This window comes from Camelus dromedarius, chromosome 19 (assembly GCF_036321535.1).
Source record: "Camelus dromedarius isolate mCamDro1 chromosome 19, mCamDro1.pat, whole genome shotgun sequence".
In the NCBI taxonomy this organism is placed as follows: domain Eukaryota; kingdom Metazoa; phylum Chordata; class Mammalia; order Artiodactyla; family Camelidae; genus Camelus; species Camelus dromedarius.
Window position 1 is genome coordinate 23448824 of NC_087454.1, and position 288358 is coordinate 23737181.

At 42.4% G+C, this 288358-nt stretch overlaps 8 protein-coding genes across 29 annotated transcripts; 3 read left to right on the top strand and 5 right to left on the bottom strand.

Moving 5' to 3' along the window:
* The first annotated feature begins 7344 nt into the window (after nucleotides 1-7344).
* On the top strand, nucleotides 7345-42701 carry PNPLA1 (patatin like phospholipase domain containing 1). The gene is given in 10 exon segments (XM_010994483.3): nucleotides 7345-7549; nucleotides 26976-27208; nucleotides 29008-29073; nucleotides 30174-30383; nucleotides 31316-31376; nucleotides 36581-37138; nucleotides 39541-39607; nucleotides 40815-40864; nucleotides 40867-40937; nucleotides 42651-42701. Coding segments are annotated over 10 exon segments (1572 nt in total).
* Nucleotides 42702-46084: 3383 nt separating this feature from the next.
* On the bottom strand, nucleotides 46085-67027 carry BNIP5 (BCL2 interacting protein 5). 2 transcript variants are annotated; one of them, XM_064476439.1, is made up of 12 exons: nucleotides 66678-67027; nucleotides 58493-59115; nucleotides 57489-57608; nucleotides 55800-55864; nucleotides 55334-55574; nucleotides 54142-54273; nucleotides 52921-52982; nucleotides 52347-52593; nucleotides 51383-51514; nucleotides 50406-50470; nucleotides 48788-49045; nucleotides 46085-47204 (listed from the first exon to the last, which is right to left on the bottom strand). In XM_064476439.1, the coding sequence occupies exons 2-12, from the start codon at nucleotides 59109-59111 to the stop codon at nucleotides 47169-47171; spliced, it is 1977 nt and encodes a 658-aa protein (XP_064332509.1). In that variant the 5' UTR covers nucleotides 59112-59115; nucleotides 66678-67027; the 3' UTR covers nucleotides 46085-47168. The 2 variants fall into 2 exon arrangements, with proteins under 2 accessions (XP_064332509.1, XP_064332510.1); XM_064476440.1 differs by lacking the exon at nucleotides 48788-49045.
* Nucleotides 67028-72671: 5644 nt separating this feature from the next.
* On the bottom strand, nucleotides 72672-74918 carry LOC116147656 (serine/arginine repetitive matrix protein 3). Of its 2 annotated transcripts, none has more exons than XM_031434830.2 (2): nucleotides 74575-74918; nucleotides 72672-74410 (listed from the first exon to the last, which is right to left on the bottom strand). In XM_031434830.2, the coding sequence occupies exons 1-2, from the start codon at nucleotides 74716-74718 to the stop codon at nucleotides 74018-74020; spliced, it is 537 nt and encodes a 178-aa protein (XP_031290690.1). In that variant the 5' UTR covers nucleotides 74719-74918; the 3' UTR covers nucleotides 72672-74017. The 2 variants fall into 2 exon arrangements, with proteins under 2 accessions (XP_031290690.1, XP_031290689.1); XM_031434829.2 differs by having other exon boundaries at nucleotides 72672-74437.
* Nucleotides 74339-165464, top strand: KCTD20 (potassium channel tetramerization domain containing 20). Of its 5 annotated transcripts, none has more exons than XM_010994481.3 (10): nucleotides 74339-74453; nucleotides 88309-88515; nucleotides 114299-114421; nucleotides 151254-151459; nucleotides 154095-154368; nucleotides 157062-157164; nucleotides 157531-157651; nucleotides 158728-158925; nucleotides 160341-160451; nucleotides 161808-165464. In XM_010994481.3, exons 4-10 carry the CDS (start codon nucleotides 151300-151302, stop codon nucleotides 162098-162100), a joined length of 1260 nt encoding a protein of 419 aa, XP_010992783.1. In that variant the 5' UTR covers nucleotides 74339-74453; nucleotides 88309-88515; nucleotides 114299-114421; nucleotides 151254-151299; the 3' UTR covers nucleotides 162101-165464. The 5 variants fall into 5 exon arrangements, 4 of the variants coding, with proteins under 4 accessions (XP_010992783.1, XP_064332513.1, XP_010992781.1 ...); XR_010376878.1 differs by lacking the exons at nucleotides 74339-74453; nucleotides 88309-88515; nucleotides 114299-114421 and adding exons at nucleotides 134725-134873; nucleotides 148634-148687 and having other exon boundaries at nucleotides 161808-163366; nucleotides 164203-165464; XM_064476443.1 differs by lacking the exons at nucleotides 74339-74453; nucleotides 88309-88515; nucleotides 114299-114421 and adding exons at nucleotides 134725-134873; nucleotides 148634-148774.
* Nucleotides 80130-107308, bottom strand: ETV7 (ETS variant transcription factor 7). Of its 14 annotated transcripts, none has more exons than XR_010376879.1 (9): nucleotides 107026-107304; nucleotides 105430-105565; nucleotides 97114-97278; nucleotides 96639-96770; nucleotides 94944-95174; nucleotides 93206-93348; nucleotides 91554-91654; nucleotides 83667-86588; nucleotides 80130-81766 (listed from the first exon to the last, which is right to left on the bottom strand). XR_010376879.1 is itself a non-coding variant. In XM_064476444.1 (9 exons), exons 1-8 carry the CDS (start codon nucleotides 107029-107031, stop codon nucleotides 91324-91326), a joined length of 1032 nt encoding a protein of 343 aa, XP_064332514.1. In that variant the 5' UTR covers nucleotides 107032-107302; the 3' UTR covers nucleotides 89982-90075; nucleotides 91299-91323. The 14 variants fall into 14 exon arrangements, 7 of the variants coding, with proteins under 7 accessions (XP_064332516.1, XP_064332517.1, XP_064332518.1 ...); XR_010376880.1 differs by having other exon boundaries at nucleotides 81244-81329; XM_064476444.1 differs by lacking the exons at nucleotides 80130-81766; nucleotides 83667-86588 and adding exons at nucleotides 89982-90075; nucleotides 91299-91441 and having other exon boundaries at nucleotides 107026-107302.
* PXT1 (peroxisomal testis enriched protein 1) lies at nucleotides 109686-127568 on the bottom strand. Its single transcript, XM_010994606.3, has 3 exons — nucleotides 126563-127568; nucleotides 115234-115364; nucleotides 109686-110460 (listed from the first exon to the last, which is right to left on the bottom strand). The coding sequence occupies exons 1-3, from the start codon at nucleotides 126732-126734 to the stop codon at nucleotides 110356-110358; spliced, it is 408 nt and encodes a 135-aa protein (XP_010992908.3). The 5' UTR covers nucleotides 126735-127568; the 3' UTR covers nucleotides 109686-110355.
* Nucleotides 165156-205975, bottom strand: STK38 (serine/threonine kinase 38). 3 transcript variants are annotated; one of them, XM_031434824.2, is made up of 14 exons: nucleotides 205696-205975; nucleotides 201419-201551; nucleotides 191723-191774; nucleotides 190689-190811; nucleotides 189065-189148; nucleotides 185285-185408; nucleotides 182898-183052; nucleotides 179665-179767; nucleotides 178762-178823; nucleotides 172873-172990; nucleotides 171693-171816; nucleotides 171404-171499; nucleotides 170418-170512; nucleotides 165156-169949 (listed from the first exon to the last, which is right to left on the bottom strand). In XM_031434824.2, exons 2-14 carry the CDS (start codon nucleotides 201547-201549, stop codon nucleotides 169819-169821), a joined length of 1398 nt encoding a protein of 465 aa, XP_031290684.1. In that variant the 5' UTR covers nucleotides 201550-201551; nucleotides 205696-205975; the 3' UTR covers nucleotides 165156-169818. The 3 variants fall into 3 exon arrangements, with proteins under 3 accessions (XP_031290684.1, XP_010992778.1, XP_064332511.1); XM_010994476.3 differs by having other exon boundaries at nucleotides 201419-201554; XM_064476441.1 differs by lacking the exon at nucleotides 205696-205975 and adding an exon at nucleotides 203297-203417 and having other exon boundaries at nucleotides 201419-201554.
* A 30927-nt stretch (nucleotides 205976-236902) lies between these two features.
* SRSF3 (serine and arginine rich splicing factor 3) lies at nucleotides 236903-243959 on the top strand. The gene is made up of 6 exons (XM_010994475.3): nucleotides 236903-237043; nucleotides 238835-239042; nucleotides 240301-240435; nucleotides 242595-242633; nucleotides 242866-242952; nucleotides 243132-243959. Exons 2-6 carry the CDS (start codon nucleotides 238837-238839, stop codon nucleotides 243157-243159), a joined length of 495 nt encoding a protein of 164 aa, XP_010992777.1. The 5' UTR covers nucleotides 236903-237043; nucleotides 238835-238836; the 3' UTR covers nucleotides 243160-243959.
* Nucleotides 243960-288358: the final 44399 nt, after the last annotated feature.

Sequence of the window (288358 nt, forward strand, 5' to 3'; positions counted from 1 at the left end):
GCAGAGAATTACATTATATGGTAAATGAATATATACACCATAATTAATTTAACTAGCTTTCCCCTGATAGATACTTAGGTTACTTCTAGATTTTTGCTATTACGATTGGTGCTGTATTTAATAACCCTGTACATATATATTTTTTGGGGGGGGAGGCCTGCTGTGAGTATTTCTGCAGGACAAACTCCTACAAGAATTTATTTTAGAAGAGACGGCACCAAACTGCCCACCAGATCACAGTTTTTCAATAGACTGAACGAATAGCTTATTCTTGATGGTTAAATCATTTAAAATAACTGAGACTCTGTTTTATATGAGAGGGCATCATTATGACTTTAAGACACAAGACATAAGCCATAAAGGAAAAGAATGATACATTTTACTACATTAAAATTTTAAACTTCTGTACTATAGAGACATTATAAAAAAGTTAAAAGACAAGCCACAAACTGGGAGAGAATATTTACAGTGCATTCAGCGGAGCTAATATTAGTGTGAACTTTTACACATTATTAACAAAAGGCAAACCCTGCCCTCACCCCAGTGGGGAAAGGCTAAGAACAAGCAATTCAGAGAAGAGGATCCTGGAAGGACAATGAATGTATGAGATGATAATTAGCTTCATAAATAATCAGGAAAATATCAGTGAAACAAGATCGTATTTTACACCCCTCAGGTTGGCAACATTTTAAAAATCTGGTAATACCAAGAGAAGGGAAGCAGTTAGATCTCTTATTGCCTGGGGGTGTAAAATGGCACAACCACTCCAGAGAGCAATTTGGCAACACCTAGTCAAATTGAAGAAGTGCTCTGTTTTCCTATATTTTCCTGTTGTGTGTATTCTTGATGCTTTGGCACTTGTGGCTTCCCTGGCTGGGAGAGACCACCCCTCCCAGGGCTAGCCAATTCTTAGCTATAGCAAAGGGCTGAAAGCACCCCTTTCATAGCAAAGTAACTGATCCAGAGCCCATGCTCTGAACAACCTCCACTATCTGGCTCTTACACTCCAGGAAGCCATATTTCTCTGCCCTAATCACTCAGGGCTAGGTACTAGACACCTAGAGACCATTTTCTATAGTCCAGAGCCTGCTGACACTTTAAACCAGCCAATCCTAAGCTGTTTCTCCTGCCCTGCCTTGCCTTTCTTGCAGAAAACATAACCAAGTTTCTGGGTCATGCTTTCCCCTCATCCCGTCTTCCTCCTAACCAAACCTGGTGCTTCCCCACATAGGCTTGCATGGCATGGCATGCCCCTTGTCTCCAGGATGTAAGTAATACAATTTTTTTATTGGCATTAGCCTCTTTATGTCCTCATTCAGTCACTTCCATAAACTAAAATCCCATAGATACAATTGATACACCCACATTGTGTGCCCTGAGAAGTTCCCATATGACGTAAAGGAAGATGTATAAAAGGGTACTCACTGCATAGTAAAACACTGAAAACAACCTGAATTGTCCATCAGCAAGAGACTGATGAATATGTTGTCCCATGGTCATATCTTATATGAATTGGTTACCAAAAGCAGTAACATGGAAAAGAGTAGAACCATGTATTCCAATGCTGGATGAAAACAGCAAATTGCAGAATAGGTCAATGTATTTGCCTATGTGAAATTTTTAAATATTTATAAAATAATACTATCTATTGTTTATAAAACATTCATATAATAAAAATATAAAAACATGGGAGGGAGAATGGGGGTAAAATTAGGAAAGAGTTCAAAGGAGGTTTCACCTCTATCTGTGATGTTTCATTTCTTAAAAACCAAACAAATATTTGTCCAAGATGTGATGGAATGTTAAGATTGGTTCAGTCTGCCTGGTAGGTACATGGACATTTGCTGTTCTCTTTTTGATACTTCAATTTATGTTTGAGCTGTTTCATAATGATAAGAAGATATGATTTAGGCTGCATGAATGACCTCAAGGTCATATAAAAGAACAACATGACAGGATGCCAATAAGTTCTGTCCCCATCTCAACAGTGTCAAGTTTTCTCTTCTCTCCTTAAGTCTTTTTTTTTTTAATTTTTGACTTTTTTAGGAAAGGTGTAATCATTTGCACCCCACAGAGGATATAACTATGTGTTGATCAAGTATTCAAAAATTAAGTCACAGACCTTAAAAGGCAAGTGCTATTTCAGAGCACTGTTCAATTAGTTTGCAGAACCCCACTTGTTTTTCAGGAGGAATAAGGAAGAATATTCTATTCTATTCTAAATATTTTTAGAATATTCTAAAAAATATTCTGTTTATTCTAGCAAAAGTAATAGTTGGTAAACATTTCTGAAAGGTATAATGAAGTTTTTCTGAAATTTTCAGATTAAAATTTTCATAATTTTCATGAATCAGAATTATTTCAACTATAATAACAAACTGTCTATACCATAAATTATTTCTTTTGTATTTACTAAAAGCAAAGGGCATGTTTTTAATTTGTTCTTCTCAAGATAATATTTCTACATCTTACTGGAAATATTTAATAGTCCTTGTATCAGTCATGAGGTTTTTAGCAACAAATATCAAATGCACAGTGTCTTCAACAATAAAGGCATTCAATTATCTGATATGACAGGAAGTGTACAAATGGTTTGGGGGTTGGTGCAGTCACTCAACAATCTCCTCAAGGACCCAGTCTCTTTCTTTCTCTTCTGCTATCCTCAGAGAAGCCTCCAAATCAGCCCTTAATAATCCCCACCTTCTGGTCACGCAGACCAACCCTGGTAAATGTGGGAGGGGTGTGAACATGGCAGAAGGGATGCTATCGTTTCTGAGAGTGTTATAAAAAGACTATGGCTTCCATTTGAGGTTCACACTCTTTATCTCTCTTACTGTCTCTCACTCCCTTGCATCTCTCATTCTGGGAAAAGCAAGCTAGCATCTTGTGAGCAGCCCAGTGGGGAGGCCCATGTGTTGAGGCACTGAAGCTTTCTATCAATAGCCAGCTGAGTACTGATGCCTACTAACAACCATGAGAGTGTGTTTGGAAGTGGATTCTTCCACCCCAGTGACCCTTGAGATGATTGCAACCCTGGCTATCAGCTTGACTGCAACCTCATGAGAAACCTGAGCCTGAACTGCCCCCACCACCCCCACAGCTAATCCATTTCTGGGTTCCTAATCCTCAGAAATTGTGTAACATCATAAAGATTTGTTATTTGAAGGAATTAAGTTTTGAGGTAATTTTTCACACAGCCATAGGTAACACACTCAGTGTGTCTGCCATGTTTCCCCATTGGGTCCAAGATGGCTGCCATAGCTCCATCCTCCATGTTCTCCTAGGACAACATCTCCAGCAGGAAGAAAGGGGGATGGGGCGAAAGGCGCTCTCCTTATGTACCTTCTCTTTTTATCAAGGAGGTAAATCTTTGTTGGGAGTCACCCAACAGATTCCCTCTTATTTCTCATGGCCAGAACTGGATCTCATGATGGCTTCTAGCTGCTGGGGAGGCTGGGAAACCAAGTATCTTGCTTTTCAGTTGCTTTTATAGGAAAGTGAGCAAGGAACAAGTGGGCTGGGAATGGCTGCTGTGTAGTAACAATGGCATCTCCCAGCTCATCCCCCAGTTTCAGTTTGTCTGGTTGTTCTCAGCTGGCATCATTTAACTTGTTCCTTCATACTCCACATATGTATGTACGTGGAAGTAACTGGAAGTTAGGCCTCCATTAGATTCAGGTTAAATGTTACTGGCACGATTATTCACGGTCAATGCCATGACCTTCATACTCTCTCACATGAAGGAACAACCAGGTTCTTCCCTAAATAAACATTTTACAAGATTTAAGTAGAGGGTGCTGCACTGTTGATGAAAAGCTAACCTGGAACCTCATGCCGTCTTTCTTCCAGAGCTGTGTCATGGGTGGTTTCACATATCTTATGTTTATGGAAAATCTAGATTCTTCTATATATTTCTTTTGGGTTGTCTTGTTGGAATTATGTGTGATAAGCAGTCTCAGTTTCTTGCATGCGATTTCCTCAGGGGCCGATGAGTCATGTGCATAGTATTAACGTGGTGTAAAACACCTGAGAGAAGTATGAGTGGACTTTAAAAATCAAACACAAAAATGTTGGGATGTGATCCTTTCTTGTTGGTGTCCACATGTAGTTCATAGGACTTTGAGTATAATGTCAGGAACAAAGGGAAATGAGACGAACCGTCTCAGTCATTTAACACCGAGGCACAGGATGGGTGAGCCGCGGCCCACCAGCCTCGTCAGATGCACAGAGCACTCTGCCAGGATCAGCACCTGGAACACAGTAACAGTTCCGATGGAGCCTTTTCATGCCCAGTCATGAATTTCCAGTTTGCTTGTTTGCGCAGAGGCTGTGCTGTTCCTGCTCTGGTCTCCACTGTCCCCATGGAACTAAAGACTATCTTACTTCCATGAGGACCGTTGCCTAATCCAACAGCCAGGCCTGAGGAGCGTGGCGCCAGGGGCTGAGTCAGGACAAGGGGCTGTCTTTGAAAGGGTGGTGAGCGGTGGGCCCTCAGCCTTCTCCAGCCCCCACAGTTCATGTAGAACAGGTGGCCTTGCTTCCTGTTTCACTGGGAAAAGCAAGATGACCAAGAAGGAGAATGCTAGTCCAGGGTTGTCTTCCTTCAACGGGACCCTGTGCCCACCTCCAGCTGCTTACCCTTCTCTGCTTCTCAATGGCAGGGGTCTCTGCCTGCCTCTCTGGAGCCTCCCCTGCCCTTCCTCCAAAGCTCCAGTGTCCTTCTGTCATCCCAGACATGTCTTAGATTAACCTCATCCTCCACCCAGTTTCCCTAGTTCTGTCCCAGTTTTCCCAAGACTGCCAAGGCAGCCCCACCCCTCCCAACACCCAGACTAAAAGTGAGGTGTCAGCTATGACTCGTCCTGCCCATCCAACCAGTTCCTCGGTCCTGAGAGTCTCTGAGGCAATGGCTTCATTAACTTATCTTTCTTCGGCCGCCGCCCTGCCCTGGCCGCCAACATCCCTAGGAGGATGCAGTGCTATCCTCCTTCCTCATCCTCCAGCTTGTCTCATTGCCCTTCCAAGGTCCTGCATGTTGCAAATGGATCACACCTTCCTCTGCTGATCCCACCTTTTGTTTTTTTTTTTTTGACCCCACCTTTCTATTCCACCTTATCTCCCAGGTCCACCTGTTCCAGAAGCGTAGGCCCTTACTACCCTTTGATAATAATAGACATACCAAGTGTCAGACATAATTACAGCCATGTCTGAAATTTTATAGTTACCGTCCAGCATAAGCATCATTGTCCCTTTTATAGCTGAGGAAAACTGAGGCCCAGAGAGGTTACACATGTCACACTGCCTATAAATAGCAGAGCTGGGATTCAGCTTGTGTTTGCCTGATCCAAAGCCCTTCATCCTGTGTAACTGCCCACCATCATGCCCATTTCCTCTCTGTAAAGAGCTCATGCTGTTCCCTGCCAATACCCTTCCTCTTCCTTGCAGCTTCTTCAAACCCCTCAACCCACGGCTCTGTCACATAGCTTCTCTGATGGTTCCAGCCGACGCTGCTCACCCTCACCTCTTAACTATTCTGGTAGGAATCTCAGTCCTGCACAATTTGGTACTAGATTATAGACTGCCTTAGTATGGTTCTCTGGCTATTTCCCAAGAAGCGTAGGTGTCTGAGTTAGGGGATGGTGTTTCCATTCCCTCCCTTTTCCCAGGGCCCCCAGTACAGAGCTGGACAGGCCAACTGGATTTCCCAGGAAGGAGGCAGTGTCTCCATGTTCCAAAAGCTGATTGGACCCCACCCAGCCACACCCTACTCTTTACCCTAGCTGGTTGGTTGCATCACAGCTCTGTGTGCATACGTGCATGCGCACATTTTCTCTGTTGCAGACACATTTAGTCAAAAGTTCCCTTCCCAAACAGAGACGATTATATACTTGGAACTACCTACCCAAGACAGAAAAACCCCTGCTGACCGAACACTGGGTGCTGCCCCTAATGTGAAATTCCAGTACAGATCGGTGAAGCCAACAGAGTTCGGGGGAGCTTTCCGGGGCGGGTTGAGCATGGCTGTCACATCTTAACAGAGTACGGAGCTGCACTGGGCATTGGACAGGGGGCTCAGTATCTCGATTCCAATTCTGATCCTGACTCTGATCCGTGGTGGGGGGAGATGGAGAAGGGAGAGACATGGTCTTGTCACTTTGTTGCTTTGTGACATCCTCAGGCAGTGAAATTTGAGGACTGTGAGGAAGACCCTCTATGCCAGGGCCACATTGCACCACACCAGAGGGGCATGACCAGTGCCTCCTGGAGCTAACCCTGGTCGCCTCCCACCCACTGCCTCCTCACTTACCCTTTGAGCTCCAAATCTTCTCTGTCTTGACCCAGATGCCCCCATACTTGGTGTCCCAAGCTGTTCATCCTTGGGATTAAATATTGGCATCTCAGATTTCTCCTTTCAAAGTGAGAAGAACATCACACAGTATGAAGCCCCAAACACTTAGAATGATAGAGATTTCAGACTGATTTCTTCTGGGACACTTAGGAGACAGTATAAAGATTTGTGGCTTGGAGAGAAGGTACTGACTAAGAGTTAGGCAGGGAGAAAGGGTGAGAGATGGAGAGGTGGTGGTGGGTGGGGCCCCTGAAGCCAAACCGCTCTTCCTTTATAATTTTGGTGGTGGCTGGTCTTAACATGTGAATAAACAAACAAGTGAATAAGCAAAGGGCCACTTATGTAAGAAAAACAAATTAAAAATGATTGTGTAACACATCACGCATACCACACAGAGCCTGTCGGAGCCCAGGGACGGGTATCACTGTGGGGGTCACGGGTGGTGTGAGCATGTTTTCCTCAAAAACCAGAGCCAATGTGGCAGCCCTGCCCCTTTGGGAAGAGCACAGCATCTTCCTGGAGGGAGGCCAGCATTTAATTCCTTTACTGCTGCAGTGTGTCAGGGAGGGAGGCACCTCCAATAACCATCAGTGGAGGTTTTGCAACCTGATGAGTGAATTCTTGGGGCTGGGGGCTGAGGGCTGAGGCCTCCTCCTTGGGCCTGACCCTGCGTGGTGGCAGCCAGCACTCCTGGGGGTACCAAGCATGGGCAGACGGGGGTGACTGCAGGTCAAGATGCTGCTCACATGTCTGGGGCTCTTCTACACTGCGTCCTGGGCCTGAGGCCTTTACCAGCCTTTGGGGCTGCCTCCTGACAGAGCTCAACAGGTCCAGGCAGCTGCTGCCTGCGCCACCTGTGGGTGTGCCAGCCACCTGGGGAGAGGCAGCCCATTCCAGGCTCCCAGCTGGCAGGGAAGCTTGGCAGCAAGTTCTGACAGGAGGGCGGCCAGCACTGAAGGGTTCCTCCTCACCACTGGAGGCCCCAGGCTGGGGAGATGGAAGAACAGGTGTTCAAGGGCGACCCAGACACCCCTCATTCCATCTCCTTCTCGGGAAGTGGATTCCTCTCCATCTACCAGGCCGGGGCAGTGGACGCCTTTCGGGACCTGGCCCCCAGGATGCTGGAAACGTCCCATCGCTTTGCCGGGACGTCGGCAGGTGCGGTGATTGCGGCCCTCGTTATCTGCGGGATTGAAATGGGTAAGGTCTTTGTTCTGAGTTCCCTGGGGAGCCTGTGGAGCGTTTCCACAAATTGGAGCCTGAGGATGGCTTGGGGATGCTTCGGGGAACAAAGCCAGGCCTTCTGGGTGGCAGGAAAGAAAGAAGTGGGTCGAGTGGACAGCATTTGAGGTTGGGGTCTGCCCAGTTTCAGTCTCTGACCCACTGGGTGAGCTTGGAACTGCCTGTCCCTCTCCCTCAACACTCTTACTCGTGATGCCCTGTCTCCCAGGGCCTGGGAGAGGGAAAGGTAGCATCTCTCTCAGACATCCTGGGCTTTGAAGTTACACCATGTCACAGTCATACATTGAGGTGAAGAGCTTCTCCTGCCTGGCCTCCTTTAAAATGCAATATCCTTGGGAAGGAGAGCTTCGCATCTTCATCATCTTGGTGGGGATGGACCCGTCAGACCAGCTTCCAGGTGGCTGGAGGTGAAAGCCCTGGAGCTGGGGGGTGGAGGGGGGAGGGAAGCTGGGAAGAAATGCGGGAGACGTCACTTCACCTCCTGCCTGCTAGTCTAGGGTCCCCAGCGAGAAGGATGGGGCCACACACCCAGAGGCAGAAGTGCCATCTGTGCCAGAGTGGCAGACACATTCTGAGCCCCACAGAGCAGGCCTAGACCTGGTCCGAGAGCAGCCCGACATCCACAGGGGCTGCCTCAGGGTTGGGGCTTGGGGGCATTTATTCATTTACTGCACTACCACTCTGCACCAGCCTCTGTTCCAGGCACTGGGGACGGAGTTCCTGCCCTGCCGGAGGAGGAATTCTAGAGAGAAGAGACACGTAATAAACACTCAAACCGGTAGTCTTATAATGTCACATCAGGAAATGGTTAGATCTTGATGAGTAAAATTAAAGCAGGAAAGGGTCAGAGAATAAAGTGGGGACTATTTTAGTAAAGGTGGTCAGGGAGGCCCTTTTGGAGGAGGCGACTTTCAAGCAGAGGCCCAAGTAAAGTGAGAGAACCAGCCATTTGAAGATGGAAGAGGAAAGACTATTCTAAGTGAAGGACCAGCCAGGGAGCCACTGGGACTGGGGAGTGGTAGGTGAGGAGGAGGGAGGTTGGGGATAAGGCTGGAGGGGCAGGCAGGGACCAGGTCACATGGGGCCTTGTAGCCAGAGTAGCAAGCTCTGATTTCACTCTGGGAAAGTGGGGAGCACAGGCCACTGGGAGGGAGGCAATGCGCAGAGCACCCGCTCCACAGGACTGGATCCCAACTCTGCAACTTATCGATGTGAACCTGGGGCAGATTACTGAATGCTCTGTGCCTGTTTCTGCATCTGTCCAGTGGAGATTGTACTAGTGCCTAATTCCCAGGGTTGTTAAAGGATTAACAGAGCAAGTGAATATATTGCTTATCACAGTGCCTGGCACATGGCAAGTGCTTAGTACCTGTCAACTACCTGGTTTGGGTTTTTAAGGAACCCCGGCCTCTGGGCGGAGTGATGGAGGGGGCAAGGTAGAAACAAGACCAGGAAGATACTACTGTACATCGAGGTGAAGGATGAGTGTGGTGGGAGGCTGGGCTGTGAGGGTGGTGAGAATCGGTTGGATTCAGGCTATACTTTGAAGGTAGGGCCAGTGAGACTTGCTGAAGGGCCAGCTGCAGTGTGTGAGGCAGGGTGTGAGCAGGGCCCCTTTCTGCCTGAGGATCTGAGCTGGGTGAGAATTTCTCTTTGTTTTAAAGAATAATTGTAATGCCCATTCACTGAGTACCTCTTAATATGCAAGATATTTTTTCTTTCTGCTAATTCACAAGTAATACATTTTTTCTCACTTTGCAGAATTGTAACAGTGCAAAAGTATTTTGAGTTTTTTAAAAAGCCTCCACTCATCTCCTCCTTGTCCCCAATCCCACTTTCCCTCCTATAGCCAGTGGAAGGGCTCTGCTTGGATCCTTCTAGATCTTTTTTATGCCTAAAATCCTCTATGAAATGTAGCAGTTAATGCTTCAGTCACACAATGGACCCTAGGATAGACCTTCAGAAAGGGGCTGTTCCATTACTCCTACCCTCCTCATGTCTTTATTTCAACTTCGTAAAATACACCATCTGAGAGGGTCAATGGTATCTTCATCCTCAGGCACCCAGGGACTATTCAGAATTAATTTACTTCAATCCATTCAATAAATACTGCCAAAACCTGACTTGGCCAGGCTGTGATGGGCATGTGGACAGCAGGGGAGAGGAACTCAGACCCGTGAGAAGGACAGCTGACGGTGGTGTAGCCAATGGCTGTCCATATGGGGGACCAAGTACGTGTGACTGGGAGGGAAAGGAGAGATGTGTGTGGGACTTGCTCTTTTCACAGCATGTTTATGAGATTGATCCATGTCACACTAGTTACTTCATTTATTTTAACTGTCATGCAATTTACTATTAACTATCACTTCCTTTATATCAGCCTCTGTTATAAGTTTTTGGTGTATTAGCTCATTCAGTCCTTACAACAACCCTCTGAGGTGAAAACTATTATTATCTTCATTTTGCAGAGGAGGAAACTGAGTCACAGAGAGCTTAAAAACTTGCCTAAGGTCATACAAACAGTACTGGGTAAAATTGGTGTTTTGAGCCTGGTCTGGCCTTTAAACCACTCTGCTTCTTGACCAAGCAGTGTCAGGGGGTGTGGATCCTGGTTGTACAGATCAGGGGAGCCTTTCTGAGCAGGTGGGATTTGCACACAGACCTGAAGGAGGTGAGTGAGTGAGCCACAAGACTATCTGTGGAAGAGCATTCAACAAAGAGGGACACGTGACTTGTATAAATCCTGCCATCAGTTAGAAGCAGAACAAGAACCAGCACTTGGTCTCCTGACTTTCTTCAACCCTCTACGTCTTTTACCTCTTCCAGTGTTTATTCCATTAAGACTGTATCATAGTTCACTTAGCCATTCTGTTGATGGACACGGCCAGGTGTTGCTGTCATACACAACACCTCAATGATCATCCTTGTTTGTATCTCCCCGGCCCACCCGGACTGTTTCCTTAGGGTACACATCACATTAACTTTACCAGACTTATTTAAATTAGTCTCCAAAGTGATTGCACCGATTTAACCACTAGCAGCATATACAAGTTCTAATTTCCCCACAATGTCATCAACCCTTGGTACTATCAGACTGCAGAGTTTTAAGTCAATCTGATTAATGTGGAATTATATCTCATTTTATTTTACTTATTTAATCCACACATCCTGATAACTAGTGATGTTAATTAAGCATCTCTATGTATTTATCCACCACATGTTTTTCTTCTTCTGTAGCTTACCTGCTCATGGCCATTTCCTGTTTTTTCTACCATTATCTTTTTCACTTCAACATGTACATGTTCTTTATATAGTCTGAATGTCATTTGTCAGTTATAGACATTGCAGCTATCTTATCCTATTCCACGGCTTGTCTTTGTGTTTGATGATGTCTCTTGTCATTCAGAAGATTTCACTTTTAATGCAGTCAAAGGTATCAATCTTTTCCTCTTACAGTTTGTTTCTTTTAAATATCGTTACTTTGTTACAATGACATCTATGTTTTCCTTCAAAAGTTTTAAAGTTTTGCTCTTTCATATTTAGATTAATCTATCTGGAATTTATTTTGTGACTAGTATGTGGTAGAAACTGAAATTTTTAATTGTGAGAACCAATTACCCCACCATTTTCAGGCAGCCCTTTTCACGCTTGTTTGAAATGCCGCCTCTGACTTATTCAAGTTCCTGGGTTCCCAAAAATCTGTTCCTGGAGTCTCTCTTCTCTTCCATTGGTGAATTTGTCTATTTCTGCACCAGATCACACTGTTTTCATCACTATAGGCTTATTAATAAGGCTACTTACATCATACTTGGCAGTCCCTCCCCTCCTCTTTCAATTCCTTCTCCAAATATTGACTTGATCTCCTTTTTCCCCAAGTGAAAGCAGCTCTGTTGAGATTTTAATTGAAATTATATCTTCCCATTTATAAAGTAGTCTGTCTCTCTATTTCTTCTGGGCTTTCTTGTCCTTCAGTCTTTTATTAGATTTATTAGTTTTTGTTGCTACAGGGAACGAGATCTTTTATCTATGACATTTTCTAACCTAATTGATTATTGCTGATAGATAAAGGAATGTTGATGGTTTTTGCTTATTGATTTTGTTTTGAACAACCTTGTGAACATTCTTAATAGTTCTAAAAATTTCTTGGTAGAATACCTCATACTTTATATGTAAACAATCACATTATCTGCATATAACCGGAGGCTTGTCTTTTTTTTTTTTTTTTTTTTTTTTTAATTCTTCAACACGTGGTCCCCAGGCCTCTTTCCCACAGGCCATGCTCCCTCCTCTTGTTCCCAGCCTGGGCTTTTGTGTCCTGAGATTGTTTTGTTCTGTGGAAGCTGAGGCAGCAGCAGGTCTACCTTCTGGCGATGTGTGCCTAGTTCTTGTGATAGGGCCATTTTGAGGGTACATGAAAATGTTTGTAAAAACACTTAACACGGTGCCTGGTTTTCATTAGGAAAATGGAATTCATTTATTTGTTCATTCATTTATTCACCTGGGAAGAGCTGGTCTCCCTGACAACCAGTAAAGGGGATTCAGGATTTCCAGTCTGGGACTGGGAACTTGTCTCAAAGCTGTATTTGCATAATTTTGAGAAATAAAATTTTTTTTCTTATTGTAGTATGGGGTTTTGGTGGACTTAAAACCCCATCCCCACTTAAGCTACTACTTGGCACCTTCCCCTTATAAAAGCTTCATGGCAAGCCATTCATTCATTCATTCATTCATGCAGTGTTTATGGAGCATATACTGGGCCCTGCAGAGGATACAGAGATATGAGACTCCACCCTTGCCCTCAAGGAGCTTACAGTCTACTCAAACTAAAAATTAGGCGCCAAATAGTTATAATACAAAAAAGTTCCAACTGAATGTAAGAAAATTAAAAGGCAGAGAATGCAGAGAGAGGGACCAAACAGCTCCCTTCATGTAAGGCCTCATGGAAGTGGCATTTGAGCTAGCGCTTAAAAGTTTGGTAGAAGTTTGACAGCTAGAGACAGGTTGGGCAGGAGATTGGGCAGGGGCTTGGGCTTCTAGCTAGGATGCTGGATGACAACACGATGAAGTCACACGGTAGGGAAGAAATGTGATGCTTCCTAGGAGTGGTGAAGAGTGCAATTTGCCTGGTGTCGGGTTGATGTGAGTTTCTGAGAGGCAGCTTTTGGCGCCACAAGAGTTGTCTGAGATGGGAAAGGGCTGTTCCAGAAGAGGGACAGCCCCTGCCTGCCCTCAGAGAGGCTGACGCAGAGGCTGGAAGGCACCTGCCTGGTTGCTACTCCGGCAGGTCCCCTTCATTCAGCACCGTGACTGACAGGACCTGTCAGTCTGAGGTCTCCAGTCTCCCGGACTGAAACCTACAGTGAGAAGTATTTTTTACATTGTGACCTAGTGTGAACATAAATCTAAAAGAGGTTTCATGATAGAATATTTGGCGTACTCTATGCTATAATTTTGTTTATACTTTCTACTAGTCATTAAAAACTTCATTTAATCAATGGTTCTCAATCTTGCCTGCACGTTCAAATCACCTGGGGAGCTTTTAAAACATCCACTGCCCAGGCTTCTCCCCAAAACGAATTAAACCAGGATTTCTGGGGGTAGAACTCAGCACCAGTGTTTATTCAACTCCCAGGTGATTCCAATGTGCAGCCACGTTGAGCCCCAGTGCACTTTGCAAAACTAAAATGTACTACCTCCCGAAGATTCTAGCACTGCATGACCAGGTAGTGGAAATGGGTCCGGCATTTCATATGGGAACTTGTGAAATGCCCTTCACAGTCTTGGAATTATGAAAATTCTGTATCTAGTTATAAGTGAGGAATGACTTTTTCCAGGATAGAGAGAAAGAGTTTTACCACGGTGGCTTTAGGCTGAACTAGATTCTGTGAATTCTCCTGGCTAGGCCATCAATGAGGAAGACTGACCTTGGTTAAGGCGCTGGTCCATCTCTTTCCCTTAGCCCAAGCCCCCATCCAGTCTGCTTTTCTGGTTAGTCTCCCAGCACAGATCTCAGTGCTGGGCAGGTACCAGCTTCAGTGGCTGTTCCCCTGCGGGGTGAGGCAAGGAACAGGGGACTCAGCTGACTTTTAACTGAGCTCATCAGGTGACTTTGTTCTGTCCTCTAAAATCAATTATTCCCAATACCTCTCGGGCTACCTTTCCAACACCTAACCCACCAAACACCTAAACCACTAAGTAAATGTTAGGAGGGTGGGGCTGAGGATTAGGACTGAGACTGAGAGCTCTTCTCTTCAAGTTCACAGTAGTCTCAGGGTGTGTCATACCTCTGTGCCCTTGCTTGAGCCATTCCCCTCCAGGGATGCCGGCCCCCTCCTCTCTCCCTGTGTTGCATCTCCCCATCCTCCAAGGCCTACTGCAGACGTACGTCACCTCCCCTGGGAGTCTTTCCTGATTCCTGTCAGGCACTAAATCCTTGGTGCTTCCACAGCCCACTCTAGGATAGCACTTGTCTCAGAGACTGGAATCCCCCTGGGAAAGAGCACTTGCCTAGGAAGCAGGCTCTCTGAGTTCTGAGAACAAAAGTATCTACAGTCAGATTGTGAGCTTAGCTTGCCACACACATTATTTTCGCATGGCCTTTCAGAGTGGAGTTTGGTAAGCAGAGAGGCAGGGTTCAAACCAAAGCTGGTCTGACCCCAAAATCCAAATTCTGTCTGCCCACCCTTCCCTCTGGCCCCAGGAATCCACTCAGCAGTGAGTGTCCTTGGACCACCCTGAGCCTCAGCTCAGCTACTGAGCAATGGGAGGGAATAATGCCTGCCAAGCCCTCCCCACTGCCGGTTTTGGAATAAGCAGTGGTTGCTGTGAAGGAGCCTTGCAAACTTGGATTGATAGTGCAGTTGCATTGGTCTGGGTAGCAGAGGCTTCAACATAACACAACAGCATTGCTCCCTCGTGTGGCCTTGGCATTCCAGCCCCCCAAGGCTGGTGCGGTGGCTCCACAGAGTTAGGACCCAGGTCCCTTCCATTGTGTTGCTCACAGTCCAAGAGGGGTCCCCGCCATGTCCTCATTCCAGCTAGTTGGAAAGGGAAAAGGGGGGCACAGTTAATCCTTTTAAGGGCAAACCTTGAAGGTGACACACACATCATGTGGCGTTACATCCCATGGATCAGAACTTGATTACATGGCCACACCTGTCTACAAGAGAGCCTGGCAAATGTAGACTTCATTCTGGGAGGCCATGTGTCCAGATAAAAATTGGAGGTTCAATTACTAAGGAAGAAGGGGAGAATGGATATTAGGGACAACTAGTAGTCTTTGCCACAATAGCTATATTTGGAGATGTGATGATGAACCATCAGCAGGCAGCCCTCCTGGCAGCTGGGGTGTGAGTGCCCCAGTCCTGCTAGGGGGCCTGAGCAGTACACCACAGCATCCACTGTGTCCCCTACCTAGAATGACCTTCTGTCTTTCCAGAGATAACACTTCTTCCCAACACACCCTCCCATTTTACCTCAGTGCATCTCTTTCCATGATTTCTAGTTTGCCCATAGAATCTGTCCATCTGTTCTAGCCCTTGACAGTATCCTGTCTTAATTGTTTCAGATAGTGTGCCTCATTTCATCAGCTAGACTGGTTGAGCAATCTGAGATCTTATTGGTCCCATGGCTCCCACCAAGAACTGCTTCATAGACTCCTGACAGTTGCTAGCCATTGGCGAGCGTGATACTGAATGTTTCTTTGTGGTTTCTATTCTGACTTTAAGATAATTTTCTGCAGTTATGGATATGATTTATAATACTAGAATGTCCTAGAAGGAAGGTCAGCGAGTCCAAATCCTTCATTTTATGGATGATTGTATTTAGACTTTGAAAGAGGGAGTGACTGGCTAGAAGTGGACCTCACTTAGGCCAGTGATTTTCAAACCATGTTCTGAGGAACCCCAGAGTTCTGTGGGGCTGAGGGGAGGCAGGGAAGTGGGGAGCAGGCAGAGGGCATACTGAAGGCCTGGGGCCTTCCTCAGCTTCAGCAAGTACAGCCCTGCTATTGTCCATTCTTTCTAAAATTTCACATAAAGTATTACAATGATTTTTTTTAAAGTTTGAAAGCCACTGTTTGAGTCAAATTCACTTAATGTGCAGACAGAGAAGTTGAGGAACAGATTCTGGCTGAATCACAGTGATAAAATAGACCACTCATCCATCCATCCATTCTAGGTCCTAGGGATCCAGCAGCAAACAAAACAGCTGTCTGCCCTCATGAAACTGACATTCTCTTGGTAAAATCAAGCCATAATAACCAAACATACAGAAAATACCAGCATGCATGCTTCAAGGAGAAAATAAAGTAGGTGAAGGGTGTGGTGAATGAACACAGGGTGAAGTTTCAGGTGGCCTGGGCAGGGGAGGCCTCTCTGAGGTGGAAGGAAGGGAGGGAGAGCCACGTGCTCTGAGAGAAGAGTGTTTCAGGCTGTGAGATCAGCAGATGCAACAGCCCTGCGCTCAGAAGTGCTTGCATTTTTAGAAAGGAAAGCAAGCTGTCTTTCTGACAGGAAATGGGCTCCAAAAGGACTTTTCAAAGCACATGAGAGGGCTGAGGAGCAGTGGGGTACCCCACCCCACAAATGTGGACACAGCAGGACCCAACACGACTCCTCCTATGGAGACAGGGTGCTATAGATGTTTTGGTCTGCCTCCCATGCCTGGCCCAGAGCTGCCCTGGGCAGCTTCTGCCACCCCTCCTGGGGCCCTGGAGCCCAGTGTGGCTGAAGTTACTGTCATTGGCAGGTGGCTCAGGTGTATGCTGGGCAGTGAGAACCTTGGCTCTAGTGACTACTTTTCTCAGCCACCCCTGTGCCTATCTTTGTCACTCAGTGAGGAAAAAGACATTCCAGGGTTATGGAGAATGTAGCTCCCAGGAAGGAGGAGTACTGGGCTGGTGTTCCAACTCTGCCACTAATCACTGTAGGTCCTTGGCCCACCAGTGACCTGCCTCACCCTCAGTTTTCCCATCTGTAACCTGGCGGTGGGGACACGTCCCTTGGACAGTATGGTGAGGGACAAAAGAATTCATGGATGTGCCTGGCACTGTGCCTGCCAAATATTCATCACAAAATAAGTTTTTGATGAATGAATGTTGAATAAATGGATGAACAAGTAAAAGAAGATTATCTTGAAATGGAAAAGCATAGGTAACACAGCTTTTTAAAAATTTAACCAAAGAATGTCCTAGAGAAGTTATTAAGCTTATTAAAACAGATTACTGGACTCCAACCTGGTCTGATTAATATTTTTAATATTATTAAATATTTAATTATGAGCTCATCTGCCCAAGAACTTGGCTAATTATTTTTTATTGAAGTGTAGTCGATTTACAAAGTTAGTTTCAGGTGTACAGCAAAGTGATTCAGTTATACATATGTACATACATATATACATTTTCAGTTTCTTTTACATTACAGCTCATTACAAGAAATTGAATATAGCTCACTGTGCTATACAGTAGGTCCTTGTTGTTTATCTACTTTATATATAGTAATGTGTATCTGTTAATCCCAAACTCTGAGTCTATCCCTCTCCCTGCCTTCCCCCCACAGTTTGTTTTCTATAAGGACTTATTTTTCCTATGGGAATTCTGTGTGGCCTGGCAGTGGAAGGACTGTCTGAGCTAATTTGCCTTGGCCCTGGTCAGGATTATCAGCAACTCAGGACAAATTTTCATGGTAATTACCCTGCAGGTTTTGTCAATTCAAGCTCTAAACCACAGGTAATACAGATTTAGGACTTTGTATTTTTATGAGAAACTGGGTTATTCAACCAGAGCCCTGGGCAGAGACAAGCCATTGGCATGTTTCATTGGCCCAGCAGCTGTTGGCTTTTAGTAGGGTCTCAGTTCATCTGCCCCTCACAGCCCAGAACTGCAGCCCCTGTCCCTGCCAGTTTCTGGTCTGGTAACCATATCATCAGCTTTCTTTCTCATGGCACTCACGGGCTTTCAGTTCCTTCTTCATTTCTTCTTTCTTTCTTGTGAAGTCAACCACGTCTCATGATTTTATTTTATATCAGACTCTTCGCTGTGGTTGCTTTTCTTGTTGTGGTTGCTGATGATGATGTCCCTAAAGCTGGAGAGGTTCCTTTCTAGCTCAGCACTCTCATTACTGGAGCTGGAAGTCTCTCCAAAGTTCTTTAAGACATGGATGAGAACCGCCAGTTTTTCCTGTTGCAGGTGTGTGTGTGTGTGTGTGTGTGTTTGTGTGTGTGTGTGTTGCCCAGATATAACCTGAAGTTCAGCCCTAGCTGCTGGGTGCGCTTTCAGAATTAAAATGTCTTCATCAAAAACCATTCCTGGAGTTATTTTTCTGCCTGAGATGGCAACATTTTCTGTAAAATAAACTCTGTTCTGATTCACATTGTAGTGTCACACTAATATTATTTATCAAGCACTTGGAATGTGCCAGGTCCTGTGCTCAAAGTTTTGTGTGAATCATTTGCTTTCATCTTCTCGCAGCCCTATGAAGTAGATGCTATATTTATACCCATTTTACAAAGTGGGAAACAGGTGTTCAGAGAGATTAGATAACACAATGAGTTCAGACTGCAATCTCTCTTAACTTCTATATTTCTATATCTTCTCTAATCATGATTTCAGAAGTTGCTTTGCAAGCAGCACCCCAGCTTTCCTACCCAATTCCATGGGCCAGGCAGTCATTTGCACATTGGTTAAGAAAATGAGATCAAATGATATGATGTATGTGAAGAAAACTTTCTATAAAATGCTATAGAAATGATGTCACTGTGTGGTGGTGGGGATCACTCCCACTACCACGTTCAAATCAGTATCTTTCAATTCACTCAAAGTAACTTGTGTTTTACATGTTCAACTTCTCCAACCAAATGGATAAAGATTTTCCCCAAATAATCCTTCGGACTCTTAAGTAGAAGAGAATTGAATAGAAAATCAGATAAAACTCTGAATGTGCTGGTCACTTAGTGGAACATCTAACTATTTGGAGAGCAACTCATGCAGGTGAACCACATTGATTCATTCCCCGCAAAATCCACAGGCATTAACTGAGTCCCTGCTGAGTGGCAGACACTGTGTGTTTAATAGTCTTGGTCAATCTGTATTTTTTTACTTTAACAATAGAAGGCTTGTTATTCTGGAATACTGATAGATTTACAGAAATGTTGCTGAGATAGTTCTGTACATCCTTCCTCCAGTTTCCCCTACCGTTACCATCTTACATAACCACAGTACATTCACCCACCCTCAGACATTACCATCGGTATGTTACTATTAACTATAGATTTCACCAGTTTTTCTACTGATATCATTCTTCTGTCCCAGGATCCAATCCAGGATCTCACACTACATTTGGTGGATCCATTTTTAAACCAGCTCACTTAGAGTGTATTAAAATAGTGTTGTTTTCTTTGCTTCACTTTGGGATCAAGTTCAGCAAAGATGGTTGAGCTCTGTTTTGGAGTCTACAGGGAAAAGAGGCAGACAAATGATAAACAAATCTCCAGGCTGGTTTGACTTTCATTTAAATTAGCAGTTGACCCATCAATCCTGAGGGTAACCCAACTCTGTCCTTCTGGGACTACCACATAAAGAAGAATCTCCTTTTCAGCCCCAGCTCAGGGTCTTGTGTCCATTGATGTGGAGGTAAGAGTTAGGACCAATCCTGACAGAGCAAACATACTCTCTGGTTTGCTCCCTCAAACCCCAAGTCTGGCTGAGTCACTGAAGAATTCCATCTTCCTGACCACCAGGTGGAGAGTCCCAACAGCTCAGTAGAGAAGATGCTCTTTGATCTCCTCCTTTAGTTCATCCATTTAATCATTCATTTTTTTTTACCATTCATTTTTTAAAAAAATTTTTTGAAGGAGGAGGTAATTAGGTTTATTTATTTTTAGAGGAGGTACTAGGGATTGAACCCAGGACCTTGTACATCCTAAGCATGCACCCTACCACTTGAGCTATACCCTCCCCCCCATTCATTACTAATTTATTCAGCAAACGTTTATTAAATCCCTACAGTGTGCCAGGTACTGAATCAAGTGCTGAGGTATAATAAGGAACAAAACAGAAATAGTCCCTGCTTATGGAACATGAAATAGTTCATTAATTCATTCTGGAATACCTACTACTAAGTGTTCAGTACTGAACTAGGCAATAATGGGGGAGGAGGGTGTTCTGGATACAAGTCCTGTCCTCAAGGACTACAGCTAGCCAGAGAGACAGGACAGACCACTTAAGACAGCCCGAAATAAATGGTGTGGGCAGTGAGGAGAGAGACCTAACACTGGGGGTGATCAGGGAAGGCTTTAAGGAGGAGGCCCAGATCTTAAGCTGGGCTTTAGGGTGAAGTTTTCATGGAAGGTTGAAAAAATAAATTCACATAATAATAAAATAAATTCACAAAATAAATAAAAGAAGAAAAGGATTGTGCACTTTGTGTTGACTGATGAGAGAAGAGACTGGCCTGGCTTGAGAAGGGGCTCTGGGTGTGGAGTATATGTACATACATTTGAAGATGGTGATTTGAATTCTGTTGCTCTAAAGAGAGTCTTCCTGTCTCCTAGGGACATCCGAACCCTTAGGCAATGTGCCTCAACTAAATCCTAGGAAGGCCGAGAGCCTTTGTGGAACGCCCCTTCCAACCCCACCCCACTGGAGGCTCTGGAGATGGAGGCCATTCCCTGGTGGAGACAGTGAGCTGTGTTGGAAAGAACCCTGGCTTCGAGGTCCTCAGGACTTCGAGGCCTAGCTCTGCTGCTTTCTAGTGTGTGACCTTGGCCAGGTTACTGGTTGAGCCTCCATTTCTTCATCAGTAAAGAGGAGATAACAGAGTACCTCTGTCAAAGGAGTGTTGGGAAATTTAAATGAAACTACAAGGCCTCGGAGTCTGACACAGCATACCTGGCACCAAGGAGGCACTAAAGAGTGGTAACTAGTAATCAGCGGGGTGGGATGGAACTGTGTGGTTTCATGAGAACTTCAAGATTCATGTAACATGGCGAGAGACATAGGTAACAGACCCAACCAACTGAAGTCTTGGACAGTTGAGGCAGTGACTGCAGGGCCTACCACCAGTCAGTAGAAGTAAACTTTAATTATTGTGATTTTGAAAAAGAGAGGCATATGCATTCCTCTGCAGTGGTGCCCTAATTTGGGCAAATCCTGATTGAGGAGATGCTCTGAGATGGCCTTTTCTCTGTAGAGCAGAGGCTCAACCTGGAGGTCCCCTGACTGCATCTCACACACACACACAAGCACAACAAAAACTAAACAAAACAACTCTTAAGACTAGAGGGTGACTAGTCAAAGTTCCTACCTTATCCCAGTGTCCCCTCAGTAGTGCCGAGTCTGTAGGGTAAAATGGGCCACAGCCTGGATGAGTGGCAGTATTGGTTTCTACCTTGGAACAGGATCCCAAACAAACTTCTGCATCCACCAAAGAAAACAGAGAAAAAAAAAGCACAGGCAATGGCCCTGAAAACATTGTGAGGTTCCAGAGAACTTTCTAGACACATTCTCTCTGCCTCTTTCATCTCAAGGTAATCAGATCCTTTAGTGGAAAGTTGTGGACACTGTGCCTGGTGGAGAGGCACACAGGGGCAGGGTGAGGCCCCAGGCCCTGGGGAAAGGCTCCACAGACACCTTGATAGGAATCCAGTGATGAAGCAGTGGGAGGCACTGCTGTTTCCATGGCAACCTGATATAAGATGATCTGAACCTTTTATGCCAGTTCTTTAGAAAGCTCTATGGTTAGAAAAAGGTCTACGTGGAATATTGTTATTATCCATAAAAAAGTATTGTTTTTTTGTTTTTGTTTTTTTAAGTGCTTATTGGGTCAGAGTTGTTTGTTTTTGGCTAAAGCCTATAATGCGTTCAGAAAAGAGCAGGATAATGTGTGTTTTCTCATATATTCTCGTTCCAGTTTCTGCTAACATAGACTGTGTGACCTGGCGTATATCCATCCATTATTCGTTTTTCCATTCAGCCAGCAAGCTTGACATTCAGCCATATTTATTGAGCTTTATCCTGGGTTGGATTTCGTACCTGTAAAATGAGAGAATTAGTCTGGTTTAGTGTTTTTGACTAGGCTCCTAGATCCTTAGGAGTTTCAGGGCCATGCTTTCATGGCCTTCATTTCTAGAGTGGGCTGCAGCGATTGGTCAGGGCCTGAGAACTCACTTGCCTTCAACTCAGAACAGCCCTGTTTTCAGTTGTTTTATCTATTGGGTTTCCATTTGAGATTTATTTTGAACAAAGTCTCCTTGACTGAAAAATTGCTGCTCCAGAGGTTCTTTGTGAACCTTCCAGTGGCGACACTGCAGCTTCAAGCCAAAAAAAAAATTTTTTTCCATCCGTGCCCCTGCAGTGTGGGATATAGAAATAAAACGGTGAATAAATACCAAGGTCTCCCTCCACCCCACCCCCTGCTCCACTGCCCAGGGACTCGCTGTCTCTGAGGATAAACTTGGATTATAAGTGTGAAAATCTGCTTGCGTAAATGACTGTTGTTTAGATAATCTTAATTATTATTATAGTGGAGTCAGGCCGTCGAGATATGCCCACAGGGAAATACAGCTTATAATTCAGCCTACAATTAGGGACCAGGTAAAAGCAGTAGACTCCCAGGGACTCAGAGAATTGCAGGGCCTTCCTGGGAACTCTGCTCGCCAGCGCCTCCCCAAGGGCTGCTGCACCCTAGCTACCCTGATGCCCACCGCACCCGCCTGCAGCTGGGGAGCAGGGCCCACGGAGAGGGGTGCCTTGCAGTGATTGACTGAGCTGGAAGTTGTTGCTAGGTTACCAATCCGCGGGAGACTGGGACCGCTAGTCCCATCCTCCACGGCAGATTCATCTCGCACAGCCAGCTTAATTCGAGCAGTCTGTGAACAGGATCCCCAGCAGTTTAAATTGTCAGCTGCCAAGTGCCCATCTTTCTAGGATTTAACACTTAGCAGGAAGCTATGTGGAGGAGGGGAAGAGAAGCCCTCTGTTTTTATACTCTGGGTCACCTTGAATAGCTTCTTCTCTCTCTGGGATACAGTGTCCTCCTTTGATTTCTGGGTTCATTCATTTATTCATTATTCATGCACACATCCATGTTTATTAAGTGCCTACATGTTCCATGTACCATATCAAGTGCTAGGGACAAAGGAGTGAATGAGATGGGAACCATCCTTGCCCTCACGGAAGGGGAAACATTAGGTACTTAAGCAAACAAATAAGATAAACACATATCTAATTATTTGTTTCCTTTCCCTTTAATTGATTTTACTAAGCCCCTCTTTTCCTCTACTAAACCTGTAGGGTCCCCTAAGTTGACAGAAAAGAGTGTTGCTGCCGACCACGCCTAAACTACCTTCCACCTGACCCATCGCCTCACCACACCCTGAAACAAGGGAGCATCCTCTCATCTCCACAATGCTTTTACTTTGCTCTCTTGCACCCACCAGTGAACCTGAGTGCACCTTGATAAAGATGTGGGGCAAGGACCATTGTCCCTTGTTTAGATGAGAAATCTGAAAGCCAGAAAACATCAAGAAGCTCTGGTCCATGGTCACATGGGGGAATTACTGGCGTAACCAACATTGAGCACTTACTATGTTCAGGCTTTTAAAAAGCTGTCTTCCTCATAACAATCCAGTAAGGTAAGCATTATTTTTCAAATTTTATAGGTGGCAAAATTGAGGCTGGAAGAAGTTATTTGCCTTGCCAGTGATGAGCCAGATAGTATGTGGCAAAGCTGGGATTTGAACCAAACCTCTCTGGCTTCAAAGCCTGAGCTCTTTGCAAGAAATGGATCTGGTCACAGAAAAGAGTCTCTGAGTGACTGAGACATGGAGTGGCTTCCAGATACCCTTCAAAACCTCCCAGCCCCAGGATATTATTCATTTTTCTACTGAAATTCTTGGGCCAATAGACTCATAAAACCTGGTGAATTGGCCATACTTATCAATATAGTTAACTCTGTTCTCCATCCATCTATATGGGACCATCTTTTCTTCAAGCTTTTATTGGGTAATTAAGTCAAGCAGCTCTTCCTCATTAGCATTTCCATTATTTGCTTTGTTGGGTTTTTATTTTCCTTTGTTCACATACTGAACAAACACCGAGCACCCACCAAGTGTTGTGGGAGGTTTGTTCTTTCCAATGGGCGTAGGTGAGTATGGCCCATTCTTGCCCTTGAGGAGTTCCCAGCTTAGAGCAAAGTTTCTGAAGGGTCTTCTGTGGGCAAAGTGCAGTGATAGGTCACAGAGAGGGGAGGATCACAAAGACCTGCCCTCAGAGAATCTCTTGGTTTGGGAGATGGACTTACAGTTAGATAATACAAAGGTGTGAAAGGAGGTGGGAGGGAGGAGAAGTGGATGTGCCAAGTGTGGGCTGGGGGTGGAAGCAGCCCACCTTGAGTTTCCTACAGTGCTGCTTTTAAATCCCATCTTGCTGTGGTCATTGTGGGACACTGTTTCCCAGAGCCTGGCAGCTTGGAAGGAGGCCTTTAAACTAGGGAGAAGGTGCTGGAAAGAACAGAGATGCATAAAGAAGCAGGCTAAATTTATCCCTTCTCACAGAACCCAGCAATTGCTATGCTTAACACTTGACTTTCTACCAACAGAGACTTGTTTAACCAGAAGATTAGTTACTTATCCCTGGGGAAAGAGAGAGGAAGAGAGAGACAAAGGGAGACAGGGAAAGAGATAGTCAGGGACTCAGAAGACAGAGATGCACAGAGAGAGACCTGAAGAGAAGCCAGGAGAGACAGGGATAAAGGCATCCTTTGGTACACAACCCCAGTGAACAGCAGGAGAGATATTAAATTGGGTACCTGAATGGGAGAAATCAGACCATCTACTGCCCCCTTCCTCTCTGATGACATTGTTAATTTCCACATAGCACCATTTTCAGATGTAAGTATATAGGATATATTCTATATGTATATAGGATATATACTTATGTCTACATTATCTTGGCTACTGATTTGTCCCTGTCACCCACCACCATCCCTGAGTAGCTGAAAGGTGACTGTAAATGGATAATATACAAAAGCACTGATTTAAGTAAGTATTACAAGATTAAATATCCATTCCTTTGATCTAGTATTCCCATCTCCAGGAATTTATCCTAAGGAAAATAATTAAGGACACAGGCAAATAAGTTAGCAAGAGATTATTCATTGCAGCGTTGTTTAGAAAAGCAAGGAAACAAACTAAATAGCCAACCCCTGGTGGGGACCTGCTCACTATAGTATAACCTTACAATAGTTGTCCATGCTGCTTGTAAATTAGGTTATAAGTAGATACTTATTGGTGTGGAAAGACATGATTTACTAGGTGAAAAAAGCAAGTTACAAATAGAGTATATAGTATGACCCCATTTAAGTATTCTTATAAGTAAGAACAATATAAAATACAGTCTAAGAAAACATAAATGAAATGTTAATCTCTGGGTGAAGGGATTCCAAGACATTTTAATTTTTTTCCTTTTGCTCATCTGCATTAAAAATTTTTTTCCACAATGAACATATATTTCTTGTGTGTTGAGAGCAAATTTCCTTCCAGCAGTCCCAGGGAACGCCTCCTGTTGGGAGTCCAGGAGAATATAGGCAAGCTGAACCAGGCTTTCCTGGCTCTGAGGCATTGTGGGAAAGGTCACCAACCCTTGAAGCCACTTCAGACTACTCATTAAGAATTCTCAAAACAACATGTCCCTGCCCTGGCTTGACTCCTATCCTGACTGGTCTTGCGGGCAAGAACTCAGTGACCCAAAACCTTGGTATCCAAATGCTCAGTTGCTTCATAACCTACTGAAGGAAAAAGCTGTTTGTACAAGTTGACGTGGTAAAGCTAACCTTTCTGAAACTGCAGGGCTTTCCCAGATCCCAAGAGCACCCTCCCCTGTAAGGCAGTGATGGCTAAGATGCACTGTTGATCAGATCAGTCACTACTCTACACATGCAGCAGTGATTCAGGATGTTGGTGAGAAAAGCCCGTCACCATGGCAACCCAGACTCACTCAGCCTCAGGGATAAACCCAACACCCAGGGAAAGGAGGTGGGGTCTGGAGTCAGAACAAACACTGCCTGGCTGTCTAACCTCAGGCAAGACACTTAGCTTTTTTTTTTTTGCCTTGGTTTCTACATCTGTGAAATGATGCTGAAGCTCCTTATCCCATCTACCTCCAGGATTAATAAGGAATAATCTGTGAACTGTAAAACACAAGAGGAGTAGAGCATCTCTAGCTTTGGTTTGTCTTCAGATTGCTGTGTGTGACTTTGGGCAAATCACTTAACCTCTGTGCCTCAGCCACTCTATTTGTAAAGAGGGGAGTAATGTCCACAATGATAGCTTCTCCCCCAGAATCTCAAAATTGGAAGGAATCTTAGCCCTTTCCACCAATGCAGGAATCCCTTTGGTAAATTCTCTGACTGAGGTACTCTTCCAGAGGATTTGCACAGGGTAGAAATTAGCAATTGGCTGCTAAAGATGCAGGTACAGGCCAGGCTTTGAAAGCTTTCAGCTCAGTGTAGTGGAAGGAGTATGAATTCCAGGGTCACACACTCTAGGTCAAAGTTCCACTTTGTCCACTAACTAGATGGTTGACCTCAGGCAAGTTATATTACCTCTCTGAACCTTAGCTTCCTGATCAGTAAAATAAGGATAGAAATACCTACCTTACTTATTGCTGTGATAGCACTGCTTACTAAGCTTACAACCCTAACTTCCCCAGTGGAATTCTGGGGGTTAGGGAGGCAGGTTTCACCTTCTTCTGCCACCTCCCTGAATAACACATCTGCCCTTTCAAGCCCCTTCGGGGACCTCGCAGCACTTGTGTCCATAGTTCAGGGCCTTCTCCCTCTCAGGTCTGTACCAGTGGCTATACAGGGAAGGTGATGTAATAATTTCAAGACAGTTCACCCTTTCTGTAACTTCTGTGCATCAAGGCCAGCACCCCCTCCCACTCACAGACTTCACGGGCTTAGACTAAGCAAGCATCCCAGGGTGTCACTTGGTGACGGCTTTCAACTGTAACAGTGTTTTAATGGGAATCTCATACAGGGCAAAAAGCCTCTAAGACCCTAAAAGAATGCAGTGTGGTGATGGACTTCCAGGCATGATGACAGGAAGTTGGGAAAACTATTTGGGGGTAGGAAAGGGGTCCTTTGCCCTCATTGTGAAAGGAGGGAGGATGCCTGACTAGCTGTGGGCTCTCTGGAGCCAGTGACTTCATTCCTCCGTGCTTTGCTTTCCTCGTGTGCAGAATGACAGGTTGATGCCTGAGGACCCTCTCTGCATCAGAATTCTAGGTGTCCCCATTTGTTGGATGCAGGATGAGATGGCAGAGTCGCTGTTGACCTCTCTTGGCCACCGGGTGCTGATTGCCTGCTCCTCTCTGCTTCCTCCACAGAGGAGTACCTCAGAATCCTCAGGGTGGGCGTGGCCGAGGTGAGGAAATTCTTCTTGGGTCCCTTTTCCCCGTCCTGCAAGATGGTGCAGATGATGAAGCAGTTTCTGTACAAGGTCTTGCCTGAGGACTCCTACAAAGTCGCCACTGGGAAGCTCCACGTGACTCTCACCCGGTTGACGGATGGAGAGTGTGTTGTGGTTTCAGAGTATACATCCAAGGAAGAGCTCATCGAGGTGAAGAGACTGGGCCCCGGGAGTGGCGCGGGGCCTTGGTTGTGGGACAGGGCCGGGAGTTGGGGCCGAGCCCTGGGGGTGGGCGGGGCCGGGAGTGGGGGCTGGGCCCTGGGAGTGGGTGGGGCCGGATGGGGCGGGGCCTTGGCTGTGGGACGGGGCCAGGGAGGGGAGGCAGGAAAGGAGAGGGTGGTCTTGCTCCTCTCTCTGTCTCTCTCTCCTGTCTCTTTCTGTTCTCTCTCTGTTCTCTCTCTCTCTCTCTCTTTCTCTAGTTGAAGCATAGTCGATTTACAATGTGTTAATTATTTCTGGTGTACTGCGTAGTGATTCACTTATGATTACTTTTCATATTCTTTTTCACTATAAGCCATTCATTATGAGGTATTGACTATAGTTCCCAGTTCTATACAATAGGACCTTGTTGGCCTGCTTCTCTTGACAGGTCCCTGGGATGGTCCACCTGTCTGCCTTCCTTCCTTCTATTTTCCCTAGTTCTTCCCTACCTTCACCCCCCTGGCATCTGTGTCAGGCACACTTTTAGATGAGATGAACACAGAAGCCCAAGATAAATCAGATTTGGTCACCATCCTACACTGCAACACTCAGCATCCCCCCCCCCCCTTTTTTTTTTACCTCTGCCCTAATCCTGAATCTTCTCAGAGGTCTGCGTGTGTTGGCTACCAACAGAGGTTCCATGGCTCCTTTAGGGCCTGGGTTGCAGTGTATCACCCCTGAATTACTCCCAGTTTGTGGAAAGAGTATCCCCTCAGCCCCTTCTCTTCCAATGGCCCTCGATAAAAAGGATTATTACTAAATGGGTTAACACTTAGGAAAGGGCACTCTGACAGTGCACTATTGTAAACTCATAAATACAAATTTTAGTTATGCATTATTATTGCTGGAGAGTGCTGTGGATATGCCCAATTTTCTTTTAGGACAAAGTTAAGTTGCATGACCCTCCATCCCATATTTCTACCCCCTTTCTGTCCTCTGAATATAAGGCCCTTGCCACCCATCCTCACACCCGACACTGGCATGGCATGATCCTGGGGGTAGGGGATGAATAAGCGTGGGCATGGACCCCTTCTCTACCCACCTCTTGTCCCCCTGGGTTTATTAGCAACCAGCTCTTCAAGATTTTTCTCTCCCCAGCCCTCTCCCACCACCTCCCACTCCTGCCTGTGTCACCCAGAGCAAACCATAAAACAAGCCTCTGTGCCTTTGCACCTGCCATACCTTCTGCCTCAATGTCCTTCTCCTACCCACCCCTCTTCACCTGCTTGGTGAGACTCCAGTCACTCCTGCCAGGGAAATTTCCTTCATCACTCCCTGCCCCACAACCCCTGGGTTGGGCGCTTCTCCTTTGGGTCCACAATGCCCATGGTCACTCCCATCATAGCACCTCATAGTCACCCTGTGTCCTGCCACCTACTTATTTACACCCCCTCTTGGAGCGTTCTGAAGGATGGGCATCTCGTCCTCCTTTGATTCCAGGCTGAGGCCAGATACACATTAATGGTTGTTGAATCCCATTGGATTCATGGAAATCTGGTGCTAGAAGGAACCCTGGAGATCATTGAGGCCACCCTCTCCCTTTAAAGCTGAGACATGAGGTCCAGACTGATCAAATAGGTTACCAAGGACCCAGCCAGGAAATCAATTTGGGGCTCCACTTCCCAGGGCAGTGCCTCCACCTTGGGTTTAAGGAGGGACAGGCTGGCAGTGGTCCAGAAGCCTGCAGGTGAGCCCTCCCAACCTGGTCCCCAGGACTTGGGCCTCTCAGCCCCATTCTTTCCCCACAGGCCCTGTACTGCAGCTGCTTTGTTCCTGTGTACTGCGGCCTCATCCCTCCAACTTACCGTGGTGTGGTGAGTATTTCAGCATGCGAGGGCAGTGAGCTGGGATCCAGGGGTGCCTCGGGGCCGCTGTGACCCACATGTGGGAGGGCTGGTCTCAGAATTCAGTGGGAACACCAAGAGTTGAAAAGGTCCTTGTGTTTTCCTATGCAGCGTTCCCAGTGTAGATGGATTTCTGGGCTTTAAGATGACCTTCCTTCTCCAGGTTGGGCTTCTCTCTGGACCCACCAACCCATTACTGAGCCCGGCAAGTTGACTCCACAGGCTTGCCAGGTGTTCCCCATAAGAAAATCCAGTAGGTCTGAGACTCTGCTTCTCTAACCAGCTTTAGCTGATCCTGGTGCTGCTGGTCCACAGGCCACACTCTGAGTAGGAGGGTCTAACTCATGCCCCCTCATTTTATGTACAGAGAAAATGAGATCCAGAGATTAGGATTTAGCTAGCAGATGGACCCCGTAGTGCATGTCATGCATGTAATTCTCAGGCACCCCAGAGAGTTAGAGCCTTGGTATGTGTGGTCCTTTGTTCATAGTTGAGGAAACAGAAGCCACAAGAGGGGAAGGGACTTGAAGGTGGACACACAGTGGCCAATGGCAAGGTCATGGCCGGAGGGTCTCTGGAGGGTGCCAAGGATGCCTGACCTCAACACAGAGGGAGGTAGCTTGGACCCATGGCAGTCTGCAGCGGGGATATATCACAGCCTTCTCAGACCCGCCATGTGTACACCTTCTCAAAAGGCTATGGGGACAGGCTCCATTCCCCAGCTCTGCCCTCAGCCACTGAGGGACTCCACAAGGGGTAACTGTGACTGCGGAGCATTCACTCCTGCCTTATCCAGTATGGATGCCTGCCTCCCCACAGAGGCCCAGGAGCCCCAGCCTCAGCACCATTAGGTTAGCTGAGGGGAGATGGTACAGGGACAGAGCACTGGGTTGGGAGTCCAGAGGCACCATAGTCTCACTGAGTGACCATAGGGGCATCACTTACCCACCTGGACGTCAGTGTCAAGGCTTCTCCTGGGGGACCCATTTCTTTGATGTCCCTGAGTAGGGTAGCAGACCTCTGACCCCATATGAGAATTTCTCACTCTGTCTCCTCTTTCTGCCCCACAGCGGTACATTGACGGAGGCTTCACAGGCATGCAGCCCTGCTCCTTCTGGACTGACTCCATCACCATCTCCACCTTCAGCGGGCAGCAGGACATCTGCCCCCGGGATTGCCCTGCCATCTTCAACGACTTCCGCTTGTTCAACTTTTCCTTCCAGTTGTCCCTGGAGAACATCACCAGGATGACCCATGCCCTGTTCCCCCCAGACCTAGTGGTGAGAGACGGGAGAGACCTGGAGGGGCAGGGGGAGTGGGGGAGGGTGATGGAGGCTGGGGTGCCAGTGTGGCCCATGCATTCCATCTGTGTTTTCTCCCCTCAAATGATCCCTTAAACTTCCTCCTAAAGCTGTATCCTGGTCTTGCTGCTAACTAGGCATGTAACTTTGAACAAGTGCCCTAAGTGCTCCCAGCCTGTTTTCTCCCCTGTAAAATGAGATGATGTCAGAATCACTGAAAAGAATGTTGCCTGAACTCATCCACTCTGACATGTAATGTGGGGTCAGCAAACTATGACCCAGGGGTCAGATTAGCCCGTGGCTTGTTTTTATACAGCCTGTGAGCTAAGAATGGGATTTCTATTTTTAAAACGTTGTTAAAATAAAAAAGAAGAAGTGGCAGAGACTATACATGTTCTGCTAGCCCCAAATATTTACTAGCTGGCCCTTTACAAAAAAGGCATTGTGGGCAATGTCTTGTGCAATCCTTCAGCATCCTCTGTGATAGATACTGTTATTATTGCCATTTTACAGGTGAAGAAACTGAGGCTGTGAGAGGTTACATTCACACAGCCACACAGCCAATAAGTGGCAGCACTGAGAGTTGAACCCAGTCTCCAAACTCTGCTTTTCACACGGTCCAGATGCACCTTCTCTGATTCTACTGTAAACATCTCACCTTCTCCCGCCAGGGGAGGGTACTGACCAGCTGTGAATGGTTTGACACATTCATGCAGCATCTCTATGGACACATGATCAGAAACTGCTCCCATTACCTTAGCAGATAATGAGAGATGGGACACTGGATGGGTGCATTTTGAAAATCCCATCAAGTAAAGCTTAAGAGCAATGAAAGTAGCTGCTCTGGGCAAGGCGACCGCTCATGTCTGCTGCCACAGCCTTAGTTATTTTCCTGGTGCCCCACCTTGCAGATCCTGCACAGTTACTACTACCAAGGGTATGAAGATGTCGTTTTATACTTGAGGCGGCTGAGTAAGTACCCTGTGGGGCCCCAAGGAAGGGGAGGTTTGGAGGGTGGGACAAAAACAGGAAGTAGAAGGGCTGAGTAGAGGGACATTTCCCCCAAGTTTGTGAACAGGAGACGTCCTTCTCCCTGGAAAGCCAGAAATGGGTGCAGGAACCTGACAGCCTTCATTGTCCAGGACAGGCCACTGTGGCCAGAAATTAGGATCTAAGTGGAAAAGGGGCTTTAGATTAACTGATGGGACAGTGTCTGGGGCTTTTGTAAAAAATATATTCTGGGTTTAAAAATGATGTTTAGGAAATACATACCTCGTATCTTCCTGGAGAACTCCATTTTCATGTCATTTCATCCTCTTTCCAATAAAACTATATTGTTAATGTAGAACTAGATGTGACTAGTTTACATTTGTGTGAGACTTTGAGTGACATATTAATCAACAAATGAGAGAGAAGAGCCCTTGCCCCATGTTGGTTTGGAAAACATGGTTCCACTCCTGTGTATCCTCTGTGTGTTATTTGGGTGGAAGGAAGATTCCAATTACATGTATTATACACTAACTCCATGAAGGCCATGGCAAACATACTTGTTTAAAGGAAAGGGGGAGAAAAAGACTTTTCCATATTTAGAATTAATTCCATAGAGCACATTTCCAGAAAAAGGGATTCCTGCATCAAAGGGTGTTTACTTAATATTATATCATAATTTTTTTTCCATGTTGCCATATGGTCTTTGTAACTACCTTTTTGGCAGCTGTGTAATATTCCATCACAGTTGTACAGAATAGTTTGATTATTGAGTTTCTGAATGTTCAGTATTATAAACAATACTGTGGTGAGCTTTTTGTGCATGTAGTTTAAAAAAATATTTTAGGAGTGAGATTAAGGGGTTAAATGAAGTTTTTTCCCTAGATATGTTTCCCTTTTTTCTTCAAAGTTGCTTACTGCTTTCCTAAGCTCCCCTTGTCTTGACTCTGCTTTCTCCTGTGTCCATTCTCCCAACAAGTGTGGTGGGAGCAGGAGAGCAGTGTGGAGAGAATGTGGGCTCTGGAGGCAAGTAGCCCTGGTCCAGAATCCCTATTCCCCAAGCTGTGTGAGCTCGGGGAAATCACTGCCCCTCTCAGAGTCTTGGTTCCTAATCTGGAAAAAAGGTCTAGATCCTGGTTCCTGTCACCTACCAGCTATGTGATCTTGAGCAAGTAATTAATCTCCTGGGGCCTCAGTTTTCTCAGCTGTACAATGGACTAATGGTGGAAACTACTTCAGAATTTTATTCCTAACCATAGTCAATCCAGGCCACTGCCCCCTCTGACCTCAGAGACAGGCCCCTCCTCTCACCTCTCTGCAGGACAGACTCCTCCTAACCCTAACTATCCTCTGACAACTCCCCCCCACCCAACGCCTCCTCCACATTTACATAGGTGACAATTATGAAGCTAAGCCCCAAGTGTCCAAAAGGACAACCTGAGAGGTGTGGTGGCAGAGGAGATGGGGGTCTCACCTATGGAGCCTCAGAAATAGGAGGGTTTGGTTAGGGCCTAGGGTCCTTTCCACCACCAGCTGGGGAGCCCCTCCATTCTTTCCTCAGTGATGGTGTATATTGAGGACTTGGGGTTTGGGGGTTCCCTGATTTGGTTCTTGGATCTTGGAGCAGACACCAATTCCTTGCCCCAGGAAACCTCTCTACACCTCAGATTGCAGCCTGGCTACCTGGCTACCTCCATACCTGTCTCTCCCCTAGAACTTTTCCTTTCTCTTCCTCTCAGGGCAAGCCCTGGAGAGTGTTGCAAAGTGAGTTGTTAAGCATCTCTATTATCCCTCATTTCTAGTAGCCCCTTATTCTACCTTCTTGGGGGGAACCCAGTGCCCTCTCATCTTCCCCCTTCCACCCTTAGCAGGTGGACATTTTCAACAGGTATGAATGGGGGTCTTAAACCCAAAGATGAAACTCTAAGAGTAGCATTGCAGGCATCCACTCCTGAATTGTGGCAGTATATGGAGGATGGCAGGTTTTCCCAATGGTCTTGGAATCACTCCAAGTAGAAACAGACACAACTCATAAGGGAGAAAATGTCTTGTGCTGGCTGCCAGCTGTTTTTGCTTCCTCTTCCTATTTGCCAGTATGTGTGTGGCTTTCTCAGTGCAGGTTTTGACATTACCACCTAAATCCTCTTAGCTTTGGTGGGGCTGGAGTTTTCTCCCGGCACCAGATGCGAGAAGGAGATTCCAACATATCCTGAGAAATTGTGGTTGGTGCCCAGAGCTACACTCTTAATCCCCACCTACCATCTGGGAACAGAAAACAGAAGTCTGCTCTAGCCTCCCGCCTGCTATCTAAACAGGGATCAGCTCCACCAGGAAGCCACACCTGCAAGGTGTCACCCTCAACTCCTCAGCTCACATCCGGGCACCCTCTCTTTCCTTCCTCCTAAGGGCTCACATCCACCTAATTTTTTCTGCTGCCTCCCTCTCCATTCTTGGCCTCCCCTGGCAGCAGCCTTCTCCCAAAGGGAAGGTCACTACTTGCTGGCATCCTTGAAAATCCACATTCCTCACACAGATGTGTGGACGTGGGCGTTGAGGGAGGTTGGAGCTCAGAGGATGTCGTGTCTGAGATACCCATCCCACATCCAGGCCTGCCTGGCTAGACTGGCCTTCCTTCCTCCCCCGCTTCCTCCCTCACAGTTTGATAAGTTGTCACACACAACACATACACACACGCACACATATCTGTGAAACCAGCACCACAATCAAGATATGAAACAATCCGTCATGCCCAAAGTTTCCTCATGCCCCTTTGGGACCCCTCCCACCGCCCCTCATCCCCCCCATCCCCAAGCAAACCCTGATCTCTGTCATCATAGATTAATTTACAATTTCTAGAAATTTTGATAGATGGAATCTTATAGTATGAACTCTTTTTTTGTCTGCATTCTTTCACTCAGCGTAATTATTCTGAGATTCATTTATATCATTGCATGGTGTAAACAGTTCATTCCTTTCTGCATTCCATTCCACTGTATGAATACACCATAGTTTATTTATCCAGTCACCTGTTAATGGACATTTAGATTGCATCCAATTTGGGGTTGTTATGTATAAAGCTGCTATGTACACTCATGCATGAGATTTTGTTTGGACAAATGCTTCCATTTCTCTTGGGTAAATGTCCTCAAGGTTCATCCATGTTGTAGTATATTGTAGGAGTTCCTTCCTTTTCAGGGCTGAATAATATTCCACTGTGCATATTTACCTTATCCATTCATTCATCAGTGGACATGTGGGTTGCTTCCACCTCTTGGCTATTGTGAATAATGCTGCAATGAACATAGATGTGCAAATATCTCTTTGAGATCCTATTTCCAATCCTTTTGGATATATACAGACTAAGGCACACACCCAGAATGTATATTTAACTTTTTAAGAAGTTGACAAATTGTTTTCCAAAGTGGTTGTACCATATTATATTTCCAACAGTGTATGAGAATTCTAATTTCCCCACATTCTCACCAACAGCTGGTATGGTCAGTCTTTTTCATTTTAGCCATTTTAATAGGTGTGTGGTGGTATCTTATTGTGGTTTTAATTTGCACTTTCCTAGTGACTAGTGTTGTTGAGCATCTTTTCATCTGCTTATTAGTTGTTCAAATATCTTTTTAGTGAAGTGTTTGTTCAATTCTTTTGCCCATTTTCCCCTAGACCTTTAATAAGCTTTATTTTTTAGAATAGTTTTAGATTTACAGAAAAAATATGAAAACAGTACAGAGAGTTTCCATATACCCCACATCCAGTTTTCCCTATTATTATGTCTCATACTTGTTAGATCTTATAGCATGGTACATATGTCATTTGGTACATAGTATGGCATATTGTTTACAATTAATGAACCAATACTGATAAATCATTGTTAACTAAAATCCATGCCTTATTCAGATTTCCTTAGTTTTTACCTAGTATCCTTTCTCTGGCCCAGGATCCCGCATCATGTTTAGTCATGCTGTCTCATTAGGCTCCTTTTTTATTGGTCACAATTGCTCAGACTCTCCTTGTTTTTAATGACCTCAGTGACTTGAGTACTGACCAGACATTTTGTAGATTGTCCTTCACTTGTGGTTTGTTTGATATTTTTCTCATGACTAGACTGGGTTACGGGTTTGTCATCTCTCCTTGGTATCTCAAAGGCCCCCTAAATGCAACATGTCCCAAACAAACTCAATCTGTGCTCTCCCTACTTCTCCCCGGACCCACCCCTCAACAATCATAGTCTCAGCCAACAGCACCGAGATCCATCCGAAGATGCAAACTACATACATCCTCTCGCCCCTCAATCAATCCACCACCAATTCTCATTTATTTTACCTCCTAAACAGAATCCTCTACTTCTTTCTAGCTCCTTCCAGGTGCAAGCCTCACACACCTCTTCTTCACAGCACCCTGATAGGTTTCCCTGGGTCCCCTCTTGCTTTTTTCAATGAGTCTCTACACAGCAGCCATGGTGATCTTGTCAAAACCAGAGACAGGTCAGCACCTCCCTGCTTGTAAGTCTTCACGGTCTCCATGAAAACCAAGGGTCCTTGATGCCACCTATAAGTGGCCTCCTCAGCCCCATCTCCCACCACAAGTGTCCCCACCCCTGTTCCATGAACACTGACCTTTCAGGCCCTCAGCTTTCTCATGCTCCCTCGAACCTGTGGCCTTTGTGAGTGCTGTTCCCTCTGTCGGGGGTGCTACTCCCCATCCCACCCTGGCCATGCCCTGGACTGTTCCCCATTCTTGTGTTGGTGCAAACATCACTCCCTCCGAAGACCTCCCACTGAAGTCCTCCCTGTTTCCCTCTCTCCTAGTCCCACGTTCCTCTCTTCCTACCTCTTGTCTTGGTAAAAACTTGAATTTTTTTGGGTGATCAGTGCCTGCCTCCCTGCTAGACTGTAAGCTCCAACAGGCCAGGAACCATCACCCCTGCTTTTGTCTACCTCGCCTCCTCAGTGCCCAGTGGAATGCCTGGTACATATAGATGCTCAATAAGTATCCACTGAAAAAGTGGGTCAATACACAGTCACATACTCAGTATAAATTCAAGTAAATAAAGAAAGGCCATTGAAAAGCACTAATCCTTTATATGAAAATAATTTGGGAAACCATTTTTTTGTAAATACTATACTGATGCCAGGGGGATACTAATGCCACCTGTGACCCTATGCTGTTGTATTTTCTAGATGCTGCTTACCTTAATTCTCCTTCCAAGAGAGTGGTTTTCCCCCGGGTAGAATTGTACTGCCAGATACAACTCGCCCTTGGCAATGAGTGCCCTGAACGCAGTCAACCAAGCCTCCAAACAGAGCGGACTAGTCTGAAAGAATCCACACAACTTCACACACATCCCAAAGAGGGAGAAATGGGTGGCCATGGTCCACCTCTGTCCCCACCTGTGCAGGCACCTGAATCCACACGTGAGTGGCCTGCGGAGTCACCTGTTTCACCACCTGCATTGCCACTGGCCTCGTCACCATCACACCCTCCAACTGCCTTGCCACCTGTATCACGCCCAGCTGTGCACTTACTACCCAGTTCGACTCCCGGGCAATCACCTGTATCACCATCACAGCAGGCACAACCAACTGGGTCACCACCCAGATCCCCACCCCTTCAGTCACCTGTGTCCCCCAAGCCATCCCTGGGGCCTTCCGCTGTGGGAGCACTTCCAGCATTGCCCCAATATTCTCCTCCATCATCACCTGCACCTATGGAGGAACCAGACCCTGAACATCCTCAAGGTATGGACCCTTCTGGCTTCTCACAGCTTCTTCATATCTTGAGCCCACTGGCAAGTGTGTAACAGCATGGTAACTAATTACTGTAGCTTTAGAGGGGTGCATTGGTGAAGTTAGCCCTTAGCGTTAGCTGCTCTACTTGCTATGAGGACAGGGCACCACAAGAGGGCAGTGTACTTGACATTTTGTTTCTACCTTAGTCCAATCTTTGTCAGTGTGGTCCCCAGCCAGCAGCAATAGCATCCCCTGAGAACTTGTTAGAAATGAAAATTCTTAGGCCCTGCCACAGACCTACTAAATCACAGATTCTGGGGGAATGGGACCCAGCTGTCTTCCTTTTTTTTTTCACAAGCCCTCCAGATGATTCTTTAGCCCTCTCACATTTGAGAACTGCTATTTTTATTGTGAAAGCCATTGTGCCAGGGCGATGCTACTCAAAGAGTGGTCTGTGGACCAATAAAAGCCTCTGAATTATCTGTTACTAGTTCACAGTGAAATGAGTGCAGAAATTGAGAGTAAGCATTTAGAAATGTTTATCACAATAATATAGAGACTTGACATCCAAGAGCTTGGTCATTTTCCTACTAATTCATTTGCATTGCATTTCACAAAAGTACTAGTCCTTTATGGACTGTAAACAGGATTTTAAAAAACTGGCTCTTCACTACAGATAGTTTGAGAAGCAGCTTTCTGGGGGCGCAAAGATGAATAGTTCTCAATTCCTCACTCTCAGGAAATCTCCCCTCCAACAGAAGGAATGGCATGGATACCAACCTCAAAAATACAAGAAGAATTCTTAGGTACTATATAACTAACAAAAATAGTGTTGGGGGTATTCATAGAGAATAAGATCACCTCTCTATGGAGGAATAGGGGAGGCTTCTTGGCGGTGACAGGTGAATTGAAATGGGCAGGATTTTGACAATTGTGGTTTGTAGGATCCTACAGAGTAGAAAGAACATTTCAGATTTTGTTTATTCTAGAGGCTGAGGTGCAGGGAAGGAAGGTGCAAGGTACATTCAGGGTGAGGAAGATATCTGTTTGGCCTCTGTGGATGGTCTGAGTGGGGATCAAGGGAGAGGGGCCCAAATGATGGGCTGAAGCCAGGTCCTCATGGTCCATCAGCCAAGCTTCTATTGTTATTATGATATACAGTAGCAGAGATTAGCAAGTTTTCCTTCTTTGTGGATCTGCCCCAAGTCAGGGATGAGCCCCCTTTCCCTGGAATAGGTTCACTTTGATTCTTTTACTCACAATGGGACAGAAATATCAGGACAATGAGTCAGAAAACTGGTCAAAGTGTTTCATCTGCTCTCTTATTGCTTGTTAAATGAAATGCATTTATTTTATATTATCACACCTGTGCTTTAAGGCAGCCAATGGCCTGAGGAATCCTGGGCCCAGAATTGGCATTCCTCACTCATATTGGGGGTGGACAGAGGGTTCAGATAACTGAGTGGTTCCCAACTGGGAGTCATATTACCCCAGGAGACATATGACAATATCTGGAGACATTTTTAATTGTCACCTAGTGGGTAACATCTAGTCGGGAGATGCTGTGAAACATCCTGCGGTGATTCACAGCCCTCACAATAAAGAATTGCCTGGCCCTTAACATCAGTTCTGCTGAGGTCGAGAAACCCTGTTGTAGCCTCCAGCTGAGTGTCAGCGGGGACATCCTATGCCATCTGAGGGAGCTGAGCAGAGTGGAGCCCCCAGGGGTTCGTGATATCAGTCATTTTGCTATGGCCATGTTGTTGTTGGGGGTGGGAGGTATTGCAAAAATTCCTAGGAAAACCCATAAACAAAGGAACCACACATAGATTTGGGAGGGCGAGGGTTATCCAACAGGTCCCCAGATGAAAGAACTTCAGGTAGAGGAATTTAAATATATTCTATATTATTATTATTTACATATATTACATAATTATGTATTAATTTTCATATATTATATATCCCCATGCTGATTAAAAACATGCAAAGAAAAAAATCAGCATAAAAAAACATGCAAAGAGCTTACTTAAGAACAATGGTCGTGAAACTGTTCAAATTTTCTATTCCAGTAAAAAAGACAAAACCATTAAATAAAGCAGGTGATGGAAGAAGTTCAGGCCTCTATGAGGGATTTTCCTGAAAGCTTTCCCTAACACAGCTGCTTTTTGTAAGGAAATTGTTGATAAGATTACATCAAGGACTAGCTTCAGGCCTTTCACAGATGATACTGCCCTGGATCTCAGTCAAGTCCAACAATATGATTCTGGTCCTAAATATGAGAATAAGAGAGTTCTTTACTGTTTCAGATATCCTCACTTACTTCCAATATATTGTTATTTCAAAAAATGACTGAGTACTCCTCCCCCACCCCATCTCACTCATGTCGCCTGTATTTTTATTTTTGGCTGTAGCTTCCTTTGCCTCTTCAAATTCAAAAAGCACCACACCTCTGGAAACCGCCAGCAAGCCTTACGCAGTGTAAGTGTCTCCTCAACTGGGAACATGTTCTTTCCTTCGGTCAGACGAGGAGCCCCCTCCTCTGATACTTTCCATCTCTGTAGCTGCCCGAGGAGCACTGGGATCCTTTCCTGGTTTGTGTGATTACAGTGCACCCCCTTACAGTTCACAGACACTCCCCCAACTTCTCCCTTCTTCTGTGGGGGCAACGTGTGGGAAATGAGCCTATTCATGCTGACAGTGCCATTCCTGTCAACACCCCACTGTGCACACAGGAGAATGTACCTACTCTGAATGCAGTGGGAGAGTCTGCACCCTCATATCTGACTTCCTGGTGATGTCTCAGTTCAAGACAGCTAGCAGGCATGCTACATCCTAGCCTTAGGTGTGGACCCTGCACAGTATAAATTAAGGGACTCTACCAAAGACTTCCCTTAATTCACATTATTTTCTACCAGCATAATAAGGGGGCTAATATTCCTATACTGTAGACTGTCCCCAGAAAATCTTTGTTTATAATGCACACCAATTGTCTGGGTTGTGTAACAAGTACTCCATTATTGTCTCTGCAGTCATTATGAGAGGGCTTAGGGAGCCATGTTTTTTTCCCTTCCTTGGGAACTTCCTTACCCAGGCTCCCTTGCTGGCTGAGTGCCAGCTGGGTTAGCCAGTGGGAGGCACCAGCAGGAGATCAGAGGGTGGAGCAAGGGTATTTCCGCCCCCTAACTCCATCCCTCCCTGCCTTCCGGTAGCTCTGGCAGTGGCTGAATTTCTCCATGGCCACACTTGTGGGTATTGGGAGACAGGGCCTGAGGCACTTTTATTTTTGATATTTCCACTCGATATCATATCAAGTATATTAAACATACCTGCTTCTCACATTAAGTATAATTTTAATTATAAAACTTTTTGAAAGTGTTTCCCTAAATTTAATCATTTTGTGCTTGGGCATAACTTATGCATTTTGTTCACATGATTTAAACTCTACTGCATTGACATATAACTGTATAAAAGTGTGAGTTTCAGCTGACTAGTTGGCCTGATGTTACTTAGATAAATATACATTGATTACAAAATAAAAGTTCACTGGGGAATGCTGATGTCCAGCCAGGGTAGAGAACCATAGCATTGGTGTCTACCTGTCTACCTTTTGAACCAGAGCAGGGCCCTAATAGTGGTGTACACAAGACAGGTCATCAACCAACCATTACTTCATCTATTTGCCCAGGGAGAGCCCTGCTGAAGATTCCAATTGGGTGAGCAAGGTATTCAAGAGGAACAAAAGACAAGTGGCACCAGCAGAGGCTTCCCAAGACATCCACGATCTAAAAAAAACAGGCAGCAAAATGCAGTGAGTATGACTAATGTTTCTAATAACACAGGGAGGAGTGGGCTTTGGGAACGGTCTGCAGAAAGATTACAAGAGGTAGAAGGGGAGTCAATGAGGGTGGGGATGAGGAGCTGGGCTTTGGAGTCGGACTCACTCAACATAAAATCCCTGCTCTGCCACAGTCTCACCCAGTGAGTGTGCTTACGATGCTTGGTCTTTCTGAGCCTCTGTTTCCTGATCTGTAAAATAGGGCTAATACCAACTCATAAGATTGTTGTGAGGGTTTAAAAAGATCAACCATGTAAATTGTTTCACAGAGTGGAAGGTGTGTAATAGCACTCAAAAATTAGTAGATATTATGGTTATATAACTCCTAGAGGTTAACTAGCTACCTCTCAGCTTCTGAATAGAACTATACTTAAAAACCAGACTAGGCAGGTGGGTGCCCATGTGACTCAATGTGTAGAGCTCCTAACTTTGCCAACCTTCAGCTAAAGGTCCTGACCAATGTTAAGCCTGTTTCTTAAAGACTTTGGCTATATTAAATTGTCATTGATAATCACTTAACCTTTACTGAGCACCTAATTAGTGCCAAGCACTCTTCTGGGCTCAGGATATCAAAGACGAATTCAACTCAATCCCCAACTTTCAAGAGTTTATCCCCAAATTGAACTTTAGACCAAAGACAAGAGTAAAATCAACTAATTTGCCAAACTGTGAGCCCCATATAAGCCAAGTTTTGATTTTTTTACTGACCCATTTCTTCAAGGTGGACTCTGCAGGTGTCTTCCTGCAGTTTTCCAGAGAGGGCAAGTGACTTGCCCAGGGTCACAGAGCAGGTAGAGGAAGGCTTAGAAATCAGGACTTCCAATTCCCCCTTTTTGTCTCATTTCCCTTCATATGTGCTTCCTCGACTTCTCACATCCAGGTCTCCTCCCTGTCCACCCAGCTTTCTCTCTTCTCTCCACTTCCGAGACAGTCTGGGTCACCTACAGGCCTCATCCCAGCTAGATCCAGGAATACAGTTGCCCTGAGATGTGGAATTCCCCAGGGTGCCCCTGCTCTGTCCAGGGATGCTGTGGTGATCCCTGAGCCCCATCAGCTCAGCTTCCTTTCTGCCCCTACCTGCCTCTTCCTGGTCACAGTCAAAGCCAACATTAGCCCATGTAATGCCTTGTGCACTAAGAAAACAGCACCCTTTCCTTGAGAGCTTGATTGCCAGCTGGAAGGTTGTTGTGATAGACTGATTTTGTTTGAACAATTGACAGCCAACTGCTAGAAAACTGTATGAATGACATACAAAGCTACAAAATGTATACATAACATTCAGAAAACTGTACAAATAACATATGAAATAAATATGTCTATGAGCTGCCTATCCTTTTGTATCAGCAGTGTATCCTTGTGCAGTGTGCAGCCTGCACAAATGTACTCAGCACCCTAGAGGCCACTCTTCTTCTTTCCCCTTCCTGAAAAGCCAGACTTTTGTACATCAAATAATGTTTCAAACACTCTTTTATCAACTCCTGCTCTGCAAATGGAATTCTCCTTTTGCAAAAGACCCTTGTAAAATAAAGTGAACCCTTGAGATTTCCAGTTTTCATCCATCAGCTTACCTACTTGCTCAGGATGCCCAAGGCATATGAAACTGTGGGGACTGTTCTCAGTGGAAATAAGGGGAGGGAAGTCCTAGATGCGGAACTTAGAAGTGATGAATTTGTGTCCTTTTTCTAGGAAGCTGTGAGCCGAGAGAGAAAATTTGAGTTGGAACAGGAGAGAACTTGACGCCGGTGAGGCCGAGCCTTCTCCTCGTGGCTCTCAGACACCCTCCCCTCACCCCAGGCCTTCCAGGGACTGAGGTGCCACCCACTGCCAAGCCTATCTGTCTAGAGGGTCCTGCTTCCCCCGGGCAGGAGCCTTCTTGTCTAAACACCCGCCCAGCTTCCCTGTGGTCTTTCTACTACCCTCCTGTGGACAGACAGATGGACGTCAACACAGATGGGCACTGAAGAGGGTGCAGCACAGCCTCCTCCCAGCCAGCTGGGCTCGAGCCTTCCTCCCAACCCAGCTCCTAGGATCTCGCCCACAAGGCAGAACTCGGGGGGGTCAGACAGGGCTGAGGCATTTCTGTTTCCTGTGGTGTCTTCTTCTGTTGTCTGTTTTTGTTCGTACAGCGTACTAAAGGCTTGGCTTGGAACCAGTGGACTCCACTTGAGTCACGCGTGGGACTACCCTGGTGGAGCTGATCTGATCTGACTCGCAGCCATTACAAGTTCCCCAGAGATTATGTGATGCGGCCGGCTTGAGCGGGCCGCCCCAGCCTTCCCCGAGTCCTGCTGTAATTGTAGAGGAAATGGGAGGCCACACGTGCCTTCCCACCCCCAGCCCCAGCCCAAATGAGAGCAGACTCTGTCTCCTCTGCACACCTGTAGTGAAAATGTTCCACGAGAAAGACACTTTCAGCCTCAATTTTTCCAGCCTGTCCAGAAAAAATTTGGCTCACTTCTTTGCAGAGTGTGAATAACCTCTAGCCCCAGCCAGGCCCAGTACGGGAGCCTGGGCTGCCCACAGGCCTCTGGTGCATTTGCTTAACAAATCCTAGAATGCAAATTCCAGTGGACAGGGTGGAAGACAGCCCTGAACTGTGGCCCCTGAGATGGACACATGTAAATTTAATTTAAAGCCCAGATGCTCTTATGTTATATGAGTATCGATAAATCCTCTTATGTATTTTCCTTCATTTTCTTTCATTTCCCTTTTCCCCATTTTGAGGTAATTAAGAGAATTGTTCTTGCATTTGTTCCAGGGTTGCCAGAAAAAAATACAGGACACCTTGTTAAATTTGAATTTCGGATAAACAAAGAATAATTACTTAGTATAAGTATGCCCCCAGCATTGCAATTATTTGTTGTAGATCTGAAATTCAAATTTAACTGGGCCACCCATATTTTTCTCTGCTAAATTTGGCAACCCTAATAATTCCTTCCTCCCTTTTTTTTTTTAAACCGACACTAATGGATTTTTTTTTCCCCTGATGTGCCAGTCACTGTGCTTTGAAATTGGGAGCTCTCACCAGTACCGAAGTCAAGGCCAGGACACTCCTTGGTCTTTCTAAACAAGCATATCAAAGACACCTACAGCACAGCCCTCTCTGTAACCCAGCTAGCACCCCAACTCAGCCAGTTGTCCCCTGACCCCATTATCTCTGACTCACCCACTAAGCCTCCTGACTTCTCAGGGTGAGAAATTCGGTTATGTCCTGATGTCAATTGCCCAGCTTTCAAATGCGTTCCTAAAGCAGCAGGGTCTCCCATGTACCTCAGTGCTCTTGAGCCTCTATGGCGTAAGTTGAGGGAACCCCACTCTCACACGTTGTCCCATCATCCTGTATTCCTATTGGCACAAAATTCCCATATCCATGAGCATCCCGAGGGCAGGGGTTGTGTCTTTTGCATCAGTATATCCCACAGAGCTAGCATCAGACCTGGCATGTAGTAAGTGCTCAAAAAATACTGGTTGACTAAATGAACTAACGGATTTGACAGTTGAGGAGGAGGGGCACTAACACAGGGGTTCTCAGAATGGAGTCCTGGGCTGGTTCTGTCTGTAGCTGGCTGTGTGACCTTGAACACCCCCAGCCTCAGTTTCCTCATCTGTGAGATGAGAATAGTAATGCTGCCCTCTCCTGCCTTCCTCAGAACACCAAGGTGCACCTTCAAGGGTTTGGAATGGAAACATGCTTTAAAAAGAAGACCAGCTGTGCATACAAGTTCTGCTTCCCTAGAGAGCCGCTGGAAGAACTAACGTGGTATCTGAGAGAGGAAAAAGGAGGCCTTCGATGCCTTTCTGGATCATTTTCTAGATCAAAAACCTGGCACTTTATTCTGCCCATTTTTATCCTTGTTTGGAGTGACGGAGTTTGGGCACCAGAGTTTAGGGGTTAATGAGACAGATGATGTGGCATCGGGACTGGCCCAGATTTTCCTGGACGTTTAATTCACTGTCACCTTAAGAGTCACAGAGTTGTAGAATGTTAGGTCTGGCAGGCAAGTATCTTACCTCCAAGGTCATCAGCCTGCAGGCAGCTGGACTAAAACCCAGGTCACCTGATGATCAGCCCAGGACACTTTTTTTATTGCCTCAGCGAGTTGGCACCCCAAAGACGGATGCCTGAGTAGCTTCAGAGAGGACGCCCCCAGCAGGGACAAGGAGGCAGACCCCCTCAGCCTTGCAGGCATCAGACTGGCCTAGATGTGGTAGGTGGCCCCATTTTGCCTCCATGGTGAATAATCCAATTCAAGTAAGACCTTTGTGCAAATCAATTTCTTTATTTGCTCAAATAACAGTACAAAAATGAGACTCAGATGCCAGCATCAGAAACTCACCAAATACTTATACAGCTTAAAGAATATCATTCCAAATAAGAAACCATGTGCAGAAGGTTCCTGACCCTCATTTCAAAACGGATTCTAATCCTTCACATTTTGGCACCACGTTCCTGAACAGCATGTAAAATCAATCCATAAATACCTCCCCCCTCCCTCCACCACTTCTCAGAAGCAGCAATAACACTAAAGGACTTTCAGAATCTAAAATGTTGCCTTAGACTTGAGGCCAGTCCCATCTAAGTGCCCAGGACCTCTCTGCCCTTGGTTTTTCCCCCTCCCCAGCCCCACCTAATGGTGCTCACCACAAGTTCAACACAGCAAGACAGTGTCTACTGAAAGTAACAAGAATGAGTTTGCCATCCAGGTTTTAACACCCTCTCCCCATGGCCTCGTGTTCCAGGTAATGTCCAAGGCCTCATAGCCCTTGTTCATAGCTGTCGGCATGCATGTGGATAATGGATACATGGCAAATTGTCCACCTGAGCCAAGTTGTTGAAACTGTTCAGCTGTGTAGAAGACAAAACCTCACCTTTGTGCAAAAAAAAAAAGAAGCCCCTTTCTCAAGACACTTTACTGCCATCAGCTGGAAAATCGTCATCGTAAATCTATAAATTCACAATGTCTTGGAAGTGAATAGCACTTCCTGGGGTATGTGCTCTTGAGCAGTGCACACTCTTGCAACCATCCATGGCCATCCAGCTTGAAGCTCTCCCCCATTTCCTGAAAACTACCCAGACTGTAGCTGTAATAAAAATAACAACATACATAGACACAGCACTATGTTATTTCAGAACTCTTCACATTCATTTTACTGGCTTTTGGCAAACCCCCATGAGATAGGAGAGCTGCAAAGCATCAACATTTCTCTGGTCGTAGAATTATAGGATACAGAGTTGGAAGGATTCTGAGAGACCAGTTGTCCCCAGTCTATAGGTCTTCCCCATCTGGAGGCTGCAGAGTTCCTGGGAGGATCTACATATTCATATGGGCATAAAACACTGTTGGGTCAACTGGATAATTATGTATTATACATAGATACGCTTCTGTTAAGTGCATGTGGATGTTCTGGTGAGAGATTAACCAAAAATTTATTTTTAAAACTAAGACTCATTTAAAACTAACATCTGAAAAATGTCAAAAGGCCTCTTATGTGATGTGGGCATATTTTTAGCCCTGGTAGATCATGAAAATTACATGATAAAAAAAATAAGGGCACATAAGTTGGCATTAGGCACTAGGGTTGGCCCCAGAATGCAAAGGCCTTGACTCCTGGTCCAATGCTCTGGACCAATGACTGTCGAGGTAGCTCCCCCATTTCCTCCCTAACTCCCAATTCAGAGTTAGAACCACTGGTTGCACAATTCCGGTTGAGGACCAAGGCCTCCCAGCGAATGCCTAGCAGAATTGTCTGGATCTCAGGGGTTCTTCCTCTCGATCATTTGTCCATTCACTCATTCGTCCATTTATTCATTTGGTCAGTACTTAAAGACTGCCTCCAGCTCATTGATGGGTCACTAATCCAGCCCAGAATCCAAGGTCTGGAGAAAAGAGGGGACATGGGACATGTACAAGGTCTTGCAGCAAGTTTGGGACAGATCAGCAGGTGGAATCCTGGTCTCCTAAATCCCAGTCCAATGCTATGTCCTCCAACGGCCTCTGACTCCAGGTTTGTGGAAGAACACTGTGCATTCTCTGTCTCAAGAAGCCCACAATGATGCATGAATACAGAATGGCTGCCAGCTGTTGTCTTCAGTCCTGTCTATGCAGCACTGGATTGGGACATCACAGAGCATCTTCAGGGTTTCCTGGCTAAAGCCGCCAAAGTTTGGATAGTTTGCGGGAACTTGAATGCAAAGCACAGTTTTCAATCTGGACTTTGGGTCTGAGAGCTTGTGATGTTCTGGGATGAAAAAAGAACACAGGTTTTAACCATAGCCCAATTATGTGTGGGTCCCACCCTGATAACAGCAGACTTCTCATGAACCCACTGGCTTCCACCTCTGGGTCTTTACTCACACAGTACTTCCTGCCAGCAGTGTCCTCTTCTTCCTTTCTCCCCATCTACAGCCTCTCCATCCTCAAAGGTCAAAATCAATGCCTGCTACCTCCTGGAAGGTTCCCAGAACCAAATTGCTTTATTGACTTCAGTTTTTGCTAATTTGGCATTTAATTGATATTTAATTTTGTCATCAGTGAACGTTCTGTCTTTTCCACTAGCTGAACCTTCCACCAGCCCTCATGGCACCTTGCACAGCTAGGCACATAGGAGGCTCTGAATGTCCACTGGTCACATGAATGAGTGAATAAATGAATGAGTAGTAAAACCAGTAGATGGAGTGAGGGCTACTGCAGATGTCAGAGCTGAAGTGTCTCTAATATCTTTCACAAAGAACTCAGATCCCTCTGTAAGCTATTACTTAACCCATCTTGGAGGGCAAATTATCCTCATTCTCTAGGAGAGGACAATGAGTCTGAGAAACGAGAGGTCTAAGGTTACGAGGAGCTCCCACCAGGAAAACAAGCCAATGTAGGACAGACCATTCAAATGAAAAGTTCAAGTATCATGAAGTAAGACAAGCTTTCTTGAGAGATGTGTCACATGGCTTCTAAAGGTAATTCCAGGAGGGGAAGTCTAAGAGTTTGAGTGATGGTGACACCATTGCAATAAAAGTCTGGTTTCCCAGGGGACCTTCTGGATATAGAAGTTCTGATCCTATTTGTCCAACACCAACAGGACATTTCATTCCTTGAAAATCACAACTTCACTCAGTAGTTTCTGCACTATAGATCTGGTCATTTAAGTGAATTTGAAAAGGGTGGGGAGAATTTTATCAGAGTCCACCAGAAAACTCAGATTAAAAAAAATAGTGATAGGTATTATCTCTATAGGGACCATCCCAGAGCCTCAGGGAACGGGGGTTATTAGGAAAAGCATGAAACCAATCAAAAGAGTGAGTGACAGCAGAAGAGCGGTTCTTCGTAATCAATCAAGGCACGGTCAGTGAAGGATGGCTTCTTGGAAGCCTTCCAGAACCAAACAGCCCAGGGATCCTTCTCATCTACCTCAGCCATCCCTTATTTGATATGTAATCTTACTTCGCTTTCTTCTTCTTCTTCTTATTTTTTTTTTTTTATGACAGTCTCAATTTGGAAAGGCAAGCAGCAGAACCCAAGAAATAAGAGGGTGAGCTAAGATAGTAACCAGTCCAATATTCCATACTGATACCTAGAAGTTTGAAAAGGCATATCCAAACTGGAGATCAGAGCCAAATAAAGAAGGTGCTTTAATTATCAGATAAAGCCAGAGAGAGTTTTGGAAATGAAAAAGTCCACTGTGGTTGTCTCAGAAGGCCTCCATAAGGAGGTGGCATTTGAGCTGGAACCTGAAAGTCCTGAACTGAGCAGGGGAGGGGAGAGGACAGTAAGGAGATCCTGTGGTGATTGTGAGCCTGTTACCCTTAGTGTCCAGTTGCCCTTTCTCACCTGCTTGGCCTCCCCATATGGGAACTGGCTATAACTGGGTTGCCTGTAGTGTAGGCCCACGAGGCTGAGGGCGACGTTGCAATTGCTGCCAGGACATTTGTTAGCCAGGCCAAAGACAAACGGGTAGGGACTCTTGGTGAGGTTCCTGTCTGACTCGGTGGAAGGGGTCTCTTGGCTGCGCAGGGTGGCTAGCAGCTTTCTGAGGGAGGAGTCTGAGAGCTTGTAAAAAAATTTCTTAAAGCTGGGGTGTCGCCTGATCTGCAAGCAGAAATGAAAGCAGGCCATCAGTGTTGCTGGCAGGTGGCTCCCTCCCACCAGTTGCCCCCTCCCCCAACTCCATACAGCCAGGTTGGGTGCCTCATCATCCCTGAGACAAGCATCCCTTGTTAAATTCCTCCATCACCGCTAGCCTTTCAGAATCTGTTCTGCAAGGTTCAGCTCCAAGCAGCTGAACACAGAGGGGAGAAAAAAAATGCAGGTTTTTGGATTTAGATAATAGATGTTTAAATCGCATTTACTAGCTGTGTGAACTCTCTGAGCCTCTGTTTGGTCATGTGTAAGATGGAAGTAATAACATCCCTACCACCACCATTGTTGCTGGGGGGAGGGGATTAAATGAGATAGTTTATGTAATGTTTTGGGCAGAGTGGATGTTGGATGATTTCAGTTTCCACCCTAAGCCTCCTCATCTTAATACCTAAATGTTTGAGGTTGGGTTCTCCAGAGGTGGACCCAGAGACCAGGACTCGGATGCAACTCATTTATGTGATAAATGATCCTGGCAAACATGGATGAGGGAATGGAGACCTGGGACAAAAATGGGACGGCAGCTTCTGATCCCCTCAGGGCACTCTGGGAGCCCATGTAGAGCACACTGCTCAGAATTATCACCCCAAGGGGCAAGGGAGTAGGATATGTATACACCAGCTCCCATCTGCCATTGGTTGAGGGCTGCTCCTGGGGAGGTGGACAGTGCTCATTCTGGCCTACCACCTGGGTGTTAAAATGGCTCTGGGGGCTAGTCTTCAGGCAAAAGGATGCAGGTGCTGGCCGTCAGGAGCTGGGCCAGGTGGTGTTAAGGTGAGGAACCAACTGCATCTGCTACACTGATTACTCATCTGTGACTTGCCCTCACTCCTGACACCTCTTCCTAAGTGATCTGTGTAGGTCTCTCCAAGTAGACTGCAAGGTTTTCAAAGGCAGGGAACCTTCTGTTATAGGCTATCTAGTAGGGGAGGAAAATCTAAATGCTTGAAAGAATTGGAGACCATGTAAATGCTGAACTGTGTGCCAAGGCAGAGTGATAGGAGACGACAAGATCAGAGGGACCAGCAGCCTGGACCTGGGGAAAGAGGCTTCCCGGACTGAACTTCATGGAGGATTTGGACTAGGGGAGGTCCTGGCTGGCAGGGGGAGCTACATGAGGTTTATATTCATTTAAACTAATATTTTTCTCATTTGCCATATGTCTGGCATTTTCTGTATATGTACTAACCTTGGCAAGTAGGTATTTATCCCCTATTTTGCAAAAGAGAAAACAGAGACTCACAGAGGTTAAGGGACATGCCATAGTCACGCGGATGCAGTGGTGGGGATTGAACTTGGAGTCAGTCCTCACCTGGTCCCCTAACTGGCCATCCACTTCTTGGAGAAGGGCCACCAGCTTCTGGATGATCAGCTCCTCTAAGGAAAATAAGGAAGGACTGAGGGACTGTTGACAAGCTCTGCAATAACACATCCATTGACTACAGACAGTATTTTGTCTCTGAAGCACAGCACAGAGATTAATTATGAAGAGCAAACAAAAATCTTCCCCTAAACTAGGGTAGAATGTGAGAGCTTCATCTGGGTTTGCTTTATCGAAATAGAAGGGACTTTGGCCTGCTGAGCCTCACCTGTTACTGCATTCAGCTCCATTTGATGGATGAGGAAACTGAGACCTCCCAATGTCCTTACCTAGGCTACAGAGTAGTGTGATCAGGAATGGGAGTTGGGACCAGGAACAGCTAACCTGAATGCAGGGAGGGGACGCCCCATGGCTACTGATGGAGCAAGAGTGCACCATTGCCTGGGCTATAAACAGCAGCGCGCCAGTGGCTGCTTGTACCAAGAGTTAATTGTAAATATTCAAAACATTTGTGGACCCATTCTTGTTAACTGTTGGCAGCTTGAAATCGGCCATCGTGAAAATATTTATACCGCAGAAATCTGCAATTGCTACAAATCAGGGCTTCCCCCTGACCCTCTGCCCCTGCCCAGCGCTTGTGGCCAGTACACCACTGGTTGTGAGACCCTGAGCAAGCTAGGAATTTTATAAGAAACAATTTAGGCAAAGTAATGAGATGGGGGGAGGGTATGAATTTATATCCTGCAGAATAGACAGGTTTTCTTTACCTAAAGAAGGCTCTCCACCTGCAACTCTGCCCCAACAGCCCCAGTTCAAAGACCAACCGTGTCTTCCCCCCTGCCCTTCTAGAGTCTCCTGAGATATTCGTCAGCCTCCTTCCCAGTTCCCTACTAGGATTCAACCTGTAAAATCCATGCAAAAGGGAAGCCCCGGGGCCACCATCCCAAAAAGAGGAAGGTGCCACTAACTGGATTCACTCGCTCCACCTCGCTGAGGTCCCGCTTCTGGCTTGTGGCTTCTGGCCTGGGTGGGTACTTCTGAAGACCCATCTGGCTCCCCTTCTGCAGGCGAGGGCTCATGGAACTCTAGATCCTCCAGATCTGAGGGCAGAAAGGAGTTGGTATGAGTGTGTCTGCACCTGTTTCAAATCCACCAGCACATCACTGAACCCAGGTTCTGACAAGAAGCTGTCCAAAGGCACTGGCTTCAGAGGGGTCCTGGTTTCCCAGGCTCCTCAGGGAACCCCTAGCCCCATTGGACCTGCCTCAGAGGGGTTCACAGCGCTCCTTGGCCCTCCAAAAGTCTCATTCTTCTTTTTTCCACCCATCCCTCTGTCCTCCTCACAGTCTGGGAGGAAAACAAGCAGGCCTGCCAACAGGCCCCACCAAGTAAGCCCCCGTCCCCTTTAACTCTGCGAGGCTTGCTGAGCCCTTAGCCTGTCTGAACATTTTTCCGTCTGTCAGATGGAAGTAAGAGGACTGACTGACCTCACAGGGATTAAGTAGGCTAAATGAGATAATACGTATGAAAGTGGCACGCTGCAGGCCGTCCGTAAATGTCAGGGGAATTGTTGTACACCGGTGGTTCTCATGCTTCGGTGTAGTGAGGAAACAGGCCCGGGCCGTATCTTACTTCATCAAACCTGGGTCTCTGTTTTTCTTTCAGCTTTCCAGGTGATTCTGATGCATGTAGCTGATGAACAGATGCACTGCTCTCACACCACCTTTGTTTTTAGGTGTTTAAATGTGGTGAGTGCAGGGTAGGTGGTATTGGGGAGTGGTCCTGGCTGGCAACCAGCCCGCTTTCTCCTCTCCACAGCCCTCCCACACACCCTCACTCTGCTCAGACACCACACAGCTGGCCAACCCTGCCCTGAGGAAGCCTGGGGCCAGAGGCAGCCTCTGTTACCACGGCAACCCCGGGCCTGCTCACCAGGGTTGCTGGAGATGGAGGGCCGATGGCCCCCAACACACAGCGGCAGAAAGCTGGGCCTCTTAAGCAGCCGGGACTCTGGGCTGGCAGCGCCTGCAGCCCCCACCCCGACTCTCTTGGGCTCCTTGGAGCTATGTTTTTTATGAGAAAAGGCTTTTCTGAAGCTGGATTTTCTCTCTTGGGATTTCCTCCTGCAGGCAGGGGCCAGGTTTTCTACAGTCACCTCTGGCTCCTGGACTTGAAGTTGCTGCAGGAGAGATAAGGGAAACTGAGTCAGGACCCCTGCCTTTGAGGAGATTACAAGTGAGCTGAGGAAAAAGACCAGCAGCCCCTGAAACAAATAGAGACCCACTGTGAACCAGAGGATGTGTCCCAGGGAGAAGAGGGGTTGATGCTTAGAGCTGGGGAAACAAGTATGCCAGCAGCGGCCGGGGGAGGCTCGGAGGAGGAGAGACTGGAACCAGGCTCTGGCAAGATGTGGAACTGGGGGAGGGGCAGGGGAGTTATTGTGCCGGGTGGGGGTGGGGGTGTCCATAATGAGGGTCAGGGTCTACATGGGGAACATCTTCCTCACCTTATCTCCCCCCTGCTCCTCTGCATCTTGGAGTAGGGCAATGATCTTCTGGATAAATTCTTCTAGAAAAGAACGAAGTGGTTGCTCACACTTAGAGTGCTGAGGGAAGCTCTTCTATGATCAGTCTTCATTTCCTAGGGCCCAGTGGCTCCCTGGGTGATTCTCACAGATCTCCAGGGAGGGGCGCTAATGAGCTTGCATTTGAGGTTGTCCTAGACCCAACCCATGGGGACCACAGATTCCTCAGAAGTGGCCTGAGGGCACAGCTGGTTTCATGGGAACCTGTCCACTTATCCATTCACCACTGTGAGCCCAGATGTGCCATGTTAGGTGTGAGGAAAACTGCCTCCAGGGGAAGGTGCCTCCAGGCCATCTGGAAAGCCCTGGTCCCCACAATTTCCTGCACCCTACTCCTTCCCCCTCTTCTAAGTAGAAGAAGGGCCCTTCTCAATTCCCCTTCAGGGCACATTTTCTGTGAAAAGCAAACACGGCAGAATGGGGGTGAGGGGGCGCAGGGGAAGCTGATCTTCAGACACAGAACTGACGGTGATTATAAGATTCTAGGCATGACTCTGCCAATGATAGAAGAATAATAACAGTGATTGCAGCTCCCATTGGTTCAGCTTCTCTCCTGGGGTCCCCACCCCACTTCCTATCCTCTCTACTTCTTCTGGGGCTGTGTTCTCAAGCTGGGCTACAAAACAACAATAATAATCATAATAAATGGCAGCAAATAACATCTATTAGCTGCTCATGGTACTGCCCAAAATGCTTTATTGTCATTGATTCATTTAGAGCCTCCAACAACTCTAGGAAGTAGGTACTGTTATTGTCCCCATTTTACAGATGAGGAAACTGAGACCAGAGATGATATAACTTGTCCAAGTTTACACAGCTGGAAGAGGTCAGAGCCTAAATTCAAATCCAGGCCCCAAAGATCATACCATCTAAGCCCTTTCCTTGCATCTCCTTATGTTGGCCTCCCCAAAGAGGTTTCATCACTCCTGTGGTTTTACAGCTGAGGCTCAGACAGGGTAAGTAACAGTAGTCTGGCTCGGGGCCTGTGCTCTGGACCCTGCACTGCCTCCCCAGCCTGCTGAGCTCAGAGGGAGGTAAGGAGAGGTCGCTGCCTCTCTCTGGTTCACTTTCTCTTCTGCAAGTGGAGGAGTCAGGCCAGATGTTTTCCAAGGGGCCTCTGAGAAAAGGAGAGAGGGTACTGACTGAATTCCGAGGCTCTGTCCCTCTGCAGATTCTCTTCAGGTCCCCGGCATCCTGCTGGGGTGCAAAGCTGGAAGGGACTGTGATCCACATCGACTGAAGACAAAGCCTCTTGGACTTCAGGTTCTTCCACACCTGAGAAGCAAGAGGAAATGGTGGGTGTGCTTTGTCAGTCTGACGGTGTTAACTAATGCACAGAAGTTAGCGGAGATGCCAGAATGCACTCTGTGGCTAGTGTACACAAAGGCCTTGGTTGGGTGGAGGGGAGCCACTGGGTAGGGCCATGGCTCTGACTACTGAAGACCAAGCTCTCTAATCCATTTGCACGTCTACACAGCGGGCGTTCCTGGGCTTTGCTCCCCTCTCCTCCCTCTCGTGGTGCCTCATCCCTCCACCCTCTTAGCTTGGAGAATTAAAGGCCTGATGCCCTGGCACAAATTAACATGTTACAGCCAGAATCCCCTTGCCTGAAAATATCTCCCTTTGTGGCCTGAAATCCGACCCCTGGGGATCTACTCTTTGGAATTAAAGATTGCCTCCTCCTTTTAAAATGTAAATTCCCCTTGCCAGGATGATCTGCTAGGCTGTTGTTCCTCCCTGATGCCCAGAATGACCCTCTCTCCCTGTAGCTCCAGCTCCATCATTGATGGGCCATGTGACTACCCATTAGCACATTGTTTTACCTTCCTAAACCTCAGTCCCTTCATCTGTGAAATGGGGATAATAAGGTGTACTTCATATAATGGCTGTGAGGACTGACTTGAGTATAGACACACAGCAGGGAAGTGTCTTGTTTTACAGGCGAGGAAACTGAGGCACAAGAGGGGGAATGATACAGAAAGTACAGCTCGGAACCCGGATATCCTGCCTCTTAAGCTCCAGTTCCTTACCGCACATGCTACCCTCTACCAGGGTGGAAGCTCAGGCTGGGGAGAGATGAGGATGGTCAGGGGAATCCCTGAACACAGTTTCCATTGGGGACTTAGCTGGATTGCCTAGATGGTAAGGCTTCATGTGAGGAGGTGACCTTCTGTTATCCCTTTTCTCCTCCACACAGCCCTCCCCACACTGCTCAGGGCAGAGCAAAAGTCAGAACTGAGATGGCAGCTCTTAAAATGGCCAATTCCAGCCCTGAGGAAGGTTGGAGAGCTGGAGGCAGCTGTGGTGTTGCTATGGTAACTGTGAGCCTGCTCACCAGGGCTGCTGGAGCTGGAGAGCCGATGGCCCCCGACACACATGGGCAGAAAGCTGGATCTCTTGGGTGGCCGGGACTCTGTGCTGGAAACATCTGCAGCCCCCGCTCTCTTGGGCTCTTCGGAGCCATATTTCTTAAGAGAAAAGGCTCTCTTGAGGCTAGACTTTTTCTCTTGGGATTTCTTCTGAAAGACTAGTGCTGGGTTTTGCAGAGCCACCTCTGGCTGAGGGGTTTGACGCTGCTGTGGGGGAGATTAGAGAAACTGAGTCAGGCCCCTGACCTTGAGGAGAGGGGGAAGCTCCCTAAGAAGCAACTGAGGAGCAACCAAGGGCTTCAGGGTGGCCCCAGGTGAGGGAGGTGACAGAACCCAGAGAAGGGGAACACTAAGGCCTGGAAGGACAGCTGGGGCTGGAGCGAGGAGGAGGGGGAGGGAAGGCAGCATCTGTGCAGACAGTTTGCTCCTCACCTCTTCCTCCCACTGGTCCCCCACTCTCTGGAGCAATTCCACAATCTTCTGGATGATAGCATCCTCTGGAAGAAATGAATGCACCTGGTTAATCTTTCTAGCTTCAAAGGGAACTCTTTCTAAAGACTGTCTTGGACTACTGAGACCTACTTGAGCCTTCTGTATTAAATGAAGGTCCTCTTAAAACAGCTCCTTTAGGCCACAGAAGGCAGGGGGTCGGGGGATGGAGGTGGGGGAGGCATCACATTCCAGGGGATGGTCCTTCTGTGAGAGGGTTAGAGGATCCATGGGGAAGGGTACTAGGCCAAAGTATGAAATTTTATGCGGGAAGTTTCAAGTCAGTCCCTCAAGCATTCAACTTGTGTCCCACTATTTCCTTTGAACTTTACAGATCTGTAAATATCTGCTTTGGGTTCAGAAAGCTGTGTAACCTTGAGTAAGTTTCTTAACGTCTCTGGGTCTTCATCTCTTCCCCTATGGAAGGCAGATCAAAATCTCTGTCCTGCTTCCCTCAGAAATCAGACCATCAAATGTGCTTGGAAATACTTTCAAAGCTAATGTTGATTTTCCAACTTACAAAATTCTAGCAGGGGAAATGGTAAAGACAGAGCTTGAGAACTTGAGGTCAAGCCCCAATTCCGCCACTCACCGGCTGTGTGACCTACGGCTGGCAACTTTCTAGAGTGGACAGAGGCACTCCAGCAAGCATGACACAGCTAGCCTGCCACGTTGGTGCCTCAACCACACTCCTAAGTCTTTACAGAGAAGCCACAAACAACATAAACAGTCTTCTTTGATACCCCAGTTAACCTGCTCAAAGACAATGTATCCAAAGTGGACTCTGCTAGCTGCCAGCTGATCAGTTTACACCAAAAAATGTGCAAACAAGGTTCCCTCTTCTCAGGCTGTCTGCAGGTTTTTCCACCCCTCAGTCTCCTCCCTCAACCCTCTCTCACTTTTGAATCTTGTGGGTCTTTTTTCCCTTAACTGGGTCTACCAGCCAATTCCCTCTCCTGTGAGAAAACCATTAACATGTAAAATAAATGTCCTGCAAAAAACCAATTAAATGCCTTTTAAGTTGTTCTCTGACCCATGCATAGCTCCTCCATTTCATATCTTTTAAAATATGCCCATTCATCATAGGGAATTAGATTAATAGAGCACTATTGCTTTTATTAGGGGCAATAACAGGATTGTGGGTGTGTATGAGACTGCCTTTACTTCTTGTAGATGTGTGCTTAAGCATTTAAGTATGAAGCATCATTTTACTCAAAATGGTTCAGTAACAAACCTGCACACACACACACACACACACACGCACGAAGCAAATATGGCCAACTTTTAACAATTGTGAGTGTGTGTAGAACTATCCTTTCCACTCTTTATATTTTTAAATATGTATGTATATATGTGTGTGTATATGTACTATATTCTTTATATAAAAAAAAGTCCCATGCTCATTAACACACAAGGCAGGAGCATTTGCCAGCAGCCAGTCTAATTCCTGAGGCTCCCTTCTGTGAAACTCTAACATAAACGTGACCAGAGCACCAAAAGGGGGAGATCAGCACATGCATTTTGAGAATCACCATCCAAAGTGTAAGCAGTCATCCAGAGCAATCCATCTCATTTGGGAATGTCTGCCCCCCAGCTGCAGACAAAGAGGCCACTAAGCAGATTCTGACTCACTGTCAGGCTTTTTAAGCTCCTCTTCCCACTGGTGAACTGTGGCTTCGGAAGAAACTTCCCGGATGCCAGCACCCCTGCCTTTGAGGAGCAAGGACTGGTGGAGATCAGAAACTTCCTCACCTGGAATAAAGATGAAAGTGAGAATGTGTGGGTATCAGTGACATTCATAATCAAAAAATCAGAAACACACCAAGGTTTCCATTTGAAAAGAGGCTGCCTCAGCCAGGACATCCTTCTCTCCACTCCCCAAAATATCCTGAATCTTCCTTGGGTCTCGCCTCCCTGTTAAAAACATGGTGAGTTTTGAGTTCTACAGGGCAAAGTTCTATCTTCCTCCAGCTCCCTGTAGGATATTCAACTCCAAGATGCTAAGCATCAGAAAAGGAAGGCATCTTAGGGACCAGCTCCCTTATTTTGCAAATAATCAAAGGTTCCAGAGAGGGGCAGCAGCTTGCTCTAGGTCACACAGCAAGTTTATTCCCAATGGAGCCAAGTCTAGAATCAGCACCCCAGCAGCCGGCCCTTTCTACTTCCCTGGCAACCACCACCAGTCCTCATATATAAACTAATGTTGAGGCTAGGGCTTCCCTCTTTGCCTCCTCCCTGCCTTTCTATTTCTCCCTTGTCCATGCTCCTTGAACCAGAGTACTTAACGATAGCAGTTATCATTTATGGAGCACGTCCCATGTACCAGCTCTGGGCCACAGCCCCACCATGAGACAGCAACTGCTAGGATCTCTATTGTATCATTGTATCCTTTCAGAAACAAAAGTCAAGCCAGCCCCAGGTCACACAGCCAGTGAGTGGTGGAACTGGGGTTTGACCTCAAGCTCTCAGCCATGGTGCTGTTATACCTCAGAGAAGCTTCACTGTAGTGGTGTCCCTGACAGTGACCCACCTTCCACATGCCCTCTGTTGAGAGGTTTGAGGAGCCAGCTCAGAGCACTCTAGCCCTTGTGGGGGGTGGGGTGCTGGGGTTACCATAAAAACAGGCATCTGCTCACCCCCAGCTGCTGGGCCCAGGTCGGCCTGTTCGCAGTGTGAGGCAGCAGCCATGTTGGCCTCTTGCCCTCCGGCCTCCTGATCTTGGGCCGCCTTGGTTTCCTCAGCACCATGTTTCTTGTGACTGTATTTCTTGCGGCTGGCCTTCTTTTGAGATTTCTTCCTGGGAGCTGGCTCCCCCAGTGCCTCGGGGGTTTCTGTGGGCGGGAGGCCCTCCTTCCCCTTCTCCTTCTTGCTGGCCTTCTCCTTGGGCTCCTCAGGGCCTGAACCGAGGAAGAAGTTTATCATGGTCCTCAGCCACCCCTGCTGGGGCCGCCACTGGGCCTTGTCCTTCTTGGTGTCCTGTGGGGGCCCCTGTTCACTGGGGAGAAACTCCTTGGTCTCCTCTGGGCTAAGGGCTGTGGCCGTGATGCCCTGAGCCTCCACAGACTGAGCTGGGCTCTTAGGACATCTGGTCCCATCACTGGCTGTCCGGCAAAGCATCCTCCTGGAGGGGGTGGTGGGCAAGGAAAGGCACTGGCAGTCCCACGACTCTGAATCCTTCCTGGGGTTCTGCGGCCTGTCCAGAGACCTGGCTCTCCTCCCTGACAGAAGCTTTTTCGTTCCCCGCAGAGGTTCCATTGCACTGCAACCAAAACAGACAGCTCCCTTAGAAGAGGCCTCGGAGACTGCCGAGGTGAGCTAGCAGTGCTGACTGGCGCACCCATCCAACCTACCCGTTAAAGTGAGTAATATCAACTCTCAAAGCTGTTGTCTCATTTAAGTTCTGCAGCAACCCTGGGAGGGAGGGGTATCTTGGTTCCCGTTTTTCAGAGGAAGAAACTGAACCACGAAAGGTCGTGCCCCAGATTGTGCAGTGAACCCATAGCTCCCCCAGAGCCTCCAAAAGGAACACAGCCCTGCCAACACCTTGGTTCTTGTCCATACAGATGGACTGTGGCCATCTGACCTCCAGAACTGTAAGATAATTAATTCACGTTGTTACAAAGCCACTGAGTTTGTGGTACTTTGTTACAGCAGCAGTAGGCAATGATTACAGCTGGAACCAGAGGCCACGTCCTGCCCCTCATGGCTGTGGGCAGCTCCTATGGCTTTTCTGGCCCAGTATCTTCATCTGAAACATGCCTGAGACCTGCCTGTCTGTCTCACAAACTATTAAGAATCGTTCACAAGACAGCTTGGTAAATGGTAACTCTGTTCTCCCAATTGCTCAGACCAAACATTTGAAGTCACCCCAACTTCTTTGTCTCTTTCTCTCACTCCCCACATCTGATCCATCAGTAAAGGCTGTTGGCTCCACTTTGAAAGCACATCAGGACCTGAACCACGTCTCCCCACCTTCTCCACCGCCACCCGAGTCTAGGCCCCGACTCTGCTCACCTGGACCCTTGCAGTCACCTCCTAACTGGTCTCTCTGCTCTACTCTTGTCCTCCTTCCAGTAACTTCCCCCTCAGCAGCCACAGGTGCTCACAATGCAAGTTAGAGCCTGACACTCTCCTGCTGCCAGTAACCCAAGGTCAGAGTCTTTATGGCTGCAAGGTCCTACCCACCTGGCCCCATCACCTCCCTAGTCCCCTCTCACTCACCCCACTCCACCCCCTCATGCAGCCCTGCTCACTGTCCCCCAGGCCTTCTCCACCTCAGGGCCTTCATACTGGCTCTTCTCTCTTTCTAGAACATCTTGCACTAGACCTCCCTGTGATTTGTTCCTTCACTTCCTTCAGACCTCTGCTCAAATGTCACCTTCCCAAGTTCGGGATTAACAGATACACACTACTATATATAAAATAGACAAACAATAAGGACCTACTGTATAGCTCAGGGAAATATATTCAATATCTTGTAATAACCTATAATGGAAAATAATCTGAAAAAGAATATATATATATATATATAAAACTGAATCACTTTGCTGTACACATGAAACTAACACAACATTGTAAATCAACTCTACTTCATTCTTTTAAAAAGTCACCTTCCCATAGAGGCCCTCCCAGGGCACCCCCATTAGCCCACCCTCTCCGCCTTTACCTCACTGCCGGTGTTAAGAAATAACATATCTTTATGTGTTTAGTGGTTTAACGTCTGAGCCTCTTTTCCTCCCTTTTGTCTGTTTTGCTAGGTCTTGTATCCTGAGTACCTAGAACAAGGCCGACCCACCATTGGCTCTCAGTAAGTACTTGTTAAACAAAGGAATAAATGTATAACACAAACACTTAGTAGACTGTACAATACCTAAAGATGTGTAGTTAATGTACAACAAATGTATTTGAACCAGTTCCATCTTAAAGCATCAGGGACCCTTTTGTTCTCCATTCAGAATGAAGCAGCTGCCCATGGAAAAGACAAAAGAACACCCTCCTCGTGGGCAGCATTTTAAGCAGGCCAGGGTGTGGGTCGTGCACTTGACTTGTGTGTCTTTAACCTGAAACTCCCAGGGCTTTCCAATTTTTCCAAAGTTGTTCAGAAACTCTTTGCCCTTTGGTGGAAGTTAAGAGGAAAATAGAAAGAGAAAGAAAAATACCATATGATATCACTTATATGTGGAATCTTAAAAAAAAAAAAAAGGACAAATGAACTTATTTACAAAACAGAAACAGACTTACAGACATAGAAAACAAACTCATGGTTACCAGGAGGGAAGAGGGTGGGAAGGGATAAATTGGAAGTTTGAGATTTGCAGATACTAACTACTGTATAAAATAGATAAACAAGAAGTTCATACTATATAACACAAGGAACTATATTCAAAATCTTGTATTCTGTAACTTATGGTGAAAAAGAATATGAAAACGAATATATGTATGTTCATATATGACTGAAGCATTGTGCAGAACACCAGAAATTGACACAACATTATAAACTGACTATACTTCAATAATATATATTATAAGAGAAAAATAAAATATAGTCTTGAATCTTAAACCCTGAGCTCCCAGAGATTCCATAACTCTAAACCCCTATTCCAGTGTTTAGATTTATGGATTGCCTACTCTAATTTGTAATTATAGCCTCGTCATGCATTTACTGAGTATTATTTAGTGTATTAAGTATTTATGTATTTACATTATATCTCTTGCATTTACCAACTGATACATTACATGAAAATGTACTTTATTACTCTTTCCAGCTTAGAGGCAAAAATAAGAATGTATAATTGCAATTTCAGATGTGCAGGGATCCATGTAAATGTGAGGAAGATACATAAAGAGAGAGAATGAAAGGTCTGGGGAAATACAGAGAGCTTTGAAGGTGACAGTAACAGTCCAGACGCCTTCCTTCCTTTAAGCACAGGTCTGGGCAGGAAGGACTAGGGAGGATGGCCAGAAGCTATCGGGTATCAGCAGCACTGCTGGGCGTCCACATGTGGACAGTATTGGAGGAAATGAGAAAACGAAGAAGCAGGCAATTTGGAAGGCTTTATTTGTTGTCTAGTGTTCCTTAAAGAAACATCTGAGTTATATGAACACTTATAGCAACACACATCTGTATTTTATATGAAAATTGACTATTGTTTTCGAAAGCCTCAGAGGCTGCCTTATGGTTGTGCTTCTGAAATGGGGCTAAGTGGGATAAGGAGAAGAAATCATAGAAGAAAATATTTTTTCTTTCTTCTCATTTATTTCTTCCAACAAACATTTAATAAGCACTCACTATGCACCAGAAAGTATGCTCAGTGCCAGGGATATGATAATGGACAAGATATAGGTTGTACCCTAAAGAGAATGGGTGGGGGTTGGGTTTGAGCAGGTGGTGGTGACAGTAATGCTCTGTTCCCCTGACAGTTGCTCTCTCTTTAGTGCCATAGGGTCTCAAGAGAAGACAAATTTAGGTCGATCTTAAAATTTGATTTTAAGATGCAAGTAAGCTGAGCCAGAAACGTTCACTGCTTGGTTATTCCGTATGCTCCTGTGGTCAGGGCAAACTGGGTGAGGTTGGCAGAGAAGCTGTTCGGCAACAGAACCACCAAACCAGCCAAACACACAGGACACGTTTGTTCAGCTCAGCCCCTCTTCTTCCTGTGCTAACTTGGCTCCAGGGGGCCCGCTGCACAGAGGGCGAGAGCATTTTCCCCCAGCTAGTGAGAAAAGAGGCACAGTAATCTTTTAAAAAGCTGTCATTGCTATGGAAACAGTTTTCACCATGGCTGATGGTCGTAGTGTCCTCCTACCGCATTCAAAGGACACACTGCTACTTCTAATCAGAGCATCAATACAATTCCACCTGGCACTGGTTTCCCTCCACCATGTTTTTTCAAGAAAACTGCCTTGATTTGGCCAACCTCTCCCTGGAACAGTGCCCTGAGCCCAGAGGGAGGTGAAGAAAACCAAGAGGAGCAGCTGCGGCAGCCCCAGAGGCAGGGAGAGGCGGGGTGGGTGATGTGTGACCATGGCCATCCAAGAGTGTTTCCCCAGTGAAGAGTCTCCACAATCTTCCCAGGCCTCTCAACTCCAAATCCAGTGGCCTCTTCCCATTCCTCATCCTCCCTCAAGATACTAAAGCTTTTGATACCGTGTCCACTTCCATCTTCCTGCAGATCTCTCCTCTCTGGGCAGCTGTGATGGAGCGCAGCTCGGCTCTCCTCCTACCTCTCCGGCCTCCCCAGCGGCCCCTCCTCTGTAATGTTTCAAAGAGTCTGTCTTCCAGTGCTAGGCCCAGGGATTGAGAGAGGGTGGCTGGCCTAGGAGGGCAAACCCACCCACCCCCAGAGACACCCTAGAAGATCCTCTCTGGGGCAGATATATCCCCAGACTTTTAAAGTCTCTAAACCCTGAAAAGACTGTTTTAATATTACCTCCCCCTCATACCTACATAGGCACATAAATTTGATGTGTGCTGAAATCAAATCTTTCCAGACTTTCTGATTGTAAAATTCTGCCTGTCCAGAATTCATCAAAGCAAGACTTTCTCCTTCCTTCCTCTTTTTTCTTGTTTTGTGCCCCTGCTTTACCTGGGGCTTCACCCAGGTTCTGCCTGTTGGGGAATCCCACCCTATCTGGGACGTGCTTCCAGACAGTAACCCCCAGAAAGCAGCAAACGTTCACTGCATGGAAACCAAGCTGCTCTTGTAAACTTGTTGATTGCCTTGGCAGAAAGTGGGTTTCAGAACAAAGTTCAAATCTGCTCAGAAATACCCAAGTGACCTGCAGATCACAGGACTTCTGATAAGATATGATGTACACCAGTGACGTGTTTAAAAACAACAATAACCACCAGAAAAGTGTATAGAGCTGACCTTGAGTTATTGCGGAGCAGGAAGTTTGCCAGTTTTTCCCAAGCATGTTGCCATTTTGGGTTTATTTTCTAGATTATACACTGACCTCATGTATACACCGTTCTCTAATTCATGCTCCTGGAACATTACAACGTTACTCTGTAACTGCTCTTGTGCAGTCTCTTGGAGCCACTCCCCTTCTCCACCCCTGGACTTTGCACAATATTCAACAAACAGCTGGCTATTCCAAGGGAGAGTGTGTGTGGACAAGAGTCACACCCACACACACTCATTGCTATAGACTGAAGGTTTGTGTACCCCTCCAATTCATACGTTGAAACCTAGTCCCCAGTGCAATGTAATTAGAAGGTGGGGCCCTTGGGGTGATTACATCATGAGAACAGAGCCCTCATGAATGGGATTAGCACCTTTATAAAAGAGACCCCAAAAGGCTCCCTCACCCCTTCCACCATGTGAGGACATAGAGGCCTGGTCCCTGAACCAGGAAGCCCTCACCAGACATCGAAACTGTAGGTACCTGAGTCTTGGACTTCCAGGCCCCAGAACTGTGAGAAATAAATTTACCCAATCTACGGTAGTTTGTGATCACAGCCCAAACTGGCTAAGACACTCATGTGACCAAGAAACATGCTCACATTCACTGTAAACTTACAAGGACTCACAACACCCTGGAATTTTCCACCCATGTGTAAAGGGGATAATTATCTGAGTATCTAATTTGTTGTCTGCCGTCCCTGTCTAACTCCAAGTTCCAGAGAAAGGGCCTGAGCCTGCCTGGTTCCTGCTGTGTCTATGCTGCCTGGGAGGCTCTCGGTGTTTGAGGAACGAATAAACGATACACAGATATGTGCAGACACAACCAGCTCACCTGCAAGCTGCCACACAGCAACCCTTTATCTCCATGATCTCAGGTCAACTTGGCCACGGCCCTGGGAATGAGCTGGGCTGGCAGTGGGGAACTGAGGCTCTGCTTGCCCAGGGTCCCATAGCCAGGAAGGGGACAGAGGTGGGGCTTGAATCCACTTCTCTGGATTCTAAATTCTTTCTTCTCTCTCGTAAGTTGAGTGGCATCCCATAAACACACACAGACACACACGCACTTAGAGGTGAGCAAATTTGCTGTCTCATACCGCCAGAGATCATCACGTCCACACACGTGCCTGCTGTGACCTGTGCATGGAGTCACACATTCACATGTGCCCAGGTATTGACACCTATGTCCCAGAGGCAAGGTGTCATAGGGTGGGGCTCACAGACCTCTTGGCTGGAAGCCAGTCAGGGGGCTGGAGGGTCAAGGGCTGCACCCTGAGCTGATGTTCGCGTCTCATCAGCACAGGTGGCCCCATGGACACTCTGAACCCCAAAAGTGAGTGCCTGTTCAAGCCCAAAGCCTTCCTCCTGGGCTCCTGAGATGGCTCGAGGGACCTGAGAAGTATCCAGCCCACCTCCTGTAGGGCAGGACTCTTTTGTGCCGCATTCCCGACAGGCAGACTAGCACCCCCTGTTGGAACACTTGCTGCAGTTGGAACTCACCACTTTCAAGCCAGAACATCCCACTGCTGGCTACTGAGAATTAAGGACAGTCCTCCTTAGACTGAGCTGACACGGCAGGCAGCAGTCCTTCACACCTGAGGAGAGGTCACCTCACTTCCTAAGTACTCTCTGTTTCAGTTCATCACCCAAAGGCCCATGTGTCTAGGTGGTTCCCCAAGTCACACTGCTTCTGGACCAGTCCCCTGCCTGGGCACCCATCCCTGGGTACTCCTCAGCTGGTCCCTCTTCACTTCAAAACATGAGGCCAATGGGAAGGGTATAGTTTAGTGGTAGAGTGTGTGCTTAGCATGCACAAGGTCCTGGGTTCAATCCCCAGTTTCTAAATTAATTAATTAATTAATTAATAGGGTGAGGCCAGTCCTGGACAGGGGCCTAGAGTCACAGCAGAGCCCAATAGGATCTTTGTACAAAACTTCAGATCACAGAGGCATCTTAGCAGCCACTTTGTGCCGCTGAGGGTATCAACTATGCCTGGGCCAACCCACAGCTCAGTGTAAAGGGCTGGCTTGGACCATCTGCTGATCCTCATTGTCACCATCAAACACACATCCCCTAGTGCCCATTTTCCAAAAGGTCAGGGATTTGCATCTTTTGAGGATCCTTTGAAACCCAAAAGAATAAACTCCCTAGTGGTGGAATCTCAGGCCCTGTGATACAGCAGTGGGGTCGACTTGTGGGGCCAGTGAGGTCATTACTTGCAAAGCTGGAGGACTCCAAAGACGACCACGGCTCCCCTCCATCCAACACTAGAGTTTGTGCTCTGCATGTGCCCCCACCTCATCCCGACCCCGTCCAGTCCTCTATCTAAGACCACAGGCCATGCAATGTTATGATCCCTCCTCAGATCCCTGTCAGAACAGCAGGCCACCAGAACTCTTTTCATAAGATCTCCCTGTCCCTGGTCTAGCTTACAAGAACCTTAAAATGATAGAACCATAGGTGATAACATAATATATAACAGCCATAGGTAATAACAACACCTCCATTTATGTGGTTTCCCTTTACTATGTACCATCACATAAAGTCTGTAACTTGACTTCTACAACATCCAGTAGGGAAATGAGCAGGAGAGGAATGTAACGCTACCTCCATTCTACAGATGAGGAAACTGAGGCCCAAGGAAGTGAAGATCTTTGCTCAGGATTGCTGAGCTAGTAAGCAGCAGGGCTGGGACCTGAGTTCAGAGCTTGTAACTTCAAGTTAGTTCAGAGTTTTTGCATGACACCAGGTCAAGATCACATCATTGAACTTTCTAGCTTTCTAGAGATGAAGAGACTGAAGTCCAGCAAGCTAGACGCAGCATTGAGACTGAACTCAGGGTCTACCCTCCTATCAGGACTCCAAGATACCTACCCACTACTCCAGCCTGCTAAGGAGAGAGTGTCATTCAACCAACCTCAGACCACGAGAGTCGCTCCTGTCCCAGGACACTTTCAGACAGGATCTCCCGACACGGGGGCTCTGTATCGGGTACCCGCTTGCAGCGTCTAGGTACTATTCTCTGTCTGCTGGAAGCTGTATCCAGTGAGGGGGAGTAGGCCCAGCTGTCTCAGGGTGAAGGTGCTGCCAGTTTCCAGACTGTCTCAGAAGATGCTTTGGTCAGAGTAATATATATCCTCTCTCCCAGGAGGTGAGCGCATGGGCAGCCAGTCCAGGGGCCGCCCCTACCACCCCGTCATCCTATCCCAGGGCTGCTTCCCTCTCTCCCAGCGATAGGAGGCTTACCTCAGCTTCCCTGGAGAAAAACAGTTTCACTTGACAACTTCCTTATTACACCTAAACCCCAACAAGAAACCAGTGCTCAGAAAACAACCTTAGGCCTGGCTGGAGGAAGGCCAGTCTATGGACTAGAAAACAAGCCCTTACGGGAAACACAAGGGGGTGGGAGGGGCTAGTTTTAGCACCTGTACACTCTCCTCAGTTCTCTCCTAAGAACTGAAGAGGGAAGGACTCAGAAGGAAAGGTCACTGAATGCAATACCGACATTCCTTGACCTGAAGACAAAGTTCAGAAGGAGTTGCTAAGGGGTATGTTTTTCAAATCCTGCTATCCCTGGGTAGGGTCGCCATGAATCTTGACAGAACATTCTAAGAAGTTTTTTTACACTTTCTGTAGTGCTTGAATTTTTTTTTAAAAAAAGAGAATTTATACCTGTTTGTAATCAGAAAAGAAAAACTAGTTTTATTCAAAAAATGTCAGAAATCCTGTTTAAGTTGATTGACACAGGGAGGCATTACAAAGTAAATATTGAAAGCACTGAGCTTTAAAGTCTCCCAGCCCTGGAACCATCTGCCAGCTGTGTGACCTCCAGCAGGGGGTACAACATCTCTGAGTTTGTTTCTCACTCAGAAACTGAGTGGCCACCTTAGAGGGTGATGTAGGGTGAAATGTGATAATGCTCACAAAGAAAAGAAGAAAATGTATTGACTGCCAGGCACTTTCCTAGGTCCTTTCTGTATTGGTTAAGGGCCAATATTTTATTATCAGTAGCAGAGTTATTAAGGCTTTATTCATACTGTCAGCAAAAAGGTTTTGGATCCAGCTATGTGCTGGGCACTGACTCAACACTGAATTTAGAGAATTTATTAGCCCAAGAACCAGCCCAGGCTTCAAACAAGGGTTAAATTATATCTCATATTTTTTATTTATTTAACAAAACTGTTTTCTTAGCCATCTCCTCCATCTCCTCCAAGTCCTGTGCGCATCATACATGCTCCTCCTTATTCAGAGGTGAATAAGTACCCCCCAACCCACACCCTCATGGAGTTCGTAGTGTAGTTGGAAAGAGACATACAGAAAAAAATCATAAAATTAGGTGGAAGGGAATGGGGAGTTATTGTTTCATGGGTACGGAGTATCACTTTGAGAAGATGAAAAAGTTCTAGAGAGGGATGGTGGAGATGATTGTATAACAATGTAAACGTACTTAATGCCACTGAGCTATACACTTAAAAATGGTTAAGATGGTCAATTGTATGTTATGTATATTTCATCACAATTTTTTTTAAAGGCAGATGGAAGCACAGGGGCAGACAGCCAAGCGGGACATTGTGCGGGAAACTACCCTCTGACCCAGTAATTCCATCTGCAGATAAGTACAATCTCAGGTTCTCACAGGAGGGGAGCCATCACGGGCATTCGGACCTTCTCTAATCAGGCAGAGGGGCAACCCAGCCCTGTCTTCAGTGCCCATCAAAGACCAAGCCTTGGGTAAGGATCTGTGGAGAGACACTGGCAGCTGCCTGTGGCACCACAGGGTGGTGACACGATGTGTAAGGCCCAGTGACAAATGCAAACAGAGAGTCCTAAGTTGAAAAAGTGTTGAGGATTTCAAAAAGACAGAGACCACAGACCATGAAACCAATCGCAAGCCCTTCCGAGTGCTGAAGCGATACAGGTCGCGTGGCCTCGAATGGGACTCTGATGGGGACAGCTCCCACCCACATGCCGTGAGGAAAGATGACAGAGGAAGGGGGAGAGAGAGACTGAGAGAGAATATTTTTTGAATTTTTAATTTCAATATAACACACAGAAAAGTGCATGAATCACAACTACACAGCTTGATGAATTTTCACAAAGGGAATAAATGTGTGTACCCAGCACCCAGATTAAGATGCGGAACATCACCAGCACCCTAGAAACCCCTTCATGCTTCTCATGGGTACCACTGTCCTGACTTCACAGCTTAGATTATTTTGCCTGTTTGGGGGACTTATATGAATGGGAATTAGACTGCATGTTTTCTTTTATCTCTGGTTTTTTTTTTTTTTCTCACTCTATTTCAGGTTTGTGAGATTCAGCCATACTGCTTGCTGTGTGCAGCTGTAGTTGTAAATTTTCAGACTGACAATATCAAGTGTCAGAGAGGATATGGGGCAACCCGACCTCTCATATACTGCTGGTGGGAGTGGAAAATGGTATAGCTACTTTGGAAAATTGAGTGGCAATGTTTAGTAAAGCTGAAGAGACACCTAGCCTGTGACCCAGCACCTCCACCCCTAGATACACACACACAACAGAAATGCAGGCACAACCTCCCTCAAAACAACACTAAAAGATTGTTTATATCAGCATTACATATAATAGACAGAAACTCAAGAACTTGAAATGACTCAAATGCCCCATAACAATAAGAAGAGTAAATAAACGGTGGTATATTCCCAAAATGGATAATTTTTTCCCCAAAAGTCTGTATATTTGTTTGTTTAGAAAGACTATTTACGTAAAGTAAGCCAAAAAGAGAAAGAAAAATACCCTATGATATTACTTATATTTGGAATCTTAAAAAAAAAAAAGACAAACTTACATACAAAACGGAAACAGACTCACAGACATAGTAAACAAACTTATGGTTACCAGCGCAGGACAGGGTGGGAAAGGATAAACAGGGTGTTCGAGATTTGTGGATACTAACTACTATATATAAAATAAACAATAAGTTTGTACTGTATAGCACAGGAAACTATATTCAATATCTTGTAATAACTTATGGCTAAAAAGAATATAAAAACAAATATATGTATGTTCCTATATGACTGAAGTATTGTGCTGTACACCAGAAATTGACACAACATTGTAAACTGACTACAATAAAAAAAAAAAAAAGACTATTTACCCTCTTGTGTGGCCTGGGTATGTAACACAGGGACACAGAAGATAAACCTGGTCTTAAGTGAAAAGGCAGGTATCACAATAAGAGGGGTGAGAACAAGAGAGCCCCAAGTCTCAGCAGCCCTAGGTAGAGCAATTCTGAGGGACATATTTAAGAGAAGGAGAATTTTCACATGAGACAATTAAACCTGTCTGTTTGGAACTCCAGTTCCCAGAACTCTGCCCTCAGCCTGGCAAGATAATTTGCATTATGGAAATAGAGTGCCTTTGGTGACTTGCAGGAGCAAAGATCAAGAGTGCGAACACACTCTCCTTGCCAGGGCCACACCCTCTGCCTGGAATCCACCAGTTCAAGGTCCAGCCTATCTGGAGTTTGGGCTTCCCACCTGCTGAGTTTCCTGGAGAGATGTCTTCTTCCTTCTCAGTGAGAGATATCTGAAAGACTGTGACCTCACTCTTTCCCAAGCCTGGGGAGGGCTGAGGACCAAAGTCCCTCGACCAGAAAATAGTCTCAGAATATTCTTTTGGTTCGCATGCAAAATGACTGAATTTAGGTCTTGTGGCTAAAGTGCTCAATGAATCTCAATCCCCACCCACACTCCCCTGACTCCTCCCAGTGACTCCCAGAATCTCCTCCTCCTCAGTTGTTTCTGGGTCTCCACTCGAAGTGGGTAACTCAGGTGACCATCATGATAGCCTAGCTTTGACACTGGACAGAGCTGTACCGAAACCCCAGCTCCTCACTCCCCAGTCATGCAAATGATCCTATCTCCCAGTTCCTCCAACAACATGATCCCTCAGGCCACTGGACATGCTGTTCTCTTTGCCCAGAACATTCTTCCTGCTACCTGCCCTCATCCATCTTCACATGACCTGCTCCTTCTCACTCTGCAGGTCTCTGCTCGGACATTACCAGCTCTGGGAAGCTTTCCCTGGTCTCCCTAGTGTGGCTCAGAGGCCTCTGCTCTATCCCCCTGGATGCCCCTATGCTGCCCCATCCAGCACTTGTCACGTTGGGTTGTGGCTGTCTCCCTAGCAGGACAGTAAACACCCAGAGCAGAACAGCACATCTGTTACTAGTATTTTCTCCACAAAGTTTTGTTGATTGAATCATTTCTACCAGGCGTTGGCAAAGGTTTTATGTAAAGGAACAGATGGTAAATATTTTCAGTTCTGTGGGCCATATGATGTCTGTTGCCATGATTCAACTCCCTGGTTGGAGCGAAAAGGCAGCCATAGGTAACATGTAAACAAATAAGCGTGGCTGTGTCCCCCCAGAATTTATGGACATTGAGTTTGAATTGCATATGCTTTTCATAGGTCATGAAATATTATTCCTAAAAAAAATCTTTTTCAACCATCTAAAAATGTAACAACTACTCTCAAAAGCTCTCAGGACATACAAAAATAGGTGACAAACCGTAGTTTGCTAACCCTGATTAATACTGAGGGTCACATGCTTTGGGTTTTCCAAGTCACTGTCAGGGATATAGTAGGATTACTTAGAGCAATAATGTAACAGTATTTCTTAATATCAAGCAGAAAATTAAACTTGCAAGTGCATTAAATGACTTAGCCATCACATCCTGTAGACTATATTTAAGAAATCCAAGATGTTTTAAGATTAAGGAATTGTTACTATCAAGGAACTATGTCAATAGGTTGACAATTTCTCTAAGAAATCCTAATGGGAATTTTTTAAACTAGGCATGAAAGGACACTTTATTTTTTTGTGTTAAGAATTATTTATCTTAAATAATATCGAAAATATTATTCAGATAAATAAAAGTAACCACTAGAAAAACTGAAGGTAGAAATTAAGTAGGACCAATTGCCTCCAGGAAGTGGAAGGGAGGGTGGGTTTTCTACAATGCTAGGTTATGTTTTTGGTTCATCGTTGTTGTTTTTCTTAACCTGGTTTCTTATATTACTATGATGTGTTGAATGTTAATGAGGCTGTGGGGATACAGGAACTTCCATGCTTCGCTGGGGGAGGGGGCATGTGGACTACTGCAGCCATTCTGGACAACAATCAGACAATATTAGTAAAAACTGGTGTCCATATTCCCCAGGGACTAGCAATTCCACTCCTAGCCATTCTCACATAGCTATTTAAGAGCAAAGAAAAAACACTCATAGATAGCTGAAGGGGTATGCCTGGGGTTGGGACATGGGTTTTGTTTCACAGTGTGACTTTTATGAGATACTTCTTTTTCCTGGCAGACAGCCTTTGCCCAATTTGTCCAACCTGTGATGAGGTGTTCCTCACTGCCCAGAATTTTCCTATGCGTGGTAAGCAACCTATTATGAAACTTGCTCATCTGTGACCACCTTGTTCTTAAACAGGAGTCTTGTACTTCGAACATGGTTGTCTCTCATATATAGGTGGTAAGTGCTCTGGCAGCATTTAGGTGCTCAATCCGTGGCCACCAATTTTAGTTTCCGGTTTGCTTTCAGGAAAATCCACAAGTTTAAATCTAAACCAAATGCATTCTAATTCAGAAACCAAAAGAGCATGCACCAGAAGGACAATCTGCTTTTATTGAAATCCAGAATAAAGTCAGAGAACTTGACCAAAAGGAGGGAGCTTGAAATCTGAGAGGAGACTCATCCAACCAGAAGCAGAAGGTGACTCTCAGAAGCATCGAGCTCAAGGGGCTCAGTGCAGGTCCCTCTCTCAATTCTGAGAGTCACTGCCCCTCCAGGGGTTATCTCCTTTGGATCCTACTTCTGACATCATTGAACATCAACCTAAATAAGAAGATAAACTGAGGCAATCTCAGATTACCAGAGATTTGAGTTTATTTGGGAGTAGCAGAAGAATTTCAACTCAGGAAATGCATGCTATAGCAAGATACAGTGAGTCCACTGAGGGTTTGGGGTGGGCTCTATTTATGAGCAAGGAGTACAAAAAGGGGGAAATCCAGCCGGAGTCCAAGCAGTAAGTTCATTGGCTTGAGGATGGGGAGATATTCTTGGTGAATATTCATTGATAAGGAGATAAGTCTCAGTCTTCTGTAAATCAGGCATTTAATGGCAATCAGTCTCTCTGCTTAAGTTCTGTTCTTCTGAGGGCACATGTGTGAGATTTCCCATTTCATATTTTCATTCATGTTAGATTGAAATCCTTTATATAGATATGGATGATATAGATACAGGTATAGGAAGGAAATATTATCACTTGTAAAAATATAATTATACAGCCAGAAAATTGGAACCAACTCAAAATTTTTGAACACAAAAGAGCCTGTGTGCAAAGTAAATCCACACAAAAAGTTTTTCTATTTACTGTTACTTACTATATTTTCTATTTACTATTTACTATATTTCTATATAACCAGTTAGAAGGTGTGATGGCAGAAAATATTCCAGCCACAATAGCAATTTTTAAATATTCTAACTACCTCTAAGAACTGTATTAGATCCATAAGCTATATAAAAGATGTAACAAAATACAGAAACATCCATATTCTTGAATGGAAAGCTAATGAAAAGAATTCAAATCTCTGTTGGTTAATTCATAGTTCATCACACTTCACTTCCAATTACAATTTAAAAGAATGTGACACAATTAGAATTTAGAAATTGACAAAATTTCCCTGGCTTTATTTCACTGGGAAATTAACAGATGAGTTTACTACAAAATTTTTGTTAAAGAAAAATAAGTTGTATGAGGAAGGGACATTTTCTCTGCTGGATATTAAATGTATCATAAAGCTACAGAAATAAAACAAGGTTGTATCACCAAGAACTAATGGACAAACCAAAAAAAGTAGATAACTCTGAAACTACTCCAAATAACATACGAATTTACTGAGAAAGAAAGCTCACCAACCAACGAGAAGAGGGGATTATGCGGCAAATGGTGTTGGAAAAACAGCCTGGAAGTCAGAGGATCATTTCAGATCTACACTTTATACTGTAGTGTAAAATACTTTCCAGATGCATTAAAGCATTACATGTAACAATAATGCCACTTAAAAAAAACCTAAAATAATACGCAGATAACTAAATTTGGATGAAAGACTTCGTAGAATAAAAATAATGAGGCTGGCGGGGCGCCGCGCGGGAGGCTCGCGCACTCGGCGGGTCGGGCTGCGGCAGCGGCGGCGGCGGCGGCGACGCTCAGGCGCCGCGTGTGAGGCGCCCCGGGCGCGTCTGCGTTCCGGCTGCGCCACCCTCACCCCAGTGGGCTGCTGAGAAGGGAATGGCTCCAGCCCTGGGACCGCCGAGCACACCTCCAGCACGGCCCCCTTCCCGTCGCAGCCGCGGGCCTCGCTCGGTGCTGGGCGACTCCGAGGGGAGGCGGCGGCGGCGGCTGCGGGTCTGTGTGGAGGAGCCCTGCCCTCCAGCCTGGCTCCGCCGCCGGGCCCAGTAGGGCCCGAGTGAGCTCGGCGCCCGCCCTTCCTCTAGCCTCTCGGTCAACCGGCTGGAGCAGCGTCGTCCCGGAGGTCTCTGGGCCGAGGCGGCGGCAGCTCCTCCGGCTCCACCATGTCCGCGGGGAGAGACTTCGGGACTCTGCGGAGGAAATTCAAGCCGGCGTTCCTGCGGGCGCAGAGCGGTGAGTGTGCGGCTTCCCCGCGCCCCCCAGCCCCGTGCGGCCCTTCCCCGCGCGGAGGCTCCGTGCGGGCCTCGCGTTCGCGCTCCGTTGCACCCCGCAGCCCTTGCCCGTGTTCGCCGACCTCCTTAGCCACCGGCTCCTCTTCGCCAGATCCGTCAGGCGGATTTTGACCCTTGCGTCCCCGACTCCGCCGGCTCCTTTCCCCGGAGCCCAGCCTCTCCCGTCGAGCTGTCCTCACCCCGCCCAGTCCCGGCCTCCTGTCCATCCCTTTCTTCCTCCGTCTCCGTCGTCCCACAACCCCAGCTCCCCTCCTTGAGCCCGACCCTCGTCCCGTGCTCTTTTCCCAGCTCGTCAGGCGTGTGCGGCCCACCCGGGAAGCCCCACTCGGGAGAACCGGCCCCTTTCAACCGGGCGCGCGGCGGGTGGGATCTGAGCGTTGTTTTCCGCGGAGGCTTGGCCCCGAGAAGTTTGGAGGGAAAGTGGGGGGTCCTAGAAGATTCTTGGATTGTTTTCACCTGGGTGGGGAGTTGGTCTGGGTTGCAGAGGATATATATTTGGAGGAGACTTGAGGAGGGGGTAGATGGGGCGTGAAGGAGTGGCGGCGGTAGTGGCGATTTTTGCCCCCTTGGGTTTGGCTGTGTCTTGTTGGAAACCTCGTTTTCTTCTCTTAACTTTAATCCCTGACAGTTCTTTGGCGGTGTCATTTGCTTTCCCCATCTCTGCCAGATGCTTACCTTGATCGTTTTACTTGGAATTTTTCACGTCTCACCTGATTCTCGTCACTGTCATGCGAACAGAAATTACTGGGACGTGTTAATCATTCCATTTCCTCTTGGGGTATTTTCCAGTTACAAATTTAGGATTCCTGTGTGAGAGGACTTTAGAGTAACGAACATCTTTGTTTTGTAGGATTTCCTTTGGGGTTAGGGAGTAATAGAGAAGGCATAGATTCATCATCTAGATATTTAAGTTAGATTTAAATGTGTAATACCATTTTGGCTAAATGATTCTTTTATGGTTGATAGTCCATAGTCTCTGATGAGTGAAATTATTATTTACCTAGTGAGGCTTCTGCTGTCTCTGTACTTTGTATTAGATATAAGATTGCAATTTCGTGATGGCTATCTCTAAAATCACTTCATGTGGTAACTCCAATTTTATGCTGTAATATGCAAACTTCACACCCTACAATTTAGAGATTATCATCATCCATTGTTTTTCTCACACTTTTCCTGACCATCTTTAAAATTGAGACATTGAGAGATTAGTTCCTCCCAAGTCATGGGACAGTCATCAGGTATTTTAGATTAGACTGTGGGAAACATTTATTTCTTTTGGTTGAAAAGAAGATAACTGATAGAAATTCGGAGCTTTTATTACTACCTCCAAATTCAGAGCTTTTGTTACTACCTCCAAATTACTACAAATTAGTATAAATGCAACATCTTATATTAGGATGGTACATTGTTGTTATTAATGAACCAATATTTCTGCATTATTAACTAAAGTCTATAGTTTATTCAGATTTCCTTAGTTTTTTTTTCTGTTTAAGCATTCAATTGAGGATACCAGATTACATTTGATTTCCCTGTTTCCTTAGGCTCCTCTTAGTTTGTTTTTGTTTTTGTTTTTTTAAGTACTGTGTTTACATGCTTTTTAACTCTATGAAACTGGGTAATTATTTTCTGAGGCTACTATATTGAAAAGTAATGCCATCCAACAGCTTTGACAATGAAACATTGGTCTCTGTTCTCATGGGCAATGCCTGCAGTTTTCTTAGCATTAGCAAAGGTCTGTAGAATCTATGTCATCTTGATGTAACTTTTAATGAATTTTTTCATTTTTAGGTTTTAAACGTTCACAATTCATCTTTCAAAGACTAATCTGTAGCAAAGCCTTGTTTGTTTCCTTAATAGCATTTACTACATTTATAATTCTTATTTTTTATGTTTGTTTTGTCTGTTTCCCATAACAGAATGCAAGTTTCATAGAGATTAAAAACTTTTTTTTTTAATTCATTGTATACCCAGTGCCTACAATAGTGCCAGGCTTGTAGTGGGTACTAAGAAAATTTGGTGAATGAATGATGGTTGAATCTAATAGTAACCAAAGCTAGTAGTCATCTTTGCTATGGTGAAGTCTGTATTTTTGCCTTATGCAATTAATAGTTTAACAATAACATTTTATATTTACATTATTTCATTGCATACAGGGATACTCCAGATGCTCAGGAAGCCTAGACCCAATAATTTGTAGCATTTACTGTGTTACTGAAAAAAAAAAATACAACAGACTAGAGTTTCAAACTTTTTTTTTAGTTGAATAAAATTATTTTGTTTTGTTAGTTATTGTTATTTGCTATTTGTATAACATCTAAAAGTATGTCAGATGATTATTTAAAAATTTTTTTTATTTAAGTATAATTGGTTTACAATGTGTTAATTCAAATGCTTATTAAAGACATGTTCATGGAACAGATTTGAAATTAGGTATACTATTTTATTTAGCTTTTCAAAAATTTAAGGTTCTGTGCTCTATAATGAAGATAAATTGTTTCAGTATATGAAGCCTCATATTAAATGAATGACATCAGTCTTGGTTATGTTCCTGTAAACTCTTATGGTTTCTTTAGATTTCAGTAGTGTACATGGTTTAATAAAAGGAACGTTAAAATTAAAAAAACACCCACAACAGCAACAATAATAATGAGAGGAGGCACAAAAAAATGATAGACTTTACTAAGTCAAAATTATAAACTTCTGCACATCATAACCACCATAAAAGGTTAAAAGACAAACAAACTAGAAAAAAATTATTTGCAACAAATAATACAGGCAATGTCACTCTCCTTATTTTATAAAGGTTGCAAAAATAAATACAAATTTAAAAGTAATCAATAAGCACATAATAAATGTTTAACTTCATTGTTAAACAGTAACACTCTTTACTTCCATTTATATATGTTATAACACAACATTAAGTAGAAAAATCAGAATATAAAACTCCTTAAGCAGAATAATCCAAATGATGTTAAAACATACACATATGTTTTTTAAAATGGAAATACAACCACCTAATATTTTAAATGACTTTCCTTTGAAATGGAATTATAGGTGGTTTTATTTTTTTATTCTTTGCCACACGTTCCAACTTTTCTATGGTAAATGTGTATTATTATTACTGAAAATTAGTTAACAGTATTTCCCTGGCTTGGTCCCCACCAGGCGAATTACAGAAATGGCTCGCCTCTAGCAAAGGAGGTTTGAAGGGAGGATTCCTGGAGTATCTCCCCCAGTGACAGCTTCCAGGTTGCTGTGCCTCACAGAAAGCTTCCTTCCTATCCACATGGGGCCTCAAACCTGTCACCTTGGGTTTCAGGTTCACAGAGAAACTCTGGCTGTGCGGGCCAGGCCCTCTTTATCAAGACCTCCCTCCCAAAGAGAACACCAAGCAGTGACTCTGGCTTTCTGGCCACTGAACAAACCCAAATCAAATCTTCCCATCTGGGAGAGCTGTGGGGGAGAGAGATCCCCATTAGCATAAGGCCTGGGAGTGAGGGGAGGGGAGCAGAGGAGGGGAGAGGAGATTCGAGAAGGCCCTGTTCCTTGGAGGTGGCCACGTGCCCCAAAGTGTCTATTTCTTAACTCCAGTCAGCATCCCTGTTACTTCTGCAAATGTGCTTCATTACACCCATCTTCCTGCCAGGTCTGAATTTGATGAAAGGATGCAGTTTAGTCTCTAGGAACTGGGACCTCTTTTACAGATAGGAGATTATGCAAATTATTAGGCAGAGAGAAATTTGCAACATGCTGTAAATAACTGCTGTAGCTCAAGGACAATGAGAACAGCAACTGCCCTTGGTCTCAGTGGGTCCCTCTACGTAGTGGGTTGAGCAATGACTCCTAGAAGGGTAAGTCCAAGTCCTAAACCCTGGAATCTCTGAATGTGACCTTATTCAGAAAAAGTCTTTGCGGATATAATTAAGTTAAGGATCTTAAAATGAGATCATCCTAAGTTTAGAGTGGACCCTAAATCCAAAGACAAATGTTTTTATAAAAGAAAGGCATAAGGAGATTGTGAGAGACACACAGAGAGAAGATGGCCATGTAAAGATGGAGGCAGAGATTGATGTGAAGCATCTGCAAACCAAGGGATGCCAAGGATTAACCACTAGAATCTAGGAGAAAGGAGAATAGGGTACAGAGCTCAGTGGTAGAGCATGTGCTTAGCGTGCACAAGGCCCTGGGTTCAATCCCCAGTACTTCGATTAAAATAAATGAATAAAAACCTAATTACCTCTCTCCCCCAACACACACACACAAAACTTGAAGAGATATGGATTAAATAAATATTTTTTAAAAATCTAGAAGGAAGGCCTGGAATGAATTCTTCCTCAGAGCTTCCAGAGGAAACCAACCCTGTTGAAATCTTGATTTTGGACATCTGGCCTCCTGTGAAAGAGTACATTTCTGTCTTTTTAAGCCCCCGAGTTTGTAGCAATTTCTTAGGGTAGCTACAGGGAACTAATACATACTCTTTCACACACAGCCATTCAGCAGTCTGGGTCTCCAGGTCCTGGTACCCCCACCCAGCTTACTGTAACCCAGGCTCATGATTCAGCTGCCTGTCTCCTCTGAGTCAGGAACCCACTGGGATATTCCCCTTCCTGGTGGAAGAAGCACTCGGGAGCATTCACTTTAATTGCCTGATTGTCCAGCAGAAGGGGTGTGTGCCAGACAGATGACAGTACCATACTGTCATTTCAGAATGTTCCCTTCATGGCCCTAAAAAGTAAGTAAATAAAATGAAATAAAAGAGAAAATAATTCATCTTGAAGTAAAAAATGAGAAGCCAGTATCAAGGAAACTGAAGGCATGTTTGATCGCTAGTGTTCCTCACAGCTTTTTCTGCCCTTAGTGACTTTCATTCTTAGTCAGCACTGACTTTCCATTGAAGTCCAAAGTAGACCAGGTTTCTACCTGCAGAGGTTGCCCGCAAGGTGAAACCTGAGGGCCGGGCCCTTCTGACGGTCCTGAAATTCCCCAGGATCAGATGGGGAGATTTCAGGCACTAGGGCCCAACCTGGAAGGAGCCATGTTTCAGGGAAGAGGTGGCCCTTTGCATTAGCAGGTGACTGTGCTCTCGGTTACTTGACAAGTAAGATCACTCCACTTCCCCCAGGAAACCAGAAAATGAGCTGTCCAGGACAGATTTGGAAGGTCTTATCTTACCAAACAAAAGCTTTATTGACAGGCAGGCAAGCCTCTTGGGCCAACTTTGCTGGGAGCAGAGCTACCACATTGCTCCAGTAATGCATGTCTGTTTATTAGCTGAAACACTAGGGACCCCGTAACTCCCCCACACATGGGAGAGAGTCATGTTTTGAATATGTTCTTCTGGGATACTTTTAATAGAAAATAGCTTAGCAGCATTATTATTATTATTATTATTATTATTATTATTACTATTACTATTACTATTACTATTACTATTACTATTACTATTACTATTACTATTACTATTACTATTTTCACAGATGGGAGCATTCAGTATATACTGTTCCACAACTTGCTTCTTTTTTAAAAAGACATTCTTGTGGCAGTGATTCCACAACATTGTCTTAAGGGAGTTTTTGGCCGAAGAGCAAAGTCTCCCTTCTCCCTTTCAAGCCCCAGATTCTTTTTTTTTTTTTTTTTTTTTTAATTTAGTGTGTGAAAGGGTTCAGAACTCCAAGAGACAGTCAGTAGTATGGAGGGGTGTTATGCAACGTTCTAGTATTTCCCACACAAGGTGACGTGAAGAAAATTGCATTTTACCCACACTGGCTCCTTAGCCTTCTGCAGATGACCTTTCTCCCTGACTTTGAAAAGTTAGAGTGGAACTCTCAGTCCCCCCACCTCAACTTAGGCAGGCAGGGAGGGGAGGGGAGAGGATGAGGACCCAGTGCTTCAGAGAATCTCTCTAAATATATTTTTGTGTTATGTGAGGACATTTCTGAAAGATACATTCTTAAGAAGTAGAATGGTTAGGTCACAAGGGAGACACATTTAAATCTTTGGTCAACCTGACGAATTCCCTTCCAGAACTTTGTACCCCTTCACACCTCCAGCTGTGGTCTGTGAGAACAGCTGCATCTTCTCACTCAACGACACCACTGAACCTGTTCATTGCTGTCCATCGGATGAGCCACTTTCGTTTTAATTTGCCTTTGTTCAGTTATTATTAGTGACACTAAGCATCTTCTCAAATGCTTCTTGGCATCTGAGTTTGTTCTTGAGCAGCTGGTTCTTTAATTGAAAAAAAAATCGACTAATCAAGTTATATTGTTTCCTCCAGGACGTGCTCATTATGCTCAAGAGAATACTCGGAAACTCTTGCCTCCAGTAACACACAGGAGTTTCTCACTTCCTGTAGAGAAAGCAGTTATTCACTTCAGCATCACCCAAACGCAAAATACTCAGAGTCAGATATGAGAACTTCTTAAAGGAAACCACTTCTCCAGATTTCAAGGATGTGTGTCACAGACAGGGCTTCAGGGGTAAATTTGTAGACTCCACAGATGGGGGAAAAAGTCATTTCACAGTGCCAATACAAAAAAAAAAAAAAAAAAAGCACCATCAGTTGTTTAGCTCAAATAGGTATTGAACCAAGTTAAATGTTAATTTAATATGTTAAATGTTAAATTTATTTAAACTTTATTAAATATTAAAATCTTGATGATCCTGATGGATTGAACCCATTCATATTCTTCTCAACCTCCTCCGAGTGTCTCTTCCTCTACTTCACAGGCTAGAAAGCCGAAAAGTGTGTTTCCCAGGCTCTTTTGCAGCTTGAGTTTCCGGTGTGAGTTCAGATCTGACAATTACATGCTCTGGCCTGCGATTTGGAAGGAGCAAGTGAGCAGGGGGCAACTTTCTGTGGATCCAGCTACTGCTGGAACATGCAAGGTTAAGAGAAGCTGTGTATTTTTTTATCAGCAGGGTCCCAGCATGTGGGTACCCCCTTCATAGAGCAAGGGTGGCCCCCTTGCTGGCTGGTGGTGGTGTTCTGGAACATTCCAGGAGGTCCCACCTGGAACCCACTCCTCCAACCCTTCGAATGACTTTGTAAGCCCTTGGTTCCTTTTCTGCTAAAATTAGCTGACGTAGTTTCTGTTTTCCTTCCATTGAGCCCTGACTGATACAGCTCACAAATACTTACCTTGATGGAGCCATGTGAGATACGAGAGAGAAAAGGCTAGACAAAGGGCAATGTAGTCGTGAATCATGCTTATTATGGTTTTCCTAATAGCCCTTTAATCAGATATCTCGTCCCTGTAGGAAATTTGAAAAATACATAAAAAATGCAAAGAATGAAGTAAAAACCATTTGTTATTCCACAAAAATCAAACGTTGATGAAAAGAAAACATTCTGTGCAGTTTGGTGCAGCCACTGTGGAAAACAGTATGGAGATTCCTCAAAAGACTAGGAATAGACTTACCATATGACCCAGTAATCCCACTCCTGGGCATATATCCAGAGGGAACCCTACTTCAAAAAGACAGTTGCACCCCAGTGTTCATAGCAGCACTATTTAAATAGCCAAGACATGGAAACAGCCTAAATGTCCATCGACAGGTGACTGGATAAAGAAGCTGTGGTATATTTATACAATGGAATACTATTCAGCCATTAAAAATGACAACATAACGCCATTTGCAGCAACATGGATGTCCCTGGAGAATGTCATTCTAAGTGAAGTAAGCCAGAAAGAGAAAGAAAAATACCATATGAGATTGCTCATATGTGGAATCTAAAAACAAAAGAAAGAACAGAAAAAGACAAATGAACATAAATACAAAACAGAAACAGACTCATAGACATAGAATACAAACTTGTGGTTGCCAAGGGGGCGGGGGTGGGAAGGGACAGACTGAGAGTTCGAAATTTGTAGATACTGACAGGTATATATAGAATAGATAAATAAGATTATACCATATAGCACAGGGAAATATATACAAGATCTTGTGGTAGCTCATGGTGAAAAAGAATGTGACAATGAATATATAGTGTATGTTCATGTATAACTGAAAAATTGTGCTTTACACTGGAAATTGACACAACATTGTAAACTGACTATAACTCAATAAAATAAAATTTAAAAAAAGAGAAAACATTCCACCTCTCTGAAATGTTGGTCCTGATCAACCAGCTGCTGCTGTTTATTGAATGCAGAATGACCAGCAAGCCAGGGGGAGCCTGGGCTGATTTTGGTGCTCATCTAATGTGAATGCAGAGCAGCTCCCAGTCCCTTCTCAAGAGTAAGGGAGAAAAGTTGTGGCAACAGAATGTGATGATAATAACTTATCCAATTTGTCTCCTACTTTCCAACCCACAGCCCTGGCAGCACTAGTGGGAGGTTGAGTGTCTGTACTCTTTCTCTCTTCAGTCACCCTCCCTCTCTTTCTGGCTTACTTCACTTAGAAGGACAATCTCCAGGTCCATCCATGTTGCTGCAAATGACATTATTTTATTCTTTTTTAAGACTAAGTAATATTCCATGGTGTGTGTGTGTGTGTGTGTGTGTGTGTGTAAAATCCGCAGGGATCAAAATAGCTCAGAAATCCCACCGATTGGACAGGACAGACCCTGTCGGGACCCTACATCACCTTCTTGCTTCCCTGGCATCCCCTCAGGGCAGAGGGCATGGCCACCACCAGTTTGGGGATAACTTCCCTGCCAGCTCCAGTTAGAAAAATCCCAGGGAAGATCTCTGATTGGCCTTTCCTGGGTCATATGCCATCTCCTGACCAATCACTGTGGTCAGGGAAATGAGTGTCTTTCAATGGCCCTGCCTAGGTTAGAGGGCTCTCCCGCATCACCAGGGGCAGGAGGCTTTGATGGAGTAGGAGAGCCGCTCCCAGAGGCAAAATCAGTTATCAACAGGAGGATGGCAAGAGGGGTGCTGGGCTGATACCTGTATTACCTCACTGCCAATCCCGTTTAGGGATTAGGCATTGAAGATTCATGTTTCAAGTTTAGATACATTATTGAGGGAAATTTGAGGGATTCCATCACCTGCGTTAAAACATCATCCCAGGCTAATTTATCAAAGTACTGAGCCATAACACGAAGGCTTAAAGGGCTAGAACCCAGGACAGGACATGTAGTGGTTTGCTCGGGCTACCATAACAAAGCACCACAGACCAGGCGGCTTAAACAACAGATACTTACTTTCCCACAGTTCTGGGGCTGTTGAAGGTGCCAGCAGAGTTTATGTTTTCTGAGGTCTGTCTCCTTGGCTTGCAGACAGCTGCCTTCTCATCGTGTCCTCACGTGGTCTTTATTCTGCGTACGTACACACCCCTCATGTCTCTCTGTGTCCTGATCTCCACTTTTTATAACACAGCAGTCTCTGATTGAATTAGGGCCCACCCTAATGACCTTCTTTTAACTTAATTATCTCTTTGAAGACCTTATCTCCAAACACAGTCACATTCTGAAGTATTGGAGGTCAGAGTTTCAACATAGGAATTTGGGGGATACAATTTAATCTGTAAGAGGATGTTAGAAGATACAGAGCAGGCCATGGACTGTGCAGAGTTTTTAATTTATATATATTATATGTATGTATATAGTTATATATGTAGTTATATATAAACCTCATGGTAACCACAAACCAAAAACCTATAATAGATACACACACACAAAGAGAAAGGAATTCAAACATAATACTAAGGATAGTCATCAGATCACATGGGAAGAGAGCAAAAGAAGAAGAAAGAACAAAAAAGAACAGAAACAACCCAAATATAGTTTTTAAAATGGCAATAAGTATATGCCTGTCAACAATTACTTTATGTAAATGGACTCAATTTTTCAATCAAAAGACAGAGAGTGGCTGAATGGATACAAAACAAGACCCATATACTGCCTGTAACAGACTCACTTTAGACCTAAAGACACACAGATTGATGAGGGATGGAAAAAGATATTCATTATTTACAATAGCCAAGATATGGACACAACCTAAGTGCCCATCAATAGAATGGATAAAGAAGATGCGATACACACACACACACACACACACACACACACACACACACACACACACAGGAATGTTACTCAGCCATAAAAAAGAATGAAATCTTGCCATTTACAACAACATGGATGGACCTAGAGGGTATTGTGCTGAGTGAATTGAGTCAGTCAGGAAAAGACAAATACTATATGATTTCACTTATGTGTGGAATCTTAAAAACCAAAACAAATGAATAAACATAACTAAGCAGAAACAGAATCATAGATACAGAAAACAAACAGGTGGTTGCCAGAGGGGAGGGGGGGAGGAAGAGAGAAATAGGTGAGAGACATTAAGAGGTACAGATCTTGCAGTTACAAAATAAATGAGTCATGGGTATGAAATGTACAGTGTGAGGAATATAGTCAATAATTACGTAACGTCTTTGTATGGTGACAGATGGTAACTAGACATTGTGGTGATCATTTCAAAAAGTATAGAAATATCAGATCACTATGTTGTGTGCCAGGAACTAACATAATTTTGTCAGTCACTTACTCTTCAAAAACAAACAAACAAACCCATAGAAAAAGAGATCAGATTTGTGGTTACCAAAGGAAGAGTGTTGGGGGTGGGGGGAAAAATTGGAAGAAGGTAGTAAAAAGTACAAATATTCAGTTATAAGATAAATAAGTACTAGGTACTGTACGACATGATAAATATAATTAACACTGCTGTATGTTATATGTGAAAGCCGTTAAGAGAGTAAATCCTAACAGTCTCATCACAAAGAAAAAATTTTTTTCTATACTGTGGTTGATATATGGGTTGATAACCTGAGTATGTCACTGGCTGGAGTGGGTGATCATCTGACTGAGGGGAAATCCCTTCCTAATTGAATTTCTGGGATATCAAGAGCCATATTTAGAACCCCGGGGCTTTCTAGCCAGAGCACTGTGGATGATACACAGGGCTTCCTTGAGTTTGGATGTTTAAATGGGCCTAACCTGGAGCCGTGAGGTCTGTCCAGGAGACTTTGTGATCTCATTGGTCTTAGCTTGTGGCTCCCCCACAGGCAAAGGAGCCGGATAGAGAGGGATAGCTCTGGGCACGTGGTCTTCTCCTCCTGGGCTCCTGTCTTCATTATTCATACCCATTAGGATTGCGTTAGGTTGCACATAACAGAAACTAACAGCACTGTCTGTCTCAGGCGTGAGTTTCATGGTAGAAACCACAGGCCAAAGAGAAGGGGGACAGGCTGATGACAGGTGAAAAGTTGATGTAGGTGAAGATGATTTACTCCTGTTTTCACATGCTTTTCACATCTCTGGCAGCTCAATTTAAAATCAGACCCCTTCACTTGGCTGTATTTTATTTTCCTTCTAGGTGCTTATCAGCAACTGACAGCAAATGCTGTATTTATCACTTACTTATCTGCTTACTACTGTTTCCCCATTTTCTAGAACAGTGCCTGGAGTATCACAGGTGCTTAATAAATACTTGTTAAATAAATGAATACATTATTTCATTTGAAACTTAACAACTTAATGTGGTAAGCAGGGCGGAGCATGCTGTTACTTATTTCACAGATGTGGAAACTTAGGCCCAGAAGGCTGACTTCACTAAAGCCACCAGGAACTGAGGGAGCCTTAATCCTTTTGATTCATAGTCAGGGGCTGGGTGTGTAAAGTGAGGGTAGAGAGGCTTTTGACACACCCCTGGCCCATATCCCAGAAAGGTCTCATCTGGGCCTCTGCTCAGAAAGTTGATAAACTACTCAGGAGTAAGGTGATAAGAAGAGGAAGTAAATTATTCCCAACAAAGAGACTGGGAAGATAGAAACTTCAGAAACCATTGTCCTGTGGGTTGGGAGAGTAAGGGTGATAATCACTGAACAGGCAGCTTTTTGGTGCCCTCAATTTCACCCCCACTCCAGCTACTAACTCTGCCCCAAAAGATAGTGAGCTCCCCATCACTGGAGGTGTTCAAGCAGGGGCTGGATGTCTACTTACAGAGCATGCCTGAGTTGGGAAGTTTTTCTCACATCTTAGTAGGAGGGAGCAGGCATTCTCCATCACAGCACAGACGCTGTCAGCGTAGTGGTACCATCACCAACACAAGAGGCTTTGCGCCACCTGGTGGGTATGGTTTTAAACTGCAGACCTTTCCAAGGATAGAAGCCTGCAGCTGTGTCCCCAGAATCCTAAGCAATGAAGCTAGGATAGAGTTTCTGACAGTTTCATGAGCACCACAGAGTTTGTGAGAACTCAGAGGCACTCCTGCACTCATCAGAGAAGTCACCATTACAGGGAAGACTTATTAACAGGACTCAGGCTGAGGCATGTCTCTGGGATTGGAGGGAACATATCCTTCCCAAACTTTATTCCAGATTCTTCGGATAATAACCTGGGAAGCTACCTGAGGGAGGGAAGGAGGAGGTTCATTTGTTCACTCTTATTTGTATTTGGGAGTAACCTTGAATTGCCTTTGCCCAGGTGTAAAATTTCCCAATTGAGTTCAAATCTGCATAAGTCTCGATGAAACCACCAAACAAACAACACCCCCCCCAAAAAAAACCTCTATGTTTTTGCTCCATGGGTATCAAATTCAGAAAGGTTTTGTCTACCAAAGTGCATATTTTCATTATATTTGTTGTACTATTATTGTCTTACTGTATCATTTATTATCATCAAAGACCTTTGTAACTGCTGGTAGATGTCATAATGAGCTTCATGTATTAGCCTTACCACACAGAGTACATTTAATTTGAGCAAAACAAAGGCATTTGAGAGTTCAGTGGGCCAGCGCAGCCCCATCTGAAGTGAGCGTTGGATTCTGCTCAGCCCTCCTACAACCCTGAAATGGGCCCCGGCTCCCACCCCAGACTCTGCTCTGGACAGTGAATCCCAGGGTTCAGCTGTCCCTGAGGGGAACATGCCCCTGTTCTGGGCCAGCTGCTCCTCTCACCGTTTCTCCTTCTGGTTTCATTTCATTTCTGAGAAAAGAGCACAGTTTTAATCAATGGTCCGTCCTAAGCCTAGATCTGGGCATCAGAGGCCAGCCAGGCTCCTGTGACGTGTTACAGGGAAGCCCCCAGCACAGGGCAGGGAACCGCGCACTTCTCGGTAAAGTCTGTTGGGTGAACAATTGGAGGCTCCCTGTGGACTGGCTTCAAACAATGGGGTTGCTTTCCTCACAGCATCAGTTGCCTCATGAAGTAGGTAATGTGTAGGTGGTGCTGTTGAGAGTTTCTCCCTGCCATTCCTCGTGGGTCAGACACAGGATGACCCCTCCCTCTCCCTAAAGGCTCCCTCCTCACCTTTTCAGGGTCTCAGCCCCAAGCCTGGTCAGCTTCCCTGTGTGAGTGAGCCAGGCTGACCCAAGCACGAACCTCAGGGACCCCTTTGTCCTCCCTCAGGGATGGGCCTCTGCAGTCAGCCTTGCTTCTGTTTCCCCTGCACCTCGAGTTCTCCCTGACCTCTCATGATGAGAAGGCCCTCCACGCTGCTATATCTCCAGACCTCACCCCCACAAAAGGGAAGGAGAAAAACAGCAGAAGCCTGTGTGATCCTCGTTAGGGACACCCTCCCTGGCCCTTCCCAAGCAGAATTCACCAGAGCCACTTTTTTCCCCACATCCACCTTGCGTTCACCTCTCCCTGGGGACTGTGACAGCGTCTGCTCAGCTACTTCTGCTTTCCCTGCTGTGTGAGCTACTCAAGGGCAGGGCCTAGCTCTGCTTTGTATGCCTCCCCCACCCTTCCCCATATGAGCAATTATCTTATAAGGGTTAGGGAATTTTAAAAATTAGGATCATGATTAAAATACTTTTTAAACATGCACATTCTGATTTCAGGACAACCCGCTTTAAACTGGCCATCCAAACCTTGGGGCTGTCCCAGGAGCCACTTAGTTCAGAGGTCGTACTGAGTGGCCAAGCCAGCACGGAGGAGGGGACTGAGGGGACCTGACACCAGCATTGGACAGGCTCCTCCTGAGCCTGGACCACCTTCACGTTCACCATTAGATGCTGGATGGCTCGGAGGCATCAGGACCTTGCTCTGTAAGTTTCTGTGTTTTCTGTGTGTCTCTACAAAACTTTTAAGAGAACACTGGGGTAGAAAATGTCAATTAACATCATAGGGAGGAACCAGAGGAAGAAGCCAAGAAAGGCTGTCACAAATAGGGTCCTGCATGAGAAAGACACTGGGTCACCAGCATCAGCCCAGGCTTCCTGCAGTAAGAGCCCGAGACGTGGCAGGGCCACCAGGATTAAAGAAAGGGCTAAATGTTACAACCTTAAACTTATGCAGTGTTATATGTCAATCATATCTCAGTAAAGCAGGGGGAGGTGGGGGAGGGCTATATCTGGAGCTTCCTTTTAAGAGAAAAAGACTTTGTTGGCAAGAATTCATAAAGGAGAAGATGGACATAATGGAGCCCATGGGTTAATGCTGTAAATGGCTGGACCAGGAGACAGTGACTTGCATCATGAACTTGTTAATATACTCACTTTTTTTCCCCATAAACTCTTTACTGTTGACATTAATGTAATCTGGACAAAAAAAGGACATGGCTGGCTACTTTTCAAACTGTGGGACTCTGTTTCCTGCTTCTTAAAATTATTTGTGAGGAAGTCCATTTTGACAAATGTTGTTTTCAGTGACCCAACACTTTTCAGGAATCTAATTATATAAAAAGTGGGTATAAACCCAGAGCCTCCCCTGATGCCAGGTATATAGCAGGTGCTCAATTAATGCTCATGGAAGGAATTGCTGAATAAATCCCTTTATTCCTGGTACCCAGGTGTTCATCCCAGGCCAGGGCCTAATGTGCCTGGAGAAATGAGATATAGCTTAGCCCAGAGCTGAGTGGAGAGTCCAAGGGTCTGGGATCTGAGGTAGTGGACCCTATCCAAGCCCACAGCCCACTCCTGGCCCCAACAGTCCCAGTGCTGGGTGAGATTTAACTCCCCCTGCCCCCTCGATAAAGACATAATTCTTGGGATACACAGCTGTTGGCAACCATTAACACACCAGCAGGCAAATGCCAACATCATAACTGGAAGAAGAGACTTATGACTCCATCCTCTCATTTAAACCTTTGTGTCTTAGACCCATGAGTGAGATGCGAGACAAGAATAAATGAGGCAACATTAGGAGGCAGCACACAGAGCAGGGCTGTATGTCCTTGGGCAAGTCACTCCCCGTCTCTGGCCTCAGCTGCCTTATCTATAAGAAGAGAGGCTGGACAAGTTGATTTCAACGGTCCCTCCCAGTCCAGTTATGTAGTTCTGGGCCAGGGATGATGAGGAAAGCTGTGGTTCATCCTGGAGCAAAGTCAAGGAGATGGGATAGTCTCAGGGAAAACTTTAGGGGCCAAGGATTTTCCTGCTGGACCTTTTTGCCAAGGTCCCTGCTTGGCCCTTCTGGTGTGAAATTGTCAAGGGCCCCAGATGGGACTAAGCCAGGACTTCCTTGCTCGTGAGTGGTCACAGCTTTGAGTTTCCAAATCCTAGAATCCTTATCAGGCTCTCCGAAGTGACTCAAGTCCAGCTTGGGCCCAGCTAGATGGGGGGTGGTTTCCTGACATGCTGGAGGCAAGAGGCAGAGGTGGTTTCCTCCTTCCAAAAAAGAAGATGTGAATCTAGGTTCAGTTTTCACTGAAGTGAAAGCACTCTCTTCCCTTTCTCCCCTAGTTTCCTGGGGGTCGCAAGGGCAGAGGCTCTGCCCTCATCGGGTCATCCCTGGGCTGGGGAGCTGAAAAGAGAAGCTGAACCAATAGGAAAGGCATTTTCATGCTTTAGAGCAGCTTTGGGTTTGCAGAGTTTTCTTAGCTCCTTACACAGCTGGCATACACCAAGCACTGCACAAATCCTGTCTTCTTGAAGTTTTCTGGGAATCCTGTGAGGTCAGGTCGGGAATCACATCCCCATTTTGCCGATGAGAAACGTGAGGCTCCAGAGAGATTGAACAACCTGCCCATGGTCACATGGCAGATGCAGGTATAGGAGCATAGGAAGCTGGCGGGGGTGGGGAGGTCATCTTCACTGAGTCATAGTCACAGAGTAACCCCAGGACTGAAAACTGAGGACAAGGGTGTTGGGCCAGGTGAAATGAACTGTTCAGTGATGATGATGAAGGCAGAGAGGTAGGACCATGACCTCTGCCTAAGAAGTGCTCAATACATTCAGAGGCACTAAAAGAAAACAGGTCACAGCACTGGGTTCTGGGGAAACATCCCAGCTCTGTAAGCCTCTGCCTCCGTTTCCCCATCTTTAAGCCTCAGAGGGTTGGTAGGTGAGTTGAATGAGATAAAATATAGGTAGTACCCTTGGCACAAGGCCTGGCACATAGTAGGCATGTAAATGTTAGGTCATTATTATCATTAGTAAGACTGACAAAACAGTAATTTTTTCCCATTTCATACATCAGCATATTTTCATGAGCATGGCCCTTTTGCAGACTAGGAAAGTTGAGGTTCAGTGAGGGACCTCTGCTTTGTTCTGTAAATTGAAGGAGTTGGGCTGGATGTTTGCTCAGTGACCAGCTTCCTCTCCTGAGCTGGGCAGGTACTAATGGGGAGGACAGGGAGAGACCTCACTCCCTGTGACCCCCAGCCCAGGGCTGCCCTACCCAAAGAACAGTGCCCTCACAATGTCCTGGATGTGAGGCCTCCTGGTTCTCAGCCCTTCCAGGTCCCTGGGCAGCTTTGAGGTCTGAGACACCAGCTGTGATCCTATGAGTGTAAAACCCTGCTGGGGTTCCCTGCTGCCCTGGGAGGAGAGAGGAGGCCCTGTACAGCTAGCTGCCTTCATGGGAGAATCAGTCTCTGCCCTGTTGGTACCCGGTGCCTGAAGTCCACCTGCCCTTCACTGAGAGACTTCCAATATCTCCTCCTTGAAATCCACCCTGTCCTGCTCCTGGCCCTCCAGCTGCTCCCTGCTGCTGCCTTTGTCCTGGATGATCTTCCCGGGTGTCTTCAGAAATCTGGAATTCAGGTCCCAGCAGCAAATCAGACCCTGCCCCAGCCGCAGAGGGCTTTCCACCCCCCCACCCCAGCCCTACTCCTTTTTTGCACCTTGGCCCTTAGGCCACTCACCTGAACAGGAGTTTCTGCCCAGGTTCCTTCTTAATGATGTTCAGCTTATAGTAGTGGCGCAGGGCACGTGACATCTTCTCATAGGTCATGTTCACCCGGTTCTGGAAGACAGAGCAGCCCCACATTACCCCCGGTTCCCCATCCCGCTTCTTCCAGTCCTCCGTTTTCACACCTGGAAGGGAGCAGGTTGGACTACATGGTTTCCTAAGTTGCTCGGCCCAAGGTTCTGTTAGGACACATGAGAGCTCTCTCATATGTTTGGAAGGAGAAAGGCAGGGGAAGGGCTGGGGGAGAAATAATGGGATGGTTCTGCCACCTACCTGGCTGTGACCCATTGGGGGCAGGAGTGAAATGCATTGTTGCTTTTAAATAGTGAATAGCGAATCGTCACAAGTAGTAGCAAATAAATACGTATTTCGTGGGAGAGACAGCGTGGTGGGGTGGCACAAGGGCCTTGCCACCAGCTGTGTGACTTTGACCAAGTCCTTTTTTCCTCTCTCTGAGGGGGCCAGTGCAGAGTAGGGGCAAAGAGGCTGGGCTTTGGTGTCACTTAAAGCCCGAGCTCCCCCATTTGGCAGCTATGTGACCCTGGATAAGTTTCTTTACCTCTCTGAATCTGTTGCCCCAGCTGTAAAATGAAGATAAAAACACCCATCTCACAGATTTGTTGTGAGGATTAAACTGGCTAATCCATGAGAGCACTTAGCACGGTGCTCTGCACATAGTGTGTGCTCATTAAATGGAATTGCTACTCCCTGGGCCTCAAGTTTCCCTCCCTCCAGATAAGGTTGCCCAGACTGTAGTCATTTGCATCTTTCCAGCCAGGAGCACTAGGGAGAAGACACAAAATAGAGTGTGGCCCAGAGCTGGAGTCAAGTCTCTGCTCTGCCACTTACTGACTGCAAACTCTGACAAGCTGATAAAGCTCTCTGTGCCTCAGTTTCCCCATCTCATAATATCCTCCTCCCGAGGTGGTTGTGAGGATTAAATGAGTTAATGTGGGTAAAGCCCTCAGAGCAGTGCTTGGCAATAAGATGCTGTGCCATTTTAGGAAATGAATTTATTTATAGACTAGGACACTGGCTTTATATCACTGCTGTAAATCATGAGATTGACAAGGCAGTTGAATTTTATAATCCTAATTCTTACTAAAATAAATACTTAGTTCTTCAAATTTGGAGCAAACCACCTAAAATCCCCTAGCAGGTACCCATGGGCATTCCTCACATTGGGAATGCTGACCTCAGTCGTCCCCAGGCCTTTCCAGCCCTGATACCCAATGATCCCACGGGGTGTGAGACCTGGGTTTGTGTCCTAGCTTCCTCGAGGGACCCAGCATCCTCATCTGGCTTAACAGCATGCGATGTATAATTCATGTAAACACTCTTTGAAAGCCTCAACTGCTAAACAAAGGTGGGATTAAGAAATTAGAAGGCAAGATTACTAAATTCCAGAGACAGTCCCCATCTTCAAGAAGTAACTGCCTGTCCCTTGGGATCTCTCCAAATAAGATGATCCCAATACTTCTGGGGCTGCTGGTGAAGCCCGCAATCAGTTGAGGCCTGTCTCCTAGTGCTGGGGGTCCACTCTGACCCCTGCCCTGTCCTCTTCTGGTTATGTTGAAACCATCCTGCCAGCTGGCTGAGGTTTACCTTGTGGTTTCCCCAGAGTCTGGCGAGCCCATTTGGATCCACAACGCGGAAGATCTTGGCGTTCTTGTCTTCCCACTTGATGTAGGGCTCGTACCTGGTGTCAGAGAGCAGCTGGTACACATAATCCCACAGCAGCCGGCAGTCTGCAGTAGAGCACAGGGGGTGCAGACAGGGCACTTTCCTGGAGCTATAAGGATATGCATGAGAAAGGTACTCTGGGCTCTCGAAGAAGCTGGGGCCCAGGAGCGTAGCAGGATGGTCAAGATAATGGTACTAATAGAAACAGTCACATGTGGGGACTCATTACTCACTCTCTCATTCAATAATCCTAACTCCAGGAGGTGGCTACCTTTACCCCCAGGAAGGGGTGAGGAAATGGGCTCAGAGAGGTATGGACATGTCCCAGTCACCAGGCTCCTGAGTGGCAGGCAGAGCAGGGGGTCTAACCCAGCTCTGCAGGCACAAAAGCCAACGCCCTTTGCTTGGGGGCAGGTGGCAGGGGTGCTGGCCAGTGGCTGGTGGCCAGAGCCCTGCCTCCAAGTCCCTCTCTGCCTCTAGCGTAGTCACTCAGCCTCCTGGATCTCTGTTAAATCAGGATTGTAGCATTCATCCTATCCTGCCCCCTACCAGGAGGTTCGGGAAAATCAGATGTGCTATTATGGAGGGCAAGTGGCAGAGGGAGCCTGGAAGCAAGATCTTAAGTCCTATCTGGGCTGTCTGGTTGCCAAGCCACAGTTTCCTCATATGGGGTGATATGAGAATTAAGTAACATAATAGACCAAAAAACCCTTAGCACAGGCAGTACCTCTGCCTGGTACAGAGTAAAGGCTTAAAGAATGGTAAACATTATATTTAAAACATTATATTTAAAATAATTGTGTTTCAGTGATTTCCAGTCATTTCCAACCCAGGAGCAAGGATTCTGCTCCCTCTGTGGTGTCTTGGAATAAATGAAGTGCCTCCCCACCCCCCGTGACTAGAAAACACATTTTGGGAAGGCAGGCAGCTTATCTGTCAGTCAGTCTGGCTGCCTGTCTGTTAGTCCTTTAACAGTGAATGTGGAGAATAGTATCACCTGGTTAGATCTCAGGCCCTAGAACCAGACTGCCTGGATTCACACCTCATTTCTGCTACTTACTGCTGTGTGATCATGGGAGGGTCACTTAACCTCTCTGTGCCTCATTTTCCTTATCTGTAAAATGGGGCTAATAATTCCAACCTCAAGGGCTGTTGTGGGATTAAATAAAAGCTTTAGAACCATGCCTGGTACATAGTAAGCACTCAACTATTTAAAAATAAGGTTCTTATTAACTAAATAAGTGGTGGGGGTGTAGCTCAAGTGGTAGAGCACATGCTTAGCAGGTTCGAGGTCCTAGGTTCAATCCCCAGCACCTCCTCCAAAAATAAATAAGTAAACCTAATTACCTCCCCCCGCCAAAAAAATAAACAAACTAACAAATAAATAAAATAAAATAGAATAAAATAAAAATAAGGTTCTAAAAAGGAAGGGGACATACTCCAGTCCAATCTGACTATGACTGGTAAATCGTCCTTGCCCTGGACACAGGGTAGGTGGGCTTGGTGATCTCGGCAGCACTCACTGCCCGCTGTGGCCAGACTGAGGCCAGCACACAGAATGGTCACCCCACACCCTCACCACCAGGCACAGACCCTCTTATCCTCCAGATCAAAACAACCCATCTCCCTCTAGGCCAGGGGAGCACAGCCTTCTACTCACCGGCAATCCTACCATCGATGGGGGCCTGGGGCGTCCTGGGGAAGGAGCAGACTCCCTCAGCCCTGCAGCCGAGCTCCGCCCAGTGAGATAAATTGAGGGACTCCTCCCTGCTGAGGGGCCAGCTGGCTGGGCCAGGGACATTTCGATGGCTCAAGGAGCTGCCAAGGCCCGGGTCTGGTGGCTGCGGCAGGAGGCCCCTTTTGGGGGTCACCTGCAAGGGCCTGATCCTCTCTGCAAGCAGATGAGCACAGTTCATTCTTTGGGTCCAGAGCGTCCCCTAGTACAGACCCCCTCAGTGACACGCCAGAGCCCCATGCCATTGTGCTCCTAGTGTTCTCCCAGGACTCAGGCTGTGGTTAGAAGATCAGGGAGACAGTGGAGGGGGTGGGTGAGGCCAGATAGCTCAGATGCTAACCCCAGCTCCCAGACAAGTAACTTAGTCTCTCAAACCTGCTCCCTCATCTGTAAAATTGTTCACAAAGCCAAAGGTGACAGAGCCAGGTCCAGAACCCAGGTACCCTCTCCATCCACCCAATAAATATTTGTGGAGGACCTTCTATGAGCCAGGCATTATTCTAAGAATCTTGAGGACACATCACTGAACTCAAAAAAGCTTCTGCCCTCATGAAGCTTATATTCTACTGGTGGGGAAGGGAGACAGATGATTAAAATTAAAAAATGAAATAGAAACAGTATACAATATGGGGGGGGGGTGAATAAAGCACTACAAGGCAAATAGAGAATTCTGGGAAAGGCACAGGTGGATGTTGGTCAGAGAAGGCCTCAACGACATGTTAACATTTGAACAGACACCTGAAGAGGTAGAGGAGTGAGCTGTGTGGGTATGTGGAGAAGAAAATGCCAGGCAGAGGGAACAGCAAGTGCAAAGGTCTGGAGGCAGGGGCGTCTCTGTCTGACTTGTTCAATGAGCAAGGAGGCCAATGTGGCTGGAGCAGCATGAGCAAGAGAGAGAGGAGCGGGAGAGGACTGCAGGGGGTGGGGTAAGGACTGTGGCTTTAACAAGTGAGATGGGAGCCACTGGAAAATTTTGAGCAGAGAAGTGACATGACCTGACTTATGAAACTCTGGTGGCTCTGTTGAAAATAGATCATAGGAGATCAAGGGCAGAAGCAAGGAGACCAGTGAGGAGGTTCTCCAAAGGTGGCAGGGGCTGGACTCCAGGCAGCAGTACAGGTATGTGAAGTGGTTGGATTCTGGGTAGATCTTGAAGATAGAACCAACAGGATTGGTTTACAGTCGGGATAAGGGTGAGAGAGAAAGAAAGCAATCAAAGATGTCATCCAGCGTTCTGGCTCAAGCAATTGTAAGCTTGTAGCAGTGAGTAAGGACTGCGAGTGACATGGACAGCCCCGTGTGCAGGTCCCTGGAGACCCTGACGAGAGCGGTTTCCATGGAGACATCAGGAGAAGAGACAAAGATGCCACACAAACAACTCTTTGCTGGAAAGGAGAGCAGAGAAGGAGGAGAGGAGAGGCAAGAGGGCCAGAGAGCCACCACAGCACCAAGGACAGTCCCAGATGGCAGGTGGTGAGGGCTGGGAAGGCAAGGCAGGGCCAGATGAAGAGCTTGGCCCACATTGCTGCCTCTTTTATCACTTTGCCTGGAGGAAGCCCTGCCCTCCTGATGAGGTCCATCTGGGGGAGGGTCTCAGCGCCCCTAGAAGAGCCTCCTCACCTTCCAGGAAGCAGGAGCAGGAGCAGGGCTGAGTGAGCGCTGTCTGCCTGAAGGCCCCTCCGAAAAATGGCCCACACACCAGGGCTCGCCGCTGGGTCTTGATGAACTGGAGTAGCTCATACAGAACGTCACCTGGGGGTGGGACAGGAGAGCAGGCTGCTGACCAGGCCCGGTGGTCACCTGCCTCTCAGATGAGGCCTGGCATGTGCTGTCACAAGCTTGGTGCTGATAGAGATGTGAGACCATGGGGTGGAAATGTGGAGGTGAGAGTGAGGGAGCAGGACTGACTCCTGGGGCTCTGAAAAACAACAGCCAACAACAGACTCCTTTGCTCTAGCTGGGAACCACCAGGCAAACATGTATGGAAAGGGGGCGTCTTTGGGGCTGGGAGCATGAGCCTCCCACCAACACCCCCTTCATCTCCCTCCCAGGGCCCACCTGGGTTTGCATCAAGAAGCCAGTGAGTGTCCCTGACCTGAACCCGGGGCCCGGAGCCGGAAGTCGTCCTTGGTGAGGATGCACAGGGCTCGGCCATTCATTTCAAAGCCATGCTCCCCCGTGTGCTGCAGAGAGTACTCCTGCTCGGCCCAGCGCAGCCAGTGCAGCACGTCCTCCCTGCTCCAGAGCACAGGCTGGATGCCTGCAACCACAAGGATGCGGGCATGGGGGCGGGCACGGGGCCGGGGCCAGGGCTCTCCCCATGTCAATCTCTCATCCTCCTACTCAGGCCTTTGTTTGAATGTCAGCTCCTCAGAGAAGCCCACCCTGAATGCTTCGGCTGAGCAGATGCTCTCCTGTCCTGCTCCCCACCACCAGTCATTTTCTCTGTCCTGTTCTTTTCCTTTTGTCACCTTACTTTCTTTGCAATTATGCCTTACATTTGATATAATTGTACGTTTATCATTATGTATGCAGTACGTATATATTCACTTATTTTTAGTACCCCCTTTGCCCACCCCCCGATGCCCATTTGCCAACTATTCATATAACAAATGTTTAATGTAGACCTACTATGTACCAGGCACTTGGCTAGGTGTGCTGGGTACAGTGTTGTGTGTATTCAGCACCTAGGACAGTGCCTGGACCATAGTAGGTGCTCAGTAAATACATGTTGAATGACTGATGAATGACCAAACAGTCCTACGAAAGAGATGTTATTGTTACTGTTTTCCAAATGAGGAAACAGGCTCACAGAAGTTGTGACTAGCTCAAGGTCATTAGGTAGCATGGGGTGCAGCCAGGCCCAGAACCAGGTCTGTCTCGTTGCTGTACTTTTTCACTTTGTTGTGCCAGCTCAGATCTGGGTTTGCTCAGGGGACAACCCTGGGGACAGGGGAGGATCCCACACCCCTCTTCTTCACAGTTGGCCTTTATTGTACTACATATACACAAAGCCATGTAATTGAGATTTGATGGTATTAACCTAAGATTGACAAGTATCACTGGAAAAGAAGAGAGGGCCCAGGTGTGTGTGTGGGGTTAATTCAGTGGGACAGGAAAGTTAATGGAAGATATGATAAAACCACAACTGGCTTTCTACCTGGAAAAATCTATATTTGGACCCTCACCTCCCATCATTCACAAAAATCAATTCCAGATGGATTAAAGCCTGATGAATAGAACAACAGAAACCCTAATAAAAGTGGAAATAGGACACTGTATGCACTGAACAAGGGTAGCAGAAACCTCAACTGTGACAGGAAACACAGAGGTTGTAATAAAAACGAAACACACATTTGACATTAATTTTTGTATATGTGTCAAAAGATACCATAAACAAAACTAAAAGAGGCTGGATTTCAGGGAAACACTTGCAATGCAGATGACAGATAAAGGGCTAATGCCTGTCATAGGTCAAAAACATCTCCAAATTGATTTTCTTTAGTAAGACCAAAAAAACTTTACCAGCAGTTCACAATGCAGCAGGATTTCTCAGCCTCAGCACTATCGACACTTTGAACCTGACAGTCCCTTCCTGTGGGCGCTGTCCTGAGCTTTGTAAGATGTCTGGCAGCATCCCTGGCCTCTACCCTCTGGATGCCAGCAGCACCCCTCCCCCATTCACAAGTTATGACAACCAAAAGTATCTGCAGATATTGCCACATGTCCCTGGGGAAGGGGAGAAAAGCCGCTGCCAGTTGAGAAGCTCTGCGGGAGAGCAGATCCACTAATAAACATGTGGCAGCACACCTCTGTAGTCAGGGAAAGGCACAGAGAAAAATGAGGTGTCATTTTAATGATAATACCTATACCTGGCACGAATGCAGGGAAGAGGATGCATTGCAGGTGAAAATAGGAATTTAGAGCCTTCGTGGGAGATCAGCCCGGTGATGCAGAAGTGCGACACAAAAAGCTGTATGGTGTCAAACTCGGACACTGCACGATGGTGACATTCAGGAGGCAGCCAGCCAGGACTTCCTGGACTCTGGGGATCAACTGCCAACTGCATTTTTGTACATGGTTTCCTAATCCATGATATTTGAGGATATCAGCCAGGAAAATTCAAAACTACAATTCCTGAGTCAGAGGGGTCTGTTTTCCTGTGTTTGGCCAGAGAATGTAGATGGATTCCATACCTCTCTGGCTGTTCTGCCTCCATGAAAACACAAAAACTACCCTGAGAGGGGAAAACCTTGAATTTTGCAGACATAGTCAGCCACAGATGTGGTCCTGCTCCCAGGTCCAGAGAGGTGGGCGGGGGACTTCCCAGCTGTCTCTGGAGGACCCTGAGGTCACACACAGCCCCCAGTAACACCTGAAACTTCGAAGCCTGTCATTTTCCTGAAGTGTAATTCGGTTTTTCTTTCATTTCCTTGTGCTTACTCCTACTCTCACCCTTCATCCCACTGCAGTCAGCATCTCTAGTACAGTGATAAAGAAAAGGGCCTTTTTTTGTTCCTGTGTCTTCAAAGAATGTTAAGGTCAAAAGGCTTTTCCAATAGGACTTGAACCCCAGGAAAGGACCAGAATCCAAGCACTGGCTCAGCCACTAAGGTTCCATCAAACCAGCGGTGGGTCAAGGCCCCTCACACCAGTTGCCACTCACTGGATCCGCCACCTAGCTTGGGGCCACATCTCCAAGCTCAGAGTCCAGGTTCCAGCTCAGCCCCTTACCCGTCAAGTCACTTCACAGAAGCCACTCATCCTCTCTTAGCCTCAATTTCCCACTCTGTTAAATGAGATAATAACTCTGCCGCTCTGGGCTGCTAGGCTTAGACGTCATGGAAAGTTTAGACGCCTAGGCCACATACCATACAGACTTTCCACCCCCCCAAGTAAAGACCTAAGAGACATGGTGAACGCATCTACCAGAAGACATGCATGTTAGTGTCCACAGTGACTCTGATCACAATAGAAAAGGACTGGAACCATCCCAAAGATCCATCAGCCAGAGAATGGACAATCAGATTGCAATGTTTCTGTGCAATGGAATGCTGGCTGGCAATAAACCAGAAAGTACAAACGACTTCAACTCATAACACATGAATGAAGCTCAAAGATGCTACACTGAAGGAAGAAGTCAGATACAGAAATACGATCGAGAATAGACAGTGCTAATCTAGGGAGAAAAATCACAGTAGTGGTGGCCCTCTGGAGGGGAGCTGACTGGGAAGAGGCACAAGGGAACTTTCTGGGGTGTTGGAAATGGCCTAAATCTTGATCTGTGCGGTGGCTACACGGGTGTACACATGCATAAAAACTCGTGGAGCCATACACTTAAGACATGTATACTGGACTGTACATAAGTTATACCTCAAAAAAAAAGTAGAAGTGAAAACATACAACAACAAAAACTACTAATGATGGTGACAGGCCAGCTGTAAATGTTGGGACTTAAATGATTGTCTCAGTTTCCTTATCTCCAAAGTGAGGTTGATGATAAAAATAGTACCAGTCACACAGGACTGTCATGAGGATCCTATAAGATAGTCCATTTAAAGGCCAGTGTCTGGCATGTGGTGTGTGCTTTCTGAGACAAAAAGAGCTCTTAATGTTGGAGGGAACACATGTGAAATGCTTGGCACAGGGCCTAGCACACCTGGGAGCTCAACTGATGCTGGCGAGTGTTATTTAAGGTGTCAGGTCCCCCAAGATGTCTCCCTAATCTAGTGACAGGTGAGCCTAACCAGGTCTCCCTTCACCAATCTAACCAAATCTCTGAGGCCTCACTTGCAGACCAGCCCATGGCTTCTCCCTCTCTTGGCAACAACCCACTATATTTTCAGTTCCTTCACATCAACCATCTTTTTCTCTCAAGACTCCAGGCAGATAACACCTTACTCTCTCTGCTCTGGGGGCCTGCGCACTGGGGATTTCCAGCCTGGCCGGCTGCCAACTTTTGGACTGATACAAACAGAGCTCCCGGCAGGGACAGCTGCCTGTCCCAGGACACAGTGGGAAGGCTCAGGTGCCTCCCTGAGAAGTCAGCACTCTGTCGCCCCCATTTCCAGAGCTAATACTGCATTGCTTGGTAATCACACTCAGCTTTATGGTCATCACCAGTTATGGGAGCAGAGCCAACACATATACAAGGGCACCATGGTAGGGAGGCCTGGGACAGTGGGGGTGAAACCCAGCCAAGGATTGTTTTGGCTTCTTCCCAAACAAGAGGTCATTTCCATTTGCACAAAGATGCACACTGTCTAGCCCTGCCCCTGAGTTTGGGGACAGGGAGGCGCTTTGTTCTCAAATTGTTAGTTTGGGGAAACTCCCTTTTTGTTGCTCGCCACATTCCCTTTCATTTTCAGGTAACAACATCACTGTCAACACTGCTTCCAGAACATTTACTTCTGGTCTCTACCCTCCCCACTCCACCTCACCTCTCTCTTTTACACCTGCATCCATCTTACTGCTTCTAATATGCCATGATCTAGAGCAGCATTTCTCAGACCACTCTGACCTCAATCCACAGTAAAAATTACATTTTATGTCATGACACACACACACACGTATATATAAATAGCCAAAACAAGTTAATTATGAAATTACAGCTACCTTGACTGTTTATGATGTACTCTGATATATCCTGTTTCATTTTTTAAAAATACTTACCTTCACTCACTAAATTGTTTTCACCTCCTCAGAGAGTCTTGACCAACACTTTGAAAATCATTGTTAGGAGAGCTGCATAAGATGTGGTCCTCGGATGCATTTCCAGCAGCCATAGCAACACCCAGGAGTTTACTAGAGATGCAGAATCTCAGGCCCCACCCAGACCTACTGAATCAGAACCTGCATTTCCATAAAGCTCCCAGGGGATTCATGTGCCCATGAAAATTTGAGACACCCTGGTCTAGGATACCAGGAATCCACACTTGCTAGAATTGTATCTATTAAAATAAGAGCCCAGAGACTCTCTTGTAAGTGAAGGACATGAACTTGAGCAGGGGCACAGAAGATCTGCTGGAGCTCCCCAGGGGCTCTTTCCCCTTTTACATCACCAGGGGGTTGCCGAGAGGTGTCATTCCTCTGCCTGTGACACCTGAAAGTCAGGGGTGGTGCTGTATATCTCTTCCTGTGGCTTAGTTGCAACTAGGAACTTTGAAAGTCAGTTTCAAAACACAAAGATATATCAGTCTCTCTACATCCAACAGTGGGAAGTTCACAGCTTTTTTCTGGAAAGTGAGGAGACTCAGGACCAAGAACTAAGTCCTGTGTGTGAGGCCCTGTCTAATCATTAGTGGAGTCCCAGTTTCTCTGTCATCGAATGAGGCTGTGCTGGTGACCATCTCTAAACTGCCTCCTTTCAAAATCCCCCGAGTTTTCCCTGGAGGTTGCACCACCTCCTCCCAGACTTACTCCCTTGTGACCTCAGGCCGGGTCCTGCAAGTGGTCCTAGGGCCTGCATTGCCTTCATAGCTCCTGATTCTCCCTGACTTGGCCTCAGGCAGACCCTCATGGTTGCAGACCAGAGGAGGGAGGAGGGATGTGCGAATCCCCCTTTACTCTCCACTTCCTCAGAGGGAAGCATGGTTGTGAATCTCCTTTTGTGAGTGGGAGGTTCTCTGCCGGAGCCCCTTGAACCCCGCCCCTCCATCCCAGCCCCCCTTCTGTCACTGGACATGACAGTCATCTTCAGAGTGGACTTTCCACTGCTCTACTGCACATCTTTGTCAGGCCGATAAACAGGGAAAAGTAGGCTCTACAGGGAAATGGCTTGTGTGCTTCACTTGGCGCCGACTCACAAGGCTAAGAAAGATTTGTTTTGTTTGCTCACCTTCCTGCAGTGGAAAATCAGCCCTGATGATGAGAATGGAAGCTGGAGGTGGAGATGGGAATGGGGTGGGTGACTGGGAATAAATGTCAGAGAGATGCCAACGATGGAAACCCAGTTTCCAGAAATGTAAGAAACGGGGCTCACATCGCCCCAGCCATCTGAAAGGTCAAACTCTCATTTTGGGTGTCAGCAGTTTGCTTATTTGGGATGCTGTTGACAGGAAAATGAGTCATTTAGTGTACCTTATCTTTCAAGACTGTTATATATTTACCAAGGGCCAGAACTGTATTGTCTGAATATTTTCAGAAGTAAATATGAGTCATGGAATCTAAGATGAGAAATATAGAAGATGCTGTTGTATAGAAGGTCCTGTCTGTGACCCTGGACTCTGACCTCTACACTCTGAAGGCGGGGAGATGCCAGATGCCAGCACCTGACTCTGTACTGGACTCAGCCGGTGTACAGGGCACCTTGGAAAGCTAGGAGTCAACACGCCTGGAAGCAGCCCTCATCCCATGATGGGTGGGAAGTGAGTGGATAAAGACCCAGCTTCCTTACCCCTGGGTTGGGGTAACTGTCCCCCACAAGTCCCCATTGGTTTTGAGCTCCAGTTGCTAATAGTGCTGCCTGGCCTGAGAGGACACTGTTGGATTTCCTTCTCCCTTCTGTGGGGAAGTATTTCAGAGTCTGCTTCTGGGGAAATCTAACCCATAGCAATGGGATTAGAACTCAAAATAGGTCCTGATTGCCCTGCACCTTAAGTCAAGTAAACAAGAAACAGGCTGGGTCAAGAGGGGAGGAAATTCATTAGAAAAGTGCAGGAAGACCTGGTGACTACCTCAGCGGGGCCCCACCGCAGGGAGCTTCAAAAACTAAAAGGGTTGCGTAATTGTATTCTACAAGGTGGTGATTAAACTTGCTAAATCCCCACTTCCCCTCCTGTACCCTTTCAGCAACCTTGAGCTAGGAACCCAGCGGAAGGGAGGGGACTGAAGGTTACCTGACCTTGGGCAGAACACACCTCCTGGGCCTCAGTTTTGCTTGGAATATGACGGAGTTACCAAGGTGACATCCAGGGTCTCTACCAGTGTCGACCTTCTAGAACTTGGTGAACCTGTGGCGGGTAGTCTGTGAATATGGGGGAGATGAGGGGGACAATCCAGAGGGCCCTGTGAGACCTGCAGAGAAACCTCCCTTCCTAAGTCTCTGTGTCCTCAGCTGCCACAAGGGGACTGGATCAGATGACCTCTAGGGTCCTCAGCAACACCACTTGGGGACTTCAGGTCTGTTGCCAAAGTCCTGTTTTTCCTCATCACCACAGCTTGGGCCAGGAATGGAGCCCAAATCCTGCCTGCTGTGTAATCTGTGCCAAATATCTACTTGGAGCAGCCAGCCCTAAACCCCAAGCTACTGGGCAGAGTTGGTATTTGGACAAAAGGAAGCTCCCCACGCCCTACCCAAATCATGCTGCTGCTTCATCTGCTGCTCTGAGGCACCAGGGCATCCTCTACCTGGGGATCTCTCATCTCCCCACCTTCCCTCTAACCATGAAAGCACAGGCTCTTGTTCCCCATTAGAAGAATGCCAGGCAGTGGATGGCAGAGGCATTTGGAGGCAGCAAGGTCTTCCCAAGACCTGTGAAGACATACCTCACATTCCGCTCAATCCCATTACTGACTCAAAAGTCAGGTTGAGGCCAGAAAATCAGAAGGGTGTGAAATTATAAAGCAGTGTTCCAGCCCCTGGACCAGCAGAACAGGATGTGGACTGGATGCTTTACAACTGGGTCAGATGTGCCTGCCCATAGCTGCTCCAAGACCCCCGCCCAGGTTAAGGATCCCACCAGCCATCAGTTTGCTGCCTGCCCTGTGATTTCCACAGCCTTAGTAAGTGTTTCTAAAAATCCCTTAGAAGGTTATCCGTAGAACCAGGGTTTTGGCCTTAGCATGGAGACCTTTGTGATCTTAAGCTTGTCACTCAGCTTTTCCATCTCTCAGCTCTGCCACATAAACATTAATCTAAAGCCTAGTTATGAGTTTCCTCAGGCAAGAGCATTACTTAGGAAAAATGAAATGAAAGGACGTGGCCAGTACATTCCCCACGGTTATCTTTGGGTGGATTTGATTGTTCTGTGTATTCTTATGCTTCTCTGTCATTTCCCAATTTTTGACAATAAGCATATGCTATTTTTGTAAGAACAAAAATTAAATATAATTATTTAAAAGAGGGTTCTACATACATACAACTGTTCACTGGTTCGCCCTGTCTGATTTCCTCACTGGCAATGTCCTCAACAATTTGTCCTTAGGCTGGAAGGGACCCAATAGCTCATCCAATCCCAACCCTCATCTTACCGAGGAGGAGATTGCCCGCTCTCACGCTTGGCCTTGTCAGCTGTATACTCTGCAGGAGAAGTCACATTGACCTCTTCTGACTTCCTCACCAAGGAAAGGTTAAAGAAAACCCAGCAGAGACAAAAGCAGATGGAGGGGAAGGCAATTCCTTAGATAAGAAGTTTATACATCAAGTTTATGTCCTTTAAGAATATTTGCCTTTCTCCTCCCCTCTACTCACGGAGTCTTCCTGGCAGCCTGCAGATTGCCCTGTCACCTAGCAGGTTCACTCGAGCTTCACATCTGGCTTGGGCCTGGGTGCCTGGGGGTGGTGTGGCTGCCTTGGGACTCACAGGAGAACCAGCCAATGCTCCCTCCTAGAGACAGAGAGAAAACCAGGGCAGTCAAAGACGAGCATCTTGGTGAAGGCTCAGTCATCCTTAAATGTATTAAGAATATTTTTTCAAAGGGAGGAGTGTCCATCACCATGTCTGCCTGAAAGGTAGGAACCACACATATCTTCAGCTTGGTACAGTCAGCGTCTTATGCACAATGGACACTTGATAAATTTCATCTTTCTGATTCAAGTTTTTCATGCATCTGCCTAAACCTACCAGAAGAAGATTCCCCCGTCAAGACTTGACTTGTAAGCTGGAAATCTGAGAGCCTAGAAACCTTGGTGAGAGGACACAGGGAACCTGAGGGGCCAGGATAAAAAAGACCTTAAATCAGAAACAAACAAACAAAAAATGCTATTTTCAAAAGAGAAAAAGAAAGAATAAATTTCAGAATCCCAAGTTCCAACCAAGGGAAGTCTGTATCTTTACATGTTATAATCAGCCTAGCCCCTAGAGGTGATTCGGTTCATTAATCAGGATGAGGGGATTAAAAAAGTGACAGGATTTTGTAGATCCCTGGAACTCATGCCTAGCCACAGGCTGCCACATCCTGAAAAGTAAAAGTGAAACCAATTCCAGCAAGAGCCATTGTCTCTCTCTGGGAATCTTCGAGAGCCTTGTGTTCATCTTTTGGTGTCTGAGGAGGGCAATGTGCAGCAAAAGACTCTGGATCTAGAGCCAGCAAGGCAAACTCCAGAAGCCATGGCCGCCACAGAGGAGGATTCGACAACTTTTGGGGTAGTTCCCACTGCATTTCTTGTCTGCCCCCAGCCCCCTTGTCTCAGGTGGTGCTGTTTCCCAGGTAACCCCACCTCAGAGACTGCCACCTGACAGAGGGGGCTTGCCAAGCTGGAGGAGGGGCTTAAGGCCTAGACTTGGCTGCCTGTCTACTCTTCCAAGTGTGAGGAACAGGGAATCCCAGGCTGTGACTGCCTGGGAAATGCCAGCCAGGGAGCTGCGGAGAGTTAGAGCTCTGGGTTTCAGCATGAAGGCCAGGGAGAGGTCTGATAAAATATGGTTGTGGGTGTGGATCTTGGAGAGAGGGAAGTGGAGGTGAGAAGGCGGCCCAGCTCTGGGGGGTTCTGAGGCTCTTGAAGAAATAAGGCAAATGTAGAAAGATCACTTAAGGAGGGGAGTCCCTACAGGGCTGCATTTGCCAGCTGTGAGGGTCTGGCTTGTGCAGGGACTACATCTGGTTGGCATAGGGGTGAGAAGAGGTATAGGGGAGCAGTATAGACACAGATGGGTTTCAAACAAAAAGTGAGGAGCTTGAAGTGAGTGAAGGCGAGTGAGAAGCGGTGAGGGATGGATAGTGAGGTGTGGGAATATATTGGAAAGAGATTCCAGCCAAGGTCTGATAAAATAGGTATGGGAATTGAGGTGGCGGAGGGCAGGTGGCTCCTTGTGCACGCTGCGTGCTCCGGCTGCCAGGCTCTTACCTGCATTATAGGTGAAGGTGAGGGAGCCACCCGCTGTCCGTGGTGAGCGTTCTGGTGGCTGCAGTTGCTGGGCTCTCCGGCGCTCTCAGGCCCTCCGCTAACTTGGCCCTCAAAACTGGAAGGTCGCGTGGGAGGAAATCTCTTTCAAATTGCGCCTGGTGCTGCGCTCTCGGGTTCCCAGGCGAGCAGGCGCGCAGGGCGCTCCGGTAATTGCTATCCTTCCGGGAAACGAAAATGAAAGAGCGGGATCCGGCTTCCACTCCCGCCTGGGTCGTTTTACGGGAGGGAAGGGGCTGGCCCCTGCGGGAGCGGAGTCCCTGGGCGCTGTAGCTCGCCGGCTGGGAAGCGTCGGTCCTGCTCTCATCCTTTCGCAGAGGGACAGCTCCTCCCTCGCGAGGGCTGCCTGGCACTGGCTTCCAGGGGGACTGAGATGGGATTCTGCGAGACCTGGAGAGCCAAGGGAACCCCTAGTCCTGGGCTCGCGACAGCGACAGATCAATTTCATGTCACCCTTGTGCGTCTCCGAAGGTGGATAGGTGGGGGCCTCCTATACTGTCTACCTGAACCAGGTGCTTCTCCCCTTAGGGGTGTGAAGGTCCCAGCCCTGACCCAGCCTCGGCCTTTCCTTTGGCCCAGTGGACGCCCCACCACCCCAGGCCCGAGCACCACCATCAGAGAGGCTGTGATGCTCTTCCTGACCTAAACCCGAGTGCTCAGTGGATCCTACGGCCACCTTTTCGCTGGCCCCTGGCAGCTCTAGGTGTAGTGCCCACCCCATCCCCCAATGTAAACCTGCCTCAGTTCCCTCTGCCTTAAGGGGAAGCCAAGAATGTTTGTAAGCACTAAAGCAAATCAACATACACAGAGGAAAGGAAGCAAGAAAACAATAACCTGCCAAAAATCTGAAGGTGTAGATGCTGTTGGCTTGGCACTGATAAATCGTGAGCTCCTAGAAACCAGTAAGAACAAGACCAGAAACTCAACAGAAAAATGAGCAAAGGCTATGAATAGACAGTCCACATTAAAACAAGATGCTGGTTGGCTCCTGAACATAGAAAAAGATGCTCAGACTCGCCCGTTAGAAAAGATGTGTAAATTAAAGTTATTCTAAAAAAAAAAATTAAGTTATTCTGAGATACCAATTTTAGCCCATTAATTTGGAAAACATTCAAACGTTTAATAACAATCTGCTGTAGAGGCTGCGGGGAACAGAGAACACTGGGCATATGGAGTGGCTTAAACCCCATGGAGGGTAGGAGGGCAGGATCTAGCAAAGTCAAATGTATTTATCCTTCACTCTGTTATGGAAACGACAGGCCAGTCAAGAAACAAGCACCACTCGGAGGGTTGGAGTACTCAGCTGTATTACGCTGGCGGGCTCAGAGGGGCTTCTGCTCCGAAGCTCTGAGCACCTCCAAGACGTGCACATGAGGTTTTATAGGGTAAAGTACAAGCTTGGGGTATTCGGCCAATAGGCATGGAACAGCCTTAGCAGCATTATCATCACAAAAGTGGAGGCGGGGAGGCAGCAAACCAACATTCCAAAGCCAGATATGTATCTTTGAAAATCCATCTGGCTAGCAAAAAACCTGAACAGCAAACCAACACTAATTAGCCTAGATTTACAAGTTAGTTTAGCAGAACTCAGATCAGTATTCCAATACTTAGATTTGTGAGTTATCTTGTTAGCCCAGCCCAGCCTCTCCTTCACATTCCTAGACTTGTGAGTTATCTTGTTAGACCAGCCCAGTTTTTCCTTCACAACTCAATAATCCCAACACTGGAAACATATTCAACAAATATACTGCACATATCCAAAATGTACGTGGTTATTTATTTCAACATGACTTATAATGCTGAATGATTAGAAACAACCCAGGCATCCATTAAAAGGGAGCTGACAAGATAAATTACAGTACATCCATTTAGCAGAATCCTGTGCATGGTCTGACAGCACTCTCTATGGACTGTGGCAGGCTCTCCAAGAGGCAGTACAGCAGAGCGGTTAAGAGCCTGGACTCTTAGGACAGCCTGCCAGGCTTGGACAGTGACAGCTATGTCACTTACTGGCTGTATGCCCTTGAGCAACTTAGTTAACGTCCCTACTGCCTCTCTCTATTAGCAATGACCTCAGTTTCCTTAACAGTAAAATAGAGCTAATAATACTACCTGTCTCATAAAGTTCTTCTGAAGACTAAATGGTTTAACATTTGTAAGACAACTAGAATAATGCCTGACCACCACCACGCTAAGCAAAAAAATCAAGGTCTGTACCTTGCATATATTATACACTACCGTGTGCGTGTGTGTGTGTGTAGTGGTATTGGTACAAAGAAACTCTGGAAGGATATGTAACAAACTAATAAACATAATTGGGATTCAGGATAGAAAATAAGAGCAAGAATTTTCATTGCAAACCTTTTTATACGGTTTTGATTTTTTAACCATATGAATAAATAAATACCTACTCAGAAATGTAAAAAAATAAATAAGGAAGACATTTTAGGAACTGTTCCCTTCCAGGAAGTCAAAACGTAGGTGATGATGGGACTAAATAGACATTGCCTGAGATGAATTTTTTAAATGGGGACATTTCCCTTTGGAAGGACAAAGACGATGCTACATACGATCCAACTCTACAAAGTAATGAACCCATATGAGCAGGGACAAATGGAATTTCTCCATCAAAAAAAAAATTATGCACAGGTGTCTCATGCTCAATAAAATAACCATGTTTATTTCATTTTTTAAATAACACTCCCTACAAAGAACTCAAAATGCATATACAAACTTACAGCAACAAACTTTCTTGATACTTGTACTTCTTAAGGAGGGGAGGGAGGGAATATGAGGTAGACAGGAAGGTAAAAGGAGGACAGGGCACTGCAGACCTGGACATGGGCAACAGGAGTGGGGCCAACAGTCACTAGAGGGCCTGGTACCCAGGGAGGGGGCCCAGGAGAAAGCACCCATTTCTGTGACCTCTGGTTTGGGGATGAGGTTATTTCACTCATGGAAGGAAACGCTGAAGGTTTCCTTACAAGGAGCGCTGGGACATCCACAGCGCTGGTGTTTTCTAAGCAGCACGACCTCCTGGGTTCCTAAGCTCCTCGGGCTCTACCATGAGGCCATCACAGACGTCTCCTCTCTGGTTGCCCTGAACAGACGAATGGCCAGTGAGTCCGCAGTTCTCCAACAAACCAGGCATAAAACACCAGTGGTGGGTGGAAAGAGAGGGAGGTGGAGAAGGGTCTTCTTCCCATCTGCCCTGGTGCATTCATGTTTTGTCAAAGGGTAGAAGGAAAGCAGAACCTGACATTTACATTCCTTTTACATCAAATGGTTATTCCAGAGAAAGCGCAGCAACACGTGAACTCCTCCAAAGAAAACTAAGACATAATGAGCCAGGATAGCTCTGCCTTCCTGTTGAAAATCCTTTTTTAAAGAGAGAGAGAGAAAGAGAGGTTAATTTTCTTTTTAAGCGATAAAATAATCCAAAATTAGAAATTTGGTATTAATTCAATCAACACCACAAACAGGCTTCTTGGGCTGCTTTATAAAGTGTGTGAGTGAAAGAATCTCTTGGTCTGTTCGATTATGTCCATACCCTCCCCACCACCTTGGGAAGTTTTCCTCTGGACATGTTTTCCTGTCTTTACCATCAGCAAATTGGGACACACTTTTCAGGGTTAATAACCTCTTCCTCTGGCTTCCGAGAGCATTCTTAGCCCTCTCAAAGAAGCAAGGAAGTCTGCTTGATATCTAGAGGTAGGAAGAACAACGAGCACAGCAGGTTTATGGAGTCAAAAGTAAACCCCACTGTTTATATGGGAACATCAGGAGAAGCTGCGGGTCAGACACAAAGGGCTTCCCTAGCCCTGCCCTCCTCCTGCAGTCTGTTCTCAACACTGAGCCTCCCAGACTGTTGAGATGTGGCCCCTCTGCTCTGCTCTCCAGTGGCTCAGCCTCACTTAGAACACCCTTATGGTGACTGCAAGGCCCTACCCACCACCCACCTCTCACCGTACCTTCACTGCTCTCTCCCTTACTCAGCTTCAGCCATCCTGGCCTCCTTGCTATTCTTCAAACATGCCAGACATGCTCCTGCCTCACAGTCTGCTTTCTACCTGCCTCCACTGCTCTCCCCGATATCCACGGCCCCTCCCCTACCTCTGTCAAAGTGTTGCTCAGAAGGCATCTAAGTGAGGCTTTCCCTTAAAATTTCAAATCCCCCAACACTCCTCATCCTTTCCCTTGCTTTATTTTTCTCCAAAATATTTATCACTGTCTGATAAACTGTAGTCTTTATTTGTTTGTTTATTGTTTGTCTCCATGAGGTCAGGGAGTTTGTCTCTTTTGATAACTGCCTGACACATAATAGGTGTTGACTGAATGTATGATAAACCATAAGCAGCAGGCCAAGGAACTGAGACCTTGTCCTGTTAGTAACTGGAAATCTCGAAAGGACTTTTTTCCCTTTTTATAGTTGATACCAGTTAGAAAAACCAAATGAACTTCCTTCCAGCAAGGCAGATGGAAAAAATGTACAGAGCACTGAGTCAGGCGCTCATATATTTAAATTCTGGTTTTGCCACTTAGTTGTTGAGTGACCTTAGGTTATCTAATCTCTCTGAACCTCAGATGCTTCTCCTAAAATACTTATTCCACTAATTCATAGGGTTATTAGGAAAATTAAATGAAACATGTAAGAGTATCTCAGAGTACCTGGAAGAAAGTGTTTAATAAAATGTTAGTTTCTCCCTCCCACCCCTAGCTTTCTAACAAACTAAGAAATTCCCTGAACATTACTGTCAGGGTCCCAGAGAAAACAGATGGCACATGCAAATTAGGATCATTCAGGGAGGACTAGATAAAGACACTATCTAAGAAGTGGGGGAGAGGGGAGGCACAAGGGTGGTGCAACAGTGGGGCTGATAACAGCAGAGTTGTTACCACTCCTAGGCCTGTAGGGACAGGGAGGGGCCAGTTTCTAGAACCCAGGAAAGACACCTGTGGGGAAAAGTTTCAAAGGCACATTTAAGATCCTAAAAGCAATGGGGAGACGAACTATTTTAAAACACACTCTATCTAGGAAAATTACATGCCCCAGATTAAACAAACAAACAAACAAAACAAGTCCTCGAACACAAATCCCTCAAAACTAAATGGCAAAATAGAAGATGTTATTTTGAGAATCAAGGCCAGTTTGAAAACACGAGAACACTTGCTTAAGTGAAAAGAATTAAAAAGTCAAGCTATGTGGTAGCTCAAGGACAATCAATTCAGCAGATGAAAATATACCTTGGTGAACTCCCTGCTAGAGAGTTCCAAGAGCAAGAATAAAAGTTTCTTTAAATACATCGAAAGCAGGAAGCTTTTTGGAGAATCAATGTGACCGCTTGATTAAACCGAGTACAAAAGGTGAGTAAATGACTATATAGGAAAGAAATATACCATGCCAGATTTGAAATTCTCTTAAAGTTGCTTGATTTAAGCCTTAAAACAGCAGAATAAAGCCTTTAGCATTTTAGAGCCAAACTAGGAGGAATTTTAAATATTATTTTAAAAATATTCTGTGGTCTGTTTAAAGTATTCTAGAATGCAATATTTTAAAGTATCCTAGAAGACAACTTTTAAAAGTCTAGGTCAAATCTAGCTTTGTAAAATGCTGCAAGAAAGCTAGGGCAGGCATAAGAATAGACATGTAGATCAATGGAATAGTACTGAGGGTCCAGAAATAAACCCAAACATTTATAGTCAGCTGATTTTTGACAAGGGTGCCAAGGCAATTCAATAGGGAAGAGTAGTCTTTTTAACAGATGGTACTGTGACAACTGGATACCCGTATGGAAAAGAATGAAGATGACCTTTTAACTCACACCATATACAAAAATTAACTCCATGGGTCAAAGACCTAAATTTAAGAGCTAAAACTCTAAATCTCTAAGAAAGAAACATAGGTATAAATCTTCATATCTTTGGATTAGGCAATGCTTTCTTAGATGTGACCCCAAAAGCACTAGCAACAAAGAAAAAAATAAATTGAAATTCATCAAAATTTAAAACGTTTTCACTTCAGCAAACACCATGAAGAAAGTGAAAGACAAGAAGAGAAGCACAACATTAACCATCGGGGAAGTGCAGATCAAAACCACAGTGACATTTTACTTCACAGCTGCTCGGCCGGCTACAGTCAGACAGTTAGCAACAAATGTTGACAAGGATGTGGAGAAATGGAACCCTCATACCCTGCTGGTGGGCCACAGTGTAAAATGGCACAGCCACTCTGGAAAACAGCCTGGAAGTTCCTCAAAAAGTTAAACATAAAGTTATTATATGACTCAGCAATTCCACTCTGAGATATGCACCCAAAAGAACTAAAAATGTATGACTACATAAAAATTTCTACACAAGTGTTTACAGCATCATTATTCATAATAGTCAAAAAGTGGAAACAACCCAAAGGTTCATCAGTTGATAAGTGGATAAACAAAGTGTGATATATACATACAATGGAATATTATGTACTGTTTAAATAAGTGAGTTTGTTTTCTCTTTCAGTGGGTCGGACTCTGTTCTAACTGATTAACATAGATTATCTCATTTGAAGTTCACAATCGCCTCCTCTCTGCACTTCAGCTAGGCTTCATTCTAAATGCAAATCAGCTCATGGCACTCTCCTGCCTTTCCTCCCCAGAAGCTTCCCTTGTACTTAAGGTAAAACCCAAACACCTTATCACTCCCTCTAAGACAGAGGCCAACTCCTGGATCTCAACTCACTCCGTTGCAGCCATTCTGGCCTCCTTGCTGTTCGTTAAGTCTGTTCCTATCCCAAGAGCTTTCACTCCCAGGTCCCTTTGTCTGGAACAATTTTCCCCAGCTTTTCTCATGGCTCGCTCCCTCCTTTCCAGTCTTTGCTCCAATACCACCTCCTCAGAGAGACCTTCCCTAATCACCTACCCAAAGTCACTCCCCATCACTCAGTATCCTCAGTTCTTCTTTGAACCCACATCCCTGTCTGACTAGGCTAGAGTCTGGTAATCTGCTTTACTGTTTGTCTCCCTCCTACATTGTGAACCCTAGGAGAGCAAGCTCATCTCCCATCCTGCTCTCTGCTCTAGTTGCCTGGAACTGAGTCTGGCATGTGTAAAGCACTCAGAAATATTTTGTTTGTGTGAAGTTGCTCTGTCGACATTTTATTTGATTGTGTTTGCTTCCTTCTTACTTTTAGTAACGTTATTTGTGGGGATCTTCTGTCCTTGTTTTGTCTCAGGGAACGTTTTCTTTGAGTGAATGCCTGAGTATTGCCACATTTGGACCAGAGCCTAGAAGAGGACTTGGCACACTTGAAGCCAGCATGATGGCAGCAGCTGTGATGAACAAGAAAGCACCACAGGTACCTGTTCTGCGATGAATTTAAGGGCAGGAAGTTGGGCTTGGAAGGGCAGCCGCCCCTCCTACCTCAGAGCCCCATGTGTTCATTCTCTCTCCACTGCCAAGCCCAGGTTGTTTTGGAAGAAAACTAAGCTGACTGCAGATTTCATTACCCCTAAGATTTCAAACAGTAATCATTATTTTTTCCTGTTTCCTTAATTATCTCTCACAATAATCAGGAGAAACAAATCAGGAGTCAGGCCTAGATAGTAACCTCTGGGTTGGTTCAAGGAGGTTAAGCACAATCTAAGGCAAAGGGTCTCCTCCCTGACTGAGCATTAGATTCACCTGGAGAGCTTTTAAAGTGCCTGATGCCCAGCCCACAACTCATGCCAATTAAATCAGTCTCGAGGTGGAGCTCGGGCAGCTATTGTTCTTAAAACTCCACAGGTGACTCTAACATGCATCCTACTTTGAGGGTGTGGAGCAGAGTTTCTCACACTTTAATATGCATGCAAATTCTCCAGGGTGTGTGTAAAATGGTAAATTCTGATGCCAGCATCGTGGGCTGGGGCCTGAGACTTTGCATGTCTGACTAGCTGCCAGATGGTGCTGATGCTGCTAGACTGCGGACCACAGTTTGAGTAGCAAGTGTGAAATCAAATACTGGTTTTGACTCAGGTTCACAACTTTCAGATCTAACATTTGGTCATCGGAGAGTATTAATCCATGTGTTTCGCTAATTCCTGGGCATCCCAGCCACTGGGCAGCCATTGTTTTGTTTGCCTTTTCCTCCTCCATGACAGGCCCTTGATGGGGAAACTGAAGTCTCACCTCTTGAACCATCCTATGATCAATGCTGTCCCCAATGTTTCTCAGTTGCATGGCCAATTTGTGGATTACTTCTTCCTGGTGATGGTTCTGGCCAATGCTATTCTCCTTGGGCTGAGAAGGTGGGTTGTGACCTGCATTGACAGAAAAGAGTTCAAAGAGAAAATAAGCTACAAGGATATATGGTACAACATGAGGAATACAGCCAATATTTTATAACTATAAATGGAGTATAACCTTTAAAAATTGTGAACCAATATATTATACACCTGTAACTTATATAATACTGTACAGCAACTATACTTTAATTTAAAAAAGAATTCAAGGAGACAACTCCATTAACTATCTGTAGATCACTCACCACTAGTCACTAAAAACTATCTGAGACAATGAGAAGGACAAAATCCCAACATCATAATGATTATTGAAAATCAAAGCCTTGTTTTGGAATAGATCAACTCTGTCCAGTAGAAATAAAATTCCAAGCTACATATTAATTTCAAATTTTCTAGTGGTAAAATCAGGGAAAAATAATTTTAGTAGTATACACCTAAAACAGCATATCCAAAGTATTACTGTTATATAATCAATATAAAATTATTAACGATATGTCTTATACTCTTTTAATTATATTTAAGTCTTCAAAATCCAGTGTTTATACTTACAACACATCTCAAATTGGGTTTTAACTAGTTTCATGGAAAACCTTAATTTATATTTCATGAAGTTTACAGTTAAAAAGTAAATTCATATACCCAAGTTGTTCCAAACATACTTAACAGTTTTCCAACAATTAAATCAAGTGTCAGTTTTTAAACTTAAATTAATTAAAATTAAATAAAATTTAAAATTCAGTTCTTCAGTTGCACTGGCCACATTTCACATACTTTATTATTTTCCAAGGATTGAATTTTTAATATCCAGAGGGAAAAAGTGTCTCACTTTATGCTGAAAAGTTGTGTGGATATGGATATATCCACACACAGTTCTGAAAATAAAATCACAATCTAAAGGGCCTAGTCGGGAATTTGGAAAAACTTCTTGGTTAATCTTTTTGCAAGAATAATTCCTTCATAAAGCAAATAATAAGCCTCAAGGTATTGGAATTAAAATGTGTTAAAAATATTGTCATACATTAAGAATTCTTCAGCTGCATTTAGGAAAACTTTTAAGCAAATATGCTCTTAAGGTTTTGTAAGTGCTATTCCATTGCCAGCTATCTATAATGTGAATATTTTATTTTCTCATATGGTGGTCATCCTTTTATAATCTTGATCTTGTTTACTAAAAACAGAGATCTAGGGTTCAAGACTGAGCACAAGCATTAGCCTCTCCATTTCTCCTAATCTCTCCCAAGACCCCACCAAAATGAAAGTATAGGAAGAGGATGAGACCACAACAGTGAAGAGAATGAGAGGCAGGGACAACAGCAGATGAGAGATCAGTACATGTTTCTGGAAGGCAGAAAGCAGATGACACAAGATACGGACAAGTGAGCCAGGCAGAGAAAGTGCCAAGAACCCACAACAGGGGGTCCTGAGGCTTGGAAGCCCGTTTACTCCACCAAGACCCTGAAGCTGGGAAAGGGAGACATGCCATTGACTAGAGATCAACTGTACCACTTGGTACCTGTGACAGATTTAAATTAAAATGTCCAGACCACTCTTCTTTAATAGAAGAGAACAGATCTTGTGGAAAAAGCTAAAACTTTATGAATGTTGGTGCCTCAGATTAAAGTTGTCCTTGTTCTGGCATTTGGGAGGCCTGGCGCCAGAAAGCCAGCTTCCTTATTCATCACCCTAAAGACCCCCCAACTCAGAGGCCTCCTTTGCCCCATTTGAATCCCCACTCAGTGGGAAGTCGTGGAGAGGCAGTTGGGCATAGTGGTAAGATTCTGAAGCCAAATCATTTGGGTTCAAATGTAAAATCCACTATAGTTAAAACTAGGTAACCAGGGAAAGTTACTTAATCTCTCTATGCCGCAGTTTCTTCAAACGTAAGATGGGAATAGTAATGTATTATTTTATCAATGTTAAGATTTTATAATTCTGCCAAAACAGAATGTGTTTTATAATCTATGGCATGTCGTATTTCAACTGTATTCTTTACCTCTGGAGTAGTAAACAAAATAATGGTAGATTTTACAATTGATGGAGTATTAAACCTAATGAAACACCACAGTAACTACCTCTTAGAGAGGTTCTTGAGATGGTTAACTGAGTTAATATATTTAACACGTGCAGGACAGTGCCAGGAACATGGAAAAATACTATACAAACGTTAGCTACTGCTACCACCTGGGAAAACAGTCTTACTTACATAACAGCAGGAAAAAAAAACCACACCAGCTACTCAGTCCATATTTCTTTAAAATAATAAAGGATAACCAGACAAGTGAGAAGAACCACAGAATGAAAGAGAGATACCCGATAAATAAACAAAACAGTAATACTGAAGAAAACATATAATTCAGGCAAGACAAGAGAATGTTTGCAAATTCTAATGTATATGTTTAGAGAAATTTAAGAAAATATTACACTCAGGAAACAAAAGAGTGCCATGAAAAAAGAATAAACCTACAATAAAATCTTCCAGATTTTAAAAATGTGATTGCTAAAATTAAAAACACAATTGATGGTCTGAAAAAATAAAGTCAAGGGAATCACACAGAAGAATCATCAGAAGTTTAAAAATATGAGAGAAAAGAAAGGTGATCTAGAGAACCAATATGGAAAGCCCAGCATCTGATTAATAGGAGTCGCAGAAAGAGAGAAATCAAGGAGAGAAATTGTAAAAATAAATAGCATAAGACAACTTCCCAGAGCTAAAAGACACCAAATTTAAGATTAGAAAGTCCCACCGAAAAAAAAAAAAAAAAAAAAGCCCCACCAAGTTCTTAGGACAACAGATGGGGAGATAAAATCCTCATCTCTAGAATATACTGAAATTTCAAAACACTAAGCATAACGAGATGCTAAAAACCTCCAGAGGGAAACATGAATTAGTTTGACAACTGACTTCCCATCAACAATGGAAACTAGAATATAGTAGAACAATTAATGTCCTCAAAGATTTTATTAAAAAATTATTTTCAACCTAGAAGTCTGTATCTAGCTAAACTCTAAATAATTTGTAAGAAGTGAATGAAGATATTTGCAGACATGCAAGGACTCAGGATGTTGTTCTCCCATACACAGTTTCATAGGAAGTCTCTTGGGGAAGTATTCCAGTAAAACAGAGTATGACTAAACCAAGAAAAAAAAAAAAAAAACATTTAGCAGAGGGTGGATCTAACCCATGCGAAGGGGAGTCCCAGGATGACAGTGGTACCTGGAGGCCTAGAGAGTGATGAGACTGGAGCAAGAGAACAGTGCTAGAAGGGAAGTCCCTGGGGAAAGGGAGATTTGCTAGAAGAGACAGTATGGTTGAAAATTTGGGGAAACCTGAGGATATTGTAACTGTAAATCATGTGGGGGAGGCAGTGAGAAAGTCCAGAAAACAAAAGGTCATACAGGAAGTTTATGGTCCAAATGTGAAGCAAATTAAAATGTGGCTTAAGTTGAAACTGAAGGAATTGCTTTATAGTTCGTTCCAAAAGGATATTCCTCTGTGTTAAACTTTATAGTACTTTCCCTGTATGATTAGTGATGAAATAAAATTCATATTTAAAGGCAAGATGAGAAAAATTTAAACATAAAAGTTTTGCTTTGCCCATTTGGGCCTCCTCCCTCCCCTTCAGTGTGTACTGTGCATCGGCATTAACCAGACCTCCTTAGGAGATAACCTTCCTTCTTAATCTTGTAAGGGGCCACGATGACCCATGACCCACTACTTGTAGATCTGGATTGGGTAAACTGTCAATAATACATCATTTAATGTACAGCCCCTTGTCTCAAAAATTTATGTAACTGTGCTTTGACCTTAAACAGGCAGAACAGTTCTGGGAGCTTTCAATTATAATCCTCAATTTGGCTCGAAAAGAATTTCCATTTCTTTTTTAGGTCAATTGATCAATTCTTTTGTTGGTACTAGGCATAATATTAAGCAATCACAGCTTTAAGCCCCTATTTCACTACTGGGAGGTGATTATTCTTAAGGAAAATCATTCCATACAGACTTTATTGCTAGTAGCAACCACCTCTAAATCCCAGAGCATTAAGAGACTTTGAAGAGTATTTGCCCAGCCTTTTACCTTTATAAAATAACAAGCAGACAAGACAGTACTGGAAGGCTTAGCCTCTCCACATGCTGGACCATCTGCTTCCAGATTGGAAAACATATGCCTTCCTTTTTTAGAGACACACCACCTCCCCAGAACTCAAGGCTTCATCTCTCACTCAGCATGACCTCTTATTTAGTTAAGGCAAGTGGTTTCTTTTAGGAGAGCTTTATGCCATTAGGTAGTGCTTAAAATTCAGTCACTTTGTACATTGAAATCTTTCAAGGATAAAATCAACAATAATTGCCCCCTCTCAAAGGATACACCTTCTCATAATCAATTAAATATATTACAGTTGACCCTTCAATTCCTAATAATACCTAATCTGAGTCATAATTTCCAAAAATGTGCTTACATTTAGCAGGACTACTGGTCAATCTCAGGAAGGCCCAAAGTCTCATACCAAGGACACACTGCTCCTTTAAAAAAGAATTGCTAGTATCACCCAGGACTGAAATACAGCAAAAGAGAATTAGCCATGCAACTAGAATGAAAGGAATTTTGCATGGCAGTGAAGTTGGAATTCAAGCTGCCAGACTAGACTTGCCATCAATAAGTGTAGACTGCTCTTCCAAGAGGTGCCCTGATGAAACAATGAGAGAGAATGGACAGAAGCAAGAGGAAGAAGTGTGATGAAGGAATTCTCTAAGCTGAGAGTCTTGACCAGGTTTGTAGGTTGAGGAGAGGAATTAAAGCAGGAGTAAGGGAAAATGGAAGATAGAGCAGGGCAAACCACTGAAGCAAAGTCCCAGAGGTTTAGGAGAAATGAGAATGGAAACATGAGGAAGGATTAATTTTGAACAGGAGGGGGTCTCCCTTCCTTTGATATACAATAGATAAGATATGATGCTCTTGTAAGGAAGTCTGGAATGAGGGGTAAGGAGATTAAGGTGTTTACCCTGATGACATCAGTTTTGTATATGAAACAGAAAACTCGGTCGCCTGCTGAGAAAGAGGGGAATCCTGAAGTGGCTGAAATTAGTCACTAACAGAAATGGAAAAAAAAGAAAACTGACCAAAGTTGCGTAACAGGAGCTAAAGACCACCATCACCCCCTCAAAAAAAGAGAAAAATATATATGTATATGTAACCTTGATGTGCATTCTTTTTCCAGTTGGCAGGAGTCCTAAACTTGTATCTAAAGAAAGGAAAATTTTATCCTGTCCTCACATAGGAGAAAGTCTTGACTCAGTTACTTTCTAATTACCTGTTCTTAGCTTCTCTATACCTCAGTTTCCTTATGTGTTAAAAAGGGACTTTAAGGTTATTATGAATATTAAACAATAATGTTCATGAAGTCTTACATCATATGTCTTAACTACTACCACTGGACCTGGTGTTAGATTATATTTACATAGATACAATAATGTAAAACAAGGTTGTTGGTTTTTAACTTTTAGAATCAACTGATGGAAAAAAAGCACAGAAGAGTTGGTTGCAGCTGGAGGACAGAGTATAAATGTTAAAACTCTAGCTAATAATTAAAAAGTACAGTTGTCCTTTGGTATCTGTGAGGGATTGGTTCCAGGACACTCCCCTCTCCTCTGGTGGATATCAAAATCTGAGGATGCTCGAGTCCTCTTGTATAAGATGGTGTAGTATTTGCATATTACTTACACATGTCCTCCCATATACTTTAAATCATCTCTAGATTACTTACAATAACTAATACAATGTAAATGCTAGGTAAATAGTTGCCACTCGCACAAATTCAGGTTTTGCTTTTTGGAACTTTCTGGATTTTTTTTTTTTTTTTTTTTTATCCGAGGTTGGTTGAATCCGATGATGGAGAACCCAAGGATATAGAGGGCTGACTGCATAGGGGACAAATAGCAGGCTCTGGAAGGCTAGTGATAAGAAGGCAAGGAAATTAGCATCTTCCTCTTATAAAATAGAGTTGTGTGATACTGCTGAAAATATATGAAATAAGAAATAGAAGTTTAAATTATTTAAGTTTGCAAAGACAACAAATAGAAGTATTAAAACAATAGTTTAACTATCAAACATAAGAAGAGTGCCTCTGGGCACTGGCGGGTACCGCACCACACTTCACAGACAGCACTGGTCCCCAGAGCTCGAGAACTCTACACAGAGCAAAGAGTGGGAGGAATGAGATGGGGGAGCAGGGAGGGCCAGGGTATCAGCCAAGGGTAAGCCCCTAAGTAGGTGGCTGAAATAGTAGGTGAAGTATGTAGCCCTCTGATCAAAATTGCAACTGTACTGCCTGTCATTTTAGTTTCTATGTTGTTTTAAAGAGTATCTCACCTCAAGCCATTTTGAAATGACACCCTAACAATTAGTTGACACCCCAGCAAGGGTAATTTGACAATTACCTGAGAAAAGGTGAGGGCACCAGTAGGGGCTGAGCGCTCACCCAAGAGGGAAGGTGCCCAGAGAGACGAAAGAGCAGCCAAATGGGGAGACCCTCCCCCAAACAAATGTCATCTACTTCAAAATAGGTTTAGGGCCAGCCCTGCCTGTGCCAATCAAAAGCATAATGGTTTGCAACTATTATTTTAACTGATTCATTGTCACTAGGGAAATATAAAATCTAGTATATGCAGTAGGAAGATGGAATACCAGGTGGATAAGTTCCAGTAATCGACATTGGGAGAAATGAAAGAGCTTATGAGGATGTCAGCAACCTTGGGTATCTCCATTGGGTAGACAGAGGCAGAGAAGGAAGGACCTTAGAGATAGGATGCATCAAAGGATTGAGCGTGCCCCAAGCAAGAGGTGTGTTTTACATTCTGGAACTCAACATAATAACTATTTTTATTTTGTACATGTCTGATCAACTAAATGGTGAAACCCTTGAGGACATGTATCTATTTCATAACTCTAGGATCTAGCTCGGTGCCCTACACAGATATTGTTGATTATGATTATAAAGATGCAGTTGCATAAGGGGGTGGAGAGAAGGACAGAAAAGGTTAGAGTTGGAGGGAAAATTCTGGCTACTCTGTCAGTTTATCTAAGGACAGTCCTACCTTTTAGTTTGTCTTAAAGACGGCTCTCCTTTCATTTAAAGTTGCAAAATGGCAACAATAATGCACATTCACATATTTTAAATGTGGTGGTGGGCAATGTATCCATCAAATTTTATGAATGCACATGTGCTCAAGGTTATCCTTTGTAGCATTGGTTTCAATATTCAGTATTTGAAAACAACCCAGATGTACAGCAATAGGAAACTATTTAAATAAATAATGGTGTATCCAGACTATGGAATATTATGCCACTGTAAATAAGAATAAGAAAGCTCCGTATTAATGCAGAAAGATCTCCAAATCATGTGTTAAGTGAGAAAACAAGAACAGCGCGCTTAATATGCTACCTTTGTCTAAAAAGGGAGGGGGTATAAACATCTCTATTCACAATTGTTCATTTTCACATAAAGAATCTCTGGAAGGACACCCCAGAATCTAAGAACAATGCCTATGATAGAAGTGGTAAGAGTGGGAACTGAGCAGATGGGGGCAAGAACATAGGAGACTTTTCACTACATGCCTTTTCGTATTCTTTAGTTTCTCAACCATGAAAATGTATTTTTTTAAACAAACACTTATATAGCACTTATAATGTGTCAGTCACTGTTGCAAGCCACTTAAAATAAGTAATGCATTTTTCTTAATTTTTATTAACATAAATATTTATTCAAATTTTAACTTTAAAAGTATCTCAGAAGTCATAATTGTATTGTGGTTATGCAGAAAAGTATCTTTGTTCTTAGGAGACACTATCGGGAATTACTTAGAGATGAAGTTAGTTTGCAACTTTATTTCAGATGGTTTAGCAAAGAAAAACAACTGTGTGTGCATTCATGAGTGCATGTGCATATGTGTGTAGAGAGAGTGAGAGAGAGAAAGCAAATGTGGCCAAAAAATGATAAATCCATGTGAAGAGTATATGAGTAAACACAGATCTATTTGTGCAACTTTTTTTGTAAATTTTAAATTTTCCAAGGTAAATGATGGAAAGGAAAAGTATCTTAGACAAGTCCTTAAAACTTAATAAAACATTTCTGTTTAGTTTCTACAAACTCTTTGGACTGGTTTTCAAGGCCCTTGGAATAATCTCAACTTACCTGTCCATCCTCTTTACTCTTCTTCTTGAATCTTATGCTAGAATAAACTGTTACCTCTATTTGATCAAATCTCACCTGTGAAGCGTATCTCAAAAATTGCTTTATCTAAGATGCCTATTTTTTAGTCCTCCAAAATAATGCGATCTCTCACCACTTTAAATATCTATAGCACTTTCAGTTCTCTTGAGATACATCATAGTTTAGATTTTGCTGGTCATTGCATGTTTTCATTATGTAAAATAACATGATAATGCCTATTAGATGTGTATATCACTATACTCACTTATGGGATACACAGTGTCTATAATAATAATTATGGGTTACCAGTTATGCCCTAAATGAACTTGGGATTGAAAGGAAAAAGTGTCTTCTGAGAACTAAGAGGCAAGTTTAATGTATGTATAGAGGAAATGGGTAAGATGGGCAGTCACTGGAAGAGGAGAGGCTACTAGGTCTCACCTGCAAGCTGCTCCCTCTGCCTGCAGTTTGCACCTTCCTTAACCTCCTCAGGTCTCAGTACAGAGTTAAATCTTAAGGGAAGCCTTCTCTAACCTCCCTGCTAGGTCAAAAAGCCCCATTACAGCATCTGGACCTTTTCTTAGCACCAGTCACATTACATATTATTGGTCTCAAGAGATAGCAGTACCTTTACCAGTGTCTGCTCCAGGAAAGAAAGGGCTGTTACTGTTTTTGTTCATCATTGTCACCCGAGTACCTAGCACAGTGCCTAGAATATAGTAGGCCCTAGTATTTTTTTTTTTTTTTGAATGAGTGAAAAAGTAAATGTGTCCATCACGAGGAGGCAGGGAAGGGGTGGTGAGCCTTAGAAGCACATACACCAAAAAAGGGGCAAAAATGTGCATCTGATCACTCTCAAAGGGAGAAAGAAGTTGAATAACTGGATCCTCTACTGACTTCTACAATTAATATCTCCCATTTATACTACCTATACATATATATTAAATATATATATATTTAATTCTGCCCTTTCCTATCAATAATTATTGTATTTTTAGAGGTGGACGGGGCCTCTTTCCACTTTCATTCATTTTTGTTTTCCCAAGAGCGTCTAATTTCTCCTAAATGATGTATCAGTTTGGTTGTTCTGGACTTCCCAAAATCCTACCCACCTCCTCTAATTGTCTTTAAGTTCCCCATACAAGTATTATGGTCTTTTTCCCCCGAAGAGTTCTGTTCATATGTATAGTGTAGATGTCCCTAAAGTAACATAAATTTAGGCTCAGCGAGTCACTTTCCAGCGAACAAAGGTTTGGGGCAGTATTTAGAGTATCTATCTATCTTATCTATCTACCTACCTATCTGTCTACGTACTTACCTACCAACCTGTCTAATTTTTTAGGTTCTTAGCCAGAGGGTCCCCCAGGGTCCTCCGTGCGACCTCCGGCCCCGCTGTGCTGCTGAGACCCGCTCTCCCGCGGGAAAAGCGCTTGGGGCGGGGCTGCGGCGGAGGTCACGTGGGCGGCTGTGACCAACAGGAAGCGCACACGGCGCGAGGCGGCCGGAGGCCCGGGCGGTGGTGCGCGCTGCTCGTTCCTCGCTTCCGACGCGAGTGAGAGGCAGGGAGATCTCGCGCCCGGAAAACTCCTCCCGGCGCCTCCGATTACCCGGCTTTAGCGTTCTCGACGCCGTAATAACCACTCCATGTCCCTCTCACACCGCCTCCCTCGGTCAGTACATCCCCTGTTCCTTCAGCGTTATCATAAAACATAAAAGGATAAAGGCGCTGCTGCCTCCCAGGCCTGTGAGGGAAGGAAATCGGGGGCTTGTGTCTGCGCCACCTCTACGTGGGGTCCCCTTGTTTCTGTTTGGCGGTCGTTTAATGCACACTGGTGGCCGACCAGATGAAAATGCCAGGAGCAAGTGAGGTTTTACATACATAGTAAAATGAGAGCTCTAGACAAGAAAACAAACGTGTAGATTAGTTTGTTGGCGTTACTCTCCGACTGTAAGGTCTTAGCATTATTAATTCTTCACTCTGCTTCTGCTTTTAAGGTGAAACCGTTATTAGGAAACTGGGGGTAAATGTGGCAACCGCCCACAGCGCACCTCAGCTTCGTGAGGAATCTGTGAGGATTAAGCAGTATAGTGAGTGTGAAAACACTGAAAAATGTTTACAGTCAAATACAAGTTCTAGAATAGTGCACAACCTTGTTAATACACTAGAAAACCACTGAATTGTGCGCTTTAAAATTTGAACTTTATGGTGTACGAATTACATCTCATAAACCAAAATATATGTTCTAGAAGGTATTCATAGATGACAGTCTCAGGCTTTGAGAAATAATTGTTGACACCTACCCAGATGAAAATTCAAGATTTTACTCTATTGAATTCTTTCTAGAAAATGGCGACTGTATTTGATACGGTGATAAGAGACTATAGGATGCTTGAAATTTCCACATTCTCAGTGGCATGTAATTCTTTTAAAATTGGACAGTAGTTTGAGATTGGTTTTAATAATTCCTTTCAGGTTTCTAGCATATTTTTAATCTAAAAGTCTAAAACCCCATATATTTAACTACAGCACTCTTTAATGCTTTTCAAAACATAACTCTTTAGTTTTCCAACATTTTGGGACATTTAAGAATCATACATTTTTGCAAAACAAAATTTCAGATTTATCTTTCCCTCATGTTCTTTCCTATATCGATAAAATCAAAAGGAAACCTAAACTGAATTTTCCCTACCATTGCAATGCAGACATACTCAGGTCAGGTTTAAAGATAAATATTTATTAAAAGATAAATTTGATCTAGTTTAGTCTATTTGGGATCATCTTAATTAGTTGTCACTTCAATGATTCAGGGCTAATAGGAACTAAGATTTCTACCATGAAGCAAGGTCAGTTTTAGATTTTTACCACATAAGAACTTTGATGAATAGATTTATCACTACTACTTAATGTTTAAATGCTCTATTTAATGCCTGATTTTATGTCCTCAATACTAAGAAAAATACATGGTAAATAGAATATTTAACTTAGTTTAATGCAAATAATATCTTACCTGGGTTCCTTGACATGGCTGAAACTGGCTGGGAGCTGACAAGTTGGGTCATGTAAGCCTTCTGAACACTGTATTTCACCCACAGTGATTTGTAACAATTTGTTACTTTGGGAGAGGGATTCAGAAGTTCTTTAGGTTCACAAACAATAGCATCATGTTTTTTCTTCTTCATGTTTTTTCCCTGTTGAAAAATACATATTTAGTGGATTTCCCCATTTCTCAGTATATATTTGGTATGTTAGATGAATACTGATGTTCTAACACTAGCAGCCTTTATTCCGTATATTAAAGGGTTATGGATTTGGGTGAAAGATGGAACAGGGTGATCTCTAAGGTCTTTTTCAATTTAAGTAAACATCTTTCAATGTTGTTTGGTCTTTACATCTGCTACACCACCCCACATTGTTATCTCCAGCAGTTTTTCTTCATCTTTTTAATAGCCACATTCCATCAAGGGAGCAGTCTAAATTAGTACACATAGAAGAAGAGAGACAAATTAGTGTAGCCAAAAGAAAAACAGATTTAAAAAAAAGCCTAGACAGGTGGGGAAGGTTGGAGATGGAATACATTTTTTGTCCTACTTCAGGGTGTGTGTATGGTGGTGGGGTTTTCCTCAGAATGATTCTTGTATTCCCTCTTTAATCCTCCGTATGCATACAGTCCATCTCTACAGACACTAGTGAAGGCTATTCTGTGTCCACTCCCCACTTTTTTTCTAATATTGTAGCACCAATCCATAAGTCAAAAATTGAAAATTTTCATTGTCCATCCATGCACTCATTTAATCCTCTTAAAGGTTGGCCACAAAGTTTGACTTGCTATTTTACCTTCTAAACCTAAGCAGTTACTAGAAAAGGAAGAAATGGATAAGATAGGTCAGACCATAAAACAACTAAAGAAGGTAACAGGGGAGGCCTCCAGGAGACTTAGGGCAGTACTATCCAATAAGAGTATGTAAACCACATGCATAACGTTAAGTTTTCTAGTAGCTACATTTAAAAAGTGAAAAGGAACAGGTAAAATTAATTTTAATTATATATTTTATTTAACCAAATATACCCCAAAGTTATCACTTCAACAGGTAGTCAATATAAAAAATTATTAATGAAATATTTTACATTCTCATTAATCTAAATCTTCAAAATCTGGTATAGATTTTACGCTTACAGTATTTCTCAATTCAGACTAGCCACATTTCAGATACTCAGTAGCAACATGTGGCTAGTGGCTACTACCCTGGACAGTAAACACAATAATGCTGTATTGCAGCTTTAGAGGAAGAAGCAAGAATTAAAAAGAAATGACTTTGAGAGAAAGATAACAGGCAGCTATCTCAGCTATACAAACCAAGGTGGGGCAGGAGGGAGGGTAAGAATCATCAAGTAAAATTCAGACTCATTTTTCAAATGAACCATATTTTCCAGTGTAGAAGGATACTACAGTATTTTGATTATTGTAATTTGGGCCAGATTAGGGGAGAGGGAGATTTGGGGTGAAGGGTTGTAAGTGCCTGGGCATTTTTGGTGCCTTGGACTGCCTGACATTTTAGCTATACTCATCAGGCAATCTTCTAACCTTAATTTGATTTCTCAAGTAAACTCTCCATTGGGAAAAGGACATCCCCTCCAGCTAATGTATTAGAGACACATCAGCCCTGGAAAAAATTATTAAATTACCAAAGGGGGAAAGTTGACAGTCAAGATGCTGCCAGCCTTACCTATCAGTTCATTGTGAATGTCCTCCAGTGACTTTCAAATCTTCGAAACTCTGCTTACTTGGACAGACAATATTTATACACATAATCAGGGTCATCTTTTGGGACTTTTAGAGCCCAGGCCAAATACCACTTCCTGTCCCATCTTCCCACATATATTTCTGTCCAGCTAGGATCAGGTTACCATGAGCATTTGGGGCAAACTTGAAAGAAAATAAATCACAACCATGGACTGGTCACTGATCTTTGGACCTTAGATTCCTTCTTAACAAGTGAAAGACCTGGCACTGATGATTTCTAAGGCCCCTTTCACATTTGGCATTTCATGACTGAATCCCAAACAATGGAATTTCTAAAAGGGAGACATGAAGCCCAAAGGGCAGATTTTCTCTCTAAGAAATCCTAGAATTTAAAAGCTGAAGTGGTTCCACAGAGTTCACCGAATGTGACCTGTGATGATATTTTTACCTCTTTGAGCCCTGATTTCTATATCTATAATATGGGACTAATAAGGCCTGTCTTGCCATGCTGCTGGAAGAATTAGAACTGGTACCTGCCTCCTGTTAAAAAAGCAAGACAACACACCCCAAGTCACCAAATTGAGACTTAATTATAGTTTTGGTTCTCCCAGAAAGAGGACTTAAACCAGTCAATCAGAAATCACCTGATCAGCACTAGTTAAGGACTCTGCCTGATAGACTCTAGTCATCCCCTAAAAGAAAGTAACTGCAACAACCAACCCACTTTTTTTTTGCCAGTGTAACTTCTTTGTTCTCACTCCCTTCTGTCTATTAAAGTCTTTCACTTTGCACAGCTCCTCAGACCTCCTTATGCTGCCCACTTCGAATCCATTTTTGCTGAAACTCTTAAAATGTTTAATATGCCTTAGTTTATCTTTTAGCACTACCATTTGGAAGGCAGTCAACAAATGGCAGCTATCATTGAGTTCATACTTTCTAATTTTTAGATGAAAATAAATGAGGCAGAAAGGTAATGGCTAACCGAAAGAACCAGATGCCAGATCTCCTTAATGCCTGTTCAGCCTTCTCTCACCTGAGTCCTTCTCAAAGTCAATTACTAAGTATATGATTGCACCCCAAGGCTGAACATCTACTAATTTTCAGCATCTTACGGGCCTACCTCCTTTTACAATAAATAAAAAACAAGAACAACTGAAATTACTAGCTGAACTTATGGGTTAAGTGCTATACAGAGATGCAGAGCAAGAAGAGGAACTTCCTGAAATTTCTCTCTTCAACCTTGTTCATAGATTACATCATGTGATTAAAAATCAAAAGGGGCTAAGGAAGGACTTAGTAATTCCTTATAATTCCTTCCAGATCCAGCCTAGGGGAGAGAGAGAGAGAGAGAGAGAGAGAGAGAGAGAGAGAGAGAGTGTGTGTGTGTGTGTGTGTGTGTGTGTGTGTGTGTGTGTGTGTTTGGCAACCTTTTAAGAATTAGAATCTATGAGGGCAGTTTACTTACTTTACCATTAAAAAAAAAAAAGGCACTAAGAAAAGAACATATTTGATGGAGAACTAAATATTCCCTTAAGAAAATATGTTAAATTCTCTTTATAATAGTAACTATTATTATCAACGACTACAGATAAAAGGAGAAAATATTGAAAATATTATGTCACTGTAACATGTTTTTATTTTCATTCAAACTGCATCATAAATGTTAAAAAAAACCAGTATATTTTGATATGCAGACAATTTACAGATAACATTAATGAGGGTAATTTTATCTCACAAGAAAGTCTTTAGGTATTCCTTTTAAAGAGAATATTGGTTTGGATGGAGTGCGTGTATAACATTAATACTAATAACACCTTAAAATTTTCTAGTGCTTTGATGTTATAAAATACTTTTGCATATATTTTGATAATGTTTTCTTCCAACAACCTCATGGCATAGGTAAGTCAGTTATCATGACTTACAAACCCAAGCTTCGGGGTGACTTGCTCAGTTGGTAACTGGTGGAATGGCCTCAAACCAAGGTCATCTGGCTCTTTTTCCAGTTTTTTTTTTTCACCACATCGTACTGCCTTATGAATCTGATGTCACTTTATGTTTTTATACTTCCTTTTCATGTACTTTGTACGTTCACAAACACTGACTTATTTCCAAGTAGACATCACAGCTCCAAATAAGCAAGGAGAACACTTTGTTTAGGCTCCTTGTTGACAAGCAGAAGAAACCTTTCTGAATTTGCCTAGTTTTCATTATTTATCTTATTTATCTGCTTGTTTTTCATTGTCAAGGTTCTCAGAGAGCGGAGATAAGGGGCCAGGACGCAGGCTTTGGTAAACAGATTTTGTCGGTTTTTTCAGTTATTGAAAGTTTGGGGAAAGGAGGAGATGTGATTTGGGCAAAGTGAAAGAACCTCATGGTTTTCTGTGGTAACTCAGTGGGTGATTGGAATCTATTTTGTGAATGTCACTGGTTCAAATTCTAGTTTGAAGAATGTGTATTTGGGGGCTTGTCTATTTGTTTTCTTTTTCAAATGCAATTTATTTAAAACCCATATAAGGTTTAAAAAAAAACTTCCAATATTCTCAGTATTGGATTCAAGAATGAGACTTGTGTGCTGGTAAACAGAGGCAATGTGAGCAGTCAGAGATGGTGGTGGGGTTGGAAGGTCAGTGTCTGTCAACTGGTAGCAGGAGTAAAGAGAGAGAAACATATCAGTTTACACACAGCCTCTGCTGTAGCCCAGGGTAACGTTCTTCTACATTTTTTGACTCCTCCATTCTGACTGCACAAGACTTCTATTTTACAGAGGTTTATTTGATTCTTGAATCTCAAGCTGAATAGTTTATTCTTCGTACTTTTAAAAAGTCACAGAATTCTGAGATGAATTGCCCTGACACATGAGGGGAAAAGGGAGGGAGTTACTGCCCTCAAGAAAATTTCAGTGGGAAATGTTAATGGATTACTTTCCTGACCATTATTGGAATTTAACGATTAAGCTTCAAAAAATTTTTCTGGTCTCCTTATCTTTCATCATTCCACTTTACTCCTTTTCTCTAACACTCAGAATATACTCTACTTACCTACTTGACATTAACTTCTAAAAAAAGAATATCTAAATAAAATCCCGAAATTATATTACAAAGTGGAATATCTTTCAGAAGTTTTTTTAAGGCATTTATTTTTCCATTTAATTTAACCTTAATATTGCCCCAGGGAACCAAGTGAATTTCAAATAGCTCATTGTAGAGAAAATATGTTTCAGCTCTTGGGTAGGACTGGCCTCTAGCTCCAAACTTTATCTTTAAAAATTTTTTTTATCATAAAATAAAACACGGAACCAGAAGACAACTTAAAGAAAATGTTTTCCTTAATCAGTTATTCTAAGGCAAGCACCCTTGTAATCACCACTAGGTCAAGAAACAGAACTTAGCTACCTACCCTTGGAAGCTCCTTCCATGTGACCCTTCCCAACCACAACTGTTTAGCACCACCACCACCACCACCTAATAAGTCACTTGTACAGTAAGTACTTTCACTTCCTTTTTGCTTTAATAGTTTTACCCGCCAAATGTTCTCCCCTAGACAGTATATTCTTCCCACACACACATACACACATATTTTTAAAAATTGAGATATCTTTTAAGTCTTTTTTTTTAACTTTACAATTTATCTCTTGAAGGACAGAGGCCTTTTGACCTGTAGAGTCTCCCTTAGTCAGGACGTTGTAGATTGCATGAGCATGGTGCTCTGTTCCCTATGTTTCCTACAAACTGGCATCTGGATCTCAAGTCTAGATCAGATTTAGATTCTATCCCTTAGCAGCGTTTTAGGTGATGGTGTGGTCTTCCTTCAGGAGGCACACGCTGTTTAGTTCTCTTTTTATGATCTCAGGAACTATTGGTGCATAATGCCTTTATCTATTAATTCACAGGGGGTTGCAAAATTGGGATAGTCTATCATTCTTTTTTACTTAGAAGCAGAATATTTTGATGTATATTCACTTCCCTTTATCTCCTGTTTGGTTACCCAAATAACCAAACTTAATTTTTTAAAGTTCCTTTAAAGGAGAGATCCTGTCATCATCACCTGCCTAATTCCCTTGGGGTCCTATACCTTTGGACTGTGGCTTCATGTTTGTTGAATTTGCAGATGAAACATCTCCACATGGAACTAAAGGATATACTGTAGTTGAATGTAAAGCAGACGTGTATCAATAAAGACTTAGCAGCAGATTCCAGCCACTAGAAGTTTAAAATTCTTGCTTCTCTGGTATTCAAGGTCCAGTCTTTATTTCCTGTTGGTCGTAAGCCTCTGTGACTTTCCTGAAGAGATTGTTAATGAAGGTGAATTGTCGGAAGTGAAGTAAAAAAAGATTCTTCTGAATCTATTTTGGGTCAGTATGCAGGGTTCTGACCCCCTCTAAAAAGTCAGAAATTAATTATTTACATCTATATTTGAGCACAATTTTGGACTTCCAAATAAAAGTGATTATTCTTTCAAAAAGTCCCATTTGATATGCCTGCAGTGATCTAGAGATCATACAATCTAAAGCATTTAGTGTAAAAAATTGTTTTTGCAAATTAATTATTTTGAGAAAGTTCAAAAATCTTGGGATTTGGAGGTTCTTTTTGTATTTACTACATATGATACAGTATGTAGAAAGGATAATTCATTTTTTATATGATAACTGATAATAGCTATTTTAAAATATTTTCATTCTAAGATAGAGTCAACCTTAAGTTATTTGGTTGGTGTCAACAGCTGAAGACATCTAAAGTGCCTCCTAGAAGTGCTCTGGAGTTCACGTGGAAGCAGTTAGGTGGAATTGCCATCACTCAAGGAACGTCGAACAAGAACATTACGATCAGATCATCTGAGTTCTCAGCCCACCAGCACCACTTAGTAGTTTAATGACCTTAGGTACTGTATTTGTTTATGTCTTGTTTTCCTTACTTGTCAATCTGAGTAACAAAATCTATCTCCCAGGTGTCAACCAAAAAATAATGCAGGAGGCTGCAAATAAGAAAAGAGTTTATTTGGGGTCTTAAGAATTGCAATTTGGGAGACTCAGGTTTGGGTAACCCCGAAGGAGTGTTCCTGGGAAGAAAAAGAGTAAGGGTCTTATAAAGACAAAAAGCCATGAGGTTGTGAAAAAGTTGCCTGCCAAGAACTGTGATTGACTTTGACATGAGTCACAAATATTTGTCCTTAAGGAATGATGAGTTTGTTTTAGGGTAAGGGTCTAATAAGTAGAGACAATCAAGAGTTTCTGGCAGATGTTCTGAATGACTTCACCAGGTCAAAAGGTCAGGTTCTATCCAGACTGAGCAGGCGTCTAAACACTTCTTAAGGGCCTCCTGGCACCATTTTAGAGAGCTCTCTTATCAGTACCCACTCCATTTTGATTTTCCTTTCACACACAGCTGTTGAGAAGCTGGAATCATGTAAAATATTGAGAAAACTGCTTTGTAATATTGACTGGTATAGATGTTATACTTAAGGAGACTTAACACAATCAAATGAAATGCATTGCCTTTTGCATTGGCTATTATGACAACTGAAAATTCCAGGTGGGCCAGTTTGACACTAGGTTTCATCATGCAGGTTTCAGCTGCAGATACAAATAGCTGAGAGATTCAGGTTTTGGAGATGCATTAAATTAGAAATAAAATGATAAAAAGCATATATCTGTGCTTTCTGTGACTATACATATCTCATACTCCTCCCTGATGTCTACCCAAAAAAAAGTACCAGGTCTGATATGCTATTCATTATATGAAATTTTAGACAAAAACAGAGCCTTTTAGTCTTAACTACTAATTAAAAGACACAGTAGTTAGCCTAATTCTCCAGCCTTGGGGCCAGGTTTTTGTATTTTAGAAATCTGCAGAGAAAAACCTTTCCAGAAAGGAAGAATTTGTTTCAAGACTTGTCTTGCAGGAACATCAGAAATAGCAATTTTCTTCCAGTTAATTAAAAATTAGCAATTCAACCTTGCTATATAGTATGTAGTTTCACTAAACTCATGATTTAAGAAAAATGTGTGTTTTATTCCCCCACCCCCACCCCTTTCGGTCAGAATGCACATCCAGGATAGGGGCTGCCAAGCAAAACGTGTTTAAGGTCCATTATTCTTAAGACCTTCTTCCCCCAAATGTATGGAAAGATCAGGGCTCCACAATTTTCTTAAAGTATTAGCTGTCCCAGGGCTGCGCGAGCTTATTTCACAATTCAGATAACTACTAACTTTTCTGTCTTATACTTTTAATAATTGAAAGAGGGTACCCGCAGCTCAGAAATCGATATATCCTGGCTGCGCAGGCGTGGAACTGTCCTCCTTCGGACCGTGGGGCGTGACAGGAAGGAAAGGGGACACCCCGCAGCGTGCGGCCCAGGGGGCGGGCCCGAGCCCGGCCTTCCCAGCGTGCCCCGCGCGCCGAGGAGGACTCTTATTATGAAGCGCCGGATGACTCAGACGTGTGGCCGCGCGGGCCGGGGCCGGGGGGTGCGCGCCGCTCAGGCACCGCCAGTCCCCGTAGCTGCTGCTCGCGGTGCGGTGTGCGTGCGCTTCCCGGGCAGATTCGGGCTCCGAGCGCGAGAGCCGGGCCGGGAGCGTTAGGTAAGTGGCGGCGCGGGACGAGTGCGACGCGGAGACCCACAGGGCGAGTGTGGCAGCGGGACTGGCCCCAAAAGGTGCCTTTGTATCCAGGGGCAGGGGGCGGGTCTCCTCAAGACGCCGCTCGGGCGGCCGCCCGTCGGGTCGGACCTCCAGTTGAAAGGCCGCGGTGCTACAGTCATCCCGAGGGAAAACGTTGGCAGCTAGATTCCCGGCGCCCGTTTTCGTGCCGAAGATAAAGCCTGATAATCCGAGGAAGAAGGGAGATCGCCTTATGTGGAAATGGTCAACACAGTCGTGGGGACAGCTCAAGTATAAACTTGACTGTTTTCTGCAGGCCTTTGGTGTTTTTATCCCAACAGAAGTGAGATGATGGCGTGCTTATTGATAAAACCTTTGCAGGCGCGTTTTTTTCTGGCAATTAATTGAATTCATTAAAAATTAGGTAGTTGGTCCGACTTCCTCCCAACCTCTGTCTGGAGCAGACAGTGCATTTTGCTCGCTCTTTGTACCCCTGCTTCAAAATCTTGCTTCTCTGCCACCCACAAATTAGTAGCTTTCATCAGTGCCTCTGACTGCAGAAGAGCTGGGGGAGCCTGAACCGGTAATTTTCTTTTAAATAAAACCTTACTTTTTATACCAAGACAGTTTCTTAAGATTTACAAAACTAGTTCTGCACTATTTAAAAAAAAAAAAAAAAAAACTTCTATTTTGGAGTTGGTGATTCTTTTTGAAAATTCCTGGATTGAACTGGTTTATTTTTAAACAAGAAACCAGTGAACAAACTAACAGGATAAGGTTGTAAGGAACTGTTTATGAAAATGCATTTTCCAGGCCCTTTAATTGTGCCCCCTGGTAGCTGTTAAACAAGCTGCAGCTGTTACCTGAGAAATTTTGGTTTTTTTAATGGTCTCCAAAACAAAGCGTTGTAGTTACGGCAGTTGAATGTGATGAATTAAGTCAAAGATCTTCACCCTCAACTCCTCCTCACCCTTACCCCCCCAAAAAATTCTGGGAGAGTAGTTCTCAAACATGTAAGTTTGCTCCTTAAAAATGCCAGTACCTTTTTTTTTTTTTTAAGAGATAGAGATAGACACATTGTAATTGACTGTATTTCAATTAAAAAATAAATAAAATTAAAAATGCCAGTACCACTCCCATAAATTTGATTCCAGAGATCAACGGTGGGTCCCTGACTGCATTTTAAGCAAGCATCCTCTCCCTTGGTCTGTCATTGTTGATGCAGGAACCACATTTTGAGAAAAACCACCATAGGGCTGGCCTGAGAATTTTTAGAACTGCCTTTCTTATCCCATTGTTGATTTACTCTCTTCTGCTTCCCCAGCCAATCATAAGCCAAGAAGGTCTGACATCCCTGGAAGGAAATTTTAGGAAAGACAGTGTTTTTCTTGGACTCTGACACCAGAGTAGGAAATACTTTCATATATACTCTGATACTGCCTTAAAGATAGTCCATGCCTATCAATATGTCCTTTTTACCTTCTGGGAGCTGCTTGCAGCATCATCAGCATGTAAGCAATACAGTTAGGCCAAATCTTCCCCCCTCCACCCCCAACTAATTCAGTCTCCTCCTTACAACCAGGGCAGCCAATGCCATGTAATTCCCATAGCCTTGAGCTCTCAGATTTACTGGTATGTAGCAGTACCAGTAGCATTTAGGAGGGCTCTCAGTCCATCTCAACATTAATTCAGTCATCAGGTATCCCAGTAATGCCTGTTGTGTGCAGAGCACTGTAGTAGGCCATTTTAGCAACAACAATGCACAGATGGCACAGAGCTGGGTTACTCCCTCGAGGGCTGGATAACCTCTGCTGCCAAAAGCTTTTTCTGTTTCTTAGTGTATCTTTAAGCAGATGTGTAGGGATGAGGTTAGAGATGGGTTGTGTATTTCTGACCTTTTTCTGTCTTTGGTTTCTTTTTCTTTTTTTTAATGTCTCATTTCTTTCTTATTAATCTTTTTCTGTTGATTCACAAAATGTCACATCTTTCATTCTGTAGCCCTGGGCTTCCTAATTACAGTGTTATCTTCTGCTCCTGAATCTGAACATGCCTGCCCCTCCTTGGCTAACTTGGAGTAAAAAGTTTAGGGAAATTATTGGAATATTGAATGATTTCTAGTTGGAAGACCCAGAGTCATGGAAATAGGAGGCTTAGAGGTATAAGGGAACCTATTACAAATTTATCTAGTGCAGTCCTCTCATCTTTCAGATCAGGAATCAGAGAACAGAGTAAGGACTCCTGGCTCCTAGCCCAGTGTTTTTCCCATTAAAATCATCTCAAGAAAAATGCTTCAAAAATGGAAGAGGTTTAGAGAAATTCAGTTGTAAGTAGATGAAGAAAATGGGGAGACTTTCACATGAGTACAAAAGCAGTATTATCTGGAAAAAATGAAGACTGAAGGAGAATGTGATCTAACCACATAAAAAAGAGTGGGAATACTAAAGTAGGAAACTCTGAAGCTTGAAATAAGTAATAAAAGAACATGAAAGAGCAAATAGTTATCTTGTAATCCCAAGAGATGTTATGAACTCAGCTTTTTAAAAAAATTCAGTAAAGGTTAAGATAAGAATATTGGTGAATTTTTATTAAATATTAGATGTTTGAGCAATGTCCAGAATCTTTTGAAGTTGTCACATAACTGTACTACTGTCCTTACCAAAGTTATTAGGTATATCTGTGGGAGACAGAATGTAAGACTGATCTACCTACTAATCTGACTCAATATACTTTCTTATGGGAAATGAGATTACTGAACAGTATAGGCATTTCCAGAATAGTAGGAAGAAGGACGGGTGAAAGAAGAGGACCTTTTGCTGTTTTTTGCTTAGAGTCCCCAAATTAGACATTCTTGGATTGTTCTTGTATATTCATGAAAGTTGAATTAGAAATAGTAAGGACTTAATTAGTAGACATTGTTATGCATCAGACACTGCTAAATGTTTTTACATCTATTGTGTCATTTATTGTTTCCATTTTATAGCCAAGGAATCTAAGACACAAAGAGCATAAGCTTGCCCAAAGTCATACACCTAGTAAGTGGCAGAGCAAGTGTTCAAACTTAAACTGACTCCAAAGCCATTAGGATTTATGCTTAATAGTGCCTCATTATACGTCATTCGGTGGTGGTTAAGAATGTGAGCTTTGGAGCCAGTTTTTCCTGGGTTTGAATCCCAGCTCCTTCATTTACTAGCTCAGATATTCATCAGTTTCTGTGTCTCTGAAATAGAGATGGTAATGGTATCTCTACTTTAGAGGGTTATTAGGATTGAGTTAATTCATGTAACAATTTTTAGAACTGTTCCTGACCATTATAAGTTCTCAGGAGATGCTGGTGGTTAATTGTTTTTTAAAATATTTTCATTTAAGGTACTGTTTTCTTTAGATTCAGATTGTCCTTTCCAGTGTTGAAATATTAAGGCTTTTATGATAAGTGTAGATATAAAGTAAACTTTATCTCTGTTCTTACTATAACACAGGAAGGGCCTTACTAAGGTTTTGAAAAACACTGGAATATAGTGGAAAGATCTGTGACACATTTGGGTTAAGATTATTAAAGAAAGTTCACCTTCCTTAGAATAAAACAGTTAACAATTTAACATTTATATAAAGATCAGTCTATACCTTAAAATTATAAAAATCCTTACACATGTTTGCCATAAATCTCTTTTTGGTGGGACAGGGTGAAATTTAATTTTTGCAGTTGTATCTGTGTATTAGTTTGCTAGGACTGCCATAAAAAAGTATCACAAACTGTGTGACTCAAACAACAGAAAATTTCCAATTCTGGAGGCTGGAAGTCCAAGTTCAAGGTTTTGTCAGGGTTGGTTTCTGAGGCCTCTCTCCTTTCTTGTAGTTGGCTGCCTTCTACCTGTGTCTTGACATGGTGGGTCTTCCCTCCCTGCCTGTGTCCTGGTCTCCTCTACTTAAAAGGACACCAGCTGTATTGGATTAGGGGGCCCTAATCTTAATCACCTCTTTAAAGGCCCTGTTTTTAGTCACATTCTGAGGATTTAGGTTAACAGACTTCATGTGAATTTTGAGGGAACACAATTTAATTTACCTAATAACAGTCTGTTTAGAGAATTATATGCCAGGTAATCTGAATGTTCCGTTGCCTTTACTGTTGAATGCCTTGTGCACTGGGACTCATACGGCATCCTTCATCCTGTGCCTGCTTACCTAGCCTACCTTCCACCTGTTCCTTGGAACCATGCTTGCTGTTGAGTATCCTAAGAAACAAGCACACCATACCTTTGCATTAAGTCGTGTTGGATTTAAAGCTACCAGGATTATTCTGTCATCCTATTGAATAATCTACTTGAGAAGCTATTTCTTGTATTTAACCTAAATTCCTAATTTGTCTGGTATTTCTAATGTTTCTCCTTTAATCTAGATGGAAAAATATCAAAATCTCTTTAGTAATATATATGTATATAGTTATAGATGCAGTAATATATAATTTTCTTAAACTTTAAAAAATTTCTCTTAAACTGTTTTAAGCTTTAAAAAAAAATCCAGCATTTTCTTGAAGAGTTCTGTTTTTAGAGCTACATTTTCCTTTTTTCTTGTTTTAAGAGTAATAATACATTCATTTTACAGACTTTGGAATATTCAATAAAATTTTTTTTAAAAGATCACATACGAGCCTGTAATTAAGGGAGAATAATTATTAATATTTTCAGTCTTTTTTCTATGACTATATTGTTTTAGCCTGCCTTTTTTAAACCTAGTTTAGCAGTACTCTTTCTTGCTATTTCAATTATTCTAAAACATTTTTTTAGTCTTTTAACGTAGTGAATTACATTAATTGATTTTAGAATGTTAAGCTAATCTTTGTCCTAATGTAGTATCCTTTTCAATGTATCTGAATTTGATTTTTTTTAATAATTTGTTTAGGACTTTTAGTTTATGCTCATGAGAAAAAGTGGCCTGTAATCCTTTTTGGTAATGACTATGTCAAGTTTTGGGTCAGTGTTATGCTGGTCTTATGTAATTTGGATATATTCCCTCTTTTTCTCTTCTCTGGAAGAGGCTGCATAAGGTTGATGTAATTTCTTTCTTAAAAGTGTGGAAGGATTTGCTGGTCAAGTCATTTGGTCAGGAAATCCTTAAGGGAAGGTTTTAATTATGGATTATGTTTCTGTGTAGAATTTACATATCATCAGAATAATGTAGATCATCTGTCTACTTGTGGGTAAACACACACACATACATTAAGATACTTGTTGCAGGGAGTTGGCATATAGGATTGTGGAGACTGGACTAGGCCAGCAGGAAGGGCAGGCTGGGACTCTTGGGCAGGAGTCGAAGCTGCATTCCACAGTCAGATTTCTTCCTCCTCAGAGAAACTTCAGTTCTGCTCTTAAAGCCTTTCAATTGAGTGGATCAGTTCTACCCAGATTATCTAGGATAATCTCCCTTCCTTAAACTAAAATGATTATAGACTTTAATCACATCTACCGAATACTTTCACAGTAACACCTGGCTTAGTGTTTGGTTGGATAACCAGGACAGTAGCCTCGCCAGGTTGACATATGAAACTGACCATCACAGCTTCTCTGAAGATTCAGTCTTTTGAGTCTTGGCTACCTTACTAGTTGTCTAATGCCTTCAAACAGATTTTTTTCCTGTTTCACCTGTCCCATTCAGATGGATGAATTATTCCAGGGGACAGGACTTAACCAGTGCATGGAAGTCATGGTGGGTGCAGGGAAGGAAGGCAGACTTCAGCTCAGCACGAGAAAAAAAATTTTCCCCCAGGAATTGCTGTCTGATTGCTGTCCATTGCTCCTACGGTGAGCTAAGCAGGAGACTTATTTTGGGATATTTTTAGGTAGACTGGACTGAACTGGTAGAAGAAATGTTTTTCTAGTCCTAGAAGGTGATTGGGTTCCAGATTTGTTTTTGGAAATTTATGATTATAAAATTGTGGGGCATTGGGAACCCATCATAAAGTTACCAGCATTTTAGGACATTAAAAAAAAATTCTGGCTATCATTTTCTGTCACCATTATTTTATAAAAGAAAAGACATTTAACATCAAAAAAGCAGTAAAGATACAATTTAAGTACCAAGAAAGCATTATACTAACATCTATCATAATTCTTCAATTCACCTTTTTAATATTTTTGAAATAGGATTTATCTTAAAATCACGTATACATTTAATATGACAGTGCTACTTATTCCTAAAATGCTGTTATTAGATTGATGATGTCTTAGTCAATGTCCGATGTCTTAGAACTGTGATAATAGTGTGTGTGCTGCATTATTTATATTGTCCTCATTTTTGCTAAGAATCAGTGAAAACTTTTGACACAAATTGATGGTCCTTGAACCATCTTCTGATACAGTGATTTTGGATTGTCTGCAGAATTTTCGATGTGTGTTCTTTTGCCTCAGTACTTGAAGCCTGGCTCCACTGTTTATTAACTATGTGACTGTGGGAACTTTCCTTAACCTCTTCCTCAGTTTCCTCATCTATAAATGGGGGTAAAATACCACCTACTTCATGAAGTTTTTTCTGAGTATTAAGTAACATTTGTAAAATACTTAGAATAGGATGTAGTGCACGATATATGTTAAATCACTAAAGTTTAAGTTAAGATGGGATGTTTGTGGTCATTTGACATATTGAAGAATCTCAACTGATTAATTTGTAATTCTAATGTAAACTGTGTTCTTGAGTAATTACGTTTTGGTTTGATTATTGGTTTAAGGATGTAAGAAAACTTTGCTGTTTGAGAGTGTTGCAATATTTAAGAACTTCTTGAGATATACCAGATTTATGAGTTTAATTCTTTAGGATTTACTAGAGTTTTGTTTTGAGTACTTAAAGATTTGCTTGGTAGAAAATTCAAGTGCTAGAATAAGAAATATATTAAGATTATAAGTATAGTTTAAAATGTTTGATGGAAATATCAAACTTAGGATAGTAATAGATTCAACAATATTGTCTTGTTTTATATTTTAAACTAAGTGAGTAAAAGAGTTATTGTTCTTTTTGTTTAATAATTTTTTAAATTAGGTAATTTGATTGATAAAGTTGTAAAGGAAACTGTTTAAGGGTCTTTAGACAGTGATAAATTGAATGGAAAATCTTAAGTCTTAATTTAAATCCAAGTCACTGTAATGTCTTTTCTGTGGTGTTCTTGGACATAAGTTATATTGACGAAAAGATACTAACAGCAGTAAGTTAGGAGTGTCATGTGGAGAAGACAGGAATGTATATCCGAGCAATTACAATCTTGTCACTACTGTCCTTGTGCTTTTATCTGCCAGCCTATAAACCTGGCCTTAGCAATTCATAGAGAAGGAAGGAGGAGGGATGTGGAATCAGAGGCATTTCAGCTTTTCCATGGAATTGGAATGCCCTCTTCTCTCTTGCATCTCTTGTTAAGGCTTTCTTTCAAAGTAGAAATAAGGAAGAGAAGTGGTTCTGACAACGTATATCTTCAAATGTTATGCTTTGCCCAACTTATGTAGTTTTTTGCCTTAAGTTCTATTTTGTAGCCTATCAGTATAGTTTCACCAAGCTCTTTTTTGGGTATTTGCCTCTTTTTTCCATCCTTTGCCCATTTTTCTGCTGGGTTAGTTTCATGCATTTTCAGTAAGCCTTCAGTGAGTATTGTCATCATAAATCTTTGTAGCCTGTTGCAAATACAAATTTTCAAGTTTGTTTTTCTTTATAGGATCCTTTGCCATAAAAAATTTGAAAGTCTTTTTATAGTCAGATTTGCCTTTCTCTTTTTTAGCTTTTGAGATTTTGGTCTTGATTAAAAAGGCCTCCCTACTCTAAGATTATAATCTGGTAGAATATTCTAAAAAAGAATATTGTTATGATTCAATCTCTCATTCATGAAATGAAAGGATATACTAGATAAGTTGTTCCCAAACATAGCCAGTCCACAGGATCAGCTAAGGAGTTTTTTAAAAATTCACATTCTTGGATCCCACTCTTGATCTACTAAATCAGAATCTCTGCGGAATGGGGCCCAAGAATATGTTTTTAACAAGTTCCCCTAGGTGATTCTGATTTTCAGCTACATTTGAGAACCACAGGACAAAATAATCACTAAGGTCTCTTCTGATTCTAAAATATCAATTTTCTGTATTATATAACTCTTGTGTTTTGCATTCTCAAACACTAGATTGTAAGTTCTTTTTAACTCTTTATTGTTAGTATTATTGATGTTATAATTTTAAACTAGTTTATGGAGGAAGATTTTCAATATGAGGGAAAAGATACAGTACTAATATAAAATACCTAGATGGGTGGGAATAGCTCATTGGTAGAGTCCATGCTTGGCATGCACAAGGTCCTGGGTTCAATCCCCAGTACCTCCATTTAAAAAAAAAAAGAAAAAAGAAAAACCATAGTGTTGAATTTGAGTTGAAAATAGCTACATAAACTCATGGATGTTTAAAAAAAAATCCCCAACTTTGCCTACTGAAGTGACCTAAGCAATGACACCCCAGTAGCTATGAAGAACCCTAGTGCTCAGATCCTAAGTGCCTTTGTCCACTTAAAGGAACAGAGTTTCCAGGGAGAAATGGCTGATTCCAGGTCTAGGGCAGAGATGGTGAAAGGTGAGCTTGGAAAAATCTTGTACAGGAAGTAGCCTCAAAAGCCAATAGAATTGTGTTTAAATGACACAGATGAAGAGTTGAAGGGAACCCCATTAGCCACATTTGGGACAATTTGAAAAAAGTGATGGTAATGGATTGTAATACACTAGGTTAAAACAAATCTTCGAGTTCATAATGATATTTAAAAAGGAAAACAACGTGGGAGTGAAGTATTTCTACTTCACAGAAGAATGCTAGACAATAAATGTAGGAGGAATGATAAAATAAGAAAGTCATTTTTGTGATTGCAAATGTAATAATTGATTCAGGCAAGAATCATTAATAGATGCTGAAACCGCTGGGTGAAAAGTTCTTGAGAGACAGGGTATTCTGTCTCTCTTTACAGTGAGAGACCTATAGTCACCACTTTAACCAAGTTATCAAACTTATCCCCTATATTGGAGTAACCTGGGGTTGTGTCTGTGATGTGATGGCAATTGGAAGCACACAGCTGCCATCTGTATATATACATATTCTTGTTTAAGGAAATTTAACTTGTGTCTAATCACATGGAAACAGACAAACCCAGGATGTTAAAACTGCGCCTAGACTTTATTTTTTTTAATTTGTATTTACTTTTATTTTACTTTTTAATTGAAGTTTAGCTGATTTGCAATATTGTCAGTTTCAGGTGTACAGCAAAGTGATTCAGTTATATATATATATATTTCAGATTATTTTCCATTACAGATTATTACAAGATACTGAATATAGTTGTCTGTGCTATACAGTATAAACTTGTTTATCTATTTTACATGTAGTAGTATCTGCAAACCTCAAACTCCCATTTTATCCCTTCCCACCCCTATTCCCCCTTGGTAACCATGAGTTTTTATGTCTGAGTCTCTCTGTTTTGTAAATAAGTTCATTTGTGTCTTTTTTTTTTAAGATTCCACATATAAGTGATATATGGTATTTTTCTTTCTCTTTCTGGCTTACTTCACTTAGAATGACAGTCTCCAGGTCCATCCATGTTACTGCAAATGGCATTATTTTATTCTTTTTTATGGCTGAGTAGTATTCCATTGTATAAATATACTATGACTTCTTTATGCTATGAACATTGAAGTATATGTATCTTTTTGAATTAAGAGTTCCCTTTTGATATATGCCAAGGAGTGGGATTGCTGAATCATATGGTAAATCTATTTTTAACTTTTTGAGCAATCTCTATACTGTCTTCCATAATGGCTGCACCAAACTACATTCCCACGAGTAGTGTAGGAGGGTTCCCTTTTCTCCACACCCTCTCCAGCATTTATTCTTTGTGGACTTTTGAATGATGGCCATTCTGACTGGTGTGATACCTCATTGTAGTTTTGATTTGCAATTTGCATTTCTCTGATAGTTAGTGATATTGAGCATTTTTTCATGTGCCTATTGGCCATTTGTGTGTCTTCACTGAAGAATTGCTTGTTTAGGTCTTCTGCCCATTTTTTGGATTGGGTTTTTTATTGTTGTTGTTAAGTTGTATGAGCTGTTTATAGATTTTGGAAATTAAGTCCTTGTCATTTGCATCATTTGCAAATACTTTCTCCCATTCCGTAGGTTGTCTTTATGTTCTGATGATGGCTTCTTTTTAGATCTATACTGTGCTGTATGCCAAAATAAATTCCATATGGGTTAAAGATTAAATGTAAAGTTAAAAAAACACTGAAATCAATTGAGTAAAATTTGGTACAACCGTACAATAAAATATTGTGTACCTTGGAGATGGTGTAAGAGTATGATTAATGACATATAGCCAAGTTCATAGTATGTTGAGAATACAGTACAGTAGTATTTACAGCAGAATTTCAAAATTGTAAAAAAGAAAACTAAAAGGAATAATATATTTATCTATGCTTAGAAAAGTTTGGAAGAAGAATTACAGGTGTTTTTTGGTGTTTTTTTTTTTTAACTTTTTTTTGTGGGGGGAATTAGATTTTTATTTTAATGGAGGTACTGGGGATTGAACCCAGGACTTTGTGCATGCTACGCACGGACACTACTACTGAGCTATGTTCTCCCCCGAATTATGGGTGATTTTTATCTTTTTTGTATTTTCTACCAGGAATAATGAACATATACTACCCTAGTGCAGAATTATTGTTTCTTTCTTTCTCCTTCCTTCCTTCCTTTCTTTCTTTTCTGCTGGAGTAAAAGAGCTAAAAAAGACAGCTTGGCAGGAGAGGGGGAAGGTATGGTTTGTTCCTGAGGGAAAAATGAAAAGGCACAGGTCAGATGCAAGTAAAGAGTTAGACAGTTGAGGCAAAAAATAATGTAAAGAATTCCAAAAGCAGTACAGTGTGTCATTTCAGTGAATCAAAAAGAGAATGGTAGTTAGTATAATCTTGTTTATCTATTCTACATATGCCTGTCAGTATGAACAAATTACGAACTCCTAGTCTGTCTTTTCCCACCCCATGACTTTTTAAATGATCACATCAAGCTGAGCTGTCATATTTCATTTATCCAAATAGCAAAGATAAGAAAGATTGAAACACTGAATGTTAGCAAGAGTTCTGGAGAATGGATGCTCCATGCTGCCAGAAGGAGTGTAAATTGGTATATTTATAGGGGACAGTCTGGCAGTACATATCAAAATTTAATTATCTTTTTCCATAACAATTTTACTTCTGGGAGTTTATTCCAAGGACATAATGGAGTAGATGCCCACAGAGGTGTGCAAAGATTTTACCATAACTTTGTTGATTTTTGAAGTATTTATATCTTTCTGTATTGACTGAAATTTTTTTTCATTGAGTATATATTGCTTTTATAAGCAGTAAAGAACCAGTGTTATTTTTATTTATGGAAAAATATAACCACTCTATCACAAGATCCTGTTTTTATTGAAGTACAGTCGATTACAATGTATCACAGTAGTCTCTCATTACCACCATAACTCCTATTTGATAAGAACTGGAGCAGCAGTGACCCTGAAAACTGCTGGTTTTCTCTTTGATTTCTGACAAGCAATAGAAGGAAGAACTTCTAGAATCAGTAATAGAAGAAAGGCTAGATGATTTGGGGGAAGCAGTGTGATTGGATGAAAAGAATATGGGAATCAAAGGACCTAGACTTGGAGTCTATCTTTGCCTCCTGGCTAGAATTGTGATTAGGGCAAGTTGCTAACCTTTCTAAAGTTTATTTTTGTTTTTCAGCAGTGAAATGAGGATAATTACAGTCTCTCTCCTGGGGTTGCTCCAGTATCAAATGAGATTAGATTTGTAAAAGTGCTTTGCAGATCTGTGGTTTGGGAATAGCGATAGTTAACACTGATCGAGTGCTATGTGCTGTGCGTTGTACTAAGCACTTTAAGTGTATTGTCGCATTTATTCCTTACATCAGCTCTGTGGTTAGTAGTTACTACTCTCTCTTACAAGTGAGGAAGTTGAGGTACAGACTTAGGAACCTGCCCAGGGCCACAGTTACAGGAGGTAGAGCCATAATGGAAAGTCATACTTGGGGAGAAATGTAGCAAGAGTTCTCTAAGAAGCATTCATCTCATCGGTCTGCCAGAGTTCTCTGAGGAAGACAGCAAGTGTGGGGGAAAGGAGAACCCAGTGGAAATAACTTACTAACAGAGGTCTCTTATTTGCTAAATTATTACGGGTTTGGGGACATATGGGAGGAAAACTATGAGATTTAGAAATGTTATGAATAGATTTTATATGGTCTTCATCCTGGAATAGTCTCACTCAATATTTTTAGAAATAAACTGGAAAAAGGAAAACCAGAAAGTCTTAAACTGTCAAAAAACAATTTCTTCTGAGATGGGAACATTAGGGGCATGTTTGCAAAGGCCATGAATAGAACCACTGTGGAAACACTTTACTGGAATTTATTTTAAAAAATATATGTCTACAGTATAGTTTGAAGATGTCAGCCTCTGTGACACTATCAGTTAATAATATCCTAGAAGGTGATCTTGTAGAAATTTTAGACTGTATCTGTCACCTCAGTTGTCTCTCCCCTCATCTTCACCCCTTTTAAACCTATTCCCAGAGATCCTGGGTATCACTAGAGAGCATAGGTAAAGCAAAACTGGAAAACCTGTTCACCTTTAACAGAACACATTAGCAGAGTTCTTGTTACTGTGCATTAAGAAAAAGCATAGTGGAACTAGACCACAGTCAATGACAGGCAGTTAAACTAGTTGAATGTAGTGGTTTTCACAGAAGAACAGAAGGAAAGGACTAGGATTTGTCAGTCTGGAATGAAAGTTTGACAAAGATGTAATTTAAGTTTGGAGTATAGACGGAGAGTAGATTGGCTCATTTACCAAATTCTGTGGCATCCTACCTCATTTTCACCACTCAGCTTTTACACAGAGGAGACCTGGCTCTGAAGTATAAAAGGATACTGCCTTTTAAAAAAATCATACCCTTGTATCATTAACAGTCTGAAAGCATTATGCTTTTGAGATATATCCATGTTAAGTTTGATTGCCCCCAACCCCATTCCAACTAGATTTTCAAAATCTAAATAGTTCTTTGGCAAGATACTGAATTAATTACACAGATCACATTTCCATTATCTTATTTTCTTCATAAATAATTGATTAGAGGAAATTGTAAGTAAAAAGAGGTCATTTTGAATTAATACTTCATTATGTTCTAGAGAGAAATCAGTGTATCCTTTTTAAGATGCAAAGAATATGTGGAGAAAATTCCACTATCAAAGATTATATGCAGGTTTTCCAAGGTGAATAGATTGCAATGCTAAATGGTTTTGCTGTTTCAGGTCAGTAAAATCAAGACTTAAAATAGGGGCCTTTACGGGAGGCCCATGAAATAAATAATAAAACATACTTGTGTAGCTCTTAGAGAGTTTAAAGATGCTTTCACATACTATGTGGAAGTGATGCTTGAGTGGGCTTGCTGGATGTTCAGTTCTTTGCTTCACAGCTATATAGTCTGAGTTCCACTATTAATATATTTCTAACTCCTAGTTCTTTTCTGAAGCAGTCTCTTCAGTTACTATTAGGTGTACCAGGGGTGTCATGGTCCTTTTGTTCTTGAAGCTGTATGCTGCTGTGACTTTTAGAATGGTGTTGGCCACAAATAGTTTTGTAGCAATAGAGAACTATATTGTTGAAGTGCTTTGCTTATTTCTTTTTTTTTTTCTTAGATCTGTTCTGAGGACCAGGATTCATTTGGGGGATGGTTACAGAATGGAGCCATGGTAGGCAATGAAAATATACATTCAAAGTTGCATGAAACATCCATCCTGGAAGAGGAGCAGGCCCCTATGTGTAGACTGGTTGCTCTGGTGTGTGTTGAAGAATTTGGTGTCAGTTTATGTCTTAGATTTCATAGGTCAAGAGTTTTGATCTATCATTCTAGAATTACAGAGGAATTAGTTTATAGGGGACTTTGGGAAATGTTGGATTAGGTGATTTCTTAAAGTGTGTGCCATTAAGCATTAATCCTGAGATGGTTACTTGAAAGGAGTTCTTAAGCCAAATTCATTTGGGAAAACTGCAATTTGGGTCCTCTCGTGGAATTTCGTAGTACACTCTGATCTTATTCATTGAAGCATTGTTTGTAATAGTTAAGTCAGAAACAACTTAAAAATAGATAGGAGGGTAGAATCATAAAATACTATACAGCAGTTAAGAAGGAATGAACTACATAGATATGTCTTCCAACATGGATGGATTTTAAGGACGTTTAGAAAAACATGTTACAGAATGAGAATGATATATAGTTTGTATATTTTTTAAAACTACACTTTTATACTAATACAGCATTTTTATGAAGTCCAGAAGGATTCATACCAAGCAAGTCATGATCCAGTTACTTGGAGAGGTACTTGAGGATGATGAACAGTGTCCTTTTTTGCCTTCTCTATAAGATTTGAATTTTTTAGAAGGGAAATATTCATGTATTATTTGTAATACCAACTAAATACAGATAAAATGCTCACTCAGTGCTTAGCAAGTTACTTTCTTTTCCTCATTGGAGATATCTACCCTGCTAAGTTCCAAGTCTATCTTTATATTTATTAATTAATTATATACAAGTAAAACTGAATTTCAACCATGGTATTATAGACTAGGAAGAAAATGTTTTCATTATATTCTATTATAATGAAACTTTTTCACACATTGTAAGAAATAAATGAAGTAACATACAATAAATAGTCTGTGCAGATTCCTTAGCAAATCAGCTTATTTAAGCTAATTTTGTTTTGGTTCAAGAGATCTTTTGGAGAGAAACAAAGAAGTTTGAACTTGGTTCTTGAGCAGCTACTAAAGAGCTGAGAAGCAGCATAGGTAGACAGAGTGAAACAGTTCAAAATCAGTGAGGCTTAAAGAAGCAGACCCCCTTTTGGTCTTTCCAGTGTCGATAACGCTTTTCTGGGTTTCATGGATCTTCTTTACCTTATTCTTCAGGCTTGATTTAACATCTGAATCAAACTTGAAGGCAGTGGTGGTTCTATTTGACTGTATTAGTTGTTGAGCATTAATTTTAAGAGGCAGCATTTTTTGTACGTAAATGTTTTTCTTTAAGAAAGGGAAATCTGAAAAAGCTATAGCCACATAGCAGATTTTCCCACAGAAAATAAGATTTCACTTTATTTCCTCAACTTGCCTTACATTGTAAGAGCCATTGTCTGAAAATTAAAGATTTCATCAACTGTGAAAGTATCGCTTCTTTAAAATTGTTTGTTTTCAGGCATATGTATTGGCTTATTTTTTTCAAAGGGGTCATTTTTATATTTCATGCAAGTTAAAACAAGGAGTAACTGATCAATAAAATTTATGCTCAAAAATGTATAAATACAGTTATGAAGTGATTCAGAACGCACATTACAAGTGTTTATTGGCACCTCTCCATTCGTGCATGTCAGGAAATTCAGAGTATTAAAACATGTTCCTGATCTTAAATGACATAACTTCTTACTAAAATGGTGTTATCATGCAGTCGTTACGCATAAAAATTGATAGTGATACGATTCTTGTACCAGAACACCAAGTGGAACTCAGTATAGTATAAGCTGTGGAAGTGCTAAGCGAGGTAAACCTCAGGCCTGTGTCCAGCAGGTGGGCAGCCCCATGGGTGGGAGGGCCACAGGGCACGATTACCTAAAAGAAAGGTGCAAATGCCTCGCACGTGGTAGTCACTCAGGAGGTGGTGTTCACCATGGTTGTGCACTTCTGGGGCAGAGTTAGCCAGTGACATCTTAGTGTAATTTTGAGGTGGGAATTGAGGGTTGAGCATAAGGTACAGAAAGTGAAAGAGAGAACTTACAGAGGAGAACTGGAGCACTGTAAGTCAAATTTAGCTTTTTTCTGTGTGTGTGTGCAGGTAACTTCTAATTTCACCTCTCGTACTAGCATTATAGTTGTTGTTTTCATCTCCTACTGCTTAATTGTTGCAGGAAGGTATGTGTCTCAATTTCTTAAAACATAAGGGCTGATCTTCTTTATTGACTCTGCCTCCTTTGTGTCTCTGGTATGAACACCAGGTTATTATACCACCATTTAGTATGCAGAATCGAGCATGAATGTGGCCATATCCATCAGTGGATTTGATATCTATTTATGAAGAAAGCTTAAAATTATTCCCTAGTAACAAGTTTATCAACATTCTTAGTGGTTTGGTAAAGACCATTTAAATCAGCCGGGTTCCTCAATATAAAATCACAGAAATGTTTAAGATGTCATCTCTTCTCAGAATGAGAGCTGTCTCTCAGTTCTCTAGTTCAGGAAGAATTCTAAATTATGCATATTTCTGTCTTCCAGGTTTACTTTCTGATCTAGCAGACAGTTCAGGATACACAGGCCAAGGATGAATCTTCACCGTGGCAGTGAGAGTGACAGGTTATTGTGGCAGGAGGCCAGCTGCCTAACGGATGAAGCCTCAGCTGCGGCCCAAGAAAAAGAAGCAAATAGCCTGGCTTCCTCTGGTCTTCAAAATCTTACTTACCCTCTGGGTCCCAGAAATGATGGTATGATGATTAGATCTTGACTTTATTTGGAGGTTTTCTGACACCTGAGTGCCTAGTCTACTCAGAAGGCATAAATGCTCTTAATCTCAATAAAAATAACCAGTTAATTGGCTCAGCATACATATCACAGTTATATAAAGCTGACTAACCCCGAAAATCTCCAGTTACTTAGTCTAGACATCTAACTTGGTGATAATGATGTAAGAAAAATAGTCTTGGGTTTGGAGTCAGAAGACAGATTCACATCCTAGCCCTGCTTCTTATCAGCTGTAACCATGGATGAGATCCTTAACGCTTCTGAGCCCTGCTTTCTTACTCTATAAAACAAGGATATTAATATTATTCTTAACTCGCAAGGCTAGAAGATTATTGAGTTCATGGATGTGAAGGCTCTTGATAAATTGTTAGGTTCTTTTAAACTTTTACTAAAAACAGTAGCAACAATGATAACAGCAGGTACCACGTATGAACACTCACTGTGCTGGAAACTTTACATACATTTTTTAGATCAAGGGTGGCAAACTATGGTCGTATCTGAACCGCTGCCTGGTGTTGTAAATAAAAGTCTGAAGCACGGCCAGCATGCCCTTCTGTTTACGTGCTGTCTGTGGCTGCTGTAGTAGCAGAGACTGCTATAGTAGCAGAGACTATGACCCACAAAGCCCAAAATATGTTCCTTTTAGCCCTTCACAGAACGTTTGCTGATCCCTACTGAGATTAATCCTTTTACTGATGAGGAAACTGGGGCTTTGAAAGCTTGTGTAACTTGCTCAGCTTCACACTGCTAGGAAGTTGGGGACTGGGATTTGAACCTGTATTTTTCTGGCCAGGCTTCGCTGTTATTTTATATACATTAACTGACGATAGTGGAGCATGACTGCCACTCCATAGTGCCCCGTTACAGAGAATTTATGTAGTGGGTCTCTTTTCCTCTCACTCATTTAAGCAGGGTGAAACCTGAGGCATCCGTCAGGAATCAGCCCAGTTCAGTTGCTTCATTGCTGGGGAGAAAATCAAATCAAGTGTTCTAAAGAACTGAATTAATAACTTAGGTTCCTGCTTTCATTTTTAAGAACCATACTTGGAGTATTGAAAGCCTGTCTTGGTAATTGAAGTGTTTCTTGCTCCAAGCTTGCCCGGGGATTGTGTGGAAACTTAGCTCTTATGCATGCTATGTGTACAAACACAGGGCCATGTGGAAAATTTTATCCGAAGCTGTAGGATGTGAACCCTAAATAGGTCTTTGGTCTAGATTTTGCTTTCCTTTTATCTAGAAGCAAATGGGGAAAAACTGAGTGTGCTGTAGCTAGCAATTTAGTTTTATTTCAGGAACTTAGATAACCACATAATTTCCTAGAGGTCATGGGCAGTAATCTTGTTCATGAATTATTGGATACAGATTTAAGATACATGAGGGGTAGAAGTGAGACATTCAGTTGTATGTGTAACATTTTCTTTCAAAGAAAAGTTGAAGAAAATGTAGGAGAATGTTAACTAAGCCAGCCAAATCTTGGTGATGCGTGCATATTGTATTAACTCTGTGCTTTGGTATGTTTAAAATTTTTTATTTAAAAAACATATTATTAAAAAAACATTATTTTACATTAAAGTAAAATCTGTTAGAACTCCCTATTTAAAAGAATCCTCTGGTAATCCTTTTGTGAGTACTTTCCCCTGATTGTCTTCTGTGTACGTCCATCCAGATTGCGTGTGTTGAGTCTGAAGCCCGTTTCATGTGGTGTGCTATTACACACCTTTAGGTGCTCTCACTTACATTATTTTAGCTGATAGTCAAACCAGTCCTCTGAGGTAGACAGTGAGCATTACTCTCATTTTACAGGTGATGAATCAGGTTTAGAAAAAATCAAATTTGTTAAAGAAAATTGCTCCTTAGTGGTACTAGGAAAAAAAACTGAGATTCCGTGAATTAATCCAAAGCCGTTTCACCAGAACTTTTCTGTTGAGAGCAAGACCTGCCTGTTCAAAAAATGGTGTTGGTAATGTTAGGATTCTATGCATAGTGAAAATGCATTTTTTAGTGAATTTCTAGGAAAAGTGATGCATTAGGTAGTTAGAAACTATCACAATCACTATCTTTTATGGAAAATAAAATTTAGAAATGTTTTTAAAGAATGTGGGAAACCAATAGTTTGGCAGTTACCAAGTTCCTTAAATAAAACACAGGAAATAGGAGTGTTATTTAGAGATAGAAATGAAAACAAATTAAAAAGTGATGCCCCTGTAAAAACAAGACTAGGGGAGGTGAAGGGGTATGGCAGAGGATTGCTTGTTTTCCACAGAAGTTCTTCTCTAATGTTCAGCTATTTTTAACCAAGTGTGTAGTTTAAATAAAAAATTTAAATGATAAACAGTGTTAGAGTGTGGGCACTACTGCCTTCATTCTCCTCTTATGCACGCACAGAATCAAAAGCTCGAGGATCCGGTACGAATCCCTAGTTTGTGCTTTTTCTTTACAAGCTCTAGGCAAGAGTTTTTGCCTATAGATACATAAAGTTGGGGGGGGGTTGTTTGTTTAATGTCTTTTGTTCTCGTTTTTTAAAAGAGGACAAGGTTTATTTTTCCCCCAAGGCCTTTTGCTGACAAGTTATTTGACTTTGTTTGTATGATCTTTTAGAGCTTTCACTTGACTATGCCTCTCAGCCAGCGAATCTTCAGTTCCCTCACATCATGCCACTTCCGGAAGACATCAAAGGCTCTTGCTTCCAAAGTGGGAATAAACGGAACCACGAACCCTTTATCACTCCAGAACGATTTGGAAACAGCACTGTGGGCTTTGGCAGTAACGTTCATTCCCAGGCGCCAGAGAAAGTGACGCTTCTTGTAGATGGCACACGTTTTGTTGTGAATCCACAAATTTTCACTGCTCATCCGGATACCATGTTGGGAAGGTAATTGATGATGATTTCCTTCCAAATTCACTCTGTTGTCTGTGAATAGAAATACCTGCTCTTTGCCTTGTATTAGATGTGAGAGTAAAAACATTGCATTGCTTATTTTTCTACCTTCATACTTTGAAACAGAGTGCCAGCTGACAGAAGCCTTATGTGTTGGTGATTTGGAGGGAGGGGGATTCTTGTTTCATTTACAAACCCAGTGTAGTGAAGTGAGCCCCCATACAGGGGCATGCAGTCAGAACTGTGGAAAATAATCTGCCGAATCTCTTTCCCAACTCCTCTATACACTCCCTCTAAAACGTAAGTCAGTACGTAGTTTCTTGTATCCACAATTTGTATAAGCTCACAAAGGTAATGTTTTCTGAGTGCCACAGGCCAAAGATACTAGAATAAGGTGAGATCTAAGTCCTTTCCTTTTTTTTTTTTCTTCACCTTTTAATAAAAAAATAGAATTAGACAAATGTTCCACATTACACAAGAACAAAGCCATTTTACCAGAAAGCATTTTGCTTGCCATCTACTGCCATTTATGCTTGGCAATATATGTTAATGCTGTAAGTTTCTAATGCCTGCATCACTATTCAGGTTTTCTGAAACTAGATCCTAATATCTGGCTGTTTTGTTGTTTGACAGCTGTTCTGTGTTCTTCGTGTTCCATTCTCTGTACTGCTTCATTCAGACTGTAGTCTTCTCCACCTACCATCTCCTGCCTCCAGCTTTTTAGGATTAGAGTTTAGGGAATGGGAAGAGTCTGCTGAGGAGGAGTGCTGTCCGGGAGCCTGGGCTGGGAGTTAGGAGATCTTTCCTGGCCAACCGCAGACCTTAACATGCAGAGCACACTGGGATAAGAGTACAATAATTTGTGTGTATACATACAGACACTGGGCTTTTGAGGATTTTCATCTAGTGCTTAGGAGTGGATTTTATTTAAAGATCTAACCTCTTTCGGGACTTTGAATTAGTCTAAACTGAATTACAAATCAGACTGGACCACACTAACTTGCTGACTTTTAGGCTAAATGGAATCTAGCTATTCAAATATGTGTATATTCAAGCATACACGTACAAATTCATGATGAACCATTTTTAACCAGAGCCAAACATATATATTTCTTAAATATCTGAATTAAGATTAAACTAGAACATTAAAACATTCTCTAAATTGGTCCGATATTTTATCAGAATGACTTCATGTCCTCAGTCTTACCACCATTTCCCCCCAAGTCACCTCCACAAAAAAGGTGTTCCTCAGGGTAGGCTGGCTGTTTGAAATAGGCTGCCTTTGAAAGCAGTGCTTAAAAGGCATGCATTTTCTGGGTAGTATGTTCCTTTATCTAGGTGATTTACCAGCTGAGTCAGCCAAGGTCATAAATGCTGAGAGTTTCCTAGGTTTGTTCTGTCCTGTGGCTGCATACAGAACAGTATTCAGAAACCTAGCCAGTGAGCTGACCGTCACAAGAGGGACAAGCTGAGAAACTGAGGCCAGGTTAATGCAGATCATGCCACTGCTAGGTGAAGAACTCTGAGCCTGGATCCTGCTAAAGATAGATGGGAGTTAAATTTATAACATTGTTCACTATTTTGATTCATAGCTGTCTTGGCTACACTTTAACCAGAACATTCCAGAAAAATGTCAGCATTCTTTGAAGACTGTCATTAGGATGGATTTCTTAACACATGGTATAGTGATTTGGAAAGCATGAGTCTTTTGCAGACGTTTGAAAAGCAACTAGTTCAAGGTAGGGGAATACCAGCTATGAACAGTTGAGCAGCAGGATTTCCCAACAGGGTAAGGAAGGAGCTGGCAGTGAGTCCCCATTGGGCTGGCTTCTCATGCTGCAGTTCCTATGCAGAAGTGCGGCAGGAGTGGTAGCAGTCATGGGGCGAGTTTCCCTGGCGGGGACCTGAGAGAGGGAGGAAGGATGGGAAAAGACGAATATAAAAGCAAGACTTCCTGTGCCCTCATGACCTCTGAATTCATGCCCAGACTAGGCCTGCTTCTCTGAAATATGTCAAACTGCTGATGAGCCTAATACCTACCCTCCTTTTCTACTTGACCTGAAATTCCCATCGTTAGTTTTCCCTGGGTTGAAGAAGGGCATTTTTTTCCCCAGATTTCTGCCATTAAAACGTACCAAGAAAGGGAAAGCATTAACATATCTGCACCTACTGGTACAGATTCATCTATCAGATTAGATGTTGAAAGCAAAGCTCAGAAATACCGAGGACGGCATGCTGGATAGGTACATGTTGATGGATGAGGAGAAGGCACGAGGAAGCTCAGGAGCAGCAGGTACTGTTCCCGAGCTCCGGGTGTGTGGGCAGGCTTCTCAGTGCTGGAGAGGCCGCGAGAGGCAACCCTCATGCACTCCAGAGACCTTCCAGGGCCAGCCCTGCAGATGGCTGTATTTCATTTGCTGTCCCAGAAGCTCGCTGCAGGTGAACTGTGGAGGCTTGCTGCTTTGTCCCTCCTTGCACTCAAACACTGAAAGCAGTTCTGCCGCCTTTTCCTGTCTGAAGGGAGTTTCCTAAGACTTACCTTAGAGGGGTTGGGTTCAAGTGCTCTGTTTCTAACTTACACTGAGAGAATGGAATGGAGGCTTCCAGAATGAGGTGAAGAAGGGAGAAGGCTTATCTGTGCAGAATCCTGCTGGAGAAGGTAACATTGTTGCCTGGGTATCTTTCAGGATGTTTGGACCAGGAAGAGAATACAACTTCACGAGGCCCAACGAGAAGGGCGAGTATGAGATTGCGGAAGGAATCAGTGCCACTGTATTTCGAACAGTGCTGGTGTGTAGTGGCCTTCTTGCTACATCCTCTTCCCTGGGGGCACACAGAGTCGGAAGCCTCGAGAGTTCCATCGGACTGTGTTCTGACTCTAGGGTTTCTCATTCCTAATCATTGCCTTTCTCACTGTTTTCTGTTCCTGTAATTCTTAAGTCCTTCTCACTTGTGTGAGTTCAGTCAGGTACCAAGTTGTGACTAAACATGTCAGGATGGCCAGGAGCCACTTTGCCATCCAATGAGTCACCAACTTGGTGACAGTTCTAGTAACCTACCACTTTAACAGAACCAGGAGTGAGTAGAGGGTTGAAGAGGGATTTTTTGTTTTCATTTTGTTCTTTGCCTACATTTCTTCTTCCTAATCTGTTACAGGATTATTACAAAACTGGTATCATTAATTGTCCTGATGGCATCTCTATCCCAGACCTTAGGGATACATGCGATTATCTCTGCATTAACTTTGACTTCAACACTATCCGATGTCAAGATCTGAGTAAGTACAGGAGCAGCTGCCAACTACATTTGAGCAGCTGAACTGTTAGTTTGCTTGGAATTGACATTTTAAATTACTAAACATAAAGCAATTCAAGCGTGGGTTGAAAGTCATCTGCAGAGGTTTACTAACTCCTTCCCTCTCTTGCTTCAGAGCACCGTGAGGAAGTGGGGTAAACAAGAGAACACGTAGTGGGTTCTAAATCTAGCTCGACCAAGTGAGTCACCAAGCTAAATCGCTTCCCCTCTTGGGACCTTGGTGTCTCAACTCTAATGAATAAGGATGCTGATTCTAAATATAAGGGAAGGCTCACTAATAAAGTCACACAACATAAATTGGCTGGGTTCTTCTCAGTTTACCATTATGAACTTAGTGTTGGCTAAGTGCTTTGTAGATGTAAACTTGTGTAAATTTCACAATTCACCTTTGACAGGTGATAATCTCAGAACAAAAGAGAAGACTGAGAAAATATAGCTTGTTCAAAACTCTAAACATTAAAGTTGGGGCTAGAATTGATTGCCTGAATACAGTTATCATTACCTACGCTTCCTGAAATTATTTTAAAATTTATCCTTTGAAGTTCATGGTATATTTCTCTGCATATTCTATGAAGTTCTCTGGACTTGTGGTTTCTCTGTTGGGTCTAGTACACACTTACAGCAAGTCCTTTGGTGTGGCAAAACTTCAGAATATTCCTTTTTTGTGGTACTCTGACCTTGTGAAATTGGGGTCCAGAACATCTTCAGAAGAGGTACTATAAAGAGTCATCCCCAAATGATATTTCTGTCTCTTGTAGAAGTAATGTTTATGTTCTGACACTGTATGTCAAAAAAACAACTAATTGATCAGAAATGCTCAGGGTTTATTAAACAAGAGGAGATTGAAGAGTGGCAGAATGTGAAGCGTTTAACAGAATTGGCTTAATTAACATCTTGGAGCAGGAAACGTTCTTTTCCTTTAAATGGGCCACTTCTCTGGACCTTAACAGTGCAAACAGCTGTTGCCTTATAGTCTCTTCAGTGCAGCAGTACTTGCATTTGGGCAGAGAGGATGTTCAATTGCATTTTGTCTCCTAGGTGCTTTATTGCATGAACTGTCTAATGACGGTGCTCACAAGCAGTTTGATCACTACCTCGAAGAGCTGATCCTGCCCATCATGGTCGGCTGTGCCAAGAAAGGGGAGCGAGAGTGCCACATCGTCGTGCTGACGGAGGAGGATTCTGTGGACTGGGATGAAGACCACCCACCACCTATGGGGGAAGAATATTCCCAAAGTAGGAGCCCCCTGCATGGTGTAGATTCTTTCAGCCAGAAACATGTTGACCAGAGTAGCAGCTAGGTCCCAAAACCAATGTGAATATCATTGTTGAGCCTGTGAGGCCGTCAGTTGGGTCACCTGGATCGTCAGCTCAGTCTGGTGGTACAAGTCCTCATGCTGGGGATACAGTGAACATTGTTATACTTCCCACTGCTACCCCTGGTGTCCCATACTGTGTCAGCACTGAGGCAGCACATTAAGTGGTGGTGTCATTCTTCTCTCCATTTGTTTCATTTTTAAATCCTTTTGAATTGTTAGTAATTCAAAATTAGAAAGTACAAAAGGATATATATTGAAAAGTCTTATTCTCATCCCTGCCTCATCTACCCAGTTTTCCTCCTCAGTTTCTTTTATATCCTTCCAGATTTGCTCAGTGCACATACATAAGCGATTATATAATGCTTTTTTTCTCAAATGGTACCATATCATACAGATTATTCTATACCATCCTTATATAAAAAGCTTCCACCATCTTTTTTATGGCTGTATAGTATTCCATTGCATGACTGTGCCATAATTGATTTAACCAGCCCTGTTGATGTATGTTTAAGCTACAAATTATAAATGATGCTGCAGTGAATATCTCTTTAAACATAGTCTTTTGACACATGTATAACTCTATAGAATAATAGTCCCAGAAATAGAATTTCTGTCAAAAGCTTTGTGCTTTTATAATTTTGATACAATTTGCCAAAATATCTTCCATAAACTTTAAGCCAGTTTATAGTCACAAAACAATACATAACAGGTTTGTTTCCCATACCCTCACCAAAAGTTTCATTAAACTTTTATCTTTGCCACTCTGATAGGTAAAAAATAGCATCTCATTTGAGTTTTAATTTGCATTTCTCATTTCATAAATGAGACCGAACATCTTTTTAAGAGCCATTTTAACTTCCTTTTCTGTTAACTGTAACCATGCCTTTTGTCCATTACAAAGATTGTTTGTCTTTGTGATTTATAATATCTCTGTATTTATGTATATATATATAGAGAGAGAGGAAATTACCCCTTTCAATATGAGTTGCAAATATTTTTCCCAGTTGGTTTGTTTTGTTTTGTTTTGTTTTTTAGCTTTGTTAATGGTGGTTTTGGATAAGCAGAGATATTGTATTTTTATGTAGTTAAGTCTATCAGTTTTTCTTTTATGGCTTCTAGGTTTTATGTTATACCCAGAAAAGCCTTCCCTACCTATAAAATTTTCATGTATGGTTTCTTACGTTTGACTTCTTTTTTAACTTTAATCTGTGATCCATCTGGATTTTTTGGCATCAGGGTTCAAGTCTACCTTTCATTAATCTGAATCTGTTAGCTCATATCCTTCCTCTTACAGACGTCTTCACTCTAACTAACCCGAGATTTTTTTTCCAGTTCTTTATAGCTCCAAACTCTACAGATTTTTCAAATATATTGAGAATCGGGATGTCGCTAAAACAGTGTTAAAGGAACGGGGCCTAAAAAACATTCGCATTGGAATCGAAGGTAAAGAACATCCCAGTCAATATCCAGCTTGCACGGCTCACGGAGTAGGTTGGCTTCATGGCCACAGCTTATGTCCTTAAAGCCCAGCTTTGAAGGGCCTAGAGAATAGGCCCACTTGGAGATGACATTCCTGTCCAAGTTTGAAGATTCCTGTTTTTGTTTTTCTTCACCCTTACATATCCTTTTCATTTTATTTCTAGTTGAAAATGCTTTAAAGCAGCTTCAGGACTAAGTTCCAGTTTACTGCCTCAGGATACAGAGCAGTGAGGGCTAAGGACACTGGTGGGTAAATGGGCTCATGGGCTCCCCACGTGGGAGAGCTTTTCTGCCAACAGTCTTGGTGAGGACCTTTCTGGGACCTAGAAGGGTCCTTCTGAAAACTATAACCGGAGACTCAGAATTTAAATTTATTCCACTACATACCTCCGAGGAATGTCTAGATGTATTGACAGAAGTGCTCTAAGTGATCTTGAGCAGTGGCTTCCAGCCTGTGGTCTCCATGGAAGGGTCTCAGAGACTGATTCTTGCAGAGTGCTGAAGCCATTCTGGTCTCCCTTCCATGAGTCTCTGACCCTTGCGTTTTGCTGCTCTAGCTGTCTCAGTCCTGCCTAAAGAACCACCAGACCTTCATTGTGTCTGACTTAGGTTGGAAACTAAAGTTGGAAGAGATTTTTGAGATCATCTATTAAATCTTTTCCTACTGTATCCTCCCTTGTCTCTTTGGAAATTGCAGGGATGGAGTGAGAGATCACTCCATTTCCCGGAGCAGCCCATTAAACTGTCCTACCATGAGGACATTCTTCCATAGAGCTAACAGATAGCCTCCTCCTCCTGTCTTCTGTGTGGTTCTAGCCTGTGCAGCTATTGAATAATTTCTCCTGTTTCCATGTGACAGCCTTCCAGATATTTTAGGCAGCATTCCTGTTTTTTCTTTAGGCTTAAACATTCCACTTATCCTTAACTACTTCTCATGCAGGATGCCCTCTAAGCAACAGAATGAGAGGACTAGAGTAGCCATACCTTGGTAGCCATACCACAATACCGATTTTTATTTTATAGTATTGAAGCCAGTAAAATAAACGCTTCCAAAATTAGTAAGAGGCTTCTCTCCCCCTTCCATTAGAAGGGATTGTTACTCTCTTCTAGGGATAAGACCTACTAACCTGAGCAGGAGGGAAGCAAGAATGTTAGGTGGTCGGGGCTGGGAAGGCATGTTCAGAGGCTGGGCAATTCCCTAGTAGATCATGTACCGTCTTCAGTTTTGGGATGATGTTGATGTGTTTGGGAAGGAGGGAGTATGGAAGCTAGAGTGAGCGATTTGCTAGAGTAATGAGAATGGCTTTTTCCTTGTTTCAGGTTATCCTACCTGTAAAGAAAAAATTAAGAGGAGACCTGGTGGCCGGTCTGAAGTGATCTACAATTACGTGCAGCGCCCTTTTATCCAGATGTCGTGGGAAAAGGAAGAAGGAAAGAGTCGTCACGTGGATTTCCAGTGTGTTCGAAGCAAATCCCTCACTAATCTGGTAGCTGCTGGAGAAGATGTCTTGGAGGACCAAGAGATATTAATGCACCACCCACCTCAAGTGGATGAACTTGACCGGCTAAATGCCCCACTTTCTCAGATGGCTTCTAACGACTTTCAGGATTAGGGCCAGCTGTGGGCCACCCCTCTGCGGAGCTTTTCTGTCTGGGATGCCCACAGCTGACCTCCCCCATGGTTTGTGTCACCCTGAGTAGGAGACATGCTTCTCCCCAGTCCTTTCCCTTTCTCCCGTAATTAATGTGTGTCCTTTTCACTAAGTCTGTGCCTCTGGCAGGAGACGAAAAAGCACTCACTGGTAATTAAGCTACCAGCTTTGCAGAGGCCCTGGTAACTTGAAAATTTTGGGTCTGGTGCTGTTCACTGAGTCTTTGCATAACTGCAGAAGCAGGAAAGGAAGTCAAGACTCCTGTTGCCTCATACTCAGCAAAGCAGTCTCCATCCTTTACATGCTGTTCTTGGCTTTTGTTTTGTTTTGTACCAGGCAAATTACTTAGCAGCAAAGGGACCAAACTTAAAAGGAGACAATCTCTATCTTCTACAAGCAGGTATGGATGGGATGCCCATTAGAGGTTAATGAAGATGCCATTCCTGGTGGCCTCTGTGCCCAGATTGCATCTGGGAAGAACTAGGCTCTCATTCAAAATGTCCGAAAGGAAATTCTTAAGAGCTTAAATTCAGTTTTGTTTTTCATTATTACAGTGAACAATCCAAAACCTCAGATTCTTTGACAGGAATGTCTTAACAATGTTTATGAAACCTTTTTAGCTTCAAGGTTTCTGAGCCTAAACAAACTGATTTATTCACTTGGAATGAAATTTACAACTGAAACAGAAAAACTCCCACTCAGGCCACTTGGATTATCCTGGTTTAGAATCTGGTACGAAGCATACGTCTTCCCCTAGGGCAGCACACTGCTGTGACTAGGAGACCTTAGATAATGGCTTTTAAAAGCTTCCAAGAGGAGCAAAATTTTCTCACCAGTGCTGTTTCTCAGTGGAAAGATTAATAAGAGCTTGGTGGGTGGGGGATGGCATGGAGGATGAATCTGGGTAGGGAAAAGTCGCCTGCCCAGGCTTTGTTCCGATGCAGGACTTTTTGTTGTATATTCTTTTCATACTATGGAGTTTTTTTAGATAGTGGGATATTTTAATTTTTGAAATAGCCTGTCAGCCACTCACACTGGGTAAGAAAACCATACTAATGTCATTGAAGGGAATTTAGGCCTAGTAATTTTATTGTCTGTCAGCTCTGTGTTAACAGTGCACGATGTGTGACAGCCCAGACCACTCTCCACTCCTCCCAGTACTGAACCACCTTCCGTGATGTCCCCATGGCTGTTAACAGCAGAGCTAAATTTAGTCTAGAGCCAGATGTAAGTATCTTGAGATTTTCTATTTAACGGTAGAGGGTTGGCCTTCCAGTCACCTACTCTGAGCATTTACTCATCACAGATTACAAAGCAGCACATAGTTTCCTTCAAGTTCTTTAAAATAAGAACATGACTGTTTTTTTTTTAATTTCATTTCCATAGGATGCTGTAGGGTGAGCTACTTGATGCCACTTTCTGACTACCCTAGTCAGTCCTCCAAAGGCAAATTCAGATGGTTGTTGATAGCTACTCTTTCCAGGCTGGAAGAGCAAGAATGTTCTTAAGAAGTGTATTCTCTGTGCAGAGGGCCAGGGCCAGCATCACAGGGGACATCAACGCTCTGTTACTTACTCAGAAAAAGTAGTAGTAAGGGGTTAAACTGAGCTATCCCCCACCTACAGAATTATTCTCATTATCACTGGCATCCATTTGTAAGACTGAGGGCCAGCGTTACAGTTTAGGGTTAGTATTATTTTGTAGCCAGAGGGGTAGTTTTATTTCTGTGAAATGAATTGGCTCATATTTGAGGTCAGGTTTAGCTTTGACTTTACCGTTACTACATTCACACCCACTAGTAGTTGACCAGCCCAGATACTTGTTGAATGGTGCTTCCTTTATGCTGATTTTCGGTTGACTTCCACACCGTCACAAAGGAAACTTGAGTTAACTTTTATGTAGTCTATGATAAGTGTGTAATTTTTGTTATACAGCTTATATGTTAACATTTAATATGTAACATGCCTCAGCTAACACTCTAATTAGTCCTTGCTTAGATAAAAAGCCAGGTATGAAAAGATGGCATGCATTTAACACTTTGTTCTGTTAATGATTTTCCTTAGGCTTTAAAGAACTTAAGGTGTTTTCCCCCCCGAACTGGGTTGATCTGCTTTCGGCCCCAACCCTTGGGGTTTGCATGAACTGGAAATCTGTGGAGGTAAACCTGCCGCTGTCACCAGGTGGTGGTGACTGAGGGAGAAGCTGGGTGCACAGGTTCCTTCTGGTGGAGAGGGAGGTTTCTTCTGCACCCCACACCCTCCCAGCCTGGAGCTCAGCATCCCTGTAATTTGGTGGCTCCTGTCAGCCACAGCTGCTTTGTTCCCAAGGTCAGGACATTCCACGGTGGCAGAACCTCTCAGTTCTCACAGGGACAAGAGCTGGGTTGTAGTCATTCCCTTCAGAGTCAGTTACTGGCCAGCTGGGCAAGAGGTGTTTCTAATAAAGGTGGAACTCAGGTTTGGTGTTTTTTCTAAGTGCCTAAATAAGTAAGCCAGGCTGTTTATATAGAAACATTTTCATAAGTGTCTAGGTAAAACCATTTGATCTTATTCAGAGGTATCTATCCCAGCAAGCCAAGATAAACCTGAATGTCAGGTTTAGAAAATGAGTTTGTGTCTCCATATCACATATAGTTGATTAGGAAACATTTGCTATTGAGTTGGGAGCAGGCAAGGAGAGTGTTAAAGTGTGTCTGGTGAGACTACTTAATAGTTTCTCCACAGTGGAGGGAAAGGTATTAAAAGAATGACAGCAAAAAGGGTAAGGAAGCTAGAAAGTAACTGGACTTACTGCATGATATGCAATAGCCAATATTATTTTGAACTAAATTCCAAGAGAACAGCGTGGTGCCTGATGTATGCAGGTGTATAGACATACTGTGGAGTAAGCCCGGGGGGGACGGATATATTTGCAAGTAGTGTTCTAGCGGGTGTTCTGTAAGTAAAAGCAATCAGCACAGGCTTTGAATTGTCAGAGCACAATGGGGAGACTTTATCCAGTAATAGTCGACATAAAGTTAAGAATCAAGGGGTGTTAGCAATTTATTCAATGCTACTTCTTGCCATCATCGTGAAATTGTTAAACTGGGCATAATGACTTCAGAAAGCAAACCTGATGCCTTGCCTGTATGGGTGATGGAGCCACGTTCGTGCCCTGGGTGGGATCACCTCTGCAGGAGAACATTACATTTCCTTAAAGGCAAAATGCTTATAGGTTTTGCCTCTTTACTTTGTATTACTTTTAAAGTTGCACTTGTTCACCTACCAGTGTTTACGAAATCCTATATTTGGGATGCTTTTTCTATAATAAAATATTATCATTTGTGTCCATGTTGTTTTTTTAGCAGAAAATAAAATTGGAAGTCAAGATATTAAAAAGGACTGAAAGTAGCACCCAGACTGCCCAGAAGAGTCTCTTCTGTGCTCGCTTCAGCAGCACATATACTAAAATTAAGTCGTCTTTTTTCCTGCAGCAGCTGCAGGGCTCGCCTGGAGCCTGTGTGTGCTTTTCGCATCCTGCTAATTTCTTGCAACTCACAGGTTCCAGAGCCCTCATGGTCAGCATTCTTGAGTTTCTGGTTAACTTGTCTTCAAGACCCCTTGAACTCTCAGCTCCAACTACACAGGACCCTGCAAAGCCAAATGTCAATCTGAAAGGTAAGAGGACTCACAAACTTCTATGTTCTAGTTTTGGTTTAAAGCAAGTGAGGAAGCGTGGCAGGGATGACAAGCAGGTACGAGATAGTGGTCTCTGATTGGCTGTCCTCTAGTCAGGTGTCTCCTCAGGTCACTTGGCCTGCGCGCTTATTGGTAATACTGACAACTTCAAGGGGTGCTAAGCAAGCCAGGGCCTCCCTAGCTGGCCTGCCTTTATCAGCACAGAGGTTAAGAACATGCTCTGAAGACATGGCCAGCAGTGCCTGGTCACAGGGACATATGCTAACTAGGACACAGTTCTTCCTTTCAAAGGGCTTTTATGATCATGTGTAAAAGACAGAACTATAAATAGTCCAGGTCACCAAAACTATGGAGTGGCCCGCTTTTACTGTGAGAATTCACAAGAGGATTCTAGAATTGACACAGGAGCCAACTTGTGAAGGACAGATACTAGTTGTTTTGGACCTGTCAGCAGGGGAGGAGGTGTTCCAGGCCAGCTCAACTATGTAAGCAGAGATGCAAAGGTGAGATAGTTGCTTGTTCTCAGGAAAGAGGATGGGGGATGTGGAGATGCAGCCAGAGTAAAGAAGGACTCTTATACCTCAAAGGTGTTTGGTCTCCTTACATCATATTGGGAGCCTTAAGAGTCTTATGCAGGAGAATGCTATGATCAGACTTGAAATTTAAAAGAAAAAAAATCTAGGGGAAGGACCCGGGACAAAGTCAGCTAAGAGCCCACGGCAGCGGGTTCAGCAAGGAATGATGGAGGCACTGGTAGGCTGGATGGCCATGCCCCACAAGTGTGCATGCTTACCACTGGGAGCCATTAAGAAGTTCCTGGCTTGGACAGAGGATAGAATGAGCTAGGAAAAAAGGCTATGAAGGGAAGAGTGGGATCTAGAGTTCTTCGGAGGGATCTAGGAAGGTTGGTCACTTTGAGAATCTCACCACAAAAATACAGCTGAAGCCACAGTACAGGGGAGAGCACATGAATGAAAAGAAGGCAGAGGCATTGCTCTGAAGAGCACAGGCATTTTGAGTGGATTTTTTTTTTAAGTCAGCAGTGTGAGTGCAGTAGGTGGTCATGTAACATGAGGGCTGAAGAGAAGCCAATGGATATGGCAGTGAGGACACCAGTGGCCAGAGGAATGATTATAAAAACTACTAGCATGTTTTGTACATGGGATAACTGATACTAACGTGCCACACAAGGGGAAGGAATAGAGAGATAGGCTTTCCAAAGCAATGATTCAAGACTAGCAGGCAGTGGCAGAAGATTCCTATTATGCTACATAGATGAGTGTTAATTAGCAATCTGCTATTCAGAGCCTGAATATTAATCCCAAAGGAATTACCCTTTAACTTTTGAAAGTAATTCTAAAAAGAAACAGGTACTGAAGAAAATTTGGATGCACTCCTGAATCAGAGGCTGAATGACATCAGTATTCAGCTTCCTTTTAGTACGTATGCAGTGTAGTTCTGTTGTATTCTACCTCCCCTTAAGACTAGGAAACAGTTATCTACGAATAGGACCAACACTGAGCCCATAGTTCCTTCCAAACATGTTTCCTGAAACCCATGAAACTTGGAAGGAATACATTCTGTCTGGCCTGCACTTCCTACCCTGGTTCCTCCTTGTCTCTCTTGAGGTTCCTTTCCCTGACCCAGAGAAGGGGCTAAGAAGTGGGACCCAATAGGGACTCCTCACGCACACAGCATCCAGAGACAGAACCCTGCTCTGGTGGGCACAGGGAGCTGAGAAATCCCATCCTGGGAGCGTGAGAGATTCCTGGCCAAACCTAGGCTGAAAAAAAAACAGGGCTGGGCTACAAAGAGTTGTAGAAAGGTCTGCCAGTTGACAGCACTTTTGTCACCAGGTCTCCTCTGGGCCTTACTGCACTGATTACAAGAGTGCCCCCTGTGCTGTAACACTGAACCATGTGAACCACTAACCAGAGGCAGTCTCTCTACACGGACTCCAATTCAGAAGACTTGTTCTCAGGGAGCAAAAAAGCAGGTACCATCGTCCCTGAGACAGTAAAGCACTTGGCCTAAATACAGTGTTCCACTGGTCTGCAGACAAAGGGGTTAGAAAAAGCCACCAGCACTCTTGCTCTTTGAATTATAGGCCACATTTCCTTTAAAACATCAGGTTTATACTGTTTTCACACAGTTTATTCAGAAGTTTAAAAGTTAAAGTGGGCATTTTCCCCTAAAACAAATTATCCCCTGCCACTCCCCAACACACAGGCTGCCACCCTCCTGTTACTTCTCTTTACCCATGCTTACCACACATTCTTGCAAAACACATGGAGGTTAAGACCCCAACTATTTGGTAATGCAAAGAAATACATGACTTCCTTTTCACTAACAAACCATGAATGAAAGATTAAGGGGCAAACATTACCCTCATCCAGAGTTAATATTTCCCTAATACTTTTTTTTTTTCCTCTAAGACTTTAAAACCCAAAGTAGTCTCACTCACTACTGTAAATTTGATATTCCATTTCTCTTTTCTGAATGGCAAGCTGGGACATACTTTCCTTTCTTAGCTGATAGTAACAACCTCAAGACTGGAATAAAACAGTCTCCCAGTTGTAGCATGGCCATGACACTGCAACAGGCAAAGTCACTACACAAGTGCACATGATGCTGTAAGAATTATCGAAAAATTTAAAAGTAATAATGCATTAATACGGAGCCTCCACAGTTTTCTGGTGCAGCAAAAGTCCTCTAAAGGCGGTGGCAGCTGTGAAAGAAAAGGCACTTTGTGTTGAAACTCAGAGGTTCTCTCTTAGGAGAACACTCCAATAGAGAGGCCTGGTCAGCCCAAGCCTGCAGGTAACCCTTCAGGGTGGAGAGGACTATCCCCTAGGGAAGGCATCTGCAAAGGAAAAATTTGTAATCATGATTCCAAGGCAAAATGGTCAAAGTTGGGAAAGGAGAAACACCAAGCGAATACAAATACAGTTGCACCAAAGATTGAGGCGTGAACTTTTCCAAGGATGTGAAGGCTGGCTCTGCACTTTGTACTGGGCCAGTTCCTTCAACCACTTCCAAGGAGGTTCTGGAGACAGAGCAGGAGCAGCACCTTAGCCAAGAGGGTCCCAGGCCTCCTGCTTCTGCCTGGGCTCTTCCCAAGAACAAAGTTCCTGTTGGCAGCACTTGTGGGTGTTGCTGGTCCACAGCAACATCCATCAGTGGGATTAAGTGGGGTTTTCCACGAGGTCCACAACGCCTTGGCAAGGCCCAGTGGCTTTGGGGACCTTCTAAGAGCAACAATGGCTCAACCTGGTATCCGTTCCCATGAACATTCAGAAAAGCAGCATGAGTATTTCAGATGAGCTGGAGGAGATAGTCAAAATGGACTGAGGGTCTTTATCCTAGTACCAAAAATAAAGTGCACCATGAATGGAGGCTATACAAAGCCACTTGCCCGAGGCCGAGGTCTGCGGAGAAACTACCATCACCACCCACTGGGAGGGTGGGTCACTTCCTTCAGCCAGGAGGCTGGCTGCTGAAGAGTTATTGCTTTTTTTCCTTAGTACTCTGGAACTTTACAGCTTCAAAGAACTGAAACTTTAAAGAAAAACAAAAAAATACTTGGTGGGCTTGGCAGAAAGCATGTCACGCAAATCACAGGAGTTGGCTGATGTTCGATAAGTATATGTTACAATCTAAGTCATGTTGGATGATGGCTGTTTCTTCCCCCTTTGTTCTGATGAACTTAGGAAAACTCAAGTTTTTTTTTGTTTTTTTTTAAATCAAATTGGCTCATGATGCTTCTAAGGAAGCAGAACAGCTGTTTGTGGTCGATGTAGCAGAGAGTTGTGTCCCCTCTGCAGGTCAGCAGACACGCTATGAAAGGGAACCCACTTACTATCGCACTTCAGGAGAGTTTACCATGACACAGTGGTGGGTTCCATAAGCTTCTTGGAAGCTCTTTCAAAAGAGCATGTGAGAAGAAAAACCGTGATGCTGTACAAGGAAGTCTGCTCTACTTAGAATTCCATTTCAAGGAAACTATTTTGCTGCTTTCATGTAGGAAGGTATTGCCCCCCTCGCAGTCAGGCCCTCAAAGCGCTTGTACGTGTAATTGATGAAGACCCAGTCTTTGTTCTTGTAGTCGCTCTCAGGGTGATTACTTGTTGCCACTGGGAAAGAAATAGATGTGAGAATTGATTCACTGCCCTGCCCTGATGTTCTGCTCAGAACTGAAGACCTGACATCCTGAAGAACATACTACAGCTTCTATTTGGGAAAAGTTATTTTTCACACTGAATTGTCTACATTTGATGTCCTATGTTCTTTGAACCTCATATTTTCCACAATATTTAAAAAGTTTTATTTTCCCATTTCAGGTTACCTAAGCTTTAATTTAATAAATAACAAAAGAGCAAATGTTTGGGATTTACCCACCCAGTTGAGCAGTCTACACATGAGAGTTTGTATTCACTTTCCATTTTGACAAGGTCTCACTGCTGCCCAGGGTTAACACTGGAAAGATACTTAAAAGAGCCTGAAGAACCCTCCGTGTTCTCTACCCTGCTTTGTAAACATCACCCCACAATTTGGAAGTCATAATGCACTTATATGGCAGCAAGAGGTGGTGGCAGTATTACCTGTTGGTTTAAGAATATCAGATTCTGGAAACTCATCGAAGTTTGAGGTATCGTCAATGCTTTTGATTTCAATAGATATTGCTGCAGGTCTCTCTCTGCCAAGGACAGACATGCCAGAAATTACTAGGGTTAATAATCATATGGATCACGACGAATCAAGTCTCTCCAAAAAGACCCCTGGTCTACATGGGGAGACTGCCTGTGGGCAGGCAGCATTTATTTTCTCTGAAAAGCTTGTGACTACTGACCGACCACACTAGCTGACTACATCCAAACAAAATTACGATGAAAAATTACCTAACAATTATTCACAGTTAGGACGACAAGAATAATCAGAAGTTAAAACGCAAAGATAGCGCACTCCCCCTGACAGCCTCCCCTGTCTGCTGAAAAGGGAAGCAACCTGTGTCCCCTCGTGTAGGGCTCTGCCCTTCCTCTACCAAAAGTGCCAAGAGCAGAGTGGCTAAAAATGGACACGAGAGAGGCAAAAATAAAAATCACAAACACACAGATCAGAACATAATTATGAAATAGATGACAACTTCATCTTCTGTTTAGCAACCAACGGATGCTGAGTAAGGAAGTCTGGGAGAGGGCAGGCGGTACCACTACCACCCTTGCCATCACAATCTCATTCTCTCTGCTCCCCTCCCCACCCCACCCTTCTTCCTTCTCTACCCCTCAGTGACAGCCTCTACCATAAGGGAAGGGACAGTCCTTCTGGTGGCCCCAACACTAGAGAAGGTGGTATGTCCTCGGTAAAAGCAACTCCAACACACTTGTTAGATGGTCCCTTCACTGTGGAAATAACTGCTGGCTTCAACATACGTCCTGATCCTCACCATGAATGAAAATCGGGAAAAGACCCTGACTTTCTAAGAAGCTCTGTTCCCTTACTTGGCTTGCCAGTAATAGTCCTACTAAATTAGTCCTAGGCAAACTACAGACTTTCTGAAATTATCCTGAAAGCTTTTATATGGATATACCTGATATGTTCCCAGTCAACACCTTCAAAAAAAGAATTACATTTGATTTCCTCAACTCCAGGGGCTCCAATTCTGTGTTCCCATTCACAGCAGAATCTGGAAAAGAGAGGCCTTTCAGCATACCCGGGTAGTCTCTTTGAAAGAAGAAAAGGAACAACTTCCCCCTTTTTAAAAAGAAAAATGGAAGAAGCAGGGTGCAGATCCAAGAAATGATGGGAAAAAAATTTAATGAAATCACTCATGTGAAAAAGCCTGGGTGGAAGCAGGCAGGGGAAATGTTCGCCGATACCTCAAAATTAGATCCTTGGCTTTCTCAGAAATAGGAACTTCTGGAGGAAAAGTCAGAGTTTCTTTCCAGTTCATCACCTTCTTATATGTCTCTTGCGGGGTCTCAGAACAGAAAGGTGGGTAGCCTGAAATAAAAAAGGAAGGGACTTGGAAGCTTTTATATCCCAGAGCTTTGAATCTGACTGAGATTATTCTCCTTATATGATTCTGTTTATTTTAGTGATCCTATATGTCCTTCCCTCCATGACATGGATAGGATTTCCATTCATCTCAAAACATCCAAACCAATTTTCCATTTCCCCCAAACTCCTAAACCCAAAGTGAAGCTGTACTTCCGGTACCACCAGGGAGCCAGCCAACAGCCGGAGCTGGGAGAGGAAGGGGACGTAGCAGAGCTGCAGATGCGGGAACCACTGTGCCCAAAGAAGAATACAAGGGTGAATCATTAAGAAACAACTTCATTCTAGGAATATCCTTATACGGATAATGTACCAAACAAGCTGGACAACAAAAAGCATAGGTTTTAAAGTGACCACCACGCCTCCCCTTGAGAACTACAGGCGAGAGGATAAATAGTCACATACCCTATTACTCCGCCTGCCCTGCACACAGGTCACATCTGCCTCCACAGGCCTCCCTCCAACGTTCCCGAGACAACACAGCCAGACAGATGCCACACCCGTCATCCACACAGGCCCGCTCAGCATCACCATGGATAGACTTAAACTCCAGTGCTCTTGGGCATATGGCCACCCCTATAGATGTGCCCCCCAAATACAGATACACCATCCAAATAAGAGGGAGAGAAGTTAGAGGGCCCCACGCTTTGAAGGCTTTGAGAAAGGGGACAGCAAGTAAGTCAAGAGTGTGTGTGACACAGCCCCGTTAAGGCTCTCTATACAATGGATGTTTAATAAATGCCAGTGAACAAAAGAGCTGTGAGATGGAGAGGATGAATACGTAGAAAAAAACCCAATAAACAATCAGCAAGCAACCACAGGGCGCCAGTGAGCCAGAAAGCTGTGGGGTCCATTTTAAGGCCCAGAGCTTTCTACCTAGGAAACTTCACTTTAAAAGACAAGGGGTACAAGAGCTTAGCTCATCCCAACTGAAACAGAGTCTGCTGTCAACAGAGGACTCCCCTGGCTGCACAGAACAAGTCCTGAAAGCGTGCAACTTACCGATGAGCATCTCATACATGATCACGCCGAGCGACCACCAGTCACAGAGCTTGTTGTACCCGGTCTGCATGAACACCTCGGGAGCAATGTAGTCAGGAGTGCCTACCGTGGAGAAGGCCTGAAACACGCACCACACGTCAGGAGGCCCAGCAGGCAGGAAGGTGCCCAGAGTTGTTCTGGAGACCAAAAGCTACGAGCACCACCAGCGAAATAAGCAGGACAGCCCGGCAGCTGAATGGCAAGCCCGATTTGCCCGAGCACTTCCCAAATGAACACAGCCATGTCAGTTCACTAGGGCACAGGTTCTGTCAGAGCAGCTAGTCCCGTAACTGACTGAGCACCCAGGACGTGTCATGCTCTGTTCCTTTATACGTTTATGAGCCTATGACAAAGCTTAGCAAAGAAGACTGACCTTATCATCCCAACTGCAGATAACACTCATGCCCAAAACTGCTTTGCCCAAGGCCTCAGAACAAGTGGAAAAGCCCAATTTGGAAATTAAACATCTTGCTCCAAAGCATCCTTCTTTGCAGTATATATATTTTTCGTTTGGAAAATCATTAAGGGAAGCTTTATTATCCAAAACTGAAGTTATAACCTACAGGTCAAAGGTTTATAAATGCTTACTTACCAAACTGAAAAATGTATGTAAATAGTTCTTAGCTAAGGAGTGTTTTTCTAAATTCAAGTAATCCACTCCCGTACACCAGGACTGCAGTACTAGGGGAAGGCCAGAGCCTTCCTGTGCTCAGCATTTGAGGGCTTACCACATGGAAGGCTCCAATATAAATGCTTTCCATTGTACATAACTTCTAAAATTAAAAACTACACCTGTGTTGTGTTTTTAAAATATTATGAAATACTACAAACATACAGGAAGAAAAAGCACAGATAATACAACACCCTTTTATCCATTACTCATACTAAACAGGGGTTAATAATCTGCCACCTTTGTCTCAGATCATTTGTCTTTTTAAGATACGAAACTACAAAATCAATGAAAGCCAGAATCCCTACCCACCTCTGAAGTCATAACTACCTCGAAGCTGCTGTGCTGAGCTTCAATGGATATTCACGTAGATGACTTATTACTTTTTGTATATTTCAGCTTTTAATAAAGAGTCTCATACCTTACTGCGTTATTCTACAATGCTACAGCTTGCTTTTTTTACTCTGTTATGATTTCGAGATTTATTCATGTAGCTTTAGTTCGCCCATTTCACTGCTGTACACTATCCCATTATAAAAATGTCACAATGTTTCTTATCCATTCTCCTGTAAATGTACATGTGTGTTGCTGCCAGCGTTTCACCAAAACAAACGACAAACCGAATAAACATTCTTGTAACACCTCCTAGGCACTGGTGTGAGAACTTCTCTAAAGGATCTACTACAAGTAATATCACTGGATCTTGCATTACGAGCATCTTCAACTTAATCAGACATCTTCCAGGTGTCCTCCAAGGTGGTTACACGTTTTAAACACGCCGAGTGGGGATGAGCTCCCTGGTGCTCTACATTCACCAACACTTGGCTTTGTTTGTCAGAATCTTATATTTTTACCAATCAGATGAATATGAAATGGGATCTCTCTATTTTAATTTGCATTTCCCTTATTTCTAGCAAGGTTGACTGCATGTTCATATGCTAATTTGCCATTCAAATCTTTTGTGTGTGAATTACTGTTCAGATTCTTTGCCCATTTGTTTGTTTTTGTAAGTTGTACTATGTTTTTTCTTTTGATTCATAGGAATTCTTTATAAATCCACGGCCTTAATCCTGATTCAGGACATTAATCCTTTATAATTGTACGTACTGCCAAGTATCTTCTCCAAGTCTGAGGCTTATCATTTTTTTGATTTTTTAAATGATGTAATATTTGTTATATACACCAAAGTGTATAATTACCAAATTATGAAGCATAATAAAATGAATACTCCTGAGTCCAAATGAACCAAAATATGTATCACTGATACCATTCAAGCTGTATACCTCTCAGTCCATCCTCCTGCCTCTCCTCCTAACCTCTGTGCTGAGTTTTATGTTTATTATTCCTCTGCTTTTAAAAAGGAATTTAATCTTGTCATATTGTGTCTCTCAAACTGAGATCTTAGTTTTGTTTCCAAGCTTTGTAAAAAATGGTATCATTCTACAAGCAGTCTTCTATTTGATTTCTCTTCTCAATGTTTTGTTTCTAAAACTGATCCATGATGTCATATGTAGCTTTAAGTTCAATTATTTTCACTGCTCTAAAATACTCTGTATTTCGATGGACACTGGGTTATTTCTAGTTTTTTGCCATTAGGAAAATGCATAAACATCCTTATACATGTGTCCTGGTTCAGAGGTGCAAGAGTTTCTCCAGGGTATCTGAATAGGGCTAGAACTGCTGGGTTGGAGAGAATACACTTCAACTGTAAGATAATTCCAAAGTAGCTGGACTGGACCATGTAGATTGTCTTTTCATTTGCTTATGTCTTTCAATATACAGGGGTTTTTTTTCTTTAAAGTAGTAAAATCACCAAGTTTTCCTTTATGATTTGTACTTCTTGTATGTTATTTAAGAAACCCTTCCTTACCCTGAGGTCATAAAGATATTGCCCTGTATTTTCTTCTAAAATTTTTTAAGTTTTATTTTCCATCTGCAGTTTATTTTTATGTATATTGTAAGGTAGGAATCCATTTTTTCCACATAGATAATTATACATTGTTTTCTTTTAAATATACATATTAAATAGCCAGGTTGTTTTTTTTTTTAAGTTTTAAGTCTGAAACATGGATTGGACCCTCCCCAAGAAGCAGAAATTTTTATTCTAATTATAAAAGTTAAGAAACTACAGAAACCTTTCAATTTAGATGAAATATATTCCAGCAAAGCTTTTGAGTAAACCTTCTTTGTTCAAAGATTTCTATTATAAAACCAGAGACCTAATGCCACAAAAAAGAATTCCTTCACGATACTAAGGTGTAAAAAAAAATCTTGGAGTTACAGAATACAGTATACAGCAGGTGTAAACCTGTCACATAAGGTGATGTTCTCACCAGGGAGCTGGAGTCCCTCCTTGGGAGCTCACTCTCACTTTAGTACAAGGTACACAAAGGTAATCCAGGGACTGCCCCCTTCTCAAACCTTTGTCTACAAGTTTTCCATACTAGGGTGTCCTCCAACTTTAAGCCCTTAATACCTCAAATCTAGACCCTTCTTTTTCCTTTTGTTGTTTGGGTATTCATAGTGTCGATCAGAGCTATGCTGTAAAGAGCTTTGTGGATTGTTAATATTTCAAACATATGATGTGTTCCAACTTATGATTTCTTTTAGGATTTTAGGGGAAATAAAGCAATATAATCTCCTACTTAACCACTTCTATAAACTCTACACTAAAAAAAAGAAAAAAAGAATTGGCGAAGATTGGATGCCTAGATGTAGGTACTTCAACTTTTAACTCTGGTTTAATAACTTAAAAATGACTCATATTTATTTCCGAATCAGTTAGTGTGGCCTAAGGTTACCCAGGACCACGCTGGTACTTAAAATATTAGAAAAGGATCTAAGCAGCCAAAGATGAAGCTAAAGCCTCCACATTTTTTAGTGATTCTCAGTGGACTGAAAAGTAATAGGCTGGGTGAAGGATTACATATGTTAAGCTTAACCTAGAGCAGTAAACTTATATCAAGCATTAACTAACACTAACCTTCCATTCAAGCTGTGTACCTCCCAGTCTGTCCTCCTGCCTCTAGGAGGCAGGAGGTACTAGCTCAGTGGGATTACTTACGAAAGGTCAAAAGCACAGTTAACTGCCCTTTTGAAGACTGAAAGGTAGCTTTATTTTCTTCAAGTTATCAAAAGAGGTATTATGAGTGACCTTAATACTTTTCCATCTCTACTGTAGACAGAATAAAAAGGCAAGAAGCTTAATCACAGCATTAGAACCTAAGTTTTATTCAGACTTAAAATAACATTTTAAATATTAAAGGACATTTAACTCCAAATATGGAAACTGTGAAATCTCCCTCACAGACTTGTAAGTGGTTCCTAGTAAGTCTGACATGACCCTGTGGTGTGTGTCAAAAAGCATAAAGCTTCTCAGAGTGTAAGAATAATTTAAAGTATGTAAACTTAATTACCCCTAAAATAAAAATGGTCAAAGGTTAAATCCTGGCTTGCTTTAAAAAAAATTTTTTTTTAAATCACAGAAATGTCCTTACCTTTTGTTACCTTCCAAAACACAGATAAATATCAGTTTCCCAATAATGCAGGAGCTATTGTTTAAGAAACAGTCCCTTCAGTAGAGGGTCTCAACTTTCACTGCACAGTAGAATCACCCAGCATCCTTTTAAAAATCAGATACCCAGACTATATACCCCAGACCAACTGCACCAGAATCTCTGGGATTGGGACCCAGACATCAGTGTGTCCTGAGGTTCCCTAGGTGATTCTGGTGTGCAGCCAAGGTTAAGATCTACTGCCCTATGGAGAGACATAATAGAAGCATCCGACCAAAGTCATTCCTGACATTCCCTATGTCAGGAATACAACAAGCTATGTAAAGTGTTTCAACCATATACAAAATTTAGACATTTAAAGAGTATCACAGTTCCTAAGACGACTATGACGTGACTAGCTATACCAAACCTAAGTATCCCTAAGTTAACGTTAGAAAAAGACATCAAAGATTAATTTCAGTTACTACATCTCCAAAAGTGTGTGGTTTAAGTTACTGCCTCTCCCAGTGCCCAGGTTTAACATAAAAATCGTAATATTCAAAGCGTGGTCTTGAGGCCCACTGATGGGCCTCAAATAAATTTTAAAAATGCAAGCCTTTCCTTTGATTCTTTCTTAATTCTACAGGCTTCCATTTTCCCGTATGACTAACAGTTATTTACCAGCAATCTACTTAGTGAGCTATTAAAGATATCACAGAGAACTCTAATTCAGTATTTTACTAAGAACTCTGGCCAAAACAATACTTGGCAAATCTGCCAAGTTACAAACATATACACCGACAAGCAGAAGTGCCACCATTTCTACATAATACACATGATCATCATTCTGAGTCAGTCAGGTTTCCATCCCTCGCTGCTCTTCTTGCTTTCTAAAGACCAACTGTTCATTTACCATTACCACTTTCCATTTGCTATAGGTTTCTAGCAAAGTCTGAGCATACGATGATACACATTTCTATTATCTCTGGTCAGAAATTTTCCAATAACTAGACACCAGGCCATGTGCCTTCCAGAACAGAAGTCTGCCTGGGCAGCAGTATTTCACTGGTGAATCTGTACTATTTAAATAAATTCCAACATACTATCAAGGAAAATACAATAACGTTATTTTTAAGTTGTGAGGCATAATTTTATGTGTATATACACAAATTTTAGTAAAGTAAGCATGTCCCTTAAATTTCTCTCCAGTTTTTAATCACCAAGTTCTTTTTTCCACCATAAATAGGAAAGGGTGGGGCAGGTGAATTAAGGAGTCTTGACTAAGTGAATCAAACTTTTATAAGTTTGAGAACCACTGCCTCAAAGTGCTGGGTAGGTATTTGTACTTAGTTTCATTTTAAGAGGACTCCAGCTTAACTATAACCCATTTACCACCATTTACCATGAAAATTGGGAAAAGGCAGAACAGGAAGGAAAAGGGTTGTCACCTGTAAAAGGCCTGAGTGACGTCATCCACTGAGAATGTCACAACAAAAACAACCTCACATTATCTGCCCTCCTTCAAGAGATTACTCTGGTGCTACCAGCACAATGACAGTGCTCTGTTAAGGTCATTTATATCAAGCAATAGACAACATGCATTTATCAAATGCAAAGTTACACGCATATTTTTAAACTTACTCATACTTGGTTTGCAGCATTTAAGAAGCCACAAATATTACTTACTAGTTGACGTCTATTTCTTTTCCAGGTTTCTGCTTTCCTTTTGGAATTCATATTCTGAAAAGCTAAAAGTAGAGAAAACAAGTTCTAATCAAAGTCCAGATAGGAATGTTTACTACTTTTCTAGGCTCTGGTTCAAGCCACATGAGACCCTCAAGTCTTGCTTTTCTGCCCAACATCAGTAACTCTGGATGGCACACTTCCCAGCAGGTCCACAAGCCCAAATCAGAGGCTCCGAAGCATTAACTCAAAGAATCTATACAATGAGAGCTGGAAGCAGCACTTCCCTGTGGATTATGTGGCCAGAGGACACGGACAGGCCTTAAAACAGAATTATGGGGAATTTAATCAGAATCACAGGGAATTCAGTCTCATCAGAAGCAAAGGTCCCAAAGTGGATCTAAAACATTCACAACTTCCCCAAGTTACTATCATTTCCAAGAGTAGTAACTCTTACATAATCAGAGACTTCTGAATATATAATACACTATTTGGTATAAGCTTCTAAGGAAGAATTGGAATTTTACTACATAGTTTCAATGGTTTGGTAGTGTTGGAGTGAAAGTAACTCACAAACTTCCTTGTGCTATGACAGAAAGAAGCACCGGGGATAAATCAAACCTGGAGTTGTTCCCAGGACTTTCTTCTCATGCCCTGTGACCTTCTCAGCAGAGCTCCAAAGCAAGCTCTTTTGGACATCAGCCTTAACACATCCGGTAGCCCTCATATGGCCTCACCACACAGTACAAATCACAGGCAAACCTGGGAATGGAGTATTTCTATTCTCTAAAGACTCAAACTGTGAGAATCTCCCAATCCATCGTGCATATTTTGGTTACCAGAGGAATAGCTCTTTGAGGCCCAGTTAAGGGATTAAAAAAAGGCTAAATCTCTGTTAACACTTACTGAAATCACTGGGGAGGCTGTGGCTCAGATTCCTATAAAATTCTGTCCTATGTGCTTTCTTCAGTCCTGTGCAAAGGCCAAAGTCAGAAAGTTTCACGTGGCCCTGTGGGGAAGAAGAAACAAGGTAATGGATGGATGAACGTTCATGGATGTGGAACAAACAAAACATGATCTTCTCCAGCTCCTTGCAGTACCCAGTACAGCTCCACTGCTTTTTCTTTTGTTACAGGGAAAAACAGAATAGCAAATAAATTTTTTAAAGATCACCCCAAACCCTATTATACAAATAGAAGTATTTTCATTTTTGCATATTATCTTTGTTTTTGTCCAAATATAAACTTTTAAACTAGTTGAATCCTCCATAGCATCTAATTTTTTTCCCTTTTTTTCACTGAAATATAGCTGGCATACAATATCCATAGCACCTAATTTTACTTCTTAAACTAAATCAAATATTCTGTTTCTTCAAAATCATCATTTTTAATGTCTACATAATATTCAAATGATTTAGTACCTCCTCGTCTGCCTGTCCCCCTGATACTGGATGTTCCCTCCATTTCCAACTCCTTACTCTCGAGTGCTGTGGATTACAGCAAGCACCCCTGTGCCAGAGAGGGCCTGCGTTCCCAACCCTAACCACGCATGGTACAAAGGATGGACTCAACATTAATGGTTGTTAAATGATGACTAAATAAACAAATCTTTGTTCATATAGCTTCTTCTCCTCTTGAATTATTTCATTAGGATAAATTCCAAGGAGTAAACTATTCCAAAGACAAAGGGAATAAACTTTACCTCACAGTTCTTGGTAAAAGTTGCCATAATGTATTCCAATCAAAAGTCTCTGACTTTATCACTCTCTTTAAGGAAAACTCACACCTCCTATAAGCCAGGCATACTTTAAATGTGTTGTCTCATTTATAAAATTCTTAAGCCACACTTCACTGTCATTCAATGACTTGTGGATGAAACAGCAGAACCAAAGCCAGAAATCAATGCTCTTTCTCTCCTGACCAGGACCACTTAACCTCTCCAACCTCCTGATCTTATCTGGAAAATGGGAGTCATGGTATCTTCTTGGCAGGAATGATGAGAATTAATGCACGTAAGGCTTCCAACCTGGTGCTTGGCACTATCAGACCTTAAGAAGAGGAAGGTGCTCTTGGGGGTGAAATTGGATAGGACCAAATTTCAAAGATCTTTTTCAGTGTGAACCAAATAACTTATGGACCAAATGTCTTACAGACATTTGGGACAGGACCAAATGTTCACTAACCAAAATGCTAAGTAGATAAGGAGGTAAAACTAAAAACAGGGGAGGAAATCCTAATGCTCAGGGATCTATACTGCTCAAGGTCACACAATTAGAAGTGGTGTGGCCAAGGTTTGATCCAGTGACTTCAACAGCTGTGGTCTTTCCACGATACCACCTTCCTTCACGCCTTAACATGCAAACTTCCCAGGGAACAAGGCTATAGAAGCTTTGCGTTGGATCAGGTTTTGTTTTGTTTTGTTTTTTAAATCCCATTAGGTTTGGCGATGTGTGTATATGTGTGTGTGTACAAACACACACATGCACACACACACAAGGTAAACTACCAAAGACAGCTTTGAGCCTGCTAACCTGGTATCTTCCTTCCGGATTTGCAAATAACCTGTTCCACAAGCCAGAGAAGTGTCTTACAGTTCTTATAATTACATGTTTTACCTGGACACCTCTAAGGGAAAAAGGCATCTTAAAAAGCAGTGCCTGGAGCAAATGCTATTTAAAACCAGATTTTCAGGGAATTCTGTAGCTCTCTGAGTATACAGCAGGGATGCAAAACTTCCACATTTTTACTTCTATAATATGCATGACTAAACACGTAAGTGAGCTCACTTCTACAGGTCTGGGCAAGCATACTGAGAGAGTATGTCTGCACCAAACAGGGTTCCCCAATCCTCCTCCTCTAGACTGAGCCCCCAACTCTTGGCCTTCAGTATGTTGGCTGGACTTGAACACAGACTACAAGCTACAGCTAAGCCAGCACTAAGGCACCCGGGGTACAGGGCCAGAGCATCTGAACCCAAGACCACACAATGTAGGGCTTCTGCTTCATTAAAAATATATCTGAACCTTGTGACATACAAAAATAATCTCATATATATTAACATTTTAAAAGCAGAATACCAAGCTATTTACTTCTAGGATGCTAACTATACATAAATTATTGACACAAACAGAAAAGATATTGAAGCTATTATACTAAAATAGTGGTTATCTTTGAATGATGAGATTATAGTTATTTTTCTTCATTATAACTCTCGGTATTGTTCAAATTTTCCACTATGTATGTGTATTATTCTTATAATGAAGAAAAAAGCTGTTAACTAGAAGAAATATCTGACAAATCTGCCCTCCTGAAACAGAAAAATAAAGGTTTCAAAGAAAGTAGACCAAATTTCAACTTTTTCAAAGACTGTTATCAAAAGGCAGTAAGAAAGAATACCCAAGGAACTAAATTCACTTTTCTACTTAAAAAAAAAAAAATTCAGTCTAGACAGCAATTCTACATAAAAGAACACAACAATCTAGATTTTAGAGCTGGAAGGGACTCTGGAGCGTCTCTGGATCAATATATTCACTTCATAGCTAAGTGCGGCCCAGATGGTGGAGAAGCTGCCAAGGAGCAGCCAACTATCCAGCAGCACAAGATCTGATGTGAGTTTAAGAACCAAGCACCAGAGCTCACTGGCATGTCTAAAGGTAAAGATAAAGAGGCCATTACAGAGGCCGTGCAGGGCTCTTCTCTAAGCAGAGGGCATAGGATTTGGAAGTAAACTCTGCGACAGATTGTTGCTGCTGCTGCCTTACTTCCCGGATCTTGCCTGGGCTCCTCAACGCACGAGGTTGCCCAACAGAGGGGCTCTCGACAGGTGATGCACTAGTGTAATTATATGCTAAGAGAAGATGACTATCTTTGGCTTTATTATAAAATAACCTAAATCAATTTTATTCTTAATCATTTCCAAAATGTCCTTTATTTTTAAGAGGAATGTTCAGTCAAATTATAAAACTATAAGCCTTCCTGAGAAAAGAAGTAACAGCAAAATTACCTATAAAAAAGAGAGAGAGAAATGCACCAGGTAGCTCACAGCACCCCGGCTGTGATGACTACAAGCCATGTGGTGTTAAACCAGAGGCTGCTCAGACAGGTGAAGACACACGGTCAGGCTGCTACTCCCCACGGTACCTTGCTGTCCAGGAGAAGGTTGTCTGGTTTGATGTCTCTGTGGATGAATCCAAGTTGGTGAATGGAGTCTATGGCTAACACTGTTTCTGCTATATAAAACTGAGTCTCCTCTTCTGTCAGGGTATCTTTTTTCATCAACAGGGTCATCATGTCCCCTGAAAACAAGATACAAAGTACACGCACACAAACCAACGCATGAATAAGTGCCAGTCTCCAGATACATCTTTCCTATCTGCAAGGTAAGGCAGCGCTAAACGGGCCTCTGCGGTGTTCCAGAGACTGACCCACTATGGGCAGAAACAGTAAGTAGCTTCTAACACTTAAAAGGCAAAATTCACAGCCACGGAGAGCCAAACACTTTCACCTAAGCTAACTGATCCTGACCATTTAGCTGTGATTTCCATTTTACTTTGGAGAAAGGAAATTTCTCTCATTTTAGGGGAGGGGAAAGAAGTAAATTTGCTTAAGATAACGTTTTGAGCTGGGAGATAAAGCTACTTTACTTTTCTCTCTGCACAAACATCTGCGAGCTGTCTCTTCTCTTCAAATGGCATTTCCACAGAGGCTGTACTGCCGTTATTAGAGAGAGAAGCAGAAATGCCAAACAACAAAAATGTAAAAATTTGGGGAGGCTGAAAACAAGCTCTCCAATTTCTATTCACAAAACATTAGAACATAAACAAATTTTGGTAGCAAAGTATTAGTCAACAAAAGCTAAATATGAACTGAAAATGCTACGCACTAGGATGTGTAACAGCTGCCTTCCAAAAGTGCACAGTGAACACCTCCCAAGATCAGTGGGTTTCTTCCTCCAGTGTTTTATTACAGGTACTTAAACATACACCAAAATGCTTTATGCAACTTTTACAAAACAGTATCAGTATTTTAGCAGTTAAAAGGTAACTTCTTTAGTTTTCTGCAAAATCAAAATTTAATTATTTCTGCTTAATACCAGCAAAGTAAAATGGTGAAAAAAAGATTCTGATTTTAATAGTTAGACAAAAGCAAAGCAAAGCAAGGATGTATAAGTAGTTTAAAGCTAAAAGAAATGGAAAGATTCAGTTTAGATCACATATAAAGCCATTTATGTTAGTAAACGGGGAAAAGAGAAAAGACACCTCTGAATTTAACAGAGTATCATTGTGCTTTTCGAATTTCATTTCATTTATAAGTCTGGGGGAAGTTTTGCATTCTTAGAGGTAAATGGGTATTTTACCCTCAGGCAAAAATTAAGCCATTTATTAAAATGCTCCCTCTTTTGACCTAAGACTTGAAAAATATAATTCCCTAATCACTCCTGGCAGCCACACATTCAATCTGAAGGCACACCAGAGATGGAGGCGCTGCACTCAGGCCAGCTCTAGTATCTGTGTGGCCTTGGTTAGCACGGTGGCCCAGGAGAGCAGCCAATGGCCTCACCTGTGTGCGCCTGCCCAGATGATCAGGGCTCAGGCCAGATGGTCTATGGCTCTGCAAGCCAGCTCCACCAAGCGCAAAGGGAGGGTCCAAGAGACGTGAGAAGCCATGGAAGATGGTGCGGGTAAGGCTTGAGGAGACACACGTCAACTGGCTGGCTGGTGACTGAGCTGGTTCTTACTTCTATTTAAGAACTGGCATCTAAATGTTAAAAAGTTTCTCCTCATCCTGTCAGATTCTTTTCTAGGCTTCATCAATTGTTAATAAAAAATTATTGGTGACCCTACATCTAAACTAAAGATTGTCACAAGATCAAATATTACACCACAATTATGTTGGCTTTGCCACAGAAGCAAAAAAGAAAAAGTTTTCTTTTTTTCCCCACCAGTTTGCTGACAGTTCATCTGCTCACTGGGAACCAGAATGTGTTCCCCAGAACAGATGGCATGTTCTGTGCTGGGTTTACTTTGGAGCTGTCTTAGACGATGCACATGCTGAGTTACATAAAACTTGCCATCTCAAAAATGAGAAACTGATTCTGGCTACTAATATAGGTAATGAGAAATTCACTCCTTATTAATATAAATTATAGAAAAAGAAACAGAAAAGTTGAAGCAAAGAATATTACAGCTTCAATTCTGTCACTGGGATAACTGATTACACGTATTCCCACTGACAGGAGAGCAGGCAAAGTCCCTAGTTTATTCCTACGTATTGAAAAAGAAAAAGAAAGAAAGAAAGAAATATCCATCTGAAATCATGAGAATGAATGAGAATGTTACTTTTATGGCACTAAAATTGTAGAAAGGCACCCCAGCACAGACAGGTTACTGACCTCCTTTACAGACCTAAAAAAGATACAGAAAGCAACTTTGTAAGCACGATTAAAAGTTAGAAAGGAGGGTTAATTGATGTGAGAGAAAAACCACAAAACAAAAAGGAAAAATGACCTTTCATCGTCAAGTAATTACCTCCAGGCAGGAACTCCATGATTAGGTAGAGGTTTAGCTTATCCTGAAAACTATAGAACATTTTCACAACCCACAAACTGTCTGCCTCCACTAGAATGTCGCGCTCCGCACGAATGTGGCCAACCTGGAGGTATACGCATTTGATTAATGACAAGCCTTGCTCTGCTTTATTAGACTGTATATTTGTTTAAACAATTTAAATACTGTTTTGAGTACTGTGATGATGCAAAAGGTTTAATTTATGCTTAGGCAAACCTACTAACTCAAAATTGACAACATTTGACTTGGAGATGTTCAGTAATGAAATCTTGAGTGATGAAAGGCTTAAAAAAAAAAAGACAAAATCAATGGCTTTAATTTAAATGGAAACTTTAACAGTGCTATAAATTGAACCTCTGATTGGTTAAAATTACCATTCTTTGGTGTATTTTTTTGTTCTAATAATCTTTTTTTTTAATAAAACTAAGTCCCCAAGATGAGACTCTCTAAACACACCCTGACTCAGGTCTGCAATATTATCTGCGGTGACAGCACCCTAACTGACAATTCCAGAATACTCTGATGCCACAGCATACTGCGTGCACAGCCGTGCAGACCATGTGCTCAAGTTTCCCGTCCTTACTGAACTGAAATGTAAGTACACCTAAGAAAAGTTATAGATTCAAATCTATGACATTTCCAGTTTTCTATTTTCACTGAAATATCTAGCTAAGGAGACCAAGATACCAAAGGTTTGGGAGAAGTCATAGAATTACTCCATTAAAGTAATTTATTATTATCAAGTTCATCTTATCTACTTTAAATATTTAATAGTATTCAAAACACTGGTGCCTCTCCTCTTATGTGTCACAAGATACAAAACTGTGTTGAATCAGGTCTAAATTTATTAAGATCCAGTCTGATCCTTGAATAAAAGTTTTGGTCTTAACATGTGCTCCAGGGCTGGACCTCCCACAACATGTTCAGAGGTAAAAGACACGAGTTCACAAACTGGCACTTCCACTGGTACACAGCCTACGGTTGTTGTTTTGTATGTTTGTTTTATTGGAATGCCTTTAGCAAAGCCAGGCACTTTCTCTCCCATTTGGACACAGACCCCACTCCTCCCTCCTGTCTTACACCTAACCTGCCTCATTCTTCCATGCTAACTCCCATGGGCCTAAAGGCATTTAAGTTTTCACGCACTGCTAAAACTGTTCCCTAGGATTTTATTTTTTAATTTTTCTATTGTTTTTAGGAAATGTTTAAATAGCTTCAATGTTTTAGAAAATTTACATTTTTACATCTCTCCTTATGGTATGAGGTGGGAAAAATGGAAGATAAAGATGATAAGGAACAGTGCTATAAAATCATGAAGAAGCAGAGTAAAGCATCTGCCTTTACTTGGGTTTAATACAGGAGCAAAGTTTTGGGAAAACACTAATGCACTTGCTTAAGTCCAGCCATGGCTATGACCCAGTCATTACTACACGAAGACCATACCAGGCAGCTTTCACCTGCCTCTGCTTCCCCTGGCTCCTGGTAAGGCCTCTACCTACTTCAGGGCACTACCTGCCACTTGTCACTCACCTTGGAGGACAGGATGGTGACTGCAACATTCCCTGTTTGTTGAGGGGAAAGCTACAGGCACTGTGGCCACACCTTTCCCTTCTCTCCTGGAGTTGAAACAGCAGCTAAGAATCTCAAGATCAGGAGTGAAGTCAGTTGATTTTAGGGTAGGGGAGGGAAGAGCCAGAGGTGCAATCCACACCTTAAATTCCCCTTCCCCTGTCCCATAAATATTTAACGGAGTGGGGAATTACATGCTAGTTGCTACCCTGGGCACTAGGAAAGCAGGGATAAAAAGTCAGTCTTCTGTCCCATCTTACTATACTAGCGTCACAACTGGAGGCTTTCCTTCTGCACTTGAAGAGAAACATGAAGAAGATAGCCAAATGCTGGTCTCTTGTCTTTTAAAATTTATTTTTCAGGTAGCAGAAATTTCTGCCCCATGGGACAGAAAAATGAACTCTCAGCAGGTTGCTTTAATTCCCAGTTTAGTAAATGCAAACAAAATTCTTCTTTTCTTCTAGATAAGGCACCTATACCTACAAAAAAGCTAGGCTCTGAATCTCCCCTTTGTCAGCCCCACCCGAAAGTGATGGATCTGCACCGGTCTACTTCTGCTCTGACCTAGCACAAAGCTGCTGCATGCTGCCTCAGGGTGACTGACTCAGGTGGAGTCTGTGGCCAGAAACTAGCGAAACGACACTGAGATCAAACCTAGGGAGCTGAGTCCATCAGCAAGGTAGCTCTACCAATTTAAGTTAATGCATCATTTAAAATCCTAATTTAAACAGACATTTCCTTTACTTTCATGTAGAAAAATTTTAGAAGCTGATTTTGAAGAATGTACAGTATTTGAGAAAATATTTTTATACAATACGCTTGGTCATCCTCTGTTACCATGTTAGCATGCTGGGCAACTGGCACACGCTATGAAGGATTAACAGGTGAAAGTCACGATGTGTACTTCTCTTTACAATTTTATTCTGAATGCTAATTATTTGATAAAGAAATGTTTTGAGCCTTGGTTAAAACTATAGGAAATACACTTTGTAAAAATAAAATTTACTTCTGAAAAGCAAAATATACTCATCAATGCAGCCTACAGCTTTATGTTTTCCTTTTCAAGATTAATTGAAACTCTTTCAGTGCCTACACCAATATCACACACTCATTTTTAGATAATAAATTGGACTGTTGCATATTTTGAATAAGGTTGTTATTCTTATAAACTACAATGTCTGAAAATTTACTGCCAAAGCATTTGATATACTCAACCAAAATTCCTGAGAGTCAAAAGCTGTTGGGTAACAAATGAAAATTAAAATTCTAAATTTTGAGCAGGCACTTAAATGGAAGGCAGATATGCCTCAATGATTATGCCTCCTCTCAAGAGGCAAAAGGACTGCATGTGGAGCCAGCCTCCACCTGGCTCCTGGGCTCTGTACCCAGAGCTCTTCCTTCCACAGGGTCTCTTGGCCCTTCTGTAGCAACTGATATCTTACAGGATATTTGCAAGCATCACTCACTAGAATCTGTTCTTAGCAACCTGCTGAATTAAACGAAATAAATAGAAAATACGCATTCTTGTTTTTAATATACTATCCAATATTTTAAATCTTATTTTTCATAAAGTACTTAATGCATCTTCTAAATCTATTTGCAAAGTAGGTTTGAGATTTAGAAAGTGTTCTTAATCAATAAAGGAGAATTTGCATTGCTCTACCGTTTGCATTGTATTTTTGCAAATTCATTCAGAAAGAAAATTGGTCTTTCTTGGGTAGTGATGAGCTACTCAGAAAACTCAACTTTGCGTGTACAGAATGAACCATGTTAAGATACATCTTAAATCGCAAATTCCAAATCTTAAGCCTCAGTTCCAAAGTGTATATGGAATTTCTCTCTCTCAGCATTCAGTAAGGAACATGCTACCACAGCAAGTATGACCTCAAAAAAGGCTCCTCATGAAAAGGACAGCTGGTGATCAACCGGGAGACACAAAAGGCAGATGCTTTGCTAATGAGCTTTCAATTTTAAAAGACCTGCACATATACTATAGTTATTTATACTTTTAAAATATATGTAACTACTTTATTGGGGAAAGAAAAGTAGTATTGTATGTATATTCCTACATGACAGAGCTAAAGAAAACTGTAACAGGAATATACATGTCAATTAAGCAAAAAGAACAGTTTTAGGAGATAAAAATTCATAAGCTGATTAAAATCACTTTACCTGCTCTTTTTCAAGCATATCTGCTTTACGGAGTATTTTCATTGCATACACATGCCCTGTATCTTTCTTCTGAACAAGCCGCACCTAAAAGTTACAAAGAAATGCCAAGTCAAAAGTTCACAACTGCCAAGCTAATGCTTTCATGTGCTATAGGAAGTAATATTTAATGTTAATTCAATGTTCCAAAATGGATATATTACACACAGTGAAGTCAGTGCTGGAAACCTCCTCAAATGTCTCCACATCTGAACAGCTCTGACTCCCTAGTTGAACAAATCAATCTAATTAACTTAAAACCCTCACTTTTGAACTTAAGGACTCACTCAACCTATGGCACATGTCACCCAGGCAGCTCAGAAAACCTAAGGAAATGATTATAATGTTTAAACGATGTTTAAAACAACAGCAATAACTCAGGCATAGAAAACATGACTGGAAGGGGAGGAAAAAAGCTAAAATGTATAATTAGGGAAACAGGTTTTCTGCAGTTTTCCTTTCTCTTTATTTTCCTTTTTTTTTTTTTTTTTTTTTTTTTTTTTTGAGAGAATAGATAACTTATGATAAAAAGAAAATTGTCTGGAAACCCAAAGAAAAACTTCTTGGCAATTCCCTGCACATCATCCTCCCCCTCCTCTCCCAAAATATATATTTTCTCCTCTCCTTGCACTGTTCTTCATATTTTCCCTGATTGAGTCCCATGTCCCTTCCTCACTCAACAAAAAGCTCTTTTAGAGGTGGTCCTGTACCCTCCCCTTCTCAAGGGGCCAACAGGGATCCTAAACATGGAAGGATCAAATTAATCTTTCACCTGTGCCTTTCAATATGTACTCCCATTTGCCCTAGATACTGGTTTTTAATAATATGCTACTCCTTTTATACAAGGAAAATGAAACTGCTGCATCAGCAGATCACCCACTTTGGGTGTTTTCCATGAATGGGGATGATCTTGCACAGGTTCCTTCACACCCTCCCCGACAGACGGCTCTTGTGAACAAGCTAGATGTACTTGCAAGACCAGCTGGGACAAGGTTGCAATGCTTTCACGTTCCACCCCCACCTATATAACTCATTTCTATAAATTCTGTCTCCTGGGGACATCTTTTTAGATCTGTACCAATCTGGCGGGAAGAAATTAAGGGTGGAGATACGCTGTGAGCTTGCTCCTGGAGAGGCAGTGTGAAACTGGGAAAAGCAAGAGCTTTAAGGTCAGGAAGACCTAGGCCTCACTTCTGGTACCACTGCGAAATGGTTATGTGACATCTATCCCCTCGGAGTCTTAATCTCATCATCTATAAAATGAGTTATTGTCATGACTGTGGGAGAGAAGCACTCAGTAAATAATACTACTGATTTCTTTCTACCTTTCAACTCTCTCTCTAGATCAATACTTAAAGCATCCACATCATCTCTGGCAGAACAGAGACCAGTCAGACTTTTGGACAGTGGAGGAGAAGAGAGAGGGGAGGACAGAGCAGCTAAAATGAGGGGCTGGCATGCCTGACACCCCCCACCCCCCAATATTTCAGTTACAGCAACAATCATGAGCTCATGGTATGTTAGAAGCTCTGAAGTTCTGTAGTATTTCTGTATTTGATTTATTATTATTTATGTGGGGTTTTTTTACCTCACCAAAAGCGCCTCTGCCTATTACTTTTAAGGACTCAAAATCTTCCAGTCCAAGTCTTGTTCGCTTCAAACGAAGAAACTCTGTTTCCTTCCGAGCGTGTGCTGATCTCCTCAGTCGTTTCTAATGTTTAAATAAAGAAGGAGAGAGGTGGGAAGGGGAGGAGCTGAAATTCTGAAACTCTGCAACACAGTGGTATTCGTGGTTTAACCCACCTGGAACGCAGGGCCACCCAAGCTACGCATAATCCTTTCATACGTCAAAGCACCACAGAGGGACGAGTAAGAGGCCACTCGTCCCTCCCCCGGCCTTCAGACATGATAACCAGACCACGCTGAACAAAGGGGGGCCTCCTCTGCGGACTCTGACGAACTGACCTCAACAATTCACTATTGTATCGTTTCTAAGGAAGGAAGGATAGCAGTCAACATTTTCCTCTAACCATTTTTATAAAAAGGAATGGTTTTTAAATTTCTCTCTGAATTTTTTACACACTGTGGTTCATTTCACACATTAACTTTCTGTTATTCCTACAAGTCTTGGGTATTTGCCACCATTATCCTGGGTTCTATGATTCATTCCTCTTTTTAAGAGCATTTCCACTGCTATTTCAGTTCCTTGCAGTTTCTTATTAACTATATTTTCTACCACATCTGTGGGCATTTGTGGGAAGGGCTGATCTGAGAGATTTTTGCCTTCATAATGATTTCAGAAGCTTGCTCCACTTCCATGGCGCCTTGTCAGTGAAATAAGAATGCTATAATTCACTTTTTTAATTTTATTTCAACTCTTTTCTTGGAATTTTAAAGCTAATTAATTTATTATAGCTGTGCCTAGAGAAGGCTTCCTCTCCTGGGTACTTAATCATTAACCTCTCCGTCTGAGTGAATACCTAAATCCAGAGTACGCTATGCGAGGCCTCCTAATTTCCTGTTTCTGAGCCAAAACCCTTCCCCAGTGCACCAGTGCTAACAACCTGCTGGACAAGATGACTTGCCATACTGGGTTTCAAGGAATATTTTTAAATTAATTACCTCTTCATCTTTTAGGCCTTCTTCTTCCATCACTTTTTCTAACTTCTTTTGTCTAAAAATAAAGACATATGAAATAACATTTGAATGATAACTTTCTGTAAAGTCTATATAAACGTAATTTTTTAAATGATAAAAGCAGATAAATCTCAAAATGCCTCACTAAAACAGATTAGTTACTAAGACAGGTAAAAAGATTCCTACTCTGTTAGTTCTACATTTTGACAAAGATTGTATAAGATGTCAGTGCAACAAAGAATCTTATTTTGAAATGAAACGTTCTTTCTCTCTCTCTCTCTTTTTTTTTTTTTGTAGTATTTCCTCCTCAACAAACCACAGACAGCTGGTATTTGATAGACTCTTGTATGAGGGCGTTTCTCTCCCTGTCCCTGACTGAAATCTACTTCCTTATGTTCACATCCTCCTCCTCCTCCCTGTCACAAGCAAAGAGTAATAAACAACAAAGGTAAAGGCAGGACTTGGAAATTCAACAGGCGGAACATGTTTTAAAAAGGTGATTGGCGCTGCTATTAAAACTTAAGACTCTAAATCCTTGGAGTATAATACTTCAGAAACTGCATCCAAGAATATTTTTTGATCTATAGTCTCATATTGATTTGATAAAACTTTAAAAAAAAAAAAAAAAAAAACTTCCGTACTACCAATTCTACACAACCTCTATTTATTTGGCATAATAAATGAAAGCACATGGACTGGAATCTCTCCTCTGTTACTTATCAGCATTCCAGACACCAGGCAATGGGAGCAGGGCAGGGAAGAAGAGAAGCACAGGGTGCACGAGCGACAGCACGCAGTCTGGTGCAGTGCGGCACACAGCACTTCCAATGCCACACCAAGAAGGGGGGCTCTTAGTCTGTGAAAAACTGAGAGTTATCAGAGGCTTGTGCACAAAGGAATGTGATGAGGTTTCTATTTCAGAATGGCAGCCAGCAGTAATGAGCTGATGGGCTGGCAGGGAAAGCAACTGACAAAGACTCAGGCAAACTGAAAGCTGTCACAATGATTCAGATGTGCACAGCAGTGATCTGGAACTAAGGCTGGAAACTTAGAATGAAATGAACAGAGCTGTTTTGCAAAGATGACCAACTGGCAGCAGGAGTCAAGGGAAAAGTCTTAGAATTTCTTGTGTGGGAGGATAATGATGCCACTAACCAAGACAGGAAACACAGAGAGAGGAACATGGGAAGATAATGAGTTTTATTCTGGTCAATGAGTATTTACTGCATCAATGGTATTTAGTTAAAATTAATACTGTTAGAAATCATGTTACAGTACAAATCCACAGGCTCAGATGATAAACAAGAATTTGTGTCCAAACTCCCAGGACGTGAAAAGATCTACTCTGACCCTGAAGGAAAGAAGAAAACATCTACATGGTTCCCAATCTGCCCACTTCTCTCCTGGTTCCCAGAATATTCTGGGATATGCATCTACATGTGCACATGTATTGGATGGAGAAGGCTGGACTGTTGGCAGTTTCAGCAGCGAAAATTAATTCCATTTCCGTGGTTAAATAGCTGAAGCAGGGAAGAGTGAGAAGAATTAAAGCATGGCAAGAACTATAAGAATTCAACCACAGTCTGTTCTTTTTGGGCCTTGAGTATCAAACACCATCATACCTTCTGACTATATATTTTTTGAATGACCACACCAGACTGTGCTAGAAGTACAATGTGCTATCACACAGTGTGTGTCACAGAGATGGCTCCTTCTGAATGATTTTTTTTATTGGGGGGGGGTGTTTGGGGGAGGAGGTAATTAGATTTATTTATGTATTTATGTATGCATGTATGTACGTATGTACCATAGACTGAACCCAGGACCTGTGCATGCTAAGCACACTACCACTGAGCTATACCCTCCCCTGCAACTGAATTTTAAATCTAAATTCAAACTGGAAAGTATTCTACAGCTCAGTTGCAACTGTGATCAAATTAGTTTCAGTAGATAACCTACCTGAGGGTAAAGTTATCAGAATCAACTCCCTGAACACAAACAGATTCTTTCATTATGCTTTTTCTGGATACTTTCCCTATCATGCACAATTAACCAAAAGTGGCAAACGGCGACATCTCACAAAAGACTTATAGGTGACGTCTTCTAGACACAATACTACTTTGCTGGAATCATGTTGGCATTGTGATGACAAGAAAATGGCCATATTTTGGAGATGCATACTGAAGTATGTAGGACTGAAATGACAGATGTTTGAAATTTACTTTAAAACACAATAGCAAGAAAAAACAAAATGGAATAGATGAAATTTAGCAAAGCCTTGATAATTACTGAATCTGAAAGATGAATGTACGGGGGCTTACTGTATCAGTCTATCTGTGGGTGTGTTTAAAACTGTCCATAATGCATAAGAAAAGCAGGCCCTTCCACATCTCTGGTCACAGCACCAGGCAAGCTAACACCCCAGCCTTTGGTGAGGCCACTCTTTGGCTCAACTCCAATGTTCCAAACCAGAACCCTGGGAGAAAAAGGCACTTTCACACGCAGAAGCCACACCCAAACCCACCCAGCAAGGCTTCCATGAGCTCTATTTATTAGCGTGTGAGGCCATTTCCCACATGAGATGGTAAATTCTTTTTAAGCTGGGCCAACATCTGAATCCTCCTTCTCCACTAAGAATAGGGCTTTGCACACAGCAACTTTTTAAAATGTATGTTGCTAAATTAAAAAAAAAAAAAGGTAAGAATGTGTCATAAAGTGCACATACATTCATGACTACTTCTTGTAATTAACCCATTTCTATGCCTAATCTAGGCTCGCTTCCAAGCACAGCTACATTCAGAAGCAGCAGAGATGGAAGGAATAGACGAGTCCACTCTACAAGTGAGCTGAGTAGACAATATTTCTAATTTCTGTTGATGAGACACTAGATACCAGGAAAAATACCATAGATATGAACAGTGGTTATCTCCATGATCAAAACAGAATTCTCAAGAAATGCCCTAAAAATGAATATGACAGATTTTTTTCTAAAAGCTCAACAAATTACTTTGGTTTGACTGATATCTAATTGGTGAATACCCTTAGAAAGTCTAGATTTACCCATCCCTGGGTCTTAAATAAACACTTGCTCTCTAATAATAATCACATATTGCAACTCAGTACCAGTTCAGACCAAATGCATACATAGTTAGGAAAACCTGGGTAAGAATATCTAAGAGAGGCATCAGAAAATGTTAGTTCTCAGGGTAAAATGAAGGAAAGTTCTTATTCAATTTGGGGGAGTGCGGGGGGACAGTATACAATTATTGCCTATTAAATTAGGTTTTTGTGGCTTTAATTAATCCACCAAAATAGAATTCATAAAGAACAGGAACACAGAGTATTTTGAATGAGAAATGCCAGTTTCCTCAGTTCTGATTTCAAACTGCTACAAATTACCCAAATCATTACTTTCTGATGAATAACCAGGCAAGTATCAACATCTACTGGGTACGTAGATCGCATAAGAGAGAAGGGGGCGAGGGTATAGCTCAGTGGTTAGAGCACATGCTTAACATGCACAAGGTCCTGGGTTCAATCCCCAGCACCTCATTAAAATAACTAAATAAATAAACCTAATTAATTCCTTCCACTCCTACCCCACACCCCAGAAAACAAAAAGAATAGGAGAACTGCTTTTCCTAGAGAAGCTTACAGCAGGGGCCACCATCAAAAGCAAAACACAGATTAAAAAAAGAACATGAACCTACACTACTGAATGGGTTCGGTTTATAATCTGTAAGCAGCACTAACAGGCATTCTGCAATACCGTGTAATGAGCACTAGACTCAGGGAGTTGAAACGTTTTTAAACCAATCTGTAGGACTTTTTGTAGTGTTTCCATGAAACAGCCCAATGTTCTCATATTTTACTTTTAAACAAGAAACAACTCACAAATGACTTTTATTTTTTTCTTCTACTTCTAGGCTTTGGTCTCATTTCCCCCTGCGGTAAATTCCTTATTTTAAATTTAAACCAGTGCTCTACTATAAATGGAACGGCACAAAAGTTGCATATAAGTGGGAGAAATACTAGAGATTTTAGAGACAACAAGGCATATACAAACAAAATGAAAATTTGTATTGCAACCTGATCTCAATTACTAGCCCCCAAATTTACTAGCCCAATACTTGTTATTTTAAACTGCTCATCATATATTAGTCATATATCCATAATAAAATGTTTATCATCATTGTCTCATACCATTAAAACTCTGTTTATCAAGTTTCTATGTTTCCCCAAAACATCGAAATGCCTGAAAATCCATTTCTGACAGTTCTAATTTTAGTTTACTTACTACTGTGGTTAACTCCTGCCAATCACTATTTCTCTTTTTAGTGTCTAATTTTCTAGGAATGATAAAATATAAAATAGTATTACTGAATTTTAGCAAGAAACTAAAAAAACCAATATCAACTCATGTCCAAAAATGAAGGCACTGAAAGATTAACAATACTGATTCTGAAAAGTTCAAAGTATCTACTGCTTTTTTAAAATGAAAAATAATGATGATTTGATAACAACAAAATTACAAGAACAAACATTCTAATCCTCTTAAATGTCTAACATTCTTTTTCCTATGTCTTTTGATTAATTTGGTCTTTAAGAAAAGCAAAACCACTGAAGCTTTTGGAAGGGCTTTCCATCTTAAGAATAAAAAATAAAACAAAAAGCACTGATTTCAATCCTTGTTGGGGTGCAGTCTTAGTGTAAATCACAGTACAACACTTATTAACAATGTAGATAAAACCACTTATCATCTTGTTCCTGGAGAATGTGATATAGATCATTGATGCACAGTAGGACAGAGGATTAGTAGGATTAAAAACCAAGTATTACCAAATAAAACACATAACTTAATCAGAACTCATAAGCATTTGCTTTGTAACTACAACACCAGAATCTCTGACTTCATGAGAGTGGTTATATTTGAAAATAACTATCTCCAACATGCTTAGAGATACAGTGTGCAAATTTACTCTTGAATCCTCATGACCCTAACAAAGGGCACTCTGCAGGCACTTGTCTGTCCAGTGAACAGCAGTTAGCCACCACCAGGTACACAGTATCTTGCTATTCCACCAACAGATCTGCATATTTAAAGTCAAATCATATATCCTATGTAAATTATGATTTACACCCTCCTGAAGAACATGGTTGCAAAAATCCTTACCAAAATATGAGCATATTGAATCCAGCAATATATAAAGAGAAAAATGCATTATGATCAAGAGGGTTTTACCCTAGGAATGCAAGGTTAGTTTAACATTCAAAAATCAGTCCATGTAATTCACCACAGTAAAAAAAGAGAAAAACAGTATGATCATTCCATAGATACAGGAAAAGCATTTGATGAAACACCCACTCATGATAAAAACTCTCAGCCAAAAAGGAACAAAAGGAAACTTCCCCAACCTATGAAAGCACCTCTGAAAAACCTACATCTAACATCCTAACAGTGAAGTAGTGCTTCCCCCTTAAACCAGGAACGAAGACGTCTACTCCCACCATTTACATTCAACATCGTACCTCAAATCCCAGCCAATGTGAAAAGGCAAGAGAAACAAAGAAAAGGTATACAGATTGGAAAAGAAGTAAAACTCTCTATTTGGCCATGACACAATTGTTTGCATAGAAAATCCTATGGAATCTACAAAAAAAGCTACTAGAATAAGTAAATTAGCAAGTTGCAGGACATGAGGTCAACATACAAAATTCAGTTATAGTTCTATACACTAGCTGCAAACTGGAAAGTGAAATCAGTAGCATCAAAAAAAAAAAAAAACCCTCAAAATACTAGGAACAGATGAACAAAAGACACAAAGAGCTCCACCCTAAAGCTACAAAACATTGCTGAGAAAAATTAAAGACCTAACAAGGTAGAGAGCTATGCATCAGAAGTTTCAACATTGTTAAGATGTCAGTTCTCCCCCAAATTAATCTACAGATTCAATACAATTACAACCATTATTCCATTAGGCTTTTCTGTAGAAACTGACAAGGTGATTCTAAAATTTATATGGAAATGCAAAAAACCTAGCGTATCTAAAGCAATCTTGGAAAAAGAAAAAAAAAAAAAAAACCCAGCAAAGTTGAGGACTTACACTACCTGACTTCAAACCCTAACAACAAAGCTACAGTAGTCAAGACAGTGTGATACTGGCATAGGGACAAACAGATCAATGAAACAGAATAAAGAGCCCACAAATTGATACACACTTACATGGTATTTGATTTTCAACAGAGTGCCAAGCAATCTAACAGGGAAAGAAAAATCTTTGCAACAAATGACACTAAAATAACTGGATATCCATAAGGAAAAAATAAATCTCAACTCCCACCTCATACTACACACACTTACTAATTCAAGATGGCTCACATAACTAAATGTAACAACTAAATCTATGAAATTTCTGAAAGAAAACACAGAATATTTTCATGACTTGGGATAGGCAAAGGTTTCTTAGAGGCTACAGAATGCAATAACTATAAAAGAAAAAAAAATGCCAAGTTAGATGAACTGGAAAGCCACAGACGGGGAGAAACTATTTGCAAAACATACGTATGACAAAGGATTGGTACCTAAGTTATATAAAGAACTCCTACAACTCAATGGTCAAAAAATGTGAACAAACACTTCACAAAGGAAAATACACAAGCGGCCAAAAAGCACAAAGAAAAATGTTCAACATCATTAATCATCAGGGAAATGCAAATTAAAATGACAATGAAATACCACTAAGCATCCACAAGAACAGCTAAAGTTAAAAGACTGGTAACACAAATGTTAAAAATACAAAGCAACTAGAACTCTCAAACACTGTTGGTAACCTTCTGGAAAAAAGTCTAGCAGTTTCTTACAAAATTGAACATACGATCCAGCCATTCCACTCTTAAATATCTACGAAAGAGATGAAAACAAATGTTCCCAAAGAGACCTGTACACAAATGTTCACAGAAACTTATTCAAAACATCAAAAAACTGAAAAAAAGCCCAGATTTTTATCAACATAAGAATATATAAACTATGGCATAGTCATAAAACAGAATGGTACTCTGCAGTATGAAGGAACAAGCTATGGATACAATAGCAACATGGATGAACCTTGAAAACATTAGGCTGAGTGCAAGATGCCTTATTCAAATGAATCCATTTACATGTTGCACTTGTATGGAACAGATAAGACTAATCTATGGTAGAAACAAAAATCACAACAGTGGTGCCTGGGGTTAAAGGAGCATCTCCAAGAAAGAACTTTCTGGAATGATGGTTAATATTCTATGTCTTGATAGGGGTTTTAAGTTATACAGGTGTAAGTATTTGTCAAAACTCATCAAAACGTACCCTTAAGATGGTGCAGTTCATTGTATGTAAATTTTACCTTCCCTTAAAACACACATATATACAGATACATAGAACTCTGGTTTGTTATACAAGCAGGAACACTCAGAAATAAAACATATTGACATCTGCAACATACTTTGAAGTACAGCAAAAAATTAAGATGGATTAATGAATGGAAAGAGGGATGGATAGATGGGTATGTGATAAAACAATAAATGACAACCTTAGAATCAATATAGTATATATATGAATATTTACTGTACAGTTCTTTCAAGTTTTCTGCAATTCTGAGTATCTTCATAATCAAATACTGGAAGGGGAAAGTTTTTTGGCTTCATCAGGGGAAAAAATTTTTAATTATGAGTTACTATATGGAAGGGGGAACACCAGATCAATAATATTAACTGCTACTACCACCATTAACTAAGTGATTACTATGTGTGAAGCACTATGCTGGGTACCCACATATGTTATATCTAACCCCCACAGCAACCCTGCAATAGTTTTATCACCATTTTCCAGATGGGAGAACTGATACACAGAAAGACTACGAACTTGTTCCAGCCTCATATAGCTGCTAAATGGTAAAGGCAGGATTCTAAACCTAGGCCTGGCTCCATAAGAGCTGCTCGTTCCATTACATCACACTGCTTTAACAGTGAACTCCAAGGATTTGGCCCAATTAATTTTTTTATACTACCTTTGAATTTTATGTTATTGACTAGTAGTAAAAATAAGTGGGTTAACCACACACCTACAGTCAATTAATTTCCAACAAAGGAGGCAAGAATATACAATGGAGAAAAGACAGCCTCTTCCACAAGTGGTGTTGGGAAAGCTGATCAGTCACACATAAATCAGTGAAGCTAGAACACTCCCTCACAGCATATACAAAAATAAAACTCAAAATGGCTTAAAGATTTAAACATAAGACAAGACGCTATAAACCTCCTAGAAGAAAACACAGGCAAAACATTCTCTATGAAAGTATCCTAGCAACGTTCTCCTAGGGCAGTCTACTGAGGCAATAGAAATAAAAGCAAAAATAAACAAATGGGACCTAATTAAACTTATAAACTTTTGCACAGCAAAGGAAACTATAAACAAAAAGACAACCTATGGAATGGGAGAAAGTATTTGCAAACGACGTGACTGACAAGGGCTTAATTTCCAGAATATACAAATAGCTCATACAACTTAGCAACAAAAATATAAGCAATCCAATCAAAAAATGGGCAGAAGACTTAAACATTTCTCCAATAAAGACATAGAAGTGTCCAATAGGCACATGAAAAAATGCTCAATATTGCTAATTATCAGAGAAACGTAAATCAAAACTATAATGAGGTATCACCTCACACCAGTCAGAATGGCCATAATTAAAAAGTCCACGAACAATAAATGTTGGAGAGAGCATGCAGAAAAGGGAACTCTCCTACAATGTTGGTGGGAATGTAGTTTGGTGCAGCCATTATGGAAAATAGTATGGAGATTCTTTAAAAAACTAAAAATAGACTTACCATATGATCCAGCAATCCTAGTCTTTGGACTGTATCTGGAGAAAACTCTAATTCAAAAAGATACATGCACCCCAATGTTCATAGCAGCATTATTTACAATAGCTAAGACATAGAAGCAATCTAAATGTCCATCGACAGATGACTAGATAAAGAAGTTGTGGTACATACACACAATGGAATACTACTCAGATGAAAAATAAAAGAATGCTATTTGCAGCAACATGCATGGACCTGAAGAGTGAAGTAAGACAGAAAGAAAAAGAAGAATACCATTTGATATCACTTATATGTAGACTCAAAAAAAAATGATACAAATGAACTTATTTACAAAAGTAACAGACTCACAGATATAGAAAAGAAACTTATGGTTAGTAGAAGGAAAAGGGGAGGGGCGAGGTGGAGGGATAAATTAGAAGTTCAGGATTTGCAGATACTAACTACTATATATAAACAACAAGGTCCACTGTATAGCACAGGGAACTATATTCAATACCTTATAATAGCCTATAAAGAAAAAGAATATGAAAAGGTATATATATATATATATAACTGAAACCCTATGCTGTACACCAGAAATTAACACAACATTGCAAACCAACTATCCTTCAATATAAATACACAAATAAATAAAAAGAAAGAACTGGGTTAATAGCAAGGGCTTTGGAAATCAGTGACACTGTCACTCCACTTTAATGGAATCGGCTATAACATGGCCGCTACTGCTGTCTCCTTTTCAATCATACGGTGAATGTGTTTAACAACACTAAACATGAATGCCAAAACCACAACACAATATTCTCAAACAAAATTCTTTACCTCATTTCTCGTTCTTCATGTTGAGCGATAAGGTTGCTATAAAAATTCTCCAGTGTCACTTTGGTCATTGTCACCCTTTCCTTTGTGTGATTACTCATGGAAGAGTAAGGTGTTGAGCCTGTCATTGCCATGGCTGCTAGAAACGAAGAAAAAAAGAAGTATTAGTTTTGGAGCTAAACTCCATCAATTTATACGCTGTCTTACCCTACTGGTAGGAATATAAATTGGCCCAAGTTTTCTCAGGACAAACAGCTAACATAAAACAAAAGCCAGACAAACTTAATATCTGGTGAAAATTGAGCATATATTAATGATTTTAGACCCATAAATACCATCCCTAATTATAAGGCCTAGAGAAATTATCACACGGAGTCTTAAGAGGACATGCACAAGGATGTGCATTACAGAGGATGTTCATTATGCCTTTATCTGTGTTATGGGAAGTTGGAGGCAATTCATTAAGGAAATAAATTAATTAAATGCTGTGGATGCATACAAAGAAATACCACACAGCAGTCAGAAGCAAATCTACTTGTACCTAAAAGCGACATGAATATATCTTTAAAACATGGTGTTGTATTTTTTAAAAAGAGAACAAGATCACAATACCACATACATAAATTAAGAATATGTAATATAGAACAATTCTTCACCATCTAGGAATCTACTTTGAAGAAATCAAAGACCCATAAGAACTGATTAAGTTATAATAAAACATGCAATTAAAATATGTTTGAATGTTTAATGTCAGGGAAAATATTTCCAATCTAAAAGAAAATAATAGGTTACAAAATAGTACATATACCATGATTTCAATTTTATTTATGTGTTTACTGTATGTGCACAGAATTATTAGAAATACATATTAAAATGTTATTAGTGGCCTAACTCTAGGCAGTGAGAATAGATCATCTTATTGTTTGTCCTTTTCCATATTTTCTTCAAAGAGTATGTACCATTATTAACTTTTCTTAAAATTCCTTCAAAATTTTCAAATTTATTGGCATAAAATTATTTGTAATCACCATTAGCATCTTTTTTCGATTTTCTTACAGTGTACTTTATATACAATATTATATGTTACTGGTGTACAATATAGTGATTCACAATTTTTAAAGCTTATACTCCATTTACAGTTATTATAAAATATTGGCTATATTCCCTGTGTTGTACAAGTTATCAATAACTTGTAAATTTACGATTTCTATAGTTTAAAAAAAATCTGTGACTAAAATCTTCATCTGCGGATATGACTTACAGTGTTTGGTAAGTGTTTGCTGTCTATTTGAATTTACAAGTTAAAACAACGACCTATGATGGAACAATATTACCAAGAAAAAACCTGATCATAATTTGAGTGACTGAAAATGCCTTAAAAACAAGAGACCCTAACTTCCCAGTTTCACGTATTTGAAAAAGGATATCGACAAGGTTTAAATAGCTTATAGAACCTTTTCCCCCCTAAATTTAAATTGCATTTTCCCTAGTTTTTTTTGTTTTTGTTTTTGTTTTCCTACCAACCTACATTGTCTCACCTGCAAGGCTGTTCACCAACCTTGACTTGCTCCAGCATTGGCAATAATGCTCAGTATTTTATCCTTATCATACCTTCCTCCCACAGGACCTGCCTCTAAATCTGTCTTTTCATCTCAATATGAAACTGAGTAAAAATCAGGAGGGATCAAGGGCCATTTTCAAAGACAGTACATTTCATGAAAAGTTTTCTTAAGGCTCTCTCCTTAATACTTAGCAGCTTTTTAAAACTGTTTTGTAGATTAAACTAACTCTGTTAAGGAATATGCAAACACTATTCCTAAGAAAAAAGGCTTAAGCAATTTTATAAAAAGATACTCTATAAAATCACACAAAGAATAATACCTTCAGAGCAAAGAGATTCAAAATCAAGGCTCCACTTCAAACATTTTGATTCGTAATGTGCCAAAATGATCAGTAATCACAAATTCAGAACATTGAACTCATCTCTACCTTACTATAAAATGTAATTTGTCATGGGGAAGTTTCTGCCAATAACCAAAGCAAACTCAAATGTTTTTAGGATATCAGTAGAATTTTTTTAAAACCTCAGTCTGGTTTATGAAGCTTGGGTGTGGTTCCTTATTTGTCAGTCTGTACCCCCTCCACCCACAATGAAAACCACATGCACTCTGGTGAAGAAATTTTAAAACCAGATTTAAAAACAAGTCTGAAGCAACAGAGCACTCTGTACTCCTCCCTTGTCTGAAAATTTCTGAAGAGTGCCTCTCCCTCTCTCTCTCTATATATATATATGTATATACAAAACAAATGAAACTATTTCCACATAAAAATATCAGTCTTTAAGCCTAAGACAAATAGTGCCTTCCATGTAATAGGCAGTTAATAAACGTCAGCGGAGCAAGTTAATGATTTTCAGTTGTTAACAAAGGTAAAGAACAAAATTACATTTACATTGATGAGTATATAAAGACTAGGGAACAAAAGCTTCGACCCATTTAATTTGCTGGCATGACTTCCTAAAGTTTGTAAAAGATCAACAGGAGATTAAGTGCATTCAAAGATGCTCATATAGTACGCCAACAATTTTCTAGCAGAATGGTTTTCAACCTTCGTTAAGTCTCTAATGTAATGGCAAAGGCTGCACTGTCCTGTTTGACCTTTCTTCAAAACCTCCTCCCCCTTCTCTTCCTCTGCTCATAAAAGAGTTAGCCTAATTCTAATAATCTTTCATCAAAAGTTACAATTACTATTACCCTATAGCAATTTATAGGTTTACTGGGTCAACTAAGTACTTTTCACTTTTGACAATTCAAGCCTTCCTACCCTAACCTACAGGCCATTTGGAGACCCTTGCCCTATCTGTTTCATTCTCCAACTCTGCAGAATTAGGAAATAATAGGTAAGAAATTCTTAAAAGTTTTAAAAAGTTAACAAAAGAATGTGATCCTCATAAGTCTAGGGTAGGTACTGTAAACATTAAAAGGATATCAAATAAAAACTACTGTTTTATCCAATATAGATAGTTATGCATGGTTGACCGATTGACTTTACAATGGTACTGTTATCTCTATAAATACCCCTTTTCTCACCAACTTATTTCTTTGTGACTGACAATCCAGTATCTTTCACAGACAATTCAACATTGGGGCTAAGGTTATTTCTTAAGAGTCACATATCTAATTTCTCCTACTGAATTGTAAGCCGCTGGAAAGCAAGCACCCTGTCTTATACTACTATTAGTATGCTTCCCCATACCAAGCACAATGCTATGCACTTAGTAAGTACTTTATAAAAGATTCACTAGGAAAACACTGGTTTCTTAAGTCCATTACTAGGATCTAAGAATATGTATGTATGGGGAAGGTGGGGCCAGGGTTAGGTAGGACATGAAATGGTTTTCTATACAGAATTGCATAGAGTTGTTCCCGTCCTTTTATGAGGAAGCCGGCATCTAATGTTTGGATGGAGAATGGAGCCTGTTATTGAGTTGGTGGTGGTTGTATGTTTAGGGAATCCACATTTACTGACTGGCTAATTCTAATTAAGAGCCAAAGTGAGCCGAAACGGAGAGGAAGCACAGGGTCTTCTTCCCTCCAATCTTCCTTTATACATTTCAAAAAAAAAAAATCTTCTTTTTGTGTCTTTTAGTCAACCGGTAGATCTGGTCTCTCCACTTGCCGTTCTCCACACTTTTTCTAAGTCTTTCTGCACAGACTTTGCTCTAAGTCCTTAAGACTTTCCTCCTCCACTCTCTTCTTAAAAGAGTCTTCACTAAATTTTCCTTCCCCCCCCCCACATTATCTTAAGCACAGGACCCTAAGATTAACCATAGGGAAGGGGGCAGACTCAAAGGTACCGCCCCCCAAGGGGTCTTTCGATATCTCTGCCGCACACAACAGTTCTCAGGTTCTTAGACTCCCAGGAAAAGAAAAGGAGGTAGAAATTGGTAATAACCGTAGGGGACTGAGCGGTGGCAGCGAGCAGACAAAGCTGGCAACAAGGAAAGAAGAGAGCCTGGCTCCCCGCCCCAACTGCACAAGAAGAGAAAGAAAGGACGGGGTGGGGAGCCTGGGATGGGAAAGCGTGTAGAGAACCGACAAGGAGTCTCTGGAAACCGGGAGAAGTGGGAACTGTGAGAAGGCTTTAGAGAGGGGCCGAAAGGACAGGGCTGGAAAGGGCGCCAGCGGGAAAGGGAGAACCCCAAAGAGAGTCAGGGGAAGAGGAGGAGATGAAAGAAAAAGCCTGGGATAGACTGAAGACAACGGCAGCAAGACACTCACCAGAGACCAGTGGGAGGCAGGGCTGGGGGCGGCGGCCAGCCGCAGACGCCGGCAGGGCCAGCGGTCTCGATGTACGGACAGAAGCCCCAGCGGCAGCAGCCAGCCGACCAGAGGAGAGGAGGGGTCGCGCGAGGGGCTCTGAGGTAGCGGCCGAGTGGCGGTTGCGAGTGAGGACAACAGGAAGTGCCCCAACTGCCGGAAAAGAAGGCGAGCGGAGGGGCCCAGACAGCCGGCTCCCCCGCCGCGAAGAGGGGCTGGCGCGGCAGCCAGCGGCCCAGACTGCGCAAGCGTGACTTCCCGGCGACGCGGCGGGGAGTCCAGGTCTGCGCGTGCGCGGCCCCGCCCCCCCCAGCCGCGTCCGAGCTGGTGAGGCTGAGTTGATGGCAGAAGTGTGAGGTGTGGGGCCTTAACAGGGTGGGCGGGGCGGGGCGGGGCTGGGGGAGTCTTTTTTTTTACTTTTATTTTAAAATAATTATAAACTCACAAAAACTTGCAAAATTAGTACAAAGAGGTCTCCTATACCCATCACCCACATAGCTTCCTTCAACATCTTACATAACTGTACTACATTATCAAACCAGGAAATTGACATTGGCGGGATACAATTAACTAGACCAATGCAATTAACTAGATTACAAACCTGATTCAGATTTAACCAGTTTGGCAGGGACTCATTTGTGCGTGTCTGTGCGCTTGTGCTCGCACTCCTCTGCAGTTCTATGAAATTGTACCACCTGTACCGTCATATCCATTGATTTTCGACCATCATCACAATAGATCTGCTGCAACCCTTGGCCCCACCTTCTATTCCTTGCAGTAAAGATTAACACGCCTTGTCTTGGGATCGGGCAAGTTCTACATAGGCTTAGACATCAGCTACCAAGAGGGCATCCCAGCATGCACAGAAAAACATGCTTTTCAAGGCTACCCAGCAGCTTAGCCTGTACCACCCTTTGGGATAAAAAGGTCCAAAGCCTTTGGGCACACGTTCCTTGAGAGTGGAGCGCAGTGGTCTTGATCAGAAAGTATCAGGCTTCTGGAAACAAAGACATGATCCCTGCCTGCCTTCAAACAGGCCATCTATGCAGAGAAAGAAACATGTGCCCAAGTCATTCTTAGGGTGTTACTGACATTACGGTGCCCACGCTCTTGTGTAACTGCGTGAGATCATACGGCTTGATTTTATCCTTAAAGCTTGAGGTCCCAGATTTTATTTCCTTAATTGTCTTGAAAACATAGGCCTTCCTTGACTGTTTCCATCTTTCTAGACTTAAAAGCCCAGTATCCTTTTGTCTAGCACGCAAAAACCTCTTTACCTTTCCTTCTCTTCTCCCAGAGGCCCTTCTCCCCCAGTGCCTTTTGTCAGTCCTCCCCATCTTTAATGACTTAGTAGCAGTGCCAGATGTTTGCATAGCGCTTTTCAGTTTACAAACCACATTCAAGTACTTAATCTCAGTTGATCCTCACAACTCCTTTTTTCTTCTTCCATTTTTACTGAGGTATAATTGACATTCAGCACTGTATAAGTTAAGGTTTGCAGCATAATTAAAGAAATAGAAAAAAGTTTTCCTTGTGATGAGAACTTATTTTTTTCTCTTAAAAACTTTCATATATAACATACAGCAGTGTTAATTATATTTATCATGTTGTACATTATATCCCTAATACTTATTTTATAACTGGAAGTTTGTACCTTTTGACCACTTTCATCCAATTCCCCCTTCCTGCCTGCCACTGTACCCACAAATCTGATCCCTTTTTCTGAGTTTGTTTTTGAAGTATAATTAACCTACAACACTATGTTACTTCCTATTATACAGCATAGTGATTCAATATTTCTATACATATCAAAATGATCACAATAAGCCTAATGATGAGTAAGTCACCGTACAAAGATATTACATAGTTATTGACTATATTCTCCACACTGTATGTTTCCTACCTGTGACTATTTTGCAACTAGAAGTTTGTACCTCTTAATCTCCCTCACCTATTTCTTTCCTCCCCTCTGGCAACCACCTGTTTGTTCTCTTTATCTATAACTCTTTCTGTTTTGTTATGTTTGTTCATTTATTTTAGATTCCACATATAAGTGAAATCATACAGTATTTGTCTTTCTCTGACTTATTTCATTTAGCATAATATCCTCTAGGTCCATCTATGTTGTCACAAATGGCAAGATTTTATTATTTTTCATGGCTGAATAATAATCTATTATATATTTATATATACTATATAACATTACATTAATATAATAAATATAAGATCTTACTTATCCATTCATCTATATCCTGTTGCATTTTTTGGGGGGTGGGGTAATTAGGTTTATTTATTTTTATTTAGTTTTTAATGGAAGTACTGGGGATTGAACCTAGGACTTTATGCATGCTAAGCACACACTCTGCCACTGAGCTATACCCTCCCCACCATCCTGTTGCCTTTTTGATAATAGCCATTCTGATCCTTATAACTCTTCACAGGTCACATAGGGTAAGTTTTTAGTGTTAAAGGGAAAACCACAGGCCCAAAATGGCATCACTTGTGCTAAAGCCCAAGATACCAAATAGATTTAATACCTGATCTAATTGCAGTTTTGACCTTCCCTCAGGATGTGGAGAAAAGGGATCCCTTCTGCACTGTTGGTAGGAATGTAAATTGGTGCAGCCGTTATGGAAAACAGCATTAAGATTTCTCATAAAATTAAGAATAGAATTACAGTTTGATCCAGCTTCCACTCCTTGGTACTTATCTGAAGAAAACAAATACAGTAATTAGAAAAGATATATATGCATTCCTATGTTCATTGCAGCATTAGTTACAATAGCCAAGATATGGAAGCAACCTAAGTGCCTATGAACAGATGATAGTTTCAGACCCACTAGCCTTTCCCCTCTCTTTAAATGTTGCTCTAAATTGTTCTTTGTCCCAAGGGAATCACCTACTTCTGCTCCATCAGGCTGACCTGTGATTGCTTCACCAGCTTAAGCTCAGCTTCTTGGCAAAGACCACAGTCCTCTAGATAACAGGCGTCATACCACACCCTGCACCCTGCCCCCGGCAGTGTGTGCCCCACTCACTGGGGGCCATGACATCAATTATAGTCAGAAAAGTTGAAAGAACTCTACAGTGAATATTTATACATATACCATATAGATTCTACATTTGTCATTTGTTGTTTTATCACATATCCATCTATCCATACCTCTTTCCATCCAATTACCTCTGAATATCCCTTCCAACTGCAAGCAGGAGCTATGCTTGATGACTGCTAGTCCAGTGGTTCTCAGACTTTAACACATCAACCCTGGGATTCAATTAAAATGCAGATTATGACTCAGAAGTTCTGAGGCAGAGCTGGGATTCTGCATTTCAAACAAGCTCCCAGGTGATTCTAATACTGCTGGTCCATGGACCTTGATGTAATAAGGAATCTGAACACGTATCTAAGTGAAAAATAAGAAGAGGAAAGTGCCCACAATCCAGGAGCCCTAGGTCCCCACCAGAGCCCTAGGTCCCCACCAGGGGTGAGGTAAGTGAAGCACCTAGGACACAGCACTCAAGTTCAAGTGCAACCCCTGCACTTGCATGATCCTGAGAGTGTTTCCTTACACTGTGAATCCTAATACGTCACTGGCCCACCCTAGTCCCAGCCCTGGTCACTACCAAGTAACATTTTGGTAGTTATATAACAGATTTCTAGTCCTTCAAACTACTTTCTTTCTTTCTTTTAGTATTTTATGTTTTGTTTATTTTAGTGAATTCCAGTTAGCTACTAAATGGCTTCACCTGACTGAAAGTATCACTCTGGATAATAATGTTTATTTTTAAGTACGTTGAGATTCACAAATTTCAGTAGAATGAACTAACTGCCAAGTGGGCAGCAATTTTCCTTTTTCTTTATATCAGTTTCTGCTAAGGTTGGCTGATTCCTCTATTTTTATTTCGATTTTTCACTGAGGTATAGTTAATTGACATTATATTATTTTCAGGTGTACAGATTATTTTTTAATATACACATATGGGATTATATTGTACATGATTATACTGTATGTAATTATATCTACAATATTGCATATATAGGATTGTACTTTTATTTTTTGTTCATGTTTATCTAAGTCATGATATTTTTAAATCCTTAAGCTCTGAAGGATTTATCAACAAATTCACTAAATAATCCTGTTCCTCAAAAAAATGTGCATAGTTGCTTTCTCTGGAAAAGTTAGGAGTGGTTATTATTTCTTTCATATGCTTATCTGTTCTTCCCAAATTTTCCATATTGGACCCTCATAACTTTAAATTTAGTTTTTATTTGTATCAAAGTAATACACCCATGGACTTGAAAAACACCAAATGATCTACAAGACTTAAAATGATAAACAGCAGATCCTTGCCCCACCCACTCCCACGGAAGTCAATCAGCAAGCAGCTGCTTTCAATGCTTTTAGTTGTTTCTTCTATTTACTTCCTTGTTTCTAAATAATATTACTTTTTCTTATATTTTCATCTTTAGATATTTTTAAGTTTCCTCAGTGAAGATGAGGATTTAACTCACACCACAACTTCCACATAACTTCTTCCACCAGTGCCATTTTCTTTGAATCAATATTCAGTGTTTGTAATGAACCAAGTGAGATAGAATTACCGTCTTCTTAAGCCAATTTTTGTTTTCCCTGGAGTTAACAATTGTCTCATCTTTTTTTCCCTTGCATAGTTTTATTTTTAAATATCTACCACTGATTTATCTGCAAGCTCCCTGCCAAACTGGAAAGCTTTTATCAGATTATGGTCAAACAGCTCCATTTTTTTCTCTAGGGTAATCTTTCCTGGAACCCTCTGTATTAGTCAGGGTTCTCCAGAGAAACAGAAGCAATAGTTTAGAGAGGGAAAGCAAGGGATCTATCTTTAAGAACTGGCTCACACTCTTGTGGAGGCTGGCAAATTCTAAATCTGTAGGGCAGACTGGAAGGCCAGAAACCCAGGCAAGAGGTGATGTTGCTGTCTTGAGTCTGAAATCCACAGGGGAGGTGAGGAGGCTAGAAGCTCAGGCAGGATTTCTATGTCTTCATCTTGAGACAAAATTCCTTCTTCCCTGCGAAGCCTCAGCCTTTGCTCTTAAGGTGTTCCACTGATTGGATGAGGCCCACTCACATTATGGAGGGTGATCTGCTTAACTTAAAGTTGAGTGATTATAAATGTTAACAATATCTAAATTATACCTTCACAGCCATATCTGAACTAGTGTTTGACCAAACTGGGCACCATAACCTATCCAGGTTGACACGTAAAATTGACCATAACAACTTCCATTCTCCTAAGTAATCTCTCTCCCATTGTTTTGTTTTGTTTTGTTTTGTTTTGTTTTGTTTTGTTTTTTCTCTTTAGTGTTTCCCTCCCACTTAGTTTCATGGCCTTCTCTTTAAATTTCCACCATAGTTTTCAGTAAATATTTCCCAGGTAAATTAAGACAACCTGTCAAAGAATTGTGCTAAGGTAAACAGAGTGGGTGGGAGAGTCAGGGGGCACCTCCTCCACCCCCATCCAGCTGCTTTCTCATCTCCTTGTCTTTCCCACTGTTCCAGGAGAGCAGGAGGGAGAGTGCTGAACTCAGACAGCACAGACTCTGTGGTAACTGCCAGTAACAAAGCCTGGTCAGTAGAAAGAGAATTTATCTGCAGCCCCAATTCTTCAGGGAAGCATTGGTATAATGAGCCAGCCCTGCAACAGCTGTCTGACTGGTCACCTTTATCCTAATGCTTAGTCTGCAAACCTGAAAACTCAAAGTCAAGAAAGCACTAAATGCAAAAGTAGCTTTCCATATTGTTTCTTGCTTTCAGACTTTTACAGATATGCCAACACAGAGCTTTGACCATACAATTTTGCCTGCTTAGAGATTTTTATTTTCTTTAAACTGAATACTTAATGATGGGGCCAGAATAATTGAGAAGTCTTAAGAAATACAGATTTTAAATTAATTTTTTCCAAATGACTGTGTGTGTATCACAATGAGTCAACATTTCTTTGGAAATTGAGGGTGAAAAATCTCAACAAATGAAGGATGTGAAGTGTGGCAGGCCCAGTATCCAAACAAGGCACAAGCTTTTCCCACCTATCTGTTTGGGAGTAAAAACAAGAAGGAGGGAATTAAACAAACCTTATGAAGCAAAGAGAGAAGGAGAACTATAATTTCTGAAGAAAAAGAGTGATAGAAACAAGTTCCCTAAAGCAAAAATAAATCTGAAAGCCAGACATGAAAGGGATAAGATGTCCACTCACCTCACTGTGCTTGGATGGGAACCTTCCTGTAAAGCAAGGGAATTTTTGAGTCTCCCACTGTTGAAAGGTTTTCTTTCAATTGGTGGGGTGGAGAGCTGCGTGAGTCACAAGACTCTCAGGCTCCCTTAGGAACGTGCTCAAACTTCCCATGTTTGCAGAAGCCCTAGAGCTGTTCTAACTGCAAAATGATAGCTGATCTCATAAATTCCCTAAAAATAGAGGCATATGAATCTCAGTTGTTCCAAATTGAGGTAATAGGACACATTAAAGTGTTCCACATCCATAAGTTTGGAAAATGCTGGGTAAAGTAAAATTATGAGTTTCTTTATTGCAGGACTTCTCAGGTCCTTTAATAGCATTGTGATTCTCCATCAGGAACGTCTATTATACAGGATATCTCTAATTTATTTGAGATGTTTCATGGAGCCTTGAGAACACAGATCTAAATAGCTACCATCAGGGTAGGGGTGTGTGTGTGTGTGTGTGTGTGTGTGTGTGTGTGTATCTCATCAGGGGAGAAAGGGGCCAAGAAGATCACTTGCTAGTGCTTGTTGTAGCTTCAAGTCAAAGGAGCAAAAGGAGACCCAAAAGCTTGTTACCATCTCCTGGCTTTGAAAAATTATCTCATAAATTCCCCTTTAGTTCTAAATTGCTAACAACTGTTTCAGACTCCAGTAATATCAGAGCTAAAAGGGAACCTAGAAATAGTTCATCTAATCCTTCCAATTTACAAATGAGAAACTGGCCCAAGGAAAGGAATTAAGTTGTCCGAAGTCACAGATGAATTAAATTGCAAAGCTTGGTTAGAATGAGCTTTTCTGACTTCTAGTCCATTGATCTTTGTCCTGCCCTGTGGTATCTCTCTATATGACTGAATCCACAGACTAGCAATGGGCTGTTACTGCACGATTTTGACAAATCTGTCTATAATTAAAAACAATATCTAAGCCCAGCTGATGGCTCATGTCATCTCAAACAAATCTCAATATGATAAAATAATTCAGACCATCGCTGGCATTTGAAGCAGCAAGATTTGACCTGTGGTTTTAACACCAGCTGGCTTCATTTATCTCTGAGCTCACAGTCTCAAGATGTCTTCCTTGAAAACTGGATTGTAAGTCACGTAGATGACATGGTCTGGCTCTCTTTATAGTTTTTAAATAGGTTTATATTGTTCAAAAAATAGATCAAGGATTATAAAAGGTTCAAAACAAAAAATCTCCCTCCTACATCTGTCTCCCACCCTCCCATTTCTCACCTTGCCTCTCCACATAGTTAACCATTGATATTAGTGTTTTGTGTATCCTTCCTGAGTTCTTTATGCAGGTATCGATAGAGAGACTTATTTTTCTCCCTTATTCACACAAAATGGCATGGTCTCTTTATTAGGCAAGACTCTTCCCCTTTAGCCTTGGTCTCCTCACTTAGAAAAAAGGATTGTACCAACTCTGTCCACAGGCCATTCCTCTCTGACATTCTCCGATGCCTGGAATGTGTCAAGCCCCCTGCTGCTTGACAACATTTGACCTTTTGGAAAATCGCACTTGCATGGCTGATTTTGTTGGTGCCCTCAAATTTAGAGCACTCAGGGTGTGGTGTGCAGACTGTGGTATTTCATGCTTTAAGAAAATCCAATACACAAATGTCAACATTTCCAAAGCAAATTAGGGAGTGGCTGTTTGTATTGCAAACGAATCTTGCAAAATGATTCACCAAAGGCAACTTTTATGTATTTACATATATTTATCTTATAAAATAAATAATACTTGGTACAACATTCAAAAGAGTGTACAATGAAAACTCTCTACCTTGATCCCTGGTCACCAAGCTCTCCTCCCCACGGGCCACCTTTGTCACCAGTTTCTTGTGTGTTCTTCCATATTCTTTGCATATGCAAACGTATCTGTATAGATCCTTTTCCGATAAGAGCATTCTAAATGCGCCGCTTTGCAGCTTGTACTTTTCACTGAAAAAGATATCTTGGAAATCCTTCCATATCAGGATAAATAGAACTGCCTCATTCTTTTTTTTTAAGGGTTGCATAATTTTTCAATAATGGATATGCCAAAGTAAATTAATCTAAGAAGAGTTGTTCTCTTTTTACCAGTGAATTCCATTAGTCCACGTACAATCTGATTTAATCCCTGAAGTCCTGTTTTCAGTTGCACTCTATTGTAGGAAGCAAGATTCTCTCAGGGTGCTTCCCTTCCTGCACAGCACACAGAGCAGGCATCAGTGCCTACAGATGAACTTGTCCCAAACAGAAACTGTTTCACCTCCTAAATCTTAATCTTTTTCCAACGAAAGTTCTCACATATTAATTACTGTCTCAACCTACTAGTGCAGAAACATAGAAACAAAGAGAAAAATCATTTTCTCAATAAAAAAAAAATCCAGCTGTCCAGATAACGATGCTTTCAGAGTGGTACAGTAAGATGCAACTGACTTGATACCGTAGAATTACGTGCGCCATCTCATGTGCAATTCCGTATCGACCCAGCTTGGTTCTTCTCCAATGTCTCCTCTTGGAGTTGTACCTTATTTTATTACTAGTTTGCATCCGAATCCACTGGGGAATGGAATGATTCTGCTTTTGTTTCTTGGCCAGGAATCACTTGACTCTGAAAATCTTGTGAGAAGATGTGGTGAAGAACAGAGTCCTCCCCTCCTAAATCTTAAGATTGAATCTCAGACTGCTTTAAGATCCTCAAAGCTTAATCATCCTGAATTTTAGAATTTTTTCCCCTCTTCCAATTTTTGGAACAAGATTTTCTCTCTCTCTCTCTCTCTCCGACCTGCTCCTTATTACTGAAAGCTGAATAAGCTAATGTAGAATATTTTTTAAGCACCAAGCTTTTGACACCTGCCTCATTCTCCACAGCTCTGACCAAACCCCTGATGACCACTAGCAGTTCTTATCCTGGGTGGTCCCCATCTCTGGCCTCATAACAATAAAACTCCTCTATAGTCATACTCACTCAGTTAATGTGATTGAATTCAATATATAATAGGTTAAATGATGTAATCAGGAACTGTGTACTCTAAATAGTAGGTATATGAGTATTATTATGATTATATCTTTTCACTGGTTTGTGTGTGTGTGTGTGTGTGTGTGTGTGTGAGAGTGTGTGCCCCAACTCAAAGAAAGAGGACATGGTACCCACCGATATTTCATAATCGTAATTCTAGTTGACCTTTTTATTTCACTTACCTAAAATATTCACTTCCGTTAGTTCTGTGACATGACATTCTCCTGCTTTTCTTCCTACCTTCTGAGTTTCCTTTGCTGATTCTTCTTCTGCTGCTGAGCCTGAGTTTTCCCAAGTCTGGCTCTGTCCTCTTCTCTCTCCCCAAGACATGTCAGTGGCTCCTGGGACTCCAGACACAAACTGTTCTGATGAACCCCAAATTGATGATTTCAGCCCATATTGGTTTTCTGAGCTCCAGACCCATGAACGGACTGAGATGAAGCCTCTGCCACCTATAGGAAGGAGAGCTCAAAACAGAAATAAAGGTCCTTGAGGTAGAAGGTTTTTCCCACACATCTAAATTTGTACCCAGTCTACGGCTACTAGCTATTTCAAATCTCTTCTACCTTCTTCTGTTCTTTGATTTTACCAACACTTCCTGCCCACCAGCTCGCCCCAATTAACAGATCCTTTCCCCTCTGACTTCACAGAGGCCATTGGACAGCTCCCTCACCTTCTGCCACCAAATCCACAGACTTCTCCAGCCTTTTTCCCTCCTATTTAGGCCAGTTTCCTACCTGAGCTTTGGCTCCTTTCACTTCCTGGTTGCTCAGGGGCCTTTTGCCAATGAGAGTCCACCCACTCCATCCTCTCTCCTTACCCGCTCTCTCTAGTTGCTGCTTCCTATAACATTTACACATATTCAAAGGTTCCCTAACCTGAAAGCCTTTTCCTTTGACCCCGCATCCAGCTCCTGCTACTCCCCTTTACTGTTCCTCTCACAGCCAAATTTCATGAAGATTTATCTGTGTTTACTTCTACCATATTTATTTATATACCTCCCACATTTCAGCCTCCTGTAACTTTGCTTCCTTCCCACAATCTGCTGAAACTATTCTTAACAAAGTCAACACAACATATTCCTTAATCCAACCGTCCTTATGCTGCTTTGACCTCTTGCAGCATTTGTAATTACTAACCAGTCCCTTCTTCTCCTTTCCTTGCAGTTTTCCTCACGGCAATATTTCATAAATGGTTCTGGGTGGCTTGCCAGGTAATTGCCAACCCAGGGACTATTGCCAGCCCAGGGACTGTATTTTCTTTTTACCATCACAAACACCTTGTCTAACTTACTCATTAGGTCTCAGCTCAGGGCACCCTTCCCCGTCCCCCCCCCCCCCCCAGACCAGTCCCCACGGCTTCCTGTGCTTTGCCTGAGTAGCAATTATCACAGATTGCAATTAGACATGTAGGGTCATTCTACACCCCCAGCTTTTCCCCTGAGTCATATCCAATTTCCAGGGACTTCTGTGGTGGCAAGACACAGGGGAGGGTGGCTTTCAGCTTCTGAATATCACATGCTACGCTACCTGGGCAGAAAGGTACCGAGAGCTCACGGTCCTCATGATGCTAGTTTAAAGGAACCCGAATGCTCCCCTTCATCCTCCTCACACATTTAAATTTTTTCCCTATGTTTTTCCAGACTCTGTTCAAAATGATCATTGGAAATGATTAAAGCAGCAGTCTCTGAGGGTGTCCTAATCATGGCCACATGGTCTCTCTGTATGAAATTTTGCCTAACAACGAACAACTGAAGACACCAAAACAGTGACCAGGGCCTTCCTCTCATCCCCATTCCTAACTCCACCCTAGAAGGCCTGATCCAGGCATCGGGGCACAGCACAGGCCTTGTATGGAATACATAAGCTTCTGAGCTCCCCAGCCACTCTTTCCACAGTCTGGGGACCCTAAACAGAGTAGACTCTTGCAAGCCTTGAGTGTTGTCTCTGCATGTGAGTCCTTTGTTTCCCAAAGCCAAGGAAAGACTCCTCTTTTAGCTGAACCCACCCTTCTCTGAGTTGACATAACAAACATTTAGTTCACTGAATGGGGGGAAAGGCCATGGAGGAAAGAAATCCTGGGGACGAAAGCCACCAGTTAATATTCCAAAGTAGCCTCCTGACATGGTGCTGTGGATAGGAATCGAGGGAAATACAAGTTTGAAGGCAATAGATGAATCCAGAACTGCCTGATTTCCTTAGCAGAAAAAAATAGATGTGGCAGAAGGAAAAATATCATTTTGCCAGTGAGTAGAAAAAGAAGAGCTGTTTCATCTTCAGCATTACACAGAGGAATTTCTGGGGGAAAATGTGAAGAGCTTGTGACTGGCTGAATTGCATAGGGTATGAATCATTTGGAAATATTAAGAAAAATAAGACATGTACTTGTGCCCAAATGTAGCTAGCAAGAAAGTTAATAACAATCACCCACGTATCTCCCTTTAATTACCTAATTAATCTAATTACCTCCCACCATCTCTTGACCTTTCTCTTCCCACGTATTCCCACTTATTATTTATTACCAAATGACACAACAGTCACCCCAAACAAAAAACCCACAAATAACCAAGAGAAGCCACTCATTTGAGAAAGACGCCCGTTATATTTTTGTGTAACTCTATATTAACATACCTTCTTCTTTTAGAATCTCAAACCCTGAGAGGCAGATATAAGATGCAAGAGGAAGGCAAAGTGACCTCATGCTTTTCTGCAAATACTATTCCTTCTCCAGAGGCCGGGAAGCCGACTCCAGAGGCCTCTTGCTTTGTTATAATCCCTCAGGACACAGCAGAAAAACAAGCATGAAGTGTCTGCCTGTAGGTGATTAAACTTGACTCTACCAGGACAGAGTCTGTCCAGCTGCCTCCTCTCTCAACAACAAAATGTATCTTGAAATATGCTCTTTTTTGGCTTATTGAGAAAGATTTAAAACAGTTAAATATTTTTTCTCATTGACATCCACAGGGTAGATATCTGGCCTTTGGGGGCCCCAGCAGCTGACTTTCTCCCATGATCCTCTCTCTAAATATGCCTCTGTTTTTGGAGGTTCTGCTTTCTTATTCTTACTTAGACTTCCCTTTGGAGAGATAGCTTTGGAGAAACCAAAATAATTGGACTCCAGGGAGAGCTGAGTTGCAGAACTGAGGCTTAAATGAACTCACAAAATAATTTTTCTCTGTATCATGTTTTTATTCCAAAATCTTGCTTAAAAACTGGTTTCTAATTGAAGTATTCTATTTTCTAATCATCATCATTATTATTAACAATCACAGATTGAGTACTTACTCAGTGAACATTGTACTAGGCTCTTCAGCGAGGTTGACCTTCTGGCATCCATGAGAAACAGGAATTGTCACCCTTATTTCAGAGATTAGAAAACTGTGTCAGAAACAAAGGGCTAATTAGAAAACTGAGTGTCAGAAATAAAAAGGCGAATAAACAGGAAGCTAAGGAAGCTTAAGCCACAGGGCCCTCTCTTACATGGGCCTCTTTCAAAGCCCTAAACCTAATTCTGAATCCATAAACTTTATTCTTCTCCTTTGGAAGAGCTTTCAAAACTGTATAAACTTTTGTCCCCACAAAATCTGGCCTGTCCCTGGTGTGGAGCCAGTGTTTGAACCCAGAATCATCTGATTTGGAAGAATTATCTATATCTTCACACAGAACTACTTACTGTTCATCATGAAATATGAGTCCAAAAATACTTTTGCTCCTGAAATGTGCTGTAGCCTTGAACACTCCAATAACCTTAACAGAGCACTCTGTTCTGACAGTACTTGAATCACTCCTCTGGAGAATCAGGGACATCTACCAGCAGATATTCACTTATCACCACGTGGCTAGCAGGATGGGAGAGGCCCTATGAAAGAGTGGTTCAAAGGACAGGCTTTGGAGTTGGCTCCCTGGGTTAGAATATCCCACTTCACCCCTAGATGTGCATGCTTGGGCAAGTTATTCAACCTCTCTGTGTCAGAATTTCCTCTCCTGAAAAACAGGTTCAATAACAGTTTCTACCTTACAGGAGTGTGTGTGTGTGCATGTGTGTGTTTACATGAATTAAATGAGTTAGGAGTTTTCCAAATTGCAGATCATGATCCATTAGTGGGTCCTGAAATCAATTTAATGGGCTAACCGTTTTTAAAAAATCAAATAGAATCAGAATACAATCTAACAGAAAACAGAATGCATTGCACACAGTCAGGGCAGTTAATTGTTTTCTGAAATCTGTTTCCATTGTGTATGTGTATGAGTGTGCTGCACTGTTCTGTAAAATGTATTTCTTATTGTGAGTCACCATCCAAAAAGTTTGAAAAACCTCTAAGTGAATACAAAGTATATGGGGCAGCTTGTGAGCTCTCAGTAAATATCACTCATTATCATAGCGCCCCCTGGGGAGTAGCCACAGGTGGGCTTAATGTCGTCCAAATACTTCGTGTTATCTGTTGTCTCATGATATCCTAATATTCTTTACAAAACAATAATTATAAAATCATGCATGTGCATGTAGAAAGTCAGAAAATCCAAATAGGCAAAAATAAGGCCATATTATCATCCCATTACCAGAGATGACCACTGTTAACATCTCAGTGAATAGCAATCTGGATCTTTTTCTATACACATACATTTTAACTTAAATAAAATCATATATTTAATATTATTTTATAATCTATTTTTTCAGAAGACAGTCTCTTCCTTTCTACTCTTGTAAACTTCCATTTTGTCTAATCTCCAGGCTATATTCAAAATTTCCCCAAAATGTCCTTAGCACATTCGTTGAAAGCAGTATTGGTCCGAGACTGTTCATTGATCTGGTTGTCCTGCAGAATGTTCCATTTTCTGATTTGTCTGTCTACTTCCTTGTGCCAGTGTTTATCTTGCACCCTGAATTTACTGTAAATTAAAAGTTGTATCTAAAGGTATAAGAGACTCAATTTAAACATTTTTGGCTAGACTACAGCTTAAGTAGTGTGGTGTATTCATAGTACATCATCAGAAGACACCTCACATCTAGACTCATTACTGATGCTAAGATTCAACCAGTCTTAGGGGAATGAGAGTCAAATTCTTCTATTATGTGATTATATCAACCTCACTGCCAATTTGGCTAAAAGTCAATCAATGTGATTTTTATGTGTGTGTGTGTGTATTGGGGCAGGGGGGAAGTCGTTAGGTCCATTTATTTATTTATTTTTAATGGAGGTACTGGGGATTGAACCCAGGACCTTGCGCATGCTAAGCATGCGTTCTGCCACTCAGCTACACCTTCCTCTTTCTCCAATGTGGTATTAATTGGCACTATTTGTGTGTCCAGTTCTGTACCAACCATTCATTCAATTTTTAGCTGCTTTGTGTAGGTATAATTGACATACAATAAATGGCACATTTTTAAAGGGTACCATACTGATTTTCTATTGCTGCTGTAATAAATTATTACAAATTTAGTGGCTTAAAACAACACAAAATTTATTGTCTTACAATTCTGTAGGTCAGAAGTTCAATATTGGTCTTACTGGGTTTAAATCAGGGTGTCAGTAGGGCTGTGTTCCTATGTGGAAGTGCTAAGAGAGAATCCATTTCCTTGCCTTCTCCAGCTTCTAGAAGCTGCCCACAGCCCTTGGCCCACGGTCCCCTTTGTCCAACATGGCTTCTCTCTGACCATTCTTCGTAATCATCTCTCTCTGACCATTCTTTGTAATCTGACTCTTGCTTCCATTTTTAATGGCCCTTGTGATTACATAGGACCCACTCAGGGAGATTATCCGGGATAATCTCCCCATTTTAAGGTCATCTGATTCTCAATCTTAAGTCCATTTTGCCATGTAACATTCATATTCATAACTTCCAGGTATGAGAATGTGGACATCTTTGGGAGCCATTATTCTTCCTACCACAATCCACTCTTTGATCCTCAAAGATTTATGTCCATCTCATATGTCAAACATACCCACCCCATTCCAAGGTCCCCCAAAGTATCAACCCATTAAAGCATCAACTCAAAGTCCAAAATCTCATCATTAAAATCATCTAAATTAGATATGCTTGAGGCTTTGGATATAATCCATCCTGGGGCAAAATTCTTCTCTATCTGTGGGACTATGAAATTGGAAAATAAGTTTTCTCTTCCCAAAAGATAATGGTGGGGCTGACATAGGATAACAGTTATAGATGTTCCCATTTAAAAAGGAAAAAAAAAAAAAAAAAAAGAAGGAAAAAAGGAATCATTGGTCTCAAGAAATTTCAAAATCCAGCCTTGTCAACTCCATTAGGTTTCAAGGCCTGGGAATAATTCTCCATGGCTCTCAGCTCTGTTCTCTGAATTTGAAGATCCATGCTCTGAGTCATCCTTCCTTTTCCTTCTTCTTTTTTTTTTTTTTAAATGGATGTAGTGGGGATAAAACCCAGGAACTCATGCACACTTAGCACTCTACCACTGAACTACACCCACCCCATCATCCTTCCTTTTTCATAAAAGGTACACATGTTTACAGCTGAGTAGTGTTATCAGCCTGATTCCTATCTGTAGAACTTCGGTTATACAACAGACTTCTTTCATTTTATCTCTCTTTGTCCCTTTCAGTTCAAGCTGTCAATGTTTCTGTTGGTGTAAAATTCTCAAGAGCTTTGTGGGTCTCCTATGCATGTCATAGGGATTTACTCCAGTAGACAAGAAGCTCCTCTACTTATCTTTCCTGGATAATCCCATCTCTTTCTTTTGTTGAAATGACTGAGGGGATCTATGAGTCACACCCTTAATCTCTTCAAAGAGCCTTTCTGGTCTAATACAAAGAAAGTTGCTGTGAACATTCATGTATAAGTCTTTGTATGAACATATGCTTTCATTTTTCTTAGGTAACGAGTGAAATGGCTGGGTCATATGGTGGGTATATGTTTAACTTTTAAAGAAAATACCAAACTATTTTCCAAAGTCATTGTACATTTTAAATTCCCATCAGCATGTTATGAGAGTTCCAATTCCATATTCTCACCAATATTTAGTATGGTCAGGCTTTTTCATTTTAGCCTTTCTAATGTGTGGATTACCTAATGATTTTAACACCAGTTGACAATACTTGCCTGAATTAATTTCATTAGAGCTTTCAAAATACTGATTTATTGTTTCTATATTGATTAGCTGTCATTCTTCAGTAACTGTCATTCTTCAGTAAAATAGAGCTTTCTCTCATAAACTGAGATTATGTAATTACCCTAAATATAGTTACCATTAGAAAGAAGGTTAAATGTTTAATTCCTTTCCTTTAATTGCCAGTTTTCAAAACAAAGAGTTGTTTTAGTACCTACATACTTTTTGATTCAGGTAGATAATTTTGCAATATGAAAGCTATGACTATGAGACTCCAAAGAGCTCAAGGAAATTGCTCAAGGTCTCAATCTCACCCAATGATCAAGAATCCTGATAAGAGTTGGCCTCTAAAATAAAAGTCTCGGTTGCCAAGGTACTTTGAAGACTTGTCACAGTATGCCTATACTGGGCCCCAGCTTCCTAGTAACATGGTCAGAGTCTATTGAGAAACATCTCATCTCCCCATCATTAACTACCTCCCTGTCAGCAGGGTCATTACCTGAGTGTCTCACAGGCTGTTGTCCTTCCCAGCACTTGCTGGTATGAGGTGGAAGTTGAACACTGTGACCCAACAGGCCTGGAATACTTTCCTTTGTCATGAAAGCCCCCTCTTTGACTTCTTTCTGAGCAGACTGCTTTTCTTTCAGAAGTTAGAATTACTTAGGGCTGATTCCTGGGCTCTTTTCCAAGCAAGGAAGGGGCATAAAGTAGCAAGTAGCAGAAAAACCAGGAGGCTGACAACAGGTTTAGATGGTGGAGTCAGTAAAGGACATGGAAGCTAAGGGGTAGACAGAGTGGTATTCAGCTGAAAGGCTCTGGAACAGAGATAGCAGTTGTTAAAATAGTCAAAAACATCTGTGCTCTTTGGTAAATAGCTGCTGCTCTGCAACCCCCACCCACACCCTAGTGCCCATCTTCCTCCCACCCTAGCACCCAGTCTCTTCTCTCATCACCCTCCCATGATTGTTTTGATTAGCTAGGGTCCAGACCGAACCATGGTTAAAGATTTTGAACAACTCCCCTGGGTGTGGACACAAACTGGGTTGGAATTCTCATCAGTGTGACCTGGCATCTATATTCTAACTTGAACATGAACATAGTGTTGTCAACACTGTTGAGACAGTCTAGATGCTGCCTACCCTTGTGTCATGTACTGGGCAGGTACTGAGTTGTGATGTCACATGAAGTATTTCTTACTACTGAGATTGAAAGTTTAAAAAACTCAGGCTAGGGCATACTGGGCAAAGGAGACTGAATGCAGAGGTACACAGCTTCTTTCTGAAAAGGAAAGATAAGATGACTAGGAGGTAGGCAGGGCCAGTATGCAGGCTGTGAGGGGTCAGTCAAGAGCAGCCGGGAAGCAGTGAGACTCAGATGTGGGGCACAGGATGGAGAGTTAGTATTTTGGAAGTCTGAAGTCTGCTGGGGACATAAGAAAGAAGCATGTGTATTCAATGTATGGTTCAGCCATGAAGGAATAATCACCCTTGCACAGATAAAGCAAAGAACTTAAGTCCTGAAAGTAGATGAGGTCCCTTATGGACAGAGACATACAGGGAACCAGGAAGAGACCAGGAGGGAAGCAACGGAGGAAGCAGAACTCTGAAGGGCATTGAGAAGGAGGAGCCAAAGACTTGGGAACTTGCAAAACCAGAAGGGAAAAGATAAAAATGTAAGAGGAAGGGCTCAACAGGTTGAAATGTAACAGGACAAGTAAGACAGAGGCCTCAGCTACCTGGGGGACCTCAGAAGTAGTAAGGCCTGTGGTCAGCATCCTGACTGCAGGGGTCAACCCTGGCTTTGGTAATTCTGAATTCTGAGACCTTGAGCAAGTGACTTAAACTCTTGTGGCTCAATGTTCATAGCAGCACTATTTACAACAGCCAAGACATGGAAGCAATCTAAATGTCCATCAACAGACGATTGGATAAAAAAGTTGTGGTATATCTATATCTATATTTATATCTATATCTATCTATCTAAATACACACACACACAAAGGAATACTACTCAACCATAAAAAAGAATGGAATAATGCCATTTGCAGCAACATGGATGGACCTAGAGGTTATCATACTAAGTGAAGTAAGTCAGAGAAAGATATCACATGATATCACTTATATGTGGAACCTAAAAAAATTGGCACAAATGAACTTATTTACAAAACAGAAACAGACTCACAGACATAGAAAAAAAACTTATGGTTACCAGGAGGGAAGGGGAGAGATAAATTAGGAGTTCAGGATTTGCAGATACTAACTACTACATATAAAATAGATAAACAACAAAGTCCTACTGTTTACAACAGGGAACTATATTCAATATCTTGTAATAGCCTATAATGAGAAAGAAATGAAAAAGATATATATATATATATATATATATAACTGTATAACTGTATACATATATATATATGTATAACTGAATCACTATGCTGTACACCAGAAACCAACACAACAGAGTTTCAAAAATTAGACGAGAGAGAAGAGACTGAGAGAGAGAGACTCTCTGAACCAAGTTTAAGAGATTATTCATGCTACATATAAGCATGTGCTAAATTATGACAACCAAGGCACCAGCTATGTAAACTTTTTAGACTTTCCAGGCTTGAATTTCTTTGCATTGGTGTGTAAACTCTAGGAACTCAGAAAGAGGAAAGAAAGACAGACATGGGGGAGCTGAATAAATAGAAACCTCTTTCAGAACACAGAGTTAAGCACACACTAAAAATTGTGACACTGGCACCTCCACTCTGCCCTCTTCAGTTGTTTCTTGTAGTTGTTTTTGAGGCTAAGCTTGCTTCCCTGTGCTTGTGACATCCAGAGTGCAAGCCAAGGTCACCGAAATAAAGATTTCTCACCCCTTGGCTGCACAAGCAATCCTTTTATTCTGGCCTGGATCCTTTTCCAGACCTCCTTGTGGGTCTGAGAACCAAATAAGGTAATACACTGAGGCAGGCATTGACGTTCAGGCACCACCAAGGCAGGAAGAAGGTGGAGCTGAAATCAGAAAAGGAGACTCAGGAACTGAGCTGCCTCCATGGCCAGGCACAGCGGGGGAAGGACAACTGTTCATGTAACATTTTGTTCCTTGGGATTCCCAGAGGAACGTGGGGAGCCGAAAAAAACCTCACTCACTCCCCCAGAGACTCCAAAGGCACCCTTTCCAAATGGCCACAATTTCTGAGCATTGTTGCTTTCTCCACTCCTTTAGTTATCACCAGGCTTTAGAACCAGACTTGGGATTTGAATCCCATCTCTATCCCTTACAAGCTGTGTGACCTTGGGCAAATAACTTAGCCTCTCTGTATCCCAGTTTCCACTTGTTTCAAGTGCTACAGTTATATTTTATAAATCAAGTAAATTCCAGAGAAAACCAGATGGTTAAAATTATTCTACCTGTTGGGCAGGGAGTTGCTGCGTGTGGTGAAAGGGTGGGGTGGGGGGGCAGGGATGTCAGGGAAACAGAATTACTCAAATGCCACAGGCTTCAGTTGTTATTTGATATCCTCAGGTTAGGAGAAATCAGATAATTATCTGATAGTTATTGGAAAATAACTGTGGACCAATTTAAAATGAGAGTTTTAGTGGGGGAGGGGATAGCTCAAGTGGTAGAGAACATGCTTAGCATGCATGAGGTCTTGAATTCAACCCCCAGTATCTCCATTAAAAAACAAAAAGAAAGAAAGAAAAATGTTTCAAACCCAGGTTACATTTTAGGTATTTTGGCTCTTCAGTAAAATTCTTATTAATTTTCATTAAATATAACTATAAAAGATTAGACCATACAGAGAAACAGCCAAAAAAAGAGAAATCTTTTTTTCTCATTTCTAGAGATAAATGTTATTATTTTGGTATATAACCTTTCCTACTTATTTCTGTGTCTATATACGTGTGTATATACATATGTATATCTGTATATGTGTATATAGGTGCATACACAAACACACACATATATATTTGAAAAAATGAATCATGCCTGCATTGTCCTGTAACCTATGTGGGTTTTTATGGGGTTTTTTTTTGGAGGGGAGGGAGGGTTAAGAATAGTTATGAATCCTCTTAAAACCCACTAAATGGCCACCAGCCTTGCCAGTTTACTTAGACACATAACTCCTCTTTGCTGATTAAATGTTTCCCAACCTTTCTGATTCTGTGACACACTTAAGAGGACTAAACTTGGTAAATGAGGAGTATAACCTGAATGGAGCCATAAAGTATAACCTGAAATGAACAAGTTATAGTTCATAAAATGAACAGTTTATAATCCCATTTGCTGGCCCTGCACCTTAAAATTTAAAACAAACATAAACAATAAATGCTTGTGAAACAAGCTACAGAATTTTATCCGGAGAATAAAGCTTTATCTGGGTATATTTGTTATTTAAATTCTTAAGTGTGTAGCAAGCAATCAGCAGCAATCAGGACATGCTAGGGAAAGCTGAGAAGAGACCAGGAGCAAGGGGTGCAATTCTAGGGGTCCCTACGTCCTGACCTCTCTCTGCTCTACGACCAAGTCTGGGACTTTCGCAGCAGCCTCTGGGCAAGTGTCGGGAAGGCTGGGAATGAGCGCTTCATGCTCATTTTTGATGAAGATTTATTGTCTTCTAAGTGCCAGGCTGGCTTCAGTCTCAAGACAGGAAGGGATCTTACAGCTGGGAAGAGGTTTAGGAAGAAGCAAGCAGTTAGCCTCTCTCTTCTGAATTACTGAATGTAAATGTTCTGTAAATGTTCTATAACATGCTACACTATTATCACATCAGCAACAGCATAATTATGTTTCTCTTTCTCTTCCAGCTCTCCTCTTGTGACTGCTCTCCTTTTCTTTTCTATTCTTTTTTTTTTTGGACTTTTTAATTATGTAAAATTTCAAATATATTAAAAAAGTAGATAGGAGAGTATAACATATCCCATGTACTCATTACCCAGCTTTAACAATTTGCAGCTCAATCTTGTTTTTTTTTTTTTAACATTTTTTATTGAGTTATAGTCATTTTACAATGTTACGTCAAATTCCAGTGTAGAACACAATTTTTCAGTTATACATGAACATGCATATATTCATTGTCACATTTTTTTTCCACTATGAGCTACCACAAAGCTCAATCTTGTTTTATCTTTACCACTAATCCACTTCCCCACCCCCATATTATTTTGAAGCAAATCTAGAACACATCATTTCATATGTACGTGTCTCAGCATATATCTCTAAAACATCAGGGACTTTAAAAATCATTTAAAATTAATCATAATTCCTTAATGTCATCAAATCTTTCACCAGTGTTCAGATCCCTACATCTCTGTCCAGAGCCGAAACTCTTACGTAACATCTACAGATTTGATCTGTTATATGTCTTAGTTTGGGCTGCTATAAAAAAAAGTACCATAGCCTGGGTGGCTTACAAACAACACGAATTTATTTCTCACAGTTCTGGAGGCCAGAAGTCTGAGATCAGGGTGCTAGCATGACTGGGTTCTGGTGACTTCTCCATGTAACTTCACATGGCTGAAAGAGGGCTAGAGAGTTCTCTGGCTTCTCCTAATAAGTGTACTGAAAAGGGGGTTTCTGGACCCAATTCCAAGGGGTGTGTGTGTGTGTGTGTGTAGGCTTCCCCACACCAACAAGCAATTCTCGAACACCAACAGGGTGTCTGTGAATTCAACTCAATTCCAACACTATCTACTAGGAGACAGAATCTGAGATTCCACAGCTAAAGGGCTTAGTCCCACAAGACCACCCTCCACTTAGAAGCCAGTCACAAGCCCAGGTTGTTATCTGTGCTTCCCGCCTGTGCTATAAAGCAGAGGTTCCCACAGCTCCTTCCTTTTTTGATTTCTTTAATTTGCTAGAAAGGCTCACAGAATTCTGAGAAACATTTTATTTACTAGATTATTGATTTATCATAATAAAGGATACAGGTGAACGTCCAGATGGAAGAGATGTGTAGACTAAGGGGCAGGGAAAGGGTGGGGAGCGTTCATGCCCTCTCCCAGCACCTCCCCGGTGTTCACCGACCCGGAAGCTCTCCTAACACTGTCCTTTTGGGCTTTTACAGAGGCTTAATTAATTTTACAAAGGAATGATTGGATTAACCATTGACTGACAGTGATTGATTCAACCTCCAGCCTCTCTTCCCTCCCCTGAGGTCAGTAGGCGGGCCTGAAAGTTCTAACCAGCTAATCACATGGTTAGTTCTCCTGGCAACCAGGCCCCATCCTTGGGTGGGATCCAAAAGTCAACTTACCTGAAGCGTTTTGAGGAACTGAGGACAAGATACCAAGTTTTATGCATTGTTCTTATCTCTCAGGAAATTCCAAGGATTTTGGGAGTTGTGAGCCAGGAACTGTGGATGAAAACCAAATATATATGAGAAATACTTTTCAGTCATCAGAATGACCAAATATATAATTTTCCTATAAATTACGATATCACAGATACATTGCATTCATAAGGGCTCTACCCTCAAGATTTAATTACCTGCCAAAAGTCACACATCAAAATACCACCACATTGGATAAAGTTTCAATATATGTGACTTATATGTGGAATCTAAAATACAAAGGAATGGAAAAAATAATAATAAAAATAAGTAAGTAAAAAGCAAAGAAATGAATATAACAAAACAGAAACAGATACAGAAAACAAACTTGTGGTCACCAGTGGGGAGAGAGAAGGGGGGAGGGGCAAGATAGGGGTAAGGAATTAAGAGGTACAAACTATTATGTCTAAAATAAGTTAGGAGGATACAAGTTACAGCACAGGGAATATTGCAATATTTTATAACTTTAAATGGAGTATAATCTATAAAAATTTTGAATCATGTTGTATACCTGAAACTAATGTAATATTATAAATCAACTATACCTCAAAAAAAATAAAATTAAAAAATATTTCAAGTTTCAATATACGAATTTTGGGGGGACACAAACATTCTGTCCATTACATTAGGTTTATAAGAATTGCTTAGAGACTTAAAACACTTTTGCTTGTTATAATTTTTTCTTTTTTTTTTCCTTTTTTAAAAATTGAGGTGACAAGGGAAAAAAGGTGAGAAGGGATAAATTTGGGAGTTTGAGATTTGCAGTTGTTAACCACTATATGTAAAAACAGATAACAAACAAATTTCTTCTGTATAGCACAGGGAACTATATTCAATATCTTGTAATAACCTTTAATGAAAAAGAATATGAAAACAAATACATGTATATGTATGCATGACTGGGACATTATGCTGTACACCAGAAACTGATACATTATAACTGACTATACTTCAATGAAAAAAAAAATCCAGGTGAAATGCACGTAACATAAAATTAACCATTTTGAAGTGAACAATTCAGTAATATTTAGTACATTCACAATGTTGTACCTAGTTTCAAAATATATTCATCTCTCCAAAAGGAAACCTGGTGTTCATTAAGAAGCTGCTTCCCACCACCCCACCCTCATCCCTGAAAACCACCAACCTGCTTTCTATCTCTGTAAATTTACCCACTGTAGATATTTCATATAAATGGGTCATACAGTATGAGACATTTTGTGACTGGCTTCTTTCACTTAACATAATGTTTTCAAGGTTCATGCATGTTGTAGCATGGAGCAGTACTCATCCCTTTTGAATCATATTCCACCATATGCATATATTACAATTTGTTTATCCATTGATGGACATTTAGGCTCTCCCTAACTTTTGGCAAAATTGTGAATAGTGCTGCTATATCCATGCATGTGCATGTACTTCAAGTATCAGTTTTCAGTTCTTTTGGGTATATACCTAGAAGTAGAATTACTAGGTCATAAAGTAATTCTATGTTTAACTTTGTGAGGAACTGAAAAACATTTCCACAGCAGCTACACTGTTTTACATTCTCACCAGCAACATGTGATGGTTCTAATTTCTCCATATCTTCATCAACATTTGTTATTTTCCTTTTTAAAAGATTATTTTAGCCATCCTGATGCGTGTGAAGGTGCACCTAACTGTGGTTTTGATTTGCATTGATAACCAATGATGTTGAGCATCTTTTCACGTGTTTCTTGGCCATTTGTATATCTTCTTTGGAGAAATGTCTATTCAAGTTTGCCCATTTTTAAATTTGTTGTTTTTGAGTAGTAAAAGTGCTTTATGCTAGTTCTGGATACTATTCCTTTATCAGATATATGATTTGCAAATACTTTTCTCATTCTGTAGGTTTTTGTTCCATTTCAACCCCAACTGTTGCAACACCAACTGGTATACTGCAATTCAATTTGACATTAGATACCCAGAGTTAGCATCAGACTCTCTTAAGTTTAAGAGCATGGTTCTCAACAAGACTGTCTCCTCTTCAGACACCAGTCTCAATTTCTGACGGTCTCTAGGTTACCTGCACTTTTGACTATGTGGCTACAAATGTAGGAATTCCCATGATTCCCTCAGGTTCAATAATTCACCAGAATGAATTACAGAACTCAAGAAACCACCATACTTGCTGTTCCATTTTTATTATAAAGATTACAGATCAGAAACAGCCAAATAGAAAAATGGGCAAGGTTGGGGAGGGTTCCCAACACAGTGTTTCTGTGCCTTCTCCCCATAGACTCAGAGTGCATTACCCTTCCAGCACATCAGTGTGTTCAGCAACCAGGAAGCCCCATTGAGCTTCTGTCCAGAGTTTTTAACAGGAGTATCATTATGTAGGCTTGATTGAATAAATCAATGGCTACATGATTGAATTCAATCTCCAGCTCCTCTCCTCTCCCCAGAAGTAGGACTAGCTCAAAGTCCCAACCCTCTTATCATGTGGTTGCTCAGGAAATTCCAAGGGTTTTGGAAGCTTAATGCCAGGAACCTGGGACAAAGACCAGACAACTTTATTACATAACAGTTCCCTTTCCACTTTCTCAATAATGCCCTTTAATGCACAAACATTTTTAATTTTGGTAAGGTTCAATTTAACTACTTTTTCTTTTGGTGCTTGTGCTTTTGGTGTCATATCTGGGAATCCATTGCCAAATCCAGGGTCATGTAGATTTGCCCCTATGTTTTCTTGTAAGAATTTTATGGTTTCAGATTTAACACTTAGGTCATTGACGCATTTGCAGTTAATTTTTGTATACGATATGACGTAAGGGTTCAACTTCTTTTTTTTTTTTTTCATGTATCAGTTGTCACACCACCATTTGTTTGACAGACCATTTGTTTTGAGAGACTATTCTTTCCCCATTGAAAAGTCTTGGCCCTTGTCAAAAATCAGTTGACTATAAATGTATGGGTTTGTTTCTGGACTGTCAATTCTATTCCATTGGTCTATGTCTGTCCTTATGCTAGTACCAATGTATTGATTACTATAGCTTTGTAGTAAGTTTTGAAACTGGGAAGTGTGAGTCCTCCAAATTTGTTCTTACTTTTCAATGTTAATTTTGTTAATGTTAATTTTGGTTATTTGGGGGCCCCTTGGAAATCAACATGAATTTGAGGATTGGCTTTTCCATTTCTGCAAAAAATTTCTTTGGAATTTTGATAGGGATTACATTGAATCTGTATGCTTTGGATATTACTGCCATCTTGACAACATTAAGTCTTCCAATACATAAACACGGGCTATCTTGCTTGTTAGAATTTTAAGTCTACTATAATAGACCTTTAAAATGTTTCAGAAAATTAAATGTATTAAATGTACAAATGCTACTCGATACATTTAAAGAAGTTAAATCATTCAAGTGTATAAATAAGTTTACTTGTTTAGAGAAATTCTGCTTAACTTCTGATTCTATTAAAGATTTATCTAAGGACAGTGGAAATTATTGAACTTATGAAAAAACATTAGATTTTTAGAAGGAAATATAACAATGATTGGAAGGTTAGCTTAACCATACAAAAAGAACTAGATTTAAGAATTTGAAACTTTGGTAAATTTAATATTAATCAAAACACCAGAATCCATCATTATTCTTTTTCAGGCACAAGAGCACCCATTAAAAAATAAAAAAGTCCAATTGTCACCTGGAATCTTCTATATGAAGGAAGTGGAAAATCTCCTGGGTGCATACACTTCCAACATCTGATTATAGCAGCTCTCCGAACCTTCCAGAGAGAAACATAATAAGTACTTAGTTAATGTTTATTGACTGAATGAAAGTGACTTTGCTTCACTGAAAGCACTTAGTAGGCACTTGGCAAATACTTCGTGATATATGAATAAATACATGTATAAAATGAACATTTTTCATATTAATAAAATTTCAAATCTATTCCTCATTTTGTGCTTTAACCACACTGGTCTTTTTCCCCCTCCTTTTCTTTTTTAGTTCCTCTAACTTACTACATGACTTACATATTCTGTACCCTCTTCTAGCAACATTCTCTCACTCCTCTGACAAACTTTGTCAGATATCTCCTGTTATCACTAAATTATCACTTCCTCCAGGAAGTCATCTTTGGTTTAACTACTCAAGTCAATCTTTCCTGTGACATATGTTCTTAAGACACCATTTCCCTCTACAGACTATTTTCTACATAAGTAATTTCACAACCACTTGTGTGATTATCTCTAATTCCCCACTATATTGGGACTTAGCCCCATGATGGCAGCCTGTGACTCTGTTTTATCTTACTTTTTCCTCCAAATCCATCTGTGTTTGAAAAATAGAAGGTACTTAACAAATACTTCTTGACTGAATGAATGATTGTTAAATATGTAATATGATCCAAAAAACTGTTTCAGGGGATCATATAAAAATACATAGAAGGGTAATACCTCAAAGTGTCAAGGCGATTATGCTTTTAAAAAAGCTTTAAATATGTAACTTGCAGAAACACTATTTTCACATAGTTGTCCAAGATACAAAATTAAAATGAGTTTTTAAATGAGTATTTGTTGTAATTGTGTGAGGTTATTTTCCACTTTTCCCTGTAAATAACACTGTCCAACAGAAATATAATATGAGCCATACATGTAATTTTAAGTGTTCTAGTAGCCACATAAAAAAGTATAAATAGATTTAAGTTAATTTTAATAATACAGTTCATTTAACCCAATACATTATTTAACCCAACAAAAACATTATCATTTCAACACGTAATCAACATAAAAATTAGTGAGATAGTTTACATTCTTTTTTTAAAATAATAAATGTTTGAAATCCAGCTTGTATTTTATGTTTATAGAACATCTCAATTAGGACTCAAATAACCACATGAGCCTAGTGTCTGCTGTATTGGACTATACAACCCTAGCTCAGTTTCCAGTCTTCTCTGCCTCATTCTGCGCCCTGGAAGGCGACCTGCGCTTGCATCACCCAGCTCTTTTGCCCTCAGGTTTCCAGCTAGTTTTGGGCAATGGGAGGCACCATTGAAAAATGGGACTATGGGAAGAGAGAGCAGCCCAGTTATGTCGGACCACCCCTCCCCATGCCCAAATTCGGCTGCCACAGTTCCTCTACCTAAGGCCATTATGGCCTCTCTTCAAAGCTACAGCATTTGTCTGGCCCGGTAACACTGCTCCCTTCTTTTCCCCACTGGGCTTAAGAGCTGCCACTGGAAGCTCCCCCTCCACCCCACCCTTTCTGGGTTTCCTTACCCACATACCTCTGAAAAAAACTGCCTCTTCATTTAACCTTTTGTTGAGTATGCTATTTTTCTCCTGCCAGGACACTAACTGAACCAAGTAGTTAAGAACTATTGTTATGGCCCATGCTCTTATTAGATTTTCCTTCATGAACACCTGAAGTCAATCACAATATTTAAAGTTTTAATTCTCGTACATAGATACAAATGCTCGGCCATCAATAACTTTTTCTTTCTTAAATAAAAAAAAACCCCATTTATCAAATTGATAACAGGTGAATTTTAGACTTGGAAGATAACTTAGAGCCATGGTTCTCAGACTTGAGAAGTCTGTGTCAGAGTAATTTCTGTATTAGGAATCCTGTTTGCAAGTAACAGGAAAAAAACGAACTCAAAGTAGCTTAGGCAAATCAGGGGAAGAGGCAAGGAACTTGTACGTTCAATTAAGAATCCCAAAAGTGGAACTGGGCTCAGCGCTTCTTAAACAGGCGTTCTAGAGCTCCTTATTCCCCAACTCTCAGCTTTCCCTCTCTTTAGGTTGGGTCCACTGCAGGCTGCTTTCTCCCTCTTGGAAAGAGGATGGCTGCCAGGCTCAGGACCCTAGCAATCAGAGGAAGGGAGCACATCTCTCAATGGCTGGCCTAGCAGCAGTGCTGACAAAATAGCTAAGAATTCATGGAGGTAATATGGTACATCAATAATTACACTGCTCTTACAAATTTATAAGGGCATTTTTTGCAGTATACAACTTGCAGAATCTTAAATTGAAAGAGTTTCTTTAAAAGGATAATAGTTTATGGCTATGATGTGGCTAAGATAGAACCTGATATAAAGTCAACTTCAGGGAGTTATCTGACTTTAGGGTCCAAATTTGCAATCACTTTAACCAGAAGCCCTAGCACTGTTTATGGCTTGTAAAAAATATGGAAGCTAGAAATTGTTAAACCCTTATATTCTACATTTAAGTTAGCTATTAAAAGTTCTGAAGTTATTGTAATTTTTAAAATTACAAGTGCCATTAACTGACAGGTCTAATTGGATTACTCATCCATTCCTGAACTAACAGGGGTGGGTAGAGAGGGGCACTAAGAACCAGAATGATTTAATTAACCAGGGTGTTCATGTCTCTACTTCTGAAAAAGTAGGGTGTAGGACCCAACCACACCTAAATCAATAATGTGGACTACTGTGAGAAAAGTAGTTCCTCAGAGAAAATCAACAGATGTTTGTTTACTACAACACATGATCCCCATTTCCTGTCCAAGAAATTAAGAAGTCGTCTCGTGAAGCTTTCTCTGGTGGTAGGATCTAGACCACAGTGGTTGGTGGTTGAATACATTTAAAGAAACATTAAAATATTCCATAATTTAAATGGATAATTCACTTAGCTGCAGTTACCAGAAGATGGAATGGGTGAGTGGATGGGCAGAGAGGTTCAAGAGGTGTTTGAGAATATGGTTGGAGGGATTAAGAGTGCTCCATTGAAAGATGCATGCTAGACTAGCATTACATACACAAACAACAACAAAAACCCAGGAAAAACGGTGGGAAAGAACGGGATATTGAAGTGTGAAAAGAACATTTTAAAAGAGTCAGCATTTTGGGGGGCAAATATTGTGCCAAATGAGTTACACACATCACTTAACTAATTAAATAAACAAATGTGTATTGATAACCTGCTGTGTGCCAGGCTTGTTTCCAGGCAAAAAGTGAAGTTCCTGTGCGGGCAGACAGCACATAACAACCCTGCAAGGTTGTTGTAGTTATCCTATTTTACAGAGAGGAAACCAATCCCGAGGGTAAGGGATTCTTCTCCAGACACTTTAGCACTAAGTAGCAATTCTGTGGTCCAAATCAAGCAGTGCCTGACTTCAAAGGCATTGCTTTGATAGAGGGAAGTAAAAATTGGAGAAAAGCTTTCACAGAAGGAGGGGAGTAAATCAGAGAAAATGTAAGTGAGCCAGAAGAGAAAAGCATTTAGAAAAAGAAAATTAAAAAGAAAAACAGAAAGCATTTGCTAGAATGCCTCGCCTGGGAAACATCCCAAGTAAATCTAGCTCAGGGCCTGGCTCAACAAAAGTACTTCCCATTTCCTCTCTTCCTTGCGGTATGAAATCCCATTTTACAGGTAAGAAAACTAAGGCTCAGAGCCATTAAATCTTTTTTCTCCCCGCTACAGATAAACATTTTAGAGCCACAATAAGAGATACGGCTTCAAAAGAAAATATCTGGGAGAAACAAAACAAGTAAATAATTGGCATAGCTTTCAGCTAATGGCGGAAACATACAAATGGTTATTGTTTTCTTGAGAGCAAATTTAAATAAATTTTAGCAATAAGTTAGACTCCACTGAAAGGGGGTAGGGAATACCGGGCAAACTTCCTAGCTGAACTCACTGTTTTAGAGAGGGAGATCTTCGTGATTTTTTTTGACACATTCGCGGTATTTCTCTCCCCAGAGTTAATTATTCTCGTGGCTGTGTTCTTTTTTTTTTTATGGAAGTGGAAAACAAAGTGAAGTGTGAATGACCCATGGGTCCCACCCCTGCCCCCAGGTCAATACCGTTGCAAGGAGACAGGCTGGCACTCGTTTGGCGTCCCAGAATTTAAATTCAATCTTCTTCAGGAACCTTCTTTCACTGTTATTTGCTAAAGGTGATCGTTTCCAGACTGCCTGACCAGTCTCATTTGCCATTGAGTTTCTAGTAAACATTTCAAGAGTCCAGGATGATGACGCTACCATCTCTGCCAAATCCTGCAGTTTGGGTGAGAGGTGGAAAACCAGCCAGAGTTGGGCAGCCCTTCCAGGATCGGGCTTTTCCTTAAGTGTGGGACCTGGGCGGGCACAATCTGGTGGCAGCTCAGTCACAAACAGTTCCGTGACCTTGAGAGCAACTCCGTAGCACGTTTGCAAAACTGACGGTCTTAGTTCCAGCCTAACCGCTCACAAGGATAAAGTAATTAGTGAATTCATCTAATACTTTAATCTCATTAGAAGCAAAAGGCTCTAAAGGCGCCTGGGAACCCTAGCCTATTTGGAGATGAGGGAGGGGGGACTGAGGGTAACTCGAATGTCTGCAGCGGGGAAATTACACTCTCCGGGCCTCAGGCGACCAGAGCGTAACAGCGCTCGTCTCCGCGGACAAGGCGGCACAGCCAGAGCGCGCTCCCAGTAACCGCGGTTCTCGCTGCGTTTGTAGCTGCTCCGTCACGACCTCCTCCGCTTTTCATTGGGCGAGCCCGTCCAATCATGTGACTCCAGTTGGCGTATAAATAAGGGCGGGGAGAAGGCGGTGGTCCGCCATTTCGTGGACGCCAGGTCAGCGAGAGCATCTGCGGGAGTCTCGCGTGTGGGGAGCGGGACGACCCTGCCGAGGGTGTGTGGTTTTGAGCCTCCGCGTTTTTAACACAAGATCTCGGTAAGAGACCAGCGACTTAAGAAATGAAGTGGGAAGTGGAACTTAACAGGACCCAGGTCGGGCCGGGCCAATGGCGGTGCCAGACTGAGACAAAGAGACGCAGCCGCCATTTTGTGACGTTCAGCACGGGGCGGTGGCGGGGGCTCTCGGCCCTTGGGAGGATGTTCCCAGGTCTGGAAGTGGAGGTGTTTTTAACCCTTCACTGGGAGTGATAAGCCAGAGAGTGAGACTGCCCGAGAGTTGAGGCGAAGAGGAACTCGGTAATCGGTTGTACTCGGGGCCGCGGCCTTTGAATTTATGGCGCCTTTTTTGGGGGTGGGGGGGCACGTTTTCTCAGGTAGCTTCTCAGGATTTTTTCAAGTCACGAATCAAGACTGGATCTTTCGACCCATATTAAATGATTTCTGTAGTCACCTCATTTTTGTAATTTTAACTTGATTTCACTTTATACAGCCTGAATCTAGTTGTTTTTTTTTTTGAAACCGATCTTCCTTGAGCTGAATTGTTCTTGTAGCTGCTTCCTGTTAATACGTAGGCCTGAAACTGGTCACGGTAGTGCCCCCCCCCCCCCATTCCCTAGCAATGATTTAGTCTCAGAACTTTTGGGCACAGGGTGAGGTCATGCAAATAGGATGTGTCTGGACTGGCTTTTTAAAATTTGATTAGCCCAGAGTGAGAACATGGTGTTTGTCAACAGCCCTTCAGCTGAGTTATGGGACAGGCTGCTTTTTCTGTGCAATTGATACTGGCTTATAAGTTGACTAGATTTATTGCTGAGGCGCCTTTATAAGTAGTGATTTATCAGATGTAAGCCCACAAAGTGCCGTAAAATCATAACGAATACCTATTACCCCCACCCGAGGTGAAAGTAACGTAAGATTCATTTTAAAGTGCACGATTCAGAGGTATTTGGTACAGTCACAATGTTGTGCAACATCACCTCTAGTTCCAAAACATTTTATACCCCCTAAGGAGAGCTGTACACGTTAAGTAGCCACTCCCTGTTTGCCCTATCCCACTCCTCCCCTACCTAGCCCCTGGTAGCCACTACTCTATGGATTTACCCATTTTGGATATTTCATATGCGTGGAGTCTAAATAAGTTTGTGCGGTTCTGCGTCTGGTATCTAATTTAGCATCCAGCCTTCAAGTTTGTAGCATTTATGAGTACTTCATCCTTGAATTGTACTTCATTCCTCTGTTGCGGATAATTTAACCATTTGTTGCTGAACTTGGGTTAACATCTTTTGGCTGTTGAGAATACAGTGAGGTACAATTTAAAAAGTTTGTCTTGCTGCTTGTGGATTATGAGGCTGGTTAAGTTTAGTCTTGTGAAGGCACATTTGTATCACTTTTCTAGTGGTTTAGCCTTAACTGCTGTATTTCTTAAGCATTTCATTTCGGTTTTTTTTTTTTTAAGTATTGTCAGTTTACAGTTCATTTTGTTTTTGAGTCTTCAGGATTTGCTTACCTTTCTCAGTGCCTGTTGAAAAAAAATTTTTTGAGGTTCATTGAAATAGCAGGTAAAGTCCCTAACTGCCTACTTTGTGGTAAATGCTCCTCCAGGGTATTTTTTCCCCCCCATTTTTTTGGGGAGGCAGTCTTTTGTTTTATTTTTAATGCAATTTGTGCTGGCTTCCAGGCAGTTATCTGTAACGATTGGGGTGAGTCTGGGTGTTTCAAGGGCAGTACTTTTACTTTTTTGGTTTTTAGTATTTTTGAATTCTTTCCAAAGACTAGTTTTTTTCACTGTGTGGATTATGATATTTGGGGTATTTTCTTTTTGTTACAGAAATGCATCGTGATTCCTGTCCATTGGACTGTAAAGTTTATGTAGGTAATCTTGGAAACAATGGTAACAAGACTGAATTGGAACGAGCTTTTGGCTATTACGGACCACTCCGAAGTGTTTGGGTTGCTAGAAACCCTCCTGGCTTTGCTTTTGTTGAATTTGAAGATCCTCGAGATGCAGCGGATGCTGTCCGAGAGCTAGATGGGAGGTAATTTACTAATTTATACTAATGGTAAATGTTGCTTGTGTTTTAATATTTAAAATCTCTAGGATACGTGACTTCTAGATGGCTTCTTGGCTGTCTGAAGTTGATGTTATTGGAGATTCACATAAACCTGTTTTTGGAATCAAAAGGACTGAACAGTTTTAGTGAAGGTATGTAGGAAACATTTCTGTTCAGTTGACCATTGAAGAAAGTAACTTTTAACAGTCCTTGGTTGAGTGGATAGGTGCATTCAGAAAACCCTTGAGACGTTTGAATCTAAACCTTCCATAGAGCACTGTTGTCCCCTTTGAATTGTTTGTAGAATAATTGTGGAATCAAACATGGCCTTGTGGCCACAAACTGATTGTAGTTGGATAGTGGTTACATGGGTTTATTGTACCATTATCTTTTACACAGGTTTGAAATAGTTTGGGAAGTGTGTGGATCATACAGCTATTTCCCTTTGCATTACAGTGTCCTATTACCTGTTGTAACACCTGTGTCTTCCAGTGAACAGGTGTTGTTTCCCTTCTCCTTCCTGGTTTTGAAAACCATTGGATTTCATGAAAGCAAGAATTCAATTTTCAAGATCCCAAAATTAAGGGGTCTGAGGGTTGGCAGTACAGCTTTATAAAAGGTCATTTATTTAAGTAGATTACAGAAATTAAAAATTTTCCAGGGTCCCACCTCTTCCTAGTCATTTTCCAAATTAAGTGGCTTATCTAAATTCAGTGTTTGTGGACCAATGAAAAGGTGGGAGATAACTATTTTTCTGTATTCTCAGCTGCAGTTTATTATGTATGTGTCAACTATTGTGTGGTGATTGGGGGGAGATGGTGACGTTAAATGACCAGAATGCTTCTGTCCTGTTTATTGCTGTTTAATTGGTTGGGGGGGGGGAGGTGGAGACCGATGAATACAGTATAGTAAGATTAGTAAACAGTTGTTGGGACCTCAGAAGAAGTCACAATAGGATGTACAGATGAACTAGTTCTTTGAGGATGAATCCAGAGGTTTTCACACTTAAATTGCAGCTGTTAACATTGAGCCCAATGATCTGACTAACAAAGATGTAAGGAAGTTGGTGTTCTTTACTAGAAAAAAATGAGGGAACTGAAATTTGTTTTGGTATTAAGGATTCTGCAGACATTCAGGTATGTTCTTTGCAAAGAAGCTAACTATAGGAGAGTTGTTTTGTTTTGCTTTGATACACTTGAAGGTCAACTTTGCTGCTTTAAATTTAACATTTCTTGCCCCCTAGAACACTGTGTGGCTGCCGAGTAAGGGTGGAACTGTCCAATGGTGAAAAGAGAAGTCGAAATCGTGGACCACCTCCCTCTTGGGGTCGTCGCCCTCGAGATGATTATCGGAGAAGGAGTCCTCCACCCCGCCGCAGGTACTTAGAGCGTGTTTAGAGGTATTGATGTAATGGAGTAGCTAATAGGAGCAGGTATTTCTCTTAAAGTTTTTGGTGGGTTTTAAACTGAAGAATCAGAGGTTTTTATGAAACATTTGCTGGGTGTAGTTTGGGGTATGTGAGTTGTGCTGAGTGTTGGCTTTTGTCTTTAGATCACTGTTCATGTTGGTAGTGAGTAACTTCTATCTTGGATCTATCTTCTAGTTCATCTTCTAGTTGCATCTTTCCAAGTCTTCCCTTATACTTCAATTTAGGCCTTTTTCCATTTCTTGACTCCATAATGACAGACATTACATTCAACTCTAGCTCTTCACAAAAATGTGTTTTCTACTATTAGCACGATTGTAATATTTATCAAACAGGCAGCTGTTTTAATGTTAACTGGTAAATTAGATATCATTTCTGAAACTAACTTAAGTCACTGACCAAAAAAGGGGGCTAAAGTAATCCCAGTCATCTGTTCTTCAAACCCAAATAGGAGAGAATTCAGTTTTTTTTATAATTGAAAATGGCATCATTCTTGGGCCAGGCAGTATTGTCTGGATGCTGACTCCACATCTCCTCAAAACTTCAAAATAGTTTCTATAGGACTGAATTTACCTCTTACAGGTGAGTGGAGTCCTTCTAGGAGATAGGAGTTCAAAATCTTGCCCCTTTTGCTGTGTTGAAAGACAAAACAACACACTGTTGCCCATCATAATAAAGAGTATTTGTTAGCTAATAGATGGTTGTACTGATGGCTTGTTTTTCATTTTTTTTTGTGCTTTTTGGTCCATCTATTAATAAAAATGAACCCCGTTACAGAGTCACCATCATGTCTCTTCTCACCACCCTCTGAGTCTGCATTAGCCAGTCAACTAGCCCTTTCAGCGTCATGTGACCAGCGCGCCCCATTCAGCTTGGCTGGTGTCGTTTCACATGACCCAGGCATGGCCAGTCGTCAGGTTGCACCGCCCTTTGGTTCCCGAGCATGCTGTTTTCTCTCAGCCTTCTCTCCAACCTTAACCAAATCGGCAGCAGCCACCTCGACCGCCCACACATTCCTGGCCAATCAGCTCAGCTGTTTATTTACCAAATGTCTTCACAACAACTACAGCAGCAGCCTTCGGCTAACAAAAAAGCAGGAAAAATCCACAACACCCCCTTCGCCAACCAACTAAATCCAACGCAACATCTGGCAAAACCTTTTCAGCAAATTCTTCCTGGCCGTCAGTCCGGCAGCCTCACCTCACCATTTCTAGCTTGTTGAAACCCAAAAACTAGTAAGTTTTTCCTGCTTATACAGTTTACTGCTGGTTAAAATAAGGAGTAAGCGGCTTAAAGTAATTCTTTTTTCTGGATCAAAGGCTGGCTGTGCATAATTGAATGGTAACGTACATATATATTGCTTGAATAAAACTTTTAAGGGTGATAGGGAACTCATAATGTAACTAGACCTTCAAGTGAAACTTATTTGCATGTGTGAGATGCCAAACTAAAATTTTTAATAACTCTAACAGATTTAGCTTTCTTTTCTAGCAAAAATTTGTTGTATCCTATCACCTTTAAATGGTTTTACTAACAGTTCTCAAATTTTTTAAATTTTGGGGGTGAAGTGGGCCAAGCTAAGGTAATTTTGATAAGCCTAAACACACTCTTAAATGTGACGATCACAAATGCAGTTCTAATGTAGCACTTAATGGCATCAATATTTACACCTAGCGCGTTTTCACAGAATTACACTATCCACCTGGTACCTAAGTCTTGTCATGGACTTACAGGTTTGCATGGGTTCCAAATACTGGTTTATGGTACTGTTTTTGGAACTACTTGTGGGACTACATTTTGGTGTGGTGTTTGGGTAGTGAAGTTAGTTTGACGTGAAGTCTTGCATTGGACAGATCTGCTGTGAAGCATTCTTTGTTAAAGTGAATCCATGGTTGGAATACCTGCTTTTCACTTGAGCTTTTGGTTCCTTAATCCTTCTATGCCTTTTTTTTTTTTCTTTTCTTTTTTTTTAATTTTTAATTTTTTGGACGATGGGTGCCAGTTCTTCGGCACATTCACTGGGCCCAACAGTGAGATTGAAAAGTTGGGAAATGCCTCACGCCATAAATGCTAATCGACAGTTAGCCTAATTTTCCTGTTTCTGCTTTTAGATCTCCAAGACGGAGAAGCTTCTCTCGCAGCCGGAGCAGGTAAATAACTACCATTTTGGGGGCCACATTCTTAGGCATGCAAGTGTTTTGCTGTTCCTAAGGTGTTTTCCAAGCGATGTGGTTATTGGTAATAGACTTTGATTTTAGTAATGAATTAAATAGCATGTAGAGCCAGTTGTAAGAATGAACCAGCTTTTTAGTTTTCAGAAACTTGGAAATATTTGTTGTGTATAGTTCTGAATGGCCCTATTTTTCTTTTCTCTGACTTCAGGTCCCTTTCTAGAGATAGGAGAAGAGAGAGATCGCTGTCTCGGGAAAGAAATCACAAGCCATCCCGTTCTTTCTCTAGGTCTCGTAGGTAAGATCTTTAATGATCTATGCCATGTAAGACCTTGCATACGTAATGTGCTAAAAACAAACAGGTCGTCTCTTAAGCCATTTTGACACAATTTTAATAACTTTACCATGAAAAGTCTTTGGATGACATCAGAGTGTAATCAAGTTACAGGTGTAACTTTTGTTTTTCTGTTTCTTTAGCCGATCTAGGTCAAATGAAAGGAAATAGAAGACCTGTTTGCAAGAGGAGTGGTGTACAGGAAATAACTTCATTTGACAGGAGTATGTACAGAAAATTCAAGTTTTGTTTGAGACTTCATAAGCTTGGTGCATTTTTAAGATGTTTTAGCTGTTCACATTTGTTTGTCTCTTGGAACAGTGACACATAAAGATGTAATTCTCTATGGTTTAAAATGGATCATATGAGGCATGTAATACCAAGAATTGTTACTTTACAATGTTCCCTTAAGCAAAATTGAATTTGCTTTGAATTTTAGTCATACATAGACATAATAAACCTCTATAATAAACTTCTAGCTCCTCCAGCTAAAGTGTGATTAATACTATGGAAACAAAACTGGCAAAAATTGTAACGACTTTGCATAGCTGGGATATGGTATGCAGCTATAGTTGAACAAGCAGTCTAAAAGCTGCTATGAATAAAAGCCAGCAGGTAAAAATTAAAGCTGCACCATTAAGCTAGATTAGAGGTTTTAAAATCTCACTAGTCTTCACACTGGACAAGAGGTTGTCCAGTTGGTGTAGAATCTTAAGTTTCAAGAAAGTTAGTTTACCTTTGCTTTAGGTCATAAGTTCTTTTTGTGATTGCTGTATATGAATACATAGCTTTTTGTAACATTCTTTATTGGGAAATTTGAGACTATCCAAGATACCAGTGTCCTGCCAGTTTAAGGGTACATTGTAGAGCTGAACTTCTGAGTTACTGTGCAAGATTTTTTTTCATGCTGTCATTTGTAATGTTTTGTGAGAATCCTTGGGATTAAAGTTTTGGTTACAATTGTTGTTTAACCTGAAAGCCTGTTTTTCCTTGCAAAAGTAAAATCTGTGAGCTTGGTACCAAGTCCAGGTATAACATTCCTATTGGAAGCCATACTTATTTTCTTGTAAAGTGCTTTTGACAATAAAAATATTAGCATAATTATGTAATAGTCGAACCCACTATTACCATAGTTTCTTGTCCCATAAAAGGCAGTTGGTTACACAAATCTTACTTTGTAAGAAACACAATTGAGGCTTTTGAAGAAAAGGGAATTTTTGGTTGTCCACCTAAGTGGTAATACATTTTTTTTAGGAGTAGAAGCCAGTTCAAAGTCTTTGATACTCAGTGACCAACATTTTAAAGTACAGCCATCTGATATATTATAACCCAAAGTTACCATAAAAAAGGCTTTTATCATTAGCATGAGAGCTTTCCACAAAGCTTTAAAAATTGCTTCCATTTTATATAATTTGAGGTTGCATGGGAATTCTAGATTGATCCACCATGATGTAAAATCCACTATGGTCCAAATGTAAGTGCAGAACTGACTATGGAGGCCTGCATAACTTTCCTCTTAGAAATCTAGAGGAGTTGTGACTTCAAATTTTTGTGCAAGTAGATTAATGCAACAGTCTTGTGGCTTAGTTTCCTTAAATGTGCTAAAGATAGTTTTGGATTATGCTGTACTGTCTTTAATATGAAAGATAAGTCATTGCTTTAATCTTTAAGGATATTTTATAAGATGTAGGTTCTAAAGTTATTTCCAGTGGTCCTTATCGGGAGAAGAGAGTTATTGGTGACACGGGAGAATTGCCAGTGAAGTTCAGTATGAGCCTTAATATAGAAGACACTTTTGAGACTGCCTGTTGACTTACTGGGAGCTCTGGCTTTGGGCCTTTAGTCTTGACATTTCATAGCCTAAACTTTGTTAGGAGCAAGGCAAGATAGCTAATAATTCATGGAAGTAATATGGTACATCAATAATTACACTGCTCTTATAAATTTATAAGGGCATTTTTGGCAGTAAGCAACTTGCTGAAAGTTTTTTTTTTAAAGGATGGTAGCTTATGGCTATAATGTGGCTAAACAACCTGATAAAAAGTCAACCTCAGGGAGCTATCTGACCTTACGGTCCAAATTTGTAATCACTTTAACCAGAAGCCCTAGCACAGGTTTATGGCTTGTAGAAAAAAAAAGGAAGACAGAAATGGTTAAACCCTTGCATTCTGCATTTACATTATGGCTATTAAAAGGTCTATAGTTCCTGTAATTTCTGAAATTACAAGTCCCTTTAGCCAGTTGTTATGCATCCTAAGTTGAGTATGTTAATGAAAGCAGTCACAAAAACTTGACTTTTGGGGTAGTGATTACATGTGTTCACGAGAGGTCACTTAATACTTGGTGATAATGTAAGGAAACATAACATTTGAAGATTATAGTTGGTTTTTATACTTGCAAGAATATATAACATTTTGTAGTTCTCAGTTCATTGTGGGTTACTTATGACTTCCATGTCTTAAGCAGAAAAAGGTGAAGACAAAGATAAATTAGAGAAATTTTATGAGATGTAGATACCATTTATCTAGGTTTATACTCTTTCCAGTTCAAAAGATCACATGGTCAGTAGATGGCATCTCTACCTTTTTAGTTAGACTCCTGTCTGGATGGGAAATCCTGGTTGCTTTTTATTGTAGTCATTTAGTTCATATTCGTACTGCGCTTTATCTGGAATGACAGAAGTTTTTCAAAATCACAGCCTGATTCCAGGCACATTGATTAGTTTTCCCATCCCTGGTTATATAAGAACCACTGGTTTAGTACTTTGTCTTAAATGTGCTTTTATTTTCAGAATCCTAAACATGATTTAGTTGTCAGATCTAGTTTGGTGGGTAATGTCTTCTAGTTGTATATTTTTGTACTAGACTGTTGCCTTCTGGTTTTTCTTTTCTTTTTTTTGAGAACATGAAAGATTTTTATAATTAAAGTAGCTGAAGAAAAACTGGGTTGGAGTATATTTTTATCAAAAAAATCTGATAGTGTTGAATTCAGTTTTATGTGTCCACAAAATTCTCTTAATCCTGTTAAAGATTCATTGAATACTTAAAAAGAATTCAGCTGTATACAGCATACTTGTGAGGTTCTAAGAAGATACATTGAAAATTTGTCTTGATAAACATAGTGTAACTGCTTGATTTTGTTCATACAACTTACCCCTTATTGGGACTGCAGAAATTCATAATACAGTATTTAGACTCTGTTCTGTATCCCAGTTCTTTTCTCTACCTGGATGGAACACGTGAGAACAGCCAAAATGTTTCCTAAACACGTGAAATAAACGCGTAGAGCGTTAACTTTTCTCATCTTTAGTTTTTCCTTAGTTCTCTCTGACACGCATAAAACATTGTATTATATGATTATTTTACTGAAGTCTTAAAATCTGGCCATCTAGTGCTTTAACTATTAGTATGTGTATGTATTTATAGTCTTGAAGTGAAAATCTCTGGAAACATTGATACTTAGCTTCTTTGCTAAGTATCAGTACATAATTTGGAGAGGTTTATTTCCAGAGCAGAATTTAAGCCTTCCAGAAAAGTGGTTTATAGGTGACTTCCCTTTCTTTTTGAAGTCCTATTCACTTGTGAACTGGCATCTTCGTTTCAGTACATAACTCATTCAGATTAATTTAGGGCAAGTCAGCATCCTTTATTGGTCTTTATTTTATTTTATTTTATTTTATTTATTTTTTTTTTTGCCAAGTCCCAAAACTAGAGTCAAGGGGGAAAGTTGCTGAAAGATTGCTTAAGCAAGCTGCCTTGGAAGGGAGTGGGGGTTATTTGTATTGATCATTTGAAAGAGGGAATGAAAAGGATCAGTATAAAAATTAGCACTGTTTTGAGAGCTAAAAATTATTTTTGAATAATTCCCTCAGGAAACAATTTCTAGGTCCTTTTAAACTTAGGCAGCTGGTACTTTCTTTTAACCCAGTCCAGCTGGCTCTGCCATATGTTTTATAATGAAACTTAGTTTAGATAAAATGATCCATGTTAAGTTTCAACAAGAGTGCTTTGCAAATAAATACAAATTGGAATGTTGATTTGTCATTTAATCTTGTGTCACACCTTTCCCACATGGTAATCTGACAAAGGCATTTTATGTGGAAGAGGGTACAGTTAGAAGGCACAACACCAGCTCAGTATCTAAAAGCATGAGCTATCTGATTTGTGTTCAGCATTAGGATGTTGAAGCCTTGAACTAAACAATTTCATGTTCACCTGTTTTAAGATTAGAATAAGAGCTGTTGGTTGTAGGGCTTTTAAATGCCCTAAGAATCTTGGCATTCTGGAGTGCCAAGATTGGATCTGGAGTGAGGTGGCAAATAATTAGTTGAGGGTCCTTTGAAAAGCCCCTTAGCAGCAATAGAAAACAAGTGAATGGAGTCAGATGGTAAGGTACTGGGGGGTGGGGGAAGGACTAAAGGCAGAGCTCACAGATAAAGGCTACATAAAGAATCTGAGGTGAAGGAGAAATGAGTACCTTAATCTAGTCATAAAGTAGAAGTGTAGAGGTAAGGAACAAATTGAGTGCACAACTGCTCTAGGATTTGGAAATAAAACTGAAAGGACTCTTAAAACGATGAATTTGAACTAATTCTAGTCTGATGATGATTTTGTACTTTTCTTCCGTCCTCCTTCAAATAAACAGTGTGGGATAATTTGTCCAGCTTCAGTACTGGCAGGAAGGCCAAGGATGAAATGGCTGGTTTCATGTGTCCCAGCTGTCTGGAGTTTAATGGAGACAAGAAATTTACTGAAAATCCTGGTTGGTCTTCAGTTGGCAATCCATCTGACATGAAATTAGCTTCCAGAAGTGAGGTTGGGAGCAGAAGTTGCCCAGTAAGGAGTAGGTGAACACTGATAATTTGGAGAGGACTAACATCTGAATCTTTGAAAGTAGCTGCCTTTTAGGATGCTGGAAGCTTTGGTGAAGAACTGGAGTGGTCAGGAAGGGAAGGTTTTTAAAAATTGATTAATTTTTGCCCTATCTGCCCCACCACTTCTTTCTCTGGCCAGTTACGTTCTCCAGGAAATGAAATTTTGTTTTTGAGTACTGCTCTGCCAAACATTGTCCAGGGCCTTTTTCTTATGTGATGTTTAATCACTTGAGAGGTGAGTATCCTTGTTAAAGAGGGCGGAAGAAAGTTCCTGACACTTCATTCCTCATTGAACTGAATAAGTACAGGTGATCTCCAACTTAACGATGGTTCAACTTCTGAATTTTTGACTTCATGATGGTGGAAAACCAATATGCAGGAATTACTTCAAATTTTGAATTTTGACCTTTTCCTTGGCTAGCGGTGTGCAGCACGATACTCTTGTGCTGGTCAGGGGCAGTGAGCCAAGCCACAGCTCCAAGTCAGCCATGAGATCATGAGGGTAAACAACTCTGAAACACTTCAGAAGCTTTCTGGATCCGTACAGTCATTCTGTTTTCCACTGACTATACAGTATTCAATAAATTGTGTGAGGTATTTTAACACTTTCTTAGATAATTTTGCCCAACTGTAGGCTAATGTAAGTGTTCTGAGCACATTTAAGGTAGCTAGGCTAAAACTGTTGGGTAGGTAAGCATATTAAACATTTTCAACTTATGACGGATTTGCTGAGATGTAACTCCATTTTAAGTTGAGGAAGATCTTCAGTGTGTATTCAGCACTGAGGCCATACTTCAAAGCCCTTGTTTTCTGTTCACTGCATTTTTACTTTACAACCCAATCGTAACATGCCATTTTACTGCCATTCAGTGACTGTCAGGATTTAGGGCATGTCTTAATCGTAAAACACGCTCATGATAAAAATTAAATTGCATATACATTGGAAAATAATTACCTCCTTTCTAGAGGTAATTTAAATTCTTGTTTTCTAGAAAGTTAAGCATACTGTGATAAGCAAGTATTGATACAACTAGAAATGCCAACCGGGTGTCCTTCAGCTAACGTTATCACATCTGAAGCATGCACATCTGAGGTGTATATACTATTTAAATCTACCATATATGTCATCATCTAGGCAGATACCACAGTTGTGAAGCAGTCAGTTATTTCTTGACAAAGGCCTGCCCAGCTTTATCTCGACGCTTAGTGATGCTTAATTTAATGTGACTAAAATGTCATCGTCAAGGAGGACAAAGCTGTACTAGTGTGGCTGGGTTGACACTGTTTGTCCATGTTCCCTATTAACCTTGTGTCACGGGCATGCTTCAAAGCTGGGACTATTTGCTGTGGTTACTCCAGTCTCTTGGTCTTGACATCACTCAATTTTAACCTGTTCAGGAACGTGAGTGCAACATTGGTGAGTACTGCATTTTATATAAGGACTGGTAAACACGAAACTTTCTATTAACTTTTTCAACTACATAGAAAAAATACAATTTTTTTTCCTTTTCTAAAAAATAGAATCTTCCAGAGAACACCCCAGAATTCCAGAAAAGGCTGTTTTAGAGATTCATGAGAGCACATTCTCTATTTTCAAAACCTGGGTGACTGAAGTTTGGAGTATTATGCAGCATTTCTTAGTTGCTGGCACATTTTGACTGATCACTCAGATGTTGACAGTGGACCTGGTGATTAAAGCAATTGAACTGGCCTCCAGAGGCTGCAGTCTGTTGACCTGGAAGAATGCTCCATTCCTTTCCTCAAATTATTTAGATTAATTCTTATACAGGTGAATGGAAGGATGTTGTTTTGTTTTTTTTTTTTAATTCAGCTTTTTATTATTCTATGTTATTTTCAACTAAGCTGAAAGGGCAGAGGTTAAAAAGGTTTGGACAAAGGGTAAGGATGGGCCAGCCTTGTATTTGTCTCTGGTTGGATCTCTCGGATGTGGTTGGGCCCAGGAAGGGTTTTTAAGTACTTGCCATGTGCAACATCCAAGATTGGTTCCTTAATGGCCAATTTTTTGGACTTGACAGGAAGAAAATAATTTAAAAGGGTGTTAGTAATCTAAGGCAAATGTACTCATCTTGTTTTATTGAGGAAGAGGTTGGTTACAGCCCAGCAGTGATTGAGCTGGAATAGTGTAACCCAGGTTGCAGGACTAGGTGCAGATTAACTGGAAATGGCCTTAGAGTCCATAGTCCCAGTCCTTTAAGAGATGAGAAGGTGGATTTGCCCGAGGTCACGCTGGGACAAGGACTGCTCCAACAGCTAATCCAGTGGTAGTTCCAGGGAGCAGTATAAGGTTAAGGTCTTAAGGCTTTGAGGTCGCTAGCCAGGGTTTGAATCCTGGCTTCCTTGCTTATAACTCAGTAACTTTGGACCAGCTGCAAAATCTCTGGTGCTTCATTTTTCTCATCTATAGAATGGGTAACAATAGGGAACAACTACCTCCTATTATGTTGAGAATGTAGTGATGTGATGCACATATGGCACTCAACACAGAATGACACTGCCTAGGAAGCGATAGCTAACACTATGACTAGTGTGCAGTAAGCAGTCGAGGAATGGCTTGTAAGCAAAACTGACCCATTTTGGTGCTGGGCAAGCAGGAGTGCCCCCAGTACATAATAGGAATGTTTCCACTGACCCTGATCCTTACCCACTTTTGACTTGTCCACTTTGAGGGGACATTAATTTGAGGGGTCCAAGGTCAAGAGGGACACATTTGTGGTTAAAAAGATATGGGCAGATTTCAAGAAAGGGGCTTCTCCAGTCACAGTGATAGGCAGGTGGGAAAGATAAGATGAAGGATTAAAAGTGTTAGGTGTCTCTTTAAAAATGGGTTTTCCAATTAGGCCAGCCTGTATTCAAATTTCCATCTTTTGGCTGTGTGCCTGGGGCAAGTCACTTTTATCTTAATTTCTTATTTGTAAAGTTGGGGATAACAAAAACATACCTCAGAGGGTATAACTGCTGAATCTGGTTTCTTCCCCCACCCTTTGCTGCATGTTGGAATCACCGGGGAGGGGGGGAGTTTCAAGAACTAACATTTGAGCTCGGCCCTTGGAGGTTCTGATTTAGTTTGTCTGAACTGGGAACTTGGTGTCTGCATGCTTTAAAAGTTCCCCAGGTGATTATGAAGAGCAGTCAGGATTATGTCTGTCTCTTCTCTATCCCAGTTCTCCCAGGCCTCCCTGTATATGGAACAAGGCACATCTGTGCCCTTAGCCTGGGACTCTGCCCACCAGCTGTACCATCTGCCCACTCTTGTTCTTGCCTCTTAAGCTTGCTAAGAGGCAGTCCTGGTTCGGTTCTGTATAGAGGCTGTGGAGCTGGACTGAAAACTCCCAGAATTCCTTGGGTACCTGCCTTGGTGTCACCTAGCAGCTAGATGAGATTGCTTTCACCAGAAAGTGCTGCTTTGCTCCTTCAAGTTCACAGTGCTGGATGTTGGGGGGAAAAGGCAGACAGCTAGACATGAAGGGAGGTAAAATTGAATTACCATGTGCTGAGCACATGTATGGTGCTTCTCATCAACTCGGTGATGTTGGGGTTATCCCCCTTTTACCCGAAAAGCTCACACAGGGAGACTGGTCTTAACCCTCTCAGACTTTGGGCCCCCTTGTAAAAAAAAAATAATAATGTAAATGTAAAATGATTCTTGACTGTTCTAAAGTGAAATGTTTTCTAGTTCACTATTTACCCCCAAAATCAAGATGAAGCCTTAACTATAATATAACAATAAAAGGAAGGCAGTTCATAAAGTAGTATGTATTTATGTTAGGTATGACTGCTAGAAGACAAGAATTCAGATGCTTGAACCCACCTGAAGCCATTCCATACCTGCCCTACAAGAAAATTAAGAGTGAAGGCACATGTAGACACCAGAATAAAAACTAGAGCCAAGAAGTAATGATACACCAGACTTAACTTGAATTTGACAGGAGAGAAGGGCAAATTAGCTTAACTGAAGAAGGGATAACATGCCAAGACAAATAACAGACTGCTGAATTGGAGAAAGGAGGAAGTACAATATTCTCAAATGAGCTGGGCCTTAAAACTATAATGTCAAAAATATTATAATTATAATGTGGGGCAGGGGGAAAGGAGTAAATAAGGTACCTACCCCATGGGGTTGTTACAAGGTTTTAAGTGAATTAATACATGAAATGTGCTCAAAACAGTTCCTGGTACTTAAACACTCTTTAATTACTAAATAGTATATATCCTTTGATAGAAGGGGAAAAGCTGAGGAATCCAAATACACAAGGTAAATTACCCAATTACTTCTAGACAATGTCTTTATTCCACTTAATAATTTGTTTAATGGCTTTATCCAGGCACTTATTTTCACCTGTAGTTGGTTCATTCCCGTGGGCATGGGCAGTTCTTTGTGTGCCAGATACTGAGTATCTCCATTCCCTTCCCCTGAAGTTAGTTAATGTGCTCCTTGGCCAGTGAGACCACCATTTAAAAAAAGAAAAGAAAATTTTTTTTTCTCAGGCAGCCACTAGGAGGCAGTACTGCCCTGTTGAGAATACTGTGCCTGAGGTCACACACCTGTTCAGTAGAATTGAGTCTCCACTGACTCAAGTCTTTTTCACTATGATAATAACAATAAAGACAATAGTGGTAGTAATTAGCATTCTTTGAACTAATGTGCCAGTATTTTGCTAAGTGTTTTTACATACACATACCACCAGCTCACTTGAACCTTCACCATTTGAGGGCAGTTTCTCATTTTGCAGATGAAGAAACCAAGGCTTAGGTCTAAGACTCATGTTAAGTGTTTTGTGTAGAAGAGGTTGTACTTGAGCTAAGTTTTGAAGACTGGAATAGAAACTTGGATATATAAAGAAAAAAGCCATATGCCTAAAAGTAAAGGCAGGAAACTTCAACGTTTTATGTGGACTGACAAGTTTAAGACCCCATGAATTTGTTCACGGTTTGGAATTGGAGATCAGTAGAAAGTCAGAGCTAGAGGAGATGGGGATTGGCAATTTTCAAACTTGAAAACTAGCCAAACCTTTTTTTGGAATGAAATCTTATATGATAAGTATAAAGTACATAAAATTTAAATTATTCCTATAAAAAGTATAAGTTCTAGTAGATAATACTGGCTTATAAAGACAGAAAATAATGTTTTGATGAATGCAGTCTTAGATTGACCTCAGAACCCACTTTTTCCTGTGTTTTGGTTATACAGAGAAGTGAATGCAAATGTTAAAAAATTTTAACACCTTATTTTACAATCCCAGAAGTGATAGGCTAGGAAAGACTACTCCAAAACAACTAGAAAGTAAAGATTCACTTCAGCATGTTAATATGCATATGGTCAAATAGATTTTATGGTTTAAAAAATACTTAAAAAAAATCATTAGACATACATGTGTATTTTTTAAATACAATCAAATGTCTGTGAGATTCCTGTAGCACCATGTGAGAATTCCTTATGCCACCCGGCCACCCATACCCTTACTCCACAGAGCCTGAGGTGAAGGGACAGGGGAGTGAATTGTTCAGACTCATAAAAGCCCAGGTAGGGCTGTCTTCCAGGCACTTGGCCTACTGAGTCCCAGCTCAGTGTTCCTCAGAGACCAGTCATGACATCTGACGTGGCAGGGTGCCACAGCCTGGCTGTTAAACCCCTCACCTGAGAGGGCCCTGGCTGCTTGCCCATCTCCCTGGCAGATAAAGACTCAGACAGAGGGCAAACAGTACGTGGCTCCAGGACTCAGTGCAGGTCTGATTCACCCAGTGGTTTGTGTCAGTGCCAGCCCCAAGGGCTGTCTCCTGATCCTCTGCTCATTTTCACCACTTCCCTTGCTGTGGACAGATTGTGGAGTTCTTGAGCAACAGGCATACACCTGTGCGTTTGAGGATGGTGCTGGTGCTTTTATGAAAGGTTTTCCAGGCTGCAGAGGGACTTGCCTGCCCTATTCCTCTGGGCAGCTCAGAGCACTGATTGTCCCATTGGCCTCGGTTTCAGTATCAGGGTGGGGCAGTGTTGAGGGGTGGAGTGCTGTATTACCAGGGCACAGCCATGGTGACAGATGGTGGTTCTAGAGCATGGGAGAACAGGTGGGCTACCTACTCCCAGGATTTCAAAAATACCATTTATCAGCCTTTTGAAAGAAGCAATCTGCTTACCAACGGCAGGGCATTTAGAAATTTATCCTGTCCTTTTTTTCTTTTTCATAAAAGCATAGTAAATCATTATTAGGAGGTATTTCTTATCACAGTATAATTAGCATTTTTGTTTAGAGAATGCATTCTGTTGTTACTGAAGAGAAGAATACCATGAGCAAGCAATGTTTTTATATACAAATAATTTAAAAATAAGTTCATATGCTGAAACCTTTGGTTGGACACAGGCTGTTATTTAATAATAAATTAACCTGACCTTGACCTAGAGTAGGTCCCACAAAAGCAGGTTCCTACAGTATCGCTCTGCTGGGAAAGGCTTTGCTCTGAGGTTCTGTGGTCACACTGCAAGACAAGGGGAAGTTTCCACTTTCTCCAGAGTTGGAGGGCTGACCCTTGATCATACTGCTGTGTATCTGTATACCCACTCCTGGGACATCACCATGGCCTCTCATGATAGTGAGGCCTTTGACCTCTCTGAGAACTCAGTCTCCACAGCCAAGAAGTGGGAGCCACACTGCTTCCCTTCCAGGCTTATTGGGACACAACCTGAGGTAATGTGTGTAAAGCTTCAGTAACTGCCTGCCACAGAGAGTGCCCCAAAAGTTGCCAAGCTCAGCGTTTTTCACATCAGTTCTACTCCATCCCCTTTAATTACTCATTTTTAATTCAAAGGTAATCCACAGTAGAGAAATTAGAGAACACATAAACAAAAAAGGAAGAAAGAGACTCAGTAGCTTCTGGTTTTCATAAGTTTTTTTTCTATATTGTGTGCTTGGAGTGGGAAGTGTCTTCATTTGTGTTTAGGGGGTGTTAGAGAGGTGCTATCATAGCCCCACTTTGTAAATGAGGAAATTGAATTCCAGAAAGAGGGAGTACATTTTCCAAGGTCATGCAGATAGTAGGAAGGTTAAGCCGGCTTTGAAACCCACAGCCTGTGAGTCCAGGCCCAGCTCTCATGTCAGGATAAGGAGGGGCCTCAGAGATGCCCTGCACTGAAGTGCCCTCAGGCACCTGCCCCTGAACCCCTCACTTGCGCAGGGAGCCTCATGATGACTAGTGGCACATAACCATTCCCCGCTGAAGATAAACTCCTATTTTGTAGCCTGCCCACTCCTAGAGTCCTGGGAGTGGGCAGATTGTGAATAAACAACCCACTTATGTAGGGTTTTCAGGCAAGTCAGTTTTGCTTTCCCAAGGGATACTGTGTTGACACTGTCCTTAGGTCTGAAAGCACATAAGTTCTTTCCTTCTGGGCTTTTCCTTCACTTTAAAGGGTGCTTTTTACTCTGCTTTCTTCTGGTCTTTCCTGTTTGCTAGCTGGCTGTCTTGGGGTTCCCAGCAAATATTTCCATTGTTTTCTAAGAGAAACAAACATGCACTGTTTTAATGCCTAAACTAACAAATGTGCACCATTTGTTTCAATGGTTAAAATTATGTTTTGAGGTGGAAGTCAAGTGGATTGAGGGCAAATTGTTTCCTAAAATCTATTAGTATAATTTTAAAGAATTTCAAAAAGATAGAGGCACGAACGCTAATTGTGTGATGACTGTAAGTAATCATGTGTGATACAGGCCCTGCCCTATGGTGGGCCAGGTGGCACACAAACTATCTCCTGTGCCAACACCGCAATCAGATCTAGTAGCCTTGAGGTGAAGGAGGAGATGAAATGTTCACTTACCTGCTTTGCCCATCTGTAGGAGAGGGGGCAGTGGGCTGGAAGTGGCATGTACCTCACATGGTGGCCTATACCTTCTTGCTGTACCCGGAGCATGTGGACCAGTATCCTGCCAGCTGAGCTCTGACTCAGCCTCATCCACTGCTTCAGGCAGAGGCAGCCGTTGATTGGAGACAAGGTTGCTACAGTGGGACCAGATGGCCTGCAGGGTCCTTTCTAGCACTGACATTCTAGGGTTTGGCAAGTTCAAAAAAAGAATAAGGTTTTTTTTTTTTTTTTTTTTTTTAAGGATAGCAGGTCCAGACAGTTGTCTTCCTGGAGGGGAAAGGAAAAATGTTAAATGCACACAGTGGGTGACAATTCATCCAAGGCAGCATCAGGCTATAAAACAGGTTTTTTTCCTACAGAGGCCAGACAATTTGATTAAGTTGGGATAGTCTCTTAAAACTTAATTCTCACACAACTCTGTTAACAGTTATTATCCCCATTGAACAGATGCGGAAACTGAAGCTTAGAGAAAGAAAATATCTTACCCCAGAGTAAGGAAATGCCGCAGCCAGGACTGGAACTCAGGCCCAAGCTCTTCTAGCACATTTTAGCTGTGTGTATATGCTATTAACAGGCCTGGCATTGGGATTCATATTGATTCACAGGCTGCATAAATACCCAGGAAACCCCTAGAAGAATTGGGTTCTTTCTTAGAGAGGGCCAGTGGGTATAAAGGTCACGGTATGGGAGAAGGATGCCAAGGAGGAATGAAGAGTGCCAGGGCCAGGAGTTGTCTCTGCAATAGTAACCAGTCACTTTCTGTCACTCAGATTAGCATCAAGATTTTGCACATCATCTCCAGATTGCACATTGGGAATAGAGGTCCTATGGCTGTCCTTGGTGGGAAGAGTATAGCATTCAGAGTCTGGAGACCTAGTTTTGGCTCCTGGCAATACTGTTATACAAGCCTAGGTATATTACTTGGCTTCTTGGGCCTTGGTCTTGTCATCTGTAAAATGGAACTAATTATACTACATCATAGGGCTATTATAGGGTTTAAATGGAAAAAAAATCAATAATCTTTAATGAACACTTGATAGGTACCTGGCACTGTTCACCTGTATTAACTGATTTAATCTTCACAGCAACCCTCAGAGAGTAGGTGCTATTACTGTCTCCATGTTGGGAAACAGAGGCACAGGAAAGTTAAGTAACTTGCCCAATATGACATTAGCAGCAAGTGAGGAAGCTGAGATTGAAACCTAGACAGTGTGGTTTCAGAGTAGGTATTCAGTAAGAACCCATTAAATGAATAAATGAATTCTAGGGCTGGTGAATTCCAGACAACAGCATTCTGAGTGTCAAAGACTATTCAAAGTAGATGGGCCCTTAGAGGGGCATTAGTTTAACAGGCTGTTTAATGGATGAGGACTCCAGGGGTCAGAGGGTGAAAGACCTGCGGGAGGTCTTGGTAAGTCTGTAGCAGAACTGTGAGGACCCAGGCCTCTGGGCAGCCTTGCCCAGTTGGGGTGCCCATGGTCCACAATTCTGAGGTTATATTCTAGGAAACACAACTCAGTGGAAAAAGTGCAGTCATTTCCATAATCACTAATGCAGAGTCTCTGAACACTTAAGGCACTTCTACTCTCCGACACAGTGTATCTATTAACCCTTTCCCCAAACACATTAAATAACACTGTTAGGAAGCACTGTTAGGAAAATGGTAAAGGAAGAATAAGGCACTAGGCAATGCTGTATGGCAACTCATGCCTACAAAACCCCTGCATTTTGGAACACATACAAATAAAGGATAAATTAGAATGGCTGCCTATGGGGCAGGGGGGTGGGAGTGACCCACAGGGTAAAGGGAAATACATAATACAAGAGAGGACTAGCCAGGACCAGTGGTGACTGAGCCATCATCTGGGGAGTAGGACTGACTCATTTCACTGCACCAGAGAGCCAAAAATAAAACTGAGTAAAAATAAAAGACAGGATGAAATCACTCTGCCTGAAACACACTGGCTGTGGACTCAAGGAGGAAAGGGGAGCACACATCCTGGACTGCCTCACCAAAGGCAGAGGCCTGGAAGTGTCCCTGAGCGGGGTAAGCGAGATCAAGGACAGAGCCAGTCACATCAATGTGAGCTCAAGCGCCAGGCTAGAGGTCACAGGCAGACCCTCCAAGGCCCTAAGGAAGGAGCAAAGGTTAATATCAGAGGTCACACAGTCACCTGCTGCTGCATCTTCCTCATTTAGGTTTAGCTGAATCCACTATTAGGATGACTCTAAGGATGTCAAGAAGACACACATGTAGGCCAGTAATCCCATAATTGTATGACTGTTGGCTTGGTCCTCATAAGAGTCCTGCCATAAGCTGGTCCAAGTGGCACATCCACCCATCTCTCAGCCAATGGACTATGCCTGTCAGGATCGGGTGAAGGAAAAGGGCATCCTCATTTAGTCAGTTTGCCTATCTGTAGACAGGTAACAGTTGGATGTAGACCTCCCATAACTGCCCACCTGGCTACCCTGGGAAGTGGGTATCCCCTGGGCAGAGAGCCTGCAGTTATGAGCTCAAATCACAAGGTGGCAGCATGGGGAAGAAAGCTGGTTCTCAACTCCATGCAGAGGACATTCAGGTTTGCTTGGGGGCACAGGAAAGGGGGGACCATGGTCCTTAGAGAGCCAGAATGGCTCATTTATTAAACATGATATAAGGCAGAACCCTGTAACTCCAATGGCTGGGGGAAGGGCATTAAGGAGAGGCAGGCATGATTTTCTAGAAAGTGGTCCTCAATCAATAATCCACCACAGAGGTGGGTAACTCTACATGTATGTGAATATATGAGTGCTTATGTGTATCTATATGTGAACGTGTGATTGTGTATGTCCAGTGTGTGTCACTAGTGTGAAGTGTGCCTGTACATTAGTGTGAGAGTGTGACTATGAGTGTGGGGATTGGGGAAGGGGGAAGCAGCAGGCTCAGGTGTCGCCAGGGAGGCTAAGAGGAAACTATAAAGCTGGGCGATGTCCTCTTTATCAGAGAGCACTTCTCCTGGGTCAATAGGGGCAGAGCGCAAATACAGATAGTAGTGACTGGGAGGTGCCAAGCATGGCTGTGGTATTGGAGAGGAAGTGGCACTCTCATGGGAAAGGAAAGGCCCACACTAAATTCCACTTAGTTCTAAACTCAGAAAATGAACTCTGGGCCCACGTTCCAACCAGCCTGGCCATTTGCAAGTGGTGCAAGTGGGACAGATAATCTTCCTGGGCTTCAGTTTCTCCATCTGTAAAATGGCAGAAATAATTGGGCCTGCTTTCCCAGCAGTATGTGAGGATTAAGAGAGAGAGCTATGTATGTAATGCACTTAGAAGAAGGCCTAATGTGTGATAAGTCTGTTGGTTATGGCAAAAACATGAAATCATGCTATTCAAGGAGGCCCATGGACAGCCTGGTCCACACCTGCCACTGCTAAGTTCAATCTCCTGTCCTTCCCCTGTCCCCAGTCTTCTAGAGAGGACCTTGTTGATGGTGCAGTGGGCCTTCTCAGGAAGTGGTGAGTACCCCATCTCTGGGGAAGGGGGAGTTTATAGGGGACAAGCCTGCCTGGAGGGGGCTGTTAGGCCTGTGACCTTCTAGATCCAACTCTAGCTCTGACACCACTCACTCCAGGCAGTTAAGAATATTGACTCACAAAAACTGCTAAAGTTTTGCCCTTGTTTTCTCTTTTCGTTTTATTAAGGACTGGGTGGAGAGCATTTGGTGTCATCAGGGATTACTTTGAAACTACCGCTTCACATTTGGAGCTGGCTTGAGTCAACTGGTCACCATGGAATTTCTTTTTTTAGTGCATAAATAGCCAAGTTACAGGCAGCTGTTGCCTTGTCCAGGGCAGAAAGCAGCCCGTTGATGTAGAGCTGCCTGGCTCGTATTTCTTGGGCAAACAGATGCCATGTCTTTCAACTCACCAATTAGGAAGCCCAGAAACTGTGGTTTGGAGACCACATGTCTAGTTATGTCTAGTTATTCAGGTGGCTTTTACCTGGGAAGCCCTCTCTGAATGTCAGAACCACAAGATAAAGGACATATATAGTAGCTGGGGGCTCTGCTTCTTAGGGCCATCTCAGGATGCGGTGAACATTCAGTGCCAAGTCAGTGAGGAAACTGTTTTGGAGCCAAAGCATTAAAAAACAAACAAACAAACAAAAAAACCCAAACCAGCCACAAACCACTGAGCCTTTACTGAGTGCTTATTTTATGCAGGTTCCGAGCCCAGGGAGGGCCTCTAAGGGGAGGGGAGGCCGAAGCTGGAAATAAGAAGTAGTAGGAGTGATTACACTGGATGGGGTTAAGGCTCTTCAAGAGGTGGGAATGACACGAGCAAAGGCATGGAGGTAGGAATGTATAAAGTATGTTACAGGGAAGAGTTCAGTTAGAACAGAGAGTTCAAACTAATAAATAAATTTAATACACATCCATTCAGTGTCTACTATGTGCTAGACACTAAGTCACCCAGATGAAGTGGAACAACAACAAAGAAATCCTTCTTCTGTGGACACTGTACTGAACAGCAACATAATAATAGCTCACATTTATTATTATTGTAGCAGCAGCAGCAGCAGCAGCAGCAGCAGCAGCAGCAGCAGCAGCAGCAGCAGTAGTAGCGGTAGTATATACCTGGCACTGTTTTAAGTACTTTGTATTTATTTACTCATTTAATCCTCAGTACACCCACATAAAGTAGGTATGGTTATCTCTAGTCTACAGATGAGGAAGCACTGGCACTGAGGCAGAATTCAAACCCAGAACCCATGCTCTGACTGCGACACTCCACAACTCCACTATCCTCAGTGAGAAAGGGCGAGAGGTCAGGTTGACAGGTAATTGGTCTGGACAGTGGCAAATGCTGGGCAGAGGGAGTGGTGATCCAGTGTTTTTGGAAGATTAGTCCATGGGCATGTGACTGGAGGGACTTGGGGGTTCAGGGGGCAATTGCATTCCCTTGTCCTCACTGAGGAGGGGCAGAGGCGTGAAGACAAAGAAGGATCAGTAGTTAGGGCTTAGAACATTCCTCAGGGCATACCTTGCCTAGAATAAATGAATTTAGCAGAACTTGTTCCCTCCCCATCAAAGAGGACTGACTACCAGTTTTCTGTGGATTATTCTTTGTATTATCATTAATTGCAGTTCACTGGGGGTGGGAGGGTCTTTCTGTTGGGTCAAACTCTTATCCCAAAACAAGGGGCTCGAAGAGTCTCCAGACTTGGCTAGAAGACATGATGATTTGCACAATGTCCAGCCTCAAACCTTCTCCCCAAATTCCATCAACCAATCCTCAAACCCAGTGTTCTGGTGAGTCACAAACCCACTCCCAGTCTCCCTCATCCCCTGTCCCTTCCCCATAGCTCTACCCTGCAGGTCCCTTCACATTTCTTCATCAGAAATCCCAATGCCAGCCCCTCTTGAAGGCCAGTCTGCAGGTGCCTGTGCATGACTGGAGCCATGCTTTTGTTTGGGTGGTACCACTGCTTTTGCCTCCCTGCTTGCCAACCACTACCATGCCTGCTCTAGATTTACAGAAGCACAAGCCAGATCCCTGTTCCAGCCTCTTCCAGGTCTCAGTCATGTTTCCTGAACGGATGTAAAATTTCACTCTGACTTAGGTGAGAGCAGCCAACTTTATTTTGGCTGCCACCATCCGGCTGCTGCCAGTGCAGCCTCTTAGAGTGCCCCTCCCTGCACCTGCACTCATGGCCCTCTTGGTTGCACAGCTTTGCCAAGCCTTCTCCTTGCTGGGTTCTGCCTCAGGGAAAGGCCCTGTCCCCTGGAATCCCAGAAGAGCCTGGATCCTCAGGCACCATGCCCCCTCTGTGTGCCTGTTGGCCATCCTCTCCTCCTTCCTCTCTAGCTCTGCTCTGACCCTCAAAACAAAACTAACCTTGTGCAGATACCCACTCTGGGGCAGGGTGGGGTCCAGGGGTCACATACTCCCGTGAGTTGGCAACAACGCTAAGAACGCATTTCAAGATTGCCCTTAAAGAACATCCTCAGCCAGGCATAGCCCTTGAAGGCTGGGGATTCCTGCCCAGGAATTTTTCCAATAATCTACCAGCTGTTTCTTCTCTTTCTGTGGTTTTATATTTCTTTCTGTTCCAACTCCTCCTTTTGCTTTCAGTATGGCAGCTCAGGCCAAATGGTGGTGGAGGGTGGGGAACTAGCATTTGCTAAGGCAGGAGCTGTGGCCATGGTCAGCTGTGCCAAGGGAGGGGATGGGATAAAGGAGGAAACGGGAGTGCAACAGAGGAAGTGAGACCAGCAGCAGCGTGGCCCTCCTGTTTTTCTGGTGATCTTCATGTCATTCAGCTCTGGGCATATAGCCCTGTCTCCTCCTGGCCCCTGTCAAAAGTGTACATTTCCTACTTGGGAGGGTGACACATTAACCCAGTAACGCCAGTTCACTTTTCAGATGTGCTAGCTGTTACCTAACAGAGCAGAGACCAAGGAGAAGGGCACAGTGAACAGGTAAGTTGTGAAGAAGAGTGTAGGAAGGGTTGGGTGCATGGAGCACATGTTTGAGGAGGTACCATGGCACCTCTGAGCAGGAAGGAGGTACCAGACACCCCAGAGACTTGGGTAAAAGGATGAACCCCTACCTAGGAGGACCTTTTTCACTGCATAATTAGGCTCCAAGAGGATGGGTAAGGTGAGTAGGGTCTCTTGGTGAGATCATTTCTCTGATGTGATGTTGGACATCACAGCATTTGCCTGTGTCACTGGGTCTCCACAGTGGATCCCCTGGACAACTTTCTGATGGGACAGCTACTGGCCTCAGCTTCAGAAAAGGATTAAACTCAGCTGTATGTAACAGAAAAGCAAAATAAGGGGCTTAAACCAGAGAAAGCTTTATTCTTCTCTCATGTACAAGAACTGAGGAGACAGACAGTCCTGAGCATTTTAAAAGCAAGACTTAAATGAATAGAGGCATCCAGGTACCATTCACCTTCTTGACTCTACCTTAGGGATTTTTCCAAGTGGGCAGCTCATTCTGTGTAGAGCTCGATAAATGTGCTCTGCGTGGCCTTCCTTCTTGTCTCATGGCCTCACGGCTCCACATGCTTCTTGGGCTCATTTCCCAAATCCTTATCTGGGGGTCTGCCTCTGGAGGACCCCTAACCAAGATACTAATATGGGTGAGCACTTAATACATTCAAGGTATTGTCTCATTTCCTCCTCAGCCTTATCTGGTGAGATGCCATTATTAAGCCCCATTTTAGGGATGAGGCTATAACTTGCTCAAGGTCACCCACTATTGGAGCCAAGACTCAAAAAAGCTGATCATTTTGTGATACTTCCTGGGATTGATCCTAGACCTGAACCCCCAAATCAGATAATGCACATTTTTAGGCTTTTGACCTGTTCTGCCAAGTGGCCCCTGAGTAAAGTCTAGCCGACTGCCCCATCCTACCAGCAGTGTGGGAGACGACTCATTTATCACATCCTCACTGTCAAGGGCTCCTAGCTCTTTCTAGCTAAGCACCTGTGAGCCCATTCCTCCAAATTATGTCTTTTTTTAAGCGCAGAAAGCATTAATATTAACTAGCCTGTCAGCCTTATACTAGCAAACATGCAATATCTATCTGTGAGTTGAACTAAAGAGATGAAACCAAGTGTACAAGTTCCTACCCTGAGCAGAAGAGTCTTCCTGGGAGTGAAGCTTTTGCCCAACTCCCCTCCCTGGAGCCAGGTGGGTGGAGATGGGTGGGTAGGCAGATGGGAAAGGGAGAGGAAGGATCAAGGAGGAAGGGCACCTGATGGTCACTGTGTTGTGAGGCCTGGGGAGGGAATCTCTGCACAACTTTGCCCTCTTCTGCCACATTCCTTTTCTTTGCAGAAATACTGGTGAGGTGGGAGTGGCTGAGCCTACAGCCCCGTATCTCTTCCCCTTAGATGTTTGAATAGCCTACCAGCTACTCCCCACCCAGGTGTGCCATATGCCTGAGGGTGACAGGAAAAACATGCAGGCAGCTAGAGGGACTCACCGGAATTCCTCTCTCACCTGCATGTGAAGCTGCTGTTTCAGGTATCTTTGGTGAGAAGGGAACCCTACCTATGGCCCCAGGATGGGGCTGTGCCTACCTGACTCCTTTCTAATAAAACTCTCCTACTGCCCTTTATAGTATCCAAAATGCTTTCGCATCAGGGAACTCCTTTGATCCTTCTTCAATCTGTAAAGTGGGCTGAGTCAGGGTATCATTATCCCCATTTTACAGATGGGGGAGTTTGAGGCTCTGATTAAAATGATGGTTCAATGTCACATGGTATAACTCAAGAATTCTGTAGCCCTGCCTACTAATTATCATAATTATAGTGATAACAGTGTTCATTGAACATTATTACATGCAGGTCCTGTGTGAGGCTCTTTGTTCAAATTATGTCTTTCAGTCCTCACAAAACCCTCTCAGATGGATAGTCAACTGCATCTGGCAGAGTTGAGATCTGAACCTGGGGTGTCCAACTCCATAGCTGGGGGTTCTCAAAGTGTGGTTCCCAGGCCAGGAGGATCAGCCAAGAACTTAGAAGACATGCACATTCTTGGGAACTGCCCCAGAACTACTGAATTAGAAAATTGGGGTGAGGCTTGGCAGTCTTTGGTTTGACATGCCCTCCAGGTAATTCTGATGCACTCTCAAATTTGAGAGTTGCTGTCCTAATACATTCTTTTAACTCAGTGGATTTTAATCCGAATACACAGTGGAATCACTTGGGAGCTTTAATAAATAACAATGCTGGGCCAGACCAGAATCTCTGCAATGGGGCTCAGGCATCAGTTTTTTCAGAAGCTCCTTATGTGTACTTCACTGCCTTTGACATGCACAGGGAGGTAAGCCCTGGAATGCTCCACAGTTTACCAGAAAGTTCTAGAGTAGAAGAGGAGGGCAGTCTGTTTCAGAGAATCCTAGAGGGAATGAGCAAAGACTTGGAGTCCAGAAAGGAGAGACTCCGGGGGCTTAGCCCCTCCTTCTTGAGATGCCTCCACATGGGCCTAGGAAGCCTGCAGCCCTGGTGGCTGGGGCCCAGAGTGCAGAGTGCCCTGACTGTTTGTCTTGGTGTTTGCCCAAGCAGGCAGTTCTGTGTAGAGCTGCAGCTCTTTTGTTTGTGTGGTTTAACTGTTGGCCCAGTTTTTCCAGGGCTAATTAGATATCCCTGTAAGGAGCACATCCCTCTCTAGTCTATAGTATTCCCAAAAAGGGACTGAAGGCACTGTTTCCCCTTAGAGTTCAGGCAGGGCAAGGGTATGGGGTTCTGGCTCCTGCTTCTAACTGTATCATTCTGGGCCTCAGGTTCGAGGATCTGATGAGTGTATCAGTCAGGGTCCAGTCAGAAGACAGAAACCACAATGGTCATTTCAACAGACAGAATCTACATAAAGAATAATTAAGTACTGAAGAATTGCAAAGACAGAGAGAATGTCGAAGTATCAGTGGGTCACAGCCACAGAAAAACACAGGGTTTCCCTAGAGCTGGAGGTACAAAGGGAAAAGGCTGCAGTTGTTAAAACTTAGAATCACTTTGCTGTACACCTAAAACGAATACAACATTGTAAATCAGCTATACTTCAAGTAAAAAAAAAAAAGGTCAATAAATAGGTTCCTTTTGCTATGAAAACTGTAGTCACAAAGATTTATCATAAACATGGAAATGAGAGAAGGCTGCTTCCTGGAGGAAGTTAAGGTTGGGCTGGGGCAGAAAAGATGAATGGGAGTTAATCATATGAAGAAAACAGAGTTCCAGGTAGGAAGAACAGTATGTGCAAAGACTCTGAGTAGGACATGGGGAGCATGAGAACTGCAAGTCCTGCCCCTGACCTCTGGCCAGCTGACCTTGGCCAGCCCTCCCAGGCATGCAGTCCACCTGCTGGGACCCACCATCACCCCAGTTTGGAGCCCTATGGCTAACTCTTCCTGGATCATGCTGGAGGCTGGCCATCCTCAGCTAGTGTAGATCTCAGCCTCCCTCAGCTCCAAGTGACAGGCTGGCCTCAGAGGCCTCCTGAGGGAGGCCTGAAAAAGTCCCAAAGCTGGAAGCTGGTCTAGGGACTGATAGGGACAGTCCTGTCAGATAGGGAGCTGGGCAAGTCCCTGGTGAATCTTTGAAGAGTTAGTGAATCAGCATACCATATAAATGACCTTTGTAAAAAGAAGCCCCAGGACAGCTGGGGGCACAAATAAGCAATGCTCACCCCCTTCCCCCAACCACCAGAGCCTCAACTGGGAGTCTTGGAGCACTCAACTCACACCAATTAACTCCTACTCCTTGACCCGGTGAACGGGCAATGATTAAGCCTATTTTGCAGGCAGAGAAACGGAAAGGCAAGGCTGGAGAGGAAAGCTGCTGTTTGGTGTAGATTCCAGGTCTGATCCTTTTGGGAGGCAGTTGGGTCTTTGGAGAATAAGATTCTGAGGAACCACATGGAGGTTTTGCGAGGACCCAGAGAGCCTCTGGGATGAGCAGGCAAGATTCTAGTTTTCTAATGGGACAAGAAAGGGGGAGAGACAGACTAGAGGAAAGAAAGGGAACCACTCTTCCTAGATTTCCCAGTCCCTCCTCTCTGCCCTGTTTACAGAAAACAAAGTGCCTCTGGCTGACCCTGGACCGGTTCCCTTGGAATAATTAGAGCAATCACTGTTAATGCTCCCAGGAGGGCACAGTCCTTCCCCATCCTGCCACTGACTTGGCAAGGCTGAAGGCCCAGCTGGGGCCCCATGCTGGCATCTGTTGGGATCTGCATACTTGAGGTCCCCAATCCACCTCCCCCAACCTAGACAGCACTGAAAGGTGCCCAAGGCCATCCAAGTTTCCAAGGGCCCAACTAATCAAGCATTGAGAGCTGTGTCATCCTTATCACTGGGAACATTTGATGAGGAGGAACCATCACTGAATGGGCTCCTCCAATCCCCAATGGGAAAATGAGCCTCTCCCTTCCTGACATCCCCCACATCTGCCTGAGGTAGGTCTTTCAGAAGAACCCACCCAACCAGAGGCACTGAACAAAGACTGTTTGAATTCTCTGAAGCTCCCTTGGAGGGCAAGGGTGAAGGTGTATGCACAAATCCCTGTTGGGTTGGGGGGCCCTGCAAGATGCCACCACCCATCTGCCTGAGCACCGGGGCTACTGGAGGACAGGGGAACCACCTGATGGGATGACATGAGCCAGGACATAAGATTTTGGGTAGAGACCTGGGACTGACAGAGGGGCAGCCCCCATTGATTTATGCAGGTCCAGAGACCCTCTGCCTTAACACCCCTTGCATGCCATCTTTCCTAATAGCCTGATGTACCACAGGCAGGGGGTTTCTTTCTCCCTCCTCTACTTTGTTCCCACCCGCCTCACCCCAGGTCTGGGGGTGTGCTGGAGCCAGCTCATACAGGCTTGCAAGAGCCAACTGTTAAATATTCAGGAATGAGCTGGTTGTTAAACACAGCCATCATTAAAAATTAAATTATATGAATCAGTGTTTCTCAAACTTTCATTCATTATTGCCTCCTAAGAAGCCTTTTTATACATTTTTTCCCCTAGTCTCCTACCACCCTCCCCATGAAATCTTAATATCACAGATAAGCTGTATGTCCATTTATGTACTGGTTTATGTATTTGTACTCTATACCTACAAAAGAGTAAGACTTTTTTGCCTCCTGCCAAGAACCAATTTTCAGCCCTGTTGACGATGCATGATATAAACTCATAATTAAATAAATATTAAAGACAAAAGTAATATATACTCAAAATTCATCACTTTCTAGTTATTTTACTATCATTTTATTATTATGGACATTTTTGAAGTTATTGATATATCTTTTTCCCCCTGGAGAGCTGGGCATTTACCAGCCCAACACTGGACAAATCTTTTAGTAAAATAACAGACATTTTGAGAAGTGATTAAAGAAACAGAGGTTTGGGGGGAGTGGGGGAGGGCATAGCTCAAGTGGTAGCATGCATGCTTAGCATGGAGAGATCCTGGGTTCAACCCCCAGTACCTCCTCTAAAAATAAATAAATCTAATTATCCCCCCACCAAAATAAAAAAATTAAATAATACAATAATAAATTTTAAAAAATTTTTTTAAAAGAAAGAGGTTTGTCCAGTAAAAATCTCACTTGAAGGTATGTAGGAGAATGTGGAAAATTCTAGGGGACGCAGGAAGAAGAGGGAAGAGGAGCTCAGAGAGAGAAAAGACCTTCTGATGCTGATTCCATATTGGCTGTTGGGTGTCTCTCTTACGAAAAGTTTGAAAAAGGGGGAAAAATGGTGGGGGTATATATGTGTGTGTATATATAATCCACATCCTCGTGCTCTAAGTGTTTGTGATTAGCAATTGCTTGCTTTTTCCTAATGTGTAATGCAGACCTTTATACACCACTGTTAAGGGTCAGGGGCATAAAGCTGAGACCCTCTTCTCTCCACACCCACTGTCCCTTTTCCTCCCAGTGTCTTATGTCTAGAGTCTCCTGTAAATACCTGAATCTCTACTCGAAATGGCATGCTGGGCTCTATGAGGAACACAGAGAAACTGACAACGTGCCTGGCCTTGAAGACAAGGAGAAGACAAGACTTTCACCCGCAGACACACAATGTGGAAGCACTGCATCACTTCTTTCTCTCCGGGACCCAGTTACCTCACCATTGAAATGGAAGGGGTGGACTGAGTTTTCAGGAGGACCTTCCAGCTCTCACTATCCTTGCCTGGAAAGCTATCTGCTCTTCCTTCCATCTGGACAAAGCTACAAGGTTCTGCCCAGGCACTGCATCCTCCCTCTCCTCTGGCCTCAATCATCACCCATTTGCCTGTAGAATGGCCTTTTAAAACTCAGCCCAGTGCCATCTGCTTCTTCGACAAAAGTCCCAAAGTCTACAATATGTGAGAGGGTAGAGCATGAATTCAAATGCTGTGCCATTACTTGTCAGCTGGAGGACTGTGAGCATTATCAATCTCTCCCAACACCAGCTTCTTTGTCTTCAAAACAGGAATAAGGCCCACAGTGCCGAGCCTTGTGTGAAGACACAGGAACTAGTGTGTTATGCATGAAGCTCCTTGTTAAGGATTGAATTGTTTCCCTTCCACAAACTCATATGTTGAAGCCCTATTCCCCAGTACCTTAGAATCCAATCTAACGGGTGTCCTTATAAGAAGAGATTAGGACACATAGACACCAAGGGTGCGTGTCCAGAGGGACAACTGTGTGAAGAGGCAGCAAGAAGGCAGCCATTTGTAAGCCAAGGATGGAGGCCTTCGGAGAAATCAAACCTTCTGGCACCATGATCTTGGACTTTCAACCCCTTGAACTGTGATAAATTTGTTCAAACCACCTAGTCTGTGGTATGGCAGTCCTAGCAGACTAATGCAGTCCTTAAGAGGCATTGATTCTTTCTGCCTTTAATTCATGTCAGTCTTGTTTTATGTGTGGGAAGTCTTGTTCCTCTGCTTATAAATGTCTGAAGAGTGAGATCCAGCCCCGTGTATCTTTTCGTGTGTCCCCAGAGCACACAGTTCAATGTCAGGCATAAAGGGCACAAAGTCAGATTTCTCTCCTTACTATCTGCTTCACCCATCTGTGGACAATGGTGTGGGGACCCAGCTGCCATCCATCTAGATGCTTTTCAAACTGCAGGTCATGGACTCAATTTAGTGAGTACATGAGCACTTTTCAAAAATAATGACACAGAACAGTAGAGAATAAAAAATGCCAGTATGCATCTTGGGCAGTAAGGGGAAGCATTATTTCACGAAACTTGTACTTGGTTTTACATATTTGTAACTAAACATTAAAAAATAATTATAAACTATTCTAAGTGCTATGAATTGTGTTTGTGTGTCTGGTTACTGCATTGTGGTGTTAAATCCATTTCTTATTATGAGTTATAATCCTCAAAGTCTGAAGAAACACTGCCCCCTACCAGTGTTTTTAAATTTCTCTTTGATTGAGTTTATGATTGAAAAGCCAATCAGCAAGTGGTTCAGGGTTGCCCTTGGGTGGTTTAGGGGCAAGGACCAAAATGGGAGGAGTCACCCTGACCAGGCCCAATAGCCTTGGAGCCCTGGCCTTGGGTGCTTTCCTCTGTGTGTCCTAGAATAAGTGACATGACTTCCCTGGGCCTCAGTTTCCCCATCTGTATAAGGGGACTTACAAAAACTACTAACGGGTTCTGTGAGGATTATCAGGAGCCAAGGAACCCGAAGGTACCCACTCGCTGATGTAAGAGGCAGTTTTATTTAATTATTTTGTTATTTAATCATTTCATTCATGTCTGCCTGCTCTAGTAGGTTAATTGTTTCTTTCTTTTTCTACCTCAGGAGAAAGGAATGTACTTGCCCTTCACCCCTCAGGAATCCCTGGCTAGGTGTTGAAGGGGTATCCAGAAAGGTATTTCAGAGGTTAAATCCCAAAGTGAGACTCTCCTAAGGATTTTATGCAGATAAAATCAAGTTCTGGTATATTCTCAAAGTAGCTTCCAAAGAGGAGTCGATGTCCCAAGAGGCCAGGAGGAGTAGCGTCTCACTCTTTGTCCAGGAATCACAGGGATCTAGGCCTGCTGCCACCCCTCTGCACTATGGCTGGGCTCCCAGGAATAGTGCCTGCAAGACCTGAATCACTGCTAGAAGCCATCTTGGGCCCCTGGGAGTGTAGGGTTGGGGCAGCTTTCCCAAGATGGTTCCCTGAACCTGGTGGTCCAACAAACCCCTCCCTTAGCCAGGCTGCTTCTCTCCATGACAGGCCTATCATCTCTGGTCCGAGGCCTCTCCAAAACCCATGTTGGCAAGCCTGCTTCCAAGCAGGGAAGTTAGATATGAGTGGAATATCTGGAATTCCTGGAGGATTTATGACTCAGCAACTGGAACAGGTATAGGTATAAGTAACTGACCCCTACCCCTACTCTGATTCTGACCCTGCCTCCAGCTCCTGTTCTAGGCTCCCCTCTCTGACCCCAGAACCATATCTAGGTCACCATCCTGACCTCAACCCCCTGGTTCAGAGCAGAGAGCACTGGATACAGAGTCAGGAGCTTTGTGAATATTGTACTATGTAAATGTGCTTACCTATTAAAAATTTAAACAAAACAAAGTTAATTATAAAGACTATGAGGCAACAGGGGGAAATGCTAATAAGACAGGTAGGAAAAAAGATAAAACACTATATTCAGTAGGATTACAACTATGTAAAAAAAAATGCACGCTAAAATTTCCATCTGTGGAAGGAACATTTTAGTTCTTTTTTACTTCCTTCTTTTTTTGTAATTTTTCCAGAAATTTCTGTAATAAACATATACTTCTTCTACTAGAAAAAAAAATAGTAACAGAGAATACATAGATACTAACAGAATGAAATATTCTGTATAATCTCAATTGCGAAAAAACAGTATTGAAAAAGACTGGAAGGAAATATGCAAAATGTTCACAGTGGTTGTCCCCTGAGTATGAGATACAAGGTAATGTTTAAAATATTACTGTATTTTGTGTTACTTTCATGATGGATAGACGGAAGGAAGGAAGAAAGGAAGGAAGAAAGGAAGGAAATCCAGTGGAAGGGAATTCTTCAAAATAACAGCTGTATTAGGGTAGTAAGATTATAGGTCATTTCTGTTGCTTTGTTCAGTTTTCTGAATTTTCCATTATGTGGTTTTGGTGTTATTTTAGCAGGAATGAAACCCTTACTGCTGCAGAGTGGGGATCTACTCCCCAAAGTCCTGCTCAACTGTGCTAAAGAGCTAGAGCTCCTAGTTGCTTGTTATTCGTTGCAAGTGACAAGGCCCAAGGGGTTGCTCTGGATAATGGGAGATTGCTATTGGTGACATGTTGCTGGGGAGAAAGAGCAAAACATTAGAGAACCCTTAGGCCCTTAAAATGTCTTAGTCGGCAAACATGGAGCCCTGACTGCTGGGGCTTGGTGTCGGAGAGTATAGGGGAGCAAGACCAATCCTGCCCTCCCTGGGCTCCAGCCTCCTACAGCACTCTAGGCAAGTATGTTTCATGCAGAGATGGACGAGGAGTCCTTAAGGAGGTTTAAGCAGAGACCCAGCAAGATTAGGCCTTGTAGAAAATGACTAACTTTGCCAATGGACAAAATTAGGCCTGTCCAAGGGTTGAATCCTCACTGGTTCTCACTTGCCTTGCCACAGGGAACACATGTCCACTCAGAATCTTCTTGATGGAAGGACACTGTTAGTGATTACAAAGCAAACTGCCCAACAAAGATTTTGGTCATCCAAATTCAGAGACCTGGGTTCTGATTCTGGGTCTACCAGATATGGGACCTTGTACAAGCAATTCCACCCTCATGAGGCTCAATCTCGTAATCTGTAAAATGGGGAGCATCATGGTAATAAAGAATAATACCTGCCTTGACGACCTCCCAGAGTTTCTGTGAGGATCAGATGACACAGTATATATAAAAAGCACTTTAAAGGTATAAAGAACATCAGCTGATGAATGGATAAACAATACGTGGTATATCAATACAATAGAATTCTGTTTAATCTTAAAAAGGAATGAGGTACTGATACATGACAACATCAACCTTGAAAACATTATGCAAAGTAAAAGAAATCAGAGGCCACATATTGTATGATTCCATTTATATGAAACAATGTTTATGTTTATATAAAACATAAATATAAACACATATACATTCTTTTCAGATTCTTTTCCATTATAGATTATTTTAAGATATTGAATATAATTTCCTGTGCTATACAGTAGGCCTTGTTTATCTTCTGCTGCATTTCTATATACTAACGAAGTATCAGAAAGAGAAATTAAGGAAATTTACCACTGTATCAAAGAGAATAAAATACCTAGGAATAAACATGCCTAAGGAGGCAAAACCTGTACTCCAAAAACTAAGACGCTGTTGAAAGAAACTGAAGACAACACAAACAGATGGAAAGATATACCATGTTCTTGGATTGGAAGAATCAATATTGTTAACATAACCATATTACTTGAGGCAATCTACAGATTCAATACAGTGCTTATCAAATTACCAGTGGCATTTTTCACAGAACTAGAGCAAATAATTATAAAAATTTGTAGGGAAACACAAAAGACCCTGAATAGCCAAAACAATCTTGAAAAAGAAGAATGGAGCTGGAGGAATCATGCTCCCTGACTTCAGACTATACTGCAAAGCTACAGTAATCAAAACAATATGGTACTGGCACAAAAACAGACATAGATCAATGGAACAGGACAGAAAGCCCAGAAATAAATCCACGCACTTACGGTCAATCTACGACAAAGGAGACAAATGTATACAATGAGAATAGGCAGTCTCTTCAATAAGCAGTGCTGGGAAAAGTGGATAGCTACACGCAAAAGAATGAAATTAGAACATTCTCTACCACCATATAAAAAAATAAACTCAAAATGGATTAAAGACCTAAAGGTAAGACCGGATACTATAAGACTCCTAGAGGAAAACATAAGCAGAACACTCTTTGACATAAATCACAATAATATTTTTTTGGATCTGTCTCCTAGAGTAATGGAAATAAAAGCAAAAATAATCTAGTTGGACCTAATTAAACTTAAAAGCTTTTGCACAGCAAAGGAAACTATAAACAAAACGAAAAGACAACCTATGGAATGAGAGAAGATATTTGCAAATGATGTGACTAACAAGGGATTAATTTCCAAAATATATAAACAGCTCATATGGGTCAACATAAAAAAAAACAAAACAACAACCCAATCAACTACATCTAACAGACAAATATTCAGTCACCTCATTAAAAAGACAATTTTCCCCATCCCTTCCCCATGTACTTTGGGGAAGGGTCAGTTCTCAGTCTTGCAACCTATTACTCCCCCTGTCCTCTCCTCCTCCTCACAACACAGCAGGGCTTTGTGAGGGGTGAACATACCCTCTCTGCCAGGGTTTCCTTAGCTTCCTAGACAAGAGTAACCAGACACTGGCTTAAAATGTCTTCTACCTTGGAGAATCTGATGGAGCAAATTGGGGTAGGACCAAGGAATCCAAGTTTAATTCTCTCCCAAGGAAGTTAGAGAAATACTGCTCTGTGACATATACTGAGTTCTCTCTAGCCTGGCTTATAGTAACCTTAATGATCAAGTTCTGCAGACTGACTTGTTAAGGAAGTGGAAGCTTAAAATATTTATAAAATCATTTCTTTCTCCCCATAGGCTGTCTTTCAAGATTACTGTCTTGCAAGGAGGCCCCTACTACCACCACAAAAAGGAAGGAGAACAATGACTTTGTTGTACAAATTTCTATCTGCCCCTCTTCTGACGCTCCAAAAACCTGTTGATTCTGGCCTGGGGAGCCCCGGGGGTCAACCTGATTAATGGAGCTATGCTTTCAAAAGTACATTTTAAAATCTCCATTCACTAACAATAACATCTTAACATTAATTGAGAACTTACTATCTACAAGGTGTTGTGTGCATTATCTTCTTCAATCTCCAGAGCAACCTTACACTATAACTACCCCCAGTTTACAGATAAGGAAACTGAGGTGTATAGAGGTTAAACAACTTGCCCAGGGTCACACCACTTACAGTGGAAGAGGCAGGATTTGAACTGATGTCTGGGTAATTCTAAAGTTTCTTTTAATCACTAAGATATCCCTTCCCTACTTGAGCTCGAGGCCTCTTGGAAACTGTCTGGTCTGATCTTTCTATTTTATAGGTGTGGAGATATAGGCAGAGAGAGGGAAAGTGACTTGTCCAAGGACACACATCTAGTCAGCAGCAAGGCTGGGAATGGACCCCAGGCCTGGGACTCAATCCAGTGCTCCTTTCCTCAGCCTTTGTGCCTTGGTGCTGGCATTCAACGTGCAACATACGTCATTCAGTAACTGCCGTGTACAGAGCTGCTGAACTGCCTGAAGACAGTGAGATCTGCCTGATGGTTTCATAATTTCACTAGTTCTTAAAATGAGAAGGGCCTAACCAAGAGCACTACTTCAATGCTGTCGTACTGTAAATTTCTATTCACTGATTTCAAATGTGTACATTTTTGCTTATATCTCCAAACCATCTGCAATCTTTCTGTTACGCAAGTTTTTAGGAATCTGGTGATTTTTTTTAGAAAAAGGGTGCGGCTGGTAGCCTCATCAGGGCAGCTCTGGACCCATAAAGGCTTGTTTCATCTTTGCAAGGTGCAAAGTCCTGAGGCAGGGAACTCCTTTGAGGCTGTAATTGGGGTGAGAAGCCTTTTGACCTCCAGCCACAGGATCTTTATCCCAGACTATTTCAGAACCTGGAAGGGGAGCTTCCAAGTAGAGGAAGAAAGGGAGTTCATTTTTGGTGAATGGCTACAATGAGCCAGATCCTGTGTTAAATACTTAATTCCCACCCTCACCCTGTGAAGTTGGTACCATTATCCTCCTTTTACAGATGAAGAAATCAAGGCTCAGAGAGCGTAATTTGCCTTACGTCTCACAGCTTTTAGATTAGTTGACCTGGAGTTTGAACTCAGAGTCTGTTGGACTCTAGAGACTCTATGCAGGACACCATGGTGCCATCAAGGGTGAAATGCCACCTGCAAACTTTACTAAGGCCTGCAGGTCCCACCATCTGCTGCCAGACATGGTTCCTCTTCATCCTCCCTCATTCTTGATCCTCCCCTGAGCTGCCCATTCCTGATTATGTGCTGCTCTCATCTGGTCATGCTTGTGCCCATCTCAGCTTTCATTTTCTGGCTGGAAGGAGATGTTCTAGAGAGGGTGATCGCTGCACGCCCACCCATGCCCTTTCTGGGGGACTCCTTATCTCAAAACTGCAGCTGTTGGCCCTGGGATGGACACCTGACCAAGGTCAGTTCAGGTGTCATTAGCCCAGTTGCTTGTGCTTTGGCCTCACTTAGCAAAGAGGACCTGTTTCAATCAGATGTCTTTTCAAGAAATGGAAACCAGACATTGAATCAGTAGCAGCACTTGAATTATAAAGATTGATACTAGAAAGGAGACTAGGAAATGGGGAAAGGTGTGATGATCTACTTCTGAATTGACGAATAAGTAAGACTATGTAATGAGAAAAAAATATATGTGCAGAGAGTGGTAGAAATGTTACAAATACATATATATTATATATATGTAAAAACAGCTGCAGTTTCTGTGAGGCCATGCTGTGTAGCAGTTCCTGTTCTTGGACTCCCATAATTCTCTGTGTCTTTTCATAAACCTCCTTTTCCTGGAGTAAATTGAATGGATTTCTTCCCTTCCTTGAAACCAGAGCAGCTTTGTCTAGAGCAGGAGGAAACCTGAAATAATTTATAAGGTTTGAACTCCCTTATAATTGGCAAAGGACACCTTTGGGTTAAGAGCTCTCAAAGGGCTCCAACTGACAAATCTCAAGGAACAAATTTCAAGCAGTAAGTAAAAAGTGGTCACATAGTTTTCCAGTTATCTATTGCTGTGAACGATACCACTCCAAACTGAGGGACTTAAACAACCATCATTCTTTTGCTTATAAATCCATAATTTGGGCAGGCTAGGCAGAGACAGCTTGTTTCTTCTCCATGTGGCCTCAGTTGGGGTGGCTGAAAGACTGGGATTGGACTCACCTGAAGGCTGACTCATTCACTCACTCATGCACTCACTCATTCACAAGTTTGGAGGGAGACTGGTGCTAGCTGTTGAATGGGACCTCAGCTGGGGATCTGTCAGACACCTACATGGGGCCTCTCCATGTGGTTTCTCCCCTTTTTTGCAGAACAGTAATTAGGTTCCAAGAACAAGCATTCTCAGAGGTGGAAGTTGTATCTTTTACGACCTTGGAAGTCACATAGCATCATGGACACACTCAGATTCAAGGGGGGAGAACATACATTATGTCAACATTACATTGTAAGAGACCATGTTGGATGGGATATATTGTGGTGCCCATTTTCAGAAAATATAATCTGCCACATAGAACTAATAAGCTATAGACATCAGGGAGATGGAGAAAGCCCCTGACCAATGCATATTAAATCAGCAACAGATTAAAACAAATGTACATTAAATCAGCAACAGATTAAGAGCTTCAATAAAACTGCTGCTGCAGTAAGACAGAATTATAAAAAGCAGAGAGAAGTATGAAACACATCATGTGGGAACATTTAATTCAGGTGCAAACAGCCTAGCAGACCCCAGTAACCCCTGGGATTTTCACTGTCTAAGAGACACTAATGCTGAACCTGAACCATCTGTTAAGAAGGGAGGGATGGGGTGATATAATTTGGAATGATTTACATCAGAAATCATCAAAATAATGTTTTGGGTTTTAAATGAATACCTTCAATAACATGTTAAATTTCGTTTGTGATGACAGATAAATATCACTGCAGTATCCTATAATTAATTTATGTTTTACCTTTCAATAAGAAAGAACAACCTACCTTATAGTTCTCTTGGAGATATTCCATTATCTCCTAGCCTCCACTGCTGTGGAAGATAAGTCTGCTGTTACTCTTAGTTCCTTTGTAGGTCCTCTGTCTTACTTCCCTGTTTGCATTTAAGACTTTTTTTTTTTTTTTTTTGATTCTGGTGTACTATACTTGTTCTTACATATATGTCTACCTGTAGAATTAGAAAAAAAAATTCTGCTCAGAGTTCAATATAATTCTTCATTCCAATGACACATGTTGTCTAATAAAGAATATGTCTAGTCTGTCCTGAGTTCTGAGGACAGAACTTCTAAACCCTTCCTGATTTTCCTAAGTGATAGGGATGTCTTTGTTAACCATAGTGGGGTCCTCAGAATACACCTGAGTTTATGTTAATGAGTGATTCAGGATGGGGGCTGATCATACCAGAAAGACCAATCATGTGACTAGAGGGTTGGGGATTTGAGCCATGTGATACCAGCTCAACTTCCTCAGGAAGAGGAAGAGGGGCTGAAGATTGAGTTCAATCAGTCATGCATATATAATGAAATCCTAATGAAAACTCTGGACACCTGAAGCCTGGGTGAGCCTCCTGGTTGATGAATCTATCAGTATGCTAGGAAGGTGATGATCAGATTCCATAGGGAGGGGGCGTGGAAGTTTCATGTTTGGGACCCTCCCAGACCTCATACTATATATCTCTTCATTTGGCTGATTCTGATTTGTAACCTTTATAATAAAACTGTAATCATAAAGTATAGCACTTTACTGAGTTCTGTAAATTGCCCTAGCAAATTATGGAAGCTAAAAGGGTCATGGAAACCCCTGAATTTGTAGCCAACTGGTCAGAAGTGAGCATGGCCTGGGGCCTTTCAAACTAGGTGGAGTAGGGCATTCTTACTGGGGACTGTGCCTGTAACCTGTGGAGGCTGCACTAACTCTGGGTTACTGCCAGAACTGCACTGCAGTACTGCAAACATCTTTCTACACTCTGGAAGGATTTCAGTGTTAGACACATGTGCTCAGCAAATACTACACTGGGTTACTGAAAAACCAGTAATGACTTCCCACTGCTTTTTGTTCCAATGGGAGCAATAGTGGTTCCTTTGCCTGACATCAAAGATATGCCATTACCTATAGGAGAAATAATGTCCTACCTTTAATAGTGAAATTAAGCAGTATAAAAGAGGTAGTGTGGGAGATGGCATTAACATTCCTTTAGTATACATGATTTGTGCTCTGTCCAGATTTTCTCAGATCCCTTTTCAGGTTCTATTTCCTCTCTTGATTTCTGTGTGATTTTGTTTCCAAGAACCATGCACCTGTGACTATTTTTAAAGTCCTGGTCCAGGGCTACTGGAACTGCTTCACCTGTATTCAGAAAGCCAAAAGTGCCCAGTTGCTTATGTCCCCTTAGAGCAGTCCTTAACCAATAACTGACAGCTGTGGAAATACGAAAGCCCAGCTTCCTTGCCTTGAGTTGGGAGAAACTCTGAGGTATAATTTATACCCCTAGAACCCCCCTGGATAAGGCTCAGCTCAGGACTTTGCCTGAAATTATACTCTTAGTTTTGTCTCCTTCCCTGTCCTGCTCCCCAACTCCCTTTCTGAATTCTTCTGGGAACACTTCCTTAATGGATCACCTAACCCACAAATTCCTGACTCAGGATCTGGGTCAGGGGAAACTAATCCAAAACAGTTCCCAATTATTCACTCCCAGCAGGTTGCCATATGACTTACAGTGCCTGGGGAGAGGGGGAAATCTTCTCAGCCCTCCTTGAGTCAAGCTTGGCCATGTGATATGCTGTGACCAATGGAATATGATGAAAAGTATGCCACACATTACTTGAATCTTAAGAATCATCACATGGTACAAGAATTGTACAATTGTTCTTTTCTCTGGGGAAAGGCCAATATAGGAGGTGCTCTTTCAGCCTGGGTTCCAGAATAAGATGTGTGAAGCAGAACCACATCTGATACACAGCCAACATGTAATGTGAGCAAGAATAAACCTTTAATACTGTAAGACCCTGGGCTTTAGGGGCCATAACTGCAGCATAACCTAACGTATATAACACAGGCAGTGCAGCATAGTAGTTAAGAGCATGTGTCCTGGAGTTAACGTAGCCTGGGGTCAAAGTCAAACTCTACCACCTACTACATGTAAAGTCAAACTCTACCACCTACTACATGTATAACCTTGTCCAAGTTACTCAGCCTCTCCAAGCCTCACTTTCCTGATTTGTAAAATGGAGATAGTAATGATATTCAGAACCTCATAAGGTTGTTTTGGGGATCAAATGAGTTAACACATAAAGTACTTCAAACAGGGCCTGGCACATGGTAAATGCTTGATAAATATTAACTAAGGTGAACTATAATAATGTAGTTCAATAGTGCATCCTCAAGTTTGCAATGTTTTCTCCCACAACCACTGAGCTTGTTGGTTGTCTCTCCAGCATCCATTCCATTCTTCCCTCAGTCCTGATTTCTGTTTGGAGATCTATGTGGTTCTGAACTGATTTCACTATGACTTCACTTGGCTGAAGATGTGCCAAACAACCAACAGTGTGCTGCTAAACTGGATCTCAGGAGGGCAAGGAGAGAAGCCAGTTTCCATGATGCAAATACTCCCTCCATGGCCAATTTCAAGCTACCAATGGTTTAACAACTGGCTTGCAAAATTCTTTTTTTTTTTTTTAACTTTTTTTTATTGAGTGATAGTCATTTTACAATGTTGTGTCAAATTCCAGTGTAGAGCACAATTTTTCAGTAATACATGAACATACATATATTCATTGTCACATTTTTTTTCACTGTGAGCTACCACAAGATCTTGTATGTATTCAAAATTCTTGAATATTTAACAATCACCTAGTGAGCCAGTACAAGCCAGCTCCAGCACACCATATGCCACCTCTCTAACCATAATATATAAATGCAAGCTGCTCCAATCAGTGAGAACCTCAGGACTTCTGCAACTCCAATCAAACATAAACAATTCCCCTGAATTTTGCAAAATATAAAGGAGCTTTCCAAAATGTATTAGGTTGAACATATGCAACTGTCAATATTTAACTAGTTTTGATCTACATAAAAGGCAATTTCATATGATTCAGCCTAATAGATCAAATACGCTGGAAAATACGGCATTAGAAAGAAAGAGGAAGGAATGAAGAAAGATGGAAGGGAAAAAGGAAGGAGGAAGAGAAGGAGGAGGTAGATGCTACCAGAAGCAAATCTGGAGAATGACCATGTGGAGTTTAAAAACAGAGTTAATCCTTTACAATGGGAATTAAATATAACTTTGGAGAATTAGCTTCTTCAATATTCAATTACATACCCTCTTGGAAGTATCATATTAAACCATACAAGCTTATCTAGCGACTTCATTCTTCCAAACTTGTTTTTAAGGCACCATGATTCCCCTTCTATCAAGGGCGAGACATTCAGAAAAGTCTGAGAAGAGATTTTTGGTAAGCACCCTCCGACACGTTTTTGGGGAAACTCTGGGTCACGCCATCCAGGGAGTTCCATTTTCCCGGGGCCATTTTTCTCGTCACTCACTGGCAGCAAGTTGGGGAGTTAGGGACTCGAACGGGGTGGGGTTCCTTCACCTCTCGAGGCCTCAGGTAACTCACCTGTGCGGTGGGGATAAGAAGGCCCCTCAGAGGCCGGCCGTGAGGATTAAACAGGGAAATACATGCGCTGGGAACGACGCTCGACAGGACTCAGTAGGACAACTTAAACACCGAGCGGCGTTTACGCACCCCAGCCCCACGCAGGTGAAGAGACTAGCGCCTCCATTCCCAGCGCCGCCGCCTCAGCTGCTTCCCGGCGGCCCCCGCGGTGGGCGTGGCCCTGCTTCCCAGAATGCTCCGCAGGTTGCTGCCGGGATGGGGGGTCGGTCCCTGCCCCACCTTGGAGAAGTCCACCGTGGCCATGCCCTCTTGCCACGTCCTGCCGCGCACCTCACACGAGCAGCATCTGCACGTCGACATCCCACAGCCGGCACGTATACCCTAGCCCACACCTCTGCACATAAGACCCTCTTTTCCGCGCGTTTACCCACACGGAATAGAGCCACGGAGCTCGGAGCATGCGCAGAGCACAACACGGTTCATCTGCTGACGAACGGCGGGTCTCAGTCCTCACAGCCAGTACAGCGCCCCCAGCGTACACTCAGCCTTCCCTCTGCTTCCCAAAGACATAGATGCATATATTCCATGGTACATCAAACATAGAACATGTAATATACAGTGCACCACTTATACATGTGCACACTACAAACATGGCATATTTTGCCAGAAAACTACGAGTCATTCACACCCCCAGACGGAGTTAGATTTCACACACACACACACACACAACAAGGTATTGTCCCCCCTCACCCAAATGACATGCATACATTCCACACTACACCAGACACCAAATATACCCCCATTAAACCCCCATTGAAAAGGACATACATTCATTGCACACAATCGGCCTACATGTTACCCATAACACATCATAATACGACATACTACACAAGTCCTGTGCATAATGAATGCCCCTTACAAACACATGCCCACATCACATCATCACCACTCAGCAACACACCCAATGCACAAAACCCCAATGTACCAAAATATCCACACTCCACTCCACTGTGCACAAACATGAATAATGACATGTAACCACACCTCAGCAGGCTGGACATGTATATACACTACATCAGACAAAAAATCACACCCACACTTGATCCACCCAACCCCTAGATACATCTGTATCCATGTGCCAGGGCCTTGTCTGATTTTATCATTGAAAGTCCTAAGTCCTAGAAATACCTCAATCCGGGGAATCCAGGACGATAGTCACCCTACACGTTGCTCAAATGAATCAGTCCTGGACCCTCAATTAATACCAGTGCTAAAATCTGAGCTGCTCTGGGGACAAAGAGAGAGGGATCCACAGGGGCCCTGAGCTAAGGTGACTCAGGCATGGCTCCCATCCACCCCCACCCCTTGTCTATAGAAGGAATGCAGCTAAGGAGGAAATGCCCTAAAAACAAAGTTGCTATCAGCACCTTCCAAAAAATGGAAAGAAGGAGAGAGGCCTAACCACACCTAACTTAGGGGTTTTACCCTTGGCAAAGCACTTTTACTGAACATATTTCCTTTGATCATTACAAAAACCAGTGAGGTATGTAGTGTAGGTGCTATTATGACAATGATGCCAAAAAGCACAGGCACTTGCTTGAGGTCACACAGCACAAGTCAGGCAGAGCAAGTTTGGAAGAAATCCCATCTTCCTATTCACCCCACCCAGACCTTCCCAGTCCTGCCAGCTGTCTGCACAGCACCACGCCTTCCCCATCCTGGCTGAGACACAGTGGCTAGAATCAGGAACCACCTGTCTTGAGACACCACCTTCAAAAGCCTTTCATTCTGTCCTGTTAGGGCAAGGCGCCCAGGCTGCCCTGCCCTCAGGGCAGATTAGGCCTCTGCCTCCCTGATGGGGTTTAAGGTACATCAAAAGGGATCCTTGCACCAAAATAGCTCTCACATGCCCTGTCTGGTAGCTTGAAATCACACTAGGAGGGTCCCCTTTTAGGTAAAGGCATTGTACCTTGATGGCCTCTGCTCAAAATACATATGTATTCCTGGGAGAGACTCCCACGCTGCAGCCTCCAGCACCTGTCACTCAGTGCATTGCAAGAAATGTTGCCTAATGCCAGTTTGCTGATGGGATTTGATTGTCTCTAGCAAGACCTGTGGGAATGGGACACACGATGGCGAAGTCTGACTGTGTCTGAGGGAGAGTGTGTGAAGGATACAGAGTGACTTGGAGAGGGGAAAACAGGATAACAGAGGTATGAGATGTTGAAAAGGATGGGGACACACCCTTGGCAGGGGTGGAGGAGACCCTGCATCTAAGAAAGAAGGCAAAGGGAATGCCATGGGATGCCAGGAAGTAGAAAAGGGTCTAGTGTCTAGGGTGGGCATATGGGAGGTGGAGATGTTGATGGGAGAGGGCTATTTATGAGGAGCCCCCTAGGGAGGGAGATGTTTGTGGGAGACGTTGGTTCATTGATGGCGGCACCCTGAGCAGGCCACTTGAACATTGACAAATTATTTCTCTGTGGAAATTGCAGAAGAAAATGTAAAGACATGGGAAAATGTTTGTGATGTATTGATAAGTGAGAAAAAAAGGAGGTTACAAAACAGGGCATAGAGTGTGATCCTTATTTTGCAACACTGACTGGAAAGACACCAAAATGTTAGCTGTGGTTATCCCTGCTGTAGGGAGGATGACTTGCATTTCTCCTTGCAGCCTTTCTGTATTTTCCAGATTTTCTACAATGAACTTGAAATATGACTTTTGTACGTATCAGGAGGGGTTATTTTAGAGAAAGATTCATTGGCTGTTTATTGAGTGCTTCTTAAATTCTACAATGTTGGCACCACACGTGATGGAGAGAAATGTAAACTATGGTCACTGTTCTCAGATTATCCTTAAACCCAGTCATGGCACAGGGGCACAGTTCAGTACACAAGAATGTGGTTGCTGGAACCAGACTCCTGGGTTCAAGTCCCTCTTTTGCAGCTTCCAAGCTCTGTGACCCGGGAAAGTGGCTTGACCTTTCTGTGTTTTGGTTGCCTCATCTGTAAAATGGGGATATTAATAGTACCTGTAAGGATTAGTTGAGCTGATACATGTGCACATTTAGAAGAGCAGCTGGCACAGAGTAATCAGGACCTAACTATTAGCTGTTATTGTTATTAGTGGTTAAGAGCTTTACCTCTGGAGCCATCCTGTCTGGGTTCAAATCCTTGTTCTGTCCCTGCCTGGCTTGGGCAAATGATTTAATCTCTGTCTCTACTTCAGTTTCCTAATCTTTAAAATGGGGATGAAAGTAATGGTGTCTCATTCATAGAGTTGTTATGAAAACTCACCAAGTGACTATGGACAAAGTACTTAGTGCCTGGCACATGGGAAGTGCACAGTGAGTGTGAACTGCTGTAATACTAATGCTCACTATTCCTATTATTATCATCATCATTACTGTTATATTGGGAGAGGCATGGATTAGGGCACCATCCATCAGAGCATCCTGTGCAGAGCCAGCAGAGAGGTCCAGGATACATGAGATGGTCTGATCTGGGTATTACAGGATGGCCCCATCCACTCTCTCTTGCCTCTCCTGTGTTGTCCTCCCACCCAAGTTATTCTGGTCCTTGAAAATTTAAAACTATGGCCCCAGGAACCACTCCGCGCATACACCCTGATCCTTGTTTAGCCATACACATGGTGGATTTATGATGAGCTAATGAAGGCAGGCTTCCAGGACTCTTATTTGCATGGGAAGTTCCCTGGCAATATTATATTTATAATTGTATCTTCTTTTTCTTATAGAGGACTTCCATCATTACATAAACTTAATCCCTACCTAGACCCTCCCTTAGTTTTAGAAAGGGTATTCCTAATTCAGACTTCCAAGGCCTCTGCTGAAATCCCACCTGTTTCTTTAACTGGGCATGGTCATGGAGACCTATCTGGGTAGCATTTTTGCCTATCTAAGCCTGTTTTCCTTTGTTATTGGTGCATAGTATTTCATATCTCCTCTTGCAGCCATAGCCTCAACCTGTCACCATTTGGGCTGGTAATATCATTCATAAATGAATGAATGAATGAATGAATGAATGAATGAATGAATGAATGAATATACTCTGGATCTCTTTTGTTCTCAAGGAAAACCAGCAGGAAAATGGCTTAGTCTTTGGGTGGATCAAGCCCTTGGCAGACAGGAGAAGCTGGAAGGCCTTTTGAAACTATATGAAACAAGAAGCCTCTGAAATCCCAGGGTGGGTGGCAGCTTAGAAACATGACTACAAGTCCAACTGGGAAAATGTTTTACAACTGGAGATTTAACCAGAAACTGAAAAGGATGAACGGTCACAGATCAGGGAGAAACGAGCCCTGTTATACCTGTGTTCTTTACTGAGAGCTTGTGTTCTTCTTACATTTAGGCTTTATTAATGCTGCTCTGCTGGTCCACTTTGTTAAGGATTTAAGTTTTTATTAAAAAATGAGTGAAATTGACAAGAGAGGAAGCCTGTTTTTCTCAAAGTTAGGCATCAACTCCCAGTGTCTCCCTGGCTTTCTGGACTATATTTGAGGGGACTTTTCCAGGCTGTTCTCAGAAACTTCCAATTTATCTCATACAAGACACTTCTTCATACTCTTTGTGATGTTTTATGTACCTCAGCTATATCTTTTCTGCAACTTTTGGCTCTGGGAGGGTGAGGACTTTCATATCCCATCCGTGACAAACACTCAAAGCTAAAGAGTTGGGATGTTAAATAGGTGTGATGTTTAATTTTGTGTCAACTTGGTACCCAGTTATTTGGTCAAGCACCAGTCTAGATATTGCTGTGAAGGTATTTTTCAGATGTTATTAACATTTAAGTGAGTAGACTTTGAGTAAAGCTGATTACCCAACATAATGTGGTTGGGCTGCATCCAATCAGCTGAAGGCCTAAGACAAAAGACTGAGGTCCAACTTCTCCCCACCCCAAGAAGAAGGATTCTGCCTCTAGATTGCCTTCAGACTCAAGACTGCAACACCAATTCCTGCTCAAATGCCATTCTGTCAACCTGTCCTATGGATTATGGGCTTGCCTCCATAATCACATGAGCTAATTCCTTATAGTAAATTTGTCTCTCAGTCTCTCTCTCTGTTTCTCTATATCTATCCATCTATGTCTCTCTCTCTCTCTCTCTCTCTCTATATATATATATATATATATATATATTTTATATACACACATATATAATATATATACATGTATATAAATATGTATTTCCTATTGGTTCTGTTTCTCTGGAAGAACTTAATATGATAGGTCTGAATGTAAGTTGTTTCTGGCTTGAAAAAACCATTCTCAATGTGAATGACTTTTCATGATTTAAGTGGTTGGACAGGTGCAAGGCATCCAGGAGACCTCAGCAAGTCTTCTTGTATTTCCCTCAACTTCTGAGTCAGCTTGGACTTAAACCTGCAATCACAAATAAACATTAGGAAGGAAAATATGACTCCTCCTCTGGGACTGCCACCCCCACCCCCATGTAGTTAGCTACATCTAAACTTATGTGTGTTTGTAATAGCAAAAGCCTGGATGGGGACAGCCTAAAGTGGTCCACCTATGTGATGGAGTTAACTGTAGCAGTACAAAGGAACAGGAGGCTTTCTCTATACTGATGTGGGACAGCTCTAAGATAAGTTGAGTGAATAAAAGCAAGGATCCCAATACTGTGTTTTAGATAGGTGAAAAGAATATATGCATATTTGCTTACAGATCCAGTCTCTCACCCACAATTCCAAAATCCAAAAAACTCTAAAAACTGAAAGATTTTTCTTTGGTTTGTGACAAATTTATTTGGTAATAAAACCAGAGCTGAAAGGATGTGAAGCCATTTGTAGCTGTTATTTACCCCTGTTAGTGTGAATACCTGAGAGTACCTTATACCTGAGACCTAGAGTGACCCATGGAACTCTTTGCCTGTGACTGAGGGGTTCCTTAGACTTGGAATTGACAATGTTAAAATCCTGGATGGGGGAGGGAAGGTGTTACAAAATGCATGGTATATGTACTTCATTACTTGTCTAAAATCTGTAAAGGTCTGTATTCTGAAACCCATTTGTCCCCAAATGTTCTGGATGAAGGACTGTGGACCTGGGTATTCATAGACCAACTCAATCAGGAGACACAAGCAACCAGCCACAGCCTCTGGGAAGGAAATGGGTGGCTGGAGGGCAGGGATAGGAGGGAGTTTTTGCTGCATATCATTTTGCATCTTTTGACTGTATTATCTCCTCAAAAAATAAATACAGGAAATTATGGAAAAACAAAACTCTCTTGAGATTTACAAATGTTAGCCACTATATATAAAAACAGATTTGAAAAAAGTTTCTTCTGTATTGCTCAGGGTAACATGTTCAATATTTCATAATAACCTTTAATGAAAAAGAATATGAAAAGGAATATATGTATATATATGCATGACTGGGACATTATGCTGTACACCAGAAACTACAAATAGTTGACTAAACTACAAATAGAATTTTTTTAATTTTTGAAAAAATAAATTACTGTGCTGTTGCTACTGATGCTGTCAAAGCCATGTTTGTCTTTCTGATTCTGCTGATTCCTGTCCTCAGAGCTACTTTTCCATCGAGCCCTGATTTGGGAGTCAAGAGACTTGTTTTTCATTTTCTGAGCTGAGTGCTGGGTCAGTCTCTTCCTGGAGCAGCAGGTGGACCCTGGCTCTTGTTTCAGCTGCTTGCTCCACAGCCCCAGGCAATTTTTTTTCCTGGTTGGTAGTTATTATTATTTTGAAAAACCAAGAACAATCATGCAAAGCAAGTAGAAACAGGCTGGGTCAGCTGAAAATGCCTACATGCTCCTGCCTTGGGTCTCCTGGTGATATAATTAGCTGGTTTTATCCAGTGGTGAGTGGGCGGCTTGCTCCCCTGGCACCCGGCAAGGCCAGAGGATGATGCAACAAAAGGCAAGCCCGGGCAAGGCCGAGCCTGAGCTTTGCCGGCCAAAGATGCTGATGCGATACACTGGGGCCGGGAAGGGGAGGGGAGTGGGAGGAGTGGTTCAGAGCTGCAGGGGTGTGAGGGACCCGGCCACCCAGGAGAGATGACTGCCCAGGAGAGACGCTGGCCTTCTGCTCACTTAGCCTTGAGCTCCCACCCCACCTGCTCCAAATCCCTGCTCCGTCCTCTCTTTCCCCATCTCCTCTTGGTGACAGAATATATTCCTAGCTCTCTCATTCTCACCAGAATAGGAGGGTCTGCTGAGAACATCTAGAGGTGAGAAAGGGGGCCCTGCACATGGGTAGACTTAATCAGGGTTCCTTCCCAAGGCTGTGAGGCTGGAGGAGGGGGAGATTTCAGTCACTGGGGAGATTTTTCAAAACACCTGCATACTTGTGTAGCTAGCTGACCCTCACACAATTTTAATTCAGTCTAGATAGGGCCAGAAATTGTAACATGTTTTTAATTGTGTTAATTATCTTAAATGGATTAACTATTAAAAATACATTCAGGAATAAGCCTACCTTTCATCCCAAGTGCTACATAACACAACTCCAGGGGGTGCTGTCCCCACACACCTGGATGGTGCTAATGGTGGCCGTGAAGGAGGCGACTCTCCCCAGAGGTAACCACTATCATTATTTTTTGTGTCTTCTTCCAGAGAGAGTCCGTGTGCTTGTAGGACCTGAATGTTTTTCAAAATGTTTCT

Coding starts and splice junctions, on each gene's coding strand:
- BNIP5 (XM_064476439.1), bottom strand. CDS start 59,111: ATGGAACCTCTGCGGGGAACGAAAAAGCTTCTGTCAGGGAGGAGAGCC. Junction 57,609..58,492: donor CCTGGGCCCAGCAGCTGGGG/GTGAGCAGATGC, acceptor TCTTTATTCCAG/GTGAGGAAGTTTCTGATCTC. Junction 49,046..50,405: donor ATGGCCAGTTAGGGGACCAG/GTGAGGACTGAC, acceptor TTCTGCTTGCAG/ATCAGGCGACACCCCAGCTT.
- STK38 (XM_031434824.2), bottom strand. CDS start 201,549: ATGGCAATGACAGGCTCAACACCTTACTCTTCCATGAGTAATCACACA. Junction 183,053..185,284: donor CATGGAGTTCCTGCCTGGAG/GTAATTACTTGA, acceptor TCTTGTTTTCAG/GGGACATGATGACCCTGTTG. Junction 172,991..178,761: donor AAAGAAATAGACGTCAACTA/GTAAGTAATATT, acceptor TGCGTGTTTCAG/GCCTTCTCCACGGTAGGCAC.
- PXT1 (XM_010994606.3), bottom strand. CDS start 126,734: ATGAAGAAGAAAAAACATGATGCTATTGTTTGTGAACCTAAAGAACTT. Junction 115,365..126,562: donor AGCCATGTCAAGGAACCCAG/GTAAGATATTAT, acceptor CTGTCAATGCAG/GTCACAACCCACCTTCTCAG. Junction 110,461..115,233: donor ATCATAGGATGGTTCAAGAG/GTGAGACTTCAG, acceptor TCTTTAAAAAAG/GATTTTCAACAGGAAGGCAG.
- KCTD20 (XM_010994481.3), top strand. CDS start 151,300: ATGAATCTTCACCGTGGCAGTGAGAGTGACAGGTTATTGTGGCAGGAG. Junction 151,460..154,094: donor TCTGGGTCCCAGAAATGATG/GTATGATGATTA, acceptor ATGATCTTTTAG/AGCTTTCACTTGACTATGCC. Junction 154,369..157,061: donor CCGGATACCATGTTGGGAAG/GTAATTGATGAT, acceptor GGTATCTTTCAG/GATGTTTGGACCAGGAAGAG.
- LOC116147656 (XM_031434829.2), bottom strand. CDS start 74,718: ATGGACAGGAGGCCGGGACTGGGCGGGGTGAGGACAGCTCGACGGGAG. Junction 74,438..74,574: donor AGGAGCCGGTGGCTAAGGAG/GTCGGCGAACAC, acceptor CTGCGCCCGCAG/GAACGCCGGCTTGAATTTCC.
- SRSF3 (XM_010994475.3), top strand. CDS start 238,837: ATGCATCGTGATTCCTGTCCATTGGACTGTAAAGTTTATGTAGGTAAT. Junction 239,043..240,300: donor GTCCGAGAGCTAGATGGGAG/GTAATTTACTAA, acceptor CTTGCCCCCTAG/AACACTGTGTGGCTGCCGAG. Junction 240,436..242,594: donor AGTCCTCCACCCCGCCGCAG/GTACTTAGAGCG, acceptor TTCTGCTTTTAG/ATCTCCAAGACGGAGAAGCT.
- ETV7 (XM_010994478.3), bottom strand. Junction 93,349..94,943: donor CATCGATGGTAGGATTGCCG/GTGAGTAGAAGG, acceptor GCTCTACTGCAG/ACTGCCGGCTGCTGTGGGAT. Junction 91,442..91,553: donor GGGCAGAAACTCCTGTTCAG/GTGAGTGGCCTA, acceptor CCTGAATTCCAG/ATTTCTGAAGACACCCGGGA.